Here is a 285,946-nt window from a genome sequence, read left to right on the forward strand (position 1 = left end):
AGTCCATAGCATCAATGCCTTCCTCTTGCAGGAACTGCTAACACACTCCAACCACATGAGGTCTAGCATTGTCTTGCATTAGGAGGAACACAGGGCCAACCGCACCAGCATATGGTCTCACAAGGGGTCTGAGGATCTCATCTCGGTACCTAATGGCAGTCAGGCTACCTCTGGCGAGCACATGGAGGGCTGTGCGGCCCCCCAAAGAAATGCCACCCCACACCATGACTGACCCACCGCCAAACCGGTCATGCTGGAGGATGTTGCAGGCAGCAGAACGTTCTCCACGGCATCTCCAGATTCTGTCACGTCTGTCACATGTGCTCAGTGTGAACCTGCTTTCATCTGTGAAGAGCACAGGGCGCCAGTGGCAAATTTGCCAATCTTGGTGTTCTCTGGCAAATGCCAAATGTCCTGCACGGTGTTGGGCTGTAAGCACAACCCCCACCTGTGGACGTCGGGCCCTCATACCACCCTCATGGAGTCTGTTTCTGACCGTTTGAGCAGACACATGCACATTTGTGGCCTGCTGGAGGTCATTTTGCAGGGCTCTGGCAGTGCTCCTCCTGCTCCTCCTTGCACAAAGGCGGAGGTAGCGGTCCTGCTGCTGGGTTGTTGCCCTAGTACGGCCTCCTCCACGTCTCCTGATGTACTGGCCTGTCTCCTGGTAGCGCCTCCCTCCATGCTCTGGACACTACGCTGACAGACACAGCAAACCTTCTTGCCACAGCTCACATTGATGTGCCATCCTGGATGAGCTGCACTACCTGAGCCACTTGTGTGGGTTGTAGACTCCGTCTCATGCTACCACTAGAGTGAAAGCACCGCCAGCATTCAAAAGTGACCAAAACATCAGCCAGGAAGCATAGGAACTGAGAAGTGGTCTGTGGTCACCACCTGCAGAACCACTCCTTTATTGGGGGTGTCTTGCTAATTGCCTATAATTTCCACCTGTTGTCTATTCCATTTGCACAACAGCATGTGAAATTTATTGTCAATCAGTGTTGCTTCCTAAGTGGACAGTTTGATTTCACAGAAGTGTGATTGACTTGGAGTTACATTGTGTTGTTTAAGTGTTCCCTTTATTTTTTTGAGCAGTGTATTTGATTGTACTGTAAGTGCTATGGATTTATTGTTACAGGGAGTGTTATTTTGTTCGTCGGGCATCGGATAGTTCAAAGAGAGAGCGACACAAGGATGCGCTCCTATCATTTACATTGAGTTAATTAGATTTGAATCTGGCTGTTTTCCTGTCTTTTATTTTAACTAGCAAAGTGCAAAGAAATGTTAATTCAGGTTGGACGTGAGTTTCTGCTTGCATTTGGTTAAAAGGACTTTGTTTCTACTTTGAGAACTTGTTATCAAGCTCCTACAGTTGAAGTCGGAAGTTTACATACACTTAGGTTGGAGTCATTAAAACTCGTTATTCAACCACTCCACAAATTTCTTGTTAACAAACTATAGTTTTGGCAAGTCGGTTAGGACATCTACTTTGTGCATGACACAAGTAATTTTTCCAACAATTGTTCACAGACAGATTATTTCACTTTTAATTGACTGTATCACAATTCCAGTGGGTTAGAAGTTTACATACATTAAGTTGACTGTGCATTTAAACAGTTTGAAAATTACAGAAAATGATGTCATGGCTTTAGAATCTTCTGATAGGCTAATTGACATCATTTGAGTCAATTGGAGGTGTACCTGTGGATGTATTTTAAGGCCTATCTTCAAACTCAGTGCCTCTTTGCTTGACATCATGGGAAATTAAAGAAATCAGCCTTCAGAAAATAAATTGTAGACCTCCACAAGTCTGGTTCATCCTTGGGAGCAATTTCCAAATGCCTGAAGGTACCACGTTCATCTGTACAAACAATAGTATGAACGTATAAACACCATGGGACCACGCAGTCGTCATACCGCTCAGGAAGGAGACGCGTTCTGTCTCCTAGAGATGAACGTACTTTGGTGCGAAAAGTGCAAATCAATCCCAGAACAACAGCAAAGGACCTTGTGAAGGTGCTGGAGGAAACATGCACAAAAGCATCTATATCCACAGTAAAACAAGTTCTATATCGACATAACCTGAAAGGTCGCTCAGCAAGGAAGAACCCACTGCTCCAAAACAGCCATAAAAAATCCAGACTACGGATTGCAACTGCACATGGGGACAAAGATTGTACTTTTTTGAGAAATGTCCTCTGGTCTGATGAAACAAAAATAGAACTGTTTGGCCATAATGACCATCATTATGTTTGGAGGAAAAGGGGGGAGGCTTGCAAGCCTAAGAACACCATCCCAACCGTGAAGCACGGGGGTGGCATCATCATGTTGTGGGGGTGCTTTGCTGCAAGAGGGAATGGTGCACTTCACAAAATAGAGGGCATCATGAGGAAGGAAAATTATGTGGATATATTGAAGCAACATCAGTCAGGAAGTTAAAGCCTGATTGCAAATGGGTCTTCCAAATGGACAATGACCCTAAGCATACTTCCAAAGTTGTGGCAAAATGGCTTAAGGACAACAAAGTCAAGGTATTGGAGTGGCCATCACAAAGCCCTGACCTCAATCCTATAGAAAATTTGTGGGCAGACCTGAAAAAGCATATGTGAGGAAGAAAGCCTACAAACCTGACTCAGTTACACCAGCTCTGTCAGGATGAATGGGCCAAAATTCACCCAACTTATTGTGGGAAGCTTGTGGAAGGCTACCCGAAATGTTTGACCCAAATTAAACAATTTAATGGCAATGCTACCAAATAATAATTGAGTGTATGTAAACTTCTGACCCAGCTGAAATAAATCATTCTCTCTACTATTATTCTGACATTTCACATTCTTAAAATCAAGTGGTGATCCTAACTGACCTAAGACTGGGAATTTTTACTAGGATTAAATGTCCGGAATTGTGAAAATGCATTTGGCTAAGGTGTATGTAAACTTCCGACTTCAACTGTATGTGTATCAGACACACATCGTGTTTTCTCTTAGAAACTATTCTGAACTGAAGAAATGTGTTACCACGTTGTTTTATCCTATTGGTGATAGTCAAATACTCTGTGTTATTCTGTAATGTATAATGTACACTGTAATTGTTTGTGTCAATTCTTTCATTATTAGTTAAAATATTAGTTAAATAGAGTAGCTGCATTCCTCGTTTTACAGAGTAATTATTTGACTACCTAAATGCTTATAATTTAGAAGGTCTATTGGTAGTTGTTATTTACACTATCCTCATACTGTAGCATATTCTTGGATGCCACCTTGACATCTCTGATCTGCTTGCCTCAATGAATTAATGCTGGAACATTGGTCGCCAGGATTAGCTATTTGTATCTAGTCTCTTAATAATTGCATAACGGTGCAAGTTAAACATGTTCATTATAGTCATACTGAGTCAGTGATACAATGATTCGCAATCTTGCTAGATCCTCTTGAGACACACAGGGCCTGTTACATTTATTTTGACAGAAAACCATGCAACCACCAATGGAATATAGGCCTACACTCAGAAAAAAAGGTGCTATCTACAACCTAAAAGTATTCTTCCACTGTCCTAATAGGAGAACCCTTTTTGGTTCCAGGTAGAAACCCTTCTGTGCCTAGGTAGAACCCTTTTAGGCTCCATTCCACAGAGGGTTCTACATGGAACCAAAACAACTTCTACTTGGAACCAAAAATGGTTCTCCTTTGGTGACAGCAAAATAACTCTGTTGGAACCCCTTTCTCAAGTTTAGCCTGTAAGTTTACACCATTTCAGTCTGTACTCAATCATCTGCCCGGTATTCAAGATAACGCGCAACATAGTACCACCACCTTTAAAAGGTTTTCGTCAACCTCTGCTCAGACTTAAATAGCAGTGTTCCAAGAACCTCCACTATGGGTGACTGTAGTATCCTCAAACGGACAAAAATGAGACACAATGATTTTAGATCCCAATGGGTCTTTATTTTCATACTGTATGCTCCCACTCTCATCACTATCTCCCTTGCCATCTTCTCACGTCTTTTCTTGGATCTCCACACACACACACACACACACACACACACACACACACACACACACACACACACACACACACACACACACACACACACACACACACACACACACACACACACACACACACACACACACACACACACACACACACACACACACACACACACACACACAACTGTAACATCTTGTTTACATTTCTCACGTTTTAGCCGTCCAGCTGAAGCCTTGGAAGGATCATGTTGCAATGACATGGGCACAGGGGCATGTATGTACAGTCCTTTTCGTGTGGCACCAAATTAGTTGAACAGGAGAAGAGGATTTGGTTGCTTGTGGAGGGAGAGCAGTGTGGGTGGTGGGTAGAACAGCTGCAGTGACACTGATTGATTTCTCTTTCTCTGGCTCATCACTTCTTGAGACATTCAGTTTTCACTGAATGAAGTAGCCTACCCATCTCCATTTACAATTTCATGAATCAATTAAATAAATTATACTATAGCACATTCAAACATTCAATTACATTATTATTGTAGACTATAGGCTACTCCTGTATCTACCATGTACAATACCGTAATCATTGAATGAAATAGCGTACCCATCTGCATTTACAATTTAATTTATCAATTAGATAAATAATACTAGCACATACAGTTACATTATTGTAGAATAGGCTACCCCTGTATCCAGACTATATTAGGATACCGTTATGATTTCGTTGGTCTTGTCAGGCATGATTTAAGGTCTTCGATCGAAGTTGTATGTTGTACCTCGTTTCCCTTCTTCATTGAAAAGTACTTATGCATCCCCCATTCAATTCAGCTCGAGTGTGAATGTGTAGGCCTAGTGACAGTGGAAAAATTGCACACAATGGCATGTCGAGGTAATGTATTACAATGTAAAATATGTATATCCTAAAGCAATACATGTGTATATTTTCATGTACAATTGAATTCATCCATGAAATAAATAATACTAACACATAAAATTATGTTATTATTGTACACAGCCTACTTGACACAGTAAATCATATTGCCTATGTGCCTTCAACTCGTTAACAACAAAAATGTATTATTTTCAAATAAACCAAATTTGCTATATCAACACAGTAGGCCTAAATATTTCCTAATGATATCACAACTTAAATATAGCCTACTTACTCCTCAATCGGATCAAAGACATCTTGGTAATTCTTCCCATCGTCTCTAAGGAAACTATCTGGGGAAGACACTCTCGAAAATTGCGTCTGCCGCTTGTAAAAAAACGAACAAATGAATGTCGCCCGCCGAGCTCTCAAATACCGTGCCAGTCTCTCACTTTATGAACGGCCACTGCTATCCAGATTCCGTGGGAGGTCCTTACCCTGAACCCTAAACTATAACCCGTAACTAACACTAAAATTAACCATTTTACATTTTTTGTTGATTGCGGAAGAGACATCCCAAGGTACCCGAATAGCACGGACCCTCTGGGAAAGCCTATGAACTTCTCTATTCGACTGAAAGCCACTGACACAATTCTTATTGGTTGTCTGATACTGGGAACTGGTAACAACACCGTCTGTGATTGGCTAACAACATTTAGATATGTATACAGCGAGATAAGATAAGATACCATCCCATGAGGAGTTGAGGGAAAGACAGATTACCTATAGATTGGACATAATATTTTCTAGGCCATTAGCGATAACAGGAAATACACAAGCCGTAGGCTACACTATAGTTCAAGGTGGCTACATCGGAATGTCGGCTTGCACAGGAAAATCAGTACATAACTAACATTTATGGTTGAGATATAATCAATATAAATATAAACTATGCACCTTATGACTTTCATTAACATGCAGGCGTCACGCAGAGGTTAGCCACAGGGTGGTACTGTTGCCTAGGTTTATTAACACGCAGGCGTCACGCAGACGTTAGTAAGGCGTTGGTCTCATGTCATGTCAGTTAGACGTTCAATGGTAGGCTACAGTCACACGTGGTACGGTTGCCTAGGCTTAATTTTGGCTCATATCACCCCTCATAGCGCACATTTTCAGGTGACGGCTATGCAAAAAGTCTACAGCTTGGTGCACGCGAAGGAACTGCGCAGGCAACCAGCCGTTTTATGGCAGCAATTGCTACACTAGTTTGTAAAGATAAAATGACCAACTGATATACCAATTGGTTTCTTCAGCTGCACAAATAATTCCCTCTTCCTCAAAATACCGAACAGTTGGCAGCAACACGAATTCTGTAGCTAACTAGCTACTACCACGTTCTAACTAATTTGTTGCACGTTTTCATTATTTATCGGAATGTCGGACACTTTAGGGGACGGAAAGTTGGAGCTGAAACAAGTCAGCAAAGAAGTAAAGGAGAGCGAGAACGTGGCGGAAAAATACTCAGCCATGACAGTGAGCAAGAACAGCGAAATTGTCATGGGTGAACTGTCAGTGTCGTCCGCTGCTTTTAGTGCGGTCCCTGCTCACAAACCTGTCAAAAAGGTAAGACACATTAGCTATGTACGTATGTGTTTCTTTTGCTACTTTTCTTATCTTCACATCATGTCCCATTCAGGATGTCCCATCTAAACATAACGTAATTCAATTATATTACTGACCTCGTTAGTAGCTTCTGTAATCCAACCATTTATTCTCAATGCATTTTATAGTACTATTGCAGGTGTACACTTGGTGCAGTAATTTACGGTCTATGTCTGTCACCAACCCCCATAACCAGTGGTGATTTTGGCATGTAAATCTTGGTGGGGCAAACACGTTTTTTAGATGCATGCCAGCAAAGCCACTACACACAACACTAAACAATACATTAATTGCACTATAACGGTGACAAACGGTGCCCACAAACTGTTGGGGCCTACATAAATCTGCCCCTACAGCAGAGCTTTCTTTTCAACACCATGGAGTGAATCCTTACCACTGCTACATCTGGCTATCAGCGGAGCCTTGTCTGAGTGTATTAAGCCTCATTTACTTCCTTTTTGCTTAAACAAATGTTGTTTCTACTGACAATTGAGCTGTACAAACAATGGTATACGGGAATAATGAGCAGATTAGAGGGATTCCGTAATTTCGATTAAGACATTAAACCTGTTAAGGCTAGGGGGTGCTGTTGTCACTATTTATGGAAATCGTGTAATTTTTGAAACGGCTTCCTACAAACTTCTTGATCGTACAATATGCATATTATTATTATTATTGGATAGAAAACAGTCTATAGTTTCTATAGCCGTTGAAATGTTGTCTCTAAGTGGAACAGAACTCATTCTACAGCAATTTCCCTGACATGGAGTCAGATTTCACACATTTTGGCCCCTGTTCTGGAGTCAGTTTTAAGGCCACTGTTATTCCTATGAGTATACGGACACTGCTTACGTCTTCCCCTGGATGCCTTTACGTGATGACGCTTTGAATGGTATCGATTGCCCAATCACAGCCACTATAAATGAAAAAATCCTGTAGGTAGGACCTCTTTTCTAGGTGCGTCATGCGCGCGGAGGATACCGACCTACTGTTTTTCCAAGCATTAGTGTAGCCTGTTATATTTCTCCGGTCATATTTTTACTCGTTATAGGAGTTAACCTTTACCGAACCTCAACCCCGTATCCGGGATCACCCCCCACCCCCCACACACTGATTAGCATAGCTAGCATAGCTTCACAAGTAGATAGTAGCATCTAAATATCATTAAATCACAAGTCCAAGACACCAGATGAAAGATACAGATCTTGTGAATAAAGCCACCATTTCAGATTTTTAAAATGTTTTACAGGGAAGACAAAATATGTAAATCTATTAGCTAAACACGTTAGCAAAATACACCACTATTCTAACTCCATCAGTTTCTTACTCCTTCAGGTGCTATCACCAATTCGGCTCAACTAAGATATTGATAGCCAATAACCTATAAAAAAAACCATCAGATGACAGTCTGATAACATATTCATGGTATAGGATAGTTTTTGTTAGAAAAAAGTGCATATTTCAGGTAGAAATCACAGTTTACAATTGCACCGACCATCACAAATCGACTAGAATTACTAGATAGAGCAACGTGTATGACCAATTTACTCATCATAAAACATTTCATAAAAATAGACAAAGCATAGCAATGGAAAGACCCAGTTCTTGTGATTTCAGACCATATTTCAGATTTTCTAAGCGTTTTTCAGCGAAAACACAATAAATCGATAAGTTAGCATACTACATGTGCAAACGTTACCAGAGCATCGATTCCAGCCAAAGAGCGCTATAACGTAATCACCGCCAAAAGATATTAATTTTTTCACTAACCTTCTCAGAATTCTTCCGATGACACTCCTGTAACATCATTTTACAACATACATATACAGTTTGTTCGAAAAGGTGCATATTTAGCCATACAAAACCGTGGTTACACAATAAAAATACTAGGAAATCAAGCCTCAATATGTCTGACGTCATCTATCAGAGTGATCTAGTTTAATTGAAAGCTAATCATATACTTGACTAAAAAATACAGGGTTGACAGGAATCGAAAGACAAATTAGTTCTTAATGCAACCGCTGATTTACATTTGTAAAATTATCCTTACTTTTCAATACAGGGTTCGCCAAGTGAAGCTATACCAAACAAAATGGCGAAATATGCGTTTAAAATATTTCGACAGAACAACAATTTATCATATTAAATATTGCTTACTTTGAGCTGTTCTTCCATCATATTCTTGGGCAATGTATCCTTTCTATGTTATAAACGTCTTTTGGTCGATAGATGTCCTCTGTCCTTCGAAATATCCACTAACGATCGAACGGGACCCCAAAACGTGTCCAAAGTTTCAGAGTGCACAACAAAGAAATTCCTCAAAATCGCACTAAACGGATATAAATTGCTATAAAACGGTTTAAATTAACTACCTTATGATGTTTCTAAGTCCTATATCGAATTAAATTACAGACGGATACATTTCAAGTTGATAACCGAGCCTGTGAAAATGGCGTCCGGAGGTCCCTTCCTGCGTAAGGGCGAGCGTCGAAAGGGGGGCTACTCTCACTCCTTGGTCTTTTATAACCTCTGAGAGCTACGGAGAAGGCCCATTCCACTTCTCATTGGTTACTGACATCCAGGGGAAGGCGGGTGCAGTTCGTGTCGTTCCATAGGATAGACAGAGACCTTAAAAACTGATCTGAAACCAGAGCTTCGCTCTCAGACCTTTCACTGTCTGTCATGGATTTCGCTGTAGAAAGAGTTCTGGGTCACCCACAGACATCATTTCAACGTTGTATGAAACTAGAAGGTGTTTTCTATCCAATATAATTAATAATATGCATATTGTACGAGCAAGAATTGAGTACTAGGCAGTTTAATTTGGAGACGACAAAATGCTAATTCGGAACAGCACCCCCTGTAGTCGCAAGAAGTTAAAAACATCATAAGGTAGTTAATTTAAAGCGTTTTATAGCAATTTATATCCGTTTAGTGCGATTTTGGGACATTTATTTCTGAGCCACTGTGAATCTCTGGGCACCGTTCCAGTTCATGCCGAACGCAATGTGCATTTCTGCATGGCAAGAGGACAGCTTTCGACCAAAAGACGATTAGACCCAAGAAAGGATTCTTTGCCCAAGATTCTGATGGAAGAACAGCTCAAAGTAGGAACAATTTATTATGATAAATCGTGTTTCTGTCGAAAAATGTTAGTGGCTTAGGACGCCATCTTTTTTGACGTAGCTTCGCTTGGCGCAAACTGTATTGAAAAGTAAGGATAATTTAAAAAATGTAATTCCGCGATTGTATTAAGAATTAAATTGTCTATCAATCGCTGTCCACCCTATATTTTTTAGTCACGTTTATGAGTATTTATGTATACGACTAGATCACTGTCTAATATGGCGCACGGCATTTTCTGACCAGCTCGGCTACTTTTCTCATTGTATAACCACGATTTTGGTGGCTAAATATCCACATTTTCGAACAAACTGTATATGTATGTTGTAATATGATGTTACAGGAGTGTCATCTGAAGAATTCTGAGAAGGTTAGTGAAAAAATTAATATCTTTTGGCGATGTTGACGTTATCGCGCTCTTTGGCTAGAATCAATGCTGGGGTAACGTTTGCATATGTGGTATGCTAATATAACGATTTATTGTGTTTTCGCTGTAAGACACTTAGAAAATCTGAAATATTGTCTGTATTCACAGGATCTGTGTCTTTCGATTAGTGTATGCTGTGTATTTTTACGAAATGTTTTATGATTAGTAATTAGGTAAGACACGTTGCTCTATCTATTTATTCTAGTCGATTTGTGACGGTGGGTGCAATTGTAAACTATGATATCTACCTGAAATATTCACATTTTTCTAACAAAACCTATCCTATACCATAAATATGTTATCAGACTGTCATCTGAGGAGGTTTTTTCTTGGTTAGTGGCTATCAATATCTTAGTTTAGCCGAATTGGTGATAGCTAGTGGTGTTGGTGGACAAAGAAAAAATGGTCTCTTTTGCTAAGGTGTTTACCTAATAGATTTACATATTGTGTCTTCCCTGTAAAACATTTTAAAAATCGGACATGTTGGCTGGATTCACACGATCTGTATCTTTCATTAGCTGTATTGGACTTGTTAATGTGTGAAAGTTAAATATTTTAAAAAAATATTTTTTTTGAATTTCGCGCCCTGGCTTTTCAGTGGGGGGGGGGGGGGGGGGTGCCGCTAGCGGCACCCCAGTCCTAGACAGGTTAATGATTGAGCAAGGACGGATGTAGTCAGTATAACTTTTTGTTCAGCACGTTTGAAATGTACAGCTACAGAATTCAGAACATGGGCCGTTCTTACGGTATTCTCCCTGTATACCAAGTCAGAACCATAGGATAAATAAAGGGGACATATAAACAGACAATGAAAGCTCTTACAATATTCAATGCTTACATTTCTCTAAAACAGGATATAGGCTATGCACCACCAACAGTAGGCTAAGTTATGAGGGGGAAAGGGACCAAATTATTAAGGTGAGGCACATGGGCTTCTAACAACTTACTACACAACATACTAGATGTCGACCGATTATGATTTTTCAATGCCGATACCGATTATTGGAGGACCAAAAAAAGTCGATACCGATTAATCGGACGATTTTATATTTTTATTTATTTATTTGTAATAATGACAATTACAACAATACTGAATGAACACTTTTATTTTAACTTAATATAATACATCAATAAAATCAATTTAGCCTCAAATAAATAATGAAACATGTTCAATTTGGTTTAAATAATGCAAAAACAGAGTGTTGGAGAAGAAAGTAAAAGTGCAATATGTGCCATGTAAAAAGCTAACGTTTAAGTTCCTTGCTCAGAACATGAGAACATCTGAAAGCTGGTGGTTCCTTTTAACATGAGTCTTCAATATTCCCAGGTAAGAAGTTTTAGGTTGTAGTTATTATAGGAATTATAGGACTATTTAACTATAAAATTTGTATTTCATATACCGTTGACTGTTGGATGTTCTTATAGGCACTATAGTATTGCCAGTGTAACAGTACAGCTTCCGTCCCTCTCCTCGCCCCTACCTGGGCTCGAACCAGGGACACATCGACAACAACCACCGTCGAAGCATCGTTACCCATCACTCCACAAAAGCCGCGGCCCTTGCAGAGCAAGGGGAACACCTACTTCAAGGTCTCAGAGCGAGTGACGTCACCGATTGAAACGCTATTAGCGCGCACCCCGCTAACTAGCTAGCCATTTCACATTGGTTACACCAGCCTAATCTCGGGAGTTGATAGGCTTGAAGTCATAAACAGCTCAATGCTTGAAGCACAGCGAAGAGCTGCTGGCAAATGCAGGAAAGTGCTGTTTGAATGAATGCTTACGAGCCTGCTGCTGCCTACCACCGCTCAGACTGCTCTATCAAATATCAAATCATATACATAATTATAATATAATAACACACAGAAATATGAGCCGTAGGTCATTAATATGGTAAAATCCGGAAACTATCATTTAGAAAACAAAACGTTTATTCTTTCAGTGAAATACGGAACCGTTCCGTATTTTATCTAACGGGTGGCATCCCTAAGTCTAAATATTGCTGTTACATTACACAACCTTCAATGTTATGTCATAATTATGTACAATTCTGGCAAATTAATTACGGTCTTTGTAAGGAAGAAATGGTCTTCACACGGTTGGCAACGAGTCAGGCGGCCCAAAATGCTGCATATACCCTGACTCTGCTTGCACGGAAAGCAAGAGAAATGACACAATTTCCCTAGTTAAAAGAAATTCATGTTAGCAGGCAATATTAACTAAATATGCAGGTTTAAAAATATATACTTGTGGATTGATTTTAAAGATAGGCATTGATGTTTATGGTTAGATACACATTGGTGCAACGACAGTGCTTTTTTTGGGAATGTGCTTGTTAAATCATCACCCGTTTGGAGAAGTAGGCTGTGATTCGATGAGAAATTAACAGGCACCGCATCGATTATATGCAACGCAGGACAAGCTAGATAAACTAGTAATATCATAAATCATGTGTAGTTAACTAGTGATTATGTTAAGATTGATTGTTTTTTATAAGATATGTTTAATGCTAGCTAGCAATTTATCTTGGCTTCTTGCTGCACTCGCGTAACAGGTGGTCAGCCTGCCACGCAGTCTCCTCGTGGAGTGCAATGTAATCGGCCACAATCGGTGTCCAAAAATGGCAATTACGATTGTTATGAAAACTTGAAATCGGCCCTAATTAACTTCTTATGGGCAGGTGGGACGGTAGCGTCCCACCTGGCCAACATCCGGTGAAATTGCAGAGCGCCAAATTCAAAATACAGAAATACTCATAATAAACATTCATAAAATATACAAGTGTTATACATCGGCTTATACATCGGCTTAAAGATTAACTTCTTGTTAACTTCTTGAGCCTATGGGGGCGCCATTTCGACTTTGTTAAAATGAGTTCCCAAATTAAACTGCCTCGTACTCAATTCTTGCTCGTACAATATGCATATTATTATTACTATTGGATAGAAAACACTCTCTAGTTTCTAAAACCGTTTGAATTATTTCTCTGAGTGAAACAGAACTCATTCTGCAGCACATTTCCTGTCAGGGAGTGAGATTTCAGAAATCGAGGTCCCTGTTCTGAGGTCAGTTTATAAGTCCCCATGTAAGCCATCGGGCTACATGCACTGCATACGTCTTCCTCTAGATGTCAGTAAGTGGGGAGAATTTGAATGGAGTGGATTGCGCAATCTGGGACCTTATATAAGACCGTGGAACGGAAGTACCGTCCTTTTCAACGGTGCGCCTGGCGCAAGAAGACATCACAATGGCGTCCTGCAAACGCTTTCGTTTTAGTAGTTCTATATCTCCGGTCATGTTTTTATTCGTTATAGGTGTTAAAGACATCATAAGGTAGTTAATTTAAACCGACTTATAGCAGTTTATAGCAGTTTATTGCGATTTTCTGGGATTTCTTTGTCATGCGCTTTCACGAGGTGGACACCTCTCCAGTTGGTGGCTAACATTAGCGGCTATTTCGACCGGACAAGAGGACATCTTTCAACCCAAAGACGATTGTTCTGGAGAAAGGACACCTTGCCCAAGATTCTGATGGAAGCTCAGCTAATAGTAAGCAGTCTTTATGCTGTTAATTCGTACTTATGTTGACAAATGTTAAATAATAATTCCGCCATGAATTATGGGGCGGTCTCGCTTTAGCGCACGCTGTATTGCGCAGTAACGTTAATTTTAAAAATCTAACCCAGCGATTGCATTAAGAACTAATTTATCTTTCATTTGCTGTCCAACTTGTATTTTTTAGTCAAGTTTATGAATAGTTTTCGATTAGAATAGGTGCCTTTCCCAAGATTTCTCCTGACATTTTCTTTGCAGCTTGGCTACTTTTCTCATTGTATAACCACGATTTGTGCCGCTAAATATGCACATTTTCGAACAAACTCTATATGCATTGTGTAATATGATGTTATAGGACTGTCATCTGAAGAATTCTGAGAAGGTTAGTGAAAAAATTAATATCTTTTGGTGGTTTATACGTAATCGCTATGTTTGGCTTGAATCAATGCGGTTGTGATGTTTGCTATTGTGGTATGCTAATATAACGCTATATTGTGTTTTCGCTGTAAAACACTTAGAAAATCTGAAATATTGTCTGGATTCACAAGATCTGTGTCTTTCAATTGCTGTACGCTGTGTATTTTTAAGAAATGTTTTATGATGAGTAATTAGGTAATACACGTTGCTCTCTGTAGTTATTCTAGTCGCTTTGGTGAGAGTTGTGATGGTGGCTGCAATGGTAAACTATGATTTATACCTGAAATATGCACATTTTTCTAACAAAACATATGCTATACAATAAATATGTTATCAGACTGTCATCTGATGAAGTTGTTTCTTGGTTAGTGGCTATTTATATCTTTATTTGGTCGAATTTGTGATAGCTACTGATGGAGTAAAAAACTGGTGGAGTAAAAAAAGTGGTGTCTTTTGCTAACGTGGTTAGCTAATAGATTTACATATTGTGTCTTCCCTGTAAAACATTTTAAAAATCAGAAATGATGGCTGGATTCACAAGATGTGTATCTTTCATCTGGTGTCTTGGACTTGTGATTTAATGATTTTTAGATGCTAGTATTTACTTGTGACGCTATGCTAGGCTATGCTAGTAGCTTTTCTACTGATGGGGGTGCTCCCGGATCCGGGTTTGGGAGGTGTTAGAGGTTAATCCAGCCGCTGTGTCAGATTTCAAAAAGGCTTTACAGCGAAAGCATACCATGCGATTATCTGAGGACAGCGCCCCGCTTACAAAAGCATACAAACATTTTACAACCAAGTAAAGGAATTACAAAAGTCTGATATGGCGACAAAATTAATCACTTACCTTTGATGATCTTCATATGTTTGCAGTCAAAAGAGTCCATGTTACACAATAAATGTTAATTTTGTTCAATAAAGTCCCTCTTTATGTCCCAAAAACTCAGTTTTGTTGGCGCGTTTTGTTCAGTAATCCACTGGCTCAAAGGCGGTCACAACATGCAGACGAAAACATCCTAATAGTACCTGTAAAGTTTGTCGAAACATGTCAAACGATGTTTATAATTAATCCTCAGGTTGTCTATTGTCTAAATAATTGATAATATTTCAACCAATAGCGTCTTCAATAGAAAAGAAAAACAACGAACGGTGCGCAATCGGTCACGGGCTCAAACAGCTCTGGTTTATTTAGAGTCCACTGAAACAATGTTTCAGAATACAAGCCTGAAACAATGTCTAAAGACTGTTGACATCTAGTGGAAGCCATAGGAACTGCAATTTGGGTCCTATCCAAATACATACTGTACAGGCATTCAATAGAAAAGTACCCACATCAGAAATATCCCACTTCCTGGATGGATTTTCCTCAGGTTTTCACCTGCCATATCAGTTCTGTTATACTCACAGACATTATTTTAACAGTTTTGGAAACTTTAGAGTGTTTTCTATCCAATACTACCATGCATATCCTAGCTTCTGGGCCTGAGTAACAGGCAGTTTACTTTGGGCACGTTTGTCATCCAAACTTCAAAATACTGCCCCCTATCCAAGAGACGTTTTAATCGGCTATCCCGATTAATCGGTTGACCTCTACAACATACACTTAGAATTACTTTCATAGCTACAGTATATATATCTCCCTGGCATGTTACATAGTTTATGCATCAGCATTCAATACATTTTTGGACTCCTTGTTGTGCTGTGCTCACTTGAACAGGAAGGTGGCGCGGCGGTCCATTTTCTGGATTTATGGTGCTTTCAAGACAACTGAGAACTCTGGGGGGGGGGGGGGACGGACGGACGACGACGACAAGGTCGAATCATGACGTCAGTGATCTTCAGGTTAGAGCTCTAGAAAGAGGCTTGAGTTCCCGACTTGGAATTCCGAGTTGGATGACCGTTCAAAGCGTATTTTCCCAGTCGGAGCTCTTTTTTTCCCCCCCAGAGTTCCCAGTTGTCTTGAACTCAGTGATGTCTGGGATTTCCCAGTTCTGAGATTCCAGTTGTTTTGAACGCAGCAGAAGTCATACTGGGTTGACTATATATACAACCTTTTCTGGACCATGGTGTTAAGTGTTTATCCTTTTAAGCTCTGAAAAAGAGACCCTTAAACCCAGACATGGACTACACACCCACTCCACTGAATAGCAGGCTAGTGATTGCTTTGCAACGCTTGCAGTTAGCCACTGATTCCTTCCAAACCACTCACTGTTGAATTTGCGATTTCCAACTTGTTGTGTAATATTTGGCCGATGAGCACTTATACATTTGATCTATAATTTCTCTTCATATGACAAGGATCGAACAGTAGATTGACGACTTGATTCGGGACGATGACTGCTTGTCTAGCTTGCTAGCTAAGATTTTGAAAGTATGATGACATGATCAGTCCAATCAAAGCTACGGTAGATATAACGTGATTTAGCATCAATGTATCTATGGCCAATGACCTTGAGCCTTGGATGGGCACTTCTAATGTAACTCTATGGCAGGACCCAAGGGGCTTGAATTTTTAAGCTATCCCTGTAGATTTTGCAGTGACGTAGTGTCCCCATGAGTGACAGAACACTGAACCAATCATGGCGCAACTAGAGAACATTACCAACGCCTACGCTCGTATTTTCCACTGGCTGCCCCACCATCACAGAAAGCATTGAGGTAGGCTGAAACACCTGCATTTTGGAGCTGCCTTACTCAAGAAAGCAAAAAAGAGACCATGTTTGTATGCGGCTTTACTAACTCAATGTTTATTTATAAAAACATTTTTTTTTTTTTTTACATTGTTTGCAAACTGATATGTGACACCTGCCCTGAATAATGCAACGCCACTGCCCATAACCAGACGTAGGCACAGTGTTAACGGAATTTGATTTATTGGCCACAAGCTGTCAGCTACAGTAAGGCCTAGTATGCATTTAAAGTTGTAATATGTAACTTTTTGGGCGACCCGACCAAATTCACATAGAAATGTAAGTTATAGATTTGTCCTTTTCATTACAAGCAATTGTAATAAGTGGTAGATCTGTTCTATGTGCACAATTTCTATGCTTCCTGTTAAGTTTTTGCGTATTTTTACTCAATAGTGTGCAACTGCAGTCTGCAATTTGGGGCGTTCCTGCAGGTACCCCCCCATTACCCCATTGGTTCCTTCATGAAACCCCTCCCCCGAGCACCCCATTGGTTCCTGCATAAAATCAGTTAGCTAGCTAGCACACAGTGTCGCTCCGCCTCCCGTCAAGCGGGGGTGAAGGACATGCAGGAGGCTGGGGGGAAACCGTGTCCTAGCTAGCTAACTGGTTTCACGAAGGAACCAGTGGGATGAGAGGGTGGGCCACCTGCAGGAACGCCCCAAATTGCTGGCCGCAATTGCACCCTTCTTTTTCCTTTCGGTTTTATACACCAGCTTCAAACTGCTGAAAATACAATATTTTTGGTTAATTAAAATATATTTCAGATGTTTAGATAATACAGGGATTCTTTACACTGCTTGTTTTGTCACTAAACTGAAATTAGGCGAACTATTCAAATTTTAGCACCCAGGAAAAGGCAAAGTGGAGAAACTTCACACACATACAAACACACCTTTAAAAAACACAATTATAGGGGCATTTCACCCTGGCTCTGCCACGGCATATAGTCATTACTTTAATATCAACATTATTTTTTTATCATTAACAAATACATTTATGCATATCTGGTCTGGGTGGGAAAGCCTCATGCCCATTTCGTAACGGGTCCTACCTGCAACATCAGGCCTCTACCTGCAATATCAGTAACACCTGCTGCAACATCACTGTACAGCTCTACCTATGTGAGTGCAATGGGCGGTAATGATTTAGGCAGGTTACCTTCGCTTCCTTGGGCACAGGGACTATGGTGGTCTGCTTGAAACATGTAGGTATTACAGACTCGGTCAGGGAGAGGTTGATAAAGTCAGTGAATACACTTGCCAGTTGGTCCGTGCATGCTTTGAGTACACGTCCTGGTAATCCGTCAGGCCCAGTGGCTTTGTGAATGTTGACCTGTTTAAAGGTCTTGCTCACATCGGCTACCAAGAGCGTTATCACACAGTCATCCGGAACACCTGGTGCTCTCATGCATGCTCCAGTGTTACTTGTCTCAAAGCGAGCATAAAAGGCATTTAGCTCGTCTGGTAGGCTTGCGTCACTGGGCAGAACACGGCTGGGTTTTCCTTTGTAGTTCGTAATAGTTTTCAAGCCCTGCCACAGCCGATGAGCATCAGAGCTGGTGTAGTAGGATTCAATCTTAATCCTGTATTGACGCTTTGTCTGTTTGATGGTTCGTCTGAGGGTGTAGCGGGATTTCTCATAAGCTTCCCGCTCCTTGAAAACGGCAGCTCTAGCCTTTAACTCGATGAGGATGTTAACTGTAATCCATGGGTTCTGTTTGGGATGTGAACGTAATGTCACTGTGTGGACGATGTCGTCGATGCACTTACTGATGAAGCCGATGACTGAGGTGGTATACTCCTCAATGCCATTGGATGAATCCCGGAACATATTTCAGTCTGTGCTAGCCAAAACAGTCCTGTAGCGTAGCATGTGCGTCATTTGACCACTTGTACGTATTGAGCGGGTCACTGGTACTTTCTACTTTAGTTTTTGCATGTAAGCAGGAATTAAGCCAATCAGTTGTGTTGTGACAAGGTAGGGTTGGTATACAGAAGATAGTCCTATTTGGTAAAAGTCCATATGGCAAGAACAGCTCAAATAAGCAAAGAGAAATGACAGTCCATCATTACTTTAAGACATGAATGTCAGTCAATCCGGAACATTACAAGAACTTTCAAAGTTTCTTCAAGTGGAGTCACAAAAACCATCAAGCTCTCATGAGGACCGCCATAGGAAAGGAAGACCCAGAGTTGCCTCTGCTGCAGAGGATAATTAGATTTACCATCTTCAGAAATTGCAGCCCAAATAAATTCTTCAAATTCTGCGTAAATCAGGCTTTCGTGGTCGAATTGCTGCAAAGAAACCGCTACTAAAGGACACCAATAATAAGAAGAGACATGCTTGGGCCAAGAAACATGAGCAATGGTCATTAGATCTAAGGAAATCTGAATTTGTCTGTTGACTAAATTTGAGATTTTTGGTTCCAACCGCCGTGTCTTTGTGATACGCAGAGTAGGCGAACAGATGATCTCCGCATGTGCGGTTCCCATCGTGAAGCATGGAGGTGTGACGGTACTTTGCTGGTGACACTGTCAGTGATTTATTTAGAATTCAAGGCACACTTAACCAGCAAGGCTACCACAGAATTCTGCAGCGATACGCCATTCCATTTGGTTTCTGCTTAGTGGGACTGTCATTTGTTTTTCAACAGGACAATGACCCAACACACCTCCAGGCTGTGTAAGGGCTATTTGACCAAGAAGGAGGGTAATGGAGTGCTGCATCAGATGATCTAGCCTCCACAATCACCCGACCTCAACCCAATTGAGATGGTTTGGATGAATTTGACCACAGAGTGAAGGAAAAGCAGCCAACAAGTGCTCAGCATATGTGGGAACTCCTTCAAGACTGTTGGAAAAGCATTCCAGGTGAAGCTGGTTGAGAAAAGAGTGTGGAAAGCTGTCACAAGGAAAAGGGTGGCTAATTTAAATAATCAAAAATATATTTGATTTGTTTAACACTTAAGGTTACTAAATTATTCCATATGTGTTATTTCATAGTTTTGATGTCTTCACAATTATTTTAAAATGTAGAAAAAACATTTAAATAAAGAAAAACCCTTTAATGAGTAGGTGTCCAAACCTTTGACTGGTACTGTATATATTATATATATATTTAAAAACAATATATGTAGGGGATTGGAAATGATGCAGCCACAACCTATCTGCAATATTAAAGCTGATCTACCCCCTGTTGAAAAAAAACTTTCGGGCAGTTTTCCGTTACTGCCACAATGACATTAAGATAATTTTGTGATACTTGGCCTGGTGTTCTATCGTTAGTAAAATGTTGATATCATGGCAACACCACTAAAACAAGCTTCTAAGTAGGCTGGATAAGGGGAATTAATAGCATCAGGCAATGATGAGCTGTATTTAGCACTGGTCAGTCAGGGGACTTCACTGTGGATGAGCCAAGGTCATGTAGCTCACACTACGGCCTATCACGTTCGATGGACAAGTGTCCCCTTCCACTGAGGTCCCCCTGCCATCTCCATGACACCTGCCTGGATTAATCTACAGATCAGACAATCAGGTTGTTGTGTACTCAGAGCATGCGCTGACTAACTGGCAACTGTCTTCACTGACATTTTCAACCTTTCCCTGTCTGACTCTGTAATGCCAACATGTTTCAAGCAGACCACCATAGTCCCTGTGCCCAAGAACACTAAGATAACCTGCCTAAATGACTACCGACCCATAGCACTCACATCTTTAGCCATGAGTGCTTTGAAAGGCTGGTCATGGCTCACATCAACACCATTATCCCAGAAACCCTAGACCCACTCCAAATCGCGTACCGCCCCAACAGATCCACAGATGATAATCTCAATCGCACTCCACACTGTCCTTTCCCACCTGGACAACAGGAACACCTATGTGAGAATGCTGTTCATTGACTACAGCTCAGCATTCAACACCATAGTGTCCACAAAACTCATCACTAAGCTAAGGACCCTGGGACTAAACACCTCCCTCTGCAACTGGATCCTGGACTTCCTGACGGGCCGCCCCCAGGTGGTAAGGGTAGGTAACACATCCGTCACACTGGGGCCCCTCAGGGGTGTGTGCTTAGTCCCCTCCTGTACTCCTTGTTCACCCACGGTTCACAACAACCTCTCCCTCAATGTGAGCAAGACAAATGAGCTGATCGTGGACTACAGGAAAAAGTGTCCCGAACAGGCCCCCATTAACATCGAACGGGGCTGTAGTGGAGCGGGTCGAGAGCTTCAAATTCCTTGGTGTCCACATCACCAATTAACTATCATTGTCCAAACACACCAAGACAGTCGTGAAGAGGGAACAACAACACCTTTTCCCTCTCAGGACACTGAAAAGATTTGGCATGGGTCCCCAGATCCTCAAAAAGTTCCTCAGCTGCACCATCGAGAGCATTCTGACCGGTTGCATCACCGCATGGTATGGCAACTGCTTGACATCTGACCATAAGGCGCTACCGAGGGTAGTGCGTACGGCCCAGTACATCACTGGGGCCAAGCTTCCTACCATCAGAGGAAAGCTCAAAACATTGTCAAAGACTCCAGTCACCCAAGTCATAACCTGTTCTCTCTGCTACCGCACGGCAAGCAGTACCGGAGCGCCAAGTCTAGGACCAAATGGCTCCTTAACAGCTTAACAACATCAAATGGCCACCCGGACTATTTATATTGACCTCCCCTCTCCATTTGTTTTTACACTGCTGCTACTCGCTGTTTATTCTGTATGTATAGTCACTTTACCCCTACCTACATGTACAAATTACCTCAACTAATCTGTACCCCCGCACATTGACTCGGTACCGGTACCCCCTGTATATAGCCTCGCTATTGTTATTTTATTGTTATTTTTTACTTTAGTTTATTTACTTTAGTTTATTTAATCGGCATGGCCGATTAATTAGTGGCGATTTTCAAGTTTTCATAACAATCAGTAATCGGCATTTTGGACGCTGATTATGGCCGATTACATTGCAATCCATGAGGAAACTGCGTGGCAGGCTGACCACCTGTTACGTGAGTGCAGCGTCAAAAGGACCTTGTGGCAGCAAGGAGCCAAGGTAAGTTGCTCGCTAGCATTAAACATATCTTATAAAAAAACAATCGATCTTCACATAATTACTAGTTAACTACACATGGTTGATGATATTACTAGGTTAACTAGCTTGTCCTACGTTGCATATAATCAATGCGGTGCCTGTTAATTTGTCATCCAATCACAGCCTAATTCAACTTCGCCAAATGGGTGATGATTTAACAAAAGCGCATTTGCGGAAAAAAAGCACATTCGTTGCACAAATGTACCTAACCATAAACATCAATGCCTTTCTTAAAATAATTGCACAAAAGTATATATTTTTAAACCTGCATATTTAGTTAAAATAAATGCATGTTAGCAGGCAATATTAACTAGGGTAATTGTGTCACTTCTCTTGCGTTCAGTGCAAGCAGAGTCAGGATATATGCAACAGTTTGGGCCGCCTGGCTCGTTGCGAACTGTTTCTTCCTAACAAAGACCGTAATAAATTTGCCAGAAATTACAGAATTATGACATAACATTGAAGATTGTGCAATGTAACAGCAATATTTAGACTTAGGGTTTCCACCCGTTTGACAAAATACGGAATGGTTCCGTATTTCACTGAAAAAATAAACGTTTTGTTTTCTAAATTATAGTTTCCGGATTTGACCATATACATTTTTTGTTTTCTAAATTATAGTTTCCGGATTTGACCATATTAATGACCAAAGGCTCGTATTTCTGTGTGTTTATTATAAGTCTATGATTTGATATTTGATAGAGCAGTCTGAGCGGTGATAGGCAGCAGCAGGCTTGTAAGCATTCATTCAAACAGCACTTTACTGCGTTTGCGAGCAGCTCTTTGCAATGCTTGAAGCACAACGCTGTTTATGACTTCAAGCCTATCAACTCCCGAGATTAGGCTGGCAATACTAAAGTGCCTATAAGAACATCCAATAGTCAAAAGTATATGAAATACAAATGGTATAGAGAGAAATAGTCGACGCGTCATAATTCCTATAATAACTACAACCTAAAACTTCTTGACTGGGAATATTGAACCACCAGCTTTCATATGTTCTCATGTTCTGAGCAAGGAACTTAAACGTTAGCTTTTTTACATGGCACATATTGCACTTTTACTTTCTTCTCCAACACTGTTTTTGCGTTATTTAAACCAAATTGAACATGTTTCATTATTTATTTGAGACTAAATAGATGTTATTTATGTATTATGTTATGTTAAAATAAGAGTTCATAGTTCCTTCAGTATTGATGTAATTGTCATTATTACAAATATATATATATATATATATAAAATCGTCCGATTAATCGGTATCGGCTTTTTTTTGGCCCTCCAATAATCGGTATCGGTGTTGAAATATCATAATCGGTGGAGCTCTAATCAAAACACCAATAGTGCTAGGCTGTGAGAAATATCATAATCGGTTTACCTCTAATCAAAACACCAATAGTGCTAGGCTGTGAGAAATATCACTGATATAATTATTCTGAAGGAAAGCTTCTAAGAACTAGTGTTGCACGGTATATTGGTAATATCATGTTACTAAGATGTCATGATACTTATGGTCCCAACATTTTAGGATACCGTAGTATTTCATATGATATTACCACATTTTCCGGCCCTACTGATCTAAAGAACCTGTTATAAGCGTCTGTTAGAAAATGTTCATAAATTCAGTTACATTTTTTAAGTAACAGACACTTACATGGCAGTTGGATATTACCCAGTGAAGCATGAAGTGTGCTTAACCTGTTTGGGGTGCAGCCCGACACCGGTACACTTATGACAACATCCAGCTCAAGTGCAGGGCGCGAAATTCAAAAGATATATTTTTTTAAATATTTAACTTTCACACATTAACAAGTCCAATACAGCATATGAAAGGTACACATCTTGTGAATCAAGCCAACATGTCCGATTTTTAAAATGTTTTACAGGGAAGACACAATATGTAAATCTATTAGCTAACCACGTTAGCAAAAGACACCACTTTTCTTACTCCATCAGTTTTTTACTCCATCAGTAGCTATCACAAATTCAACCAAATAAAGATATAAATAGCCACTAACCAAGAAACAACTTCATCAGATGACAGTCTGATAACATATTTATTGTATAGCATATGTTTTGTTCGAAAAATTTGCATATTTCAGGTATAAATCATAGTTTACATTTCAGCTACAATCAGAAATTGCACCGAAAGCAGCCATAATATTTACAGACACCAACGTCAAATACCTAATTACTCATCATAAAACATTTCTGAAAAATACATAGTGTACAGCAATTGAAAGACAGGCATCTTGTGATTCCAGACAATATTTCCGATTTATCAAGTGTTTTACAGCGAAAACACAATGTAGCGTTATATTAGTGTAGCCACAATAGCCAGAAACACTTGGGCGCCCACGACCAGTTCACATGCACGACAGATATTAGAAATAGCATCATAAAATGTTTCTTACTTTTGGTGATCTTCCGTCAGAATGTTGGACAAGGTGTCCTTTGTCCAGAACAGTCGTTGTTTGGATCTGGAACGGCAAATTTCCCTCTTGATTTAGCATGGGCACTTGCCAAGTGGCACGGATCTCTCCAACGTCAACAAAGTCAGAGAACGGAACACGGCAAAACTCCCGAAAAAATTTCAATAATCTGATTAAACTATATTGAAAAAACATACTTTACGATGATATGGTCACATGTATCAAATAAAATCTAAACCGGAGATGTTAGTCGTCCATAACGACAGCTAAACAGAAGGCAAATCCATGTCCCCTTTCGCGCGCTCCAGAAACAGGAAATGGTCGGTCACGTCATAAAAAGAGCTTTAATTCCACCTCAGACCAAGATAAACATGAAATTTCTTCTCTCACCGCCTCTTGACAACCAGGGGAAGGTGTATGAAGTGTACGTAGACTCTTACGTATCATGCCCATGTATAGGCATGATGTTGAACAGAGCATCGATTTCTGACATTCCACTTCCTGGTCAGGAAATGTGCTGCAGAATGAGTTCTGTTTCACTCAGAGAAATAATTCAAACGGTTTTAGAAACTAGAGAGTGTTTTCTATCCAATAGTAATAATAATATGCATATTGTACGAGCAAGAATTGAGTACGAGGCCGTTTGAAATGGGCACGATTTAACTGGCTACTCAATACTGCCCCTTGCAGCCATAAGAAGTTAAATAAAAGTTCCCTTTGGTGTGGTAGTACGTTTTATTATGGTTTATATTGTAATGAGGTCACTGGGGTCACTGCTGATCCTCATCGTAGAGGAGCATGGTGACTTCTGGGGGCGTTTGCTTGGCGGCCAGGTGCGGATACTATTGACTAATGGAATTAAATGGCTAATGACTGACTGCTCATTCTAAAACCACACTGGTGGTGGTGGTGTAAGCAGGATGGGTCAGAATAGGGTATTTTTAGGCTGGACCATATCGGTGGGCCTGGTCAGATCTGCTGCAGTGCTTTTAGGCTTATGGAACCAGGCTTTAATTCCCTTTCAATCCTTTTTATTAGCCAATGACCTCAGGCTCAATTAGCAAGCAGCCACTGCCAGGATTTCACTGGATGGAAAGGGGCACAAAACTTACAAAATCGAAGGGAATGGAACATTAGCAGCGAGACTGTGAGAGGGAACAGATCCAGACTGAGACAATATTGCAAACAGGGAAACGACTCAAGTAAAGGACAGAAGGAGAGAGGAGGGAAGCGGATTAGTCAGGTGGCTGATGGTGGGGGCTATGGTACGGCCCTCTTTTGCCCTCCTGGAGTGGATATTGCTATGATAACAGATGCTGAATGTAACAGCCAGGAGAAGAGCTTGAGCACTGGTGAGGGATGGACGTGGAGCCTGTACTGCAAGTGTGGGGTATGGAGCTACAAGCGGGAGCCATGGCTCAGGCACACAGACACAGGGTGAGTGAGACGGTGAGGAGTAGTTCTGAGCACTGCTCCATAAAAACCCTCTATGACTGAGCCATGCAGCCTGACCGTGTCTCACTTAGGAAGATAAAATAATCTGTCATTTTTTTTATTTGCCTTTTAATTCCAGCTCAGTTAATTTTTTTTCAAAAGGTTGTGAACTTTCAACACTCTTAAGGTGATATGAGTCACATTGTAGCAAAGTTACAATGCAACCATTTTAATGCTAACTTGCTCAGTTATATTGGTAAGGTAGATTGAGAATCTCCCCTCTAAGCATATGCTGTCAAATGTTTTTCTTTGCAGTTGATAGAGGTCAGCTTTCTGAAAGAGGATTATGGATTTGTACTGAATTTTGCTGTTGTGCAGTCCCGGTTCTCTACAAAAATGGAGTGGATAATTGACTGAATGCAATAGGGCAGGGGTAGGCAACTAGATTTAAACTGCGGGCTGGAACATAATTATAATCATTTGCACACTGCAAATTGAACACAAGTAAGCCCAAAAAGAGATTATATTAATAATAATTTCATAACTTGATTACATTGACACGATCACATCTATTTTTATTTGTGGGAATACTTGGCAACAGATTTCCTAAATTAGACAAAAATTCAGCAAAATATTTCTTTATGTATTTGTTTGGGGCCTCCCAAAAATCACTTAATAAGGGCCGGTATTGGCCCGCGGGCCGCCTATTGCCGACCCCCCCCTGCAATAGAGAGTATCATGGTGGAAACAGTTCTTATAGCCGACAAGAACTTTCGAACGCCAGATTGGCAGTTACCTCAATTCCGGCTTCAACTTAGACTCATCTGCCCTGGGCTTTTTCTGTAATTACAATCCAATTTTCAGGGTATCAAGAGGAAACGCCTGTGTTAGAGGCAAGAGAGGGGGAGTTCTGGTGAGATTAAAGCAAAGGTAAAACTGGCCACCTCTTCCCTCTAGTCTATTGGCCAATGTACAGTCACTTGATCATAATATGAATGACCTCTGATTGCGCATTTGCTACCAACGGAACTTGCGTAACTGCAAATATTCTCTGCTTTTCTGAAACATGGCTTTTGAACAAGATATCCGCCATGGCAATCCAACTCGATGGATTCTCCATTCTCCGAGCGGACATGACAGTGAAGTCAGGGAAATCGAGAGAGGAAGAGGGGTTTGCCTCTTCATCAACAACAATATGGTGTGCTGACTCGAGCGCAGTGGACCCATTGTTCACTCATCTTCGAATACCTGATGGTCAAATGCTGACCCTTCTACCTCCCGAGGGAATTTTAAGCTGTTATTGACTGTTGTATACATTCCACATTCCATTACATTTAACTAACTGTACAAGGCTATAAACAAGCAGGAAAACTTGCACCCGGAGGCTGCTTTCCTTGTTGCCAGCAATTTTAATTATGCGTCATTAAGACACGTGATGCCCAACTTCCATCAACATGCTTTCTTTGCCACTAGTGGTGATAAAGTCCGAGACTACTGTTACTCTACCCACAAGCAAGCATACAAGGCCCTCCCTCGTCCCCCATTCGGCAAATCGGATCATGACTCCGTACTCCTGCTTCCTGTTTACAAGCAGAAGCTCAAACAGGAAGTACCCATAACTCTCACCTTTGAGAAATGGTCATCAGAATCAGAGATTATGCTACAGGACTGCTTTTGCTAGCTCTGACTGAAATATGTTCTGAGGTGCCGCCGATAGCATCGACGATCTAAAAACCTCCGTCACTGGCGACATTAGGAAATTCATCATTGAGGTTGTCCCCACTGTGATGGTTTACTGCTTCCTCAATCAAAGTCCTGGATTAAAGATGCACTGCAGAAATCTCTCCACCATTTCCTGGTTGCTAAGGTTGCTAAAATTCTAATAGTTCGCCTAATTTCAGTTTGTGACAAAGGCAAGCATAGTGTAGAGAATCGTTGTTCCTTCTAAACCACTGTGAAATATATATTTTCCATAACCAACAATATTGTATTTTCAGCTGTTTGAATCTGATGTCCAAACCGAAAGTAAAAGATGCAAAAACGAAACTTAAGAACAGGAAGTATAGAAATAATGCTTATAGAACAGATTTACCGCTTCTTAAACTTGCTTTCAATAAGAATGACAGATCTATAACTCACATTTCTGTGATTTTGGTCTGCTCGCCCAAAAAGTTACAAAATGCAGCTTTAACACAGAGGTTGTCGCTAAACTAAAGGACAGAGCTAACGCACATAAGGCTATCGCAGACAACCCTGAGGCTACTGCTGAGGACAGGAACAAGTACAAGAAGTCCTGCTACGACCTCCGCAGAGTCCTCAAACGAGCAAAGGGACAATACAGAACCTTGGAGGCTCATGGTTCTCACCCCCTTCCATAGACTTACACAGTAATTATGACGTCCTCCAGCTTATCGGAGCTCTTGCAGCATGAACTGGCATGTTGCCCACCCAGTCAAAGGATCAGAGAATGAATCTAGTACTGAAAGCCTAAGATGCAGCTAGCTAGCACTGCAGTGCAAATTTTTTTGTGAATGGTTGACTGAAAGAGAGAGAAGACAATATTTGAACAGTTTTTGAAGAAATTAATTTCTTCCAAAATGAAGAAGCAAGACATCTTGTAATTTTATTTCAGTTTCACTTGCTTAGTTAGCAAATGCAGCTAGCTAGTTTAGCCTACTCAAACACCCTGCTCAAACAGAGGGATGCTATGTTAGCTAGCTGGCTATGACTATCCAACACAACACTGGAACTCTTCCAAGTCAATGTAAGCTTTTGGTTTTACTCATTTATTGCCACCACGGCCCGCCAGTGTAACTGCTTACTTGACTGTACACTAACTTTACTGCATGATTGTAGCGGGTTGACTAAAGCATTAGTTCTATTAGCTATGTTGACTATGATGTTACTTTAGCCTAGATCTTTGTCACTATATTAGCTATGTTTTATTTTTATTTAATTTCACCTTTTATTTAACCAGGTAGGCAAGTTGAGAACAAGTTCTCATTTACAATTGCGACCTGGCCAAGATAAAGCAAAGCAGTTCGACACATACAACAACACAGAGTTACACATGGAGTAAAACAAACATACAGTCAATAATACAGTAGAAAAATAAGTCTATATACAATGAGCAAATGAGGTGAGATAAGGGAGGTAAAGGCAAAAAAAGGCCATGTTGGCGAGGTAAATACAATATAGCAAGTAAAACACTGGAATGGTAGATTTGCAGTGGAAGAATGTGCAAAGTAGAAATAGAAATAATGGGGTGCAAAGGAGCTAAATAAATAAATACAGTAGGGGAAGCGGTAGTTGTTTGGGCTAAATTATAGATGGGCTATGTACAGGTGCAGTAATCTGTGAGCTGCTCTGACAGCTGGTGCTTAAAGCTAGTGAGATAAGTGTTTCCAGTTTCAGAGAGTTTTGTAGTTCGTTCCAGTCATTGGCAGCAGAGAACTGGAAGGAGAGGCGGCCAAACGAGGAATTGGCTTTGGGGGTGACCAGAGAGATATACCTGCTGGAGCGCGTGCTACAGGTGGGTGCTGCTATGGTGACCAGCGAGCTGAGATAAGGGGGGACTTTACCTAGCAGGGTCTTGTAGATGACCTGGAGCCAGTGGGTTTGGCGACGAGTATGAAGCGAGGGCCAGCCAACGAGAGCGTACAGGTCGCAGTGGTGGGTAGTATATGGGGCTTTGGTGACAAAATGGGTGGCACTGTGATAGACTGCATCCAATTTATTGAGTAGGGTATTGGAGGCTATTTTGTAAATGACATCGCCGAAGTCGACGATCGGTAGGATGGTCAGTTTTACGAGGGTATGTTTGGCAGCATGAGTGAAGGATGCTTTGTTGCGAAATAGGAAGCCAATTCTAGATTTAACTTTGGATTGGAGATGTTTGATGTGAGTCTGGAAGGAGAGTTTACAGTCTAACCAGACACCTAGGTATTTGTAGTTGTCCACATATTCATAAGTCAGAACCGTCCAGAGTAGTGATGTTGGATGGGCGGGCAGGTGCAGGCAGCAATCGGTTGAAGAGCATGCATTTAATTTTACTTGTATTTAAGAGCAGTTGGAGGCCACGGAAGGAGAGTTGTATGGCATTGAAGCTCGTCTGGAGGGTTGTTAACACAGTGTCCAAAGAAGGGCCAGAAGTATACAGAATGATGTCGTCTGCGTAGAGGTGGATCAGAGACTCACCAGCAGCAAGAGCGACATCATTGATGTATACAGAGAAGAGAGTCGGCCCAAGAATTGAACCCTGTCGGCCCAAGAATTGAGGCCCTCCGATTTGACACACTGAACTCTATCAGAGAAGTAGTTGGTGAACCAGGCGAGGCAATCATTTGAGAAACCAAGGCTATTGAGTCTGCCGATGAGGATGTGGTGATTGACAGAGTCGAAAGCCTTGGCCAGGTCAATGAATACGGCTGCACAGTATTGTTTCTTATCGATGGCGGTTAAGATATCGTTTAGGACCTTGAGCGTGGCTGAGGTGCACCCATGACCAGCTCTGAAACCAGATTGCATAGCGGAGAAGGTGCGGTGGGATTCTAAATGGTCGGTAATCTGTTTGTTGACTTGGCTTTCGAAGACCTTATAAAAGCAGGGTAGGATAGATATAGGTCTGTAGCAGTTTGGGTCAAGAGTGTCCCCTCCTTTGAAGAGGGGGATGACCGCAGCTGCTTTCCATTCTTTGGGAATCTCAGACGACACGAAAGAGAGGGGTTAGTAATAGGGGTTGCAACAATTTCGGCAGATCATTTTAGAAAGAAAGGGTCCAGATTGTCTAGCCCGGCTGATTTGTAGGGGTCAAGATTTTGCAGCTCTTTCAGAACATCAGCTGACTGGATTTGGGAGAAGGAGAAATGGGTAAGGCTTGGATCGAGTTGCTGTGGGGGGTGCAGTGCTGTTGACCGGGGTAGGGGTAGCCAGGTGGAAAGCATGGCCAGCCGTAGAAAAATGCTTATTGAAATTCTCAATTATAGTGGATTTATCGGTGGTGACAGTTTCCTATCCTCGGTGCAGTGGGCAGCTGGGAGGAGGTGCTCTTATTCTCCATGGACTTTAGTGTCCTAGAACTTTTTGGAGTTTGTGTTGCAGGAAGCTAATTTCTGCTTGAAAAAGCTAGCCTTGGCTTTTCTAACTGCCTGTGTATATTGGTTTCCAACTTCCCTGAAAAGTTGCATATCACGGGGGCTGTTCGATGCTAATGCAGAAAGCCACAGGATGTTTTTGTGTTGGTTAAGGGCAGTCAGGTCTGGAGAGAACCAAGGGCTATATATGTTCCTGGTTCTAAATTTCTTGAATGGGGCATGCTTGTTTAAGATGGTGAGGAAAGCATTTAAAAAAAAAAAAAAAAAACAGGCATCCTCTACTGACGGGATGAGGTCAATATCCTTCCAGGATACCCGGGCCAGGTCGATTAGAAAGGCCTGCTCGCTGAAGTGTTTCAGGGAGCGTTTGACAGTGATGAGTGGAGGTCGTTTGATCGCTGACCCATTACGGATGCAGGCAATGAGGCAGTGATCAAGGTGTATTTAGAGGGCAAGTTGGTTAGGATGATATCTATGAGGGTGCCCGTGTTTACGGGTTTGGGGTGGTACCTGGTAGGTTCATTGATAATTTGTGTGAGATTGAGGGCATCAAGCTTAGATTGTAGGATGGCTGGGGTGTTAAGCATGTCCCAGTTTAGGTCACCTAGTAGCACGAGCTCTGAAGATAGATGGGGGCAATCAGTTCACATATGGTGTCCAGAGCACAGCAACGGTGAGAGACTTGTTATTAGAGAGGTGGATTTTTAAAAGTAGAAGTTCAAATTGTTTGGGTACAGACCTGGATAGTAGGCAGAACTCTGCAGGCTATCTCTGCAGTAGATTGCAACACCGCCCCCTTTGGCCGTTCTATCTTGTCTGGAAATGTTGTAGTTAGGGATGGAGATTTCAGAGTTTTTGGTGGTCTTCCTAAGCCAGGATTCAGACACGGCTAGGACATCCGGGTTGGCAGAGTGTGCTAAAGCAGTGAATAAAACAAACTTAGGGAGGAGGCTTCTAATTTTAACATGCATGAAACCAAGGCTATTACGGTTACCGAATTCATCAAAAGAGAACGCCTGGGGAATAGGAGTGGAGCTAGGCACTGCAGGGCCTGGATTCACCTCTACATCACCAGAGGAACAGAGGAGGAGTAGGATAAGGGTATGGCTAAAAGCTATGAGAATTGGTCATCTAGGACTTCCGGAACAGAGAGTAAAAGGAGCAGGTTTCTGGGGGCGATAAAATAGTGAAGGTATAATGTACAGACAAAGGTATGGTAGGATGTGAATACAGTGGAGGTAAACCTAGGCATTGAGTGATGATGAGAGAGATATTGTCTCTGGAAACATCATTGAAACCAGGTGATGTCATCGCATGTGTGGGTGGTGGAACTGAAAGCTTGGATAAGGTATAATGAGCAGGGCTAGAGGCTCTACAGTGAAATAAGCCAATAAACACTAACCAGAACAGCAATGGACAAGGCATATTGACATTAAGGAGAGGCATGCTTAGCCGAGTGATCATAAGGGTCCAGTGAGTAGTGAGGTTGGTTGGGGTCCCGGCGATTCAGACAGCTAGCCGGGCCATGGGTAGCAAGCTGGCAGAAGATGGAGGTCTGTTTTTAGCCACCTCGTGCGTTTCCGTCGGTAGATTAGTGGGGTTCCGTGTGGTAGAGGGGACCAATCCAATTGGCAAAATAGTTATAGTTATAGTGGCCCAAGAAAATTGTCTGATAGACCTATTCAGATAGCAGCCGATAAGACAGCTAACGATTAGCGGGCCGCAGATGGGCGACAGCTTATGTCGCGACGGAGAGGCCAGTTGGATAACTCCCTCGGGCAGATAACGTCGGTAGTCCAGACGTGAAGGCCCGATGGTGCTCCGCATTGGCAGTAAAACGGGTCCGGATAGGTGATTGTAGCCCAGGAGTGGCTGATGGAACTCTTCAGCTGGCTAGCTCCGGAATAATTGATGTTTGCTCCGGGACCGACGTTAGCCAATAGTCACTCGGATAGCAGCTAGCTAGCTGCAAGATCCAGGTGTAAATGTCCAGAGCTTGCGGTAGAAATTCGGGGATATGGAGAGAAAATAGGTCCGGTATGCTCTGGTCTGAGTCGCGTTGTACAAAACTGCCGATAGCTTTTCGAGCTAAAGGATAGCTGATGACCGCCTACCGTGGTTAGCTGAATACTAACGTTAGCCAGTGAACTGGCTAACTTCTGGCTAGCTTCTGTTGTGGATTTCAGATTTGAGGTGAAAAATACTTATTTATTTTTTTTAATTGGTGAGCCGGGTTGCAGGAGAGTGTTTTGAAGTTGAGTTTTTAGAAAAAAATATATAAAAAGATATGCAAAGAAAATATGTAAATATATATATACATGGGACACGACAAGACGAGGACAAAGGACGTCTGACTGCTATGCCATCTTGGAATAAACAATGTATAGCAGTTATGATATGACATGGTTTGGCTTGGAAAGTTTTTTTTGTCTGGTCACTTACAGCTAATGTGTTGTGCATTGAAGTCCACAAGCGACGGGACAAGGTGAGTGGAGGAGAGCACATAACGTTAGATGTGAGAAGGAATACAACGTGGCTGCTATGAAATTGAACTGTGTTTATTCGTGATCAGGGGTGTATTCATTCCGCCGATTCTGTTGAAAAAAACATTCTTAAAAGGAAGCAAACTGAACAAAACAGGGATGAACATACCTGAATTTGTCCAATAAAAACTATTTTGCAACTGTTGGACTAATGATTGCACCCTGTATCAGCTAGATGCAGGCAAGAGTGTGCAATCCGGTATTGAATGTTTCACTGTTTGTCCATGTGTCACTGTCACCTCATATTTTTCTCTCGACCTGTTTGCACCAACGTTTTTAACTTTCATTCATAGGCTAGGTTGTAGCAACCTCATGATGGGTATAGGGAAAATTTGAGTATCATGTAGTAGCCTAAACCTATTGCTGTTACATTGAACTGATTGAATTGAAAATGAATGAGCCATCCAATAAACTGGCCATGCTCATGAAGAAAAAATGATTGCCCTCCCTCATCTTAAACGGCACTGACCGCCACTGGTATAGGAATAAGGTGGAATGATATTACACAGGCTCCGCTGCATGTGGCAGGGGCTCCAGTCCATTACGGATTACAAAGGAAGAACCAGGCATGATCTGCCCAATGATGCCTTCTACCAGACGAACTCAATGCATTTTATACATGCGTCGACAATAAACACTGTGTTGTGTGTGAAGGCCTCACCGACCCAGAGGACTGGGTGATCTCGCTCTCCAAGGCCGACTTGAGTAAGGGCTTTAATCAGGTCAACACTCGCAAGGCCACAGGGCCAGACTGTATTCCGGAGCATGTTCTCAGCATGCACAGAACAGCTGGCAGGCATATTACTGGTCATTTTCATCCTCTCCTTGTCCCAGTCTGTAATCCCCACATGTTTTAAACTGACCACCATAATTCCTGTTCCAAAGAACTTGTAAGGCTTCATGCCACAATGACTACCGCCCTGTAGGGCTCACATCTGTAATCAGGCACACATCAACTCCATCATCCCAGACACCCTAGACCCACAATTTGCATACCCACCCAACAGATCGATAGACAATCTCAATTGCACTCCACATTGCCCTCACCCAACTAGATAAGAGGAATAGCTATGTGAGTATGCTGTTCGTTGACTACAGCTCAGCGTTCAATACCATTATCCCCTCCAAGGTTGTCACCAAGCTTAGGACCTGGGACTGAACACCTCCCTCTGCAACTGGATCATGGACTGTCGGACCGTCCCCAAATGGTGAGGGTAAGCAACATCACCTCTGCCACGTTGACCCTCAACACGGGGGCCCAACAGGGATGTGTGCTTAGTTCCCTCCTATACTCCCTGTTCACCCACGACTGCGTGACCACGCACGACTCCAACAACAACCTCTCCATCAACATCACTAAGGCAAAGGAGCTGATCGTGGACTACAGGAACGCCCCCATCCACATCCGCATGTTCACATACATGCGCAAAGTAGTGACGAAGGCGCGGGTTCTACAGCTGCACCATTGAGAGAATCTTGACTTGCTGCATCACTGCTCGGTGTTTGGTAACAGCACTGCCCTCGATCACATGGTGATACAGAGGGTGGTGTGGACAGCCAGGAACATCACTGGGGCCGAGCTCCCTGACATCCATGACCTCTTTCAGGCAGTGTGAAAGGAAGCCCTGGAAAATTGTTATACTAAAGCCATAAACTGTTTGGGGAAGGGGTACTGGTGACTCCACACACACTCTGAAATACAATCATCATATACATTATGCTACTACTACTCTATCAGATATCCCGATGCCTAGTCACCGTACTCCTATACATATCTACCTCTATCACTCCAGTATCCCTGCACATTGTAAATATTATAGCTTCTTACTTTCTCTTGTTTTTCTTATTTTTATTTGTTAGTTTTTGGTTTTTGTACGATATTGATTACTCCATTGTTGGGTTTTGAGCTTGCAAGAAAGGCATTTTACTGTACTAAAAAATTTGTTAACTTGACTTGAAATTAAAGCAAATCTAGGGGACGGAGGTAGCATGTCTTGTGTATGCCAAGTAGTAAAACGGACACAGTCACCTCAGCATCACACGCTTACACATACTGTAGACCTTTACAACAACGCACGGACCAAGAAAACAATCAATCTCTTTGTACACAGTGCTCTGGCAGAGTGCCTCTGGACTTTGAGCCCTGGTTCTTTTCAATGCTGAGACTGTGTTCTGTTTCAGTTGTGGCTTAATTTAAGAAAGGTTTGAGCTTGTGCACAGCATTCCAAAGTAAATGCAGAAACCTCCCAATCCATCCCTCCCTGCCTAAGGACTCCACATTGGAGGAGCATAGAGTTATAGCTTCTGCTGTTTTAAAGGAATTAATCTCAAATCTCAGTTACTGAGCATGCAAGCTCCCTGGTTCTTGGTTAAAAAAAAGAGAAGCTTCTGGTTTTGGAATCAGTGTCCTGCAGGCACAGGTGACAGTGGTAGATACAATCAAAGCAAACATTTCCATTGGTGATTCTCTGTAACCTGTCACTATCCACCCAGGTCCTCACCTGCATGACATGTGGAGGTATGCGCATTCTACCAGAACTGTGTGACCCAGACTCAACCTTCAGGAATAATAACAAGCGTCATGTCTGGAAGAAACCAGGCACCGCTCATCACCCAGTCAATACCATCCCTACGGTGAAGCATGGTGGTGGCAGCATCATGCTGTGGGGATGCTTTTCAGAGCCTGGGAGACTAGTCAGGATCAAGGGGAAACATGAAAGGAGCAAAGTACAGAAATCCTTGATAAACCTGCTCCAGAGCGCACAGGATCTCAGACTGGGTGCGAAGGTTCACCTTCCAACAGGATAACGACCCTAAGCACACAGTCAAGACAACACAGGAGTGACTTAGGGACAAGTCTCTGAATGTCCATGAGTGGCCCAGCCAGACCCCGGACTTGAACCCGATGTAACATCTCTGGAGAGACCTGAAAATAGCTGTGCAGCGACGCTCCCCATCCAACCTGACATGGCTTGAGAGGATCTGCAGAGAAGAATGTGAGAAACTCCCCAAATACAGGTGTGCCACGCTTGTGGCGTCATACCCAAGAAGACTTAAGGCTGTAATCGCTGCCAAAAGTGCTTCAACAAAGTAGTGAGTAAAGGGTCTGAATACTTATGTAAATGTGATATTTTTATTACATTTGCAAAAATGTCTAAACCTGTTCTTGCTTTGTCATTATGGGGTATTGTGTGTAGATTGATGCGGGAAACTATTTAATCTAGTTTAGAATAAGGCTGTAACGAAAACTAAATGTGGAAAAAGTGAATGGGTCTGAATACATTCCAAATGCGCTGTAGATGGTAAGTAAGGCTTTCCCAAAAACCTTCTCAAATAAATGTTAACTACAAAGTAGCCTATTCCTACCTGGCAGAATTATAGCATGATTATTTGCGTCAAGCCATTGGCCATTTGGTTAGCAAACTCTGCAATCACATGAGTGCTACAGAGACACCGCTAACCAAACAACAGACTCTGGCTGGTGCACACTTGCATTAAAGGGTCATTTTTCCCCAGACCTCAAGTGGTCTCCTGGTGTGGTTTAGGCATTGTTGTGGACTTAGAATGTCCAATTTGGTTGTTTTTCTATTTAAAAAGTTAGATTTTTTGAGAGTGAAATCCTAAAAACTGAAAATGGAAACCTGGAAAACTAAATGAAGAAAATGGAATTTGGGGAATTTTATTTTATAGGCCCTACCTATTGGTACTTTATCCTCTATACCGACACAATTGTTTGGGGAATGTTCTTGTGCAAAATGGTTATAGCAATTTGCCATCGATGAGTGAAAATCAAACAAGACCTTGGTCTGAAGTTCATTAATGGTCCCACTGCCCTCAAACCACGTAAAGACCCTCAGGCATGCTAACATTCAGTACATATCCAGCGTCCCTCTCTGGCCTCCAGCCGCAGTTTAACATGCTAATGTTCTCACTGGATTCTTCAAATACTGGGGGGATTATCCCACATTAACCTCTGGCTCTGTTTAGACCTCCCCAGTAACTGCATGTAGAATGAAGAGTGGGTCAGCCAAGCATGTCTTGGCTATGAGAGGGGTCACTGCCAATGAGAGATCTTATAGGTCACATCACTGCGCTCTATATTCTTCTGTAAACTGGTAATCTCTGTATACCCGTCACAAGACCCACTGGTTGATGATTATTTATAAAACCCTCTTAGGCCTCACTTTCCCACTATCTGAGATATCTACTGCAGCCCTCATCCTCTACAAACAACACCCGTTCTGCCAGTCACATTCTGTTAAAGGTCCCCAAAGCACACACATCCCTGGGTCACTCATCTTTTCATATTGAGGCCTTTTGGTAGGTAGGCCGTCATTGTAAATTAGAACTTGTTCTTAACTGACTTGCCTAGTTAAATAAAGGTTAAATAATTAAAATATTAAAATATTAAGGTTGTAGTTTTCATAACACTGGGAGCTATCAAAGACCCAAGAAGCTATAGGACCTTTTTGCTAAGCATAGGCTACTTGTGTACATCCTGAGCAGAAAGAGGTTTGTATCTTAGCATTGTTGTGTTGTGTGACTTGGGTGACGTCTTATTTTGTCATGATTCATAACACATTACCTGGAAATGTGACACCACCAGCACACATGCACAATCCCTGTGATGAACCAGGTGTTTCTCATGTGAATCTGGGTTTTGTTATTTAAATATTTGTTTTTTTATTTCTATTTGTTTTTCCCCCCATTTTTTTTATTTAACTTTAGTTTCAATTAGTTTTCAGACTTGATTTACTAGTTTTTATTTATACTGAACAACAATATAAATGCAACATGCAACAATTTCAATGATTTTACTGAGTTACCATTCATATAAGGAAATTGGTCAATTTAAATAAATACATTAGGCCCTAATCTATGTATTTAACATGACTGGGCAGGGGCACAGCAATGGGTGTGTATGGGAAGGCATAGGCCCACCCACTTGGGATCCAGGCCCACCCACTGGGGCTCAAGGGCCCGGCCAATCAGAACAAGTTTTTCCCCACAAGGGCTTTATTACAGATGGAAATACTCCTCAGTTTCATCAGCTGTCCGGGTGGCCGGTCTCAGACAATCCCGCAAGTAAAGAAGCCGGATGTGGAGGTCCTGGGCTGCCAAATTCTCTAAAATGACATTGTAGGCGGCTTATGGTAGAGAAATTAACATTCAATTACCTGGCAACAGCTCTGGTGGACATTCCTGCAGTCGGCATGTCAATTGCACTCTCCCTCAGCTTGAGACATCTGTGGAATTGTGTTGTGTGACAAAACTGCACATTTTAGAGTGGCCTTCTACTGTCCCCAGCACAAGGTGCACCTGTGTAATGATCATGCTGTTTAATCAGCTTCTTGTTATGCCGCAGCTGTCAGGTGGAAGGATTATATTGGCAAAATGCTCACTAACAGGGATGTAAACACATTTGTGCACAAAATGTGAGCGAAATAAGCTTTTTGTGCATATGGAACATTTCTGGGATATTTTATTTCAGCTCATGAAACAGGGGACCAACACTTTACATGTTGCTTATATATTTTTGTTTAGTATACTTTGATTTAAAAACATTTAATTAAATTTTTATATTTAGTTTTAGTGTTGGGGACAGAAAGTAGCCAATGCGTGGGAGGCTAAGAGCCATTTGTAGGCCTATGTTTTGTTTTGTTTTGTTTTGGGGGGGGGGGGGTCACTTCGTGCCACTGGGGGGCAGTAATACATAAGGTGATGGACCATAGACTTGTATAGACATAACGTCTGTATCTGTGTTTTGATAGCGTCTGTCAGAGCATGGGCAGCTCCATTGAGGCCATCTCCATCTTGAAATAGTCAATTTCCTTCTTCACAAGTAAAACTCATTGGCTGATCCATCCTGATGACCCTGCTGTCATAAACTAAACTGGGTCATCAGTTCATGCCAACCGGGTCAGGAGGGATTAGCCAATGAAGTTGGAAGTCCCGCCCAGTTGACTAAATCAAAATGGTAACAGTTCTCAATGGTGCTGACCATGCTAGCACAGGCTTTTGGACACTAATGGTTTCCTAACCCTCTCCTAGGCACCCCCCAGACGTTTCACTTTTTTTTTTTACCTTAAACTGGCACACCTGACTCAATTAGTCCTCAAGCCTTTGACTAATTGAATAAGGTGTGCAAGTTTAGGGTGAAAACAAAAATGTGGAATGTCTGCGGGGGGCCTGAGGAGAGGGTTGTTGAAACCCTGCTAGAGGACTCCATATATCTTCATGGCCAGGACATACAGCACCAGTCAAAAGTTTGGACACACCTACTCATTCAAGGGTTTTTCTTTATTTTTACTATTTTCTACATTGTAGAATAATAGTGAAGGCATCAAACTATGAAATAACGCACATGGAATCATGTAGTTACCAAAGAAGTGTTTAATAAATCAAAAGATATTTTAGATTCTTTAAAGTAGCCACCCTTTTGCCTTAATGACAGCTTTGCACACTCTTGGCATTCTCTCAACCAGCTTCATGAGGTAGTCACCTTGAATGCATTTCAATTAACAGGTGTGCCTTGTTAATTTGTAGAATTTCTTTATAATGCATTTGAGCCAATCACTTGTGTTGTGACAAGGTAGGGGTGGTATACAGAAGAGGGCCCTATTTGATAGAAGACCAAGTCCATATTATGGCAAAAACAGCACAAATAAGCAAAGAGAAACATTCCATCATTACTTTAAGACATGAAGGTCAGTCAATAGGGAACATTTCAAGAACTTTGAAAGTTTCTTCAAGTGCAGTTGCAAAAACCATCAAGCACTATGTTGACTGGCTCTCATGAGGACCGTCACAGGAAAGGAAGACCCAGAGTTACCTCTGCTGCAGAGGATAAGTTCATTAGAATTACCAGCCTCAGAAATTGCAGCCCAAATAAATTCTTCAGAGTTCAAGTAACCGAAACATCTCAAAATCAACTGTTCAGAGGAGACTGCGTCAATCAGGCCTTCATGGCCGAATTGCTGCAAAGAAACCACTACTAAAGGACCAATTGAGATTTTTGGTTCCAATCGCCATGTCTTTGTGAGACGCAGAGTAGGTGTTCGGATGATCACTGCATGTGTGGTGCCCAGTGTGAAGCATGGAGGAGAAGGTGTGATATTGCTTTGCTGGTGACACTGTCTGTGATGTATTTAGAATTCAAGGCACACTTAACCAGCATGGCTACCACAGCATTCTGCAGCGATACGCCATCCCATCTGGTTTGTGCTTACTCGGACGATCATTTGTTTTTCAACAGGACAATGACCCAACACACCTCCAGGCTGTGTAACCCAATTGAGATGGTTTGGAATGAGTTGGACCACAGAGGTGAAGGAAACGCAGCCAATAAATGCTCAGCATATGTGGGAACTCCTTCAAGACGGTTGGAAAAGCATTCCAGTTGAAGCTGGTTGAGAGAATGCCAGGAATGTGCAAATCTGTCACCAAGGCAAAGGGTGGCTACTTTGAAGAATAACACTTTTCTGGTTACTACATGATTCCATATGTGTTATTTCATAGTTTTGATATCTTCATTATTATTCTACAATGTAGAAAATAAAGAAAAACGCTTGCATGAGTAAGTGTGTCAACTTTTGACTGGTACTGTACATTTGGTTATGTTTCAATTCTAAATCAACCCTAATGTGACTAGGAGGATAAGCTGGTGCAATAGATATGGTGGAAAGACACTCTCTTTCTCATGTTTACACCAATCCATTGTTTTTTTATTAGTAGATGTAAGATGAATCAAGTACTTTTTATCTGACAAAGAGAGGAAAAAACAACAAATTATGTCATGGCACATTTAACATGTTATGTTTATGTAATATTAAACATCTATATCTCACTATCCCTTTCAAATAGGGTTAATAAAAACATAGGCAATACAAAGTTTCTTCACATATCTATCAGTTCAGAGAGGTGGTCGTTCGGTTTCTCAAGCCTGATGACAGTTTGGGAACGCTTGGGATGCAGGGGCAGAAACCAGTGCCTGTAACGGCTTTCTTCCAGGGGTGAAGGAGAGGACCAAAATGCAGCGCGGCTAGTGTTAAACATGTTTAATACAAACACAAGTGAAACACTACAAACAACATACAAAATAACAAACGTGCAAAACCGATACAGACCTATCTGGTGCAGAACACAAACACAGAGACAGGTAACAAACACCCACAAAATCCCAACACAAAACAAGCCTCCTATATATGAGTCTCAATCAGAGACAACGACTACCATCTGTCTCTGATTGAGAACCCACACTAGGCTGACATAGAAACAGACAAACTAGACACACAACATAGAATTCCCACCCAGCTCACGTCCTGACCAACTAAACACATACAAAACAACAGAAAACAGGTCAGGAACGTGACAGAACCCCCCCCTCAAGGTGCGAACTCCGGGCGCACCTCTAAAACTCAAGGGGAGGGTCTGGGTGGGCATCATTCCGCGGTGGCGGCTCCGGCGGTGGACGAGGGCACCACTCCACCATTGTCTTTGTCCACCTCCTTAGCGTCCCTTGAGTGGCGACCCTCGCCCCTGACCATGGTCCAGGAACCTTCACCAACTCCCCTCTACAATAGAGGAGACAACTCAGGACAGAGAGGTAGTTCAGGACAAAGAGGTAGCCCAGGACAGAGAGGTAGCCCAGGCCAGAGGGACAACTCCGGACTAGTGGCAGCTCCGGACTGGAGGGCAGCTCATGACTGGAGGGCAGCTCATGACTGGAGGGCAGCTCATGACTGGAGGGCAGCTCATGACTGAAGGGCAGCTCATGACTGGAGGGCAGCTCATGACTGGAGGGCAGCTCATGACTGGAGGGCAGCTCATGACTGGAGGGCAGCTCATGACTGGAGGGCAGCTCATGACTGAAGGGCAGCTCATGACTGAAGGGCAGCTCATGACTGAAGGGCAGCTCATGACTGAAGGGCAGCTCATGACTGTAGGGCAGCTCATGACTGTAGGGCAGCTCTGGCAGCTCCTGACTGGCTGGTGTCTCTGGCAGCTCCTGACTGGCTGGCGTCTCTGGCAGCTCCTGACTGGCTGGCGTCTCTGGCAGCTCCTGACTGACGGACGGCTCTAGCGGCTCCTGATTGACGGACGGCTCTAATGGCTCGGGACAGACGGGCGGCTCTAATGGCTCGTGGCAGACGGATGGCTCAGACGGCGCTGGGCAGACGGATGGCTCAGACGGCGCTGGGCAGACGGATGGCTCAGACGGCGCTGGGCAGACGGATGGCTCAGACGGCGCTGGGCAGACGGATGGCTCAGACGGCGCTGGGCAGACGGATGGCTCAGACGGCGCTGGGCAGACGGATGGCTCAGACGGCGCTGGGCAGACGGATGGCTCAGACGGCGCTGGGCAGACGGACGGCTCAGACGGCGCTGGGCAGACGGACAGTTCAGACGGCGTTGGGCAGACGGGCAGTTCAGGCGCCGCTGGGCAGACGGGCAGTTCAGGCACCGCTGGGCAGACGGCAGACTCTGGCCGGCTGAGACGCACTATAGGCCTGATGCGTGGTGCCGGAACTGGAGGTACCGGGCTGAGGGCACGCACCTCAGGGCGAGTGCGGGGAGGAGGAACAGGGCTCTGGCGATGCACTGGAAGCCTGGTGCGTGGTGTAGGCACTGGTGGTACTGGGCTGGGGCGGGAAGGTGGCGCCGGATATACCGGACCGTGAAGGAGGACACGCGCTCTTGAGCACCGAGCCTCTCCAACCTTACCAGGTTGAATGGTCCCCGTAGCCCTGCCAGTGCGGCGAGGTGGAACAACCCGCACTGGGCTATGCAGGCGAACCGGGGACACCACCTGTAAGGCTGGTGCCATGTACGCCGGCCCGAGGAGACGTACTGGAGGCCAGATACGTTGGGCCGGCTTCATGACATCCAGCTCGATGCCCAACCTAGCCCTCCCAGTGCGGCAAGGTGGAATAGCCCGCACTGGGCTAAGCACGCGTACTGGGGACACCGTGCGCTTTACCGCATAACACGGTGTCTGACCGGTACGACGCCCTCTCACTCCACGGTAAGCCCGGGGAGTTGGCTCAGGTATCCAACCCGGCTTCGCCACACTCCCCTTTAGCCCCCCCCCCCCCCAAGAAATTTTTGGGTGAGCCTCTCGGGTTTCCAGCCACTCTGCCTTGCAAGCGCCTCATAATGCCGCCTCTCCACTTTTGATGCCTCCAGCTCCGCTTTGGGACGGCGACACTCCTCTGGCTCTGCCCAGGGTCCCTCTCCGTCCAGAATCTCCTCCCATGTCCATTCCTCCTTGTACTGCTGCTGCTGTTGCTGCTGCCCGTTGCCACGCTGCTTGGTCCGGGTTTGGTGGGTGTTTCTGTAACGGCTTTCTTCCAGGGGTGAAGGAGAGGACCAAAATGCAGCGCGGCTAGTGTTAAACATGTTTAATACAAACACAAGTGAAACACTACAAACAACATACAAAATAACAAACGTGCAAAACCGATACAGACCTATCTGGTGCAGAACACAAACACAGAGACAGGTAACAAACACCCACAAAATCCCAACACAAAACAAGCCTCCTATATATGAGTCTCAATCAGAGACAACGACTACCATCTGTCTCTGATTGAGAACCCACACTAGGCTGACATAGAAACAGACAAACTAGACACACAACATAGAATTCCCACCCAGCTCACGTCCTGACCAACTAAACACATACAAAACAACAGAAAACAGGTCAGGAACGTGACAGTGCCACAGTGCGGATAAACCGCCATCCTTGCCTGCCAGAACTGGAGAGGTGACGCCGTGAACATGCCCCCATTTACCTCTTCCAGGTATTTCCACAGATCACACGGGACACTTAATGTCCTGCCAGGTTGACCCTCCGGCTGGACAGTGACCTCAGACACAATCTTTGATGCGAGGAAGCTATTTTTCTGAATCAACGTTGTCAAGATGCTTGCTGAATTTATCGTGCTGGCATCTTCCTGGGGTCCTGCTGCTCCACGGCTGTACTCTCTGAATTTGCTGAAGTACAAAAGACTCCGCTTCCCTCATCAGTGGCTCCATTTCTGTTGAGCGAAGTGCCAGAGAAACACTTGGGTTCATTAGGAAAGCTGCTGCAGGGTTGGTTCGAAGATGGCTGCAAGAGGATTCAGTATGCAGTGGTGTAAAGTACTTAAGTAGTACTTTAAAGTATTACAAGCATTTAAAGCATTACAAGCATTTCATAGGTGTCAAAGGCTTTTATTGACAATTACATGAAGTTGGTGCAAATAGTCAATATTTGCAGTGTTGACCTTTCTTTTTCAAGACTTCTGCAATCCGCCCTGGCATGCTGTCAGTTAACTTCTGGGCCACATCCTGACTGTTGGCAGCCCATTCTTGCATAATCAATGCTTGGAGTTTGTCAGAATTTGTGGGTTTTTGTTTGTCTACCCGCCTCTTCAGGATTGACCAAAAGTCCTCAATGGGATTAAGATCTGGGGAGTTTTCTGGCCATGGACCCAAAATATTGATGTTTTGTTCCCCGAGCCACTTAGTTATCACTTTTGCCTTATGGCAAGGTGCTCCATCATGCTGGAAAAGCCACTGTTCGTCACCAAACTGTCCCTGGATGGTTGGGAGAAGTTGCTCTCGGAGGATGTGTTGGTACCATTCTTTATTCATGGCTGTGTTCTTAGGCAAAATTGTGAGTGAGCCCACTCCCTTGGCTGAGAAGCGGGATTCATCAAAACAATTACTTTACCCCAGTCCTCAGCAGTCCAGTCCCTGTACCCTTTTCAGAATATCAGTCTGTCCCTGATGTTTTTCCTGGAGAGAAGTGGCTTCTTTGCTGCCCTTCTTGACACCAGGCCATCCTCCAAAAGTCTTCACCTCACTGTGCGTGCAGATGCACTCACACCTGCCTGCTGCCATTCCTGAGCAAGCTCTGTACTGGTGGTGCCCCGATCCCGCAGCTGAATCAACTTTAGGAGGCGGTCCTGGTGCTTGCTGGACTTTCTTGGGTGCCCTGAATCCTTCTTTACAACAATTGAACCGCTATCCTTGAAGTTATTGATGATCCGATAAATGGTTGATTTAGGTGCAATCTTACTGGCAGCAATATCCTTGCTGTGATGCCCTTTTTGTGCAAAGCAATGATGACGGCACGTGTTTCCTTGTAGGTAACCATGATTGACAGAGGAAGAACAATAACACTCACACCTGTGTTAACGAGAGAATCACTGACATGATGTCAGCTGGTCCTTTTGTGGCAGGGCTGAAATGCAGTGGAAATGTTTTGGGGGGGATTCAGTTAATTTGCATGGCAAATAGGGACTTTGCAATTAATTGCAATTCATCTGATCACTCTTCATAGAATTCTGGAGTATATGCAAATTGCCGTCATACAAACTGAGGCAGCAGACTTTGTGAAAATTAATATTTGTGTAATTCTCAACTTTTGGCCACGACTGTACATTCCTTAAGAAAATATTGTAATTTTTACTCCATACATTTTCCTTGAATCCCAAAAGTACTCTTTACATTTTGAATGCTTAGCAGGACAGTAAAATAGTCAAATTCACGCACTTATCAACCGGACATCCCTGGTCATTCCTACTGCCTCTGATCTGGCGGACTCACTAAACACACATGCTTCGTGTGTAAATTATGTCTGAATATTCGAGTGTTTCGACTTTTACTCAAGTAGATTTTTGCTGGGTGACTTTTACATGAGTCATTTTCTATTAAGGTAGCTTTACTTTTCCTCAAGTATGATAGTTGGGTACTTTTTCCACCACTGTCAGTATGCATGCGCAGCGCTTACGCAGTGACTTCAGGAAGACCTGTGCCAACTGTTTTGCAACACTAGTTCACTGCAAGTGTTCCTCAAGTTTAAAAATGCACAGCACCACATAAGACAGCAACTGGCTGTCAGTTTGAAGTTGGTCGTTGTGGATTTCGAACGGCTCCAACAACTTCAGAAGCTGCTCTAGCTTGGCCCAGTCACGCTCCGTGCTTGCCCTCAGATTTCTTCCCTTTTATCTAGTGATAGTGATGCACAAGCTAGACCTATTTGAAACCTCGGCATCTACTGGCAGTATTTACCCGTCAGATTCAGAAGCTCGAAAACCACATTCGAAATAAAGCTTAAACCCCATTTTTAGATTTTTTTTTTTACGTTTAAAAGGGAAAAACGAAACAATTTGATGGTTTTATGATAATCGTTTCGGCATAGTTTGTTTTTTATTTCTATTTCAGTTTACTAACATTTTTCCAATTTTAGTTTTTTTTTGTTTCAGTTTTTGTTAACTACAATAACCTTGAAGAATTACTGTCTTACCTCAGTGAGCCACGAAATTCCTAGTTTTGAAGAACTTTACTGGAAGCTGTGCCACGACATTTTCCACCACATGGGCCAGCCCCCTAGCAATTCTAGTTTTTGCTAATGAGCTTCAACCCCTTGCCATTTGAGTGACTGCTAGTAAGATGCACACACAGCAGAGCGAGAGAGCGCAATGATGTGGTGCACATATGATGTAGTACACCATTATCGGGGACCACTTTTGGCTCGTGAGTGCTACTTTCATAACTACTGGCTAAAAAGTATACAAAAGCACCAGAGAATCTCTTTACGACCCATTTTTATTTCTAGTGTATAGCAGGGCTCTTCAACCCTGTTTCTGGAGAGCTACCCTCCTGTAAGTTTTTGTTTCAACACCCGTTGTAACTAACTTGATTCGGTTTATCAACCATCTGATTATTTTAATCAGGTGCGCAAGATTAGGATTGGAGCAAAAACCTACGGGATGGTAGCTCTCCAGGAAAAAGGTTGGAGAGTCCTGCTTTATAGGCCTATTTCGTGTTCCTCAAACTATAAAACTGGCCAACTGGACACACCATGGAAATTGTACTTGGAATAATAGCCTTGCCAGTTCAGTGGAACTCTTATTTCTTATTTCTATGCTAAGCCTCTTCTAAGGTGCAAGACATCACACACCACTAAAGATGGCTTTTGAAGTTCCTCTGATCTGGCAAGGCTATTATTCCAAGTACAATTTCCATGGTTTGTCCAGTTGGCCAGTTTTATAGTTTCAAAGTGACTTCACTTTTCAATTAACAGCAATATTTTTGGTCACATAACACGTTTATTTTGGATTCCGTGCAATAAATATAGAAGCTCACCTTTTCAAGATAGTACACTGACACACATCAAGGTAATCCTAGTAACTATCACACTTCACTCTCTCCACTCCACTTTAAGACAAGGCTGCATGTAAACAAACTAGGCCACAAGCACATACCCAATTCAGCTCCAAAAGCACACCACAGTGGTTTATCTGTGAAAGCATTCAAAATTCATGTGCTCTCTCAGAATAAGGAATCGGTTTATTTCTATCTCAAGGCTGACATGCATATATACTACACCCATGATGTACATATCTATTAGCAATGGAATACCATTAGGCTACTGTTACATGGAAAGTATTGTTATTCTTATAGGTGTAGGGTGATTTCTTGTGACCAGATCTTCTAATCTTTTGATCCAGATTTCAAGTGAATTGAAGTTAGGGATGTATAAATTGTACTCTCTTTTGCTCCTTCAGCAAATCCAGTTTGTGGAAGACAAGCAAGAGTTCAGCAGGTTTCCTACCAAGGCAGGACGACGCTCCCTGTCTCGATCGATCTCTCAGTCATCCACCGACAGCTACAGTTCAGGTACTATACACACACAAACACACAGCTATGTATGGATTGCTTGACCCCTTTCTTGCTGACTTTTCCCATCGGTCTGATTTCCCAGCTGCATCCTACACGGACAGCTCTGACGATGAAACTTCACCACGGGACAAAACACAGCTCAATTCCAAGGGCACCAACGACTTCTGTGTGAAGAACATCAAACAGGCCGAATTTGGTCGCCGCGAGATTGAGATTGCAGAACAAGGTAGGATAACATGGTTCTGTGACCTGTCACCTCTCACACAAAGAACAATACAAGACAATCAGTGACCAGTGATAAACCTAACATCCCAAGGGTGCTCCCAGGTATAAGTACTGGTTGTTTTTTTTTTTTTTTTTTTTTTTTTTTTTTTGGGGTGGATCAGCTTAATATTGCGGAAAGAATGTTGCTTCCAATGTAATTGTCTGCATCATTTCCAATCCCCCATATTTTTTTGGGTAAATATATATATCCATACACGCATGCATACATATATACATATATACATACACATACCTATATAGACATACATACTTTTTTAAAGAATATACCTTTATTATTATTCCCCGCAACCCTACCACCGCTCCCCCAATTGGAGTAAACTAATAAACACTTCTGCTTTTACCTTCAATTTATACATCTTATACCTATTTTACAGACACAGACTACTTTATAATAGTTCTCTCGTTTGTTCTTAGTCCTTCCTCTATTTCTGTTGTCCATCCAATTTTATTTCCACTTGTAACTGTGCTATTTCACAAAAGCTCCGCACCTATACACATTTCACAGATCCCGTATGCCCTACATTGTTTATCTTGTTATTAGTCCCACCCTTCAGTTCCACTCAACCCTTCCCATCTATCTTCCAACATCATCCATTTCGGATTTTTATTTGCCATATATTTTTCAACTGTGCTGTGATGCTTCACAAAAGATTTGAACCTTCCTATTCTCATAGCTTCTACAGATTGTAAATTAAAAATAAACATTTTTGCTAAAATAATTATTATATTATTGATTGATTGACTATGGCTTTTCAAATCCCCCAGTATTGCTATCTGTAGCGTTAGTTCTAGGCAAATGTTGCAATTCTTCAGCCATTCCTGGACCTGTGACCAAAAACGAGCTACATATGGACAATACCAAAATAAATGATCTAATGACTCTGCCTCCTCACAACAGAATCTGCAGAGCTGGGAAGATTGTATACCCCATATATATAACATTCTATTAGTTGCAAGAATTTTGTACAGTAATTTAAATTGAAAAATTCGAAGTTTTGAATCCGGCGTTGTTTTGCGTATCAATTCATAAACCATGTGCCATGGAATGGGTACATCGAAAATCTCTTCCCAACTATTTTGCAATTTATATGGCACAGCTGTCAGTTTTTTGGTCCTTAAATGAAATTGGTATATGTTTTTATTTATCACACTTTTCTTTAACCATTTATGTTCTTTAATACAGGGCCGACATACAAGTTCCTTACTTTTTTCCCCTTCTACTTGCCTCTTCCATTTTTGTGGTAATGCTGCAATTAATTGGTTGTAATTTTGGGTAGAGCAGACATTTCCATATGTCTGTGTTAGCTGCATGTGTGACATAACTCCACCAGTCCTATTTATGATATCATTCACAAAAATTATACCTTTTTTAAACATTTCTTCGATAAATACAGTTTTTTTATCAATTACTATATTTGAATTTAACCACAATATTTGTTGTACTATTTGTTCCGTCCTTTCAGGTGGATTAAACTGAAATTGCAACCAACTTTCTAAGGCTTGTTTAAAAAATAAGGATATTTTGGAGATTATTTCCTTTTCAAACAACCGAAAGTGAGCAGGTGTAATCTGAATAAAGGGAAAAAGGCCCTTCTTGAACATAGGATGAGACATTCGTACCAATTTACTAGAGAACCAGTTTGGATTTAAGTATAACTTTTGTATGACTGATGCCTTTAGTGAGAGGTCTAATGCTTTAATATTTAATAATTTCTGCCCTCCGAATTCATATTCGTTATATAAATAGGCCCTTTTAATTTTATCTGGCTTGCCGTTCCAAATAAAATGGAATATTTTTTGTTCATATAATTTAAAAAGCAGGTCACTAGGTGTAGGCAAAACCATAAGCAAATAGGTAAACTGTGATATGACTAAAGAGTTAATCAGGGTGATTTTTCCACAAATAGACAAGTATTTTCCTTTCCATGGTAGCAAGATCTTATCTATTTTTGCTAACTTTCTATAAAAATTTATTGGAGTGAGATCATTTCTTTCTTTTGGGATTTTTATACCGAGTATGTCCACATCTCCGTCAGACCATTTAATTGGTAAACTACATGGCAATATAAAATGTGTCGTTTTTAGTGATCCAATACGTAATATGGTACATTTATCATAATTTGGTTTTAATCCAGAGAGGATAGCAAAGGTATCTAGATCCTCTATGAGGCCGTGGAGAGACTCTAGTTGTGGTTTTAAAAGAAAACATGAATCATCAGCGTACAATGACACCTTAGTTTTTAAGCCACGGATTTCTAATCCATTAATATTAATGTTTGATCTAATTTTAACAGCTAACATTTCGATGGCAATAATAAATAGATATGCCGATAGTGGACAACCTTGTTTTACTCCTCTAGATAGTTTAAAACTTTCTGAGATGTAGCCATTATTTACTATTTTACACCTAGGGTTACTATACATAATTTTAACCCATTTTATAAGAGATTCCCCAAAATTGAAATATTCTAGGCATTTATATATAAACTCCAGTCGTACTTTATCAAAAGCCTTTTCAAAATCAGCTATGAAAACCAGACCTGGTGTCCCCGATATTTCATAGTGTTCTATTGTTTCCAGTACTTGCCTTATATTATCTCCAATGTATCGTCCATGTAAAAAACCTGTCTGATTAGGATGAATAATATCTGACAAAACTTTTTTTATTCTATGCGCCAAGCATTTTGCTAGGATTTTTGCATCACAACACTGAAGTGTAAGAGGTCTCCAATTTTTTAATTGGACTGGATCTTTATATATACCACTTGGGTCCTGTTTCAGTAATAACGATATCAGACCTTCTTGTTGCGTGTCTGATAATCTACCATTTATATAGGAGTGGTTAAAACAAGCTAATAATGGTCCTTTGAGTATATCAAAAAAAGTTTTGTATACTTCCACTGGTATGCCATCCAGCCCTGGAGTTTTCCCATCCTTAAAGGCCCCAATTGCATCAAGCAGTTCCTCCTCTGTAATTTGGCCTTCACATGAGTCTTTCTGTACAGTTGTTAATTTTACATTATTAATAGGAAAAAAATCCATACAATTAGTTTCAGTTAGTGGAGATGGAGGAGCCTGAAACGAAAACATATTCTTAAAGTACTTTACTTCCTCTTTCAAAATATCATTTGGTGAATCATGCGTGACTCCATCATTTGTAACAAGTTTTAATACATTTTTTTTGGTAGCATTTCTATATTGAAGATTGAAAAAGAATTTGGTGCATTTTTCCCCATATTCCATCCAGTTCGCTTTATTTTTATAATATATTACACTGGATCTTTCTTGAATAAGTTCCTCCATTTCTTTTTGTTTTTCCTCTAACTTATTCTGTGCCTCTATGGTACCGTTTTTATTGCTATCTAACTGTACTGTTAGTCCTTCAATTTCCTTTGTTAATATGGACTCTTTTGATCTAAATTCCCTTTGTTTTATAGATGAGTACTGAATTGCATGGCCTCTAAAGGCACACTTAAAAGTGTCCCATACAATAAGGGGATCTGCTGTACCTATGTTATGTCTGAAAAAGTCAGTTATAAAATCTTCTGTCCTAGTTCTAAACAATTTATCATCTAGTAGACTTTGATTAAATTTCCAATATCCTCGCCCACGTGGAAATTCTGTAAGAGAAATATATATGCCAATTATGTGATGATCCGACCGCATTCTGTCCCCTATCAACACTTTTTTAACTTTTGGTGCCAGAGAGAATGGTATAAGAAAGTAGTCAAGACGACTAGCTTGATTCAGCCTCCGCCATGTATATCTCACTAAATCAGGGTATTTAAGTCTCCATATATCCACTAATTCCAATATATCCATGACATTCATGATTTCCTTAAGTGCCTGAGGGTGATAGTTTGTAGTGTGATTTCCTTTCCGGTCTATAGAGGTATTTAAGACCGTATTAAAATCTCCCACTATAATAATAGAGTCTAGTGTTGCTTGTAGAGTTGATAAATTCTTATATATATTTTCAAAGAAGCTTGGATCATCATTATTCGGACCGTATAGGTTAACAAGCCATATTTGTTTATTGTCCAATAACATATTTAAAATAATCCATCTACCTTGAGGATCTGTTTGGACAATTTGCACATTTGGATCAAAATTATTGTTAATTAAAACCATCACCCCTTTTGAATTTCTTTGCCCATGGGAGAAATATATTTTGCCCCCCCAGTTCTTTTTCCACAAAACTTCATCTAAAACTGTTGAATGGGTTTCCTGTAAACAATAGATATTATAATCCTTCTCTTTTAGCCAGGTAAATACTGATCGTCTTTTCTTATTATCTGCTAAGCCATTACAATTGTAACTGGCTATACTTATTTCACCACTTACCATAATGAGACACACCTTTCATTCTTTTAATCAGAATATATTTTTGTAAACGTACTATTAAAAAGTAACATAATGATTGAGTGTCTATATAGTTGTACCATGATATTTGCATTTCTACTAAGTAAACCTCCAATTGGTCCCTACTATTCCACCCGCTAAAAGGCCTCATCTCGAGATGGCTTGTCATCCCAATGCCCGGCAGACCACCCTCGACCCCCTGTATCCCATAGCCCTGAACCGACTGGGATCCATTCTTTGAAAAGAGCATACAGTGCCATTTACCGAATTGAAGAAGATCAATTGCCATATGCATTTCCATTGCCCTCACCTCGATTTGTATTATATATATCTGTGGATCATCCTCTATTGTCCCTAACATCTTTTACTTCTTCCTTCGCAACAGTTGTGGGATACACACATACACCCACACACACTCAGCCCTTACCCCCACACAACCATAAGCTCACTTTCTCAACAATTGCACCATCCCAGAGCCCAACTCAAGATGGGTCATGATTTACAAATGCACTTGCAGTTGCAGCTGCATGAGAAGGCCTGCAAGACCGCACAAAAAATTAGCAAAAATTGAGAGATTTATTTACCATTGTCATATCCTAGATAATGGAGGTCAAATGTACACCTTATTCCTGAAACACCCACAATACGGCCACCCGTCATGACCATGTCCCCACGCATCTCCATGCAGTCCGACTTTGATTTTGTGCCGCCAGGGCCACAATAATATACCCCCTCTCTGAATGTCCGAGTGTGACCCCCTCCCCATGGGTTACTGCAGCTAGTGTTGCCAGCACTGCCACTGCCTGGGTGGGGGCACCCCACCGGAATCCCCACCGGCTAGGTACAAGGTCGTCAAGGTTCTCATTAGCAGCTTTGAGAATTTCCTTGTATATTATGCTCTCCCTTTATGGGGCTTTGGCTTTGCAGGACCAACCCTGCCAAGCAGGCTCAGAATCTTGAGGGGGCAGTGCTGCTCTTGGTCTCTGACCTCATTTTAGCTGCATACAGACCGCTTACAGCGGGCACATAAAACAGTTAGGGACTTCTCCTTAGTATCTGGGTCATTCAGGTGGGTGTCTAGGGTATAGTGCCATGGACCGTACCATTAAAACAGGATAATAAATAATTAGATATAATTTATAAAAAAATAAATAAAAAATGTAGTTCTCCATGATAGGACAATAAATAAATAAGACGTATAATTCATTATAAAAGTATATCCATCATCTGAACAACATTGAAAGCCCTCTCATACCCGGCTCACAGCAATACATTGGCTCTGGGATATGCAACCATTTCATTACTCACTCACTCAACTTTCCAAACATAACAAATAAAATAAAAAATAAACACAAACCATACCATCCACACATACTGTGCCTTCTGTTTACTTAGTTTTTATCTTCACTATGTTGAATTAGTGCTTGTGTGTTCAATTAGTTATATGTGAAGATTTATAGAAAAGCTATATTTTTTATTGTATTGTTACAATCAGTAACCGGGCTTGAATTGTGTTTATTTCCCTCGTCTATGAGAACTTTGTAATTTTTAAAATAACCATGGAGTAGTCTTTGTGTCTCTGAACAACTGGTTATCAATATATAGTTTATCAACGACGAGAGCTACTCGTTTCGCTTTTAATCTATTTTCTTTGAAAATTGGATACAGAACTTTGCGCCGTTCTGCAATTTCCTTCGGAAACTGATCATTCATGCCAATTTTGGTCCCAGCAAGTCTTTTACCCAGGCTTTTAACCATTATTTTATCTTTAAATGAAGCAAATTTGGCAACGATTGGGCGTTCGTACCTCTGCCCTCTCTGTCCGAAGCGGTGAACGCGTTCAAGTTGGATTTTGTCGATAACTTCGCGTGGAATCTGAAGCGCTGTAAGGAGGAACTCTCTAACTATAGATTCAGGAACTTCTCCTTCTTTTTCTTGGATACCTGTAAGTACCAAATTCTCTCTCATGGATCTAGTTTGTATGTCCAGTAAGGTTTCTTTCAGAACGGTGTTCTCCTTTTTAGTGCTAATATTTTAGTCTAATTTAGCAGATATTTCGAATATTATGTTTTATCTTGAGGTGCTCTACATAAATCCCTTCAGTCCGCCATTACCCTTACGTTACCTTTACGTCATACGTCAGCATGAACTAGGGACGTTATCTTAATGATCACCTTTTCCTCCTCAGCTCTTCTCTCTCTAAGTACTGGTTGTTGGTTATTTAAAGCATCTTCTTGAAATTTGCTGTCTTATGGCATGAATCTCTTAGGCGACTCAATGGGTAAGGGTCTTAGATCCTAGGTAATATCGGGAAATGTCAATTAAACCACTACTGGCGTCAATCAGTTTGCAATGAGCAACAAAGACATTTCTGTGAACAAGGGACAGTAAAGTATATTTACATCTAAATATTGCTCTTGCCAGGACTTTGGGTCTGTTACGTGGAAATGTACTAGAGTCTCACCCTCCAAGGCAAGGATTGGCCAAGTCAGGTTGACAGAGACACTGATTGGAGGGGAGAGTCTGTCATAAGAAAGAACAGCATCGTTCAGTTCTGTGCATAACTGAAATACTCTAGCAGCTAGAGTCTAGCTTGTTATCTGTATTAAGCTTGTTATTTAGATTTAGATTGGTTGAGGTCAATCTGTCTGCAGATATGGCTTCTGCTCTTAAGGGATTCAGAAATGACTCCTGTGTCGTATTATTAGGCTTTTCTCTGGTTTTGCTGATCAGTCATTCAAAGTGCAACTACATCACATCAGAGAGAGAGAAACATATTGAGCTCCAAAAGCATTGGGACAGTGACACATTTTTAGTTGTTTTGGTTCTGTACTCCAGACTTTGGATTTGAAATTATACAACAACTATAAGGTTAAAGTGCAGACTATCAGGTTTAAGTTGGGTATTTTCAACTAATTAGAAATTACAGCATTTTTTGTCATTGGCCCCATTTTAGGGAACCAAAAGTATTGGGACAAATTCATGTGTATTAAAGCAGTAACATTTTTAGTAGTTGGTCCCATATTCCTAGCACGTAATGATTACATCAAGCTTGTGACTCTAGAAACTTGTTGGATGCATGATGAGTGAGAAAGTTAGACGCACACATATCATAACCCCAAGACAGGCTAACCCCTCACCATTACAATAACAGGAGAGGTTAGCATTTTTTGGGGGGGGGGGGGGGGGGGGGAGTAGGATATTTAAACCTCGAACTTTCTCTCTCATCATTATTCACAATTCATTCAGGATTATCAGTAATCATGGTAGCATCCCACATTAATTTAGAAGTGTTTATAAAATTGACTCCAGAATGATTATTCTTTACCATTCATTTCTATTGGGCACGTATAATCTGAAACACAACCAAAACAAATAGCAGAGTAGAGTCACAAACTTGATGTAGCATGCAATGACCATGAGAATGGGACCAAATACCTACCTATTTACTACTTTAATACACATATAAGTGAATTTACTTTTGAACCTGTAAAATGGGGGGGAGCCAGAGACTATGTACAAAAAGTGCTGTAATTTCTAAATGGTTCACCCGGTATGGATGAAAATACCCTAAAATGAAAGCTGACAGTCTGCACTTTAACCTCATAGTCATTGTATAATTTCAAATCCAGAGTGGTTGTGTACAGAGCCAAAACAATAAAACATGTATCACTGTCCCAACACATTTGGAGCTCAATGTATTATGCAGAAAGATCTAATATTGTTTACAGGTTCAGACACCTTTGATGAAGTTCTCATTCTATCATTCTTGTGTTTAATTTCAGACATTACTCCCCAAATAATGTAGATTCGATGTGTTGTCCTTGACCTAAATGTTTTGTGATATGCAGCATTGCAGGTCTGACGTGGCTGTTGTTACAGACACAATGTACAGCCATCCTTTGCTGGAAACAGGACATAATAAATTGAGCACTGGGATTAATTGTTACAGTGTAAGGATGAGTAAGTGTATTTTATTGGTGTCGCGTTGCAGCTTAATCTACACCCATAACACTGTCAGCACAACCCCAGAGCTTGATATGGAGTGTTCATCCTCTAATGAATTGGCAGGTTGCAAATGGCATAGCTGATTTTAGGGCATTTGCATTTATGGAGCCAAGAAGGTTCTGATGCAGGAAATTCTTAGAGACCCTCAATTAGGAGAGATATTTGTGGGAAGGTGTCACGATCGTCTTTGGGTGAGAGATTGGACCAAGGCGCAGCGCGTGAAAAATACATCTTCTCTTTATTTTAAGAAGAAAAATGAAACAAAACAACAAACAGACGACCGTGAAGCTAGAAATACAGATAGTGCTGACACAAACACTACACATAGACAATTACCCACAAAACAGCTAAAGCCTATGGTTGCCTTAAATATGGCTCCCAATCAGAGACAACAATAACCAGCTGTCTCTAATTGAGACCCAATTCAGGCAACCATAGACTTTCCTAGACACCTACACTGAACACTAAAACATCTACTCTACTAAACCCCCTAAACCATACAACACCCTAGACAATACAAAAACACACAAACTTCCCCATGTCACACCCTGACCTAACTAAAATAATAATGAAAACAAAGATAACTAAGGCCAGGGTGTGACAGAAGGTCTTTATAGTCAGACCACTTTTCTGGTGTCTACTCTGAATGTGGCTATCAAGTTTTGGGATCTCTTTCTCTCCCTCTCTCTCGCTCCATCTCCTTTGCTCTCTTTATCACCCCACTTTCTCACTCCCTTCTCTCTCTCTTGGTCACTTGCTCACTCTCTCCTCACAGATATGTCAGCATTAATCTCGCTCAGGAAGAGAGCCCAGGGAGAGAAGCCACTTGCTGGGGCTAAAATCGTTGGCTGCACTCACATCACCGCCCAGACTGCAGTAAGATAACTATCCCTGTCTTACCTATCATAGTGCCAAGGCTACACGGGGATCTTTCTCCTAATGAAGTAGGATTTGAAGGTCACAGAGGCTTCTTCAGTAACCAAGTTGGCTCTGTTGTTTACACTAACTTACACTGTCTCCATTACCCAAGCTTTGCTGCAGTGAAATATCTCTCCCTTACTTAGGCTACATACCCAAATATCAGTGCCATGACTGCAGTATGATATTTCTTCCAACAGTATCTCTACTGTACCTAACCACCACTGCTCTGCTACATTTTGCTCTGTGACTAAAAATGGTAGCTGGCTCATCTCATGACAGTCCATAGATAATGCACAGTGTCTCTAAAGCCTTGTTCACATTGGCGGTTTGAAGTGACTCGAATTCTATTTATTTGCATATCTGATTTGAATCTGTTCTTTTTCCTGCAGTCTGAACAGCCAAAAAGCACATGGAATCAGTTATTCAAGCCACATTTCAAACCACCTTCGTATCTGATTCCTGGCCATGTGACTTGTCTGAACAGTCAAATCTGATTTATTTGCCCTGAAGTGGTTTTTAGACTGTTATTCAGCACATCTTTTCGCTTGTTAGCTACTCTGTTGACAATTTGACAAGAACATGTGGTAGCTAACTAGCTTGTTAATTGTTTACAAACAAATGAATGAATGTGCTAGAAGCTAAACAGCTACCTAGTTGGCCGAATGCTGTGGCTAGCCTAAAATCTTATCCTTTGAGGCTTTAAAAGTGTTCTTTCCCTAGGATTTTGAACATTCAAAGCAACTGGGAAATGTCCATGGCAGGCATTGTTGTCACCTTAGCATGCTACATAACTTCTGAGTGATAGGAAGCACAAGCGCAACCACCGATCAGCCTACACCCCAGCACGCTCACACATGTTGTTACTTTGACAACTAGTGTAGCCTTGTTCGCAAGTGACTGCTCTCTGGACTCACATCCGATTTGGTCACTTGTAACTTACTGTTTGGAAAGTCAGTAGTCCAAAATATATTTGAAAAACAAAACTGATTTGAGCATTAAGGCCTGCAGCGTGAACAAGGCTTTATACCCCGTTAGTGTCTAAGATTTAATAAGCAGATGGAGTATATTGGTGCTGTTAATATGCTATTATATAAAATATATTATATATTTACAGTGTCAGTCAAAAGTTTGGACACAGCTACTCATTCAAGGGTTTTTCATTTTTTTTAAACTATTTTCTACATTGTGGAATAATAGTAACACCATCAAAACTATGAAATAACACATATGGAATTATGTAGTAACCAGAAAAGTGTTAAACAAATCAAAATATATTTTCTATTTTAGATTCTTCAAAGTAGCCACCCTTTACCTTAATGACAGCTTTGCACACGCTTGACATTCTCCCAACCAGCTTCACCTGGAATACTTTTCCAACAGTCTTGAAGTAGTTCCCACATGCTGTGCACTTGTTGGCTGCTTTTCCTTCACTCTGCAGTCCAACTCATCCCAAACCATCTCAATTGGGTCGAGGTTGGGTGATTGTGGAGGTCAGGTCATCTGATGCAGTACTCCATCACTCTCCTTGGTCAAATGGGCCTTACACAGCCTGGAGGTGTGTTGGATCATTTTCCTGTTGAAAAACAAATGATAGTCCCAGTAAGCGCAAACCAGATGGGAAAAATCCCAAAATCAAAAATTTTGACTCATCAGACCAAAGGACATATTTCCACTGGTCTAATGTCCATTGCTCGTGTTTCTTGGCCCAAGCATGTGTCTTCTTCTTATTGGTGTCCATTTTAGTAGTGATTTCTTTGCAGAAACTCAACCATGAAGGCCTGATTCACGCAGTCTCCTCTGAACAGTTGATGTTGATGTCTGTTAAGCATTTATTTGTTGCTGCAATTTCTGAGGTTAGTAACTCTAATGAACTTATCCTCTGCAACACTGTGTCTTCCTTTCCTGTGGCGGTCCTCATGAGAGCCAGTTTCATCATAGCCCCTGATGGTTTTTGCGACTGCACTTGAAGAAATTCAAAGTTCTTGAAATGTTCCAGATTGACTGACCTTCTGTTGTTTCTCTTTGCTTATTTGAACTGTTCTTGCCGTAATATGGACTTGGTCTTTTACCAAATAGGGCTATCGTCTGTATACCACCCCTTCCTTGTCACAAGACAACTGATTGGCTCAAGAAGGAAAGAAATTCAACAAATTAACTTTTAACAAGGCACACCTGTTAATTGAAACATATTCCAGGTACCTCAAACGTACCTCATGAAGCTGTTTGAGAGAATGCCAAGCGTGTGCAAAGCTGTCATCAAGGCAAAGGGTGGCTACTTTGAAGAATCTCAAATATAAACTAAGCAAAAAAAGAAATGTCCCTTTTTCAGGACCCTGTCTTTCAAAGATAATTCGTAAATCTCCAAATAACTTCACAGATTGTAAAGGGTTTAAACACTGTTTCCCATGCTTGTTCAATGAACCATAAACAATTAATGAACATGCACCTGTGGAACGGTCGTTAAGACACTAACAGCTTACAGACGGTAGGCAATTAAGGTCACAGTTATGAAAACTTAGGACACTAAAGAGGGCTTTCTGCTGACTCTGAAAAACACAAAAAAAAAGATGCCCAGGGTCCCTGCTCATCTGCGTGAATGTGCCTTAGGCATGCTGCAAGGACGCATGAGGACTGCAGGCTATGGCCAGGGCAATAAATTGCAATGTCCGTACTGTGAGATGCCTAAGACAGCGCTACAGGGAGACAGGACGGACAGCTGATCGTCCTCGCAGTGGCAGACCACATGTAACAACACCTGCACAGGATCTGTACATCCGAACATCACACCTACGGGACAGGTACAGGATGGCAACAACAACTGCCTGAGTTACACCAGCAATGCACAATCCCTCCATCAGTGCTCAAACTGTCCGCAATAGGCTGAGAGAGGCTGGACTGAGGGCTTGTAGGCCTGTTGTAAGGCAGGCATCACCGGTAACAACGTCGCTTATGGGCACAAACCCACCGTCGCTGGACCAGACAGGACTGGCAAAAAGTGCTCTTCACTGACGAGTCGTGGTTTTGTCTCACCGGGGGTGATGGTCGGATTCACGTTTATTGTCGATGGAATGAGCATTACACCGAGGCCTATACGATCGATTGGGAGGTGGAGGGTCCGTCATGGTTTTAGGGGGTGTGTCACAGCATCAGACTGCCTGCAATGACAACAAGCTCAATCTCAACGCTGTGCGTTACAGGGAAGACATCCTCCTCCCTCATGTGGTACCCTTCCTGCAGGCTCATCCTGACATGACCCTCCAGCATGACAATGCTACCAGCCATTCTGCTCGTTTTGTGCGTGATTTCCTGCAAGACAGGAATGTCAGTGTTCTGCCATAGCCAGCGAAGACCCCGGATCTCAATCCCATTGAGCACGTCTGGGACCTGTTGGATCGGAGAGTGAGGGCTAGGGCCATTCCCCCCAGAAATGTCCGGGAACTTGCAGGTGCCTTGGTGGAAGAGTGGGGGAACAACTCACAGGAAGAACTGGCAAATCTGGTACAGTCGGTGAGGAGATGCACTGCAGTACTTAATGTAGCTGGTGGCCACACCAGATACTGACTGTTACTTTTGATTTTGATCCCCACACCCCTTTGTTCAGGGACACATTATTCCATTTCTGTTAGTCACATGTCTGGAACTTGTTCAGTGTCTCAGTTGTTGAATCTTATGTTCATACAAATATTTATATTTGTTTATTTTCAGCAAACTTAACGCAGTTGACAGTGAGAGGACGTTTCTTTTTTTGCCGAGTTTATTTCGATTTGTTTAACACTTTTTTTGGTTACTACATCATATCAAATTTGTCACGTGCACCGAATTAAAAAATAAATAAATATTTCCCCTTGTCACGATCGTCTATGGGTGAGAGAGAGGACCAAGGCGCAGCGTGTGCAAAATACATTCTCTTTTATTTCGAGAAGGGAAAAAACTCGCAACGAACACTATAACAAAACGAAACAAAACAACAAACGATCGTGAAGCTATAAACGTAAGTGCACCCACAAAACCCAAATGCCTATGGCTGCCTTAAATATGACTCTCAATCAGAGACAATAAACCACAGCTGCCTCTAATTGAGAACCAATCTAGGCAGCCATAGACATACAAACACCTAGACAAGACACTGACCCATTAAACGTACAAACCCCTAGACAAACCAAAACACATACATTCCCCATGTCACACCCTGACCTAACTAAAATAATAATGAAAACAAAGATAACTAAGGCCAGGGTGTGACACCCCTTTAGTTAACCAGATTGGCCAGTTGAGAAAAAGTTCTCATTTACAACTGCGACCTGGCAAAGATAAAGCAAAGCAGTGCGTCAAAAACAACAACACAGTTACACATGGAATAAACAAACGTAGAGTCAATAACACAATAAAAAATCTGTATACGGTGTGTGCAAATGAAGTAAGGAGGTAAGGCAATAAATAGGCCACAGTGGCGAAGTAATGACAATTTAGCATTAGCACTGGAGTGATAGATGTGCAGATGAGGATGTGCAAGTAGAAATACTGGTGTGCAAAAGAGCAGAAAAAAATTTGGTTGGATGGGCTATTTACAGATGGGCTGTGTACAGCTGCAGCGATCGGTAAGCTGCTCTGACAGACGATGCTTGAAGTTAGAGGGAGATATGTCTCCAACTTCAGTGATTTTTGCAATTCGTTCCAGTCATTGGCAGCAGAGAACTGGAAGGAAAGGCGGCCAAAGGAGGTGTTGGCTTTGGGGATGACCAGTGAAATATACCTGCTGGAGCCAATGCTATGGGTGGGTGTTGCTATGGTGACCAGTGAGCTGAGATAAGGTGGGGCTTTACCGATCAAAGACTTGTAGATGACCTGGAGTCAATGGGTTTGGCGACGAATATGTAGCAAGGACCAGCCAACGAGAGCATACAGGTCGCAGTGGTGGGGTAGTATATGGGGCTTTGGTGACAAAACGGATGGCACTGTGATAGACTGCATCCAATTTGCTGAGTAGAGTGTTGGAGGCTATTTTTTAAATGACATCGCCGAAGTCAAGGATCGGCGGGATAGTCAGTTTTTTACGAGGGCATGTTTGGCAGCATAAGGGAAGGAGGCTTTGTTGTGAAATAGGAAGCCGATTCTAGATTTAATTTTGGATTGGAGATGCTTAATATGAGTCTGGAAGGAGAGTTTACAGTCTAGCCAGACACCTAGGTATTTATAGTTGTCCACATATTCTAAGACAGAACCGTCCAGAGTAGTGATGCTAGGCGGGCGGGCGGGTGCGGGCAGTGATCGGTTGAAGAGCATGCATTTAGTTTTACTAGCAATTAAGAGCAGTTGGAGGCCATGGAAGGAGTGTTGTATGGCATTGAAGCTCGTTTGGAGGTTTGTTAACACAGTGTCCAAAGAAGGGCCAGATGTATACAGAATGGTGTCGTCTGCGTAGAGGTGGATCAAAGAATTACCCGCAGCAAGAGCAACATCATTGATATATATACAGAGAAAATAGTTGTCCCGAGAATTGAACCCTGTGGCACCCCCATAGAGACTGCCAGAGGTCCGGACAACAGGCCCTCCGATTTGACACACTGAACTCTATCTGAGAAGTAGTTAGTGAACCAGAGAATTAGAGAAATCAAGGCTGTTGAGTATGCCGATAAGAATACGGTGATTGACAGAGTCGAAAGCCTTGGCCAGGTCGATGAAGACGGCTGCACAGTACTGTTTTTTTATTGATGTTGGTTATGATATCGTTTAGGACCTTAGGACCTTGAGCGTGGCTGAGGTGCACCCGTGACCAGCTCGGTAAGGTCTACAACAGGTGTAGACCTTACCTTGAAATATTTATTTACAAGCCCTTAATGAACAATGCAGTTCAAGCAATAAACGAAAGGGAAAAAAATAAAATCAATCAAAAAATAACACAATACATTTACATAACAATAACAAGGCTATATACAGGGGGTACAGGTACATGATTCCATATGTGTTATTTCATAGTTTTGATGTCTTCACTATTATTCTACAATCTAGAAAATAGTAAAAATAAATACCCTTGAATGAGTAGGTGTCCAAACTTTTGACTGGTACTGTATATACAGTAGGCTGAATATATTGAATGGTCTGCTCTCTTTTGTGTTCTGTATAGCCCATCAGCTATTTATGATACAGAATATTACCTGTACATCTCTGTATTGTTCTTGTTCCTCTCATTCAACCTCCTCGCTCTGCACTCAGGTGTTGATTGAGACTCTGGTGGCACTGGGGGCCCAGTGTCGCTGGACAGCCTGTAACATCTACTCCACACAGAATGAGGTGGCAGCTGCCCTCTCAGAGATCGGTAAGTAGAAGCTTTCAACATGACTACTTTACAGCTTTGTTACAGTAATGGCTTCTATGTGGAACAGAATGAGAGACTGACTGTACTTCATAAGAGGTTTTTGAAAGTTGTGGTTCATCACATTCATATTAATTGGTACTATTTCTGCATACTATACATTAACTCGTATTAATATGTAATTAATTACATGAGTGTTAAATGGGTGTTTCTTGTAAGCGTGCTAAATGTTGGGGGTGATTTGTTTCCCTGTGCCGTTTGAAACTAAAGAAACCTTTTGGAGATGTTCTCAATAAAGTCCTGGAAAACACAGAACATCAGACTTGCCCTCTAGTCAATGAACTACAGCACCAAGACACGCATATCTCTTAGGTTGCTGGGTGTTTGTTAAGTATATGTGTTTCCATAGCGGGGTCTTTTTGCTTTTCACAGCCTGTTAGCCTGAGCAGTTCACAACAGATTCAGACTGCATTACAGTAAATATCACCAGTCACACAGCTCAAGTTGGGAGAAGAACTGGGGCAGAGGCTGTGGGCTGATTAACTTGTCCTACAAACACAGTATCCTCTGACCATTTACAACCCACTCTCAGCAGTGTTGACATTTTCTACGGTGAGTTATGCCAGCAATCTTCATACCGTACATACTGCAAGCCTGCCAGAAACCTACTGACTTGACCAGATGAAGGAAGTAGATAGATAGTTGTACGTAGGTATATACAGTGCATTTGTAAAGTATTCAGACCCCTTGACTTTTTTCCACATTTTGTTGCGTTACAGACTTATTCTAAAATGGATGAAATTGTTTTTTCCCCTCATCGATCTACACACAATACCACATAATAACAAAGTGAAATAAAAAACTGAAGTATTACATTTACATAAGTTGTATCACAACCAGGCTGTATCACAACAAGCCGTAATTGGGAGTCCAACAGGGCGGCGCACAGTTGTCTGGGTTTGGCCGTTGTAGGCCGTCATTGTAAATAAGAATTTGTTCTTAACTGACTTGCCTAGTTAAATAAAAAATAAATAAATAAAGGTATTCAGACCCTTTACTCAGTACTTTGTTGAAGCACCTTTGGGAGTGATTACAGCCTCGAGTCTTCTTGGGTATGACGCTACAAGCTTAGCACCTGTATTTGGGGAGTTTCTCCCATTTCTTCTCTGCAGATCTTATCATGCTCTGTCAGGTTGGATGGGGAGCATCACTACACAGCTATTTTCAGGTCTCTCCAGAGATGTTCGATTGGGTTCAAGTCTGGGCGCTGGCGGGGCCACTCAAGGACATTCAGAGACTTGTCCCGAAGCCACTCCTGCGTTGTCTTTGCTGTGTCGTTGTCCTGTTTGACCTGAGCTCCTGAGCGAACCTGCTCCTGAGCGCTCTGGAGCAGGTTTTCACCAATGACTTCTCTACTTTGATCTATTCATCTTTCCCTCGATCCTGACTAGTCTCCCAGTCCCTGCCGCTGAAAATCATCCCCACAGCATGATGCTGCCACCACCATGCTTCACTGTAGGGATGGTGCCAGGTTTCCTCCAGATGTAACACTTGGCATTCAGGCCAAAGGGTTCAATCTTGGTTTCATCAGACCAGAACATCTTGTTTCTCATGGTCTGAGAGTCCTTTAGGTGCCTTTTGGCAAACTCCAAGTGGGCTGTCATGTGCATTTTACTGAGGAGTGGCTTCCGTTTGCCCACTCTACCATAAAGGCCTGATTGGTGGAATGCTGCAGAGATGGTTGTCCTTCTGGAAGGTTCTCCCATCAATCCTGTCTCGAAGCTCTACGGACAATTCCTTTGACCTCATGTCTTGGTTTTTGCTCTGACATGCACTGTCAACTGTAGGACCTTTATATAGACAGGTGTGTGCCTTTCCAAATCATGTCCAATCAATTGAATTTACCACAGGTGGACTCCAAACAAGTTGTAGAAACATCAAGGACGATCAATGGAAACAGGATGCAGCTAAGCTCAATTTCGAGTCTCATAGCAAAGGGTCTGAATAGTTATGTAAATAAGGTATTTCTGTTTGAAAATATTCTAAACCTGTGTTCGCTTTGTCATTATGGGGTACTGTGTGTAGACGTTTTACAATAAGGCTGTAATGTAACAAAGTGGAAAAAGTCAAGGGGTCTGAATACTTTTCAAATGCACTGTACTTACAGACACAGAGAAAGATGCAGGGATTCGAGGACTAGATAGGAGGTTAACTAAGAAAAAACTGTCAGTAGAATAGAGGTCCTAAGCCCAGGTACTGTATAGCGTGTTTCTAGCTGTATAGTCATATGGGACGAGTAGCATGGCAGAAGAATCATAGAGCTTTCAAAATCTCCCCACTCCTCCAATTCAATAGCAGGGCTTAGGATAGTTTTTTTTTTGTGTACCACTTTTTTTTTTGTATTTTTTTTTTTAACGTAAGCCCTCCCTTTCCCACATCATTGTGTAAAGCGACATCTGTCACAGTATCTATTTCTAATAAACAGTTGGTCTTTATGGACCTGTTCTCTGGCAGCTTCTGTTTCGGCCTGCCTGCTCTGCTCTCTCTGGGGTGGAAATTACCAGAAGGCCTTCTGTCCTGCTGCAGTTATCACCTGATGTCTGATCCTCTCCTAAAAATCACAGGATAACAGCTTTAGAGACAAGAGACCTAGCTTATTATCCCCTCTTGGTTTAAAGAACAGACATATCCTTGTATATCTACAGAAAAGACAGGAATGCCTATGGGGGTGTTGTATATATTCAGAGCCATATTCCCGTAAAGCTTAGAGAGGATCTCATGTCAAATGTTGTTGAACTGTTTTAGTTGCAAAGTCACTTGCCTCATCTAAAACCTCTTCTTTTGGGGTGCTGCTGTTGGCCACCAAGTAGGGATTAACATGGGTAACCGGGATCAATTCACATTTCCAGACAAATGTAATGACGACCTGGAAATTACTGACATTTTCCCCAATGTCGGCACTAATGCAATGCCACAAAATACACAACATGCGCAGCAAAAGATTAGCAAAAAATAAAATGGCACATTATCCAAACAGGTTTTCACATGAAAGCCTTTAGTCCAGCGTATTTACTTCACACAAAGTCACCATAGATTCAAAGCAGACGCATAATTGACACTGCTGACCCAAATGTACTTGATAAGCCCTACAGCAAACCCTTACGGTATAGACTATAAAATAACGTGTGCCTCTTTGAGCTGTCATCGTGACTCTTCAGACAGTCACATATTTGATAGGCTTATGCACAATTCACTACATAGACATCTCTGTCAGACATTAAGTCTGTTAACAATTCAGAGAGGCTTGAGGGAAAATGCTATGTTCTCCTGTCCTAGAGTTAGACTATCTAGTCCCAATTCCACTGAAACCCCAAATCCTGACTCCTGTCTCACATTAAAATTCCTAACTTTATTCTGTATTTCATAGGTTGCATTATCAAAGCATGTCTCTCGCCTATGCAGGTCAAAATACCTCTAACATTTCCCTCGATTCTCTGCACTGTCGTACTTGCTGCCCATATTAGAGCTTCCGTAGGGAATGTGTGATCAACAAACGGTATGAAAGTTACCGATATTTTTAAAACAGTTGGTCCCCGTTAGATTAAATATCAAGGTATCTTAATTATTTACACTCTTCATCTCCCCATTATTCATGTCTGTTATAAAAAGATGTCAACATTTTAGTCATTTAGCAGACGCTCTTATCCAGAGAGACTGACAGTTAGTGCATTCATCTTAAGATGGCACGGCGTGACAACCACATTTTACTGTCATAGTAAGTACATTTTTCCTCAATAAAGTAGCTATCAGCACTTCCATCTCCATTTACTCAAGCAAACAACAAAATGACCTTTAAAAAAACGTATTAAACAACATCTTATTGAACGGCGGGGACTATAAGGGGAGACAAACACACATTTTGTTGTATTGTTTGTATATCTTTATATTTTTAATTTGTGACTGTCCGGATCTATCAGTGTTTTGTTAATTGTTATTTTTTTTGTGGACCCCAGGAAAAGTAGCTACTGTTTCTGCTGAAGCTAATCCACATAAATAAATAAATAAACATATGGAGGACTTTACTCAGGTCCTCTGTTTCTGCCATGCTTATAACATCATAATGCAGGCTTTATAACACAATGTTAAATATTCAAAGGTTAGGTCAGTTCACAGCAATTGGTCATGACACAAATAGCAGTATAGTGACACACATACCAGTATAGGTGAATAGGCCAACAGTGAAGCTATCCCTGATAAACTAGTGTAGCTTAAATCCTCCATGACTGTTCAATACTGATGTCAATACTGGTAGTTCTGGCTGCTATTGACACACGTTTCCTGAGTGATTTATGAGGGTGTGAAGTGGGCTTTAATGGTAGAGAGCTGAAGTGTTTAGTAGGGCCGGGACAATACCAGTATTGCAATATTCTTTCCATGGCAAAAATGAAAACACGAAGCAGACATAACTCTTTGATCGTTAAAAACCTGCTGTATGTAAAATATTGTGTGCTATAGCTTGGAAAATAAATACATGTGACTCTGGATGACAACATAATGTTTGTTTCCAACATTAGGGCTGTTTTCCTAAAGAAGTTGAATCCACTTTGTGTTTTGTTTCCTTGCCACGATACCAACGAGTATCGTCCCGGCCCTGGTGTTTAGTGAGCAGGGTTATGTAAGTCTACCTGGTGGAGCCTACAGAGGCAGGGGCTGTTCTAGGCTCTGTGGTTTGTGGTTGGACCGTTGTGCAGGTCCAGATGTCTAGAGTTAAGCTGCAGGTCGTTATATTAATGACTTTACAACAGATTATACGGACATCAAGCACCGTGTGTTCAAACGTCATTGGTTCTGCTCTCTCTAGAATGAAGGGTCTTAACTTGTTAATGGCTCAGGACCCTGTGCTGCTGTTTAAAAAGGGCCTTAGCTTCTATATTTGTTGCGACATACGTCTGATCTGGAGAAATATTGTAATTTCTAAACCCATTTTATTCTCCCAACTACCTTGTCATTTCTGCAGGTGTGGCTGTTTTCGCCTGGAAGGGGGAATCGGAGGATGACTTCTGGTGGTGTATCAACAAGTGCATCAACATGGAGGGGTGGCAGCCTAACATGGTACCCATAGAACTCTTGTCTATTACCCTCCTTTAACAGCAAGACAAACGTCTTTGTTGACCATTTTGTGTTACTGATATGTGTTTGCTTGTTGTCACTGTTTGTTGAGAATGTTATCTCTTCTTGCTGTGTCTGTGGTAGATCCTTGATGACGGAGGGGACTTGACTCACTGGGTGTATAAGAAATACCCCAACAGCTTCAAGAAGATCAGGGGCATTGTGGAGGAGAGTGTGACTGGGGTCCACAGGTGATTTTATTTCTGATTATAATACATTCTCAATCATACATGTTCATAAGACCAACAGGTAACTCTGAGCTTAGTTACTTAGTTACTTTCTCTTTGCCTTAAAGGTTGTACCAGCTGTCCAAAGCAGGCAAGCTGTGTGTGCCAGCCATGAATGTAAATGACTCTGTGACAAAGCAGAAGTTTGACAACCTCTACTGCTGCAGAGAGTCTATCTTGGATGGGTAGGTGTTAAATGTACCTTTCAAGCATACAAGTGAATGTTCCCTCGCTACGACACCTCAGTGCTCTTTGTACATACAGTTGAAGTCGGAAGTTTACATACACCTTAGCCAAATACATTTAAACTACATTTTTCACGATTCCTGACATTTAATCCTAGTAAAAATTCCCTGTCTTAGGTCAGTTGGGATCACCACTTTATTTTAAGAATGTGAAATAATAATAGTAGAGAGAGTCATTTATTTCAACTTTTATTTATTTCATCACATTCCCAGTGGGTCAGACGTTTACATACACTCAATTAGTATTTGGTAGCATTGCCTTTAAATTGTTTAACTTGGGTCAAACGTTTTGGGTAGCCTTCCACAAGCTTCCCACAATAAGTTGGGTGAATTTTGGCCCATTTCTGACAGAGCTGGTGTAACTGAGTCAGGTTTGTAGGCCTCCTTGCTCGCACACGCTTTTTTAGTTCTGCCCACACATTTTCTATAGGATTGAGGTCAGGACTTAGTGATGGCCACTCCAATACCTTGACTTTGTTGTCCTTAAGCCATTTTGCCACAACTTTGGAAGTATGCTTAGGGTCATTGTCCATTTGGAAGAACCATTTGCGACCAAGCTTTAACTTCCTGACTGATGTCTTGAGATGTTGCTTCAATATATCTACATAATTTTCCTGCCTAATGATGCTATCTATTTTTGTGAAGTGCACCAGTCCCTCCTTCAGCAAAGCACCCTCACAACATGCTGCCAACCCCGTGCTTCACGGATGGGATGGTGTTCTTCGGCTTGCAAGCCTCCCCCTTTTTCCTCCAAACATAACGATGGTCATTATGGCCAAACAGTTATATTTTAGTTTTATCAGACCAGAGGACATTTCTCCAAAAAGTACGATCTATGTCCCCATGTGCAGTTGCAAACCGTAGTCTGGCTTTTTTATGGTGGTTTTGGAGCAGTGGCTTCTTTCTTGCTGAGCAGCCTTTCAGGTTATGTCAATATAAGACTCGTTTTACTGTAGATATAAATACTTTTGTACATGTTTCCTCCAGCATCTTCACAAGGTCCTTTGCTGTTGTTCTGGGATTGATTTGCACTATTCGCACCAAAGTACGTTCATCTCTAGGAGACAGCACGCATCTCCTTCCTGAGCGGCATGACGGCTGCGTGGTCCCATGGTGTTTATACTATACTTGTGCAGATGAACGTGGTACCTTCAGGCGTTTGGAAATTGCTCCCAAGGATGAACCATACTTGTGGAGGTCTACAATTTATTTTCTGAGGTCTTGGCTGATTTCTTTGGATTTTCCCATGATGTCAAGCATAGAGGCACTGAGTTTGAAGGTAGGCCTTGAAATACATCCACAGGTACACCTCCAATTGACTCAAATGATGTCAATTAGCCTATCAGAAGATTCTAAAGCCATTTTCTGGAATTTTAAAAGCTGTTTAAAGGCACAGTCAACTTACTGTATGTAAACTTCTGACCCACTGGAATTGTGATACAGTGAATTATAAGTGAAATAATCTGTCTGCAAACAATTGTTGGAAAAATGACTTGTGTCATGCATAAAGTAGAGGTCCTAACCGACTTACCAAAACTATAGTTTGTTAACAAGACATTTGTGGAGTGGTTGAAAAACGAGTTTTAATGACCCCAACCTAAGTGTATGTAAACTTCCGACTTCAACTGTATATATAATATTTAACTATGTATCTGATTTTTTTTGTGGATCAAATACTGTAAATATATATCTCAAATATAGTACCTGTCAAAAGTTTGAACGCTCTCATTCAAGGCTTTTTATTTTACTATTTTCTACATTGTAGAATAATAGTGAAGACATCCAAAATCTGAAATAACACATATGGAATCATGTAGTAACCAAGAAAGTGTTAAACAAATCAAAATAAGTTTTCTATTTTAGATTCTTTAAAGTAGCCACCCTTTGCCTTGATGACAGCTTTGCACTCTTGGCATTCTCTCAACCAGCTTCACCTGGAATGTTTTTCTAACCGTCTTGAAGGAGTTCCCACATATTCTGAGCACTTGTTGGCTGCTTTTCCTTCACTCTGCGGTCCAACTCATCCCAAACCATATCAAGGCAAAGGGTGGCTACTTTTAAGAATCTCAAATATAAAATATATTTTGATTTAATTAACACTTTTTTTTGGTTACTACATGATTCCATAAGTGTTATTTAATAGCTTTGATGTCTTCACTATTATTTTGCAATGTAGAAAATAGTATAAATTAAGAATAACCCTGGATTGAGTAGGTGTGTCAACTTTTGACTGGTACTGTATATATATATATATATATATATATATATATATATTATATATGTGTGTGTGTGTGTGTGTGTGAGTTATATATACATATATATACATACATGTATATACATATACATACATATATATACAAATACACACACACACACACACACACACACACACACACACACACACACAATAGGCCAATACATCAGACTAACAACATGGCCTGTGTGATCCAGTGGCCTGGGAAATTGCTTTTATAGACTGCTACTGCCCACTTCACTCTTCCTGGAGTTTCCACACTAACATAGGAAGGCCAACTTCCTGTATCTTAATGTTTCCCCTGTCTCTATCTCCATGTTTCTGTCTGCAGCCTGAAGAGGACCACAGACGTGATGTTTGGAGGAAAGCAGGTGGTTGTCTGTGGTTATGGAGAGGTAAGGGGGTGTCGCGGAAATTCTACACAGGGACATTCGGAAGTCAATCTGAAATGCATTATTCTTTATCAGTGCGCTGGAGAGGTTCCAACTAACTCAATGCAAAGTACACATGTCGTTCAGTTGCTCCCCCCCGGGGCAGTTCCGTTAGTTCTCTTATATACAGACAAGTTATATTAGCATGATTTAGCTTATTCATAATTAATTAATCATTAACGTTTGCTTCATTGATGTTATCAACCAATACTGGGTCACGCATGTGACATACCAATACCTCATAATGCTTCTTCTCTCTAAGCTGAGACCTTGAAACTGAGATATCCCTTTCTCTAAACAAGGTTTTGGGCGTACTGCCAAATTGCAGATACTGTTAGTGAGGATTCGTTCAGTCACTTGAATGAACACAGAAATTGGTTATTAGAAAAGCACACATTTTTTATTTCCATCACAGGGTTTTCATATTGTATATGTAGTCATGTTTGAATAGACTGCGTTTGTGCTGGCTACGCTAAACCTGCTATAAAAAATATGTGCACTCTGTATAATGATAATCACCTATACAGTACATACTTGTACATTTATATACTGAAGAGTTCAATGACATGTCATTCTAAGTTATTGTATATTTAGTCTTAAGTAATCAGCCTCTATAGAGTTATAATGTGGACATCAAGGTTTACTGACATGCATGTTCTTTTGAGGGTCCATTATGGCCTGTTCTGTTGATTGAGGTCAATGTGATGTGATCATATTATGTTATTTTAATGCGATATGCTCTCCCTGCAGGTTGGGAAAGGTTGCACTGCCGCACTGAAAGCCATGGGATCCATTGTCTACGTCACAGAGATTGATCCCATTTGCTCCCTGCAGGCCTGGTGAGTAACAGGAAACTGGAAGTAGGAAGCAGAAAGTGCCAAATGTAGGGCACTGCTGACCCACAGAAATGACACCATGAATTAGACCACAAAACCCTCTGGACAGAGGAGTCTGTCCTGCTCTAAGATAAACCTTTGAAACAGAAATTCTCCATCAAAATATAAACCCTTAAACCTGAACTGGCTTTCATCATTAGGATAACACGATAGAAACTAGATGGCAGCGTATTAAACCTTTTAAATAAAACAAAATAGTTTTTGAATGGCACTCGTAGACCAGTACTAACCAACTCTACTGTAGGCAGAGCACCTGTCTACAACCATCTGTTCTTACTAACCCGTCTCTCCCCATGTGTTTGAACAGCATGGATGGCTTCAGGGTGGTCAAGCTTAATGAGGTCATCCGTCAGGTGGACATCATCATCACATGCACTGGTAAACAACATCAAACTACCTTACTTATGTAATCAACTTTCTGTACAGGGGACTGCTTTTATATGGAAATACATTAATCTATGGGCTTCCAGTACATGCCTGTCACAATCAATAAATGCATTGACATGCATACATGGCCCTTTGCATCATCTAATCGAGAGAGTTTGTGCTGCTAAGCTCTATTTAGATGGAGGTTTTAGACTGGTGTTTTTCCTGTGGTCTCCTAGGGAATAAGAACGTGGTGACCAGGGACCAGCTGGACCGTATGAAGAACGGCTCCATCGTGTGCAACATGGGACACTCCAACACTGAGATTGACGTGGTGAGGAACTTTAACACAACACAATTCGTTACTACAGTAGAACATAAAAATCAACGGAGCCTTTCCAGGGAATATGAAGTTCATGATTGTTTAAAATGTACTGCATATTAAGACTTTTAGTAGTGTGCTTGAGAGTGCATAGTGTGTTGTTCTGCTGATCTGTGTGACCTGCTCCTCAGGCGAGCCTGCGGACCCCAGAGTTGACCTGGGAGAGAGTGCGCTCTCAGGTGGACCATGTCATCTGGCCTGATGGCAAGAGGGTCATCCTGCTGGCCGAGGTGGGAAGTTACACACACACACACACACACACACACACACACATATACGCACATATACTCCCACATAGCAAATAAGAAGTTTCTCTCCCTCAGGGTCGTCTTCTGAACCTTAGCTGCTCCACAGTTCCTACCTTCGTCCTGTCAATCACAGCCACGACCCAGGTAATATAGACACTCCCCACAGTAGCTAACAAGCAGCTAGAGTAGTGCTGCAGATAGCAGTCTGTGGGTTTACACTGCCTTCAGAAAGTATTCATACCCCTAGACTTTATCCACATTTTGTTGTTACAGCCTGAATTTAGAAGCTGTTTTTCAGTCTCTCGGTCCCAGCTTTGATGCACCTGTACTGACCTCGCCTTCTGGATGATAACGGGGTGAACAGGCAGTGGCTCGGGTGGTTTGTCCTTGATGATCTTTTTGGCCTTCCTGTGACATCGGGTGGTGTAGGTGTCCTGGAGGGCAGGTAGTTTGCTCCCGGTGATGCGTTGTGCAGACCTCACTACCCTCTGGAGAGCCTTACGGTTGTGGGCGGAGCAGTTGCCGTACCAGGCGGTGATACAGCCCGACAGGATGCTCTCGATTGTGCATCTGTAAAAGTTTGTGAGTGTTTTTGGTGACACATTTCTTGAGCCTCCTGAGGTTGAAGAGGCGCTGTTGCGCCTTCTTCACCACGCTGTCTGTGTGGGTGGACCATTTCAGTTTGTCCGTGATGTGTACGCCGAGGAACTTAAAACTTTCCACCTTCTCCACTACTGTCCTGTCGATGTGGATAGGGGGGTGCTCCCTCTGCTGTTTCCTGAAGTCCACGATCATCTCCTTTGTTTTGTTGACGTTGAGTGTGAGGTTATTTTCCTGACACCACACTCCGAGGGCCCTCACTTCCTCCCTGTAGGCCGTCTCGTCATGTTGGTAATCAAGCCTACCACTGTAGTATCGTCTGCAAACTTGATGATTGAGTTGGAGGTGTGCATGGCCACGCCTGTACCATCTAAACCGCTGTGAAATATATTTCCATAACCTAAAATAATATTTTTTATTTTCAGCTGTTTGAAGCTGGTGTACAAACCCGAAAGTAAAATACTTAATTAAGAACGGGAAGCATATAAATAACGCACATAGAAACCCTTCTTAGACTTGCTTTCAATGAGAATGACAGATCTATAACTCACTTTTCTACGTGAATTTGGTCAGGTATCCCAAAAAGTTACATATTGCAGCTGTATATAGCATCCTCAGTGACTACTAGGAGGTTTTTAACCCACTTAATCCCAACATTATTCACCATCATTGTAAAGCCCTAATTATTTTTGTTGCTCTGACAAGGTCATTTCTGAAGATAACTTTAAAAAAAAATGTGATTAGTGATTCATTTTAACTTTTTATGGCTGCAGGGGCAGTATTGAGTAGCTCTGATTAAAGGTGCCCATTTCAAACGGCCTCGTACTCAATTCTTGCTCGTACAATATGCATATTATTATTATTATTGGATAGAAAACACTCTCTAGTTTCTATAACTGTTGGAATTATGTCTCTGAGTGAAACAGAACTCATTCTACAGCACTTTTCCTGACAGGGAGTGAGATTTCAGAAATCTTGGCCCCTGGTCCCAGGTCAGTTTTAAGGTCCCTGTAAATGCTATGAGGATACAAACACTGCCTACGCCTTCCTCTAGATGTCAGTAAGAGGTGACAATTTGAATGGAGTCGATTGCGCAATCAGGGCCTGTATAAAAGAGCACAAGGCGGAAGTAGCTTTCTTTTTTTCCTGCGCCTGACACACGATGGACGTCGGACTGGCTCTCTTTCCAAGCTTTGGTTTAGCCACTTCTAAATCGCCGGTCATGTTTTTACTCGTTATAGGTGTTAAAAACATCATAAGGTAGTTAATTTAAACCGTTTTATAGCAATTTATATCCGTTTAGTGCGATTTTGAGGCATTTCTTTGTGATTCACTTTGAATCGCTGGGCACGTTTCCAGTACCGGTCGAACGTTAGTGGCCATTTCGACGGACAAGAGGACATCTTTCGACCAAAAGACGATTAGACCCGAGAAAGGATACATTGCCCAAGATTCTGATGGAAGATCAGCTCATAGTAAGAAATATTTAAGATGATAAATCGTTGTTCTGTAGAAAAATGTTAAATGCATATTCCGCCATTTTTTTTGGTATAGCTTCGCTTGGCGAACCCTGTATTGCACAGTAAGGATAATTTTAGAAATGTAATTCAGCGATTGCATTAAGAACTAATTTGTCTTTCGATAGCTGTCCAACTTATATTTTTTTAGTCAAGTTTATGAATAGTTATTCATTAGACAAGATCACTGTTAAAGATGGCGCCCGACATTTTCAGGCCAGTTTTGCTACTATTCTCATTGTAAAACCACGTTTTTTTGTGGCTAAATATGCACATTTTCGAACAAACTCTATATGTATGTTGTAATATGATGTTACAGGAGTGTCATCGGAAGAATTCTGAGAAGGTTAGTGAAAAAATTAATATATTTTGGCGATGATAACGTTATCGCTCTCTTTGGCTTGAATCAATGCTCGGGTAACGTTTGCACATGTGGTATGCTAATATAACGATTTATTGTGTTTTCGCTGTAAAACACTTAGAAAATCTGAAATGTTGTCTGAATTCACAAGATCTGTGTCTTTCCATTGCTATGCGCTGTCTATTTTTAAGAAATGTTTTATGATGAGTAAATTGGTAATACACGTTGCTCTCTGTAGTAATTCTAGTCGCTTTGGTGAGATTTGTGATGGTGGCTGCAATGGCAAACTATGATTTATACCTGAAATATGCACATTTTTCTAACAAAACCTATGCTATACAATAAATATGTTATCAGACTGGCATCTGATGAAGTTTTTTCTTGGTTAGTGGCTATTTATATCTTTATTTGGTCGAATTTGTGATAGCACCTGATGGAGTAAGAAACTGATGGAGTTAGAAAAGTGGTGTCTTTTGCTAACGTGGTTAGCTAATAGATTTACATATTTTGTCTTCCCTGTAAAACATTTTAAAAATCGGACATGTTGGCTTGATTCACAAGATGTGTACCTTTCATATGCTGTATTGGACTTGTTAATGTGTGAAAGTTAAATATTTAAAAAAAAATTTTTTTTGAATTTCGCGCCCTGCACTTTGAGCTGGATGTTGTCATAGGTGTACCGACCTCGGGCTTGCAGCCATAATTAAGGTAAAAAAACAACAACCCTGTCCCTAATTTTAAGCTAAACCCTGTTACATGCACAGAACTCTCGTTTTAATATGGTGAAACTGTTCCTTTAAAAAACTTTTTCAAAAGAAACATTGAACATGTATTAATAGATCATAGTGTAAAAGCAAGTGAGCTGGTTCTACTCTTTATGGCCATTTCCTGATGTTTATTGTTAGAGCATAACACGTCAACCCTGTTACCCCAGGTATCCCCCTTTCCCTTTGCCACAGATAGAGGCTAGAAATGTTTTAGCAATAAAAACAAAAATTGTGAAGCTTACATTCAATTGCCCCTCCCTTTTGCACACAACAAGCTTCCATTCCCCCTGTCACAAGGGGATTCATGGCTGATTTAAGATTAGGTCGTCAACCCTGTTACTTTATTTGACACTTACTGTAGTCATTTTTTCATGTAGCCCTGTACACTCATACCCGTATACAGTTTGAAAATGGCAGATTTGGACACTGATAAGCACCTAAATTGGAATGCAGTGGCTGTACAGTAACATGCTATACATGATGTCAGAGTTCAGGGTCTCTGCTTCAAAACTCTGTATGGGTTTTGACTGACAGCCATTCTGAACTTAAGCACCTTGTGCAACAACAAGTTACCCCCATCCAGGGGCATTATGTGTAACAATTGCTTAATGCTATGGGCTACTGTATGTTCAAGCTTAAACTCTATTGGACCAGGGTGAAATGAAAACCACACAACTGGTCCAAGCAGTCCAGATGAGAAAAGGGTGTTTAGCCCCCTCAAGCCAATGTCTCCACGCATTCAGAGCCTTGACGACAGCCAACAGCTCCCGGTCCCCCACGTCATCGTTTCGCTCCGCCGGGCTGAGCTTCTTCGAAGAAAAAGGCACAGGGGCGGAGCTTCGGTGGCGTACCCGAGCGCTGAGAGAGCACGGCTCCTATCCCAGCCTCGGACGCGTCCACCTCCACTATGAAAGCCAAAGAGGGATCCGGATGGGCCAGCACGGGAGCCGAGGTAAACAGAGCCCTCAGGTGACCAAAAGCCCTGTCCGCCTCAGCCGACCACTGCAAACGTACATACCGTGGTGGGAGTCGGCCAATTACGCACGGCTGAAATGCGGTCACTCTCCATCTCCACCCCCGAGGTGGAAATGCGGTACCCTAGGAAGGAGACGGACTCCTAGAAGAACAGGCATTTCTCAGCCTTGACGTACAGGTCATGCTCCAACAGTCGACCAAGCACCCTGCGCTGCAGGGACACATGCTCGGCTAATTTGGAGTATATCAGAATGTCATCAATATACACCACTATACACTGCCCGTGCAGGTCCCTGAAAATCTCATCTACAAAGGCTTGGAAGACTGATGGAGCATTCATCAACCCGTACGGCATGACGAGGTACTCATAATGCCCTGAGGTGGTACTGAACGCCATCTTCCACTCGTCTCCCTCCCGGATACGCAGCAGGTTGTAAGCGCTCCTGAGATCTAATTTGGTGAAGAAGCACGCCCTGTGCATTGACTCAATCGCTGTGGCGATGAGCGGTAGACCTCGATAGTCAATACACGGGCGCAGACCTCCCTCCTTCACAAAAAAGAAACTTGAGGAGGCGGGTGAAGTGAAGGACCGAATGTACACCTGACGCAGGGATTCGGAGACATATGTTTCCATAGCCGCCGTCTCCGCCTGTGACAGGGGATACACGTGACTCCTGGGAAGTGAAGCGTCTACCAGGAGATTTTTCGCACAATCGCCCCGTCGATGGGGTGGTAATTTTGGAGATGGCAAGAGCCAAATCGGCATATTAAGGGGGAATGCGCACGGTGGAGACCTGGTCTGGACTTTCCACCGTAGTAGCACCAACGGAAACCCCTAAACACCACCCCGGGCACTCTCGCGACCACCCCGTGAGTGCCCTCCTTTGCCAATAAACAGTGGGCTCATGACACGCTAACCAGGGTAGGCCTAGCACCACGGGAAACGCAGGACAGTCACTGAGGAAGAGACTGATTCTCTCCTTGTGACCCCTCTGCGTCACCATACCCAGAGGTGCGGTAGCCTCCTTAATCAACTCTGACCCTAATGGTCGACTAAGGCATGAACGGGGAAGGGCACAGCCACGGGAACAATGGGGATCCCTAAACTAAGGGCGAACGATCTGTCTATAAAATTCCCAGCTGCGCCTGAATCGACAAGCGCCTTATGCAGGGAAAACTCAAGAAAATTAACATACAAAAACGTGTGCAACAGAGGGCTCTGGGTGAGAATGGTGCCGGGTCACCTGGGATGACGCCAGAGTGCCCTGCCTGCTGCCTCTTTCCCCAGAGGCACCAACCCGGCACGGACTGGCAGTGTGACCTCTGCGGCCACAGATGGTGCACGAGACGGAACCTCCTCCAGTCTCCCTACGCACCTCCCAGCTCCATGGGCACCGGAGCGGCGGCGCTGGGGGATGGAACCGACAGAACCCGATCTGGACGTCCGCGGGTAGCCAGCAGGTTATCCAGCCGAATGGACAGGTCCACCAGCTGGTCGTAAGGTGAGGGTGGTGTCCCTGCATGCCAACTCCCGACCGACGTCCTCTCGCAAACTGCTGCGGTAGTGGTCGATCAGGGCCCTATCGTTCCATCCCGCTCCGGCGGCCAGGGTCTGAAAAGCCATGGCGAACTCCTGGGTGCTCCTCGTCCCTTGCCTCAGATGGAAGAGACGTTCACCCGGAAGCGGCGGGTGAAATCCTCGTAATGGTCCAGCGCCGCTTCTCCTTCTCCCCACACGGCGTTGGCCCACTCCAAGGCTTTCCCAGAGAGGCACGAGACGAGGGCGGACACCTTCTCACGGCCTGAAGGAGCCGGGTGGACGGTTGCCAGGTAGAGGTCGAGCTGCAACAGGAAACCCTGGCAGCGTGCAGCCATCCCGTCGTACTCCCGGGGAAGGGCGAGACGAATCCCACTGGGACCGGGTGAAGAGGGGGCGAGTAGTGGAGGCCCCGGTTGTGCTGGTGGAGGCGCTGGAGGAACTCCCTGTCTCTCCCAGCGGTCCATGGTTTGGACAATGCGGTCCATGGCGGTGCCGAGATGGTGGATCATCGCCGCGTGCTCCCGGACGCTCTCCTCCACCCCTATTCCAGGGGCACCTGCTCCTGCTGACTCCATATGTGGTGTGGGATTCTGTAGCGGGGTGCGTAATTGGCGGCAGAGAAGTCAGGCGCAGGAGAGCAGAACTGGGTAATAACCAGAGATTTATTAAGCAAAACCAACGGCAACCAGAACAACAAGATAAATGGGCACAAAATAACCCGTTGTGCGCTCACGGGGAACGTGCACAAGCACTACAATAAACAATCCCACACAAAGACATGGGGGGAACAGAGGGTTAAATACACAACAAGTAAATGAGGGGATTGAAACCAGGTGTGAGGAAAACAAGACAAAACAAATGAAAAGTGGATCGATGATGGCTAGAAGACCGGCGACGTCGAGCGCCGCCCGAACAAGGAGAGGACCCGACTTCGGCGGAAGTCGTGACAGAGCTCAATATGAATGAAATACATCAATAGTACAATAGACTTAGATATCGGCCATATATACTGCCTATAGTTTACTAGGGTGCACCCAACTCTATCTTAATCTGAGGATATCTGATGTCAATGTTCAATAGCAATACAATAAACATGAATCCACAGAACACAAACCAATTCCCAATACTGACTTATAAATCACTAAGATGGAATCAATGTGAGTGACTGTGCCTATCAATAAACACTGTAAGGTGTTTAAGTGTAGCATGTGCTTATAACAATCCCACTGCACTGTATGATGCAATGATGTCTTGCAAGAAAAATCCTATCACACCGTAGTATGGCAGTGCACATTTTTGCATGCAAATCTTCTTATCGATGTCCTGGGTTCGGCGGCTCGCCATCTTTGGTGGAACTGAATCCATACTCAAAAAACCTGACCAAATCCTGGCGTCAATCTTTCCCTCAATCCCTTCACAGCACGTTTGTATAGATAAGTGAGTGTTAATATCCAGTTCTCTCTTTTTAGTTCAGTTTCATACAACTTCTCAATGATTTTTAACTTAGTTTTTCTTCCATGGAATGGCAGTAGCTCTTCATGTTCCGTTCTAGCTCTTTTTTTTCCAGTATGTTGGCGCCGACTGGTGTATAACGTGAGGTTAGGAGAGGGACAAAGAGAATATTGAGTTTTGATTGGCTCAAAATAAACTGCCGGTCATGCAGCTTCTGACAGCTGATTTGTAATAGCTGTCAACTTAAACATCAATAGCAATATAGTATAATATGATTGGTTACTGGAATCTCACTAGTAACGATAAGTGTTCAACATTAGTTGACCTGTGTTACACATGCACCCCAAAAATCAGAAGGGGCACAATGTACGTTAGGATGTCTGGGTGTGTGGTCAGGAGAGGGGCTCGGCCCCCCGTCTGGAAGTTATAGCTTTTTCCTGCAATCTAAAGCCATAATCATATGTAAAAAAATATATATTTTCTGTATATCTAAGCATACCTCTTGAGCTGTCTGTATCCTCCTGTCTGATGGTAATTTGTTTAAATAAACAATATATGCTTATCTGCATCTCTTTATCTATGGTAAACGAGGGGTAAAAGATTGAAAGGAATGTGAGTCTTCAGTACATGTAGTAATTGCTTACTTTTCTAAAGTCTACCAACCTTGCCAGCAGGCATGCCAGCTAAGATAGTTAGACAAGCTAGTTACTCTAACTTGATTGATAACTAGCTACCAAGAAGCCATTTCAGGCTATCTGGGCTAGCTAAAGCCAACTTCATAAAATTGCTAGGTGACTAGTAGTATTATAGAGAAACGAATAAAATAAAATAACGTGTTTTTTTATGATGTTGAACATGTTTCTTTATGACACGGTTAAAATAACGTGAGATCAAAAGTAGTTACACTAATCAAAAGGCATCTAATTGTTGTAACGACCCATCTATTCTTGAGATTGTGTGTATACTAATGATTGTGTATTGTGCTTCATTTCTCCAACAGGCTCTGGCTCTTATTGAGCTGTACAATGCTCCAGAGGGCCGCTACAAACAGGATGTCTACTTGCTTCCCAAGAAGATGGGTGAGTAATGGACAGCCCTTATACCCTGCCATGTTTGGCGCGTTACAAGAAAATACAGATAAATAATGTCTGTAGTGGTAGTTATAATTATGTTATGGTCTAGCTAGCTACACAACACAATTCCTGCTTTAGCTGTTTTATCCCTGTCTCTGTGGACATAATACTGTTTCACAAATGCTTGTTTTGGACAAGCTGTGCAAACCACTTTCACCCATCTCTGAGGCCCTACTTATGCCATCTGGTGATGTGAATGAGACATTACAAATCAATTCTGTAACTTTTATTTGGTATTCAAGCATACAGACACAAATATTTGTTGAATACAATTATAAAAACATTGCTTATTACTTCTATAATTGTATGTGTGTTGTGATTGTCTCAGATGAGTATGTTGCCAGCCTGCACCTGCCCACCTTTGATGCCCACCTAACGGAGCTCTCAGATGAGCAGGCCAAGTACCTGGGCCTCAACAAGAATGGCCCATTCAAACCCAACTACTACAGGTACAAATGTCCCTGCTAACATCCCTTTAAATGTCACCAAAATATCAGATTTATCTTCATTTCTGCATTTCATCCCCACAGCCACAACAAATGCTCTTATTAGTCCAATCAAGTTAAGTGAAGGTTTTAATAACTTCAGTACATACATTTGACTAATATGTTAAATTTCATTTTTGGTATTCATAGGTATTAGCTTGCATGAACGGACCACAACTCTGCACTCCTTGACTTGGACAAGGCCTGGATGACCAGAAGATAATGAAATATATATTTCGTTTTTTTAGAGACACTTCACTTAAAAAAAAAAAAAAGTTTCAAATTAAGCTCCTATTCCTTCATTTTCTACAGTAGGTGTTACCCTGTTTCACTTGCTGTTTTGTGTGTTTAGTTTCACCATTAGCTCTGTAAATACACACTCTAAGAAACCAACATACAGGACCCCACTGGTCATCAATGACCAATTGAAAGTACAGCACCTAAACTCTGCTGTCTGCTTGAGATATATATACACATCTGATTTCATTCCCACTCTCCAGTAGAATAGACATTTTTCTGATGTTTTATTTGTAGTTTTATAGATCTTTATTATTGTGCCAATTGATTGTGTAGGGAAGGGGATTGTTGTAATTGAGATTTATATTTTCTGTCTGCATTGATGTCGCTCTTCTCAAATAATTACATTCCAGCCAAGGGAACAGGGAGAAATGGCCTCCACACTAGAAAGACTCAACCTCAATGTTCCATTTAAAGACATTGTCACGTTTCCTGCTGGACCATGTGTATACCCATATAGATGTTACCTACCAGCTTGTCATTTTACTGATCTCTATCTCTCTTCCTCTGAAACAGAACTGAGGTTTGATTGAAAATATGAGTACCTGTACTGACTGTACTGTATTGGGGCGGCAGGTAGCCTAGTGGTTAGAGCGTTGGGCCAGTAACCGAACGGTTGATAGATCAAATCCCCGAGCGGACAAGGTAAAAATCTGTCATTCTGCCCCTGAACAAGGCAGTTAACCCACTGTTCCTAGGCCGTCATTGTAAATAAGAATTTGTTCTTAACTGGCTTAAATAGATTTTTTAAATAGACTAAAGGGCAGACGAACTATACAAAGAAAATCATATACTGTATATGTGTGCATGTACAGTACAGAAATGCAATTATCTTCACTAACAACATTTAGAAGTGTAAGATACAGAAAGGTATGTGTAACCAGAAGAGTGACGATCCAATCTGGCACTGGTTTTGATTGAGTCTCACATGGTAATATGGTAATAACACTGGAATGTTTTGCATTGTAGGAGTCTTATCAGACTTAAAAGGACAATAGTGCATTGCTATTTCTCCATTCCTGGTCTAAACAATGTGGAATTAAGTTTATTGAAGTGATTTTTTAAAATACAGTAGTTGGCTGATTTTAGTATTGTTATTACTAGTAGTAACTAGTATCCCTGTTTGTGTGACGTGAATCTGTTTTTCACTTAACGTTCCTGATCACCATGTTGTCCTTCTGTCTGTTCTCTGCTTCTGTCTGTTCTCTGCATCCATACTTGCCTGTTTCATGTCACCATCACATTGAAGGTCTACTCCATAAGGAGAGTTGTTATTCAGTTGAGTAATGTTGTTTTCTAGTTCCACCTGCCGATGAATATTACAGAGGGTAAATAATCTGTATGTATTACCGGTGCATTTAAAATGACATGCACTGTCACTCTGGTTTGGTAACATGGGACACTGAGTCGGTTGAATACAGACCACATCTGTGTGTACAATTTTCAGTGTTTTCTGTCCTTCCATTTTAGCTGTGTGAAACAGATACTGTTTTATTTGTGTATATATTAGCTGATGCAACTGTGAGATAAAGCGCTTTCTTCTTTGCACTACTTAAAGCTGTTGAGCATTACAACCAAGGACATATGCGTGAGAAGGACATTGTTGGCGGGGTATTGGCGTTGTAACTTTGGTTACTGGTCAAGTGACAGTGCCTTGTAACCCATCTGCTACTGCACGTATTCATCACTTGTAGGATTATGTCTGTCCACTCTATTCCTCTTTGAAAGCTGTCCAACAGTGTTCTGATTCTGCAATATAATCACTATGCACCAAGATGTGCATCACTGTAGTGGTCTCATATAAAGATTTGTACTTATTGGGGGTACCCAAACTGCTTCCGGACCCCCCCTCCCGGATCCGGGATCATCCTCATCAAAAAAGCTGACTAGCATAGCCTAGCCTAGCGCGACAGGGATATCATATAATATAATTTCATGAAATCACAAGTCCAATACAGCAAATGAAAGATAAACATCTTGTGAATCCAGCCATCATTTCCGATTTTTAAAATGTTTTACAGCGAAAACACAATATATATTTATATTAGCTCACCATAATAGCCAAACACACAACGCCATTTATTCACCGCCAACATAGCTTTCACAAAACCCACAAATAGAGATAAAATTAATCACTAACCTTTGAACAACTTCATCAGATGACAGTCTTATAACATCATGTTATACAATACATTTATGTTTTGTTCGAAAATGTGCATATTTAGAGCTACAAATCGTGGTTTTATATTGTGAATACGTAGCCATAATGCACCAAATTGTCCGGAGAAATTTTGGACAGTCATGTAATCTAACCAAAAAACTCATCATAAACTTTACTAAAAAATACATGTTGTACAGCAAATGAAAGATACACTGGTTCTTAATGCAACCGCTGTGTTAGATTTTTTTTAAATAACTTTAGTACAACGTTCAGCATGCAATATTGTGAGACAGCGCCCAGCAATTCTCCGCCTTGTTGGAGCCAACATAAACCACAAAAATACGAAATAACATCATAAATATTCTCTTACCTTTGATGATCTTCCATCAGAATGTAGTGCAAGGAGTCCTAGTTCCAGAATAAATCGTTGTTTTGTTTTAGAATGTCCATTTCTTCTGTCGAATTAGCAACTGTGGCTAGCCATGTGGAGCGCACATGTCCAAGAACTCTTGGCGCATGGAACGAAAAATTCCAAAATTCACAATAAACGTCGAATAAACTGGTCAAACTCGGTTGAAAATCCAACTTTATGATGTTTTTATCATATGTATCCAATAAAATTCGAGACGGAGCATTTCGTCGTGTACACCTAACGCATTTCAGAAGACAATGTGGGGTTCCCTGGTGCGCAGTTGAATACTGCCAATAGAGCGGACCTGTCACTCCAAAAGCTCTCATTCGGTCTCACATCAAGCTAGACACCCCATTCAACATTCTACTGCCTGTTGACATCTAGTGGAAGGTGTATGAAGTGCATACAGATCCATAAATAAAAGGCAATTGAATAGGCACGCCCTGACACAGAGCCCCATTTTCAGAATTTTCACTTCCTGTTTGGAAGTTTGCTGCCAAATGAGTTCTGTTTTACTCACAGATATAATTCAAACAGTTTTAGAAACTTCAGAGTGTTTTCTATCCAATAGTAATAATAATATGCATATTGTATGATCTAGAACAGAGTACGAGGCCGTTTAATTTGGGCACGATTTTTCCCCAAAGTGAAAACAGCGCCCCCTATTTCCATTGTAAGAGAACATAGTAGTTTGAATTGACCTATTTTGGACTTACCATTGTTTTTGAAGTTAAAGTAAATCTTTATTTCTTCCCTTGAATATTGTGTGTATAGCACTACCAAACGCATGCCATGAAGTAAAACCAGAATGCCTTTACATGCACTGTGTTGATTACAAGGCCTCTGAATTCAATTTCTGTTTTAGTTAATTGAATCTCCCATACTTTAGATTAGTTTATACTGTCAGAACCATAACGACTAGCAGGATGTCATAATAACTGACAAATATAGTCAGTTTATGAAACCCTGTCTAGCAGTTAAGTGTTATCTGACCAGCTCACAAGTCCAGGGTCATTTGGATGTTGTATGCAATAGTGTTCTGCAATTTGGGCTAATTGAGTGACTGTCGGTGACTGACATAACAGAAACTGCTGATGCACACAACCAAATTTCAAAATTGCACCTTGTGTATTCTACTATTCCAACTATCAAAAATAAGTTGAGACCCCGACTGAGTTCCTAAAATGTATTTATTTATTTTTTGGGTGAAATTGATCCGCATGCTAACAAAAGGGGGGCCGCGGGGCGCCAGTGCACATCCCTGATGTAAAGCAAGGAGCACTGTGATATACATAAGCGATTCTCGCATCATGTACCTCTGGTTGTGACAAAACTACCTTTTTTATTTGATCTTTGCAAATTCAATTATATTGTTAAATTATACAGTACTATGTATTATTTTTCGGTGTATTATCTGAGTGGTTGATGTATAGTCTGGCTGAGTCACAACTCAAGTTGTTTTACTTTAATCTGACTGCTCTCTGATGCTGTAACGATTCTCGTCTGGCGAAGGAGAAGAGGACCAAAATGCAGCGTGGTAAGTGTTCGTCATAATTTAATTGAAACTGAACACTATACAAAAATAACAACGAGGAGAAAACGAAACAGTTCTGCAAGGTGAACAGACACTAAAACAGAAAATAAACACCCACAACCGAAATGGGGAAAACAGGCTACCTAAGTATGATTCTCAATCAGAGAATGATCGACAGCTGCCTCTGATTGAGAACCATACCAGGCCAAACACAGAAATACAATAACATAGAAAAAAGAACATAGACTACCCACCCCAACTCACGCCCTGACCAACTTAACACAAAGACATAAAAAAGGAACTAAGGTCAGAACGTGACAGATGCTGCTAATTATTTTTCTGCTTTCTGTTGGTTGATGTGTACCGATCCCTTTAATAAACTTTTCGGTGTTTGAATTAAAAACTGCTAGTGCACCATTGTTTAACAAGTGATTATTTACCTAATGTGATCAAGGCCCAATTCTGGAACTAACTGTATGAGGATTTTTCACTTAAGCAACTTTCTAGCGCTAGGACGTCTACAGCTGCCATAGGTGACACAGACTACACCGCCCTCCAAACAGCGGAGGAAACTTCCTTTCATGGGCGATTTCACAATCACCTGAAATAAGTATTTTAAATATTCACCTCCAAATCCATTATATTCTGTTGGCTCACATGGTTTCTCCTCCAGCATCAATCTGCCAAGTGCATACGAGGCTGCAAAGTTTCCTCAACTGTAAACCGACAAATAGCACCACAGTTGTAACTCACTAAATAGCATGTCTGACTAACAAACTGTATTCATAGAGCGCTTACTATTTTCTCTGTCTTCTGATCCTACAACGACTGCAGGGCTGTTGTTGATGGCAGACGGGATCTAGAAATACAGCAACTTTTCAGCAGACCATTTGGGAGACATTAAAGCACAGCTCCTTGTCCTCCATGAAGGCATCAATATTCAGTTGGTTTGCAGAGAATGCTGCACCGTATCCAGAGTAGGGCATGTCTCCCAGGTCAGAGTCAACCTGTCCAGGTTCTCTTCACAAACAGGTCATTTCTTCAAGGCTCATAGGAGAGCTTTGCTCTTTGGCGCTTTGGTGAACAACCCAAAGCTGCTGTGCCAAACAGAAGTGCTTCTTCACATCTTCACCATTCACTGGCATTGTAGGGTCAATTGCAAAGATGCCATAAACACATGTGTCAATAATGTGTAGAAAGGTGGGCATTGGGAACAGTTCCAAGTTACATTATGGTCCAGTAGTTCACCGTTTTGTGCTCATCCACTCTTCTGTGCTCCCCAGTCACCAGGTCTCACAGTGTATCTTCCAGAGTAGCCACTGGGAAAGACCTTCGTGGCTTTCACAATCAGACAGGTGATGTCTCTGGACACCATTTGGCTCTTAGAGGAGACATTGTACTGGATGATCATCTTGGATTCTGAGTGCTGGGCCAGTTGATTATACACAGAGGCTACAATCTCTTTCACCTCTGCTGGTTATAAGTTGACCTCTTGTTGACCAAGGTCATCCAGAAAGGGCCAGTCCCTCAGAACGTGTATGGAATCTTTCTTTGCTGCACCACAGTAGATTTGGTCCAGAAGTTTGATCACAATGGTGTGCATGGTTGGAAAACCAATCACAAGACGTTCTCCATGGACAAGAGGGAACTTACTGCCAAGATGTGACTCAGAGTTCTAGATAAAGCAGAAGTTTATGCAGGAGCAGGGTCCAGTCTTGCAGTCACGTGAACAGCTGACTGACTGGACCGGGCGAGCGTGAACTCTGAACCAACTACATTAATTTGGGGACAGGTTGAAAAGCATTAAACATTCATGGCAATTTAGCTAGATAGCTAGCAACTTGCTGTCGCTAGCTAATTTGTCCTGGGCTCCCGAGTGGCACAGCGGTCTAAGGCACTGCATCTCAGTGCAAGAGACCATGAACACTACAGGAAATAATGGAATTGATAGCTAATAAACACCTGTATCAAGGGGAGTGACAGACTCTCACAGGTTAGGACTGGAAAGGGAGAAACACAGTGAACCTCCAAAGCCATTCGACTGGGAGCCCCCCAGTGAGTAGGCCTAAAGAGAGATTGAGAGAGGATGATTTTTAGTAAGGTAGGATTTCTTGCATTTACTGCTAAGGTTATCAACTAGCTCCACAATGAGATAGTGTGCAGGCCAGGCAGCAGGCTGTTAGCCAGCCTGCCAGCTTAGTGGAGTCTGCCATTAGCACAGTCAGTGTAGTCAGCTCAGCTATCCCCATTGAGACCGTGTCTGTGCCTTGATCTAAACATGGCGGTGTTCGCCTTAGCAATCTCACTGGACTAAAGACCTCCTCCATTCCTGTCATTATTGAAAGAGATTGTGATATTTCACATCTCAAAATAGGGCTACTTAATGTTAGATCCCTCACTTCCAAGGCAGTTATAGTCAATTAACTAATCACTGATCATAATCTTGATGTGATTGGCCTGACTGAAACATGGCTTAAGCCTGATGAATTTACTGTGTTAAATGAGGCCTCTCCTCCTGGTTACACTAGTGACCATATCCCCTGCGCATCCCGCAAAGGCGGATGATAGCAAATTTAAATGTACACAAAAAATAACGACTGCGTTTTCATCTTTTGAGCTTCTAGTTATGAAATCTATGCAGCCTACTCAATCACTTTTTATAGCTACTGTTTACAGGCCTCCTGGGCCATATACAGCGTTCCTCACTGAGTTCCCTGAATTCCTATCGGATCTTGTAGTCATGGCAGATAATATTCACATTTTTGGTGACTTTAATATTCACATGGAAAAGTCCACAGACCCACTCCAAAAGTCTTTTGGAGCCATCATCGACTCAGTGGGTTTTGTCCAACAGGTCTCCGGACCTACTCACTGACAGTCATACTCTGGACCTAGTTTTGTCCCATGGAATAAATGTTGTGAATCTTAAGGTTTTTCCTCATAATCCTAGACTATAGGACCACCATTTCATTACGTTTGCAATCGCAACAAATTGTCTGCTCAGACCCCAACCAAGGATCCTCAAAAGCCTGCTCTAAATTCTCGAACAATCCAAAGATTCCTAGATGCCCTTCCAGACTCCCTCCACCTACCCATGGTGTCAGAGTACAAAAATAAGTTAACCACCTAACTGAGGAACTGAGGAAGGTAAAAATCTGTCGTTCTGCCCCTGAACAAGGCAGTTAACCCACTGTTCCTAGGCCGTCATTGAAAATAAGAATTTGTTCTTAACTGACTTGCCTAGTTAAATAAAGGTAAAAATAAGAAACTAGCTCCCTGGTATACAGAAAATACCCGAGCCCTGAAGCAAGCTTCCAGAAAATTGGAACGGAAATGGTGCTACACCAAACTGGATGTCTTCCGACTAGCTTGGAAAGACAGTACCGTGCAGTATCGAAGAGCCCTCACTGCTGCTCGGTCATCCTATTTTTCCAACTTATTTGAGGAAAATAAGAACAATCCAAAATATATTTTTAATACTGTTGCAAAGCTAACTAAAAAGCAGCATTCCCCAAGAGAGGATGGCTTTCACTTCAGCAGTGATAAATTCATGAACTTCTTTGACGAAAAGATCATGATCATTAGAAAGCAAATTACGGACTCTTCTTTAAATCTGCGTATTTCTCCAAAGCTCAGTTGTCCTGTGTCTCCTATGTTGAACATAATAAACGGCTCCCTATCCACCGGATGTTTACCAAACTCACTAAAAGTGGCAGTAATAAAGCCTCTCTTGAAAAAGCCAAACATTGACCCAGAATATATTTTAAAAACTATCGGCCTATATCGAATCTCCCATTCCTCTCAAAAAAAATTGAAATGCTGTTGCACAGCAACTCACTGCCTTCCTGAAGACAAACAATGTATACGAAACGCTTCGGTCTCGTTTTAGACCCCATCATAGCACTGAGACTGCACTTGAGAAGGTGGTAAATTACCTTCTAATGGCGTCAGACCGAGGCTCTGCATCTGTCCTCGTGCTCCGAGACCTTAATGCTGCTTTTGATACTATCGATCACCATATTCTTTTGGAGAGATTGGAAACACAAATTGGTCTACACTGACAAGTTCTGGCCTGGTTTAGATCTTATCTGTCAGAAAGATATCAGTTTGTCTCTGTAGATGGTTTGTCCTCTGACAAATCAACTGTACATTTCGGTGTTCCTCAAGGCTCCGTTTTAGGACCACTATTGTTTTTACGATATATTTTACCTCTTGGTGATGTCATTCGGAAACTTAATGTTAACTTTCACTGCTATGCGGACGACACACAGCTGTACATTTCAATGAAACATGGTGAAGCCCCAAAATTGCCCTCCCTGGAAGCCTGTGTTTCAGACATAAGGAAGTGGATGGCGGCAAATGTTCTACTTTTAAACTCTGACAAAACAGAGATGCCAGTTCTAGGTCCCAAGAAACAAAGAGATCTTCTGTTGAATCTGACAATTAATTTTGATGGTTGTACAGTCGTCTCAAAAAAAACTGTGAAGGACCTCGGCGTTACTCTGGACCCTGATCTCTTTTTTGACAAACATATCAAGACTGTTTCAAGGACAGCTTTTTTCCATCTACATAACATTACAAAAATCAGAAACTTTTTGTCCAAAAATAATGCAGAAAAATGTATCCATGCTTTTGTCACTTCTAGATTAGACTACTGCAATGCTCTACTTTCCGGCTACCCGGATAAAGCACAAAATAATCTTCAGTTAGTACTAAACACGGCTGCTAGAATCTTGACTAGAACCCAAATATTTGATCATATTACTCCAGTTCTAGCCTCTCTATACTGGCTTCCTGTTAAGGCTAGGGTTGATTTCAAGGTTTTACTGCTAACCTACAAAGCATTACATTGTCTTGCTCCTACCTATCTTTCCAATTTGTTCCTGCCATACATACCTACACGTACGCTACGGTCACAAGATGCGGGAACCACTCGGTTCGACGGTGGTGCGATTTCTTCTTCTCCTTTTCCCTTTATTGGTGACAAATGTACAATTTACACTCCGACCTGTGAAAGGCAGAAACACTAAAGAAGGCGTCTAGTCTGCCGGAAAGCCATACGAAGAAGAAGAACTTTGTCAACGACAGTATGAAGATACAGTAAAACTGCCCTTCCAATAGCAATCGCCAATCACACTTGTAGTAGTTGTAGGCGATGTCATGGCGACGTTGGATAGCTAAACTTATTATTATTATAATTTTTATTATTAACAACAAATCAATACAGAAAGTACATTAGGGAACACAAATATATATAGATTATATACAATGGACAATTGAGCTAGGGGGTACAATATCACATTCCACAAGGACCTTAAGGGACATACATACACTTATAATTCTAACAGCTTTTTTGTTTGTAGAGTTTTTAATTATCTTAAAATAGAGTTCAATTTATTTTTGTAGGGTAAGAAAATTTGTTTTTTTGTTTGTACATTTACATTTGTGAATATGAAATTTGGCCAAAAGAATAATGAAATGAATTACATAAAAATGTTTCAGCTTATTCCTATCGTAGGTAAAGAATCCAAGCAGTACATCTCTCCACAATCGTTGGCTAGCTAAACTCATGCGTAGAACCACAACGAACTGCGCAAGTGCAGGCCGTCAAATCAAACCCACTCCTTCGATATAAAGTTGTTTTTGACGAAAATAAAACGTGTGAGTTTGTCACTTTCACGAGGTTGGAGTAATAAAATGTTGGACTACTTAGGACATTGGCTCGAATCTAGGTTGTGCCTTTAGATTTTGAAAAAAATAACAACTAAGGAAGAATGTTTTACTTCTCAAACCCCAAACACCGGTCTGGTCTGTTTCCAAAGCGTTCCTGGAAGTCTCGCGATGTTGCCCCTCTGGGTTTCGAAACTGTGATTTTGTTATTGAATCAGAGATGGACGTTGGGGGTAATGGTGGTGGTTTGATTGTCAATAAACAGAGGGCTATGTTACCCAACAAAAGTAGGGGTGAATTTGTCCGTAATCAAAGAAAAGACTCGGAGGTAAGGAAGAAAAAGTATGGTTTATTGAAGTACGTTATGCATCGTGTTTGTGTTGTCAACAATCCTAGCTAGAGCTAGCTAAGTTAGCAAATTTACGAGCCGATTCCTGCTGCTAGCTAACGTTAATTTAATTATTGCGTCCACCAGTCCGTTTTTACCCATTACAACTGTTCTGAAGTATAGCGAACTCTCTATGTAACAACAATACGTTATTAGAATGGTTATCCCTGAATTTGAAACTGCAACTTGTCCAACGTTAACTAGCTAACGTTAGTTTACTTTACCGACTAGTAACTACAGTAGCTAGTTAGGTGGCTAGCCCAATAATGGACTAAAGGAGCCTAACGTTACTCCTTTATAATCCAAGGACAATACACGTTCTATTAAAGGAAAATTCTCTCTGGAAGCCAATACAGCAAAATAACCTACATAATCACATCAAAATAATTTCACAATTGCAAAATACACACTTACTGTAAAATCAAATGTTATTTGTCACATACACCGAATACAACTGGTGTAGACTTTACCGTGTACATGTAAGGACCCTTCCCAACAATGTAGATTTTTTTTCAATTAAAATGGTAACACTGTGTGCCACTCTCTTGAATTTACTCATATTTCACTACTAGAGCATTGAGTAAACACGTGGAATAAAACTAAATACACACAAGAATTGAGCTATATACAGGGAGTACCAGTACCAGATTAATGTGCAGATTTACGAGGTAGATAAGTACAGTGCTTTCAAGAAGTATTGAGGTCAAATGCTCCCTAAACACTTCAGCTAGCAGGCCTTTCTAATTGACCTGGCCCGGGTATCCTGGAAGGATATTGACCTTATTCTGTCAGTAGAGGATGCCTGGTTCTTTAAAAATGCTTTCCTCACCATCATAAATAAGCATGCCCCATTCAAAAAAGGTAGAACTAAGAACAGATATTGCCCTTGGTTCACTCCAGCTTTGACCTCCCTTGACCAGCACAAAAACATCCTGTGGTGTACTGCATTAGCATCGAATGGCCCCCACGATATGCACATTTTCAGGGAAGTCAGGAACCAATATACACAGGCAGTTAGGAAAGCAAAGGCTAGCATTTTCAAACAGAAATTTGCATCCTGTAGCACTAATTGCAAAAAGTTTTGGGACACTAAAGTCTATGGAGAATAAGAGCACCTCCTCCCAGCTGCCCACTTCACTGCGGCTAGGAAACACTGTCACCACCGATAAATCTGCGATAATCGAGAATTTCAATAAGCATTTTTCTACGGCTGGCCATGCTTTCCACCTGGCTACCCCTACCCCGGGCCAACAGCTCTGCACCCCCCGCAGCAACTTGCCCAAGTCCCCCCGCTTCACCCAAATCCAGATAGCTGATGTTCTGAAAGAGCAGCAAAATCTGGACCCCTACAAATCAGCTGAGCTAGACAATCTGGACCCTCTCTTTCTAAAATTATCCGCCAAAATTGTTGCAACCCCTATTACGAGCCTGTTCAACCTCTCTTATCGTCTGAGATCCCTAAAGATTGTAAAGCTGCCGCGGTCATCCCCCTCTTCAAAGGGGGAGACAGTCTAGACCCAAACTGCTTACAGACCTATATCCATCCTGCCCTGCCTTTCTAAAGTCTTTGAAAGGCAAGTTAACAAACAGATCACCGACCATTTTGAATCCCACCGTACCTTCTCCACTATGCAATCTGGTTTCCGAGCTGGTCATGGGTTCACCTCAGCCACACTCAAGGTCCTAAACGATATCATAACCGCCATCGATAAAAGACAGTACTGTGCAGCCGTCTTCATCGGCCTGGCTAAGGCTTTCGACTCTGTTAATTACCGTATTCTTATCGGCAGACTCAATAGCCTTGGTTTCTCAAATGACTGCCTCGCCTGGTTCACCAACTACTTCTCTGACAGAGTTCAGTGTGTCAAATCGTAGGGCCTGTTGTCCGGATCTCTGGCAGTCTCTATGGGGGTGCCACAGGGTTCAATTCTCGGGCCGAGTCTTTTCTCTGTATATATCAATGATGTTGCTCTTGCTGCTGGTGATTCTCTGATCCACCTCTACGCAGACAACACCATTCTGTATACATATAGCCCTTCTTTGGACACTGTGTTAACAAACCTCCAAACGAGCTTCAATGCCATACAACACTTCTTCCGTGGCCTCCAAATGCTCTTAATTGCTAGTAAAACTAAATGCATGCTCTTCAACCGATCGCTGCCCGCACCCGCCCGCCCGACTAGCATCACTACTCTGGACGGTTCTGACTTAGAATATGTGGACAACTACAAATACCTAGGTGTCTGGCTAGACTGTAAACTCTCCTTCCAGACTCACATTAAGCATCTCCAATCCAAAATTAAATCTAGAATCGGCTTCCTATTTCGCAACAAAGCCTCCTTCCCTCATGCTGCCAAACATACCCTCGTAAAACTGATTATCCTACCGATCCTTGACTTCGGCGATGTCATTTACAAAATAGCCTCCAACACTCTACTCAGCAAGTTGGATGTAGTCTATCTCAGTGCCATCCATTTTGTCACCAATGCCCCATATACTACCCACCACTGCGACCTGTATGCTCTTGTTGGCTGGCCCTTGCTACATATTCGTCGCCAAACCCATTGACTCCAGGTCATCTACAAGTCTTTGATCGGTAAAGCCCCACCTTATCTCAGCTCACTGGTCACCATAGCAACACCCACCCGTAGCATTGGCTCCAGCAGGTTTATTTCACTGGTCATCCCCAAAGCCAACACCTCCTTTGGCCGCCTTTCCTTCCAGTTCTCTGCTGCCAATGACTGGAACGAATTGCAAAAATCACTGAAGTTGGAGACTTATATCTCCCTGTCAGAGCAGCTTACCGATCGCTTTAGCTGTACACAGCCCATCTGTAAATAGCCCACCCAACTACCTCATCCCCATATTGTTTTTGTTGTTGTTGCTCTTTTGCACCCCAGTATCTCTACTTGCACATCATCATCGTTAATGCTAAATTGTAATTATTTTGCCACTATGGCCTATTTATTGCCTTACCTCCCTAATCTTAATACATTTGCACACACTGTATATAGATTTTTCTATTGTGTTATTGGCTGTACGTTTGTTTATCCCATGTGTAACTCTGTGTTGTTTTTGTCGCACTGCTTTGCTTTATCTTGGCCAGGTCGCAGTTGTAAATGAGAACTTGTTTCCAACTGGCCTACCTGGTTAAATAAAGGTGAAATAAAAATCAAGTTATGTTACTGCCTTATTCTAAAATTGATTACATTTATTTTTTTCCTCTTCAAATTACACACAATACCCCATAATGACAAAGCTAAAACAGGTTTTTAGAAGTGTTTGCACATTTATTAAAAATAAAAACAAATTATTTACGTAAGTATTCAGACCCTTTGCTATGAGTCTCGAAATTGAGCTCAGGTGCATCCTGTTTCCATTGATCACCCTTGATATTTCTACAACTTGATTGTCCACTTGTGGTAAATTCAATTGATTGGACATGATTTGGAAAGGCACACACCGGTGTATTTAAGGTCCCACGGTTGGCAGTGCATGTCAGAGAAAAAACCAAGCCATGAGGTCAAAGGAATTGTCCTTAGACCTCTGAGACAGGATTGTGTCGAGGCACAGATCTGTAGAAAGGTACCAACACGTTTTTGCAGCATTTTTGCAGCATTGAAGGATAAACTCTGTGGCCTCCGTCATTCTTAAATGGAAGAAGTTTGGGACTACCAACAATCTTCCTAGTGTTGGCCGCCCGGTCAAACTGAGCAATCGGGGGAGAAGGGCCTTTGTCAGGGATGTGCCCAAGAACCCGATGATCACTCTGACAGAGCTCCAGAGTTTCTCTGTTTAGATGGGAGAACCTTCCAAAAGAACAACCACCTCTGCAGCACTCCACAAATCAGGCCTTTTATGGTAGTGGCCAGACGGAAGCCACTCCTCAGTAAAAGGCACATGACAGCCCGTCTTGGAGTTTGCCAAAAGGCACCTAAAAGACTCTCAGACTATGAGAAACAAGATTCTCTGGTCTGATGAAACAAAGATTGAATTCTTTGGCCTGAATGCCAAGCGGCACTTCTGGAGGAAACCTGGAACCATCCCTACGGTGAAGCATGGTGGTGGCAGCGTCAAGCTGTTGGGATGTTTTTCAGTGGCAGGGACTGGGAGACTAGTCAGGCTCGAGGGAAAGATGAACAGCGCAATCCAAGGGATCTGCTAAGAAGAATGTGAGAAACTCCCCAGATACAGGTGTGCTATACTCACTGCCAAATTTGCTTCAACAAAGTACTGAGCCAAGGGTCTGAATACTTTTTTATATTTAATACATTTGCTAAAATTTCTAATAACCTGTCTTTGTTTTGTCATTATGTGGTATTGTGTGCAGATTGAGGAGAAAAAAACAAACAATTTAAGCCAGTTTAGAATAACGCTATAATTTAACTAAATGTGGAAAAAGTCCAGGGGTCTGAATACTTTCCGAATGCACTGTATTTGTGTCTGTGCTCCAACACAGGGCTTCTCCGAGTCTCCAGACCTTGAGTTTGAGTATGCAGATACAGACAAGTGGTCTGCTGAACTGTCAGGTGAGGTATTACTGGACACTCCTTATTGCTTTTAAATACTGACCTCTGTGACAGGTTCTCTTGTGAATTTGGTACCAGCTATGCCTACATCTCTTCTCCAGAGCTATACAGTTACACTGAAGGACCAGAATTTCTTCTCAACAGAAAATGCTTTGAGGAGGAATTCCGAACTCATGGTATGCACCTTTTCGACTTGAATGCATTGTCTTCCTCAAGTGTGGTTATATAGTACCTCTTACTGAGAGTGTTTTGCTCCTGCCCTGTCTTAGTGTCTGACAAGAAATGGACCGAGCTGGATGTGGCTCAACACAGAGCTCACGCCATGCGTCTACTGGACGGCCTGGAGGTGATCACCAGGGAGAAGAGACTGAAGGTGTCCAGGGCAATCCTCTACATGGTTCAGGGTAAGTCCTCAGCACTCAGCGGTTTAGTAGCCTGCGGTGACAACTGTTTCCGTATGTTTTTATAGTGATGCAGTAAGCTAACAGTGTTTCTGCACTAAAGTCATGTTTCCCACCTGTGGCTCTACAGGGACGTTTGCGGAGTGCAGCTCTGAGGCAGAAGTGCAGCACTGGATGAGGTATAACATCTTCCTGCTGCTGGATGTTGGCACCTTCACGGCCCTTGTGGAGCTGCTCAACATGGAGGTTGAGTAAGTTGGAACTACAAATCAGTGAGATGTCATTGTTTTTGGGAAGAGTTTCTTTGCTACACAAAATGTGGTTAATATCAGGTTGCTGATTCTTTCTTTCCTCTTTTCAACCCCTCTCTCTCTCACAGTAACAGTGCTGCCTGTAGCAGTGCAGTCAGAAAGCCAGCGATCTCCTTGGCTGACAGCACAGACCTCAGGTAAAATTTGTCACTGACTTTCTTGCAGCTCTATATAGTTAAACACCAGTGTATGGGAATCCCCCTCTGATGCTTGGGTGTTTTTCTGGTTCCTCAGGGTGCTGCTCAACATCATGTATCTGATGGTGGTGACCATCCAGCAGGAGGACCCAGCCGACTCACCTGATTGGAGGGCCACCAGGGAGACCTTTAAAACAGAGCTGGGTAGGAGTGTGTGTTTCTATTAGATAGAAGGGTTTTGTCAAGGAGTAGTTTATAACTAGTCTTTTCTCTTTCCCCTCTCTCTCCCAGGCTCTCCTCTGTATAACAACGAGCCCATCTCTGTCATGCTCTTTGGCATGGTGACAAAGTTCTGCAGTGGTCACGCCCCCCACTTCCCCATGAAGAAGGTTCTGATGCTGCTGTGGAAGAGCATACTGGTGAGAGAGAGATTTTATCATATTTTGTGGATTTTGGCATTCTTAGCCAGGTACTTTTGGCTTGCATATCCAATTTACAACATGTCCTCTCCTCTGCCCCAGTTCACCCTCGGGGGGTTTGAGCAGCTCCAGAACATTAAGGTGAGTAAGCGGGAGGAGCTTCGCCTGCCCCCCCTCCCAGAGGACAGCATCCGGGTCATCAGGAGCATGAGGGCAGCCTCGCCCCCCGCATCTGCCTCTGACCTCATCGAACAGCAGCAGAAAAGGGCACGCCGTGAACACAAGGTAACCTCTACCACGTCTCAATGTGGCTCACAAAAGTTACGCCACCCCCTGTTTAACACCTGCTCAATGTACTATTGTGTAAGGCTTATTTTAAAAATACTCCTCAACCCTTTCCTCTCTTACAGTCCCTAATAAAACAGGACAACCTGGACGCCTTCAATGAGAAGGACCCCTACAAGTCAGATGACCCTCGTGAAGATGAGGATGACAACGATGACAATGACAACTCCATGGAGGCGGAGCCTTTTCCCATGGAACGGGATGAGGTCATGCCCCCACCCATCCTACACCCCCCCTCAGAGAGAGTGAACTTCCCCAAGGGCCTGCCTTGGGCCCCCAAAGTCAGGTACAGTCCGGGGCTGAGGGAGACATCAGGGAGACATTTGCTACAGATTAGTGCTGTTTCTATAGATGTGCTTTGTTATTTTATGTGTCTTGTATAGTGTTCCTAAAGTTTATGACGAGAATTTTTTTGTTTTGTTTAATGCTTTTACAGGGAAAAGGACATAGAACATTTCCTGGAATCAAGTAGAAGCAAATTTATCGGCTATACGCTTGGAAAGTAAGTTCAGTTAGTGTCTTTTTTTCATTAATAGAGATTAAATCTTCTAGAGATTTAATCTATCTTAATGTCATTTCTTGTCGAGGATCCTTGACCTAGATTTCATGGATATTTCTGTATTTATATTGCAGTGACACAGATACAGTTGTCGGCCTACCCAGACCCATCCATGAAAGCATCAGAACCTTGAAGCAGGTTATATTATACAGTACTCAACAAGTCTCAAACATTGTGAAACATGGATACATTTTCTAGATATTGCATAATATTGCTGCATTATGTCTGAAAGAGAGCTGTTCTCCAGTTGGGCTTGTCTCTGACTCACTGTCACCTTTCCCAGTCAGATGGATAAGCAGTGGTGAAAGTACTCTATGTAAGATGGCCGATTATTACTATAGTGATAATTTAGATTGGAAAGTCATAATTTAGGCTAATAATACAACTCAATCACTGTTTGCAAAAAATACTGTTCAATGCAGCACATTGAGGCTATAGGCCTATCGGATACATTTCTTGTTGGCCTTTTATAAACCCATTTCATGCAATTCTACTATACTTCATATGAATGGAGACATTAGCAGAATTGTTCTTATAATACTACAAAAATGACAGGGTAGCTTACTCTGCTGACACTGACAAACAGATCAATAAAAACAACGTTGTCTGATCCATATAATCGGCCAACGATGAGGGAGGTAAGGAAATTATTGTCCAAAAACAAACAAAAGTGGCACTGACCCAATGATAAAGACAGTGAATATGCACACTCACTGGGGATATGGCCAATGTTCTCAGCTGGTGCCAATAAGATACGAGGCTACTTACTGGTCGCTCAATTCAGTTGAGAATTTTTAAACTAAAAGACAGATTGAAGTCTTTATTGTCATCTCTTTACAGCGATAGCTATTTGCTTTCCAAAGTGTTTTTCCGCAATTGTATTTTTTTAATGTTGCGATATGCTTGGCTAAATCTCTCTGCTTTTCACTGACAGTCGCAACTCAACAGTCATCTCTAGGCCTATTTGATATTTGCCTTGCGCGCTGCCCAAATTGCGGACCTTCCGACTCTAGGCTATGCGATTTAAAATAATCCCCACTCCATCACGTGTCCACTTGGACAGAGACTGAGGAAAGCCGAAGGGCTGTCTGGTGTCCTGCCATCTAGCAACCTGACCCTAGCAACCTATCAGTGGCCTGGTCACAGATGTCACTGGGATTTTGAGGGGCCGGTTTATTAACACTAGAACCACTGGGTCTCAAGGGGCCTTCCTTCAAGCTACTAATAACATTATAACTGTAATTAATACATTTTATATATGCTATCGTAAAAAATAATGATTTGGTTGTGTTTATGAATGTCTTATGTAACATTTGAAAACATTTTTTTTTTTTTTGTAAACACGACTATAGTATTTTCATTAGTTTATCTCAGTGGTGGGCAGTTGGATGGTACAGTAACTGAAAAGGGTTGGGAACCACGGAGGGAAACCATTAAAAAAAAGACATGCACTTAAACTGGTTATAACTCCAGTTCTGTTTGTGAATTAAGATTTAAACAACAGTGTGTTATAGATTTATTTTAGGAAAAGTCAAGGACGGATGGGGCATGACTTAAATGTTAGTAATAAAATTATGAAAGTCATGAGCAGTCTAAATGACCGCTATAGCAATTCTATAGTGTTAACCCCCAGTCTCTCTGGCAGCATTGGGGGATGGGTGGAGTGAGCTGGGATGAAAGGGACAGCACCACTGGCCGTGGGAATTCTTTACAATGACAGTTGTTTCTATTTCCTTGCAGCATAAGTACATCTCTATAGCTGAGATTCAGATTGCCAAGGAGGATGAGTTTCAGAAAACTCCACTGTCAGGGGTGAGTGCCAGTGCATATCACTGAAATGTATATTGGAATATCACTGTCCTAGAGAAAGGGCAATGTGTTTAATTTAAAAAGCATAATTTTGCATGTTTTGTGTTTGTTTATAGGGAGAAGAGGATGTGGAGATGTGCTCCACTGAGCTGCTATACCAGGGCATTCTTCCCAGCTTGCCTCAGTACATGGTGAGTGTTCTGCTCCTCTTGTATACTGAATCTAGGTCTCCAGTGCATTTCTATGACCTCTAACCCTTGGCAGAATTGACCTGTTTCTCTTCTCTCTCTCAGATTGCCCTGCTGAAGATCCTGCTAGCGGCTGCCCCCACCTCCAAGGCCAAGACAGACTCCATCAACATCCTGGCAGATGTGCTGCCTGAGGAGATGCCGTGAGTCAACTGTTTGATTTGAAAGGGGGCTGTATTCTGTTGAGTTCCAACTAAAAGGGTTTTATTATTTGAATACTGTATCTGCAGGACCACTGTGCTCCAGAGCATGAAACTTGGTGTGGATGTTAACCGCCACAAGGAGATCATTGTTAAGGCCATCTCTGCCATCCTGCTGTTGCTTCTCAAACACTTCAAACTCAATCACGTCTACCAGGTACTGGCAACCCACACTCAACCACTACCACCACAGACAGGCAAACTCTCAAAACCCTGAAATAGCCTCATCTACCAAGTATTGATAACCATTTAATAGGAGTGGTCATTTCTCACAAGCACCGTAAACTTGTGAGTGGCCTTCCCTTACCCTTCTGTTTCTTTTTATTTATTTAATTTGACAGTTTGAGTACATGGCTCAGCACCTGGTGTTTGCCAACTGTATTCCTCTCATTCTCAAGTTCTTCAACCAGAACATAATTTCTTACATCACAGCCAAGAACAGGTACGTTGGGGAATTTGAGCTATTCCAAGACCCTGATTATCTGTGACCCTTTTAGTAATCACCTCTCATTCTCTTTCCTGCAGTATTTCTGTGCTGGACTTCCCTTACTGTGTGGTGCATGAGCTCCCTGAACTTACTGCAGAGAGTTTGGTAAGTTTCACACTCCATCCCTCACAGAAATAAAATACTGATTGTAATATCTGAACTCAAACGCCTGGGCAATGTTTTTGTAGAAGGGTAGGGGACACACCAGTGTACCTAATGGAAATGTTACAGTAGTGAAAGGTTGGAGGTGAGGTGTTGTTACCCAATGGTTGGTTTGTCTGTGTTCTACAGGAGGCTGGCGACAACAACCAGTTCTGCTGGAGGAACCTGTTCTCCTGTATCAACCTGTTGAGGATCCTCAACAAGCTGACCAAGTGGAAGCACTCCAGAACCATGGTGAGGGAGAGACCCACCCAACCAAAACAATACAGTTACTCTTATTCACTAAAACAGACATCAGTCTGGGATTATTTTAGATCATAATTGCATACCTTGCACTTCTCTGTCAGATGCTGGTGGTGTTCAAATCTGCTCCCATATTGAAGAGGGCGTTGAAGGTTAAACAGGCCATGATGCAGCTGTACGTCCTCAAGCTGCTCAAAGTGCAAACCAAGTACCTGGGCCGCCAGTGGAGGAAGAGCAACATGAAGACCATGTCTGCCATATACCAGAAGGTCCGCCATCGCCTCAATGACGACTGGGCCTACGGTAACGGTGAGTCACTGTCGACACCAAAATCAACCCTCAAAGTGTCCATTGTGTTTTTCAGTCAGTGATTGATAGCCTCATATTTCCCCACTGTGAACTGTTAAGTGTAAGCACCCTATGTAGCTCGGGGTATGTCAAGTTTTAAAGAGAACCCCAAGTAATGAGCTTCTATGTTTGTTTGATGGCAGACCTGGATGCGCGGCCCTGGGACTTCCAGGCAGAGGAGTGTGCTCTGCGCGCCAACATTGAGCGCTTCAACAGCCGCCGCTACGACAACAACCAGAGGAACCCTGACTTCCTGCCCGTGGACAACTGCCTGCAGAGCGTTCTTGGACAGCGCGTCGACCTGCCGGAGGATTTCCAGATGAACTATGACCTCTGGCTGGAGCGAGAAGTCTTCTCCAAGCCCATATCCTGGGAGGAGCTTCTGCAATGATAACAGGGCTGGGTGGTGGGAGGTGGTGCTATAGGAAGGTTTTCTGAACCCACCTCCCCAAGGTGGCAACACTAGTCTACATCTCCACATCGTTTAGTGCTGAAAAAGCATACCTGTTACAGCATTCATAGAGCACTGCATTTGTTTCTGAAAATTACGCAGACAAGTCCCCATAACAAACATGATCCTTGTGTTGTCACCTCGTGCAGAGAAAATAACAGTCAGTAAGGGATATTCAGGAGGTAGAGGGTCAACACCTAAGTCACCTAAATGTGGACCTTGCGCATTAGCATTACCCCTTCACAGTTGGACCAATCATTTATAATATCTGAATCCAGGCACTAGACTTCTCTTCTTTTTTTAAAAAGCGCAAATAGGGGGTGCTTATATTTGTCCTGTTTCACACATGTACAAGTGTGTAACCTGTACAAGCGTGTGGTGAAATGGAAATGTGTTTTTTGCATATCCCATTTGGAGAGTGGTGTCACTCATGGCCAAGGTGAACCAGGTCTTGATTTACCCCATGTAGAGCCTTTTCTAGTTTTCAACTGGACCTTTACAGAGTGCTATAGGTTTTATCAGCCTTGTCCAACCTCCATGGTTGGGTATGTAAACCCTTTGTATTCTGTTACTTACACACAACTCCACACATCCAACCTGCCATGGTGCCACTCTCCTGGCTGTCGGACCAGTACTCTGCCCTTCAAGCACTATAGTACACTATTATAACCCTTAAGAACAAGTACAAAATAAAGTGTTTGTGTGGAAGAGCGATTGTGAGGGAAGGGTTGCTTGAGTGTGTGTGTACAGTATGTCTTATGGTTACTGATATAACCCCCTGTTGACCAGGCTTTTGATGTTCCATTAGTACTCTTCTCACTGAGTGACCGTTGGCTTGTATGAATCACACACCTCTATCAACCCTGGTGGAGACAATTTAGATTGGTATTAAGACATTTTAATGGAATTTCCAGCCTAATGTTTTAACCTAAAGCAACAGGCACACGTGCTGGCCACTACACAACCTTATTGGCTGATAACTTGGGAAACAAACCTTCATTTTGTGTGTATGTGTGTGTGCACAGTATGTTTGAGAGAGTGAGGGAAGAAAGTGGTTCTCACTCACTCTTCACTAGCTAATGTTTTTTTTTAACTCAAGGGAACAATTTTGCCCACCTGTTAACTCCTCAGTTCTAAGATAATTGTATAGTTGCATTGTGCTTATACTAATTTACCACAGCTATTGCTTTTTTTGTGTTAGGTTTTATTTATTCGCACCAAAGACAAAACAGTACAGATAAAACAGAATGGTAGAAACTGTGCAGGTGAGGTTGGAAGCCCAAAAGGGCTTTTATGACAAATATAAGTACATCAAATAAAGTATGTTCCATCAGTTAAACAAAGCATATTAATTTTAATTGAACATGATATACTCATTATACAAGACTATGTGTGTGTGCATCTGTGTGAGAGTTAGACATGGAGGGGATTATTGGGTAGTTTGGTTCATCAGGCGGACCCCCAGTCTTCGCTTGAAGTTATTGATGGATGATGTTTGGCATTGTGAACATAAGAATTCCAGAGTATGGTACCTCTGTATCTGATAGAGAATTATCTGTGTGAGGCAGTGGGGAGGGTGAAGGTTATCGCAGTGTCTTGTGTTATATAGATGGATTTCCAGGGAGAATCCATTAACGGGTTTAGGTAAACTGTCTGGGAGGTATATGTAGATGAAAGTGCATAATTGGCGTACCTTAATGTCGTAAATAGACAAGATATTGAGTTTCTTAAACAAAGGTGAAAATGTATTTTGTATGATGAGTAATTTGTGTAGGTACGAGGCATATGTACCGGCCCAGATTTTTTTTTTACCGTAATGAGATATGGGTCAATTAAGCTACAGTATAGAGTTAGGAAGCAAGCCTGATGAACCAAACCATGTTTTTCTACGATTTTAGAAAAACATGGTAGTGCAGATATTGGGTGATGAATTGTAAAATATCTTGGATCCCCAGATTTATACAGAGGGGGATAACTTTGGCAATTACATTTTTTTAGGAACACTACCAGTTTGCATTGATTTTGTGAAGATATACCTTAGAGGCTCAGTAATCGAGGAAGACACTGATTTCACCAGAGCGGCAGCAATCTCATAACCTGCTGCTGATATCTTTGTTACCAATTACCTCCATTACAGCAGAAGGATCAAACTTGAGAAGGGAAATACCACTTCATGTAATCCAAGTGATTTCCATCAATTTTCTAAATTGTATTTGACAGAGAGGAACCCACATTCACAAAAACGTATTAAATTCACATGAAAAAACATCAGAATCACTATAGGTATTATTTCCAACAATAAATTGAGATGGAGTAGTTCTAGATGCCATTTTCTTATTCAATAGTTGATTGATTTTCAAAGTTGACTTTATTTTATTTAAGGATTCTTGAAATGTGTTAGTAAAATATATTTTGGGGGATATCTGAAGTAGGTGAGTAAATTTGATCTTATACTTTTTTACATTTGCAGAATTTAGGGGAGGGATTTGTGAGAAACGTTTTTATAGAACTTCTTTTTAACTGAGGATGTTTTGAGACCGGTTGTAAACCAATGTTTCCAGAACCCTTCTGCTGCTCTCTTACGTGGTTTAACTAAGGTGGTGAATTACAGAATTAAAAGATGTGAGAAAAGTCTGGCAAGCAGACTCCACATCAGCCTGATTATTATAATGGTTATTGAAGAGAGAATCTAACATGGAGAAATGTAATTGTGACATCGTATGACGTTAGGATGTTGGAAAAACCCTTATTTATCATGTCAATATGTTTAGCATTGTATGACTTTATAAATACTGTATTAAAATGATGCTCTCTTACTCTTTTTTTTTTTTTTCTTTATTTATACACAGTGATTTAACAGAATAAGGCTAAGCTTTTTGTCAATAAACATCTTGATTTACTTGCTCTTTCAGTACTCTTGAAGGTTTTGAAATCCTCCCCTTTGGCTTCAGTCCAGACTCACCACTCCCTCTCAGCTCTCACAAACATACCAGGAAACCACAAGGCGTGCCTATTCACAGAATCGAAACTTGTCTTCCTGGCGGAAAAGAAAGACCAGCATGTTATAGTTTGTTCTCAGATATGGCTGTGTCTCGCATATCTGTCAGGAAGCACCACCTCAGCTGTCCACTCTGCCAGGAGGTGCTCAGTAATCCAGCTGCTATTCCCTGTGGACACAGTTTCTGCATGATCTGCATCCAGGACTTCTGGGACAATGAAGAAAAGGGTGATCGTTTCTGCAGCTGCCCTGAATGCCAAGACTCCTTTCAGCCGAGGCCTATCCTGATCAAGAACATTGTTCTGGCTGAAATGGTGGAAGGAATGAAGAAGTCCAAGTGTGGAAATAATGTGGGTGCTGGAGGTAAGCACAGACCTGTTGAAGACGGTCAGGAGGCAGGGCCTTCGCCCAGTCATGCTCTGGGTTGGGCCAGACCCACGAAGATACCCAGAACCACTAGAGTCTCAGAGGCACTGAAGAGCAGAGTATGTCCTATACATGACAGACTGTTGGAGATTTACTGCTGTGATGATGATCAATGCATCTGCCCTCTATGCGCCCTGGTTGAGCATAAAGCACATAACAATTTGTTGGCGAAAGAGGGACGGAAAAGGAAGCAGGTACTGACCTTGATCTCAAATCTGGCGCTTCGAGTATCCCAAAGGTTATGTGTATAATTCACAGTTGATCCCTTAGTGATTCAATTCAAATAAGTACGTAAATAACACTTCATTACCATGTGCATTCCAGGATTTATGAGGTTGTTATTGGTTTGACCTTGTAAATATTTAATCTGCTGATAAATTTGCCCTCCACAGGAACAGCTCCAGGACATTAAGAAGGAATCCAAGCAGAGGATTGAAATGAGGGAACAGGAGCAGAAGGACCTAAGAGAGAACATAAAGAGGGTTAAGGTGGGTATACAGTAGATAAGACAAGGAAGTGAATATAGTTATTTACAATGCTCTCTGGACAAAACCAACTATAATAGTAACATAGCAGCAAGGCCACAGTCTCCTTCCTAACTCATGGGTGTGTACTGCCCCAGGTAGCCCACACTGACAGATTTTAATGCCCAATGTGTTTCAAAATTCTAAAGGCACATTTGAGCTACAGTGTCTTTGATGCAGGTGTATGGTAACAATTGAATAATATGAGAGAAAAAAAAGGAGAATCCTGCACGCTGCTCTTGCTAGTGTCACTGCTCTTTATTAAGCTTTACATATCGGCCTACAAGGACTTTGTCAGATATTGCTCCACCTACATCCGTTCAATGCACTGAAAGGGTTTGGAGTAATGTCAACATAAGGGTGCAAATTAAAAACACTCACAAAAGCTCTGACGAAGGCCTTGAGGCTGATATGTAATGCCAATGTGTTAACTTTATATGGCCTATTTAAAAACGTCCCGAAATTAAAAACAAACGTAAATCACTAAGTCTGTCCCTGACTGTATGTGTAACAGGAAGGTGGTAGGGCTGCTGAGGAGCACTGCGAGGGCGTCCTCTCTGGGCTGATCGACTCCCTCCAGAGGCACTACTCCACAGTGAGAGAGTTGATCTTGGCCCACGAGACAGCTGCAGTGGCTCAGGCTGAGAGCTCCCTGTGCAGCCTGGAGAAAGACATGGCTGCCCTGAAGAGGAGAGATGCTGAGCTGGAGCAGCTCTCACAGACAGATGATGATATCCACTTCCTCCAGGTATGGTTAGTTGTATCACAGGCAGTGGTGTGTATTCATGGATGCCAAGTTAAGCCAGGCTTCCTAAAAAATTTGACCAATAAAAAAACAAAATAATTAATCTTTCATCTCTGTGTGTAACAGTATTGCTTCCGTCCCTCTCCTCGCCCCTACCTGGGCTTGAACCAGGGACCCTCTGCACACATAGACAACAGCCACCCTCAAAGCATCGTTACCCATCGCTCCACAAAAGCTGCGGTCCTTGCAGAGCAAGGGGAACAACTACTTCAGGTCTCAGAGCGAGGGACGTCACCGATTGAAATGCTATTAGCGCGCACCACCGCTAACTAGCTAACCATTTCACATCGGTTACATGTGTTTCATAATTTTCCTTCAATTCGCAAGAGGCTGAATGTATCTCACAGGAGAAAGCATCGAGCGAAACAGCACCCCTCTGTGTCTTTATCTGATCCTACTATCTGACGCTGTCTGGTCCAATAGCCAATCAGCACTGAGCTCAACTGTGAGTGGTCCTGGCATACAAAAAAAAATGTGTCATGGGAACCTAGCTAGCTAGCTAAAATTGATTGGCCCTTTCCTAAATTAGCAATTTTTGGAGATAGTGATTTGGACTTGTAGTTTTAATTAATTCTCCCCACTGGCTAATGATTATAACATCCAACCATTAATTCATGAATGTTGTGCCCCTGGGCTGAGAGGATGGAAGTTCAATATGTAGCTTGATGTGGAAGGCTAAGGTTATAGCTAACGTTGCCCAGGAATGGAAGTTAGGCTGGCAAGCAAGCGTTTTAGCCAGGTAGCCTAGGACAACAAAAAATAACTCTGTGGTTCTAAATCAATAGTTATTTAGTGGTCCAAAATTTCGGAAACATTAACTTGCTTGACCATGCTGTAGGTCAAGTAACTTTCTTACATGCGATATGCTTTGTGGGCGTCACTGGACAGATGTTGCTCTCCAATTTTGTGATAAAACAAAGGTGTGGTTGAATTTATTATGCTTACTGTGTCTTCTTATTGACTCTGCTTTTTTATTATTATTAGATATATTTTTTTAACCTTTATTTAACTAGGCAAGTCAGTTAAGAACAAATTCTTATTTACAATGACGGCCAAAACCAGATGACGCTTGGCCAATTGTGCGCCGCCCTATGGGACTCCCAATCAATGCCGGTTGTGATACAACCTGGATTCGAACCAGGGTGTCTGTAGTGACGCCTCAAGCAATGAGATGCAGTGCCTGAGATCGCTGAGCCACTTTGGAGCCCTTTTAGGCCTATACAGTATATCACGGTCGCAAGGCATGTGAATTAGCAGGTTATAGAGCAAACAACGCAATTATCACAACACATGGGTTGCAATATGGCTTTGTTTTTTGGGGGGGGGCATGGCTTCCCCAGTGATTTTACCCACACACTGCTACTGATCACAGGCTGTAGTAGATAGATGTAGGATCTGGTTCTGAGGTTCACAAGTGTGTGTATGATGACATGGTGAATTTTCACAACTAATAATGATAACTCCTTCATTTTCATGTCTCTCTATCTCCCTCTCTATCATGAAAAAAGAGATTGCCCTCTTTCTCTAACCTCCCAGAGCCCCCTGACTTGTCCAGTGTCTTGACGGATCCACACCTCCCCTTTGAGGCCATAAGGAGTGCTGTCTCAGAGTTTGGGAATCGACTGGAGGCTTTCGCTGAGGAGGAAATCAGTACAGTGTCCCAAACTGGTCAGTTGAAGGGGGGTATACCACAGACAGACAGACAGACTGTAAATATACACTACATTTATAAAGGATTTTATGATCTGTCTCAACAGTGGCTAGAGATGGAGGTTCCCAGTCTCCAGACCATAGAGTCATACCTAAGCAGCTTCCAGGTGAATCTTATCTTTCTTTTTGTGTGTTATCCCGAGTGTTTCAGAAAATCAGTCACATTTTACTTGACCCTTAGTAATGAGAGTTTGTAATTAACAAGAACTTTAACCACAACTGAGCCTTTCTCCTGACCTACACAGTTATCAGTGCTGCACAGACCCTAGAGCCTACGACCAGAACAGAATTTCTACAGTGTGAGTCCTATGTTCTTTGTGTAACACATCAAAACTTCACTCAACCTGTACAACAGAAACATAGTAATAAAGATATTTTATTTTTAAATGGATCTGAACCAACCTCATGATAATGCTGTTTGAACATGATCATGTAGAGTTCAAAAAGTACTCGCACTCAAAACCATGGAGAGGAATAATATCCCAAGGAGACCGAGATGCAAAAATAATAGAATTCATTTAGACCATGTTCGAAAGAATACAGAAAGTGTAAGGTGCTAATATATATTTTTTTTAAGAAACAGAGCATACGTTTTGGCCTTATGTCTTCATCAAGGCCGAAACGTATGCCTTTCATTCTAGCCTGAGCGCCAACCCTCATACTGGCTTTCTATGAACATGGTCATGAACATCATTTTACGATCCTCTTTGATCCTTCAGATGCTTGTGAGCTCACCCTGGACCCCAACACTGCCCACAAGGACCTCTCCCTCTCAGAGGACGGCAGAATGGTGAGGTGGGATGCTAAAAAGCAGAAGGAGCCGGTCCAACCTCACTCTGAGAGGTTTAACTACCGTCGCCAGGTGCTGTGCAAGAAGGGGCTTGAAGCTGAGCGCTGCTACTGGGAGGTGGAGGTGGTGGGGAACAAGGCTGAGATTGCCCTGTCCTATTGGGGCATAGACAGAAAATCACTCTCTAAGACATCCGCTTTTGGGGCCAGTGACCAATCCTGGAGCCTTGACCGTTCTAAAGGCTATTCTGTGTGCCACAACAGTGAAGGTGTTGAACTCAGTGCAACCCCCAGCCAGTGCAGAATAGGGGTTTACCTGCAATTTAAGGAGGGCACCATAACATTTTATGAAGTCTCAGATAAGATGAAGTTACTCTACAAAACTAAGGAGTTCACATTCACTGAACCCCTCTACCCAGGGTTCTGGCTTGGGGAGGAGAGTTGCATCACACTATGTAATCTGAGGCATGAAAGATTCTAACCATGAGAGTAAAACTAGGACATAGAGATCGGGTTGCAAAAATCTGGTAACTTTCCCCAAATTCCCTGTTTGCCAGAAATCCAGGTTGGATAATTCCCAGAATCAGGAGGGAATAAGCAGGAAATCCACAATCCTCCAAACAGGATTTCTGGGAATCTTGGGAAAGTTACCAGATCTTTGCAAACCTATATAGAAAATAATACACTAGAAAGTGTAGACTGTGGATAGAAGTTCAAAATAAAGCTATATACATCATGGATAACAGTTAAAAGGCTTTAGATTGCTGTTAGGTTTTGGGGGATCTTATCTTGGTTTTATTAGCTTGTAAACCTCTAAAATCAGCTTGTACCCTCTTTACATTTGTAATATCGACATATTTGTAATATCTACTGAAACATTTTACATTTTTCATAACATTTTTATAAAAATAAAATCAAGCAAATTAAGTGCTAAAGTGTTGTTTTATATGTTGTTTATAACTTTTATGACAAACTTTTTCTGACTTTCACACTAGAGGGCAGTGTCATGTCCCTTATACAGCAGGATGACATGAGAGGATGGGGTCATTAGTCCAGTAGTTACTGCTTTACACTTGCACTTTTCAAAGATTTAAAGTTTAGTCAATGTTAAAGATCAAGGAACTTTAAAAGTTTTTTCAACCATTTGTGCTTTCATTTAATTTTAATATGAATTTTCCTATTATTATATACTGTTAATGCTTACAGTAAAGGTGAAAGTGACAGGAGTTGTTTACTGATGGAGAAACTGCCTTAAAACTGTCTTCCAATGGTTGTTCTTTGCCACGGATTTGTGTTTGGATGTCCTACTTATTTTGAAATCAAATCAAGTTGTATAGAAACTTGGTAATAGGCAAAAATGTGGCTGTACCCCTAACTGACAGAAGGAGTGGCACTTTGGAATGCAGACAGGGGCCTGCCTACAGGGTGGGCTACTGATAAATAAAAGGAAGGTTCAAGTTTTCTTCCCAAACTGAACTACCAAAAGAGAGAGCGGATAACCTGCCCCAATGTGTTTTTTCTTTACCCCTGGGCCTAAAAAACGTTTTGAATCTTCTCAACATTTTTGGTGCAAACGAGGACCGTAGGCTAAACAACATTCCTGGACGTGCTATTCTCTCCACTCCAAGTCCTGATCTGCTCAATGTGTGTGTCCTCTCAGGGCCATACGTTGACCCACGCCATGACCTCATCGAAAACATGTCTACGGGAAGACTGGGACAGAAAACAGGATGTCATGAAAAAGGTTGTGATCAATGTTGGTGGCATGCGTCATGAAACTTACATGGGCACTCTCAAGCTTGCCCGGTACCCGTTTAGCTAAACTGATGGACCATGACCTCACTGAATTCTTCTTCGACCGACATCCAGGTGTTTTCTCCAATGTTCTGAATTATTACAGAACCGGCAAGCTTCACTGTCCAACAGATGTCTGCGGTCCGCTTTTTGAAGAGGAGTTGGCTTTTTGGGAGGTCGACGAGGCAGCTGTGGAACCTTGTTGCTGGATAACATTCTGCCAACATAGGGATGCCGAAGAGGCCCTTGCAGCGTTCGGGCCATCTGACTCAAATGTGCGCCACAATGAAGAGTTTCCAGATCGATTCAATGTTGAAGACAACCCAACAAATTCTCAGAGCTGCTTCAGAAGGTGGAAACCAAAAATATGGGCTCTATTTGACAACCCATTCTCGTCTATGGTTGCCAAGGTGTGTATTATTTATTCTCTCCTACTGAAAAAAAAGCCACTTTGACCTCTTGTAGTTTTGATCCCCAATTCAAGAACAGACTATGGGAGGTGCACAGTACTACATAGAGCCATGGCTACAGGTAACTCTATTCCACATCAGGTAACTGATGCAAGCAGTAGAATCAGATTTTTTTATAAATACACCTTATAGAACAGCGGGGACTGGGAAAAGACACACACACAGGCACAGACACACATACACATGATAAGATGTGCACGTGCACATGTATGAAGGCAATTCTTAATACAATTCTAAACTTGCCTTGAGGCCACAGGTATGTGATGCCGCAGTCAGACGCACTTCCAAGCAACCACAGAACAGGGAATCCAAAACTCCAATAGTGTAAAAACAAACAAAGGGTAATTTCATAGGTTGTATTCCATCGATGAACAAAGTCAAAGCGATCAAATGTAAACTGTAAACAAAATATATAGACTAGCAGCAGCTTTCTTAGTTCCAAGTCGTAGCGTAGCGGTCAAGAAACTGTAAGGTACCGCCATACCTGAGGCCTAGTGGACCCATACTGCAAATAAACTAAATAGGTAAAGAAAAAGGGGGGTGTCCAGGAAAGGCTCCATAATACTTTTAAATACCCAAGATAATCATAATAGAAAACCAAAAACATGTTAAGACGTCTATAGAAAAGACAGAAATGCCAACAATGACAAGCCACCGGGGTCTGACAACTTGGATGGAAAATTACTGAGGATAATAGCGGACAATATTGCCACTCCTATTTGCCATAACTTCAATCTAAGCCTACTAGAAGGTGTGTGCCCTCAGGCCTGGAGGTCATTCCCCTACTTAAGAATAGTAAACCTCCCTTTACTGGTTCAAATAGCTGACCAATCAGCCTGTTACCAACCCTTAGTAAACTTTTGGAAAAAACAAGCACGGCACTTACACCGACTAATGATTGGCTGAGAGAAATTGATCATTAAAAGACTGTGGGAGCTGTGTTGTTAGACTTCAGTGCGGCTTTTGACATTATCTGCTGACATACTCTGCTGCTGGAAAAACGTATGTGTTATGGCTTTACACCCCCTGCTATATTGTGGATAAAGAGTTACCAGTCTAACAGAACACAGAGGGTGTTCTTCAATGGAAGCCTCTCCAACATAATGGAATCTGCTGTCTAGGCCCCCCCCCCCCCCCCCCCCTTTAATCTTTACTAATGACAGGCTTTGAGTAAAGCCAGTGTGTCTATGTATGCGGATGACTCAACACTATACACGTCAGCTACTACAGCAAGTGAAATCACTGCAACACTTAACAAAGAGCTGCAGTTAGTTTTAGAATGGGTGGCAAGGATTACGTTAGTCCTAAATATTTCAAAAACTAAAAGTATTGTATTTGGGACAAATCAGTCACTAAACCCTGAACCTCAACTAAATATTGTCATAAATAATGTGGAAATTGAGCAAGTTGAGGTGACTAAACTGCTTGGAGTAACTCTGGATTGTAAACTGTCATGGTCAAAACATATTGATACAACAGTAGCTAAGATGGGGAGAAGTCTGTCCATAATAAAGCGTTGCTCTGCCTTCTTAACAACACTATCAACAAGGCAGGTCCTACATGCCCTAGTTTTGTCGCACCTGGACTACTGTTCAGTTGTGGTCAGCTGTCACAAAGAGGGAACTCCGAAAATTACAATTGGCTCAGAACGGGTCAGCACGGCTGGCCCCTAAATGTACACGGAGAGCTAACATTAATAATGTAAATCTCATGTCAATCTCTCATGGCTCAAAGTGGAGAAGAGATTGACTTCATCACTACTTGTTTTTATAAGTGTTGACAAGCTGAATGCACAGAGGTGTCTTTTTAAACTACTAGCATACTGCTCGGACACCAATGCATACCCCACAAGACATGCCACCAGAGGTCTCTTCACAATCCCCAAGTCCAGAACAGACTAAGGGAGGTGCATAGTACAATATAGAGCCATGACTACATGGAACTCTACTTCACATCAGGTAACTGATGCAAGCAGTAGAGAAAAAAAAAAGGATAAAAATAAACCTTATGGAACAGCGGGGACTGTGAAGAGACACACAGACACACGCACACACACACTAGCACACCCACGTACATTGCAATATTATTGTATGGTGGTACTATACATTTTGTATTGTAGATATGTCGTGGTATAAAAATGTTAGATGATGTACTGTTTTATCTTTTGTTTTATGTGTGATATAAGTGCCTTAATGTGTTTGAACCCCAGGAAGAGTAGCTTGGGGATCCCTAATAAATACAAATAAATACAAATACAACTCAAAATATATGTTTATACCACATTTCATTGCTGCCTTGCAGCAACACAATTCACTACACAAGTAATAAAAACAAATAAAACAAATACAAATTAAATAATAATAATCATAGACAGTGAATGACAATAATAACAACTAGTACAAAAGTAGTTGTATGAACCAACATTTTAAAGTAAGGAAAAGCAAGGCTAAACGGTGCATCTCAAGTTTTCTTTAAAAAATGTCCAATGTTTCTGCTACCCTCAGATTATCCAGTAGGCTGTTCCATAGGCTAGGACGGTAATAACTAAAAGCAGCCTCACCAGAAGTGTTGCCTCAGGGTGAATCTCAATTCTATTTTCTTGATTCCTTACATCCTCTTTCCTTGCCTCCTTAAAACATTACAGGAGAGGTTCACAGGGGACAAACCTCAGATATTCTGCTTTGAGAAGGAAATCAGGAGAGAGGATGTGAGGAATCAAGAAAATAAAATTGATTCACCCTCAGAGTCCCTTAAAAGGTTCAGTCATGTAACTCCCATCTAGTAATGTCACCCAAATGGAAGGTAACGTGGCTCCATAGGAAACAGCAGCCATGGGATTGAGTCAGTTTAGGAGACAACACACAAGCCTAACAATCTCACTGATCAACAGCCAATTTGATACCATTGTGTGTCCAACACACAAATCAAACCTAGAAATGAATAAATCAGACTTTCAACCTGGTTCATTATGTGTTGTTTGTTTCTTTAATCATTATGACATGACGTCAGATGATGCCCCTTGTCCTTTGCAGGTCATTACGTTTGTCTCCCTCTTCTTCATCCTCCTCTCCATCACAGCTTTCTGTCTGGAGACACATCAGAACTTCCACACGATGGAGAACCGCACAAAGCTAGTCATGGTGGGGAACCACACCGAAGAGGTGACCATACTATGAGATAGTGAACAATCCTGCTCTGACCATGGTGGAGGGCGTCTGTGTGGTGTGGTTCATCTTTGAGTTCCTTGTCCGTTTCACCTGCTGCCCCAACATGCTGGTGTTTGTAAAGAACATACTGAACATTATTGACTTTGTAGCCATCCTGCCCTTCTTCCTGGAGTTGTGGCTGAGCGGTAATGCCCTGGGCTTCCTGCGTGTGCTGCGCTTTGTGACGATCCTGAGGGTCTTTAAGCTGATACGCCACATGGTGGGCATACGTGTGTTAGTCTACACACTAAAGGCCAGCGTTCAAGAGTTCTGCCTCCTTGCTGTCTCCCTCACTATTGGAATCCTCATCTTCAGCACCCTGCTCTACTACGCAGAGCACCTAGAGGCTAACCATGATGAACATTATATCAGTAACATCCCCATAGGCTTCTGGTGGGCTGTGGTTACCATGACAATCATGGGCTATGCATGACCTATTCTGGTATGGTAATTGGAGCCCTATGTGCTCTGGCAGGCATTCTGACCATAGCCATGCCTGTCCCAGTCATAGTAAATAACTTCCGCCTGTACTACTCCCTGGCCATAGCCCAACAAAAGCTCCCAAAGAAGAAGAAGAGGCAACACCTGCCCTGTCTGGAGCACTCAGCCAGCCTTCTCCAAGAGGGGGGCAGCCAGAACGACGCCTGTTATCAGGAGAACAAGGAAAGGTCGTGTTCAGGTATTTCATATCATCAGTAGTATTTGTATATTTATATTATGTTATTATGTTAATATCCCTATTTTTGTTGCTCAGAAAACAAGCTCAACATTTATCTCTCTTTCCCTCTTAGAGTCCAATGTGCCTTTGATTGAATCCCAGGCTTAGTCTGGTTATGAGACCCTGGAGGTAAAGACTGAGTCCTGATTTTTCCATTACACCGGATTTGGACATTATAGCTATATTATAACATATTTAACAACATAAAATGTTACATTTTATCATCTTTAAGCAAACATGGGAAAGGACTACCTTGACTATTCAAGGTCCTATGTATTAAAGTTTCAGTCAAGTAATTTTCTTATACACATTATATGTCACATTAGTGTGAGAGTGTGATATCACCACAATATCTGTCTGTAATAATCATACACAACTCAAAAAGTTGTCTAATAAAATGTCTAATGCCTGTGTTCTGATGTGTGAAGCCTGAATGTGTTCAGATATTTGCCCTCTTGCACTATCAAATTCAATGGTCATTCATGGGCTTCCAATAAGTTCTTTAGCTGTTCTCTGCCCAAACATCTGTTGAGGCTACAGTGTGCGGAACGTGTGTCCTAGACAGGTTTAACCAACTATAGTTTTGGCAAGTCGGTTAGGACATCTACTTTGTGCTGGATACAAGTAATTTTTCCAACAATTGTTTACAGACAGATTATTTCACTTATAATTCACTGTGTCACAATTCAAGTGGGTCAGAAGTTGACTGTGCCTTTAAACAGCTTGGAAAATTCCTAGAAAACGATGTAATGGCTTTAGAAGCTTCTGATAGGCTAATTGACATCAATTGAGTCAATTGGAGGTGTACCTGTGGATGTATTTCAAGGCCTACCTTCAAACTCACTGCCTCTTTGCTTGACATCATGGGAAAATCAAAAGAAATCAGCCAAGACCTCCATAAATTGTAGACCTCCACAAGTCTGGTTCATCCTTGGAAGCAATTTCCAAACGCCTGAAGGTACCACGTTCATCTGTACGAACAATAGTACGCAAGTATAAGCACCATGGGACCACGCAGCCATCAAGAAGCCACTGCTCCAAAACCCGCCATAAAAAAGCCAGACTACGGTTTGCAACTGCACATGGGGACAAATATCGTACCTTTTGGAGAAATGTCCTCTGGTCTGATGAAACAACAATAGAACTGTTTGGCCATAATGACCATCGTTATGTTTGGAGGAAAAAAGGGGGATGCTTGCAAGCCGAAGAACACCATCCCAACCGTGAAGCACGGGGGTGGCAGAATCATGTTGTGGGGGTGCTTTGCTGCAGGAGGGATTGGTGCACTTCACAAAATAGATGGCATCGTGAGGAAATAAAATTATGTGGATATCTTGAAGCAACATCTCAAGACATCAGTCAGGAAGTTAAAGCTTGGTCGCAAATGGGTCTTCCAAATGGACAATGACCCCAAGCATACTTCCAAAGTTGTGGCAAAATGGCTTGAGGACAACAAAGCCAAGGTATTGAGTTGCCATCACAAAGCCCTGACCTCAATCCCATAGAAAATGTGTGGGCAGAACTGAAAAAGCGTGTGCGAGCAAGGAGGCCTACAAACCTGACTCAGTTACACCAGCTCTGTCAGGAATGGGCCAAAATTCACCCAACTTATTGTGGGAAGCTTGTGGAAGGCTACTGGAAACGTTTGACCCAAGTTAAACCATTTAAAGGCAATGCTACCAAATACTAATTGAGTGTATGTAAACTTCTGACCCACTGGGAATGTGATGAAAGAAATGAAAGCTGAAATATATCATTCTCTCTACCATTATTCTGACATTTCACATTCTTGAAATGAAGTGGTGATCCTAACTGACCTAGGACAGAGAATTTTACTATGATTAAATGTCAGGAATTGTGAAACTGAGTTTAAATGTATTTGGCTAAGGTGTATGTAAACTTCCGACTTCAACTGTATATCTTGTCCTAAAAGTTCCACACAAATCACTCCCAGGTTGTTTATTCTTTATTGATATGTGCAGTTATATCCACAAATCATTATTACTCTTTTCACATGTAGCTTCAATACTGTACAATCATCATGACTGAAGAGAGAGTGCTTGGTAAGGCCCTGCACCCACTTATTATCAGAAGAAAACTACACTAACACATATCCACACACTCATATATTATGTTGAGATTCACTATAACACTTTAGCTACAAAGGGGCAGTTTATAACCACTATTTATTTTCCCTATAGAGGTTTTAGCCTCCCAACCCGTAGCTCCAGCAGTATAATATATATCATAAGATATTGCTTTAACACAGACTGTACCCAAGCTAGGGCAAACATTGAGCGTACCAATATGCAGACAAAACAAAAACAAAACAATACTTATTTTAGATTTTAAGTGAAAAAGTGCTTTCATATTCACATTCAATAGTATTTTCTTCCACATGACCTGTTAAAACAGTTCTGCAGTGTTAAGACATTTAATTATTTCACAAGTTTTGTTCTATCTTTATAATAATTTGATTGTTATTGGTTGTAGAATCCTACAGACACTAATATTTACAAACTTTTAAAGTGAGGGATTTCGACATGGTACAATTACAAGAGCGACTGGCTCCAGGCCAAAGACTAAAACAAAGCTTGACTAGAACTTAAACCAAAGACTGGTGGGATAGTGCAGTAGCGTACTGTATGGAGATGCTTATTCATGTGTTCTTATCTGGAGGGCTACGCCTCTTTATAAGCAGCTGAGAGAGGAACACATGAGAACCAGAGCTCGCCAGAGTTCGACAATATACCATCACAAAGTCTACATTGGGATAGCACAAGGTAAACGTACTGTACCCCCCCCCCCCCCCCCCCCAAAAAAAAAAAACTTCTTCCCACTCCTTTTACACTGCCATAATCACAGATAAGGTACACCAGCTACAAAATGGGGAAATATTCAAATATACAATGAAATGTACACCAACATGTACACCAATATACACATATTATATAGTAAAATAAATATAGTCAATTTAATCATCAACACCATGGCTTTGAACATTGTCCTAAAAAAATAAATAAAGGAATCCTCTTAAAAAAATAAAGTTAGCTAAAATGGAATCATTTTGTAAATCAATTGAGAAGAGTGACAGGCCAAGTATAGTTTTATGAAATTGGGCTATGTTGTGGGGAAAATGTGCTTCCTTATTTAGCCTGTACTTTTGAGTTATGTCAACAGCATGTTTCAAATCTTTGCTGAGTGTGTAATGAAGGTAAGTAAATGCTTACGGGAAAAGGTCTTGGCAGATTAAAATAACACTGTGTGATTGTATGAGTTCTCTATCTGGCTTGATTACTTCACTTCTATAAGAGGGTTGAAATAGTCAAATGGAAAATTGCTCTTGGTTTAAATTCAGACATTATTAAAGCAGGAAGCACTGCCGTTCTGTTTATGAGTATAAATAAATAGAGACTGCCTTTCAATCCGACTTTGATCTGATTTGGTCCAATAGTGATTGCCACATTATTTGGTCCATTAATGTAGAAGATAAGAGAAGGTGAAGTGGTGAGTTTTATTTGTGCTTAAAGGGATCAATTTATGTTGCTTTTTTGTTTGTACTGTACATTCAGCTCCAGTTCTATTGGTCTGCCACGACCATAGTTTGTGCCTTAATCATCACATTGTCTGTAGTACAATCCTATTTGTGCCCATACAACTCTATTTGTGCATTCCTTATTTGTGCCCATTCAAGTTTGTGCCTACATACTACAATCTTTCTTGTGTTTAATAATTATTTAAAATGATTTGTTATGTCAATCCATTTGTGAAATTGTGCCTTTTTTGTGCTTGGTAGTAATTTAAACAGGGAATCATAATATGAGATCGACAAAAAAGTTTTGTGTCTGTCAGGGACTCATTTTGTAGCTTCATCTGTACCATTTATAATTCTGACTGAACTATTCTTCTTTCAGCTTCTACATCAATAACAGCACATTATACAGTGCATTTCTGCCTGTATTCCTCCTCTGAAATTGATGGTGATCTGTGATTGGTGATTAATTTCTATGGTGTATGTACAGGATGTAGTCAACGGTCTGTCCTTAATATCTAGTTTTCACTCTTTGGTGGAGGTACTGAAGTTTCTAATACACCAGCTACACGTGGCCTGAAGTAACATTATATAACTCGTACACATTGAACTGGGCCTTTATTACCCCCCCCCCCCCCCCCCCCCCCCCAACTGTAAATGTATAGCCCCCCCCCCCCCCCCCCCCCCAACCCGAAACTAGCTAATAGACAATGAAGACAGTGGCTTTACAAAGCCCTCTGGACTGCAAACATTATTGTTCCTGCCCCTAAACAGTTTTAGCTGAAGCAGGTATTGCATTGAAGCGAAAGGAGGTGTGTCAAGAGCAGTGGTTCATTCAAGTGCTTCAGTGGCACACTAAATTACAAGGAAATGTTCCACATAATATAAAGGAAAAGCATAACCACACTCTATGGCTATAATATGGTATAGAGGACTGACACTGCAATGCTTAAAAGGCTTCAAACCTGCAACAAACATATATAGCTACTCACATTCAGTTGTCACTTAATGGCAATGTAAATATGAGGTTCCTCTACATTCCCCTGACCTCTGTCTACAATAAGCATGAAAAGCAGACCATATAACACTCCCTAGAGGCCAAATATTATGCAAATGTTAACCTGTTATTAGGTTATTGTCACTCGTACTTTATAGTGTCATTATTATTACCTATCATTATGTGGGAGGGGGGAAAAATATGATTTTCTTGGGTCCATCTCTATTGAGCCTCTTCTCCTACCACTCTTAACCAGGTGGCCCCAATTACATTCAGCCGTGGGTCGATTTTTCCTTGAATGGATGGTCGGGAAGCCGGAACATAGTTAGAAATAATTTGTACACTGCAAATTGACCACAAGAATCCCAAACAGATATAGTATTTGACAAAAACAGATTAATTTCAAACCTTGATTACATTGGGATACGATCACATATGCCTCTCTATTTATCCGTGGGAATACTTAGGAACATATTTCTTTAAGCTGATTTCCTGATGATTTTATGTCCAACGATGAACATTTTTGTTTATAAAAATTGGGGGGCAAAATGAAATCACCCACGGGCCACCTATTGGGGATCCCTGATCTAGACCAAAACATACTGCATGTTCAGCATTGCATACCCTCCAGTAGGGATTGACACATACCACTGCAACAGCTCAGACACCTGAACATGTAGTTCCTTGTCAAAGCAGAGGCCTGTGTGGCAGCCACCTCTGCTGCAGTAAACTCTAACCTCTGGGGCTGGGGAGGAAGGGAGAGGGGTGTACTGCGATAAGGGTGACTCAGTGGGTGAGGGTGGTGGTTGTGGAGTTTTGGGAAGCGCTGCAGCACCCCCTGGTGGTGAGACTCTGTAGGGTTGAGGGTGAGATGGCCTAGGAGGGAGAGATCGTTAGGGATCTAGGGTCAGGCTAGGGGAGGGACATGAAGAAGATGGACAGTGATCATGATTCGGACTCAGTGGTGGTGGGGGTGATAGGGGTGGTGGGGGTTGTGGGCTGATGGTGTTCTGGTAGCTTGTCCCGTAGCAGCTGTTGGGGGACAGGGAGTTAGGGTTTTCCAGTGGGTTGGTGCCCGGGGGGCCGAGGTAGGCTCGGGATGGGGGCTTAGGCGAGGGCATCTCTCCTGGGTTTTTGCCCAGGATGAAGCGCGCCTCGTCCACCTCTTCCAGGTTGGAGATGTCCTTCATCATGCTCTTGCGATAGGAGACAGACAGCTTGTTGGAGCCGTCGGACATCAGGTTGAAATGGCGGGCGATGAAGACGATGGGGAGAGGAAGCATGGCCACCACAATGAGGGAGAAGCACATGGCCAATGCCCAGGGAGGGTAGCTCTGGAAACGCTCCTGAGCCTAAAGAGAGAGAAACAAAGTTACGAAGGGAAATAGAGTGAAAAATAAATACCCCTGGTGCTGACTGCAAACTCTGTAACAAGGCTAATACACAAAATGTCAAGAAGTGTCTATATGAAACTTTGCACGGTTTGCCAACAGGTTGACTGACCAGTTCTTCTATCCATGCATTGTACCCTGGCGGGCTGATGGCCATCTCGATAACGGTAGCTGTGATGAGAACGATGAGACAACAAGGGGAGACGTACTTCCACATGTAGAAATAGAAGGCGTGGGGCCGGAAACCCAACATGTCCTCCAGGTCCTGCATAAACCTGACACATGCGCACGCACACACGCACACACACACACGCACACGCACACACACGCACACACACACACACACACACACACACACACACACACACACACACACACACACACACACACACACACACACACACACACACACACACACACACACACACATACACACACAGGTGGGTTTAAGGAGAAGCATATCTTTAAATCTGTGAATAACACTTGTATCTTTTTTCAATGTTTATTATGAGTATTTCTGTGATTTGATGTGGCTCTGTGCAAATTCACAGGATGTTTTGGAGGCAAAGCCAAATGCAAACTGAGGTTTTTGGATATAAATATGAACTTGATCGAACAAAACATACATGTATTGTGTAACATGTTGTCCCGGGAGTGTCATCTGATGAAGAATATCAAAGGTTAGTGATTCATTTTATCAATATTTCAGCTTTTTGTGACTCCTCTCTTTGGTTGGAAAATCGCTGTATGCTTTCTGTGACTAGTTGCTGACCTAACATATGTTCTGCTTTCGCCGAAAAGCTTTTTTGAAATCGGACACTGTGGTTGGATTAACGAGAATTTTATCGTTAAAATGGTGTCTAATACTTGTATGTTATAGAAATTGCAATTAAGCTTGGAATGTACTGAGGGCAGGGAAAGCGATCACATGTGGTTGGCATTGATAAGGGGAGAGAGCCATGGATTAGTAATGAAGGGGGGTCAAGATCAGGTCAGGTCATGTTATGGGAGAAATAAAACTTTATGCCCATATCACTTAGTGTCCTGCCTAGCAGTAAAGATACTATGTTTGTACAGATGTGTAGGAGGAGACTCAGGAGGAAGGGTTAAATATCAGTGGTTGTGTGAAAATGTTTTTGTCTAATGCAGCTGTTTTGATCCTCTGGGAAGAATAAACTTGGTTTAAGCTTTCGAAATGTCCGTAGAGTTTTTTACTCTGAGAATTAGAACAGTATTCAGGTGTTCCTTGACTCTTTCTCAATCCATTCTTAATCTTATCCTTCCTCATATTCGACTTTCCTCTTAATACATATGAAAAACACACAGCTACTTCTGACACTACAGGGCTCTCTGAGGAGACACCATACTTTACCTCTTGGTGCCGTAGATCCAGGCCACTGACACATTCTCCAGGATGACCACGATAGTGAGAGGCAGACCAGCGGAGTAGTCATCAAACATGGTGACAAAGTAGTTCCCAGAGCGCTGGACGAAGAGGAGGCCACAGAAAAAGGCTATGATGCAGCAGCACACTGAAAGAAAAATACAGTGAGGGAATTGGTGCAAGATGAGGTAAAGGCATTTGTCTGAAAGTTTGCAGTGTCTTCAGCATTTTTATCTCTTCTTCAGTGGTGGAGTTGAATAACCTTCACATTATGTAAAACCTTTGTGGATCCTTGGATGAGAAAGTCTTTATTTATTCAATCCATTGCTTTTATTGCTATTACTTTGTATTCAGCCTTAAAGGACTACAGCAAAAGTAGAAAAAACTACTCATCCTTAAAAATCTTAGAATTCATGAGTCTTATGTAGTTACCCCACTACGTCTTGGTGAAAAGTGCTGAATTTGTGTTTGTAACGCAGGTAGCCGTTTATTGTCATGAGTCTTGCCCTGGAGACCAGCTGCAGAGTCAAAATTGGCTATATCTTCAAAATTCATGAAAACAAAAATGTGCTTTTTGGTCTTGATTTAAGGTTAGGGTCAGGCATTAGGGTTGGGTTAGGTTTAAAATCAGAGTTTATGACTTTGTGGCTGTGCCAGCTAGTGTCCATTCTGCAGAGATGCCTCCAGGCCAAGATTCATGACAATAAATGTCAACCTGCATTTGTAACTATGATAGAGGAGAATGGGAGCACCACAGCGGTTTTTAGGGCTGACCTGTGAAGAGCTCCTTCTGGACCTTGTAGGTGTCGAGGACCGGCGTGGTGATGCCTGTCATGGTGCCGATCATACTGCCCAGGCCCAGGTTGATGAGCATGAAGAAGAACATGACAGACCAGAAGGGAGAGGCTGGGAAATGAGTCATGGCCTCGGTGAAGGCAATAAAGGCCAAGCCTGTACCTTGCACAGACTGCAGAGAAAGTGGGATGGAGAGAGAGAGTGACGTAAAGGAGAGAGGGTGCAAAAGAAGACCAAGAGATTGTGAGGGAGAGAGAGAGGGGGGGGGGGGGGGGGGGGGGGGGACAGAAGAGCCAAGAAGGATATTAGTTAAGTACAGTATAAGGATGATTAGAAAATCAAATCAAAGTTTATTTTTCACGTGCGCCGAATACAACAGGTAGAGTGAAATGCTTACTTAATAAGCCTAGTTGGTTTGGTGTTGTGGAACTGGTTCATATTTAGACCCAGTTTCGGTGAGATAGAGCTCACCGAAACCAGACAGACAGACTATACCTTGTTAAGCTCATCCTCCAGGACACAGGGGTCCAGGCTCAGCTCGGCGAAGCTGCCCTCCTTCACCGTCTTGATGACAGCGTATATCTCAGCGTAGTCTACGGTGGACAGCTGGGAGAAGTTCACGTGTGGTGGAATGAGGTCATGACTCAGCACGTTAGAGTTCAGGTAGCCAAGGATCTTCTCTCCGTTCCTGAAGAGACCACAGGGAAACATGGTCGATAGAGCACAAGATGAAGATCACCGCAAAAGTCCTGAATCTGATCACAGAGAAGGCATGATAATAAATATATGGTGTGAGCAAAGAGTTGTTTAATTCTGTATAAGAAAGCTTGAATTCCCTCCACCATCACTATAGACGGCTGCTAGGGCATTTGATTTAAACTTACTCTATGACACACTTCTCGTTCATGAGGTTTGCCTTGAAGCCCAGCACGGCGAACACCACCAGAGTAGCCAGGATGGAGGTGAAAAAGTTGATGAAGGAGACGAGCACGGCGTCAAAGTGGCAGTTGTTGTCTATCTTGTTGTAGCTGGAGAAGGCAATAACTCCACCGAAGCCCAGGCCCAGGGCAAAGAACACCTGGGTGGCTGCCTCCCTCCACACCTGGGGTTCCAGCATCTTCTCCAGCTGGAACACACAGTAACACATTGGCTGACAAACTTGGACTTAGGGGTAGATTTAACATCGTTAAAGAAAATCCGGGACACTCAAATTAGTATGATATATTACGTTTGGTATGTTATGTATTAATTTGTGGATGTCCATCATACATTTCATATGATATGTTATGCATTACAATATGTATGATGTGTTACAAATTCCATGTTAGCTAGGTGGCTAATTGGTTATAATCATTAGAAATGTTTATAAATTCTATCGGTATAGTAGCTCTGTCTTTTCCCATAAATGACAGCATACAACTGCATTGGAAGCTTCTCGCTCTCTCTCTGTGTCTGTGTCTGTGTCTCTGTGTGTGTGTGTGTGTGTGTGTGTGTGTGTGTGTGTGTGTGTGTGTGTGTGTGTGTGTGTGTGTGTGTGTGTGTGTGTGTGTGTGTGTGTGTGTGTGTGCCTCCTCTGAATCTCACCTTGGGAGTGAACATGTGTGCAATGCCATCAACAGCACCCTTCAACAGCAAACCTCTCACCAGGAAACAGAAGAGCACCACGTAGGGGAACAGCGAGCTGAAGTACATCACCTGACAGACCACAGGAAACAACTTAGTCACACATTCTGTACAATAACTACACTATACATGCCAGAGGAAGGTAGGAATCCAGTCCAGTAGGCTATTATTCCAGTGCAATTTTTAGTCATGTCATGTTCTTAAATCATATATCTTCCCTACACTCTTTTGACTCTCCCCCCAACACCCACTGCCCCTCTTCCTGATGCCCCCTGCCCCTCTCCCGCCACATCCACTGTCCCTCTCCCTCTACCCATACCCCCTGCCCCTCTCCACCCACACTCCGCCCACAAACACTCCACTTCCTCCCCACAGCGCTCCCTACCTTCCCGGAGGACGCGATGCCTCTGATGACAGCCAGGCAGACGATGATCCAGGCCACCAGCAGAGACAGGGTCATCTTGACGTTCAGGCCGCCGCTGTCTGCGATGGTGCTGGTGGTGTTCAGGGTCTGGCGGTACCAGAAGTAGATGGTGGCCGAGCTTTTCTCACACTCAGGCTCCACGACTGCAGAGGGGTGAGGGGGAGGGGGGTGGTCAGAGAGAGGGGAGGGAGAGAGAGAGGGAGAGTGAAAAAAGTTGTAGTGAAAAGGAAGGGAGGTCAGGGAGGATGAAAGAGAGGGAGAGGAGGGATATGATAGGGAGAGTAAAGGGATAAGGGGAGTGGAAGATAGAGAACAGAGGGAAATAAAATGAGGGAGAGACTGTTTACACAGGAACCAAATCCCCTCTCCCCCTGGATTGGTTCTCCCAGATGTACATTAGCAAGGTAAACAAGGTCGTCCTTGTACTTGGTATGCACAGCGTGAGCCCTCATTCAAGGCACTTGACATTTTTCTCTGTGCATATTTTCACCTTTTCTAATTCAACCTTGGGGAAATGATACATGGATCTAAGTCCGGAGAAAGCAGTCTTACAGACGTATTATAGAAATATATGCATATGCACCCACACGCATGCGAGAACATGCAGGCACGCATACACACAAAAAATATGCCCACACACCCACACAGAGACACATGCACTCACAGAAATTGCCAGGTCAACCAAGTGTACCAGTCTCTATTTATGTCAGGTAGATGGCAATGTTCAGCAAAGGAAATCATGGTGGCCTCCCATAATTCTACTTTTATCCTCTGTCTATGAGTGATGGCATTCCAGGTTACATGCAGTAACTCTGAATATCTGCATCTCTCTCTCCCTTCTTCTTACTCCTCCACTCCTGCAAGTCACTCCAGAAGCACAGAACTGTATTCAACGTGAACGCTAGGTCTGAACGACCTTGGTCTCTGTGTTTAGCTGATCTGACCCTGCCGATGTCAATACTGAACCACAGTTAGTCTGAAGTGTTTACTGCAGACATGTGACCATGGGGCCAGGTCAGAGTGGGCGCAGAGCAGCATGGTTCTGGGGTCCCACACACCTGCATTAATGATAGGGTCTACCTTTCTCTACAGATGTACAGTGGTAAGAAAAAGTATGTGAACCCTTTGGAATTACCTGGACTTCTGCATCAATTGGTCAAAAAATGTAATTTGATCTAAGTCAAAACAATAAACAAACACAGTCTGCTTAAACTAATAACAAACAAACAATTATACCTTCTCATGTCTTTATTGAACACACCGTATAAACATTCACAGTGTAGGATGGGGAAAGTATGTGAACCCTTTAATAACTGGTTGACCCTGCTTTGGCAGCAATAAACTCAACCAAACGTTTTCTGTAGTTGCGGATCAGACCTGCACAACGGTCAAAAGGAATTTTGGACCATTCATCTTTACAAAACTGTTTCAGTTCAGCAATATTCTTGGGATGTCTGGTGTGATCCGCTCTTGAGGTCATTCCACAGCATCTCAATTGGGTTGAGGTCAGGACTCTGACTGGGCCACTCCAGAAGGCGTATTTTCTTCTGTTGAAGCCATTCTGTTGTTGATTTACTTGTGTGTTTTGGGTCGTTGTCCTCTTGCATCACCCAACTTCTGTTGAGCTTCAATTGGTGGACAGATAGCCAAACATTCTCCTGCAAAATGTCTTGATAAAATTGGGAATTCATTTTTCCGTCGATGATAACAAGCTGTCGAGGCCCTGAGGAGGCAAAGCAGCCCCAAACCATGATGCTCCCTCCGCCATACTTTACAGTTGGGATTAGGTTTTGATGTTGGTGTGCTGTGCCTTTTTTTCTCGACACAGTGTTGTGTGTTCCTTCCAAACAACTCAACTTTAGTTTAATCTGTCCACAGAATATTTGGCCAGAAGCGCTGTGGAAAATCCAGGTGCTATTTTGTGAACTTCAGACGTGCAGCAATGTTTTCTTGGCATCTTCCGTGGTGTCCTCCCATGAACACGCATCCTTGTTTAGTGTTTTACGTATCGTAGACTCGTCAACAGAGATGTTAACATGTTCCAGAGATTTCTGTAAGTCTTTAGCTGACACTCTAGGATTCTTCTTAACCTCATTGAGCATTCTGAACTGTGCTCTTGCAGTCATCTTTGCATGTCGGCCACTTCTAGGGAGAGTAGCAACAGTGAATAGACAATTTGTCTTTCCGTGGACTGATGAACATCAAGGCTTTTAGAGATACTTTTGTAACCCTTTCCAGCTTTATGCAAATGATCAATTCTTAATCTTAGGTCTTCTGGGATCTCTTTTGTTCGAGGCATGGTTCACATCAAGCAATGCTTATTGTGAATAGCAAACTCAAATTTTGTGAGTGTTTTTTATAGGGCAGGGCAGCTCTAACCAATCTCGTCTCATTGATTAGACTCCAGGTTAGCTGACTTCAATTAGCTTTTGGAAAAGTCATTAGCCTAGGGGTTCAGATACTTTTTCCAACCTACACTGTGAATGTTTAAATGATGTACTGTATTCAATATAGACAAGAAAATACAATAATTTGTGTGTTATTAGTTTAAGCAGACTGTGTTTGTCTATTGTTGTGACTAAGATGAAGATTAGATCAAATATTATGACTAATTTATGCAGAAATCCAGGTAATTCCAAAGGGTTCACATACTTTTTATTGCCACTGTAGGATCTTAATTTGAGCCAGTTTGCTACAGCAAGAAAATAATCCTGCAGCAACAGGAAATGTGAATTATTATGTGGATTATAATTAATGGACATTTTTGTAGCGGTTGATACTTGATATTCCCTTATGAAAAATGTATGACATTTTAAAGTGGAAATTAGACTTCAGAAGCCTGTTTAAACCTCAAATACACTACAAGTTCTTCTGCAACAAGGTGATCAAATTAAAATCCTACATCTGTATGACCATGGCGAGAGGTCACTTTTTCCACACAGAATTAAAGACAATTCTACAGACAACTTGTAATGCCACTGTGGAAAAACTCAAATACCACTATACTGTAAACCACCATTTGTAAAGAGTAAACCTATGGGGAATCACATACAATACTAGCATCTGTGTGTGTAGTACTGTATGATTACCAGTGCCTCCAGGATTTCGCTGGGACTTTGTGATATTTGTGGACAAAAATGCTTGATTTTGCTGCAGCAATTCTGACATTTTGCATGGCAATATGTGATGATTTTGTCCAATTTGTTTGCGAAAATGAGAGAAAACGTTTGTTGACGTGTGGCTTGATTGAACCATATTATAAGATAAATGTGCGGTGATTGGTTGTAAATTGCGACCCTTCTTTTTGTACATTTTGTATTGCAATAATATTGCAATGATTTGATTGTTTTACGAGGAAATACTGTGGTGCTTCGTAAAATTTGCAAACCCTCACATAATATGCGGGGAATGGTTGATTTTGCTAAAGGATTTGCGATCGCAGAATCACGGAATCCTGGAGGGACTAGATTAGACAGTAACATGATGACTTGCAACACCATGCAATATGCCTCTGTCTGTCAGTCCTGCTCCAACAGAAGGGTTCTTACACTATCTGACCAGCTACAGCTGCTATCCTCCCTGCTCACTGGTGGCTGACTGTCTTCATACTGCTGAGTCATGTGAGGAGCAGAGCAGAGGAGAGGAGAGGCGAGCGCTGAGTGATTCTTGGAACCGCTGGGATTGTATTATCACCACCTCTAATCTAAGTCTCAAAGGACTTTAATCTGGATTATGTTCATCTGAGTCATGAAGGATCCTCGTAAGTAAGCTAACACCATCAACTGATCTAGTTAGATGTGTGATTCAGTGCCGTCCTGGCCAAAACTGGATTGAACTGGAAGATTGAATAACAAAACACAAATGTGTGTTTTTCTCAGACTGACCAAAAATGATTGTGTAAGTATGGATTATTCTACAGGGCAAAATGAGTGTGTATAACAATTAGTCATATCTGATTAATCAAATACAGGCCTTATTAAAAAAAGGAGAGAGGTTTAATTCAATATTCATTGAATCCTTTCTAGTTTGTGAGACAAACTGTGGCAAACCACATTGGTCATGGTCACCCAGCTGCTTGGGCTTTATCAAACAGTTCAGAGGAGTTATATGACTCCATTCTCTTTGCCCTCTGCATCTCTTCTCTGTCCCGATGTTCAGATCTGGCATCCACTCACTGGCTAATGATCCATTCCTCCTGATAGGGCATTCGGCCCATGGCAGTGGGTACTGGAAGGACTGGAAGAAGTAGAAGATGCTCCAGCCGATGATGACGTTGTAGTAGAGCCCCACAAAGCCACACACCTGGAATGTAGGAGAGGCAGAGTCTGTTAGAGTAAGAAAGTCCAATGGAACTCACAATTACCTCTGAGGTGCTCCTCTGCACGAGTCCCTGTCACTGCTGGTTGATGCCACTCTTTCAGTCAAATGGCAAGTGCATGTGTGAATATCGATATATACACTACTGTACCGTGAGAGGCAATTTCAATATATTTCTTATTCAGATGGTCTATATAGGCAGGAGTATGTTATTTTCTCATGTTCCTAGGGTGGCAGATAGCCTAGTGGTTACAAGCATTGGGCCAGTGACCAAAAGGTCTCTGGTTTGAATACCAGAGATAACTATGTTAAAAATCTGTCAATGTGCCCTTGAGCAAGGCTCTTAACACTAACTGGCTATTAGGATAAGAGTGTAATCAGGATAAGAGTGTCTGCTAAATCTTTTGAGCATCCATGTCAACAAGGACAGGCAGAAGCTAAACAAGGTTGGGAAATCCATGAATAATTGAAGTACACTCGTTCAGCCATTTCCACAGTGATCTCTTAAGAGGTATTTATAGCTGCCACTCTCAGTCACGTACAACACCAACGAGGGGTTGTCTCTCTCTCACACCCTAACCCCCCCTACCATCTCTGCCTCTCTCTCATTATCTAGGACATTATCCATATTACTCATCTTTATAGTCCTTTTCTACGTTACTGACTCATACAACTTTCTATGTCACATCTTATGGAATGAAGAATGTGAGATAGCTTTCTCCATCATAATAACACAGAGTATGTTTGTTTTGAGCTGTGTAAGGTGATGCAGACATGGGGAACCATGTTTAGACCTGCTATGCTCAATTAAATCAAGGCATATCTATCCCCTAAAGAGAGTTTGCCTCATTAGTGATTATACTTTCCAGTTCAACAGATTTACACAAGGTATATTTCCTCTCACAATATTCAGAAATGGACAGTGAAAGCTTCCCAAAATAAATGATCCACCTATCTCTTATTAAAGCGGGAGGTTAGCATGTTATGTGATGTTGTGACAGTGAGATTATGTGATGTGAGTCACAAAATGTCCAATATGCCAAATTCAAGACCTGGAGCAGTTTAAATTGATCCCTCCTATCAAACTGGCATGTACACAGAAAGCATGATCAACAGCTTTTATCTTAAAAGCCCAGTGCAGTCAGAATTCATTTTCCCCTAAGGTTTTGTATCATAATGTACAGCAAGGGATGACACTAACAATGTAAAAGTGAAGAAATTTGATCAGTGTTATTTCCTGATAGTTGCTGGTTGAAAATACAATCTGCACAGAACCTTCTAATCAGCAGGTTTTGCACGGTGGAGTTTTGGCTTGCCTGGTGACATCACTAGACGGTATAAGTTAATATAGACCAATAACAAAGAGAGTTCCAAACCTCTCTGCCAATAACAGCTAGTTTTCAGATTACATATCCCGCCCCCTCCCCACTCAGACCACTCCCAGACAGTCCAAGCAAAATTCTAGCTTGAGAAATAGTTTTTTGCTAAAGTTTATTTTTTAAATTTTTAACCCTTTTAATGGAAAACTATTACAGCAAAGTACTTAACTATTCCCTAGAAATAATTTGACATTGAGATAAAAACGACTGAATTGGGCCTTCTTATTCTTATGGCTGGGGGCAGTATTAAGTAGCTTGGATGAATAAGATGCCCAGAGTAAACTGCCTGCTACTCAGGCCCAGTTGCTAATATATGCATATTATTAGTAGATTGGGATAGAAAACACTCTGAAGTTTCTAAAACTGTTTGAATGATGTCTGTGAGTATAACAGAACTCATATGGCAGACAAAAACCTGAGAAAAAATCCAACCAGGAAGTGGGAAATCTGAGGTTTGTAGTTTTTCAACTCATCGCCTATCGAATATACAGTGGGATATTGGTCATATTGCACTTCCTAAGGCTTCTACTAGATGTCAACAGTCTTTAGAACCTTGTTTGATGCTTCTACTGTGAAGGGGGGGTGAGGGCTCTTTGAGTCAGGGGTCTAGTAGAGTGCCATGAGCTGACCACGCCCCCTCACGTGAGAGAGTTAGCTTGCGTTCCATTGCATTTCTGAAGACAAAGGAAAGGAACATTATTGAAGATTTGTTACAAACATCCTAAAGATTGATTCTATACTTCGTTTGACATGTTTCTACGAACTGTAATATGACTTTTCGTCTGAACTTTCGCATGGACTTGCCAGCGCGTCGTGAGTTTGGATTGTGTACTGAACGCGCAAAAAAAAGGAGGTATTTGGACATAAATTATGGACTTTATGGAACAAATCAAACATTTATTGTGGAACTGGGATTCCTGGGAGTGCATTCTGATGAAGATCATCAAAGGTAAGTGAATATTTATAATGCTATTCTGACATCTGTTGACTCCACAACATGGCAGATATCTTCATGGCTTGTTTGGGCTCTGAGCGCTGTACTCAGATTATAGCATGGTGTGCTTTTTCCGTTTTTAAATCTGACACAGCGATTGCATTAAGGAGAGGTTTATCTAAAGTTCCATGTATAATACTTGTATCTTTTATCAATGTTTATTATGAGTATTTCTGTAAATTGATGTGGCTCTCTGCAAAATCACCGGATGTTTTGGAGGCAAAACATTACTGAACATAACGCGCCAATGTAAACTGAGATTTTTGGATATAAATATGAACTTTATCGAACAAAACATACATGTATTGTGTAACATGAAGTCCTATGAGTGTCATCTGATTAAGATCATCAAAGGTTAGTGATTAATTTTAACTCTATTTCTGCTTTTTGTGACTCCTCTCTTAGGCTGAAAAAATGGCTGTGTTTTTCTGTGAATAGGTGCTGACCTAACATAATGATATGTTGTGCTTTCGTCGTAAAGCCTTTTTGAAATCGGACACTGTGGTGGGATTAACAACAAGTTTATCTTTAAAATGGTGTAAAATACTTGTATGTCTGAGAAATTTTAATTATGAGATTTCTGTTGTTTTGAATTTGGCGCCCTGCACTTTCACTGGCTGTTGTCATATCGATCCCATTAACGGGATCCCAGCCATAAGAAGTTTTTAAAGAGATTCGGGTTGGAGGGTGTTAAATAGAGCGCTGGTGAAAGCACCGCAATGCATGTGGTAAAAACAGTATACTAAAGCAGCCAAGCATGGAGATAGTCAGGGGAGTCCGCAAAGTGTTGGTATATGCAGACAATAGTATACTTAATAAATCACACAGTCACTGACGTAGAGAGTTTCTATTGAAATCAGAGCCCATTCATCGAAGCTCCCGGTGATAAACCCCACATCCAGCATCCATTATCCTTATCACACTGACTGACCCTCTCTGTTTCCCTCTGGAGTGCACTGTGGTCAGTCACACTGTTTTTCTCTTGGGACACTGTCTATTTTGTTACGTGGAACAAGCACTTCAGAACATAAACAGATTACATAACCAAAATCATGTTAAAACTTATAGCATTATGTAGCTGATGATTGGGGGATGATCAGTTAAACTGATTTCCAGCCTCAACTTCAACCAAAAGGTGATATAATGGGCAACCTTAAACCAAAGACACCATCCTCCCTGTCACTCACCATTAGACTGGACACCCCTATCCCACCCAGGTGGGGGCACACGTAGTTCCACACCCCAATGCTCCCACGTCGGATCTTCTGGCCCACCGCTAGCTCCAGGAAGAAGAGCGGGACACCGATGAGGATGAGGAGGATGAAATACGGGACCAGATAGGCACCTGAAAGAAAGGGGTCAAAGTGATCATGCTATATTTCTCCCAATAGACAATTAGGTACATGAGTAGTACACATACTGTATGTGTGATATTACAGTACTAAGCATTGTGTAAAATGTGGAAAACCTTTCCTTTGAAATAATGCACAAGTTTCAATTGTCTCCCTTGCTGAATCAATGGAGAGACTTAACATTTACTGTGGACCCTGGCTCTATTCTTCTGAGCTGTTTCTAGAACACTAATTATAATTAATTGTGTATCATTACAAAGACAGAGGGGAAGGTGAGAGGTGGACAGACTGGGTGACAGGAAGACAAACCCTCTAGTTGATGGTCATGAAGTCCAACTCAGTGAGTCAGGGGAGAGGCCAGAGCTCTGAGCCTCAGGACACTATGGTGTCTGTCTGTTTGTACTTGACAGTTCTGCATCACTTGTCACTATTACTCTCCCACCCTGCAAGTCAGAGCCCATCCAACCATTGATTTACTAAGGTCTATTTTAGTATTTGATTTGAATTATGGGGGATGTCTAAATGTGGTGCTTCCCAGCTTAATCCAAGAGAGGCTTAATCTGGATGTTACTGTGTTTGATCATCAGGATGCTAAGACTTACGCTGGAGCACTATCACTAATAATACTTCAGGAGTACCAGTTACATAGCCTAGAGCTCATAACCCACTGGACACAGATGGCAGTTCCATGTTTTGTTTTAATTGAGTTGTTACTAATGTCAAAACAACATGAGATCAAGAAGACATAGAACCAGGTCATTGGATGTAGGTAAGAAATTGTATTAAAAAAAATATATATAACTTTTTGCAATCAATTGCAGCCTATCTGAACTGGGGCCAGCTAACAGTCCTGATATACTGTATAGCATGCAAACTGAGGTAAAGACATGTGTATGAAAGAGAAGCAGAGAACGCTGGAAGGGGAGAAGGAGAGAGAGAGGAGGGGGAAGAAGGCCCAGAGCGATAACCACCTAACACCACAGAGCCATTTCATGTGGCTGTAATTTGCTGCCTGGAGGTAAATTAGGGGGTGAAAGATGTCCGTTCTCCTGGTAAAACGACGAGGCTGCTTGGGTATAGGAGCCTTTAAATCCTGCCTATTAGCAATAAATCAGGAAGAGAAGGTGTGTGAGAGAACAGGGCTGGTGCACCAAACACATCAGTCATTATCTGGTGAAGACAGGGAGACTGTGAGGTTTCGGAGGTGAATTGAGCATGCCTAATCGTCATTTCTATGACCAGAGGTAAGAGATGTGGTCTTTTATGCTGCTGTAATGGTCAGAGTTGTGATGCTCATTAAAACTGATGGGGCATGTTTTTATCCATTTATGGTAGAGTGGTTAGGTTATGTTAGAGCAAGGGAGTGCAGAAGCTAAATTTAGCACATTCTGCAAAACACTGTCAAGTACAAAACATAAAATAGTAAGAAATCTGAGCAATTTCCACTAGATGAGCCAGCTGCAAAGTCAAAATTGGCCTTCGTGTAATGTTAGGGCTAGTCATTAGGGTTTGCAGGGTGGTTAAGGTTAGTTAGGTTAGGTTAAAAATCAGCTAGTGACCACTGCAGAGCTGCCTCCAGTACATCAATGCCAACCTGCCCTAACAAATAGGGGTGTTCTGAACTACTATACCAGCAAAGACTTACAATGTGCACCTGTAACTACATGACAAAATAAATCAAATCATCATCACAATACAGAGCATTAATGTTTAATTGAGAGTATCCCTTTCATGTTGATCAGAGTATCAGTTGAGCCTTGGCCTGCCCCAGTGCCAGTAGTAATCGATAGCACAGCTATATTTAGAGTGGTGTTTGTGGAGCTGTCCTTTTCTCTTGGCAGCCCAGCCTGACTGTGATGGCAGGCCAGCGTACCTGGCATGTCATTCTTACAGTCTGGGTCACTGAGCTGCCAGGAAGCCGCTAGACTCTTCATCAGAGGCAGACAGGAAGATGAGGAGGAAATGACCTTGCTCATCCTGTAATAATTATTGTTCTATATTTTGTGAAAGAGTTATTCAGTTTTGATTCTATTTAGTCAGCCAGCCCGGTCTGCCACTCACCTCCTCCATTCTTTTGGCACAGGTAAGGGAAGCGCCAGACATTTCCTAGCCCCACAGAGAAGCCCACCTGGGCCAGAATGTACTGAAGTTTGCTGTTCCAGGCCGGGCGGCCATCGTTCTCGGGGGGCTCGAGAACAATCTTCTTCCCGGGTACCCCTCCAACAGTCAGAGAACTGTTTTTGTAGTCAAGCGGCGCTTCGTGAGCGAGCAGGTCTGCCACCGACTCTGTGACATGCTCACTGGTATGCTCACGCTGCGTCACCTTACTGTTCTTACGCATCAGGGATGCTGAGGGGGGAGCTGGGAGGGGGTCGGCGCAGAGAGAGAGAGACAGACAGAGAGACAGAAAGAGAGGGAGAGTTCAGAGTGTACTGTAGGTACGAAGTAGAGGGGTTGGATACTAGGTGCCAGACGTTGAGAAGAGAGAGCAAGCGCAGGGCTCCGGATTTGGGCTTTGGTCCTGTGAGAGAAAAACATAAATTAAATCTGTCACTGCAAGTCACTTGAAGGCTTTTACTATTTTACAAAGCAATATAGTAAACACGGAGGACATTTAATATATTGTCACATTAAAACTGTCCTTAATAGATGAGAGGGTTAATTTCCACTAAAATCCTTAAATCCTGACAAGGCACTTGTGTTTTCATTGCAAGTTAGGTTGGCATATCTTCCTGTGTCACTGTGGGCCTCAAGCAATACTTCAGACACAGGATCACTGACACAATTACCCTGTTCCATTTAGTGCTTAGCCAGGCTTGTAATAAGATGCAGGTCTATAACACAGTCGAGTCTCTAGTCTAGTGGCCTTAAAGACAACACAAGTGTGGGTGGTTGCGTTAACTTAACTAGACTTCCACAAGAATGAAGCTCCCTCCTCACTACAACAAATAATTTCTTAGAGGTACTCAAAGTAATTATAATAACCTCCATATATCCACTGCAGCCACTAATTTAATTAAACTGTATTGCAGGTTGCCATTAATTAAAATGCCATTCATTTTCCATTCATTCATTTGCAATTCATTTTTAGGCCTCATACCGTATGCTTAAGAGCACACACTGACATATCACCTTGTATTTACATCTCAAGGTCACGTCCAATGTTCCCTCTAAGCTGCGCACAAAATATCATCCCACAGAGAGAAGCACGAGATTAAACTTCATTCAACTTTCTAGAGCAGTGGTCACCAACCAGTCGATCGCCTCTCCAAGATGCCAACGATAAAGCATTGTGTTCATATTTTTTTTATTTGTCTCGGGTTGTTGGTGGCAGGTGCCCTGCGCTGGGTAGGCGAACTGTTGCCATTTCTAACCATTTCATGTGTCTGAAGGTACAAAGTCTACCTTCCCGGCAGGCCCAGAGAGCAAATCAAGTGCACTATAGGACTACCGCTGGCCAATCGGATGGCTCAGATGACCGTGTCTGCAGTAATGTAGCAGGCATAAAAGAAAGCTACAGCAAAGTTGATACTGTGAGATTTTAAAATGTTTAAAACCGTGACTAGAGAGACTGTCAACAAATACAGAAAAGAGATGGTGTTTTTATGAGTGAGTTCATGTTTAAGTTCTTACTCAGCACTATCAACACTTTGTATTCAACACTTTTATAAACCATAAAATCAGGGGCGCAACTTTGGTTTTAGAAGTGGGGGGGACATCGCTCGGAGGTGTTGGCATGGTCCCAAAGCACACCGTTGCCTAGTTTTGTATCACGAAACTAGGCGGGGGGGACAAAAATTATATTTCACATCCCCAGTGAAAAATTGTGCCCCTGCATAAAATGCTCGTTCTGCCTACTTCCACTCAGTGCTACAACAAGCACCTCAGCAGTAATGAATGAGTAGGAAAGTGTATCAATAGCCTTGCGTTGTTATTATTAGTGGCTTGGGTCTTTAATATTGAGGAATATTTCACTTTCTCTGTTCAATAGGAGTAACAACATCAATTTGTGCATGAGGCAGAAAAAATGTGGTGCGACTCGAGTTTCGCCATCAGCTGGAAGACAGTGTCACTTTTTGGTCAGTGTCAGTGTAGGAAAGGGAGAACAGAGGGATGTTGAGAGACGGACCCTCAGTCTACAGCTCTCTCCCTCTACTGAGACTGACCATCAGATGTAGGAACAATCAGCCCAGTAAAATTTAAATAAAAATATTTAAACGTATGCTCACTCAGCTGTGCTTCACAAGAAATACGACGGATCTATTACCGGTGTGATCATATAGCCTACCTCAAATGTTTAAATATCATTAAAAAAAATACCCCGAACAACAATGCATTGTCAGGGCATTCAAGCAAAGCCAATATGCGGTGATAATGTATTGGGCCTATAGCTTACTGCACAAGCCTCATTGCTACAGGACTGTTTTTAAATTGGTTAATGTTGCATAGGCTTACGTTTTTTTAAGTTATGCATTTTGACTCAAAGTGATCTTGCCTCAGAAAAGGTTGGTGCCCACTGTTTTAGAGTTTTCCCTGTTAACACTATCAACGTTTCCCTTTGCTGTGGCAATTGTGATCGAATCAACGCAATATTCGCCACTTTCAAAGCAACATACTGAAACAAAACTAACTATGCAAGAGATTTTGTTGTAGGCACAATGCATCGGATTAGGATTCTACTGCATTGACACGCACTACTCAGCCCGTATTCTACACAGACCGGTGAGGCATAAACAATCAGAGCTGCAATAGGCCTATATGCAAATAGACCATTGCCATATATGGATCTGTTTCATTTACTTTGAACTGGACTGTTTTAATAGCATGAGCGGTCATGAGTAAATGCACTTGCGATCAAAGCAAGAGCTGCATGTAGCCACGTGTGCACATTATGTTATAATCCTTTGCTAGTTAGTGAGTTACTAGCCCAGTTATTGATCATTTGTAATCAGCAATAGGGGAGTGATCGCTTCCTACAAGTGCACATAACGTGTACAGTTCTTTTTTTCAGATCTTTGAAAAGCGAGTCAGGTAGAGAGATTTTTTTTGTCTTAAAGGGGCAGTGTTATATTTTGAGACAGCTTATTCAAGCCTAAGTAGCCAATAGGCAGAGGGTAGGATAATTTGTCTGAATCTCTGTAATAATGGTATCGGAATAATAATGCATTTTATTTTGTAAAGTGGTTTCTTGCATCAAACAAGGTTTCTTGCATTATCCACTTGTCTGATGGACAAGTGGATAAACAGGTTAATGTCAAGCACTGTTTTTTTTTTCAAAAAGTCTCATTGAATGTAGGCCTACATTGAACAATACACATTGGCTGCTACTGTAAGCTGAATGATAGAACAGCTAGTTCCATGTTAAAATGTTATGGGATGCATTTTCTCCATTGATTTTGATGGTAGGCCACTCTGGCAGGCCTACAATATGATCAAATACCCACAGTAGCCTACATGACAACAGTTAAAACTGTAACGTAAAGCGGGTACAGCCTCAGTGTTCACAGTAAACATGTGCTGGAAGTTGCACACAATTTTCACAATGTTCAAGTTTGCGCTCAGCAGACCTGAAATTTGCTCAGTGACACATTTTTCTTGCGGGAACATTGGTCACAGCCAATTAACTAACCCTTCTCTTACATGAAGAGAGAGGGGGTAGCAACTTGTTAAATGTGTTTCGTCTACCTGTGGACTCATTTCCCCACAAAGCTGTCACTGAAAAAGCAGATTAGGCCCCTACCTCTAACAGTGTTTTGGTTTCAGATATTCCCAATGTTACCAATTGTCCTACTTCATTTTCCTGTCCTGTAAGCTTAACTTTCGGAAGCTTTTTCCTGTAAATCCCCTAATCCTCGGAAGCATTGCAGCAGGATTCTCTCCCGCTTTTTCATGGAGCTGCTGGTTCAGCCCAAACATAATGGAGGAAGTCAGTCAGTACAAGGGAGGGGCTGGATGATCCGCAGTCATGCATTCTCTTGATCCACATCACAAGCCTGGCGTAGGCTCATTACTTATTGAGAGAGTCACTTCTCAGCCATTATAAAAATCCACCATCGACGGAAATACAGGGCAGCAAAGCCCTATGGGATATGTGAGGGCCACATCCTATTCTGGGGGACAGAGAGACAGCAAAAACAAGAGAGCTAACCGATGTGGGAGATGACTGTTCACTTAGTAATCCTTTATTTACTTTTGTTGAGAACTGACTGGGTGATGGCCATATGAAGTAGGGGAAGGTTAGAAATGGAGGTCACACAGAGGACATACAGGGCTGTGGCAACATTTTGACAGCCCCATCTTTTACAGTATGATACAACAGCAGTGATGCACTTCTTCTGGTCACGACAATCACTATCAGTCACTACCTCTGCCTGTACATCTCTTCTCCTCCCACTTTCTCTTGTGCAAAAACTCTACAATAAACTGAACCTCCCACATACAAAGTAAACAGCTATTGTAGTAAACAGTATAGTAGGCCTACAAAAGCCCAGACAGAGCAAAGCAACAAAGAGCAATAATTTCCTTAATTTAACTGTATTTAAAAAAAACTGTATATTTTAATTTACCCCAAATCCTATGTATAAAGTTAAACAAGAATATTCCACATGATTCACATAATTCCTTATAAAGAGTACATTAGTGTATACACATACAGTGTATAGTCTCTTCCAGCACACAACAACCATTTCATATTATACATGTCAACATCGGGTCACGTGAACGTATCTAATGAAAACATAACCCTTTCTGCCTTGCGTTGCATACATGTCCTGTACAGCTCATGATGAAATAAATAATCCACGCTCATTAACAATTTGCATGGGAACCTCTATATAATCCCATGGGCATTAACTCTGGACAAGATCTGCATTGGTTCCGAAATTCAATATCAACAGCTGCATCACTCCGCCTACAGAGCAACTGTGCCATGAAAACAAGCCAACAACTGCCAGCTGGTGTTCAGATCACCACAGACAAGATTTATAAAAATACAAGTACTAGGTGACTTTTACATAATTTGAAAGCCATTGTGTGTGTTATAACGGCTGCAGTGAGGGCTAAGAGTTTAGGTGGAACAGTCTGCAGCAGCACTTTCACCTATATTGTTACCTATACCTATATTGTCAGTGAATATCTAGATAACAAATGAAAAATGTATTTGGGGCCAGCTGCTTTGAATAAAAACAAATTTAAAAAATTGCACTGACTAAATCACTTTAGCAAAAAACAAACATGCGCTGCAAAAACATGCACAGCTGTAAGATGTGTCTTTTTGGCATTTACTTCTCTGTAGAGTTGATGCTGTGTGATAATTTACTACACAGACAAACAAAAGCCTTTAAGGTATATTTAAATAGCGCTGAGGTACTCCCATTGAGTACCTCCCATTCCCATCGATTATAATCACAGCCGTATATATTCCCCCCCAAGCAGACACATCGATGATCCTGAACAAACTTTATCTGACTCTATGTAAACTGGAAACCACACACCCTGAGGCTGCATTCCATCGTAGCTGGGGATTTTAACAAGGCTAATCTGAAAACAAAACTCCCTAAATTCTATCAGCATATCGATTGTGCTACCAGGGCTGGTAAAACCCTGGATCATTGTTATTCTAACTTCCGCGACGCATATAAGGCCCTCCCCCGCCCTCCTTTCGGAAAAGCTGACCACGACTCCATTTTGTTGCTTCCAGCCTACAAACAGAAACTAAAACAAGAAGCTCCAGCGCTCAGGTCTGTTCAACGCTGGTCCGACCAATCTGATTCCACGTTTCAAGACTGCTTCGATCACGTGGATTGGGATATGTTCCGCATTGCGTAAAACAACAACATTGACGAATACGCTGATTCGGTGAGCGAGTTCATTAGAAAGTGCATCGGCGACGTAATACCCACAGCAACGATTAAAACATTCCCAAACCAGAAACCGTGGTTTGATGGCAGCATTCGCGTGAAACTGAAAGCGCGAACCACTGCTTTTAACCAGGGCAAGGTGACCGGAAACATGACCGAATACAAACAGTGTAGCTATTCCCTCCCGCAAGGCAATCAAACAAGCTAAGTGCCAGTATAGAGACAAAGTAGAGTCGCAATTCAACAGCTCAGACACAAGAGGTATGTGGCAGGGTCTACAGTCAATCACGGATTACAAAAAGAAAACCAGCCCCGTCGCGGACCAGGATGTCTTGCTCCCAGACAGACTAAATAACTTTTTTGCTCGCTTTGAGGACAATACAGTGCCACTGACACGGCCCGCTACCAAAACCTGCGGGCTCTCCTTCACTGCAGCCGAGGTGGGTAAAACATTTAAGCGTGTTAACCTTCGCAAGGCTGCAGGCCCAGACGGCATTCCCAGCCGCGTCCTCAGAGCATGCGCAGACCAGCTGGCTGGTGTGTTTACGGACATATTCAATCAATCCTTATCCCAGTCTGCTGTTCCCACATGCTTCAAGAGGGCCACCATTGTTCCTGTTCCCAAGAAAGCTAAGGTAACTGAGCTAAACGACTACCACCCCGTAGCACTCACTTCCGTCATCATGAAGTGCTTTGAGAGACTAGTCAAGGACCATATCACCTCCACCCTACCTGACACCCTAGACCCACTCCAATTTGCTTACCGACCCAATAGGTCCACAGACGACGCAATCGCAACCACACTGCACACTGCCCTAACCCATCTGGACAAGAGGAATACCTATGTGAGAATGCTGTTCATCGACTACAGCTCAGCATTTAACACCATAGTACCCTCCAAACTCGTCATCAAGCTCGAGACCCTGGGTCTCGACCCCACCCTGTGCAACTGGGTACTGGACTACCTGACGGGCCGCCCCCAGGTGGTGAGGGTAGGTAACAACATCTCCACCCCGCTGATCCTCAACACTGGGGCCCCACAAGGGTGCGTTCTGAGCCCTCTCCTGTACTCCCTGTTCACCCACGACTGCGTGGCCATGCACGCCTCCAACTCAATCATCAAGTTTGCGGACGACACTACAGTGGTAGGCTTGATTACCAACAACAACGACACGGCCTACAGGGAGGAGGTGAGGGCCCTCGGAGTGTGGTGTCAGGAAAATAACCTCACACTCAACGTCAACAAAACAAAGGAGATGATTGTGGACTTCAGGAAACAGCAGAGGGAGCACCCCACTATCCACATCGACGGGACAGTAGTGGAGAGGGTAGTAAGTTTTTAGTTCCTCGGTGTACACATCACGGACAAACTGAATTGGTCCACCCACACAGACAGCGTTGTGAAGAAGGCACAGCAGCGCCTCTTCAACCTTAGGAGGCTGAAGAAATTCGGCTTGTCACCAAAAGCACTCACAAACTTCTACAGATGCACAATCGAGAGCATCCTGTCGGGCTGTATAACCACCTGGTACGGCAACTGCTCCGCCCACAACCGTAAGGCTCTCCAGAGGGTAGTGAGGTCTGCACAACGCATCACCGGGGGCAAACTACCTGCCCTCCAGGACACCTACACCACCCGATGTCACAGGAAGGCCATAAAGATCATCAAGGACAACAACCACCCGAGCCACTGCCTGTTCACCCCGCTATCATCCAGAAGGCGAGGTCAGTACAGGTGCATCAAAGCAGGGACCGAGAGACTGAAAAACAGCTTCTATCTCAAGGCCATCAGACTGTTAAACAGCCACCACTAACATTTAGTGGCCGCTGCCAACATACTGACTCAACTCCAGCCACTTTAATAATGGGAATTGATGGAAATTTATGTAAAAATGTATCACTAGCCACTTTAAACAATGCCACTTAATATAATGTTTACATATCCTACATTACTAATCTCATATGTATATGTATATACTGTACTCTATATCATCTACTGCATCTTGCCATCTTTATGTAATACATGTATCACTAGCCACTTTAAACTATGCCACTTTATGTTTATATACCCTACATTACTCATCTCATATGTATATACTGTACTCTATACCATCTACTGCATCTTGCCTATGCCGTTCTGTATCATCACTCATTCATATATCCTTATGTACATATTCTTTATCCCTTTACACTTGTGTGTATAAGGTAGTAGTTGTGGAATTGTTAGGTTAGATTACTCGTTGGTTATTACTGCATTGTCGGAACTAGAAGCACAAGCATTTCGCTACACTCGCATTAACATCTGCTAACCATGTGTATGTGACAAATAAATTTTGATTTGATTTGATTTGAGCAAAGTTTTGTTCTGAAATCTAGGCTACTACTGTAGGCTCACTCCAAACCTAATCCAGCACACCTGATTCTAATAAATAACTGGCTGATAAACTGAACCAGGTTAGTTACAAGTGGGCTGGATTAAAAAATCTATGGGAGGGTAGCTCTCCAGGAACAGGGTTTAAGACCCCTGCAATAGCCTGTGTGTGATTGATGTAAAGACAACAGGAACATGCAGATAATACAATCCTGAGAAACATGATCAATAGGTCACCAAGGGCATACAGTGCCTTCTGAAAATATTCACACTTCTTGATTTCTTTCACATTTTGTTGTGACTAGGGCTGTTGCGGTGATGGTATTACCGCCACACCAGCAGTCACGAGTCATGAAGGCAGTCAAATTCCACATGGCCGTTTAGTTACGGTAATTAGGCTTCCCCAAGCTCTGATGCTGCTGATGGTCATTAGTAGCCTACCAAACTTGCTAACTGCCTGGAACTGAGCACTCTATTGTCCCTCTAATCAATCTGACATCAATGCAAATGTATTTGAAAATCTAATCAAACACTTTGAAAGCCCATGAACTCATGTTGCACAACATTTCAACAGGCTATGCAACTGCAGAGTGATGACCTCTACTGAAAAGAGGATCAGCTTTCTATAGGCTAGGCCTAATATATTTTCTTGTTCAACTTTCCTAATATTAAGCACATTGCTTATATTTACAAAAGGAGTATAGCCTACCTGGCTGGCATGAAAAAAAAACACTGGGAAAAGCATCCTCCATTCGCTATATATATACACTGCTCAAAAAAATAAAGGGAACACTAAAATAACACATCCTAGATCTGAATGAATGAAATATTCTTGAATGTGCTGACAACAAAATCACACAAAAATTATCAATGGAAATCAAATTTATCAACCCATGGAGGTCTGGATTTGGAGTCACACTCAAAATTAAAGTGGAAAACCACACTACAGGCTGATCCAACTTTGATGTAATGTCCTTAAAACAAGTCAAAATGAGGCTCAGTAGTGTGTGTGGCCTCCACGTGCCTGTATGACCTCCCTACAACGCCTGGGCATGCTCCTGATGAGGTGGCGGATGGTCTCCTGAGGGATCTCCTCCCAGACCTGGACTAAAGCATCCGCCAACTCCTGGACAGTCTGTGGTGCAACGTGGCGTTGGTGGATGGAGCGAGACATGATGTCCCAGATGTGCTCAATTGGATTCAGGTCTGGGGAACGGGCGGGCCAGTCCATAGCATCAATGCCTTCCTCTTGCAGGAACTGCTGACACACTCCAGCCACATGAGGTCTAGCATTGTCTTGCATTAGGAGGAACCCAGGGCCAACCGCACCAGCATATGGTCTCACAAGGGGTCTGAGGATCTCATCTCGGTACCTAATGGCAGTCAGGCTACCTCTAGCGAGCACATGGAGGGCTGTGCGGCCCCCCAAAGAAATGCCACCCCACACCATGACTGACCCACCGCCAAACCGGTCATGCTGGAGGATGTTGCAGGCAGCAGAACGTTCTCCACGGCGTCTCCAGACTCTGTCACGTCTGTCACGTGCTCAGTGTGAACCTGCTTTCATCTGTGAAGAGCACAGGGAGCCAGTGGCGAATTTGCCAATCTTGGTGTTCTCTGGCAAATGCCAAACGTCCTGCACGGTGTTGGGCTGTAAGCACAACCCCCACCTGTGGACGTCGGGCCCTCATACCACCCTCATGGAGTCTGTTTCTGACCGTTTGAGCAGACACATGCACATTTGTGGCCTGCTGGAGGTCATTTTGCAGGGCTCTGGCAGTGCGCCTCCTGCTCAAAGGCGGAGGTAGCGGTCCTGCTGCTGGGTTGTTGCCCTCCTACGGCCTCCTCCACGTCTCCTGATGTACTGGCCTGTCTCCTGGTAGCGCCTCCATGCTCTGGACACTACGCTGACAGACACAGCAAACCTTCTTGCCACAGCTCGCATTGATGTGCCATCCTGGATGAGCTGCACTACCTGAGCCACTTGTGTGGGTTGTAGACTCCGTCTCATGCTACCACTAGAGTGAAAGCACCGCCAGCATTCAAAAGTGACCAAAACATCAGCCAGGAAGCATAGGAACTGAGAAGTGGTCTGTGGTCACCACCTGCAGAACCACTCCTTTATTGGGGGTGTCTTGCTAATTGCCTATAATTTCCTCCTTTTCTCTATTCCATTTGCACAACAGCAGTGAATTTTATTGTCAATCAGTGTTGCTTCCTAAGTGGACAGTTTGATTTCACAGAAGTGTCATTGACTTGGAGTTACATTGTGTTGTTTAAGTGTTCCCTTTATTTTTTTGAGCAGTGTATATATATATAGATGACATGTATTTTTTCCTGCTGCACCTGTTTCGATACAGGTGCATTATAATGGTCCATTCTAAATCTAATTTCACACATATTATTTAGTTACTACATGATTCCATATGTGTTATTTCATAGTTTTGATGTCTTCACTATTATTCTACAATGTAAAAAATAGTAAGAACAAAGAAAAACCCTGTAGATGTGGCAACATTTGACTGGTACTGTATATAGAATAAAAAATATTCCAAAACATGCATTGTGTTAGCAACAATGCACTAAAGTGATACTACAAACATTTACTTTTTGTCCTGAATACAAATTGTTATGTTTGGAAAAAATCCAACACATCAATGGTTACCACTCTCCATATTTTCAAGCATGGTGGTGGCTGCATCATGTTAGGGGTATGCTTGTCATGGGCAAGGACTAGGGAGTTCTTCAGGATAAAAAGAAACAGAACGGAGCTAAACAGGCAAAATCCTAAAGGAAATCCTGCTTCAGTCTGCTTTCCAACAGACATTTGTGACGTGGTAAGGTTGGACCCAGGTGCAGAGAAGAGACCAGACAAGGCATCAGTGGTTAAGGATAAACATAATACTTTTCTGAAAAATGGTAGCCACAGGATCACAGTACACTTGAAAAAACAAACACTAAATCTCGAAACCTCACTCAGGAAACGACCGGTAAACAATTCAAGCTTCTGCAAAGGACAACAGAAAACACACCTCTTTTAACAGGGAAATCGTAATGAGTAAATTGGACACACATGAGTGTCGTTAATGTCTCTAGGAAGGTTGTGGTCAGGGCTCTGTGCAGGCCAGTCAAGTTCTTCCACACCGATGTCGACAAATAATTTCTGTATGCACCTGGCTTGTGCACGGGGGTATTGCCATGCTAAAACAGGAAAGGGCCTTCCCCAAACTATTGCCACAAAGTTGGAAGCAGAGAATTGTCTAGAATTTCCTTATATGCTGTAGCGTTAATATTTCCCTTCACAGACACTAAGGTGCCTAGCCCGAACCTTGAAAAACAGCCTGAGACCATTTTTCATCCCCCACCGAACTTTACACTATGCATTGGGACTATGCATTGGGGCAGGTATCTTTCTCCTGGCATTCGCAAAACCCAGATTCGTTCGTCGGACTGCAAGATGGTGAAGCGTGATTCATCACTCCAGAGAACGTGTTTCCACTGCTCCAGATAACGCGTTTCCACTGCAATGCCAGCTGAAGCTTGGCATTGCGCATGGTGATGCAGCATCATGTTGTGGGGGTGCTTTGCTGCAGGAGGGACTGGTGCACTTCACAAAATAGATGGCACTGTGAGGCAGGAAAATGATGTGGATATATTGAAGCAATATCTCAAGACATCAGTCAGGAAGTTAAAGCTTGGTCGCAAATGGGTCTTCCAAATGGACAATGGCCCTAAGCATGCTTCCAAAGTTGTGGCAAAATGGCTTAAGGACAACAAAGTCAAGGTATTGGAGTGGCCATCACAAAGCCCTGACCTCGATCCCATAGAAAATGTGTGGGCAGAATTGAAAACGCATGTGTGAGCAAGGAGGCCTACAAACCTGACTCCGTTACACCAGCTCTGTCAGAAGGAATGGGCCAAAATTCACCCAACCTATTGTGGGAAGCTTCTGGAAGGCTACCCTAAACGTTTGACCCAAGTTAAACAATTTAAAGGCAATGCTACCAAATACTAATTGAGTGTATGTAAACTTCAGACCCACTGGGAATGTGATGAAAGAAATAAAAGCTGAAATAAATAATTCTGTCTACTATTATTCTGACATTTCACATTCTTAAAATAAAGTGGTGATCCTAACTGACCTAAGACAGGGAATTCTAACTATAATTAAATGTCAAGAATTGTGAAAAACTGAGTTTTAATGTATTTGGCTAAGGTGTATGTAAACTTCCGACTTCAACTGTACTTGAGTAAATGTGTAACAGTATTTGGTTTTAAATTTACTGAAGTATCAAAAGTAAATGCAATTGCTAAAATATCCCAGAGGGAAAAATCTGGGGAAAATCTGTCGATGTGCCCTTGAGCAAGGTACTTAACCCTAATTGCTCCTGTAAGTCGCTCTGGATAAGAGCGTCTGCCAAATGATTAAAATGTCAAATGTATATGTATAATTTCAAATTCTTTATATTAAACAAATCAGATCGCACATTTTTCTTGATTTTTTTAAATATACGGATAGCCAGGGGCACACTCCCACACTCAATTTACAAATGAAGCATTTGTGTTTCGTGAGTCCACCAGATAAGAGGCAGTAGGGATGACCAGGGATGTTCTCTTGATTAGTGTGTGAATTCTACCATTTTCCTGTCCTGCTATGCATTCAAAATGTAACGAGTATTTTTGGGTCAGGGAAAATGTACGGAGTAAAAAGTACATAATTTTCTTTAGGAATGTAGTTAAGTAAAAGTTTAAAAATATATAAATAGTAAAGTAAAGTACAGTACTTACAATATTTGTATTTAAGTACTTTACAGCACTGATGAAAACCCATTCATGAAGCTCCAGAAGAACAGTTCTTGTGCTGAAGTTGACTCACAACCGCAGACCACATGTAACCATGCCAGAACAGGACCTTCACATCTGGCTTCTTCCCCTGCAGGATCGTCTGAGACCAGCCACCCGGACAACTGATAAACTGAGGAGTATTTCTTTCTGTAATACATTTTGTAACAAGAACATATTCCGATTACCTCAGCCTGGCTCCACAGTGGGTGAGCCTGGCTCCCAAGTGGGTGGGCCTATGCCCTCCCAGGCCCACCCATGGCTGCGACCCTGCCCAGTCATGTGAAATCCATAGATATGGGCCTAATGAATTTATTTAAATTGACTGATTTCCTTATTTGAACTGTAACTCAGTAAAATCGTAGACATTGTTGTATGTTGTGTTGATATTTTTGTTCAGTATATTAAAAGGCTATTGGTCCCATATTCGCAGTATAGTATTTGGTCCCATATTCGCAGCACGCAATGTCTACATCAAGCTTGTGTCTACAAATTTGTTGAATGCATTTGCTGTTTGTTTCGGTTGTGTTTCAGATTACTTTGTAGCCAAAATAATTTCAAGGTAAATAATGTATTGTGTCATTTTGTAGACATTTTTATTGTAAATAAGAATATAATATGTTTTTAGGGTTCTCCCGAGTGGAGCCGCGGTCTAAGGCACTGTATCGCAGTGCTAGAGACGTCACTACAGACCCGGGTTGTATCACAACCGGCCGTGGTCGGGAGTCGCATAGGGCGGTAACAATTGGCCCAGCGTCGTCCAGGTTAGGGGAGGGTTTGGCCAGTGGAGCTTTACTAGGCTCATTGCGCTCTAGCGACTCCTTATGGCGGTCCGGGCGCATGCAGGCTGACCTCAATCGTCAGTTGCTCTGACACATTGGTGCGACTGGCTTACGGGTTAAGCGGGTGGGAGTTAAAACTTCTTCAGGCTAGGGTCCTTTTTTCTCAACTTCCGCCTGACTGACGTGCCCAAAGTAAACTGCCTGTTGCTCAGGCCCTGAAGCCAGGATATGCATATAATTGGTACCACTGGAAAGAAGACACTTTACAGTTTGTAGAAATGTTAAAATAATGTAGGAAACTATGACGCAATAAATATGGTAGGAGAAAATATAAAGACAAACCAACCAGATTTTGGTCCATGCTCTTCCAATGGAAAGTATAGGGAAATAATTAAATCTAGCTCCCAGTATGTAATTCCTATGGCTTCCACTGGGTGTCAGCACTCAATGTTCAAGGTTTCAGGCTTGTTTCTTCCAAAACGAGTAAGAATAATGAGTTTTACTACAGGGACACAGTCTAGGAAATGTGTGTATGCGAGCGTGATGAAGAGGAGACGCACCTGCTAATATTGTTTTCCTATTGAACATACTTCTTTCTGTATGAAATATTATAGTCTGATTACATTTTAGGGTATCTGAGGAGTCAATAGAAATGTATTATGACTTGTTTTAACAAAGTTTAGCGGTAGATTTTGGATTCCTTTCTCTGCGTTCGAACGATTACTCAAATCGATGGCGCCAACTAAACTGACTTTTTTGGGAAATAAAGAAGGATTTTATCTATCAAAACAACACTACATATTATAGCTGGGACCCTTTGGATGACAAATCAGAGGAAGATTTTCAAAAAGTAAGTGAATATTTAATCGCTATTTGTGAATTTATGAAACCTGTGTAAAAATATTTTGATGTGGGGTGCCGTCCTCAAACAATCGCATGGCATGCTTTCGCTGTAAAGCCTACTGTAAATCGGACAGTGCAGTTAGTTTTGGATCCGAGTGACACAAATGTATGTTAATCAGCCAAGTTGCTCTTCTGGTTAACGAATAGATCGTTATATGTTGGCTAGACCTTCTGTAATGCCTAAGGGGCACAACATCCCACTTCTGACACCATCGTAACATTTTTTAGGGGTACCTCAACCAGGTCTCAAACCTTTTGACCTTGTGACTGTCATTCCACCACCTTAGGCAAAACACAAAGAGATCATACCTCTTGAAGAGGTCGCTGATGTTGAACTAAGGATACTACAATACAAGTTTATGTATTGTAGGAGATATCTATGTGTGGATGTGTGTGTGTGTGTGTGTGTCTTTTAGAATGCTTGTTGGCGGATGGGGATCAATATAGCCTACGAAGGCCACTTCATTTGGATTAAAAACAATAAAAATACCACTGCATTTTCTCCCAAGGCATGGATGTTTTAATTCTCCAATAAGGTCCCTTCAACAGAATTAAATACAACAAGTTCAATCGCAACACCTACAACTAACTCCGCAATCTGAAATACTGCCCTGGACTTGAAGGTTGTGGTCGTAAAACAAAGCTCAAGCGACAGCCAAGTACAGATAGGAAAGCGCTCTAAAAGGTGATCAATCTGATCAGCGCTCTAACACCTGTCATCCCTCACATCTACGACAATAGACCGGGACTGAACATCAGTCATTCTGTCTGCTTGGCATTTTAAACACAAACACTATGGAGAAATTACGCAAATATACTAAAAATCACTCCTTGCTATCATTACAATATAGGGACAAAATCGCTCCAACAATTGCCCCTTCTTTGTTTCTCCCATAGTTTAATATCGCAAAGCAGTCCCTATTGAACAGCTCTGATATACAGCTAGGTTTAAAACAAATTAAAAACAAACGTCAACAATAATTAAAACAAATTGACAAGGTGAGACACGTACGAGCCTAGTGACTAATGATGGGTAAATCTGGACAGATGGATGTCGCCAGGGACCTGGCGATTGTATAAACATGTCAAGTCAATAACGCATTACTCACCTTAAATATTTCGAAGAAATAACCTATATCCAGTGTTTACAATGTAAAAACAATTCGAACACACCAGAATGGGGCAAACACTTCTGCTCGGTGCCAATTTCGACCTAGTCTGGTGGTACCCAGTGTATGAGCGCGAGAGGATGAGAGAGAACGAATCACGTGCAGTTCTGGCTGACAATTGACATGCAAGCAGGGTGGCGAGCAGGCGAGTGCATAGTGACGCAAGCGTGTACATGATCACATTACCAAGTTATCACCATGCTAATAATAGTAATCTAATAACCCTGGCGTTTAACATAGGAAGCTTTTGCTTAATTTGGAGAAGAAAATTAAATGAACGCCCTGTGGTCCAAGGTGTATTTTGTATTTATTTATCTGGAGTAAGGGTGAATGTATTTAACCGAGTCCCCCTAAAATCTTTGGAAATAGAACGGTCAAGATATATGTTGGTATTAGTCGGACGCATATGTTTGCGTCACTTACTACCATGCTTTTCCGATTGATAAAATTCATGGCAATTCAATTCATAAAAATAGCATTGTCAGCACCTATGGAGACATATGCAATAAAACACAGATAATTGATAACGAGATACATGTATTAATTGTAGGCAAAATAATTATGACCAGTTTAAAATGTATGTATTCTAGGCTATAATACATTTTGATATTAGTCTATTCTATGAACCAACAATAATAGGCAACCCCTTAATCACATAGGACTATGTTATGTTATTTGTTAATCCCTTTTTGACGCTATGGAAAAAATCCCAGACATCACATGGTCCATTTATTGGAAGAGTGGTGGTCAATGTTTATTGAGACATCGAGACACAGGCGACACTTCTCTGTGGCTCCAGCCAACTGATGCGCGGGTGACCATAAATCATGCGCCTTCCAGCAGACTATTCTTTAAAACCACGGGGTAGAGGAGGTAGATAGTGTCATAGGGCCATTTTTCATTCTGACCCAATAGATTATTTTGTCCTTCCCTTTCCACATGACTGCATATAAAATCATCTTTATTATTTTCATCAGCAATGCCTCTTTACCACAGTTGTTTCATCTACTACTGGGTATTCTAACAATATCTTACTTTCTATCTAAATTAAATTGATTTCATGTTTGTACAAGTGACCTATAGATCCACTCATTTTATGCAGAGAAACACAGCCTTTGTAGAAAGTAGCCTACAATACACCCTATGCCTGTGCAGGAAACCTAGAGGTGCAACTTTCACTGGCATTCTGAAATTGCATTTTTTTGTCCCCCCCCAGTTTTATCATTGGAATGAGGTCTGGTGTGCTTTAGGACCATGCAGATGCCTCTGAGCGGTCAGGTAGGCTGTTTGGAGTGTTTATCTGACTGGATAAATACAATTTAAAAATTATAATTATATCCCACCCACTTCTAAAACCAAAGTTGCGCCCCTGCCTAGAGGCACATGCAGTCTGGTGGCATGGGCTTTGAACTTCAGTAACAATCTGGTAATAGGTATCCAGTGTACATTTTATTTCAATATCTGGTCTGCCATGACACACTCCCAGAGATGGCTTCTGGCATAATTTACCACAACAACCTCAAGATCATACCACAGACAGCGGCTGTGGCCGAAATATTGCTTCCCCACTACTTACTTAAACTACTGTGTACTAATCGTATTACATACTATTTAGAACGTACTGTTAAGTACAAACGTATGCATTAAGCAATGGATATCAACATACTACTCATCCATACTGAGCTGTCATTGAATGCGGAATCGTGCTTCTTCCCTGCCGTTCCCTTACATTACATTTTTGTTGAGTGTGTCCTCTATTCTGATTATCATCTGTTGTCGAACACACGTGGATGTGAAAATACGATTATCTTCTTCAATAGCGTTCAGCGAATTCTATTAGAGTAAATGCGAAAATGAGTATGACATCTCGGCATTTAAAGTAGACTAGATTTTCAATATTTCACATATTATAAAACTACATGTTTTCGCATACTCAAACGGCCTACTATTTAGGATCCAAGTATAGGTATTTGGGTTTAGCTGTCTCTCTTCTGCAACTCATTCCTCTTAAAGGCCCCATGCAGTCGTTTTAATAAATCATCACCATATGTCTAATAAATCACTGCGTTTGTTAATTTCATGAAAATAACTCCAAATATACCTTTTAATAATTTATTTCCCTGAACCTCATTTTGCCATTGAAATGCTGTCTGAACATATGGGTGTGTTGTTACAACTGTTAATATATTTAGATTAGATTGTGATGTCATAATCTGGGCCAAAAACTCTATCCCACATGAACAGGCTGAAATTTCAGGATTTATTTTCCAAACAGCTATTACACAAAAAGAGCATTGTCATCATTTTCACAATTTCAGTATTATTTTGTCCTCGTAGTTTGGAAATATCATAACACAGGAAAATAACAACAAATTTTGTGCCCTAACACTTACCAGCTAACAGGTGAAAAAAGGTATGATATATGCCAATTAGCAATGAGGGGCATGATTAGGTGGCCATGATGGAATGGGGCCAGGTCACAATTAGTGCCATGGGATTTTTAATGATCACAGAGAGTCAAGACACCCGTTTAACCACCCTGCGCAGGGCAATGTCCCTATTACTGCCCTGGGATCTTAGACCAGAGGGAAGAGTGCCCCCTACTGGCCTTCCAACACCACATCCAGAAGTAAGCCATCAGTGCGATGCTGGGTGGTATGATGCTGCTGGTGGAAGATGCATTACAAAACCAACACCCTTGCTCCTGAGCTTGAACCTGTGGCAAATAATGTTGGTTTTCCTCTTCTCTTTGGTTGTTATTAAATGCCAAATAGCATAATCTCCCTTTCAAGTTACAGGTTTCCCATGAGACCACAAAATGATAACAGAATATGATAGAATAGAATAATAACTTGTTATTTATCCCCTGAACGAATCAGCACTAAGTGATGGATGAGAGACCAGGCATTTTCTGGTGGGCATCTCTTAGCCTACATTGTTTTCAGAATGCAACCAACTGTACATTTATGTTGAGAGCCTTTAGCTGTGTAAAGTTGCTCTGCATGGGTAAAGCAGTTTGCAAAGTGATAACTGCCCCCTCCTCTCCATGCTTCCTCCCCTTCGTCTCCTCCCTTTTTCCAACCATGCCTGCCTCTTCTTTCTCCTCCCCTTCCCCTAGGCAGGTTGTATGAGCGTGGATGGTGGATGGGAGGTGTGCTTGCCACCAACGCTCTCTTGTGACTCGCCAATCAAAGTGGATATACCTTCTCCTACGAATGCTCCTTTATTATTTCTCACATGCAGCTGACACCCCCTGCCGTAGGGAAGGCCGGTTCCCAAAAGAAACCCCAGAGACAAAAAAAAGGGCAGCCAAACATTGTTCAGATGACAGAGCCAAGTTATAGCATCCCATGGTACACTGCGGTAGAAGTGTCACTGTTTTGTAGGACACTCATCCTTCATTGAGAATCTGGTCTACAGTCACCTCCCCATGGTCCAAACCGGTCACCAAAGTTCAAGCTGTGAAGTTCATGTAACACCCCAAAATTAGGTTTCATTCAGGCATGAGAATGAATGATTGATCACATTTAAGTTTGTGTAACAGAGCTTCACATTTCCCCACTTGCGAGAATAAAAATAAAGGACTGAATTAACCCATCTGAATGGTCTGCATCTGAGCCCCAACAATTAGCCCACCTAATATTTGAGTCATCTCAATGTAATTTGCTGCATCCGGCCAGTAAGACAATGTCAGTGAACATTGGGTTGTATTTGGGTTGCAGTGATTCCTCTGTGTCAGCTGCCCTGGGGACCTATGGGACTGTTGGCACAGCTGTGCTGCTGCCCTCTCTATTTAGCATGTGACCCACCAGTCCCATATGGTTTAGAGCTGCTTGGGTACCAGCCTTAGTGGTCGACCTTCTCATTTCCAGTGATTCCCACAAATCCACACAAATCCTTCATCCTATCTTTTTTCAATGTATCATCAGTCATTGTCTATCTGTAATGTTTTTAAGTCATTCTGTCCTGTCTTTTTCTTCAGATCTTACCCTCATCTTCCCTTTCTCTCTCCCTCTATTTTCATTCTCATCACCCCATTATCATTACCTCCAGTAGAATCTCTCTCCTCTATGGCTCTTGTCTAATAATAGATTGCAAAGTACCTCTCTCTCCTCTTGTCTTCAGTTCTCTATTTCTCCTGAAATCTCTTTATTTAAAGCCTCTCCTTAGCTGACGTCGGAGCATTCCTCCTGGGACTCAGCCCCACACGTTTCCACCCCTTTCCTGACACAACCATTCACCTTCAGTTGTCTGGACCCTCGCCATTTTTTTTCAATCTACAGTGCTCTCGTTCACTACCAGCCCTATGTTTTTTCTTTTCGTTTTGTGTTCCTCCTCACACACTTCCTCTCACGTGCACCGGCACATTCTGCATTTGCGTCAGCGCATCCCTCCAGTACTTTTCCTTCACTGGAGTCTCATTTATATTCCTCCTCCATCCCTCTCTCCCTCCCTCCTTCCCTCCCTCTCTCACCTTGTGTTGCGTTGTCTGGGTCACTTTCGGCTGAAAAGCTGCAATAAAAGCTGCGTTATATATCCTCCTCTACAAAGACTAAAGTTATCCCGCAGTCCCATGCTTTGCACTTAGCTACTCACAGAAGAAATAACATAAACAGCCACATATTCATAGTACTGTCATGTTTATATGATTCACATGAGTAAAATGAGTACGTGCTATCTTTTCTGAGGAGCACTTACTGAGATGCGAAGACCCTTTTGATCAAAGTGATTTAACCACAACAAGGGGAGATGGTAGTGTGCAATCAATACATTGATGTTCGAGGACCCTCAATGATACGAGTAGTAGGTGCTCTTAAGTCGCCATTGACAAATTGATACTGTTGTGCATGATAAAAAAAAGGTTGTTTTCAACACACTGAATGACATGGTCATTCATTATGCTGCTGTAGTAGACCTTGTTCCATGTCTGAAAGAACACACAGGTCTCTTGTGCTACAGGCCTATGCAATATGTTATGATAAGCAATATAAAGCTTTTAGTCCTATATTTCCACAAGGAGTGCTTCAGGAGCTTGAGTGAGAAACAGTAGCCATGCTGCGACAGACAGATGTGTCCAACAGCTACAATCTTTCATGTATGAGTAATCGTTCAGACGTTACAGCCCATTACACAGTGACACTTGCCTGTTACACTTGCCTGTTACTCTACTGTAATTACCCTGGAGATTAGATAATCAGTCCGCAGTGTATTCAAATGGTCTCTAGGTGTTTTACCAATGGTATAAAGTTTAAACACCCGACCAACTATCCAATCAATCAATCAATCAAACAACCATTCCAAATCAACATTATTTGATCATAGCAGTATTTCGAAGCAACCTGTTAAGAACATTTGGGATGCTAGCCATTGTATTTATCAGTTTTACTATAATAAGGCATTGTTTTGATGGAGTTCTGATATAGGGATATTAGTGCACTATGTAAAGGGAGTGCAGGGAATCTGTCGTGGGCTAGGGTGCAAGAGGTCAGGGCATGTTTTGACCCTGTCGCCATGGACAGGAATAGAAACTCATTAAATAGTGTTTTTGATCCTCACTGATCCTTATGAGATTTTCTGATGTCCATTAACACAAGTCAGTGTGTCACCTTGTTGCAGGTGCTGTCCAAAGTTATATTCACTGACCTTTTAATCACAGGGCTGTTGTAGCCATATCTGAACAGAGCACATGTGTATGAGCAAATGAAACAGACAAGTCTATACCAGTAGATTGTTATTTTCATGTCTTGCTTGGACTTACATGATGGTGCATGACATAATAAGTTCAGTGCTGTCATATAGGGGAGTAATAGAGCAGTACAGCATAACAATATTTCAAATTCAGTGCATTCAAAATGCATGTAAAATCATATTGCAAAAAAATGGATGCAACACCGTGAACTATTGATTTGATGCTGTAGTGCTCCTTATTTGACACAGACTTGTTTTTGTTCTGAAAAGGACAGGCCTTAATCCAGCATCATTTTCCAAACATCAGAGTAATAATCAAATGTAGCCTCATTGGTGCCACTGACAGTAAAAACATCCCATAGTTCCAACTCCAGTTAGGTGACATTTCACCTGTAAGTGTTGTGTGCCTCATTTCACCAGTGATCGCTGGCTGCTGTGGTTGCTCCCTTTGAGAAGAGTGATTGCCTGGATGACGGGAGGAGATTTAAAACAGGCAAATTTCCCTCTCATACATTCTTTATATAGAGAGTTAAGCCCATATTAATGCTGGGCCGCAGATTGCCATGCAGGGCCTGTCAGGCCATGTGACAGCCTATAGAAGAGCTCCACCAGATGGTCTCCCAGAGAGGGGCTTGTAGAGCCCAGAGAGCAACAACACTCCTGTCCTCTCCCTATTTTTTTTTTTACACCATAATCTCTTTAAAACATTCCCATGATGCAGCCAGATATCACACAGCTACTAGGACTATCAATGTGATGTACATGGGAAAACAAATAGACATTTTGTTTATCAGGGCATCAGTGCCACATTGTATTGCTTGAGGGAAACGGCATTTTCTCTGAGCATTTAATTGGCAATCAATCTCCTCATCAAACAGTGTGACACCACCTGGTATAGAGGTCTTGGATGGCAGGAAGCTTTGCCCCAGTGATGTACTGGGCCATACGCACTACCCTCTGTAGTGCCTTGCGGTCGGAGGCCGAGCAGTTGCCATACCAGGTGGGGATGCAACCCATCAGGATGTTCTCGATGGTACAGCTGTAGACCTTTTTGAGGATCTGAGGACACATGCCAAATCTTTTCAGTCTCCTGAGGAGGAATAGGCGTTGTCGTGGCCTTTTCACGACTGTCTTGGTGTGTTTGGACCATGATAGTTCGTTGGTGATGTGGACACTCAACCTGCTCCACTACAGACCAGTCGATGAGAATAGGGGCATGCTCGGCCCTCCTTTTCCTGTAGTCCATGATCATCTCTTTTGTCTTGATCACGTTGAGGGAGCTGTTGTTATCCTGGCACCACACTGCCAGGTCTCTGACCTTCTAGTTTGTTACTGCACTGGGCAATCTAAATCTGGGCGATCTACATCAGGCAAATATTTCACAAAACAAGGTCTGTTGGAACAAAATAACGAGCTGGCTAGTCTAACACAATACCCCATAATACCCCACAAATATAATCAGGTCTTTCCAGAGATGTTCAATCCGGTTCAAGTCAGGGGTCTGGCTGGGCCACTCAAGGACATTCAGAGACTTGTCCCAAAGCCACTCCTGCAAATTCTTGGCTGTGTGGTTAAGGTCATTGTTCTGTTGGAAGGTGAGGTCCTGAGGTCCTGAGTGCTCTGAAGCAGGTTGTCATCAAGGATCTCTCTGTACTTTGATCCGTTCATCTTTCCCTCGATCCTGACTAGTCTCCCAGTCCCTGCCGCTGAAAAACATCCCCACAGCACGATGCGTGCCACCACTATGCTTCACCGTAGGGATGGTGGCAGGTTTCCTCAAGACGTGACAGTTGGCATTCAGGCCAAAGAGTTCAATCTTGGTTTCATCAGACCAGAAAATCTTGTTTCTCGTGGTCTGAGAGTCCTTTAGGTGCCTTTTGGAATACTCCAAACTAGAGGTCGACAATAATCGGAATGGCCGATAAATTAGGGCCGATTTCAAGTTTTCATAACAATCGTAATCAGCATTTTTGGACACCGATTATGGCCGATAACATTGCACTCCACGAGGAGACTGCGTGGCAGGCTGACTATCTGTTATGCGAGTGCAGCAAGGAGCCAAGGTAAGGTGCTAGCTAGCATTAAACGTATCTTATAAAAAACAATCAATCATAACATAATCACTAGTTAACTACACATGGTTGATGATATTACTAGTTTATCTCGCTTGTTCTGCGTTGCATATAATCGATGTGGTGCCTGTTAATTTATCATTGAATCACAGTCTACTTTGCCAAATGGATGATTTAACAAGTGCATTCGCGAAAAAAGCACTGTCGTTGCACCAATGTGTACCTAACCATAAACATCAATGCCTTTCTTAAAATCAATACACAAGTATATATTTTTAAACCTGCATATTTAGTTAATATTGCCTGCTAACATGAATTTCTTTTAACTAGGGAAATTGTGTCACTTCTCTTGCGGTCTGTGCAAGCAGAGTCAGGGTATATGCAGCAGTTTGGGCCGCCTGGCTCGTTGCGAACTGTGTGAAGACCATTTCTTCCTAACAAAGACCGTAATTAATTTGCAAGAATTGTACATAATTAGGACATAACATTGAAGGTTGCGCAATGTAACAGCAATATTTAGACTTAGGGATGCCACCCTGTCACGCGGGACTAGGCGGGTGAGGAAGGAATCAGGCGCAGAGAGTTCCACAGGGAAAAAAGTGCACTTTAATATGGCAACCAAAAAACCACAATCCCAAACACAGGGCACGGTTAAATAAATTGGACCACCCAAAACACAGGGTGAGGTCCAGAACATAAACACCTCTACCTTAACAACACACGTAACACAAAACAATCCCGCACAAAACAAGGGCGGGGACACATACTATAAATAAGGACACTCATCAAACACATACAACAGGACACAGGTGAAACTAATAAGACACAACCAACAGACAACGAAAAAGGGATCGGTGGCGGCTAGTAGGCCGGTGACGACGAGCTTCCTTGAAAAGAAGGCACAAGGGCGGAGCTTTGGTGGCACGCCCGAGCGCTGGGACAGCACGGCCCCGACCCCCGCCTCGGACGCGTCCACCTCCACTATGAACGCTAAAGAGTGGTCCGGATGCGCCAACACGGGCGCATTGGTGAACAGCTCCTTCAGACGACTGAAAGCTCTGCCCGCCTCTGCTGACCAACGCAAGCGCACCGGTCCTCCCTTCAGCAGTGAGGTAATGGGAGCAGCCACCTGACCAAAACCCCGGATAAACCTCCGGTAGTAATTGGCAAACCCTAAAAACCGCTGCACCTCTTTCACCGTGGTCGGAGTCGGCCAATTACGCACGGCTGTAACGCGGTCACACTCCATCACCACCCCGGAGGTGGAAATACGATAACCCAGGAAGGAAACGGCCTGTTTGAAGAACACACATTTCTCGGCCTTGCAATATAGGTCATGCTCCAGCAGTCGCTCAAGTACCTTACGCACCAGAGACACGTGCGCCGCGCGGGTGGCAGAATAGATCAAGATATCATCGATGTACACTACCACTCCCTGCCCGAGCAGGTCTCGGAGAATCTCATCTACGAAGGATTGGAAGACGGCTGGAGCATTTTTCAACCCATATGGCATGACGCGGTACTCATAATGGCCAGATGTAGTACTAAATGTGGTTTTCCACTCATCTCCTCCCCGGATACGCACCAGATTATACGCACTCCTCAGGTCCAGTTTTGTGAAGAAGCGCGCCCCGTGAAATGATTCCACCGCCGTAGCAATGAGAGGTAGTGGGTAACTAAACCCCACTGTGATAGAATTTAGACCTCGATAATCAATGTACGGACGCAGACCTCCCTCCTTCTCCTTCACAAAAAAGAAGCTTGAGGAGACGGGTGATGCGGAGGGCCGAATGTACCCCTGTCCCAGCGATTCAGCAACATATGTCTCCATAGCTACTGTCTCGTCCTGGGACAATGGGTACACGTGACTCCTAGGAAGTGCATCGTTCTCCAGGAGGTCTATCGCGCAGTCCCCTCGACGATGGGGTGGTAATTGGGTCGCCTTCCTTTTACTGAAGGGGATAGCCAAATCGGCATATTGAGAGGGAATGCGCACGGTGGAAACCTGGTCTGGACTCTCCACCGTAGTCGCACCAACGGCAACTCCTATACACCTGTCTGAACACTCCTCTGACCACCCCTTAAGAGCCCCCTGTCGCCAGGAAATCACCGGGTTGTGCTGAGCTAGCCAGGGAATTCCCAACACCACTGGAAACGCAGGTGAATCGATAAGGAACAGACTAATCTGCTCCTTATGACTCCCCTGCATTACCATGTCCAGTGGCACCGTGGCCTCTCTGACCACTCCTGACCCTAATGGTCGGCTATCTAAGGAGTGCACGGGGAAAGGTAGGTCTAACGACACAAGGGGAATCCCTAGCCTTAACGCGAGCCCACGATCCATGAAGTTCCCAGCTGCGCCTGAATCAACTAGCGCCTTATGCTGTAGAGAGGGAGAAAACCCAGAAAAAGAGGTTAACACAAACATATGACCGACAGGAAGCTCTGGGTGAGTTTGGTGCTGACTCACCTGGGGTGACCGAGTAGTGCTCTGCCTACCCTCCCGACTCCCAGACGAGTTCCTCCAGCACCGGTCGGCCGTGTGCCCTCGCCGACCACAACAGGTGCAGGAGGAAACTCCTCCTCCGGTCCCCCTCGAAGCAGCCCCCCCCTAACTCCATGGGGATGGGAGCAGGAGGGCCGGGAGGTGGAAACGACAGGGCCTGTTCCGAACGCACGCGGGCAGCCAGCAGGTTGTCAAGACGGATGGACATGTCTATAAGCTCATCTAACATGAGGGTGGTGTCCCGACACGCTAGCTCCCTGCGGACGTCCTCCCTGAGTCTACATCGGAAATGGTCAATCAAAGCCCTGTCGTTCCACCCTGCTCCTGCAGCCAAGGTCCTGAACTCCAGGGCAAAGTCCTGCAGCTCCTCGTCTCCTGTCGCAGGTGGAACAGCCGTTCACCCGCCGCACAACCCTCTGGTGGGTGATCGAAAACAGCTCGGAATCGGCGGGTGAACTCGGGGTAGTGATCCCTCGCCGAGTCTGGGCCATTCCACACTGCGTTGGCCCACTCTAGGGCTCGTCCCGTCAGACAGGAGACGAGGACGCTCACGCTCTCCTCTCCTGAGGGAGTAGGACGAACGGTCGCCAGGTATAGTTCCAGCTGTAGGAGGAACTCCTGACACCCAGCCGCCGTCCCATCATACTCCCTAGGGAGCGCCAGTCGAAGAGCCCCGGAGCCGGATGCGGTAGCAGGGATAGGGGGTGCTGGTGGAGGAGGTGCTGGAGAGGAGGTGGGAAGGCCACTCCTCTCCCATCGATCCATCCTCTCCATCATTAGATCCATTGCCGATCCAATACGGTGGAGAACGCTGGTATGATGGAGGACCCTTTCCTCCATAGATGGGAGAGGAGGTGCGGCTGCTCCTGCTGATTCCATGTTTGTGGTGCGGGATTCTGTCACGCGGGACTAGGCTGGTGAGGAAGGAATCAGGCGCAGAGAGTTCCACAGAGAAAAAAGTGCACTTTAATATGGCACACAAAAAACCACAAGCCCAAACACAGGGCGCGGTTAAATAAATTGGACCACCCAAAACACAGGGTGCAGGTCCAGAACATAAACACCTCTACCTTAACAACACACATAACACAAAACAATCCCGCACAAAACAAGGGCGGGGACACATACTATAAATAAGGACGCTCATCAAACACATACAACAGGACACAGGTGAAACTAATAAGACACAACCAACAGACAACGAAAAAGGGATCGGTGGCGGCTAGTAGGCCGGTGACGACGACCACCGAGCACCGCCCGAACAGGCAGGGGAGCCAACTTCGGCGGAAGTCGTGACACACCCGTTAGATAAAATACGGAACGGTTCCGTATTTCACTGAAAGAATAAAGTTTTGTTTTCAAAATGATAGTTTCCGGATTTGACCATATTAATGACCTAAGACTCGTATTTCTGTGTGTTATTATATTATAATTAAGTCTATGATTTGATTGAGCAGTCTGACTGAGCGGTGGTAGGCAGCAGCAGGCTCGTAAGCATTCATTCAAACAGCACTTTCCTGTATTTGCCAGCAGCTCTTCGCTGTGCTTCAAACTTTGCGCTGTTTATGACTTCAAGCCTATCAACTCCCAAGATTAGGCTGGCAATACTAAAGTACCTATTCGAGCATCCAATAGTAAAAGGTATATGAAATATAAATGGTATAGAGAGAAATAGTCCTATAACAACTACAACCTAAAACGTCTTACCTTGGAATATTGAAGACTCATGTTAAAAGAAACCACCAGCTTTCACATGTTCTGAGCAAGGAACTTAAACGTTAGCTTTTTTACATGGCACATATTGCACTTTTACTTTCTTCTCCAACACTTTGTTTTTGCATTATTTAAACCAAATTGAACATGTTTCATTATTTATGTGAAACCAAAAAGATTTTATTGATGTATTATATTAAGTTAAAATAAGTGTTCATTCAGTATTGTTGTAATTGTCATTATTACAAATATATATATAAAAATCGTCCGGTTAATCGGTATCACCTTTTTTTGATCCTCCAATAATCGGTATCGGTATCGGCGTTGAAAAATCATAATCGGTCGACCTCTACTCCAAACAGGCTGTCATGTGCCTTTTACTGAGGAATGGCTTCTGTCTGGCCACTCTACCATAAAGGCTTGATTGGTAGAGTGCTGCAGAGATGGATGTCCTCTGGAAGGATCTCCCATCTCCACAGAGGAACTCTGGAGCTCTGTCAGAGTGACCATCGGGTTCTTGGTCACCTCCCTGACCATGGTCCTTCTCCCCCAATTGCTCAGTTTGGCCCAGCGGCCAGCTCAAGATAGAGTCTTGGTGGTTTCAAACTTCGTCCATTTAAGACTGATGGTGACCACTATTTTCATTGGTAGCTTCAATGCTTCGAACCTTTTTTGGTGAATATTCCCTGATCTTTGCCTCGACACAATCCTGTCTTAGAGCTTTAAGGACAATTCCTTTGACCTCAATGGCTTGGTTTTTGCGCTGACAATTGTGGGACTTTATATAGCCAGGTGTGTGCCTTTCTAAATCATGTCCAATCAATTGAATTTACCACAGCTGGACACCAATCAAGATGTAGAAACATCTTAAGGATGATCAATGGAAAATGAGCTAAATTTTGAGTCTCATAGCAAAGGTGTAAGGACTGGGTGTCGGAGTGCGAAGTCAGGCGCAGGAAGACAGAGGATTCAATGATAACGTTAATTTAATGAACCACGGAGAAACAACGGCCACCCCACTTGACACTGGGTGCTCACAATAAACTGCCCCAGACACGGGGAACGAAAACAGTTCAGAAATGTACTCCAACATACACAAACACGTAACGTCAGACTAACAAACACCAAGCTTACAATAAACAATCCCGCACAAAGAAACGGGCGGGCCGGCTGACTGATAAAGCCCAACTAATTAAGAACAAACACAAAACAGGTGTAACCAATGAACACATAAGGAGGGGGAGAAAAGGATCAGTGGCAGCTAATAGGCCGGTGACGACGACCGCCGAGCGCCACCCGAACGGGAAGGAGAGCCTGCCTCGGTCGGAGTCATGACAAAAGGGTCTGTCTGAATACTTACGTTTTTGCTTTGTCATTATGAGGTATTGTGTGTAGATTGATGAGGGAAAATGTATTAATCCATAACGTAACAAAATGTGGAAAAAGTCTATATACTTTCCGAATGCACTGTATGCAACAACAGAGAAAGTTTGAAGAGAAAATGTGTGTGGTCTGGCTGAGAAAAGATAATATAAAGAGATGCACAGTTATGTTCCGGACAAGCAGCTTAATGACAGACGACCAACAGAAATGGAGCCTATTATCCAAATGTCAACAAGAGCGTGTGTTTGTGTGCGAGTATGTCTGTGTGTTTTGAGTGTACACTGCTGCTACTCGCTGTTTATTATCTATGCATAGTCACTTCACCCCGACCTACATGTACAAATGACCTCTAACCTGTACCCTCGAATACTGACTTGGTACCCCCTGTATATAGCCTCATTATTGTTATGTTATTGTATTACTTTTTACTTTAGTTTATTTGGTAAATATTTTATTGTGCTAGGCTAGGCTATGCTAGTCAGCGTTTCTGATGAGGATGATCTCGGATCCGGGAGGGGGGGTCGGTAGAGGTTAAGGGCTTGTAAGTAAGCATTTCTTGGTAAGGTCTACACTTGTTGTATCAGGCGCATGTGACAAATAAAGTTGGATTTTATTTTTGATTTTATTTTATTTGATACCTACCTGTAAAAGTGTATTGGTAATGTTTTTTCACACAGGATTGGTTTATCCAAAAAAATCTTGCAGAATGGTGACAAACTCATCATGAGAGAGATAAAGGTACAACGTTACACTATACAGTTGAAGTCGGAAGTTTACATACACATAGGTCGGAGTCATTAAAACTCGTTTTTCAACCACCACAAATTTCTTGTTAACAAACTATAGTTTTGGCAAGTCGGTTAGGACATCTACTTTGTGCATGACACAAGTAATTTATCCAACAATTGTTTACAGTGTCACGTTCGTCTTCGGGAGAAAGAGAGGAGGACCAAGGCGCAGCGTGATAAGAATACATTCTTCTATTTATTTAACGAAACGAAGAACACCTAAACAAACTATGCAAAACAACAAACGAACGTGAAGCTATATATTAAACAAGTGCATACACAGGCAACTTACATATAGACAATAACCCACGAAATACCCAACGGAATATGGCTGCCTAAATATGGTTCCCAATCAGAGACAACGATAAACAGCTGCCTCTAATTGAGAACCAATCTAGGCAACCATAGACATACAAACACCTAGACTAGTAAACACCCCATAAACATACAAAACCCCTAGACAAGGCAAAACACATACATCCCCATGTCACACCCTGACCTAACCAAAATAATAAAGAAAACAAAGATAACTAAGGTCAGGGCGTGACATACAGACAGATTATTTCACTTATAACTCACTGTAACACAATTCCAGTGAGTCAGAAGTTTACATACAGTGAGTTGACTGTGCTGTTAAACAGCTTGGAAAATTCCAGAAAATTATGTCATGGCTTTAGAAGCTTCTGATAGGCTAATTGACATCATTTGAGTCAATTGGAGGTGTACCTGTGGATGTATTTCAAGGCCTACCTTCAAACTCAGTGCCTTTTTGCTTGACATCATGGGAAAATCAAAAGAAATCAGCCAAGACCTCAGAAAATAAATTGTAGACCTCCACAAGTCTGGTTCATCCTTGGGAGCAATTTCCAAATGCCTGAAGGTACCACGTTCATCTGTACAAACAATAGTACGCAAGTATAAACATCATGGGACCACGCAGCCGTCATACCGCTCAGGAAGGAGACGCGTTCTGTCTCCTAGAGATGAATGTACTTTGGTGCGAAAAGTACAAATCCATCCCAGAACAACAGCAAAGGACCTTGTGAAGATGCTGGAGGAAACAGGTACAAAAGTATCTATATCCACAGTAAAACAAGTCCTATATCGATATAACCTTAAAGGCCACTCAGCAAGGAAGAAGCCACTGCTCCAAAACTGCCATAAAAAAGCCAGACTACGGTTTGCAACTGCACATGGGGAAAAAGATCATACTTTGTCCCCAGACTTGCCAAAACTATAGTTTGTTAACAAGAAATTTGTGGAGTGGTTGAAAAACAAGTTTTAATGACTCCAACCTATGTGTATGTTTTGACTTCTGACTTCAACTGTATGTGTGTGTGTAAACTTCCGACTTCAACTGTAAGTGTTTCAGCATCTGCGCCCCTGCAAAATTAATAATGGTACTAATGGAGACCGCTTAAAATCACACTCTCCCCCCTCATCTCACCCCACTACAGACAATTATAATCTGGACCATCAAAAATAATTAATCCTCTAGAGCAATGTTATTCAAGTTCAGGGTCGCAACCCCCTTTTTTAAATGAAGAGTACAGACTATTTTATGGGACAATATACATATACGTTATTGAGAACATTATAGAGAAAGAAAATGGAAAAATACAATAAAATAATGCTTTATTATCACACACCGGATAGCTGCTGTGAAATGGGTTGTTTTTACAGGGTCAGCCATAGTAGTACGGTTCCCCTGGAGCATATTAGGGTTAAGTGCCTTGCTCAAGGGCACATTGACAGATTTTTCACCTTGTCAGCTCGGGTATTCAAACCGGCGACCTTTTGATTACTGGCCCAACAATAACCGCTAGGCTACCTGCCGCCCATGTATTGATATGTAAGTAGAGAGATGAAAATGTAATGAATTTAAGGTTACTTGTTGATGGGAAAATCCAAATGTACCGATTTTAATGTTGTGTCATTAGATATGGGGTGGGATTAAAATTCTGGCGAAAGAAAATTGGGTCCCCTCTGAAAAATGTTGAATTCCACTGCTCTAGAATGTATGAGGAACTGTACAGGTGGTAGAGTTCCTAGGCTACAACACTCCATGTAGGACTAACGTGACAGAAAATAGTGTTTCATTGTTCTAAGAGTCTGTGATGACCATGAACCTACCTGTCCAGAGCAAAGACTGCATTTCCCAGAACTCAAATCAGTTGAAGTAAAGTACAAGACACATATTTGTTACCTATAAGAAATCATTTATTTAACCCTAAAACACCGGTCATGTCTTATTGTTCAAATACTCTGATTTTATTTGATTGTTTTGCTGAAGAAATTATCAATGGGATGCTTATCGACAGCGTTTTGACCAACAGTAATCCTCTTTGATTTGGCTTCTGACTAGAGGAAAGCAAATGCATTGCAATCCAGTCAGCCTGTTTTACAAGAGGCCTGTGCTCATTCATACTGTAGGGGAGAGTGGGGTAAATGTACTATTTTTTACATTTAGCATCCCTACGTCAAGGGAAATACAGTATTCTTTCTAACAAAGACATCTACATATATTTCAGTATGTTGTGTATACCTGGAAATAATCAGAATTCATGTAAACACAACAGTTTTGACAACATAGCTTGTCCCAAAAAAGTGGTCTTCTGGCACAACTTACCCTAGGTATGGGTAAATTGAGCATAGGGACAGAGTAAGTTGATGCACCTTGAGGTAAGTGGGTGATGGTGTCCTGTGACATTGGGTGATGGTGTTGGTAGTTCAAAGTTTAATTCATGGAATGGTGTGGTATATTTTACATCTTAAATGTATGCCTGCATTCAGACATAAATCTCTCTGTTCAATATGACTTACCCTTCCATTTCTTGACCAGTTGTTTGGGACAGGAATGTTGTTTCGATATGACAATTCGTAGGCAAGTTCTCTGCATTTGAGGCTACTGAGCCCATTAAACTGGTCAGCTAAATTCTTGAATGTTTAGCAAGCTCAGACACCATTTCATCAGACAAGACCTTGTTTGTCTCTGCTACTCTATCATAGCCTCTCTTTCGCAAATGCACATTCAATGTAGCTCTACAGGGTCATTCAGTCTACTTTTTCATCCCTTCCTGCTGCTCGAATGGACTTCTTCCTTTCTCTCACTTCCTTGGTTGTTATCTCAAGACCCTCAAGGGGGGCTTGACCCTTACTTGTTTCATGTCTGTATACATGGGGCATGATGATCTCTGCTATGTAACAATATAAATGCATTTCATTTTTTAATTTTTTATTTAATTTCACCTTTATTTAACCAGACAGGTCAGTTGAGAACAAGTTCTCATTTACAACTGCGACCTGGTCAAGATAAAGCAAAGCAGTGCGACACAAACAACAACACAGAGTTACACATTGAATAAACAAATGTCAAGTCAATAACCGAATAGAAAAAATCTATATACAGTGTGTGCAAATGAGGTAAGATTAGGGAAGTAAAGCAATAAATAGGCCGTAGTGGCGAAGTAATTACAATTTAGCAATTAAACACTGGAGTGATAGATGTGCAGAAGATGAATGTGCAAGTAGAGATACTGGGGTGCAAAGGAGCAAAAAAATAAATAACAATATGGGGATGGGGTAGTTGGATGGGCTATTTACAGATGGGCTATGTACAGGTGCAATGATCTGTCAGCTGCTCTGACAGCTGATGCTTAAAGTTAGTGAGGGAGATATGAGTCTCCAGCTTCAGCGATTTTTGCAATTCGTTCCCGTCATTGGCAACAGAGAACTGGAAGGAAAGGCGGCCGAAGGAAGAATTGGCTTTGGGGGTGACCAGTGAAATATACCTGCTGGAGCGTGTGCTACGGGTGGGTGCTGCTATGGTGACCAGTGAGCTGAGATAAGGTGGGGCTTTACCTAGCAAAGACTTATAGATGACCTGGAGCCAGTGGGTTTGGTGACGAATATGAAGCGAGGGCCAGCCAACGAGAACATACAGGTCACAGTGGTGGGTAGTATATGGGGCTTTGGTGACAAAACGGATGGCACTGTGATAGACTGCATCCAATTTGTTGAGTAGAGTGTTGGAGGCTATTTTGTAAATGACATCGCCGAAGTCAAGGATCGGCAGGATAGTTCGTTTTACGAGGGTATATTTGGCAGCATGAAGGATGCTTTGTTGCGAAATAGGAAGCCGATTCTAGATTTAATTTTGGATTGGAGATGCTAATGTGAGTCTGGAAGGAGAGTTTACAGTCTAACCAGACACCTAGGTATTTGTAGTTGTCCACATATTCTATGTCAGAACCGTCCAGAGTAGTGATGCTGGATGGGCGGGCAGGTGCAGTCAGTGATCGGTTGAAGAGCATGCATTTAGTTTTACTTGCATTTAAGAGCAGTTGGAGGCCACAGAAGGAGAGTTGTATGGCATTGAAGCTCGTCTGGAGGTTAGTTAACACAGTGTCCAAAGAAGGGTCAGAAGTATACAGAATGGTGTCGTCTGCGTAGAGGTGGATCAGAGAATCACCAGCAGCAAGAGCGACATCATTGATGTATACAAAAAAAAGAGTCGGCTCGAGAATTGAACCCTGTGGCACCCCCATAGAGACTGCCAGAGGTCCGGACAACAAGCCCTACGATTTGACACACTGAACTCTGTCTGAGAAGTAGTTGGTGAACCAGGCGAGGCAGTCATTTGAGAAACCAAGGCTGTTGAGTCGATGAGGTCGATGAATACGGCTGCACACTATTGTCTTTTATCGATGGCGGTTATAATATTGTTAGGACCTTGTGCGTGGCTGAGGTGCACCCATGACCAGCTCGGAAACTGGATTGAAAAGCGGATAAGGTACGGTGGGATTCAAAATGGTCAGTGATCTGTTTGTTATCTTGGCTTTCGAAGACCTTAGAAAGGCAGGGCAGGATAGATATAGGTCTGTAGCAGTTTGGGTCTAGAGTGTCTCCCCCTTTGAAGAGGGGGATGACCGCGGCAGCTTTCCAATCTTTGGGGAGGTTAAACAGACTAGTAATAAGGGTTGCAACAATTGTGGCAGATCATTTTAGAAAGAGAGGGTCCAGATTGTCTATCCCAGCTGATTTGTAGGGGTCCAGATTGTGCAACGCTTTAAGAACATCAGCTATCTGGATTTGGGTGAAGGAGAAATGGGGGAGGCTTGGGCAAGTTGCTGTGGGGGGTGCAGGGCTGTTGACCTGGGTAGGGGTAGCCAGGTGGAAAGCATGCCCAGCCGTAGAAAAAGGCTTATTGAAATTCTTAGTTATCGTGGATTTATCGGCGGTGACAGTGTTTCCTAGCCTCAGTGCAGCGGGCACCTGGGAGGAGGTGCTCTTATTCTCCATGGATTCACACCGGCTACCCGTCTCCCAGACATTTTGGGAGTTTGTGCTACAGGATGCACATTTCTGTTTGAAAAAGCTAGCTTTTGCTTTCCTAACTGTCTCTGTATATTGGTTCCTAACTTCCCTGAAAAGTTGCATATCGCGAGGGCTATTCGATGCTAATGCAGTACGCCACAGGATGTTTTTGTGCTGGTCAAGGGCAGTCAGGTCTGGAGTGAACCAAGGGCTATATCTGTTCCTGGTTCACATTTTTTTGAATGGGGCATGCTTATTTAAGATGGTGAGGAAAGCACTTTTAAAGAATAACCAGGCATCCTCTACTGACGGAATGAGGTCAATATCCTTCCAGGATACCCTGGCCAGGTCGATTAGAAAGGCCTGTCGCTGAAGTGATTTAGGGAGTGCATGATCTTGAGTTCATATGCATGACACTTTGGAAAAATAATATGGATATTATGCATAAAACTGACAAAATGTGAGTATTATTTGTATGGGGTATGGTACGTTGGTTTATATACAAGCATCGTGAAACCTATAACACAATAAATTCATTTGACTTTGTGAAAATCTGTTTTCTGGACATAACTTGTTTATCACTTTTTCCATGTTGTTTCTTCCTTCATAGACTCCATGAAATGATGACCTCTTCCTAAATATTTGGTCACATGATTCATTTTGTGTATGGTGTCCTAGAAACAAGGTGAGGCTCAACTTACCCCATTCTCCCCTACTACCCATGTGCTCAGCTACTGGAACAAAAAAAGTAATCACTAGCTACGTTTCAATCCAATTGTGAACAGATTTTCATGTGAATAAAAACTATGCATTTTCCCACCAGAGATGTTCCCATCAAATTGACTTGTTGCCAATAAAAGGCTGTGAGTGATGAGGTAGTGCACATAAAAATACTATTACAATACTGATCATTGCAATTCTGTACCTTTTGCTGTTAAATCCCCATGTACTGAATAAAAAATGAAATGGGTTTCCATCGCATTTTCAACTATACTGACGGGTTTTCTCACAAACAATGTTGCATTATATAGCGAGTGTGGTAAAGCCCACATCACAGAGTTTCTAAACCCAGAGGCACAAGATCTCGAGATTTCCGAGTTTCTAAATCCAGAGGCGCAAGATCGCGAGACTTCCAGGAAAGATTGCGAAGCAGATCAAGCAGACTAGACAGGGGTTTGTTAATTGTTAATTTGCTCGAAATCTAAAGGCACAACCTAGATTTGAGCCAATGTCTTAAGTACTTGAACATGTTATTACTCCAATCTCGTGAACGTGACAAACTGATACGTTTTCATTTTCGTCAAAAATAACTTTGTATCGAAGGAGTGCCTTTGATTTGATGGCCTGCACATGCGCAGTTTGGCGCGAGAAGACCGTTAAACATAACACCATACCCAAACCGGCCGCGGTGTCCTTGATTTGATGGCCTGCACCTGCGCAGTTTGGCACGAGAAGACCGTTAAACCTAACACCATACCGTGCGCAAATTGATTTTGTCCCCCCACACCAAATGCCACACGCAGGTTGAAATATCAAAAGCTAATTTGTCCTGGGCTATAAACGTTGAGTTGTTATTTTACCTGAAATGCACAAGGTCCACTACTCCGACAATTAATCCACACATAAAACGGTCAACCGAATCGTTTCTAGTCATCTCTCCTCCTTCCAGGCTTTTTCTTCTTTGAACTTTATATGGCGATTGGCATCTAACTTTCATAGTTACCAAGAAGACCGACCGAACTCAGTTCATAATTCAATCATGGGTATAACCAATGAGGAGATGGGAGAGGCATGACTTCTATTTTAGCACTTGGCAACGCAGACGCTCGTTGGGTGCAATAATTGAATAACATGTATGTTTAAATTTATTTTGACATTTATTTAGCAAAATGTCATGCTAGCCAAGCAAGGGTGCAACTTTGGTTTTAGAAGTGGGGGGTTGTGGCTTCCATCAATGTAATTGTCTGCATAATTTCCAATCCCCCATATATTATATTGTAAATAAATAAATACATTTTAAAATATATTTTCCTTTATTATTTTTCCCTCACCCTACCATCCCTCCCCCAATTGGAGTAAACTAATGGACAACAACATGTAGGCTTCTACTTCCAGCTTATACATACTATACACATTTTGCTGACAGTATATTTTACAATAGTTACATTTTGATTGTTTTTAGTCCCATCCTTCAGCTCCACTCAAACCCTCCCATTTGTCTCTGAACACCATCCGGTTTTGATTTCGATTTGCCATGTATTTTTCAACTGTGCTGTGATGTTTCACAAAAGTTCTGAACCTTTCTATTCTCATATATTCTAAAAATAAACATTTTTGTAAGAGTATTATTATATTATTGATCGATTGACTATTACTTTTTAAATCACCCAGCAGTGCTATTTGCAGAAGGGGACATAACATGGCAGGGGATCTGGGGTCCTCCCATTTTTGGGGGCATCTAAAGGACATTTCCTGCATTTCTACACAATCTAATATGATCCTTCTAGCCGTCTCTATTTACAACAACAAAAATGTATCAAAAATGCTCACAATCATCAAACTAGGTAAGAGATTATTAAATATGTTTAAGTGATTGATAAGACTGAACTAGATCCATGATAATTAAATAATCAACATTGTGTTACACCTTTAACCAATAGCCTAACAAATGAACAACTCTTACAAATGAAGTACAAAGACCAATTTTGATTGTCTTTAATTTTTTTGATTGTCTTTGATTGTCTTTATATCAAATTTCAGCCAGACCGCCCAGCAAACCCGAGCCACCTACACGTCCGACCCCCACCAGTCTAGTCAATAACTCAACTCTCTCCCCAACACAACTTCCTTCCCATATTTTTTTATGTCTCAAGGAAAAGGTTTGGAAAACATAAGTTGACTGAAAACAAACACACATCTACACATTAACACACAGAAACAGTACACCCTCCAAATAATTCATATCATAGGTCTAATAGAGCTCTTTTTACTTGCACACGTTATAGCTGGGTCACCTCGTCCTGCCCCTAGGGGTGTATGGCCCTGTAGCGTCCCAACCTAGCACACCCCACTCAGCTTTAGGATCTTAGTAAAACTTTCATTATTGGTGGGCGCCAGAGGAGATGGCTGCCATTTTACATCCACCTAACCAAATGTGCTATTGTGTGTGTTTTTTCATGTTATTTGTAACTTATTTTGTACATAATGTTTGTGCCACCGTCTCTTATGACCGAAAATAGCTTCTAGATATCAGGACAGCGATTAATCACCTAGGACTGGAAGAATACTTTTTCTTTAAAAAGCCGGACGCAAAGGATTTACTTCATACACCCGACAAGACCCTCATCCCTGTCATTTGCAGGAGAAAGAGACGGAGATATCGGGGACATAGGTCGAGGTGCCTTGTTAGGATCCGACGACGAGTGGGTAATCTGCCTTTACCATCAGTCCTATTAGCCAACGTACAATCATTGGATAATAAAGTAGACGAACTACGATCACGTATATCCTACAAACAGGACATTAAAAACGGTAATATCTTATGTTTCACCAAGTCGTGGCTGAACGACGACATGAATAACATACAGCTGGCGGGCTTTACACTGTATCGGCAAGATAGAACAGCAGCCTCTGGTAAGACAAGGGGTGGCGGTCTATGTATATTTGTAAACAACAGCTGGTGCACGAAATCTAATAGTAAGGAAGTCTCATGATAAGCTGTAGGCCACACTATTTACGAAGAGAGTTTTCATCTATATTCTTCGTAGCTGTCTATTTACCACCACAAAACAATGATGGCACTAAGATCGAACTTAATGAGCTGTATACGGCCATAAGCAAACAGGAAAATGCTCATCCAGAGGTGGCTCTCCTAATGGCCGGGGAATTTAATGCAGGGAAACTTAAATCCGCTTTTACCTCATTTCTTCCAGCATGTTAAATGTGCAACTAGAGGAGAAAAAAAACCTAGACCACCTTTACTCCACAAACAGCTCTCCCTCGCCCTCCATTTGGCAAATCTTACCATAATTCTATCCTCCTGATTCCTGCTTACAAGCAAAAACTAAAGCAGTAGGCATCAGTGACTCAGTCAGTAAAAAAGTGGTCAGATGAAGCAGATGCGAAGCTATAGGACTGTTTTGCTAGCACAGACTGGAATATGTTCCGGGATTCTTCCGATGGCATTGAGGAGTACACCACATCAGTCACTGGCTTCATCAATAAGTGCATCGATGACGTCGTCCCCACAGTGACTGTACGTACACACCCCAACCAGAAGCCATGGATTACAGGCAACATCCGCACTGAGCTAAAGGGTAGATATGCCACTTTCAAGGAGCGGGACTCTAACCCGGAAGCTTATAAGAAATCACGCTATGCCCTCCGGCAAACCATCAAACAGGCAAAGCGTCAATACAGGAATAGGATTGAATCATACTACACTGGCTCCGACACTCGTGGGATGTGGCATGGCTTGCAAACTATTACAGACTACAAAGGAAAAAACAACTTGGACAAAACAGAGATGTTAGTTCTAGATCCCAAGAAACAAAGAGATCTTCTGTTGGATCTGACAATTAATCTTGATGGTTGTACATTCGTCTCAAATAAAACTCTAAAGGACCTCGGCATTACTCTGGACCCTGATCTCTCTTTTGACGAAGATATCAAGACTGTTTCAAGGATAGCTTTTTTTTTCATCTACGTAACATTGCAAAAATCTGAAACTTTCTGTCCAAAAATGACGCAGAAAAATGTATCCATGCTTTTGTCACTTCTAGATTAGACTACTGCAAATGCTCTACTTCCGGCTACCCGGATAAAGCACTAAATAAACTTCAGTTAGTGCTAAACACAGCTGCCAGAATCTTGACTAGAACCAAAAAATGTGATCATATTACTCCAGTGCTAGCCTCTCTGCACTGGCTTCCTGTTAAGGCTAGGGCTGATTTCAAGGTTTTACTGCTAAACTTCAAAGCATTACATGGGCTTGCTCCTATCTATCTTTACAATTTGGTCCTGCCGTACATACCTACACATACGCTACGGTCACAAGACGCAGGCCTCCTTACTGTCTCTAGAATTTCTAAGCAAACAGCTGGAGGCAGGGCTTTCTCCTATAGAGCTCCATTTTTATGGAATGCTCTGCCTATCCATGTGAGAGACGCAGACTCGGTCTCGACCTTTAAGTCTTTATTGAAGACTCATCTCTTCAGTAGGTCCTATGATTGAGTGTAGTCTGGCCCAGGGGTGTGAAGGTGAACGGAAAGGCACTGGAGCGACGAACCACCCTTGCTGTCTCTGCCTGGCCAGTTCCCCTCTCTCCACTGGGATTCTTTGCCTGTAACCCGATTACGGGGGCTGAGTCACTGGCTTACTGGTGCTCTTCCATGCCGTCCCTAGGAGGGGTGCATCACTTGAGTGGGTTGAGTCTCTGACGTGATCTTCCTGTCCGGGTTGGCGCCCCCCTCGGGTTCGTGTCATGGGGTAGATCTTCCTGGGCTATACTTGGCCTTGTCTCAGGGTAGTACGTTGGTGGATGAAGATATCCCTCTAGTGGTGTGGGGGCTGTGCTTTGGCAAAGTGGGTGGGGTTATATCCTTCCTGGTTGGCCCTGTCCGGGGGTATAGTCGGACTGGGCCACAGTATCTCCCGACCCCTCCTGTCTCAGCCTCCAGTAATTATGCTGCAATAGTTTTTGTGTTTTGGGGCTAGGGTCAGTCTGTTATATCTGGAGTATTTCTCCTGTCTTATCCGGTGTCCTGTGGGAATTTAAGTATACACCCTCTAATTCTCTCTCTCTCTTTCTCTCTCTCTCTTTCTCTTCTCTCAGAGGATCTGAGCCCTAGGACCATGCCTCAGAACTACCTGGCCTAATGACTCCTTGCTGTCCCCAGTCCATTTGGTCGTGCTGCTGCTCCAGTTTCAATTGTTCTGCCTGCGGCTATGGAACCCTACCTGTTCACCGGACGTGCTACCGTGCTGTTTTCAAACCTCTTTCTCTACCTCACCTGCTGTCTCTAACTCTGAATGACATTTACTCCTGAGGTGCTGACCTGTTGCACCCTCTACAACCACTGTGATTATTATTATTTGACCCTGCTGGTCATCTATGAACGTTTGAACATCTTGGCCATGTACTGTTATAATCTTCACCCGCACAGCCAGAAGAGGACTGGAAGAGGACTAGCCACCCCTCAGAGCCTGGTTCCTCTCTAGGTTTCTTCCTAGGTTCCTGCCTTTCTAGCCACTGTGCTTCTACATCTCAATTGATTGCTGTTTGGGGTAGGGCAGTATGGTGATCTGCTTGAAACATCAATCAATCAATCACATTTATTTATAAAGCCCTTTTTACATCAGTGATGTCACAAAGTGCTATTCAGAAACCCAGCTGGGTTAGGCTGGGTTTCTGAATAGCACTTTGTGACATCACTGATGTAAAAAGGGCTTTATAAATAAATGTGATTGATTGATTGATGTTTCAAGCAGATCACCATACTGCCCTACCAAGCAAAAAGGCAGTATCTACTCATTTGGTCGAAAATTAGTTAATGTCATTTTTGATACATTAAATACGTGCTTAATTATGTGGACAAGTATCCTGCCTCTATTGTATTGTGTTTTGGAGAAAATGGGGGTCACATTAGCAGTAATTGCATAAAGTTACTGTGAAACCAAGGTAAATAAAAGTAATTCTTCTCAGTTCCACGCTATGAGCAGTTACTGCCTTTTTACTTGGTAGGGCAGCATAGTCCCTGTGCCCAAGAACACGAAGGTAACCTGCCTAAATGACTACCGACCCATAGCACTCACGTCTGTAGCCATGAAGTGCTTTGAAAGACTGGTCATGGCTCACATCAACACCATTATCCTAGAAACCTAAGACCCACTCCAATTTGCATACCGCCCCAGCAGATCCACAGATGATGCAATCTCTATTGCACTACACACTGCCCTTTCCCACCTGGACAAAAGGAACACCTATGTGAGAATGCTATTCATTGACTATAGCTCAGCGTTCAACACCATAATGCCCTCAAAGCTCATCACTAAGCTAAGGACCCTGGGATTAAACACCTCCCTCTGCAACTGGATCCTGGTAAGGGTAGGTAACAACACATCCACCACGCTGATCCTCAGTTCCCTCCTGTACTCCCTGTTTACTCATGACTGGATGGCCAAGCACGACTCCAACACCATCATTAAGTTTGCCGGTGACACAACAGTGGTAGGCCTGATCACCGACAACGATGAGACAGCTTATAGGGAGGAGGTCAGAGACCTGGCCGCGTGGTGCCAGGATAACAACCTCTCCCTCAACGTGATCAAGACAAAGGAGATGATTGTGGACTACAGGAAAAGGAGAACCGAGCATGCCCCCATTCTCATCGACGGAGCTGTAGTGGAGCAGGTTGAGAGCTTCAAGTTCCTTGGTGTCCACATCACCAACAAACTATCATGGTCCAAACACACCCCTCAGGACACTGAAAATATTTGGCATGGGTCCTCAGATCCTCAAAAAGTTCTACAGCTGCACCATCGGGAGCATCCTGACTGGTTGTATCACTGCCTGGTATGGCAACTGCTCGACCTCCGAAAGCAAAGCACTACAGAGTGTAGTGTGTACGGCCCAGTATATCACTGGGGCCAAGCTTCCTGACATCCAGGACCGCTAAGTCCAAAAGGCTTCTTAACAGCTTTTACCCAAAACCATAAGACTCCTGAACAGCTAATCAAATGGCTACCTAGACTACTTGCATTGCCCCCCCCCCCCCCCTCCGCCTATTTTACGCTGCTGCTACTCTCTGTTTATTAGCTATACATAGTCACTTTAACTCTACCTACATGTACATATTACCTCAATTACCTCAACTAACCGGTGCCCCCGCACATTGACTCTGTACCGGTACCCCTTGTATACAGCCTCACTACTGTTATTTTATTTTTCACTTGACACTTACTTTTCTTACAACTGCATTGTTGATTAAGAGTTTGTAAGTAAGCATTTCACTGTAAGGTCTGTTATATTCGACACATGTGACAAATAACATTTTATTTGATTTCAGGTGTGTTAAGCGAGGCCAGAGTGACAACAGTACAGCAGACCCCCAGGGCCAGGACTAAGCAGCCCAGCAGCTAGGGATTGCCTAAATAGGTATCTCCCCTGACGTGGCCATGTTTTCAACACAGACTATTTTTGTTGTACAGTATTCCATATAAGGCATCCAAACCTTATGAAAGTTGCACAGTATACCCTTAATCTTAAAACAAATCTAGTGATACTGTACATAACTTGACATTTCTTCCACACATTGTGGAAGGATAACCAACCTTCCAATTAATGGCAATGCATTTATTAGCCACTATAAATGCAAGGTTATACAATTTATTCTATTAACAGTCTCCAGTATCAACATTTCCAAGCAAACAAAAACAGGGAGAAGGGAAAATCTGTAGAGATGCTGAGATAAAAGTACATACTCTTTGCCAGAATTCAGCCAGCCTTCACAAGACCACAAAATATGCAAATATGTCCCCTTTTTTACTTTACACATCCAACAGAATAATACCATTTCTGAGTGTATGATATTCCGTTTCACTGGCATATAGCACATTCTATGGATGGTCTTAAACTGCAGCAATTTATGTCTGAGATTATATGAACATGACTGGGCATTCTAACAGAGTGACTTTTTCCACATTTTGATATGTTACTGCCTTATTCTAAAATTGATTAAATAGTTTTTTCCCCCATCATCAATCTACACACAATACCCCAGAATGATAAAGCAAAAACAGGTTTTTAATCATTTTTGCTAATATATTTTTTTTATGGAAATATCACATTTACATAAGTATTCAGACCCTTTATTCAGTACTTTGTTGGAGCACCTTTGGCAGCGATTATAGCCTCAAGTTTTCTTGGGTATGACGCTACAAGCTTGGCACACCTGCATTTGGGAAGTTTCTCCCATTCTTCTCTGCAGATCCTCTCAAGCTCTGTCAGGTTGGATGGGGAGCATTGCTGCACAGCTATTTTCAGGTCTCTCCAGAGAAGTTTGATCAGGTTTAAGTCCTGGATCTGGCTGGGCCACTCAAGGACATTCAGAGACTTGTCCCGAAGCCACTCCTGTGTTGCCTTGGCTGTGTGCTTAGGGTTGTTGTCCTGTTGGAAGGTGAACCTTCACCCCAGTCTGAGGTTATGAAAGCTCTGGAGCAGGTTTTCATCAATGATCTCTCTGTATTTTGCTCTGTTCATCTTTGCCTCAATCCTGACTAGTCTCTCAGTCCCTGCCGCTGAAAAACATCCCCACAGCATGATTCTGCCACCCTCATGCTTCACCGTAGGGATGGTGCCAGGTTTCCTCCAGACGTGACACTTGGCATTCAGGCCAAAGAGTTCAATCTTGGTTTCATCAAAACAGAGAATCTTGTTTCTCATGCTCTGAGAGTGTTTATGTGCTTTTTGGCAAACTCCAAGCGGACTGTCATGTACCTTTTACTGAGGAGTGGCTTCCGTCTGGCCGCTCTACACTAAATGCCTGATTGGTGGAGTGCTACAGAGATGGTTGTCCTTCTGGAAAGTTCTTTCATCTCCACAGAGAATCTCTAGAGCTCTGTCATGGTGACCATCAGGTTCTTGTTCACCTCCCTGACCATGGTCCTTCTCCCCCAATTGCTCAGTTTGTCTGGGTGGCCAGCTCTAGGAAGAGTCTTGGTGGTTCCAAACTTCTTCCATTTAAGAATGATGAAGGCCACTGTGTTCTTGGGGCTTTAATGCTGCAGAAATGTTTTGGTACCCTTCCCCAGATCTGTGCCTCGACACAATCGTGTTTCGGCGCTCTACAAACAATTCCTTCAACCTCGTGGTTTGGTTTTTGTTCTGACATGCACTGTCAACTGTGGGACCTTATATAGACAGGTGTGTGCCTTTCCAAATCATGTCCAATCAATTGAATTTACAACAGGTCGACTCCAATCGAGTTGTAGAAACATCTCAAGGATGATCAATGGAAACAGGATGCACCTGAGCTCAATTTCGAGTCTCATAGCAAAGGGTCTGAATACTTACGTAAATAAGGTGTTTCTGTTTTTTATATTTAATAAATTAGCAAACATTTCTAAAAACCTGTTTTTGCTTGGTCAATATGGGGTATGGTGTGTAGATTGCTGAGGATTTTTATTTATTTAATCAATTTTAGAATAAGGCTGTAACGTAACAAAAGGTGGAAAAAGTCAAGGGGTTTGAATACTCTCTGAAGGCACTTTATCTGTATCCATTCATCATCGTCAATAGCGTCTCCCAGGTCTTCCTCACATTTTTGATTTAAATGTTTTGTGTCATTGGGAAAAGCCTCTATCAACCCTTGATACAGTTTGGAAATCAACTTTGGAGGTTTGTCAGACTGCCTTAAAAAACATCTGGCTTGTCCTGTGTTTGCTGGTTAAAATAATAAAGTGTTGTATCTGCATAAATTCACCTCACCTCTGTCACAGACTGGTCTTCCCTGGCTGCCTGACCCTGTTGAGACCCCTGTCACCATCTGATCCTCCTAAAATTAGGCATGACAAAGAATGACCTTGGTGTACATTTATACACTATATTATCCAAGAATCGAATCAATGGTTCAATAATTGAAATGACCAGTATTCCCAGATCCCAGACTGTAGCTTTAAGCTTAAGCTGTTGTCCTGTAGCTACTGTAGGTCTACACATCAATTCAAGATGGAACTTTGCATCATTCACTGAATATACTGCAAAATTCACCTGAGCTCCGTAAATTGGTCTTCCCTGACTGTCTGACCATCTTGGGACCCCTGTCACCATCTAATCCTGCTAAGACATGATGAGCATAGTGTTGTGTACTGACTGCACTAGAGGGCTGCATTTCTGCAGTATACCAGAGATCATTGCGGCACAGTCAGCATTTTTCAAGCTGCAGGCGGGAGCGGGCGTCAGACAGATGAAAATATTTTTGTTGTCCCACAGATTATTTTGAAACATTCCTCCTTCTGCTTTGTATGTGTTAGCGTACCTATCGTATTAAAAACATACCTTTTTTGCATTAGCCACACACTCAGAATTAGCTGTGTCAACTTCAGTAGCCTACCTCTCCTAGTTGGGTGTTAGAGTTCAAGTGCGCCTAGTATGTGTGGCGCTCAAACAACGTGAGTCGAAGTGCAATCATAAAAATGAATCATCATTGAAAAGGAAAAGGCACAACATAGTTTACCACATTGCCTAGAAATAGGCTTAAATGTTGATCACCCATATTTTTCTGTCTGAAAATCTTCCCTCTCCAAAAAGGTAGGCTATAAAAATAGATTAAGAGAAAGTGCCAGTCTCTCCAACTCTGCTCTCTTCAAACTACAGCTAGCATGTTGGCTGATATAGCCCAGTAATACAGATAGCCTAATATAAGGGCCATGTGAGAATCTATGGTAATTGAACCTATTTCTTAAGTTATTTTTGCACATTTGATATTGCCTATAGGGCGCAACATTGCTGGGACCCTGGCTGGCAAGTGAGCTGCATCACATATGCCTAAAATAACATTGCGGGACTGTGGTTGGGTTTGGGACCATCGGAAAGAAAGCCAACAGGTGCTGGCAGAGTGAGGTATGAAAAGCTGTGTCTGAGGGCGGGAGCTGGATGAAGAAATCGGTCCTGTGCAGACCTCTACTGTGCACCATGACAGCGAAGCCTGTAACTTTAGAGCTGTTTATTACAGTGTCAGTGTGAAAAGTAGGGAATTATCTAGGGAAACTGACAGATCAATAACATTACATTGACATACTGACTAATACAACTCACATTGCACTGAAAAAACATAATTCTTCAATCATTTGGCTGATGGTTTTATTGTTTAATTCAATTCTAGTTTAAGGCAAAAATAATAGCTAATGTAAGCCAACTTTTGGCCAGCTCTCTCTCTAACGGTACATCAACTAGCAAAAGCTTGCCAAGTTCATTTACTTCTGAAGCGTGACAAAACAAAGGCTACAAAACATTTCTATACAAACAACTGCTGTTAGATAGTAATAATAGCCACCTCATATCGCTATCTGACAGATAACTAGAGGCTAGAGCTGACCTGGCTGTGGAAGCTACTTACTAGCGTAGCTTATTCATTCACCTCAGTCAAGACGGGATGAAACATTAGCTAACGTTACATGTCAGTTACAATACTAGCTCAGCACAGCGAATATACACTTGTTTTGTATTTTTTCTGATAAGTTGAACAGCAGTTACCTTGCCAGCTACATCAGTCAACTAAAGAGTACAAGTTTCAGTTCTGCTTTCTTTTACAACTCGGTGAAAGAGCTCAACACTATGTTCAACTCTCCTGTGCTGGCCCAGCCAGCCTTCCAGAAGCTTTGACTTCACACAGCCTGTCAGCCCGCTCTGTGGTGTCTGTGTGGTCCTAAATCCAGTTGGACAAACACTCCGAACAGCCTACCTGATTGCTCGGAGGCGTCTGCATGGTCTTAAAGCACACCGTTGCCGTGTTTTGTATCACATTCCAATGATAAAATTTGGGGGACAAAAATGCAATTTCAGAATGTGGGGGGGACATGTCCCCCTGTCCTCAGTGGAAGTTGCGCCCCTGCCTACAAGTGTGATCTGGGATTTATATTGGATAAGCAGTTTTAGCCTATCTTCAGACTGTACTGTCTTTGCCAACATGATGAGATTATTATGGACAAAAGAGCGAGATTATTAATTGGAAAGGAGCATCAAGCTCATCACCTTGCACTTTCACTACCCTGTGAAGTTCATCATTATTTATTTCAGGCTTACCCTGGTTTAACGTTTTGATAACTGTGTAAATCTCTCTAGGCGAAGGTGGCTTTTGACAATATATTTGCCTGTATTTACCCTCCAAAAATGAAATTCTAATTATCTGCTAATGTGGCTATCATAAAGAGCTACAAATGCCATGAAGATCTGGACGAGACTGCCAAATCGAGGCAAAGGTCAGAATCTCTGGATTAACTATCTAATGCTAGCTAAATTTGGTCATGAATAAATTGGCTAAATTTCTTTAAATTGATATGAACTAATAAATACCAGGAACTTTATGTGAATTTTGCAAAACCTATTACATGAATTTACCATTGGTCCTGGTGATACCGTAAATGTGTCCATTCTAAAATCCGCGTAAAAACAATTGCTTTATGCGCATTTTCCTAACAGAGATGTCTCCATCAAATTGACTTCTTGCAGATAAAAGCCTGTGCATGATCACATAGTGAACATAAAAATACCTTTTGCGGTTAAATTACCAAATAAAAAATACAAGTTAAATGGGTTTCCATCGCATTTTGAACTCTACATATGGTCCCCCCCCCCCCCCCCCCCCATTATATAGGAAGTGTGCCCACTATGGTATTGGCACGTGCGTTCTAGCCAACAGCAGATAGGGGTACAGTACTGTATCTGCACGCTGGTGGCTAGAGCGCAAATATAGCCTACAGGATGAGATTATCATGCACAAAAACACAAGATTATGTTTGTCTAACAGCAGCCAAGCATCGATGATTATGTCACCAGAATATAACCCTTGATATTTATTGGAAAGGAGCATCAAGCTCATCACCTTTCACCACCCTGTTAAGTTCATCATAAATTGTTTCATCTGTAGCCTAATAAACTGTTTGCTTTTGACAAATTGTACTGGGAGGACCACACAACATGTCATTGGGTGACTCCAAGTTTACTTTGATATGATGGTTATTATATCAATATTTGTGCATAAAAGCGTTGCCAACGACATTTCTCGCATAATTTGTTTAATCAACACAAAGAGATCCCTACTTCCCGTGGCATGTACTTTACTTGGATAAAAAAGGTTGGATGGTAACCTGGTTAAGCCTGTGTATGTTTGTCCTTCATTGGACCTTGAGGTGTGTCACAGGAAGTGAGAAAGAAATTACAAGGAGGCCTACACCCTCAGTGTCCATAGCACTTTATCAGAGGAACCCCTCTGCCCCCTAGTGGTTATTGTGCTTCTCACATCCACCTGGCAACAGGTTGCTCACGGCAAAAGGAGTAATTGTATTTGTATTGTATTTGTATGCGAACCAGACATTTTACAATAATAAACTTAAAGTTTACAAATTTGCACAAATTAATGAAAGGGGATAGATACTGTATCTCCAAAGGCCTGTACTGTAGCTATGGTGCCTACCCTATCCTTCTGGTTCAACTGTTGCTGTAATTGAGGCATCTGTCTGGCTGTAATGAGGGCAAATGACACTGTTATGAATAGGTTTCCTCTTCTCCACCAGCTGCTCCTCATCACTCCTCCGATGTCTCTCTGGCAGTGCACCAGTACTGGTGCCAGTGACTTTGGCTGCAGCCGTACAGGCAGAGAGATTGTGTCCCAAATGGCACCCTATTCCCACATAGTGCACTACTTTTGACCAGAGCTCGATTGCCCCTGTTTAAAAATAGTTCAATATATAGAGGATTTGGGACATAACCAGAGAGGTTCTACCTAAGTAGGCCCCAGAAATAAATGTGCCAGTCCCTGTCAGTCGATTCAGGCCTCATCAATCAACTCCTCTACCACTAACCAGTTCCACCTCGCTCTCCCCCATGTCTTTCATGACTTTGATTGATATTGTACATGATGTGTCTCTCTCTCACACTCCCTCAAAGAATTTACATCAGTATAGAGTAGATCACTATGAAGACATAAAACAATCTATAAGCTGAGTCTCATTGTAATGTTTTGTTACTACTTTTATTAATCTTATTCGTTTTTATTTTTAAAGCACACATTTTTTTCTTATTTCCTACCATATGCCTTAGCCTACATTCTCAGCCAAATTTTCAAAATCTTCACTAGACAATACAAAAATGTGTTGGAGTTTCTATGGCACAATCTTATTTTTAGCTTGTTGCATTTCCCTCTGATCCAAAAATGATAGGCCTACTATAATATTAACATGTATGTATCTCATACATAAAGCCTAAGATATTAGAGGTTACTGACCTTCCTCACTGTATTTTAGGCCCAGAACCGCACCTATACTGTGTTGAGTGACATGTGTGGAACCAATCGTTCTTCTCTACGCGAGCCGCATTCCACCAATCACCAAAGCTGGGCGGGACTTTTAATGCTGCTCTTCAACATGGCGGACATGTCGCCTACGAGTTGAATTTAAAGCACATTTGACTTAAGTTAGAGACAAAAACAGTGAGTAGTAAGATTAGAATATATTGTTTTCAAGACGGTAACTGCAGTCTACTAAAAATGAAAGGCAAGGAGCGGTCGCCCGTTAAAAAGCGTTCGCGGATTCTGGACGATATTCGAGACCGGGGAGGAAGCCACCTAACAAGTAAGAAAATGGGAACACTCTCGGCGGCAGGCAGCAACGGGAATAGTTCTGTCAAAAGTGGTGGTTCGGTGAAACGGAGTTTACCATCTGAAAAGAGAGACTGTCGAGATTTAGACGAACATGTGGCAAATCGAACTGGGAGTGGTCATGGATATGCTAATACAACTGGTTCGAGTAGCAAGCTACACATTAGCATTGCTCTGGACCCCACGACAAGGACCAATTCTCGCGGGGAACCGCGGCCTCTTCCGAGTAACGAAAGTGAGTACAAGACTCTAAAAATCAGCGAACTGGGCTCTCAGTTGAGCGACGAAGACATTGAAGATGGATTATTTCACGAATTCAAGAAATTTGGGGACGTGAGTGTCAAAATAAGCCGAGTTAACGACGAAAGGGTGGCATTTGTGAATTTCAGAAGGCCCGACGATGCCAAGGCGGCCAAACACGCACGCGGCAAGTTGGTACTCTATGACCGCCCTCTAAAAATTGACGCGGTGTACATGAACCGGAGGAGGAGCCGCTCCCCCATCGAAAAAGATCCATATGCAGAAGTTGCAGGACACAGACATTTGCATGTCCAAAGACCCCTTTCACCAACGGGGCTAGGATATAGAGATTTCCGACTGCAGCAGCTAGCTTTGGGCCGTCTCCCTCCTCCCCCCTCCCTCCCTAGAGAACTAGAAAGAGAGAGGGAATTTTCTATCTATGAAGCCAGGGCCCGGCCACCCTTCATCCCTGACTGCGCAGCTTTCTGTGAGGAGGACCTTCTCTCCCCTGAAGATGAGCAGCGGGCCAACAGGACGTTGTTTCTTGGCAACCTCGATGTCTCAGTGACAGAGAATGACTTGAGGAGGGTGTTTGACAGGTTTGGGTTGATCACAGAGGTGGACATCAAGCGGACATCCGCTCGCGGACAGAACAGCACCTATGGATTCCTAAAGTTCGAGAACCTGGACATGGCTCACCGTGCTAAGATCACCATGTCAGGAAAAGTGGTGTGTCACAACCCTATTAAAATTGGCTATGGCAAAGCGACACCCACAACCAGGCTGTGGGTGGGGGGTCTTGGCCCCTGGGTCCCCCTTGCTGCTCTGGCTAGGGAGTTTGACCGCTTCGGCACCATCAGGACTATAGACTACAGGAAGGGGGACACGTGGGCCTACATCCAGTATGAGAGCCTGGACGCTGCCCAGGCCGCCTGCTCCCACATGCGTGGCTTTCCTCTGGGTGGTCCTGAGAGAAGACTTAGGGTGGACTTTGCTGACACAGAGCTCCGCTACCAGCAACAGTACCTGCAGCCTCTCCCTCTGCCGCCTCACTTTGACCTAGTGGCAGACTCGTTCGTCCACCGACCCACCCTCGAGGCCATCAGAATCAGAGAGAGGAGCCCTCCACCCCCACTCCGCTTCAGGGAAAGGGAACTGTACAACGCAGACTGGGCTGGCCCAGCAGTCTGCGAGAGGGTGCGAGGGGCAGCTTTTGAACCCGTGGAGCACCTGGAGAGGCGTTCACGTGAACCCTGGTCTCTGGAACGGGAGCTGCAGAGCCGAGACCAGGCCCGAAAACGCCGCCCCTTAGAAGATGGGCGTCGCCCGGACCGCTCACCAAACAGCAGTGAACATGGGCGTCGTCGTCACGGCGCCTCTCTGGAGCGCAGCCCTGGTGGCAGCAGCCGGGACGGGGGGCGCTACAGCCCCCCACGCTCCGATAGACCCTCTCCCGTCAGAGAGCAGCGGGGCAGCCTAGGCCGTGGCCCTGGGGACAAGCGGCTGCGGACAGACAGCCCAGCCTTACCAGAACGGGAACGCAAACGCAAAGCCATTGACTCATGCACAAGCCCTGTAAAGAGGGAGGACCGCTCTGATCACCCCTCTTCCCTGTCCAGCCTGCAGTCTAAGCAGGGGGCCGGGGGGCAGAAGCTGTGTCAGGCCTGGCAGGGCGTGCTCCTGCTGAAGAACAGCAGCTTCCCCACCTCCATGCACCTGCTAGAGGGGGACTTAGCTGTGGCAGCCAGACTACTGGTGGAGAGCTCCACTGGTGGTCAGGTGTCCCAGCTAAAGATCACCCAGCGCCTGCGTCTGGACCAGCCCAAGCTGGATGAGGTGTCCCGTCGCATCAAGACTGCAGGCCCCAGCGGCTATTCTGTCCTCTTGGCTGTGCCCGGGAGCTGTGAGGAGGGGCCCCAGGATGTGGGAAGCTCCACCGAGAGGCCTCTAAAGAACCTGGTCTCCTACCTGAAGCAGAAGCAAGCGGCCGGCGTCATCAGCCTGCCTGTGGGTGGCAGCCGTGACAAGGACGGCGCAGGAGTTCTTCACGCTTTCCCGCCCTGTGATTTTTCCCAGCAGTTCATGGATGCCTCAGCTAAAGCCCTTGCCAAAACCGAAGAGGACTACCTGGTGATGGTCATTGTCAGAGGAGCCTCATAAAATGAGAATCATTCATGTGTGATGCATTGGTAGCACATTCACACCCACAATGTGTTACGGGATTTAGCTGTCATTGAAACGGAACAGGGTGGGGTTGATAGCTTTCTGTCTTGCTACAAGTAGAACTTCTTGGCAGAACACAATGCTATACTAAGAGTCATTTGGTAATGAAAAATAACAAGCCTTTCAGATATTTTAAGTTGTCAACTTAGCATGCATTAGCATGTAGCCTGCATTACATTCTATTGGTGGTCTACTTTTAATGTGAACAATTTAAATCGCAAGAAGTGGATACATTTAATTGAAAATGGTTAAGTCAAAGTAGACTCACCTTTCTCTATTTGCGCAACTAATCTGTAAATCATTCATCTGTAGAGTAATTTATGCATTTTTGTGAATCACTACTACATTGGTTATTGCCTTTTTATTTGGAAAAAATCTGACATCCATTGTATTTGCAAACAATAATTTATCTGGTGTCAAGTCTTGTTTGCTATTCATTGCAGTAGAACATAAAAGCATGTAAAGATTAATCTGAGACCTGAAAAAAAACTGACCTACACTTAGTTATCTCCTCATTTGAATTTCTTACACTTAGTCAGACTGGTAATAGATAAGCCATGCCATATTTTAAGAGCCCTGTGAAGGTGTGTAGTTGTAAGACGATACAGTTTTCCATTGCATTATCAAAAATTGGCGTCTGCTTTTGTTGATCAATAAGAATATACCAGTCTCTATCAAGCAGCCAATGTAAAGGGACATGAACGGTTTTGAAATTCGGTTATTTACATAAAACTCTACCTGGAATATTTTCAAATCAAACATTGCTGTTTGATAAGGTCTTATTTGATCCATAATTGGGACGATTTTTGTTATTTCTAATCGCCAAAGTGCTCACATTTTCACCGACTGTCAGTGTATCTTTGCTTGGCACCAATAGCACTCACAGTTAATTTTGAATTTTCGATGTTGGAAACAATATTTTGTGTGATACATTATAAGAGAATCTAGGATATCAGAGTTTGTTTTACAAGTGTTGCATTGCCCTGTTGACTATATAGACTAATAGTAAAAAGAAACACAAAAAAACAAGGCTCATAAGTTTCTTTTGAGTGGTCTAATTTAAAAGTGCCTATTAGTTAGGCAATATCCAAATATTGACTCTATTACCGTAAATCCAGAATGGTTATGATTGTCAACAGGTCTATGATCCTTGGGTTCATTCAATAGAGATGATGTCACACAAATTCCATAGAGGGTATTATTTTTTACCAAATAAGAACTACCACTATTTTCCTGTGCCACTGAGGTCCTTGAGGTCAGGACGTTATCCTGTTTTTTATATTATGAGTAATGTTATTTCCAACAATTATCCCCACAGTTAAATGGTTAAGTTTAAGTAAGTCTTTTACTATACATGGTAAAGAGGGAAATAAAGCTTCTAAACCAAATGACGATGGCCCCTCATGGCAGTAATATGTGTCCCTTGATGACTTCCCCTTTTGGTTCTGAGAGAACTGTCTAGAAACCATTTAGAGACTGCTTAGCCTTCCAGAAAGCTAGGCGGCGCCATTTCACATAGTCTTTTCAGTTCCACAAAAGTGAGTCAACAAGGTGAGAAGGAAAGTAGTTTATCTAAATGGAATTTCTCCAATGAGTTCAATCCGTTATGTCAAATGTATGACTCACTTTTGAAACAGGATACCTTTCTATTTGCTCTCAAGGACCAAGAGTATGTATGTCCCTAAAACATATATAGATTTTAACAATTGGTTTAGTTCAGTGTACTTAAATTCTGTTTAGAGTTAAACTAAGGATAAGGTTTGTTGACTGGCATTAAGCTTATGTATCAAAATCTCTCATGTTGAAGTTCATTTACATAATTGTTGATTTTCAATTTGGCCTTTACATTAATTGACAACTTTATACTTGGGGAACTCACCAGTAGTGTTGTTAATGCCATAGCCGTCTGCTTCTACTTAGAATTCAAAGTGTATTGGCATTTTTATATATATAAAAAAAGTTTTATTTAAAAATGTATTTTAAGTGACATTTCTTGTATAAAATTATTACTGTATGTATGTTATGGACACTTCAGATTTTTGAGCAAGGAATACCAGAGGGGATAACACCACCATACCACCGTTGGACACTGGAAAACACCATACGCAAAAATACTCCAGAATGCACAGGGGCAAGGGTCCTTTGCACAGTGGCCCTTTGTGCATTTCCTCAGAATTTACTGCTCGTTGTGTTAATGCTTTGTGATGCCATTTCCCGTGTTTTAAATGGAAAATATGCTTTGTGCTGTGTCCACCTGATTTTTGGAGAAAAAATGGAAACCGCAATTGCACATGCGCCTAAGACGTAGTTGTCAAAAAACACAAAGTGCAGCTTGCACTTCATAGATTTTGTTTCGGTATCAATAAATGTTCTCTTTCGTGGGAAAACAAATGTTTCTGCCTTGGAAGACGACTTTTGTGACCTTTTCTGTTGTGTTGCGAAGGAATTGGCTTTTGCACTTGAAAAATGGGAGCACCTTTCCAGACCAGAAAGGAAAAAGAAAAGTGTTGAGAGCAAGGGAAAGAGCTCAAATCTTTGTGTTGACATCATTGCTCACCATCATTGTTGACACAGCTTTTTGAAGAGTTGCTGATGTTCGAGCTGTTAATGCCCAAATTCCCCCCCCCCCCACCACCTTTTACCTGGCCATCATTACTGTGCCTTTGCTGAGATGTCCCTAGTGTCCCGTTGAAGTGGGAGTGGGGCCCTACTCCTGTGTTATCTCTGGTCCTCGTAGCCGTAGGTGATGAAGCTGTTTTCCAGTGAGCTGTTACAACGGGGGCTGGAGAGAGGCTCACCTCTTGCTGGCTGCTGCTCTGATGGTGGCGCTATTGTCATCACCTTGGGCCACTGATCCAGTTGTCCCGGGTGTTCCACTGCTCTGCACACCACACCTCCTGCTATGTGTCACTTTGGCCAACAACACACAGCTGGAGTGCCTGTCCTGTCCACTCAACTCTACTGACGAAAACAACCCTGCAGAGCTAGGAGGTTAATGCCTCAAGATCTGTTCCAGCTTAACAAGGAGCCATAGTTTTTATTATTTGTGTATTTACCAGTTGCTTTGCTCCCCCTGCGTTGAAGCCTGCAGGAATAATATTTTACTGTGTTAGGATCAGTTTACATTGGTACCCCACCATGGGATGGAGTGACTCGGCACCCAAGCTTTCCACAAACCACCATGTGCCACTCCCAGTGAAAGGAACCTCCCGCCCTGTGCAGGGATTGATGATTTGAATTGATTTAGTTTTAGAGGTTATTCTAAGTGAATATGAAATCAAAATGAAGAGACCGTCATTGGGCTGCCATCAGGGATCCAGAATCCACAGGAGGCACTGCCCAGTTAACAGTCGGCATAGTGCCAGGATTCCAGGCCTGACTAGCATAGTTGTGGATTTGGTATGTAAACTTTGGTAGGAAATGCAAATCCTGCCTTGTGAGAGACCCACTGTGTGTGCCACACCCTGGACGGCAACACAAGGCTTCTCAGAGGTTTTGAGCTCTGCCTGTCTATGACAGGAGTGGGCACCTCCCTTCCCCCCCACAGACACCTGTCCCTGCTCAGGTAAAGATTGCTGCCAGCCTGAACGACATACTTGGTACGTATAAACAAAGAACAGTCTGATCCCTTGTTATGAACACCTGAAAATCACTTAATCTGGTATTGTGTACTTAGATGCATTCTATATATGAGGCAAGCAGATAAGCCGTTCAATTAATGATACCTGGTTCATAATAAATGTAATACCATACACTTGTATATATTGCACATAAACGGGTATAGACATCTCCTTAAAGCAATGCCATCAGTATAATAGCACTGGTTACAATTTATAGAAGTGTATTGCTCCATGATCATTTTGTTTCACTTTCAAAATGTCCATAGGTCTTATACAATTCATTAACAGTGCGTTGTCAATAGTTTTTTATCCCTGCATGCTGTTTTGTCACAGGCAAATTTAGATTCAAAATATTGCTTAACCAATAGAAGTCCCTCTGATGTGTATGTCACATACCGGTAAGTTAAATTGAGTATGACGTTTTACTCCGTCAAGTGTAACTGGGGAGTGATAGATAAATAGCTAGGTCAGGACTATTCCTAAAATCATACACACATCTAATAATATCCTCATAGGCTATATTGTTTTAAAAAATGGTAAAATATTCAGATGCGCTATTTAACTGCATGCGGGAAGAACAACTGGTAGAGAACAAATGTTAGAGTTAAAATTCAAACTGCACATTATCAGGGGAGACAGGATCCATTTTGTTTGATGATATGAATGGGTAGGATAGTGTGTTCCCTGCTTATAATGAGTGGGGGAGTGGCACGCTCTTGAAAACATCAGCTTTTTATGTCTGCAGCATGAGCATAACATTCAGTTTAACAGAAATCTTAGTGATGGAAATATCTGATAACAGGTGCCTGAAGACCTGGTAGTATGCCTGATATGATCAATACTGCTTGTACAACTGCATAAAATGGCAGGGACACATGAAATAATCTCACAGTTGCATTTGATAGATTAGACACAAATGGAAGAACAGCAGCGGACTCATGCCCCCACCTCCAGTTGAGAATAGCAGAAAGGATAGACGTATAAAAATGCCATGAGTATTGATCATCAGTAGTTGTGTTATGTTCAGATCAGTAGATGTTGTCAGATCATGCAGCGCCCTTCTTCACTGATGATATTGAATGGGTTTTGATGAATTACTTATTTCACTGTAGATAACATTGCCTTTGCATTATGAAGAGGTAAGTAGTGACTTTCTCTTAGTCATCACTAGTCCCAGGGGGCTTTGAACAGTAAATGCAGTCATTTTACCATTCACAATACGATTCTAGAAGATTCAATCAGCTTTTTTCTACTAAATTATAACACTTAGTTAATTTGTTTGATACTGAAGGCTTTGGTTTATTTAGAACATATCCTTATGATATGTGATATTAGGTTGTTAATTTTCTCCAGTACAATTTCAGGGGATTTCAATGTTTTTATGACATGTTCAAATGTTTTAATGTGCTACATATGTTTGTTGTTTCTCTGGCCAGTCTTGTCTTTGTGTTAAGGATGTGGCTCTGTTTCAGTCCTCAGCTCATCGATTAATCCTCCAGGAAACCGTTTGCAGCAGGTACTACATCATGCACTGTAGTAAATACACATTAACCCCATACTGCTGTATTATGACCTCCTTTTTGTTCCTCATGAAAGGAGTGAACAGGGATTAATCACGTTTGAGTTTCACAAGAGCAACATTCAGAAAAGGAGGAAATAAAGAAGCTTGCTCCATTAATCTTTCTGCTCTGGAAGAGTCATACAACCTGAAAACAGAACTGTAAAACTGTACAAGGGTCAGAGTTTTACCTTAATGTTTTATCTAATTAACAAACATCTGGTTGATACAGTATTAAACAAGGAATTCATCTGACAAGGGATCCACACATTGGTGAGTACATTTTCTAATGCTGTCAGTGTTTACCATTTAATGTGCATTTAGCCAGAGTCATTATTTACTATTTGAGCTAATTGTAATTTGTACATACCACATTACGTTTCAATTAAAACAATTTGTAGAATGTTTTTTTTAATAAAGAGTATTTTATTTTAAACATGGCTGTTGTTTTTTATTAGTGTGTTCTCTTTTATTACTTTTGTACATTTGAAGATGAGGTTGAATGATCTAAAGTTATTACAGTTTTACAACGTTACAACCTGTTGACATTAAATACAATTTTACGAAATTATAAGACCGTGTAAGTTATGATGATGTCTGACTTTGTCCTTTAGAGGGCAGAGTTGTCTAAAGAAGTTAGACAATTACCTACGTCACTTAGATCTTATTCAGACGCATGTGAAATATCAGAAACGTTATTACTGACATTATCTTGTTTAAAAACACTCTAATCTAGTGATAATTGAATCAAATTGTTGAGACGCGAACAATTGAACAATTCCTATCAGACTCAAGTATGCGGAAAGTACGCTCAGACCTTTATTTGCAGTCATTAAAGTCACTCTATTCTTTGTATCAAATGGCCATTCATAAATAATATGACAAGCCATTAAACTAAAGCCATTAAACTAAAACCAATCGTACACACCCATATGTTACATGCTCACATTCTGAAAAGTCAACAACCCCATTTTACAGAAATCTTTATCTTTGTGGGAAATGCTGAGTCATGACGTACTGTTCCAGTTTATCTATACGACTTATTATTAACCTGTAACAAGGTGTGACCTACATGTACTGTATATGCACTTCATTAGTGCAGATGTAGATTTATTGTATGCTCATCTTTCTCATGCAGTTGACAACATTACACAAATAGAAACACTTGCCACTTCAAATAATTCACGCTGAGTATACAAAACATTAGGAACACCTTCCTAATATTGAGTTGCATCCCCTTTTGCCCTCAGAACAGCCTCAATTCGCCAGGGCATGAACTATACAAGGTCTCGAAAGGCCCGTCTTGACTCTGAAGTTTCCCACAGTTGTCATGTTGGCTGGGTGTCCTTTGGATGGTGGACCATTCTTGATTCACACAGGAAACTGTTGAGAGTGAAAAACCCAGCAGCGTTGCAGTTCTTGACACACTCAAACCGGTGCGCCTGGCACCTACTACCATACCTCGTTCAAAGGGTCTTAAATCTTTTGTCTTGCCTATTCAACCTCTGAATGGCACACACAATTCATGTCTCAAGGCTGGAAAATCATTCTTTAACCTATCTGCCCCTTCATCTAGACTGATTGAAGTTGATTTAACAAGTGACAATAAGGGATCATAGCTTTCATTTGGATTCACCTGGTCAGTCGGTCATGGAAACAGCAGGTGTTCCTCACTGGGCGAGCACTGCTCCTACCTTTGTTTGCCCTGTCTCAATGCAGGTTCATACGTCAAAAAGATTCTATGGAAATTATACTATTGCTTCTATTTTTAGACCCTCTATTCCTAATTGTTGAATCATTTGAGGCATGGATAAGACATTTTTGTTTGAAAGGTTTCAGGTGAACTAGTCTGTTTATTGTTCCCCTTATCTGATATATTAACCTATTGAACTCTGTTCTTATTGTTGTTAAGTAGTTTCTTATCATTGCATTAGATATTGCAGACGTATAGGAGGGGTAAATGCTGGGAATAATGAACACTGTCCAAACACACTAGGGTGTATAAAAGGCCAGGGTTGTACTACCCTGTCCAGTGTACTGTACTCCCAGGTAACTGAGCAGGCGAGATGAAGTGTTTGCCTTAATGGCCCTTTCTGAGTGCCTTCTCAAGTATATAATCTAGGAATTATGTAGGATATTGTGTTGCTGAGAGAGACTTGAGGGTAGGTTTTGAATATGTTGAAATGGAATTGAAAGGGAAACAGTTTTTTCTAACTGCAGTATCAGACTGTTTTAAAGCTCTGTTCCTCTCTGAGTCACAGTAGATGGTCTTAGTGTTGTGTTATCTGATGCTAAAAAAGTGCTATGTCCACTTTGAGGCCCAGGGTTATTCTATTTAAAGGGGAAGTCAGCCAGCCAGGCAGGCTCTGGAGGCCAAGGGTCTGTATGAAGAGTATAATATGAAGTATCCCTACAACCCCATAGACAAGTTTAACACCAGGCCTGGAGATGCCACGGTGCCCATGAGGTGTGTGCACCTACCTAAAGCCCAGTATGTCTCCATTGGTGACTGCTCAGCCTTACTTGAGTGTCTGGCTGAAACATTCCTCATATGAATTTCTCTCCCTTGACTGTCTCACACAGTCCACATACTATGGAGTCATCGCCATCGGTACACCCCCTCAGTTGTTCAAGGTTCTCTTTGACACAGGCTCTGCTGACCTGTGGGTGCCCTCTACACTGCAGCAGCAGCCAGACCTGCAATGAGTATGTACAACAGTGATACAATGAAATAATACCTAGTTGTGGAACTGTAACCTCTAAATAAGACATTATGTATTTGTTAAAAATGTTCCTTTAAATCCGGGGTCGGCAACAAGCGGCCTGTTGGCCAATACCACCCTGAGTGATTTCTGGGGCCCTCAAGGGTTTGGGCCCTTATTTTTAGGATTTTCTTTTTAGGTAAAAGACAAATCACCAGGAATTCAGATAAAAATGTGTTTCATTTAGGAAATCTGTTAAAGTATTCCCACAATTTTTTTGTTTTTTTTTGTTGTGGCACGGTGGTGGTCAATTTGCAGTGTACAAATTATTCTATTTATTTCCTGGCCCCGACCATCTGCTCTGACAAAAATCGTCCCGCGACTGAATGTAGTTGCCTACCCCTGCTTTAAATCAACTCTACTCTTTCTCCTTTTCTCCCAAACCAGGAAACTTGCAGCCCACCTCAGAGACTTTCTCCATCCAATATGTCACTGGTTACATGACAGGGGATGTGGGATACGACACCATAATAGTGAGAAACATAAATATCTATTTACTTTCTTTCACATTGGTAATGTAACATTATAAACTGTGTGGTTCGAGCCCTGAATGTCGACAGGCATGGTATATCAGACCGTATACCACGGTTTGACAAAACATGTCTTTTGCTCTAATTCCGTTGGTAACCAGTTTATAATAGCAATAAGGCACCTCGGAGGTTTGTGATATATGGCCACTTTACCACGGCTAAGGGCTGTATCCAGACACTCCGCGGTGCGTCGTGCATAAGAACATCCCTTAGCCGTGTTATATTGGCCATATACCACACCTCTGGCATTATTGCTTAATTAAAAACTGGGTGGTGACAGCCGTTGTATATCAGACCGTATACCACGGATATGACAAAGCATTTCTTTGTTACTGCTCTAATTAGGTTCATAAATAGCATGGCTGGGCTGATGAGACAGTGGATTGTGCAGTCAGAACAGAGTAAATAGGCATTTTCCCAGGCACTCCGTGTTGCGTCGTGTGGGAACAGCCATTGGCCGTGGTATATTGGCCATATACCACAAAGCCCCGAGATGCCTTATTGCTATTATAAACTGGCTACCTGACCTCCACTATAAATTGCATTTAGACTTTATCTCACATTTCTTTTCTTTTGATCAGCGGAGATTTGTATAAACCTTGCAAATGTCAGAGAGACAGACGACTTTGTTTCAACATTCAAATTCGATCTCCAGATGTCGCATAGTGATCAGGCAGGCAGCTTTTCTCAGCCAGTCGAAATCACGAATCATAATTTTTTTATGGAGATATACAAAGACCTATCAATCGAAAACAGCTAAAACGACACTAAGTGCAGCTAGTTTGCTGTCTTTCCAGCTTCAGTTTGAAGTGATTGTGTTAGCTGTGTTGTTGGCTTGCTCCTCTGAATAGGTGTCCAGACGAGAGCACGTTTTCTACGCCAGTCGAAATCGCGCATCATTAGCTCATTGTTATTGATGTATCCAAATAAATGTCACTAGAAAACAGCTTAAACAAACGCAAATGCAGCTACTTTGCTGTCATTCTGATTGCACTGTTTGACGTGAGTGTAAGTTAGTCGTAACGTTAGTTGGCTAGCAAGCAAGGGATACGAATGTTGCCAGCCAGTATGGCAATGGAACATTTAGAACGAACGACTGGGTCGCGTCCGTAAATACAGAACAAAAAGACTTCAGGACTGGGTTGCTTCTCTGGCAACCGAACCAATTGAACGAAAGACCAGCCGGTTTGGGGACCAACACACGATTTGTGTCGTGGTTATATCTTGTGGAAGGAGGAGATAGTATGAATACATTTATCAAAATAGCGTTTTTAATGAAAATATGTAAATAATTTTTTGAATATGGTAACCGGTTGTATAAAAGTGATCATGCCCGAGAAGCCGGTGTTTGTGCAGTCAGAAAATAACAAACACCGGCTTCTCGGAAACAAATACAGCCACATCACATTCAATCCCCTCAATTTATGCTGTTGAGAGAGGCTTGTACTTCTCATTCTTAAAATGTCACCAACAGCATTTTGAGTGGATGTGTGTGACTGCTTTTTCCCCCAGATCAGTGACACCATATCTTTGGCCGAAGTCTGGTGGAGGACACTCATGCAGACATTACCATGGGATGGGAGTATGGGTCTGGCCTTCCCCAAGCAGCTGTCAATTAAGGGAGGCACTCCTGTATTTGACAACATTTGGAAACATGGCAAGATCCCCCAAGACCTGTTCTCCATCTAACTGACCAAGTGAGATTTCACTGGAGGACAGGGTTGTAGATGGCAGTTTGTTAATCCTGGGAGGAACCGACCCCTCCTACTTCACAGGAAGCATCCAATGGATCCCCATCTCTCAACCTACTGGCAGTATAAAGTAGACAGGTAATATTGTGGACGGCTAATGAATGAGTTTGTGTAACAGAATAAAAGATTATCATTGTCCCACAGAAGACGCCAACCAAATTCAAACTCATTAAGGATGATCAGTCACTGGTGTTATGCGTACTTTTGTTGTTGATGACTCTATAGAATAGTGATGCTATTTGTCTTAAGGTGGCAGGTAGCCTAGTGGTTAGAGCGTTAGGCCAGTAACTGAAAGGTTGGTGGATCGAATCCCCGAGCTGACAAGATAATAATCTGTCGTTCTGCCCCTGAACAAGGCAAATATCCCACTGTTCTTAGGCCGTCATTGTAAATAAGAATTTGTTCTTAACTGACTTGCCTATTATACATAAATATGTGCGCTGTCTGTTCCAGTACAATGGGAATACTGGGGCGTGTGCAGCTGGCTGCCAAACTATAGTTGACTCTGGCACCACTGAGATCATCAGGCCTCCCAGGGATGTCAATGGCTGGGTGGGAGCATACAGGCAGGTTTCACTGGATCTCAATCTTATAAATTAACACAGTTTTGTAATGGATATTTGTGTTATGTTTTTCATAACTGAATAACTGAAAAACTCATTTATGGTACTAAGTGGCTCAGTGAATTTCAGAAAATATTTAGGATACATTTCCTTACTACTCTACAGAGTATCGTGAGATGCAGTAACATGCTTGAGATTACCTTTAACATCAATGGGTTCAGCTTCACTCTCCCAGCATCTGCCTATTTTTCCACAGTAAGTATTGCTAAAATGTAGTGTAATGTTCCGTTTGAGCATATATTGAGTGATGCTCAATAAGAAAGCCACACTTTGGCTTTAAGCCACACTTTGGTACAGACCTGGCGCCGGAACGAATCATTTGGATGGGCCTTTGATTTCCATAGGGGGGAAAGTTTTTTCACGGGACCTCCTATGTGTGCACGTGCTGCATGCCAGTTATTATTTTTATATGCACATTTTTGTGGAAAAGTTTCATTTCTCAAAATCTTTGTCACATGGTTAATCATAAAAATCTGAAGTAAAATTATAAAAATCTAAAAGTTAAAATTCAACTATGGCGAGAGCACTAGCCTCTGCCCTCAACCTACAGTAGCAGCCTCTACATTCCATGAGACTTTTGAAAAAAACAAAAAACATGCAGGGCTTGACAACCTGTTTATCCATTTGTCCTTCAGACGAGGAGGTGACTGAAAATGTTGTTTGATGCAAGAAACCACTTTACAAAATAACATTTATTATTATTCCCATACAATTATTACAGAGAATCAGACAAATTATGCTACGCTCTGCCTATTGGCTACTTAGCTTTATTCAAGACTTTCTCAAAATACAACACATCCCTTTTGCGACATTATAAGGCTCTTTATCTGATTGCTTTTCCAAGATGATGAAAAATGCACACATTTTGTGCTCTTGTAGGAAGCAACCCCCCCCCCCCCCCCCCCCCCCCCCATTGTTGACTAGAAATGAGCTATAACTGGGTTAATAACTCACTAACTAGCAAAGAATATGAACAAATGTGTGCAAACGTGGCTACATGCAGCTCTCACTTTGATCTCAAGAGCATCTACTGGCGACCGATCATACTGTAGCCTAAACAGCCCAGTTCAAAGTGAATGGCACCGATCAATATTTGGCAATGGCTATTTGCATATAGGCCTACTGCAGCTCTGATTGGTTATGGCGCACTGGTCTGTGTAAAGTGTGGGCCTGAGTGGTGCCTGTCAATGCAATAGAATCCTACTCCAATGCCTACAAGAAAATCTCTTGCATAGTTAGTTTTGCATACAAAATCTTGCATAGTTCATTTTGTTTCGGTATATTACGTTGAAAGTGGCTAATATTGCATTGATTCGATCACAATTCCCACAGTAGAGCAAAACGTCAATAGTGTTAACTAAAGGAGAATACTGTAGAAAGTTGAGTGAAGTTCAGTCTCATGCTTCTCTGCACCAGCTCATATTTCTTCTGGTTGGCAGTCTGAGTGGAGCTGCTCGCCCGCGCGCAGTTGAGGGAACATTGCCTTACAATGTTCCTGCCTTACAATGTTCCAGAGTGGCGCAGCAGTCTAAGGCACTGCATCTCAGTGCAAGAGGGACTACAGTCCCTGGTTCGAATCCAGGCTGTATCACATCCGGCCGTGATTGGGAGTCCCATAGGGACTGGCCCAGCGTCGTCTGGGTTTGGCTGGGGTAGGCTGTCATTGTAAATAAGAATTTGTTCTTAATTGACTTGCCGAGTTAAATAAAAAATAAACATGCTGACCAGACCACTCCCGCGCATGTTGATTTTGTCCACCCACACCGGACGCAATCAGGACAAGCAGGTTGAAATATCAAAACGAACTCTGAACCAACTTGGTGACAGGTCAAAAAGTATTGAACATTTATGGCAATTTAACTAGCAAGCTTGCTGTTGCTAGTTAAATTGTCCTGGGATATAAACATTGGGTTGTTAATTTACCTGAAATGCAAGGTCCTCTACTCCGACAGTTAATCCACAGATAAAATGGTAAACTGAGTTTCTTTCTACTAATCGCTCCTCCTTCAGGATTTTTCTTCTTCTTTTTTGGACTTTATATGGCGGTTGGAAACCAACTGTAAGGTGCATTACCTCTACCAACTGGACTGGAGTGTGGACCTCAATTCATCTTTCAATCACCCATATGGGTATATGCTCCTAAAAACCAATGAGGAGATGGGAGAGGCGGGACTTGCAGCGCGTCAAATGTCACATAGAACCAAGTTCTATTTTTGCGCCTGGCTACGCATACACTCGTTGACGTACGCAAGTAGTGTGGGTGCAATGATTGAATAACATGTATGTGTACATTTATTTTGCAACGCACGCAACACGAGTGGCGTGGTCAGAATCTCACATGCTGACCCAGTGCACCCCCTCGCGTGTGTCCGCCATGTTGATTTTTGTCCACACACCAGACGCGATCAGAACACGCAGGTTGAAATATCAAAACGAACTCTGAACCAACTATATTAATTTGGGGACAGGTCGAAAAGCATTAAACATTTATTGTAATTTAGCTAGCTAGCTTGCTGTTGCTAGCTAATTTGTCCTGGGATATAAACATTGGGTTGTTATTTTACCTGAAATGCAAGGTCCTCTACTCCGACAGTTACTCCACAGATAAAAGGGTCAACCGAGTTTGTTTCTAGTATATACTCCTCCTTCAGGCTTCTTCTTCTTTGGACTTTATATGGCGGTTGGCAACCAACTTTAAGGTGCATTCCTACCACCAACTGGAGTGTGGACCTCAGTTCATCTTTCAATCACCCATGTGGTTATATGTTGCTAAAAACCATTGAGGACATGGGAGAGGCAGGACTTGCAGAGGGTCAAGAGTCACAAATAGAACCAAGTTCTATTTTAGCGCCTGGCTACGCAGATGATCGTTGACGTACGCAAGTAGTGTGGGTGCAATGATTGAATAACATGTATGTGCACATTTATTTTTGCAACGCTCGCACACCCGACTCGAGCAGTGTGGTCAGCATGTCAGAGGTTCCTGCACCAGTGAGCTTCTGACGTTTCCACTGGATATATGGGATAATCAATCATGATATTTACATTTTCCAAATACTGAGGAACTATCATTTGCAATGGACGTAAAAAAAAAAACTGTACATTTTCTTAATTTTTCCTTGACTTGTATGAGGCGAAGAAAAAAATGAGTGGTGTACATGTTAAGTTATGACAATCAGACATTGCCAAATGGACGCGCCATATTTTCGCCACACCCCTCTACCTTTCTTCTTGATGCAACATTTTTAAATTATACTCAAGACACATTATATTCACACATATTTTAGACGCTTTTCACTGACAGCCGCAACTCAATAAGCTAGACCTATTGCCAGGCGCACTACCCAGATAGCAGGCTTCCCAAACACACTTGTGCTTTAAAATAATACACAGCTATTTTTAAAAAGGAAACTAATGAGCGACTGTGGCTAAGTCATGTTCCCTGGTGAAGTATTTTGAATGATTTTATTTAGACAGGAGTAGCGAAATCCAGTATCCTAAATGTGCATTGTGCACTCGCCACTTTCCTTTCCAAAACGCAAGAGGCTGAAACCAGAGATCATTATATAATGATAAGATGCTCATGTCTCCGCTCTAAAAATTGAAGTCTTTGTTTCAAAGGCGGGAAGGCAGGCGACAAGCTTCGGCCTGCATATTATTCGATAGAAACGCATTGAGCTTATATTGGACAGATTTTGGTGAGAGTGAGCCCTCTCGCTTCGCCTCTTCCTCTCTGCTGTATGTAGCCTATGTACAGAATCTGATGCTGTCTGGCCAGAAGTAGTATGACATGCCATAATCTTTTGGTCCAGACAGCATCAGATTGTTTGTCTCTGTCAAATAAATGATCAATATTTCAGTATTTTATTTGGACGGACAAGGAGATACGGTAGGGTGGGCCAGGCCCTCTAAGGACCGCCCATAACTCCGGCCCTGCTTGGGTCACTCAATTTAAAATCACCACAATATGCCAATGCTATTACTGAAATCTGTATTCCTTGTTGCAATGTAAGGACTCAACATTGTTACGATCAGAGATAAACTTTTCCACTAGCCCTGCTGCTATGTGTCCCCTGGCGACCGGTTCATACATAAAACATCCTCTGTTCAGGCTGCAAAGATGTCGGTTTCCTCCGTAATACTTTTTTTCCCACCACCATGTGGTGTGGCTAATGCTACTTCCTGATGTTGCGGACCATGTTCAGGCAGAGGTAAACAACAGACCCACCCGGTGTGCAACATCCAGAAGTTGGTGGTGAAAAATATTATGCATATTGGCCTCCCGAATGGCGCAGTGGTCTAAGGCACTGCATCGCAGTGCTAGATGTGCCACTAGAGATTCTCCCGCGACCGAGAGACCCATTGGCCCAGTGTCGTCCGGGTTAGGGGAGGGTTTGGCCGGCAGAGATGTCCTTGTCCCATTGCGCACTAGCGACTCCTGTGGTGGGCCGGGCGCAGTGAACGCTGACACGGTTGCCAGGTGTACGGTGTTTCCTCCGACACATTGGTGCGGCTGGCTTCTGGGTTAAGTGGGCATCGTGCCAAGAAGCAATGTGGCTTGGTTGGGTTGTGTTTCGGAGGACGCACGGCTCGACCTTTGCCTCTCAATTGGATTCCACGAAATTGGGGAGAAAAAGGGGTACAAGTAAAAAATATTATAAAAATTAATTTAAAAAGTGCATATTTTACGATTTTTTTCCTTCCACCCACAGACCATTAAATCGAGAAAAGGAGGAGACCGACGCCGTTGCAGCCTGAATGGAGGATGTGTTATGTACGAACCGGTCGCTAGGGGACACGAGTGTATCACTGTCTGGGCACATTAAGTCTAGATGATAGTGGACAATAGCGGCTGTCCAGGCTACTTTTCCACCTGCTGTTATACTCCGCTTTCTTCTCTATCCAGTATGGCTCCAGTTGTAGTAAAATCAAATCAAATTTTATTTGTCACATGCAGATGTTAGTGCGAGTGTAGCGAAATGCTTGTGCTTCTAGTTCCGACAATGCAGTAATAACCAACAAGTAATCTAACCTAACAATTCCACAACTACTACCTTATACACACACGTGTAAAGGGATAAAGAATATGTACATAAAGATATATGAATGAGTGATGGTACAGAACGGGATAGGCAAGATGCAGTAGATGGTATAGAGTACAGTCTATACATATGAGATGAGTAATGTAGGGTATATAAACATAAAGTGGCATTGTTTAAAGTGGCTAGTGATACATTTTTACATAATTTCCATCAATTCCCATTATTAAAGTGGCTGGAGTTGAGTCAGTATGTTGGCAGCGGCCACTAAATGTTAGTGGTGGCTGTTTAACAGTCTGATGGCCTTGAGATAGAAGCTGTTTTTCAGTCTCTCGGTCCCTGCTTTGATGCACCTGTACTGACCTCGCCTTCTGGATGATAGCGGGGTGAACAGGCAGTGGCTCGGGTGGTTGTTGTCCTTGATGATCTTTATGGCCTTCCTGTGACATCGGGTGGTGTAGGTGTCCTGGAGGGCAGGTAGTTTGCCCCCGGTGATGCGTTGTGCAGACCTCACTTACCCCTGGAGAGCCTTATGGTTGTGGGCGGAGCAGTTGCCGTACCAGGTGGTGATACAGCCCGACAGGATGCTCTCGATTGTGCATCTGTAGAAGTTTGTGAGTGCTTTTGGTGACAAGCCGAATTTCTTCAGCCTCCTGAGGTTGAAGAGGCGCTGCTGCGCCTTCTTCACAACGCTGTCTGTGTGGGTGGACCAATTCAGTTTGTCCGTGATGTGTACACCGAGGAACTTAAAACTTTCCACCTTCTCCACTACTGTCCCGTCAATGTGGATAGGGGGGTGCTCCCTCTGCTGTTTCCTGAAGTCCACAATCATCTCCTTTGTTTTGTTGACGTTGAGTGTGAGGTCATTTTCCTGACACCACACTCCGAGGGCCCTCACCTCCTCCCTGTAGGCCGTCTCGTCGTTGTTGGTAATCAAGCCTACCACTGTAGTGTCGTCCGCAAACTTGATGATTGAGTTGGAGGCGTGCATGGCCACGCAGTCGTGGGTGAACAGGGAGTACAGGAGAGGGCTCAGAACGCACCCTTGTGGGGCCCCAGTGTTGAGGATCAGTGGGGTGGAGATGTTGTTACCTACCCTCACCACCTGGGGGCGGCCCGTCAGGAAGTCCAGGACCCAGTTGCACAGGGCGGGGTCGAGACCCAGGGTCTCGAGCTTGATGACGAGTTTGTAGGGCACTATGGTGTTAAATGCTGAGCTGTAGTCGATGAACAGCATTCCCACATAGGTATTCCTCTTGTCCAGATGGGTTAGGGCAGTGTGCAGTGTGGTTGTGATTGCGTCGTCTGTGGACCTATTAGGTCGGTAAGCAAATTGGAGTGGGTCTAGGGTGTCAGGTAGGGTGGAGGTGATATGTTCCTTGACTAGTCTCTCAAAGCACTTCATGATGACGGAAGTGAGTGCTACGGGGCGGTAGTCGTTTAGCTCAGTTACCTTAGCTTTCTTGTACTGTAGTACTGGTTTTGCTTAGGACAATGATGAGTGGATCCTGGGTGAGGTCTTCATGAGGCAGTTTTACACAATCTTTAACAGAGACCAGAACTGTGTGGGCTTGGCCCAGGCTGAATCGTTCTGATATTTCTTAATTTCTTTATTTTTGGGGATTTGGGGATTTGTGTGTATTGTTTTGTATTGTTGGATATTACTGCACTGTTGGAGCTAGAAACACAAGCATTTCGCTGCACCTGCGATAACATCTGCTAAATATGTGGATGCTGACAACCACGCTGGTGCCCCAACACAACACTGAGACCATGCCTGTCTGCATCTGACTCTGAAAGATTCACCAGGACCGACCATCATTATTCCAGTTCTGTTTACATCTGAAGTGAACTGCAGACAGGTCATGAAAAGTGAACAAGCTCCACTACTGTGCAATTATTCCAATTATGCGAATGAAACAAAGTTAACCTGTATTGGATTTGTGATTTATTAAGTCTATTGTGCTGTTTTGCAAATGTGGTAGTTTAACCATTGACATGGATTCTCGCTCAGATTAACCAGGTTGATTATGGGCCCATTCACAGTGTTAGACTGCATGTTCAGCTAAATCATTCACAATACAGTCCACTAGATGGCATGAAAACCCATACTCACAAATACACTATATTATCAGCAGTCATTTCATTAAATCAGGAGGGGGCTTACAGAGAAAGGATGAGTCATCTTCTGAATTCAGTCTACATACACACACACAACTACATGCTAATCATTGAGCATCAGCAGGCACTGACTACATGCACCATGCCATCTGTGCCTGCTCTAAATAGAGTCATCTTAGATTCAGGTCGTTCTGACATTTCTGCTGCGGGTCGATTGGTTCTAATTATAAACTATGCTTAAATATCTACTAGCTAGAAATGTCTCATTACCACACCTCAATACTTCCTATTACTTAACTATTTGTGACAATACATATTGTAGAGTATGTTACTGCAAGGCCATAGACATAGTTGAAGTAAAAATGTGCAGGGATCTTTACATTTGTTATACGCTCTTATCCAGAGCGACTAACTGTAGTACATTTTCATACTGGTCCCGCATTGGATTTGAACCCACAACACTGGCATTGAAAGAGCCATGCTCTACCAACTGAACCACATGGGACCTAAGCATCTAGCATCTGCTGACATATCACCCAGTTTAATCAAACCTGTCACTTCATTACAAAACCTGGATGATTTTGCTTTTGGTCAGCGTTGCTAAATCAGGGATTATGTCCCAAATGGCACCCTATTCCCTAACCAGAGGCAAATGGGCCCTCGTCAAAAGTAGTGCACTATATAGGGTAGTGCACTATATAGCCTTTTGGGATGAACCCAGGGTCTTTAGACTTCCCTCGCCAGTTCTCTTGAATCATTAATCTAGTAGAAGTCTTCATTTACACTAGCAGTATTAAATTAGCGGGTTCTGGCACACATGCCTTCATATTATAGAATCTAGATGGAAATATACCTTTACTTCTGCAGATATTGACACTTAATCCATAATGACATCGAGTACAGTAATTCAGATTGGTGATAAACACAAACCCACACAGAAACACACTGTCCTTCCTTCAGTTTACCTGTAATTAAGTTACCTGTAAATGGCAAAAGGGATGTGATGGTGTGCTCCTACAGCCACAAGACAGTGCCAAAGGTAAATGGTCCAAAAGAGGGAGAATAAAAAGCCTGCATCAAATGGTGCCTGAAGAAAGTAAACAGACTGCTCCTCCAGTGAACTGAGTTTTCACCTCAGTGATCCTGTGAGTTCTAACATTTCACCCCCTAGTGATCACAGTACATGTCATTAGGGTAATTTACTGTAGAAAAAGAAGCCAGTGGAGTGGCATGCCATTTGGCCCTGTGAGCAGGCCTCACTAACACTGGACACTCACGTCACAATATCGCAAGGAGGGCTGTAATAAAGCATAAATTCTAGGCGATCAGATATTGACAGTAGTGGGAAAAGTACCCATTTGTCATACTTGAGTAAAAGTAAAGATACCTTAATAGAAAAGGACTCAAGTAAAAGTTAGTCACCCAGTAAAATACTTGAGTAAAGGTTTTTGGTTTAAAAGTACGTCTAATTGCTAAAATATACTTAAATATCAAAAGTAAAAGTAAATACTATAAATAATTTAAAATATATAAATATTATAGCAAACCTGATTTTTATTTGCAGATTGCCAGGGGCAGACTCCAACACTCATTTATAAATGAAGCATTTTTATATGGGAGTAAAAAGTAGATATTTTCTTTATGAATGTAGTGGAGTTAAAGTAACCAAAAATATAAATAGTAAAGTACAGATACTCCAAAAAAAACGACTTACACAGTCGCTAGTGAAAGTCTACACATCCCTTGCACAGTCTTCACATGTTGCTGCATGTTGCCCTAAGAGTTGTGCAAAGTTGGTAGAATATGATTCCAAATTATTCACAGCTGTAATGGCTGCTAAAGGTGCTTCCACCAAGTATTACCTCTGGGGTGTTAGGACATACGTTTTGTATTTCTTAGTCATTTGGAAAATGTTCTATAAATGTTCTATAATGTGGAGCACGTTGTATAGATCGATAGGAAAAAAATAAAATTTAATCAGTTTATTTTATACAATTTTAAGGCAGAAAAATGTGAAGACTGTGCAAAGGGTGTATAGACTTCCACTAGGCACTGTAATAAGTAATTCAAAGTATTTTTACTTAGTTACTTTACACCACTGGATATCAACCTTCATGTTGTGTGTCTCTTGAGTGCTTCTTTCCAAGAAAAACCCAGCATCATCACACTTCATGGTTTGGAAGTTTGAGGTTGTGAATACAGTTGACAGGTACAGTGGATGAACAGGAAGACATTTGGGAGGCAAGCAGAGAGATTCTGACAAAAGTCTGTCATTACAGATCAATGTCTTTGTACTTGACCCAACAATTCATAAGCAGTAAGTAGTAAGTAACACAGACGTACAGTAGACAAACACAGAACATTACAAGAAATGGCTACCACAAAGACGCATAATACTTTTACATATATAAACAGATAACAATTACTCAGCTGATTCCCTTTGTGAGTGTATAAGAGATTACACACCGGTTACTCTTTAAATATTTTAACTAATCATTGCTTGGTCAGAGATGATACATTTTTCTTCAGGAGATTATAATGCAGTCTTTATACAGAAGAGCTAGAGGTCCAATAGCTTCTACCAGAAATGACCATGTCAATGGTACAATGTCAGCAAATTGTCAAATGTAAGGGTCTTCAAAGCATAACAAGATTATAGGTTATGATAATATTCTCATATAACATTATCTCTTTAATTTACAACTCCTCTGCTAGTATGCAAAAACACATACAGTATCTTGCAACATCTTTTTATAATAATTTATACTGTAGGCATCCATACTATTAAACATCTGATTAATAGATAGTTAGATCATGTGTATACACATACATATGAAACTATATGACACTGAGCAGGCAGAAACATAGACATGAATGGATAGCTTAAGAAAGTCTTGCTTCTGAAAATGTTAGTGGCACATGTTTTGTTGTGGGTGTTCAGTAACTGCTTTACTGTGAGTTAATAATGTGCCTTTCAGCTTATACTATAGGTTTGAGTATATGGTCTTAAGAGGTGGGAGTCTGTCTTCAGAGATGTCCCTCTCTAACAGCAGCGCAGTAAGTTCCTCCATCAAGGTACTGAAATTACGATGGCACCTGGTTTCAAGTTAAGAGGCCCAGAGATTCTCAGGTTGAAAAGCTGTTAGTCAAGGTTAGGTAATATCTAATGAAGTGTGTTAAGAAACCCCCATAGCATACAACTGGACTGAGTGACTAAACAGAGATTCAGGTACAAAACAAGAGCTCAAACTTCATTGAGCTCAAACCTGATTTTCAGCTGGGTAACATTAGCATCTGACTGCTTGTTGACCATTTTTTCCAAGCTCATGGTGCTGGCGTAATATCAATGACTTTTGTTTATATTATACCTCCTACATCAGTCCTTAATCTTAGTTGTGTCTGTTTAGCAATATAAGAATGACAGCAGAATATCTGTTGTTCCAGTGCTAGAGTTGTGTTTACATCCCATGCTCAACTGTGGCAGGGGCACTGAGTGGGCTAGCGTATTAGTTGTACTACTGGCTGCTATTTCTGACCATGTTTATAAGACAATCGCCCAGTCTGCATTTGTCCGTTTGCTTAGGGACTTGAACCCATGCCCAGAAGTACTCAGTGGATTTTCACAGCAACTCCCTTTGGTAGGACTGGGCCTAGCTGCTAACAAATATCCTTTCTGTGCCACACTGTCCCACTAGCATTCCCCTCCCAATAATGACTAAGTGACAGAGACTATTATTAGCCTGGTGATCCAGGCGTCACAGCAGCACAGATGTATTGGAGCAATATTGAGTCTATTCAAGTGAATACACTTCAATGCTGCTTCTGTTGGTTGCATAAATTCAGCTACAACTCATAATGTTTTTGTGCCCCTTATCACTGGAAGGAATCAACAATATTGGTATTCTAACACAAAGAGATGAAGCATTTGATGAACACATAGATTGCTACAGAATAAATTAGTGAGAATTAATCCTCATTTGGTTGAAAGTTCTTGTTTTATAAAAAGACAAGATAGTGTAATCCCACTACTTAAAGCCACTTAACCTATTGAATTTCTACATATGGAAAATGGATAGCCTCCTCCTGCTTCATAAGCAAGTTACAGTCCTACTGAGGCAGCTGAGTCACCCATCCTCCACCCAGTGTTTTTATGTGGAAGATCCTCCAGTTGAAGCGAAATCCTCTCATACAACAATAGGGGTGTCCGAGCACACAGAGCTCAGAGACTCTGCGTCTGACTTCCTTCTCTGTTCCTGCCTCCCTCTGTCCTCCTCCTGCCACTCCTCATCCTCCTCCCCACATGGGCTCAGTCGCCCATTCTGCTCCAGCAGGCCCTTTGGGTCCAGGTAGGTGACATGCCTGTTAAAGGGAGGCTTGTCAAAGGCACCCCCTCCACCTCCGCCCCCCTCCGGGCCTGTGTCCTCATGGGTGGGAGAGACGCTAAGGATGGAGGAGTGAAGGCTGTCCCCTGGGGCTCTCTTGTCCAGGCCCTGGCCCGGGCAGCAGATGCAGCGGCAGGGTGTGAGGTAGAGGTAGATGAGCACCATCATCGCACTGGCCAGACAGCCCACCAGTGTGGTGTAGGCCGTCTTCATGCCCTCCTGCCCTCCAGCCTGAGTGGCGTTGTGCACTAACACAGTCACATACAGGGTCTCGTTGAAGGATTCCCCCACTGCGTAACAGGTGTAGATCCCAGAGTCCTCTAGCGTGATGGGGCCGACCTGCAGGCTGCCGTCGCTGAGGACCCTGGAACTCTGGTTACCAGAAGACAACTGCACATTGCCGGGAAGGACCCAGCTCTTCAGCATGTACCTCTGCCTAGTGTCACAGCCCAGTCTTATGAACTGCTCAAGGTAGGCCTCCTCGTCTAAAATGGTCACTGTGCTGCAATTCAGATGGACCTTGTTCAGCTCCAGGGTGAGTGCCTTCTCCTTCTGTGCGCCTGGGAGGAGGCAGGTGTGGTCGTCTCTGAAATCAGTGGCGGAGCTGAGCTCCTGGCGGTGCCAGCGGGCCAGCATGCTGTACAGCTCACAACTGCAGGGCAGCGGGTTGTTGTGGAAGTAGAGGCCATTCTTGATCCAGGCAGGCAGGACCTGGAGCTCCTGTATGGGCAGCAGTTTGAGCCGATTGGTGGACACGTCCAACAGAGTGAGCTTCTCCAGCCGATTCCTCTCTTTGACCAGCTCCAGGGGGAAGCGTTGGATTTGGTTCTGACTGAGGTAGAGCTTCTGCAGGCTGTTGAGGCTGGAGAAGGCAGTGCGGTCAATCTGGGAGATGTAGTTGTTGTAAAGCAGAAGCACCTCTAGGTGCTCCAGGGGCTCGAAGATGAACTCCTCCAGAATTTTCAGGCCATTTGAGGACAGGTCCAGGTAGCGCAACTGTGTGACATATAGGAAGGCCTCGGAAGAGAGGAAGGTGAGGCCGTTGTGGCTGAGCAGGAGGCTGTGCAGCATGCTGAGCTTGACTGGGGTCCATTCAGCTTTCAGTTTACTGATTTGGTTGAAGCTGAGGTCCAGCACAGCGGTGTAGCGAGGAAAAGCCATGGGGATGCCGGTCAGGTTCATCTTGGAGCAGCTAACGATGTTGCTGGCGCACAAACAGGTTTTGTGGCAGGTGCCAGATTTTGAGCTGGTTGTTGCTCCTGAAGGCAGTAGGAGACTCAGGACCAGAAGGGCAAAGAGCCCCTTAATAGACACTCCTTCTATGGCACAGCGGGAACCAGAGAGTTGCCCATCCACCATGTCAGGTGCAGGCATGGTAGAGGATGTTGAATGTATTTTTAGATAGGGAATCTTAGTCTTCACAATGCAGAATTTAGACTTCATATGACATACATCCTCAATCGGCCATGTGCTGAAAGAAAATATATTGGAGGTCAGCAGCACATTGCTTCCCTTTACCTTGATATTTGTAGTGTCCCTGGCTAAAATTATGCCAACACCTAGCAATAACATAAAACAACCACATGACAGTCATAACTCACACACGTGGGCTGTCAAGCATAGTAAATGCGCTACTAAACAGTAATAGATGAGCAGAATATTTCATCTTCCATGCACTTTACCCATGCGCACATGGTGCACTTACCGGGGTGCATTGCACCACAGGACCGCTACAAGTTCCCATAATGAGTTGAACTTCATGCGTCTCAGAACAGATCTCTAATTTCTACGCTTGTTTCATTCACTAACTCATGTTCAACATTGAATACACTGCCTACATTACATCCTACATGTCTAGCCACATTAGCCACAAAAAGCACTGCCGATATCCTATTGCTAAAGAGGAGAGTAGGCTATCTATTATTAATAAAGCCAAAACAATTGAAATACTTTTTTATTAGCTGATGCCATGCAACATAGTTTTATTTTCAAAACCTATGGAAACGTTCAACATCCAGCTGACCCCTGCCTAAAATAAATGATGCACAAGCATTATTTTACCTTCTGCTCCCTCTCAAGGCGTAAACTGAAGAAGATCAAAGGCGATATTAAGAAATGTCGCAGGTTGAACAGCAAATGGACCCAGGACGTCGATGCAAAATAGTAGCCTACCAATTGGTTATACTTCATATTATAAGAAAATGCAATTCGAAGTGATTCTTTAAGAGCGGAGTAGACCACAGCCTATGATGCCAATCCTTCTATGCCGTATCATAGAGAGCGAAGCAGCAGCCTTCTGCCGGATGAAGAGCCTTCTGATTGATTACTGGGAGGGCGCTCACGCGATGCACTATTACAAACACAGCAACGACCTCGAGTCAAGTCCGTTAGTTTCCACTCCAGTAGCTCAATGCAACATTTGTACGGATTATTATCATGGAAGGTAGAATAAAACGATTAAATACAGATTAGGATAAAGGGGTATTAAATTATATTTATTTTAGGTTATTTAATTCCCTTCAGACTGTAGGTCTAATAACAGGTACAACATTTACACATGTGTATATAAACGTGGCCCCATTGTACTGTACCAGTCAGCCTATTTTGGTTTCTTAACTTCGAAAATAGATATTGCAATATGATGAGAAAAAAAGGAATGTCAACTGAATCAGAATGATAATCTGAGCTAACCTATAGGCCAGGGATGGGCAACTGGCGGCCCGCGGGGCTGCATGCAATGCTGCTTTTGTAAATTGGGAGGTGCCTGAACAAAAAGTGAGCTGACCTGAGGCTCTGAGGTACCGGAACGCATGAAAGTAAAACACACACAAAAACATTTATAATAAAGCATTGCATGCATGTCATTGCTTTTGCGTGCTGACATAGAGCAGAAGAGTAGAATGGCTTGCAGAAGATGCACACATGGGGATAATTCATTTTGACCTAGGGTCCTGGAAAATGTTTGCCTTATATAAACGCATTAAATGCAATTCTACACAATTTTAGATTACTGGAGACTTTGGCAGAATATTTTTTAATACCTCACAAATTGAGAATCTGAGATGAATAAAAACGACCTTGTCTTGACTCCATCAATAGCCTAAGCCTAGGTGTGTAGAGACACATATTGTATAATATGAGGAGGAAATATAGTCCACTCATCCGCGATGGCCGATGCGCTCGTGCCAAAACCCTATCTCTCTCTTGTTTTACTTTGTAACACATCGTTTTACTTTTACAGATTAGTCTTCTCTTTTCAGCAGAATCCATTTGCTTTCAAACCTGTGTTTTCCGCGATGTTTGGCTATTTGAAATATTGCAAAAGGCCTGTTTTGGCTACATGCTGTTCACTGACAGATTTGCTGCGCGTTCCAGGCTGTAGGCATGCCTTGTGATTGGGCTACACACAATCTGCAGCTAGGCTATTTTAAAATTAAATAAGCTATTGATCCTCTGTAGCTAAATTATAGACCTACTCCCGGTGTAGTATTCTACGTTATTTCATTTCTTTCTGAACAGACAGCAGTAATTCTATAACTTTGGCAAATATATTTCAATTTATCAAAGGTGATGCGGAACCTCCAGCACCTTTCCCACGTCTACAGTCAGAAAAAAAGGTTCCAAAAGGGTTCTGCGGCTGTCCCCATATGATAACCTTTTTTTGGTTCCAGGTAGAACCTGTCTTGGTTCCAGGTAGAACCCTCGTTAGTTCCAGGTAGAACTTTTTGGGGTTCCATGTAGAACCCTCTGTGGAAAAGGTTCTACGTGGAACTAAAGGGGTTCTCCTATGGGGGCAGCTGAATAACCCATTTTGGTTCTAGATAGAATCATACACGCTTAGAAAAAGGGTGCTAAGGAATAAATAACGAAGTGCAACGCTGGAGAGAAGAGAATTGCAGGAGCATGACTATCAAAGCAGAGAGAGGGAGAGCGATCACAGAAAGTGAGTCTCATACTAGTTCTGTGAGATACAGGCGCACTTCTCTCTCTCACCACAGCAATGGCAACGCATTGATCTATACAGGCTAATGTTGCGCAAACCATAAACCCGGGCAGGCCCAAGACGAATCAAGTGTTAGAATATCAGGCACATTTTCACATTACGTTTTTTAGGGGGAAGGAGAATTACAGAGAAGGCAACTTGAATTAACTTTGATTTTATTATATTTTTTACATTGCAAACAGGGACAATTATTTTTAATGCCAAGAGAGGTACTGATCCTGGCACATGGGTTCCGGGAAACAAAACAGTCCAGAATTGAGATGTGCCGGATCCTGTTCAGGCCGGATGCTGCTCGAATTAAGCACTGGCTGCATGTACGCACCTTTTGAAGTCCCTCGGATCAATAAAAAAAAGAATAGAAACTGAATAGTAGAATAAGGTGCAATTTCGAAATGTGGTTGTGCATCAGCAGTTTTTCTCTTATGTCAGTCACTAAACTATCCCATGTCAGCTAACATTTTTAAGATTGGTAAATAGTCTAGCTGCCAGCTATTTCAATTTAGTAATTATCGTTGAATTACTGCCTGGGTGGCCCCCATTTATTTATGCAGTTAGTCTCATTTCAGATATCATATTAAAAACTGGGTACAGAGGCCCATCAAAGTTAATATTTCATATCTTCTCCCTCCTTTTGCTGTATGGATGTGAGAATCTGATATTTCCATAAATTGATGTCATTATAGTGTTGTTTTATTGCTAACAGTGAAGACTTCTGAATTAAACCTTGTTAGATGAGTTGTCCTCATTAAAACAGAGGAAGTGCGTTAGTAAGAGGATTGTGCTGCTCAGTTCAAAGCCTGAAGGATAACTACTGTCATATCTGTCCTCAGACCAGTGCTAATTTGATTATAAAATGGGGCTTTTTCACATTCTGTGCGGTTCATAGCCAAAATGGGTCCTTGGAGGAGGTTTATCTCCATTGTACAGTGGGACATGCCCGTTTGTCCTTCTAAGTGAAGAACACCTCAAAAAGAGTCACGTGCTTCCATTGCCTTTGAGATGAGACCTCCTCATTGTTAAATCCCCCTGAGCTCTCACTGTCTGTATAGGAGCTGGCAATGAGCAAGGTTATCACTATCATGATCCATTTGAACTGTAGATGCCCTGTATCAGGGGGAGTGATGTGTGTTGGTGAAGCAAGATGTTGATTTAGGATTGCAAGGAGTGGAGTGTTACTTACAGAGGAATTACAGAGATTCACTGTTCATTGTTTAGCAGATTCAGAAGTGTGTCATTAACCTAAGAGCCCTGGTTTAGATTGCATGCAGTTGGCACTCTATGTAGGATCATCCAGTACATTGCCCTGACTTTGATAATTTGCTGTAGTGGGGATTTTTTAAATTTCATGTTGCTGAGGAAGAAGGTCTCACTTGAGATGAGTTGACCCCACCTCTCTGTTAACTCTCAGCTCACATGGCACAAAAGATGTCACTTGAGCTTTCAGAGCGAAGAATGATGGGAACAGTCTACAGGGCCGGTTGCCATGGAAGCCAAGGTCAGTGATGACTTTCTGCTGCAGAGGCATTGAGGAGCGAGAGCAGAAAGGTGTGTGTGTGTCATAGCGTGGAAAAGTGACAGATTCTAGGGTCTGGGCAGGCATTGTCAAGTAGAGGCAGACAACAAAAAACATAATTTATTTTTCCTTTATTTAACTAGGCAAGTCAGTTAAGAACAAATTCATATTTTCAATGATGGCCTAGGAACAGCTGCCTTGTTTAGGAGCAGAACGACAGATTTGTACCTTGTCAGCTCGGGGATTCGATCTTGCAACCTTTCGGTTACTAGTCCAACGCTCTAACCACTAGGTCACGCTGCCGCCCCACGGCATGAGTTTCAATAGTCAAGTTTCCACACATCTTAATTCGTTTTCACGATTCAGTTAGAATGCTTCATTTCCATATACAATTCTCTTTACTTTTAACTCCATCGTTTCTCAGACTTAGTCATACAGCAAAATGTCCATTTGCTATGTGCTCTCAGACATTTCACCATCATGCCTCTGGACTGCGTCACTTCCTGTGAGCGGCCGCCTGGAACACAAAAACAGGGGGTTTAAATACACAATTCAAAATCACATGATGCGTTAATCATCCAGTAGGAAGGCTTGACTGTTACACATGCAAAATAGTCACACCAATGACGTGTGTGTGTTTACTTGTGTGTAGCGCAGCGCATCCACACGATGTCTGTGTATATGTGGGTAATACTTATGTTACTGATTGTTAAAGGGAAGTATAATGCCAGGTGATGGGGATGTATCCAACAATAGACCATGGTGCTTCTTCTTCTTTCTCCTTCCTCTGTGAAACACATGTAGATTTGTGTATGTATGTGAATGTATCCAACAAATGGAAAGAGAGAAACTTGTGTGTACAATATCCACAATCCCGGTGCAGACTCACTCCCTCCCTCCCCCTACATGAAGCTTGATTCCTCCTCATCTCCAGTCACACATTACAGTACTCATCACATTATCCAAATATGACTCATGTATTATGGGGTGCATTCTAAATGAGTGTATTTCAGTCACCTCAATTTGATCATGGAAGTGGAGTAGTTGTCCATGTATATCACATTGACATTCTGGCTCAGAAAGGCTTTGAGGAGATGGCTGACATTTTCTTGGAGAACATGCTGAACTGTCAGTTCATCAGGACATTGCTAAGACACTTGAGTCTCTAGACTTGTCATGGCCTGAAGGAAATGACTGGCTGGAAAAAGCCAGCAGAGAGCGGGGGTTATTGATTACCTATGGTCACTTTGGATTACCTCAGTTAGGGTGTCTGTCTCTGCTCTTGAGTGAAGACTGTGGGTGGGTTAGTATGTTACATCGGACATACTACTGCACTCTATGTATGCCATGCCCAATAATAACCTGCTGTCGGTCCTTGTAAGCTAAACAACACACACATTTTCAGTATGAGAATAGTAGAGATGTGCATCTTTCCTTTTCAAGATGATTTGATACATACACTATATATACACAAAGTATGTGGACACCCCGTCAAATTAGTGGATTTGGCTATTTCAGCCACACCCGTTGCTGACAGTTGTAAAAAATAAAAAATAATCAGGCACACAGCCATGCAATCTACATAGACAAACATTGGCAGTAGAATAGCCTTGCTGAAGAGCTCAGTGACTTTCAACCTGGCAGCGCTGAATGCCACCTTTCTAACAAGTCAGTTTGTCAAATTTCTGCCCTGCTAGAGCTACCCCGGTCAAGTGCTGTTATTGTGAAGTGGAAACATCTAGGAGCAACAACGATTCAGCAACAGCTCAGCCGCGAAGTGGTAAGCCACACAAGCTCATAGAATGGGACCGCCGAGTGCTGAATCATGTAGCGCGTAAAAAAAAAAGTCTGTCCTCGGTTGCAATATTCACTACCGAGTTCCAAACTGCCTCTGGAAGCAATGTCAGCACAATAACTGTTCGTAGGGAGCTTCATGAAATGGATTTCCATGGCTGAGCAGCTGCACACAAGCCTAAGATCACTATGCGCAATGCCAAGCGTCGGCTGGAGTGGTGTAAAACTCGCAGCCATTGGACTCTGGAGCAGTGGAAACAAGTTCACTGGAGTGATGAATCACGCTTCACTATCTGGGTTTGGCGAATGCCAGGAGAACGCTACCTGTCCAAATGCATAGAGCCAACTGTAAAGTTTGGAGGAGGATGAAAAATAGTATGGGGCTGTTTTTCATGCTAGGCCCATTAGTTCCAGTGAAGGGAAATCTTAACACTACAGCATACATTGACATTCTAAACGATTTTGTGCTTCCAACTTTGTGGCACCAGTTTGAGGAAGGCCCTTTCCAATTTCAGTATGACAATGCCGCTGTGCATCAAGCGAGGTCCATACAGACATGTTTTGTCGAGATCGATGTGGAAGAACTTGACTGGCCTGCACAGAGCCCTGACCTCAACCCCATCGAACACCTTTGGGATTAATTGGAACGCCGACTGCGAGCCAGGCCTAATCGTCCAACATCAGTGCCCGTCCTCACTAATGCTCTTGTGGCTGAATGGAAACAAGTCCCAGCAGCAATGTTCCAACAACTAGTGGAAAGCCTTCCCAGAAGAGTGAAGAATGTAATAGCAGCAAAGGGGGGACCAACTCCATATTAATGCCCATGATTTTGGAATGAGATGTTCGACGAGCAGGTGTCCACATACTTTTTGGTCATGTAGTGTATCTAGATACATGGGCTCTGATACAATACAGGAATGACAGGTTTTAGGATGAAACCATTCAGTGCAATTCGGTTTGATTAGAGAACAAATCGATGTGATTCGGTGCGATACCATGCACTAACATTTGTTCCATAAAAACATAAATTTTCCATTTTAAATGCAAATCTGCTGCTGATGGAACGCATGAGCTAGGCCTCTCTGAGCTGGATCTGTCTGGGCTGACGTGTGTGTGTGTGTGTGTGTGATGTGTGTCTATGGTGTATGTACTACAGTATGTAGGCACCTTAGCTGAGCCATAAGGGAGACAAGGCATTTTTTATTTATTTAATTTAAACTTTATTTAACCCGGACGACGCTTGGCCAATTGTGCGCCTCCCTATGGGACTCCCAATCATGGCCGGATGTGATACAGCCTGGATTCGAACAAGCTGTTTGTATGTGTCTGGTATGAAAGTGAACTGTGTTTGCTTATGATCAGGGGTGTATTCATTACGGCAATTTGGTTGAAAAAAGTTTCTTAAACGGAACGAAACAGGGATAAACATACCTGAATTTGTCCAATAGAAACTAACGTTTGATTGTCTGTCACCTTGATTACTCAAAATTCTCTCGACCTGTACACCTATATTGTAAACTTAGGCTAGGTTGTAGCAACCTCATGATGTGTACAGGAAAACTTTTAGTATCATGTAGTAGCCTAAACATATCGATGTTACATTGAGCTTGATGAATGGAAAATGAATGACAGTCAACCAATATGCTGTAATAGAAATTAGGCCATGTTCATAAAACATTTGTATCATCCTTCCTCATCTTAAACGGCACTGACCGCCACTGGACTACAGATATTTCCTGGGGTTGTCGGCATGCAAAATTACTTGTAGATCAATGACTGTCAACTCAGTTACATGTAGTTCGACATTGAAGGAGAGTACACATCAGTTGTCACAAAAGATGAGAGATATTTTGGGAAGTTAGAAAGAATCTAATGAGCAAAACAAATTTTGTGAACCGGCGATTCTTAACGTTTGAATCGATTTTCTGACCGATGCATCTTGGTACATTTGGATCGGTGCGGACTGATGCACTTGTATCTTAAACATTTGGATCAGGGACTGATGCGTATCAGTGATTCGTTACATCCCTAGAATTGTATTGATTACTTGTCTTCCTAGCGTCATACCCAAAGTGTTTATATGTGTGTAATGGAGTCATGATATGAATCAATCTGATATTATTGAATTTACCATTTGTCTCTGTTCCTGTTGACAAGGACTCTGCCAAGGCCAGTGGTTCCTGCTGCTCTATTCTTGTCCCTTCAGTGAACCCTCAGAGTGGAGTGAGGTAAGACAGAGGAGGTATCAATCCATTCTCTGCCAAGCACCTATGCTTGCACAAATATAGAATATATTGCAAGAGAATTCACCGATAAATCGGGCCACACGGAAAACTAAAGGCATAGAACCCATAAATGACTTAAATAGGAAATACATGCATTTCCATGACAGCATTACAAATCAATGTTGGATTGACCAATTTAGATTTATATCACAAAATGTTGATTTGAAATCTTTTGGGCATCAGATTAATCTCGATGGAATCCTATTTGAGTCAGGAAATGATATTCATATGGTAGGTTAGCTATACAAAACCTTGCAGAGAGCCTATGCATCTGACATTAATATATTCCCCCTGTAATAATGTTATTTTTTGTTTGATAATTATTGTGTTTTTCTCCCTTGTCTAATCTTTGTTTGTATGTGTTTGCATGCCCACATTGTGTGTACTTTGCGAGTCTTCACATGTGGGAGGTATGTGTGTGTTGAGTACACACTGTTCTGAGCTTTAGGAGGAACAATTTATCACCCTCACTCTCATTACACAAGGTCCGCATTGCATTGTGGGAAGGAGTAGTGCCACATTTATTGTGCTGGATCTTCTTGGGTTTACAGGTCTATGGAGTAGCCTAGGTTCTAACACAGATCTGATTATAACACACATCTGATTATGTCAGGTACTGTGAAAGGTTTATACTCCTGTCTCATTGCGATATAATGTGTGCAGCGTATCCATTTTACATGAAACCCTGACCCTGACCCTGCCCATCCCCCACTAACTGAGACACAACCCGGATGCAGCTGCAGCTCCCTGGGTATTAGCGTAAGATGTATAGCTCTTCTAATAGCAGTAATGAACCCTGACTGACTGTCAGTGGGGTAATACTAGGACCAGAGACCGGGACACAAAATGACCCTCTCTCTCTCCCTGTGTCACTGTCACATGGCAGTCACAATACATTGAGTTATTATACGGATAATGGTCATTAACAGCCTGACAAGGGAAAGGTAAATCTATCAATAACCTTTGGGGCCTCTAGGAACCTCTACGCTGCTCATGACATACTCTTAAGTGGTTAATTAAACACAATACATTTTAATAGAACTTCCAAAATAAAAAAAATACTGTGTAGAATGAATAAGATTGGGCATCAGTTTAGTCATCGGCCGGCCAGTTAGAGGAATCTGTGACCAAGGCTGTGGTTTGGAACAAAGAGTTAACCTAGTAACGGAATTCACCTCTTACTGTCACAACAACAGCCTGACAGCCAATGGGACATGGTGGTGTGTTATTTTGGAGGGGTATCAGGGGTGTCAGGGAGAGGTGTCAGAGTGTTGATCCCATCCCATGGTTGGTTTTGGCAGCAGCCCTGAAGATCTAACGTTCCCTGGTAAATGATGGATGAGACTGGCTGGGCTGGCTGGGGTGGTGGCGGTGAAGGAGGCAGGTGAGCAGGGTGGCAATACATCTCCCTGCCTAGCACTCCATCAGCCAAATGAGAAGTGACTCAGAAAACAGTGCTCTGCTGCTCACACACACACATTCCTATTCAAGGGTATCAAGGTGTTTTAGCAGGAGATGGTATAAATGTTTGATCTAGGTACTATTATATATGTAGATACTATTTCTGCAGTACCCTATCCATTATAAAATGTATACAAAAAAGGTATGGTTTATGCTTTTATTTAATTGTATTACATTATATGCAATTACATCATATTTACAGTTGAAAGAAAGATGCATATGCAGAAACAAACCCCATACCTACTGTAAAATATGGTGGTGGATTTTTGATGTTTGGGGGGCTATTTTGCTTCCACTGGTCCTGGGCCCTTGTTAAGGTCAACGTCATCATCAACTTTACCCAGTACCCAGACATTTTACCCCAAAACTTGGTTGCCTCTAGCAGAAGGCTTTAAACTTGGCCGCAATTGGATCTTCCAGCAAGACAATAAACCTAAATGGATGCCACCGGATGACCCCAAAATCAACATTTTGCAATGGCCATTTCAGTCTCCGGACTTGAACCCCATTGAAAACCTGTGGTTTGAATTGAAGAGAGAAGTCCATAAGTACAGAGGAAGGATATCAAGGATCTGAAAAGATTCCTCCCAATGTGTTCTCCAATATCATGTTTTTTTTTTAGGAAAGGCTCAGTGTCATTATCCTCGCAAGGTGAGGTATTGAAAGGTATTGAAAACAAGGGTGTGAAGATGGATCATAACATGGGTTCCGGTGGCATGCATTGAAACACGTGGCCTAATCGTGACTTTCTTTTGCAAAATTACTGTGAATTAATCGATTTGTTTTTCTAAAATTGTCAATTGTAAACACCATATTAAGGTATGGGACGTTCATTGTATGACAAGACAAAACTAGCAGGTCTAGTTCGTTACAGCAGATAGCTGTTACGGGTGTGTACTGGAGGCAAAGTCAGGTGCAGGAGAGTAGAGTGTAGTTAACAGGCGCACTTTTTTTTCCGGTCCAAACGAAAGCACATAAACGTGCCCAAAACACAGAACATAAACAAAAGTCTGGCGTGTGACAATATCCACATAACATTAAAAAAAATTCACACAACGACATTGAGGGGAACAGAGGACTAAATACATTCAGTGTGATTAGGGAATGAAAACCAGGTGTGTATGGAACAAGAACAAAAACAAATGGAAATACGAAAAATGGAGCGGCGATGGCTAGAAAGCCGGTGACGTCGATCGCCGAATGCCGCCCGAACAAGGAGAGGAGCCGACTTCGGCGGAAGTCGTGACAATAGCATGATCTGTATGTTTACAATTCACCTGTGGGAACATGGCGGCTCTCAACACTAGACAGAAAGAGCTGGCCTCTACTATACGAAATATTGTTTGTGAGGAGATTACCTCCGCCCTGGACTTGCAATTAAAACCGGTTAATGAATCACTTCCGGTGCTTACTTCTAAAGTGGATGCTAGGGTTGAATGGCGCGAACCAAGTTACAGATATTTACCTTCCAAAACCACTCCCTTTTCCCGGGATAAATAACTGTGAGAAACCACTACATTTGAATTATTTATTTATTTATAGGAACAGCATGGCGTGAAATGGAACTGTTTAATTATATGCATTGTCTAAATCTGGCTTCTCTATGGCCTCATCATGATGAATCATTAACACTCAGGGTGGGGGCAGACAGCCCATCTCAGTATGGAATTCGGTTCACAATGCATGTAGACCTATCATCTTATCATGGTAAATGTTTTTCTTGTGACAGGTAGGCCTACATTTGCTACAGTAATATAAGGACTGAATGCGTGTCTAATTTACCCGTCTCCATCTGGGTTTCGGGGTCACCGTATTTTTTAATTTATTGCAGCTGCAGAGTTTTAAAAACAGCCTATCACTCGAATATCATTGCTTTAAATCAGTGCATGTGCACTCTCCATCAACTCCAGTCAATTTGCATCCAAAATACTGTAGATAATCCTGTTCTAGATTGATATATAGCCCTATATATAGATGTCCTTGTCACGATCGTCATAAGAAGCGGACCAAGGCGCAGCGTGAAAGAAAGACATCTTCTTTAATTCAATGAAGACAAAACAAAACAACAAACAGACAACCGTGAAGCTATATTAAACAAAATAGTGCTGACACTAAACACTACACATAGACATAGACAATTACCCACAACAGCCCAATGCCTATGGCTGCCTTAAATATGGCTCCCAATCAGAGACAAATGAATGACAGCTGTCTCTGATTGAGAACCATTCAGGCAACCATAGACATACCTAGATACCTACACTCAACACAAACCCATACACTCTAACAAAAACCCCCTAGACACTACAACCACCCAAGACAAGACAAAAACACAAACATCCCCCCTGTCACACCCTGACCTAACCAAAATACTACAGAAAACAAAGATAACTAAGGCCAGGGCGTGACAGTCCTAGTCTACCTCTTTCAGGTAATAAATTCAATGCAGTATTAGCCTTATATTTAGCTAATTAATGGTTATGCATAATAAGCTTCTAATTTATAGCCTCTGTCTCTTGCGCAATAAGGACGCTCCTTTGCTCCACTGGCCTCTCTCCTTAAAAAAGACTCCTTAGCTCTTGGAGTCCCATGCAGGAAAAGCTAGACTAGAATAGCTTGCTGGACATTATTTTGTTTTGCATTTCTTATACCAAAAGATTAGTCAAAGAGGGATGCAAGCTCTTGTTTGCTGAATGTTAAATACAACAGCCAATAGAACTCACAGGTAGTTTGAAAGAAGAGCAAACGTGCGATGCCGGTAGGCTATAGCAGTTATTTATGTAGACCCATAACCATTCAATCTTTGTGAGGAGAAGTCAAAGCCTTCTGCATCTAATTATAGTCCTATATTATTCAAGGATGTCATTAGAATGATGAAGATAAGGACAACAAAACGTATTTCATTTAACTGTTGAAAGCGAGGAAGGAATGAAGCAACAATAGCTATAGAAAGCGGAGGTAGGCTAATAACAGAGGAAATATTCTGAAAAGGTGTATATATATATACACGTCAGCCTACTAATTATAGAAATAGCCCTTATTATATTTCAAAATTAAAATCAAATTCATTAACCTATACTTGTAACTTTTTAGTGTCACGACTTCGACCGAGGCAGGCTCTCCTTCCCGTTCGGGTGGCGCTCGGCGGTCGTCGTCACCGGCCTATTAGCTGCCACTGATCCTTTTCTCCCCCTCCCTATGTGTTTATTGGGTGCACCTGTTTTGTATTAGGGTGTAATTAGTTGGGCTTATTAGTCAGCCGGCCCGCACGTTTCTTTGTGCGGGATTGTTTGTTAGTAAGAGTGGTGTTTGTTTCGTTCTTCGTGTTATCTGGACTGTGTTCGTTTTCCCCGTGTCTGGGGTTGTTTGAGGAGTACACCCAGTGTGTTAGTAGGGTGGCCTGGTTTCTCCGTGTTCATTAATGAACAGTTGTTATTGCACCTGCTGTTTCCCTGCGCTTGACTACGCACTCCGACACCCAGGCCTTACAGAATCCCGCACCAACCAAATGGAGTCAGCAGGAGCAGCGGCCAACCCTCTCCCATCGATGGAGGAACGGGTGCTCCATCATACCACCGTTCTCCACCGTATTGGATCAGCGATGGATTCGATGATGGAGCGAATGGACCGATGGGAGAGGAGTGGTCTCCTCTCTCCACCTTCGGCTCCTCCAGCTCAGGACTCTCCATCCCTCGGCTCCAGCGCTCTCCGTCTGACACTCCCGAGGGATTATGATGGATCGGCGGCGGGGTGCCAGGGGTTCCTACTCCAACTGGAACTGTACCTTGCCACCGTAAGACCACTCCCTCGGGAGCGGAGAGGGTTAGTGTCCTCGTCTCCTGCCTCACGGGTCGTGCTCTGGAGTGGGCCAACGCAGTCTGGAATGGCCCAGACTCCGCGAAGGAGCATTACCCAGAGTTCACCCGCCGTTTTCGTGCCGTATTTGACCATCCTCCAGAGGGCCGAGCGGCGGGAGAACGACTGTTCCACCTTAGGCAGGAGAAGAGGAGCGCCCAGGATTACGCGCTGGAGTTCCGGACCCTGGCTGCAGGATCTGGGTGGAACGACAGGGCCCTTATTGATCACTACCGGTGTAGTCTCCGGGAGGACGTCCGCAGGGAGCTAGCATGTCGGGACACCGCTCTTTCCCTGGATGAGCTGATTGACATGTCCATCCGTCTGGACAATCTGCTGGCTGCCCGCGGGCGTTCTGAGAGGGTCCTGTACGTTTCACCACCCAGCCCCTCCGCTCCTATTCCGATGGAGTTGGGAGGGGCTGTGCCGAGGGGTGCCGGAGGAGGAGGCTCTCCCTGCACCAGCTGTGGTCGGAGAGGACACACGGCCGATCGGTGCTGGGGGGGTCTGTCTGGGAGTCGAGATGGCAGGCGGAACGCTTCTCGATCACCCCAGGTGAGTCAGCACCAAACTCCCCCGAGAACCCCCTGTTAGTCACATGTTTGTCTTGATTTTTTTCCTTAAATTTTTTCCCTCTTCCCAGCATAGGGCGCTAGTCGATTCAGGCGCAGCTGGGAACTTTATGGATCGCGGACTCGCTCTTAGGTTAAGGGTTCCGCTTGTGCCGATAGATTCTCCCTTTCCCGTGCACTCCCTAGATAGCCGGCCATTAGGGTCAGGGGTGGTCAGGGAGACCACGGTCCCGCTGGACATGGTGACGCAGGGGAAGCATAAGGAGCGTATCAGCTTTTATATTATTGATTCGCCTGCGTTTCCAGTGGTGCTAGGGATTCCCTGGCTGGCCCAGCACAATCCTAAAATTTCGTGGAGACAGGGGGTTCTCCAGGGGTGTTCAAAGGAGTGTTCTGGAAGGTGTTTGGGAGTTTCCATCGGTGCCACGTCGGTGGAAAGTCCAGACCAGGGTTCCACGGTGTGCATTCCCCCCGAGTATGCCGATTTGGCAATCGCTTTCAGTAAAAAGAAAGCGACTAAATTACCACCATTGTGCGATAGATCTCCAGGTAGACACTGCGCTTCCCAAGAGTCACGTGTACCCATTGTCCCAAGAGGAGACGGTGGCTATGGAGACATATGTCACTGAGTCTCTGGGACAGGGGTACATTCGGTCCTCCATCTCACCCGCCTCCTCGAGTTTCTTTTTTGTGAAGAAAAAGGAGGGAGGTTTGCGTCCGTGTATTGATTATAGAGGTCTAAATGCCATCACCGTGGGGTTTAGTTACCCACTACCTCTCATTGCTACGGCAATGGAATCATTTCACTGAGCGCAGTTCTTCACAAAATTGGATCTCAGGAGCGCGTATAGTCTGGTGCGTATTCGGAAAGGAGACAAGTGGAAAACCGCATTTAGTACCACATCGGGCCATTATGAGTACTGCGTCATGCCGTATGGGTTAAAGAATGCTCCAGCCGTTTTCCAATCCTTTGTAGACGATATTCTCAGGGACCTGCACGGGCAGGGAGTGGTTGTGTATATCGATGACATTCTGATCTACTCAGCCACTCACGCCGCGCATGTGTCTCTGGTACGCAAAGTGCTTGGTAGACTGCTGGAGCATGACCTATATGTCAAGGCTGAAAAGTGTGTGTTCTCCAAACGAGCCGTCTCTTTTCTGGGTTATCGCATTTCCACCTCGGGGGTGGTGGTAGGGAGTGACCGCATTAAGGCCGTGCGTAATTCGCCGACTCCGACCACGGTAAAAGAGGTGCAGCGGTTTTTGGGTTTTGCCAACTACTACCGGAGGTTTATCCGGGGTTTTGGCCAGGTAGCAGCTCCCATTACCTCACTGCTGAAGGGGGGTCCGGTGCGGTTGCAGTGGTCAGCAAAAGCGGACGGAGCTTTCAACAGGTTGAAGGCGCTGTTCACGGATGCGCCCGTGTTGGCGCATCCGGATCCCTCTCTAGCATTCATAGTGGAGGTGGACGCGTCCGAGGCTGGGGTAGGTGCCGTGCTATCACAGCGCTCTGGTACGCCACCAAAACTCCACCCCTGTGCTTTCTTCTCGAAGAAACTCAGCCCAGCGGAGCGTAACTATGATGTGGGGGACCGGGAGTTGTTAGCAGTGGTCAGTGCCCTGAAGGTGTGGAGACACTGGCTTGAGGGGGCTAAGCACCCTTTTCTCATCTGGACCGACCACCAGAATCTGGAGTATATTCGGGCAGCTAGGAGACTGAACCCACGTCAGGCAAGGTGGGCCATGTTCTTTACCCGTTTCCAGTTTACGTTAACGTATAGACCGGGCTCCCAGAACGTAAAGGCGGATGCACTGTCCCGTTTTTACGACTCGGACGATCGGCCCACCGAACCCACTCCCATCCTTCCCGCCTCAAGGCTGATAGCACCAGTGGTGTGGGAAGTGGACTCGGACATCGAGCGGGCGTTACGGGCGGAACCCGCTCCTCCTCAGTGTCCGGTGGGTCGGAAGTACGTGCCGCTTGGTGTTCGGGACAAATTGATTCGGTGGGCTCACGTTCTACCCTCCTCGGGTCACCCTGGGGTGAAGAGGACAGTGGGGAGCCTTCGGGGGAGGTATTGGTGGCCTACCTTGGCGAGAGACGTTAGGGTTTATGTTTCCTCCTGTTCGGTATGCGCTCAGAGTAAGGCTCCTAGGCACCTTCCTAGAGGGAAGTTACAACCCCTCCCCGTTCCACAACGACCTTGGTCGCACCTGTCCATAGATTTTCTGACCGATCTTCCCCCGTCTCAGGGGAACACTACGGTACTGGTGATTGTGGATCGGTTCTCGAAGTCCTGTCGTCTCCTCCCGTTGCCCGGTATTCCTACAGCCCTACAGACTGCGGAGGCATTATTCACCCACGTCTTCCGGCACTACGGGGTGCCGGAGGACATCGTTTCTGATCGGAGCCCCCAATTCACGTCCAGAGTATGGAGGGCGTTCATGGAGCGTTTGGGGGTCTCGGTCAGCCTGACCTCCGGTTATCACCCTGAGAGTAATGGGCAGGTGGAGAGAATGAACCAGGAGGTGGGTAGGTTTCTGCGGTCGTATTGCCAGGACCGGCCAGGGGAGTGGGCGAGATACATTCCCTGGGCCGAAATGGCCCAGAACTCACTACGCCACTCCTCTACTAACGTGTCCCCCTTTCAGTGTGTATTGGGGTACCAGCCGGTCCTGGCACCATGGCATCCGAGCCAGACCGAGGCTCCTGCGGTGGAGGAATGGGTGCAGCGTTCCAAGGAGACATGGAGGGCCGTCCAGGAGTCTCTCCAACAAGCTAGTGGACGGCAGAAGAGGAGCGCTGACCGCCACCGCAGTGAGGCCCCCGTGTTTGTACCGGGGGACAGGGTCTGGCTCTCGACCCGAAACCTGCCCCTCCGCTTGCCCTGCCGGAAGCTGGGTCCGCAGTGTGTAGGGCCCTTCAAAGTCCTGAGGAGAATAAACGAGGTGTGTTATCGATTACAACTCCCTTCCTATTATCGCATTAACCCCTCGTTTCATGTGTCTCTCCTCAGGCCGGTGGTAGCTGGTCCCTTGCAGGACGGTGAGGTGCCGGAGGTCCCTCCTCCCCCTCTTGACATCGAGGGGTCCCCGGCGTACACGATACGGGCCATTCTGGACTCGAGACGCCGGGTGAGGGGCCTGCAGTACCTCGTGGACTGGGAGGGGTACGGTCCGGAGGAGAGGTGCTGGGTACCGGTGGGGGACATTTTGGATCCGTCTATGCTGAGGGATTTCCATCGCCTCCATCCGGATCGCCCTGCACCTCGTCCTCCGGGTCGACCTCGAGGCCGGTGTCGGCACGCTGCGGGAGCCGCGCGTCAGAGGGGGGTTACTGTCACGACTTCGACCGAGGCAGGCTCTCCTTCCCGTTCGGGTCGCGCTCGGCGGTCATCGTCACCGGCCTATTAGCTGCCACTGATCCTTTTCTCCCCCTCCCTATGTGTTTATTGGGTGCACCTGTTTTGTATTAGGGTGTAATTAGTTGGGCTTATTAGTCAGCCGGCCCGCACGTTTCTTTGTGCGGGATTGTTTGTTAGTAAGAGTGGTGTTTGTTTCGTTCTTTGTGTTATCTGGACTGTGTTCGTTTTCCCCGTGTCTGGGGTTGTTTGAGGAGTACACCCAGTGTGTTAGTAGGGTGGCCTGGTTTCTCCGTGTTCATTAATGAACAGTTGTTATTGCACCTGCTGTTTCCCTGCGCTTGACTACGCACTCCGACACCCAGGCCTTACATTTAGGCTGCATGTGCTGCACCAGAATCACATGTTCTCCCTCTGCTTTATCATGGTTTGAACGATGTGCGTAATTCCAGTCCATATAATACAGTACAGTACAGTAACGCAGTCCACACTCAAAAAGATTGGCCTACTGGAGCTTGTTTCATTTATTTATCCAAGAGAGCATATAGCTAGCTACATCTATGGGATTTTATGTTTTTCAGATGTGCATAATGTGCAGTAGCCTATATCATATATGTATTGGATAATGGCACAATCATTTGGCCTTTTTTGGGTTTGGGATTATTAAATGTCTTTAATGTAGGGCTCATAAAGGGTATTTAATTTATGGCTCATCAGGCTCAGGTAGCATCAGGTCAGAAATACAGTACCAGTCAAAAGTTGACACACTTACTCATTCAAGGGTTTTTCTTAATTTTTTTACTATTTTCTACATTCTAGAATAATAGTCAAGAGATCAAAACTATGTAATAACACATATGGAATCATGTAGTAACCAAAAAAGTGTTAAAGAAATCTAAATAATATTTTATATTTGAGATTCTTCAAAGTAGCCACCATTTGCCTTGATGACAGCTTTGCACACTCTTGACATTCTCTCAAACAGCTTCATGAGGTAGTCACCTGGAATGCATTTCAATTAACAGGTGTGCCGTGGTAAAAGTTAATTTGTGGAATTTCTTTCCTTCTTAATGCGTTTGAGCCAATCAGTTGTATCCTCACTGTATAATGCTGAATAGTTTTGTTGATATATTTCAATGTTAAACAAATTATTTTAATCATTAACACTACAATTAAAATGGATGCTGTAGTTGTGGCTATTTCCAGCAATGCAAAAACTGATGTCAAGGAAAATGAGAACTGGAGAGCGGTTGTGGGTCGAAATGCCCCAAAGGAGACTGTTTTACATATTTTTTATCATGGAGAGAGAAATCCTGACAAAGGAGGAGGCCATAGCCAACCACATTAAGGAGGAGGAGCTCTACCACAGTCTCATACATGAAATTCATCCAAACCACTTGAGGTCAGTACAGAGAGTACGTGCACTCTGGCATAAATATATTCTCAGTCAGGAAGCAAGGGCAACGCTTCTGATCAGAGAAATAACAGTCAGAGGAAAACATGTCGTGTTCAAAGAGAATAATCTGTTCATGGCTGACTAGAACTCAATTCAAGTTACAGTTAAATAACTACCTGAATCAGCAGATGATAGTGTTGTGACTGAGTTTCTGGCTAAAGCTGGATGTAGGGTGGTGGGGAGAGTGATGAGGCGCATGATAAGATACAAGGGTCAATTTACAAACTGCTCCAATGGAGATGGTTTTGTACAGTTGAAGTCGGAAGTTTACATACACTTAGGTTGGAGTCATTAAAACTCGTTTTTCAACCACTCCACAAATTTCTTGTTAACAAACTATAGTTTTGGCAAGTCGGTTAGGACATCTACTTTGTGCATGACACAGGTCATTTTTCCAACAATTGTGTACAGACAGATTATTTCACTGTATCACAATTCCAGTGGGTCAGAAGTTTACATACACTAAGTTGACTGTGCCTTTAATGGCCAAGATGGCGTAGCAGTCAGACGTCTTTGTCCTCGTCTTGGCCCGTGTCCCGTGTATATATCTTTAATATATTTTTTCTTCGCATATCTTTTTATATTTTTCCTAAACCTCAACATACTCTCCTGCAACCCGCCTCACCCAATGTGGTATGGATCTGCTATTTTCTAAAGTATTTTTCTTTACTTTCGAACCGGAATCCCCCAACAGAAGCTAGCCAGCTAACTAGCTACTAGCTAGTAGTCAGCTAACCACTGCTAGCGGTCATCAGCTAACCTCTAGCTCTGAAACCCTTGCCAGTTTGCACAACGCGATTCAATCCAGAGCATACCAAACTTATTTTCTCTCCATATCCCCGGATTCCTACCGCAAGCTCTGAACCTTTTCACCTGGATCATCGCAGCTAGCTAGCTGCAATCTGAGTTGCTACTCCTGGCTAACGTCTCTGTTCCGAAGCAAGCACCAATTAGCCTGGAGCTAGCTCATGCTAGGCCCATCTCCCGGCTAGCTGAAGAGGTCCATCAGCCACTCCTTGGGCTACAACACCTATTTTGCCAATTGGCCTGGACCCCTTTTACTACACGAAGCCCTGCTAATCCATCACGACTGGACTGCCGACGTAATCTGCTCGAGGGTTCTTTTTGCAACAGGCCCCTCCGTCGTGACGTCCCCTGAATGCCCATTTGCTAGTCTGCTAGCCGCGGCCCGCTAGCTGTCTAGAGCATATCGGACTGTTAGCTGAATAGGTCCATTGGCCAATTTCTTGGGCCAATATACCTATTTTGCCAATTGGACTGGGCACCTTTACTACACGGAACCCTACTAATCCATCACGGCTGGTCTGCCGACGGAACCGCATGAGGAGGCTACAACAGACTTCTTCCGTCGCGACGTACCTCTAAGGCCCTTCTGCTAGCCCCGGCCCGCTAGCTGTCTGAATCGCCGTGTCTCCAGCCAGCTTAACTACTCACTGGACCCCTATGATCACTCGGCTACGCATGCCTCTCCCTAATGTCAATATGCCTTGTCCATTGCTGTTCTGGTTAGTGATTATTGTCTTATTTCACTGTAGAGCCTCTAGCCCTGCTCAATATGCCTTAGCTAACCCTTCAGTTCCACCTCCCACACATGCGGTGACATCACCTGGTTTAAATTATGTTTCTAGAGACAATATCTCTCTCATTGTCACGCTATGCCTAGGTTTACCTCCACTGTATTCACATCCTACCATACCTTTGTCTATACATTATGCCTTGAATCTATTCTATCGCGCACAGAAACCTGCACCTTTTACTCTCTGTTCCGAACGTACTAGACGACCAGTTCTTATAGCCTTTAGCTGTACCCTTATCCTACTCCTCCTCTGTTCCTCTGGTGATGTTGCGGTTAATCCAGGCCCAGCAGTGCCTAGCTCCACTCCCATTCCCCAGGCGCTAATTTGTTGACTTCTGTAACCGTAAAAGCCTTGGTTTCATGCATGTTAACATTAGAAGCCTCCTCCCTAAGTTTGTTTTATTCACTGCCTTAGCACACTCTGCCAACCCGGATGTCCTAGCCGTGAATCCTGGCTTAGGAAGGCCACCAAAAACCCTGAAATGTCCATCCCAAACTACAACATTTTCCGACAAGATAGAACTGCCAAAGGGGGCGGAGTGGCAATCTACTGCAGAGATAGCCTACAGAGTTCTGTCATACTATCAAGGTCTGTGCCCAAACAATTCGAGCTTCTACTTCTAAAAATCCACCTTTCCAGAAACAAGTCTCTCACCGTTGCCGCTTGCTATAGACCACCCTCTGCTCCCAGCTGTGCCCTGGACACCATATGTGATTTGATTGCCCCCCATCTATCTTCAGAGCTCGTTCTGCTAGGTGACCTAAACTGGGACATGCTTAACACCCCGGCCATCCTACAATCTAAGCTTGATGCCCTCAATCTCACACAAATTATCAATGAACCTACCAGGTACAACCCCAACTCCGTAAACACGGGCACCCTAATAGATATCATCCTAACCAACTTGCCCTCCAAATACACCTCTGCTGTCTTCAACCAAGATCTCAGCGATCACTGCCTCATTACCTGCATTCGTAATGGGTCTGTGGTCAAACGACCACCTCTCATCACTGTCAAACGCTCCCTAAAACCCTTCAGCGAGCAGGCCTTTCTAATCAACCTGGCCCGGGTATCCTGGAAGGATATTGGCCTTATCCCGTCAGTAGAGGATGCCTGGTTATTCTTTAAAAGTGCCTTCCTCATCATCTTAAATAAGCATGCCCCATTCCATTTTTTTAAAACAGGAACAGATATAGCCCTTGGTTCACTCCAGACCTGACTGCCCTTGACCAGCACAAAAATGCTGTGGCGTACTGCATTACCATCAAATAGCCCCCGTGATATGCAACTTGCAGGGCAGTTAGGAACCAATATACACAGGCAGTTAGGAATTTCAAACAGAAATTTGCATCCTGTAGCACAAACTCCAAAAAGTTCTGGGACACTGTAAAGTCCATGGAGAATTAGAGCACCTCCTCACAGCTGCCCACTGCACTGAGGCTAGGAAACACTGTCACCACCGATAAATCCACGATAACTGAAAATTTCAATAAGCATTTTTCTACGGCTGGCCATGCTTTCCACCTGGCTACCCCTACCCCGGTCAACTGCCCTGCACCCCCCACAGCAACTCGCCCAAGCCCCCCCATTTCTCCTTCACCCAAATCCAGATAGCTGATGTTCTTAAAGAGCTGCAAAATCTGGACCACTAAAAATCAGCCGGGCTAGACAATCTGGACCCTCTCTTTCTAAAACTATCTGCCAAAATTGTTGCAACCCTTATTACTAGCCTGTTCAACCTCCCTTTGTATCGTCTGAGATCCCCAAAGATTGGAACGCTGCCGCGGTCATCCCCCTCTTCAAAGGGGGAGACACTCTTGACCCAAACTGCTACAGACCTATATCTATCCTACCCTGCCATTCTAAGGTCTTTGAAAGCCAAGTTAACAAACAGATCACTGACCATTTCGAATCCCACCGCACCTTCTCCGCTATGCAATCTGGCTTCCGAGCTAGTCATGGGTGCACCTCAGCCACGCTCAAGGTCCTAAGCGATATCATAACCGCCATCGATAAGAGACAATACTGTGCAGCCGTATTCATTGACCTGGCCAAGGCTTTCGACTCTGTCAAGCACCACATTCTTATCGGCAGACTCAATAGCCTTGGTTTCTCAAATGACTGCCTCGCCTGGTTCACCAACTACTTCTCTGATAGAGTTCAGTGTGTCAAATCGGAGGGCCTGTTGTACGGACCTCTGGCAGTCTCTATGGGGGTGCCACAGGATTCAATCCTCGGGCAGACTCTTTTCTCTGTATACACCAATGATGTCGCTCTTGCTGCTGGTGATTCTCTGATCCACCTCTACGCAGAAGAGACCATTCTGTATACTTCTGGCCCTTCTTTGGACACTGTGCTAACTAACCTCCAGACGAGCTTCAATGCCATACAACTCTCCTTCCATGGCCTCCAACTGCTCTTAAATGCAAGTAAAACTAAATGCATGCTCTTCAACCGATCGCTGCCTGCACCTGCCCGCCCGTCCAGCATCACTACTCTGGACGGTTCTGACCTAGAATATGTGGACAACTACAAATACCTAGGTGTCTGTTTAGACTATAAACTCTCCTTCCAAACTCACATTAGCATCTCCAATCCAAAATGAAATCTGGAATCAGCTTCCTATTTCACAACAAAGCATCCTTCACTCATGCTGCCAAACATACCCTCGTAAAACTGACCATCCTACCAATCCTCGACTTCGGCGATGTCATTTACAAAATAGCCTCCAACACTCTACTCAACAAATTGGATGCAGTCTATCACAGTGCCATCCGTTTTGTCACCAAAGCCCCATATACTACCCACCACTGCGACCTGTACGCTCTCGTTGGCTGGCCCTCGCTTCATACTCGTTGCCAACCCCACTGGCTCCAGGTCATCTACAAGTCTTTTCCAGGTAAAGCCCCGCCTTATCTCAGCTCACTGGTCACCATAGCAGCACCCACCCGTAGCACACGCTCCAGCAGGTATATTTCACTGGTCACCCCCAAAGCCAATTCTTCCTTTGGCCGCCTTTCCTTCCAGTTCTCTGCTGCCAATGACTGGAACGAACTGCAAAAATCGCTGAAGCTGGAGACTCATATCTCCCTCACTAACTTCAAGCACCAGCTGTCAGAGCAGCTCACATATCATTGCACCTGTACATAGCTCACCTGTAAATAGCACATTCAACTACCTCATCCCCATACTGTATTTATTTATTTATTTTGCTCCTTTCCACCCCAGTATCTCTAGTTGCACATTCATCTTCTGCACATCTATCACTCCAGTGTTTAATTGCTATATCGTAATTACCTCGCCACTATGGCCTATTTTATTGCCTACTTCCCTTTTCTTACCTCATTTGCACACACTGTATATATACTTTTTTTTGTACTGCATTATTGACTGTATGTTTGTTTATTCCATGTGTAACTCTGTGTTGTTGTATTTGTCAAACTGCTTTGCTTTATCTTGACCAGGTCGCAGTTGTAAATGAGAACTTGTTCTCAACTTGCCTACCTGGTGAAATAAAATAAATAAATACAATTAAACAGCTTGGAAAATTCCAGAAAATGATGTCATGGCTTTAGAAGCTTCTGATAGATATACATTCTGTAAATATACATTAATTATAGAACCATGCATTTCAATAAAGTGGAATATTTTGATGGTGGATTTATGGCTGGGAAACCTGTGCTGTTTTAGGTGAACAGAACATTGAGCCAAATCCAAACCAGTATGACAAGTCTATACTGTAGTCATATCATTTGAGTCAATTGGAGGTGTAACTGTGGATATATTTCAAGGCCTACCTTCAAACTCAGTGCATCTTTGCTTGACATCATGGGAAAATCCAAATAAATCAGCCATGACATAAGTTTAAAAAATGTAGACCTCCACAAGTCTGGTTCATCCTTGGGAGCAATTTCCAAACACCTGAAGGTACCACATTCATCTGTACAAACAATAGTACGCAAGTATAAACACCATGGGACCATGCAGCCGTCATACCGCTCAGGAAGGAGACGCGTTCTGTGTCCTAGATATTAATGTGCTTTGGTGCGAAAGGTGCAAATCAATCCCAGAACAACAGCAAACGACCTTGTGAAGATGCTGGAGGAAACAAGTACAAAAGTATCTATATCCACAGTAAAATGAGTCCTACATCGACATAACCTGAAAGGCCACTCAGCAAGGAAGAAGCCACTGCTCCAAAACTGCCATAAAAAAGCCAGACTACGGTTTGCAACTGCACATGGCGACAAAGATCGTACTTTTTGGATAAATGTCCTCTGGTCTGATGAAACAAAAATAGAACTGCTTGGCCGTAATGAACATCGTTATGCTTGGAGGAAAAAGGGTTAGGCTTGCAAGCCCAAGAAAACCATCCCAACCGTGAAGCACAGGGGTGGCAGCATCATGTTGTGGGGGTGCTTTGCTGCAGGAGGGACTGGTGCACTTCACAAAATAGATGGTATCATGAGGAAGGAAAAGTATGTGGATGGAAAAGTATGTGGATGGAAAAGTATGTGGATATATTGAAGCAACATCTCAAGACATCAGTCAGCAAGTTAAAGCTTGGTCGGAAATGGGTCTTCTAAATGGACAATGACCCCAAGCATACTTCCAAAGTTGTGGCAAAATGGCTTAAGGACAACAAAGTCAAGGTATTGGAGTGGCCATCACAAAGCCCTGACCTCAATCCTATAGAAAATGTATAGAAAACATAATCCAAGGTAATGTATTTCTGATCAATTTGATGTTATTTTAATGAACAAAAAAAATTGCTTTTCTTTCAAAAACAAGGACATTTCAGGGCCTCCCGGGTGGCGTGGTCATGGTGTGGGGTGGCATTTCTTTGTGGGGCCACACAGCCCTCCATGTGCTCGCCAGAGGTAGCCTGACTGCCATTAGGTACCGAGATGAGATCCTCAGACCTCTTGTGAGACCATATGCTGACACATGCACATTTGTGGCCTGCTGGAGGTCATTTTGCAGGGCTCTGGCAGTGCTCCTCCTTGCACAAAGGCGGAGGTAGCGGTCCTGCTGCTGGGTTGTTGCCCTCCTACGGCCTCCTCCACGTCTCCTGATGTACTGGCCTGTCTCCTGGTAGCGCCTCCATGCTCTGGACACTACGCTGACAGACACAGCAAACCTTCTTGCCACAGCTCGCATTGATGTGCCATCCTGGATGAGCTGCACTACCTGAGCCACTTGTGTGGGTTGTAGACTCCGTCTCATGCTACCACTAGAGTGAAAGCATCGCCAGCATTCAAAAGTGACCAAAACATCAGCCAGGAAGCATAGGAACTGAGAAGTGGTCTGTGGTCACCACCTGCAGAATCACTCCTTTATTGGGGGTGTCTTGCTAATTGCCTATAATTTCCACCTTTTGTCTATTCCATTTGCACAACAGCATGTGAAATTTATTGTCAATCAGTGTTGCTTCCTAAGTGGACAGTTTGATTTCACAGAAGTATGATTGACTTGGAGTTACATTGTGTTGTTTAAGTGTTCCCTTTATTTTTTTGAGCAGTGTATTTTCTTTATTTTTACTATTTTCTACATTGCAGAATAATAGTGAAGACATCAATAATAGTGAAGACAAGCATTTCACTGTAAGGTCTACACCTGTTGTGTTGCCATTTTGGACATGTGAGACAAATCTAATAAGACCAACTACAATCCACACACACTCAGGCTCTCCAGCATATACTCTCTGACTACAACCTCATTGATGCCTTGTGAGCACATAATCCTAAAGCAAGAGTATACTTTCTACTCAAGAAGCATTAAAATCATTCTCACAAATCGATTTCATACTATTATCTATACTAATTTCTTTAATCAATACATTGTTTTAGACGTATGAACTTGTCTGACCACCATGCTTACTACTGCCAACTTCAAATCTTAGAATCTACTAAAAGTGCCACAAGATGGCATTTCACTGTTTCATTATTACAAAATCTTGCATTATATGATCAATTTGAAATTGAATTAAATTCATTCATAATGACGAATAAAAATTAATTTGATGACCCCCGGATTCTATGGGATGTCACCAAAGGTTTTATTAAAAATAATGCAACTGCATTTTCATCTGGGTTGAATAAATCACAATTACAAAAGCGTTCTCAACAAACACTCTTTTTAGACCAGGTAGCTATTACTCTTTCCAAAGTCAAGACAGAACTTAATTTATTGATAAGTCAGAGAACAGAATTTGCCACCCATCGAGTTAGACTCAACCATTATTTCCAACAAGCTATGTAGTAATAATGATAAATTAGCTGATATAGCAACTATTGAATTTGAAACAGGGGAATTACTATCAGAACCCAAATGACTCAAAAATTCTCCCGCTTCTATAAAGAACTCTACACCTCCCGTGCTTAATCCGTAAATTGGGAGATGCGGGAACAAAAAGTGAGCCGAGAGGGGGCTGACCTGGGGGGCTCTGAGGTACCGGAACACATGTAAACAATTACATCACCTTTATAATAAAGCAATGCATGCTTATCATCGCTTTTGCGTGCTGGCATAGAGTAGTTGAGAGCCTCTTGCAGAAGATGCACACATAGGAATATTTTTTTTTAAGCCTAGGATCCGGGAAAAATGTTGCCTTTTATAAACGCATTTCATGCAATTCTACATAATTTTAGATGACTGGAGACTTCAGCATATTCTTTTTTAATACCTCACAAATTGGAGAATCTGAGATCAATAAAAACGACATTGTCTTGAATCCATCAATAGCCTAGGCCTAGGTTTGTGGAGTCACATATTGTACAATTATAAGGAGGAAATTATAGTCCTAATAAAGCTTTCCAGTTTCACTGACTCACCCAATGATGTGCAGCTCACTCACCCTCGATGGCCGATGTGCTTGTGCCAAAATAAATCTCTCTTGTTTAACTTTGTAAAACAATGCTCCTTGTGATTGGGCTTCACACAATTTGCAGCTAGGCTATTCAAAAATAAAATAAGCTATTGATCCTATGTAGCTAAATTATAGACCTAATCCTGGTGTAGTACTCTGAATTATTTAATTTCTTTCTGAACAGACAGCAGTAATTTGATAACTTTGGCAAATGTATTTCAATTTATCAGGGGTGCTGCAGCACCTCTAGCATCCTTCCCCTGGCTACACTCAGAAAAAAGGGTTCCAAAAAGGTTCTGCGTCTGTCCCCAATGTAGAACATTTCTGGGTTCCATGTTGTCACGTTCTTCGTCCTCCTCGTCTGAGGAGGAGTAGGAGATATCGGAACAATACGCAGCGTGGTGAGTATTCATATTTATTAGAATACTTTCAATAAAGAACAAAAACAATAAACTGACAAAATAAACGATAACGCAACAGTCCCGAAATAGTGAACACTAAACACAGGAACACACGAACAGGAACAATCACCCACAATCCACAATACAAAACAGGCTACCTAAATATGGTTCCTAATCAGAGACAACGACAAACACCTGCCTCTGATTGAGAACCATATCAGGCCAACACATAGAAATAGACAAACTAGACATACAACATAGAATGCCCACTCAGATCACAACCTGACCAAACAAAACATAGAAACATACAAAGCAAACTATGGTCAGGGCGTGACACATGTAGAACCCTCTTTGGAAAGGGTTCTACCTGGAACCAAAAGGGTTATACCTGGAACCAAAAAGGGTTCTCCTATGGGGACAGCCGAAGAACGCTTTTTGGTTCTAGATAGCACCTTTTTTATCTAAGAGTATGATTCTAAAGGAAATAAATTATGAAGTGCAGGAGAGATGAGAATTGCAGGAGCATGTCTTTCAGAGCAGAGAGAGGGAGAGAGATCATAGAAAGTGAATCTCATTCTAGTTCTGTGAGAGATACAGGTGTGCTTCTCTTTCTCGCCACAGCAATGGTCACAAATTGGTCTATACAGGCTACAATGTTGAACAAATCATAAACCCGGGCCGGCCCAACGCGAAACAATTTTTAGAATATCAGACATGTTTTCACATTACATTTTCTAGGGGGCAGGAGAATTAGAGAAGGAAACTTGAATTAGCTATGATTTTATTATAATGCTACATTGCAAACGGTGACAATAATTATTCATGCCAAGAGGTACTGATCCTGGCAAATGGGTTCCCGAACAAAACAGTCCAAAATTGAGAGGTGCCGGATCCTGTTCCGGCAGGATCAGGCTCAAATTAAACACTGTACCCCTCTGATTGTAAATCCACCACAAGCCAGACTAAGTCCTTTCTAAAATAATTAAGAACTCTTCTCTCAACAGAAGAAGATACCTCGCTGGAAGCCCAAATCTCTCTCAATGAACTCAAATGGGCATTGGATTGCATGAATAAAGGCAAATCACCTGTATGGGATGGTATTCCTCATGTTTCATGGACTGAAATAAAAGATCCCCGAAATTTTCCATACGCACAAAAAGCTTATTTCTCTTATTTCTTATTTCATACGCACACATTTGTTTACGAGCCTGTTAGAGAAGCATTTTTCATTTACCAAGATAATACATCCACCTGAAAGGTGTGGCATATCAAGAAGCTGATTAAACAGCATGATCATTACACAGGTGCACCTTGTGCTGAGGACAATAAAAGGCCACTCTAAAATGTGTAGTTTTGTCACACAACACAACGCCACAGATGTCTCAAGTTGAGTGAGTGTGCAATTGGCATGCTGACTGCAGGATTATCCACCAGAGCTATTGCCAGAGAATTGAATGTTCTCTACCAATGTTGTTTTAGAGAATTTGGTAGTACGTCCAATCGGCCTCACAACCGCAGACCACGTGTAACCACACCAGCCCAGGACTTCCACATCCGACTTCTTCACCTGCGGGATTTTCTGCGACCAACCACCCAGACAGCTGATGAAACTGAGGAGTATTTCTGTCTGTAATAAAGCCCTTTGTGGGGAAAAACTAATTCTGATTGTCTGGGCCTGCCTCCCCAGTAGTCTGGGCCTGGCTCACCTGGGAGGCCTATGCCCTCCCAGGCCCACCCATGGCTGCGCCCCTGCCCAGTCATGTCAAATCCATAGATTAGGGACTAATTAATTAATTTAAATTGACTGATTTCCTTATATGAACTGTAACTCAGTAAAATCTTTGAAATTGTTGGTTCTTGGGTTTATATTTTTGTTCAGTACAAAATGTTGGAATCAGTTAAGTCAATTATTACTCTAAAATTATTAACACAGCCATTCACAAAGTTTCATTGTAGAGAGATGTGAATAAGGCAACACATTTCACTTTTATTAAAAAAAGGTCAGGATGCCACCTAGTGTTCTCAATCTTTGATAAACACATATGTTAAACTGTATTCCAAAATGTTATTATCCTGTCTCGAAACTTACCCAAATTGGTCTACTCTGGACAAAAGCAGGTTTGTTCAAAAACCTTTATCCTCAGATAACCTCCGTCGACTATTACATATCTTAAATGCTTCATCAGAAACAACAGCTCATTGGGCTCTATTATCTCTCAATGCAGAAAAGGTTTTGGTAGACCAGAATGGACATATCTCTGGTCTGTCTTGGAACGTATGAGAATTGGCTCCAATTTCATTAATATGATTAAAATGCTATATGCCAATCCCTCAGCCAAAATTATAACGGGCAATATCTGCTCTGTTCCCTTCAGAATCACTAGAAGCAGAAGACAAGGCGATCCAATTTCGCCTTTGCTATTTTATTATCCATAGAACCCCTGGTCCAGGCAATTCGTCAATCGACTTCCCTAAAATCTACTGAACACTTCATCTCATTATACACAGACAATATTTTACAATATCTAGACGTTTAATCTCAAACGCATTGAAGATCATAGATAGATTCAGCTTCATCACAAGTTATAAAATTAATCTTACCAAATCAGCCCTACTGCCTCTCACGACCCTGGTGGAGGACTCCATCTCTACTTATGGAATCCCAATTGTTTCCCATTTTAAATACTGTGGAGTAAATATATTTCCTTCCTTAGACAAAACCATTGCCAGAAACTTTATTAGAACACTGAAATCAATGCAAACCGACCTCAGATGGAATAAGATCCCAGTTGCTTTAACAGGCATAATATATTTTGTCAAAATTAATATGTAGTTCAAAGCTTCCCATGGCTCCCCCCTTCTGGCTATTGGGATAAGATTCATAGAGTTGTTTAAAAATGTAAACTCAGCAAAAAAAGAAATGTCCCTTTTTCAGGACCCTCTTTCAAAGATAATTCGTAAATCTCCAAATAACTTCACAGATTGTAAAGGGTTTAAACACGGTTTCCCATGCTTGTTCAATGAACCATAAACAATTAATGAACATGCACCTGCCTGTGGAACGGTCGTTAAGACACTAACAGCTTACAGACAGTAGGCAATTAAGGTCACAGTTATGGAAACTTAGGACACTTGGGACATGAAAGATTCCTTTCTACTGACTCTGATAAACACCAAAGGAAAAGTGCCCAGGGTCCCTGCTCATCTGCGTGAACGTGCCTTAGGCATGCTGCAAGGAGGCATGAGGACTGTAGATGTGGCCAGGGCAATAAATTGCAATGTCCATACTGTGAGACGCCTAAGACAGCGCTACAGGGAGACAGGACGGACAGCTTATTATCCTCGCAGTGGCAGACCACGTGTAACAACAGCTGCACAGGATAGGTACATCCGAATGTCACACCTGCAGGACAGGTACAGGATGGCAACAACAACTGCCCTAGTTACACCAGGAGTGCACAATCCCTCCATCAGTGCTCAGACTGTCCGCAATAGGTTGAGAGAGGCTGGATTGAGGTCTTGTAGGCCTGTTGTAAGGCAGGTCCTCACCAGACATCACCGGCAACAACGTCTATGGGAACAAACCCACCGTCGCTGGACCAGACAGGACTTGCAAAAGGTGCACTTCACTGACGAGTCGCGGTTTTGTCTCACCGGTAGTGATGGTCGGATTCGCGTTTATCGTTGAAGGAATGAGCGTTACACCGAGGCCTGTACTCTGGAGCGGGATCGATTTGGAGGTGGAGGGTCCGTCATGGTCTGAGGCGGTGTGTCACAGCATCATCGGACTGAGCTTGTTGTCATTGCAGGCAATCTCAACGCTGTACGTTACAGGGAAGACATCCTCTTCCCTCATGTGGTACCCTTCCTGCAGGCTCATCCTGACATGACCCTCCAGCATGACAATGCCACCAGCCATACTGCTCGTTCTGTGCATGATTTCCTGCAAGACAGGAATGTCAGTGTTCTGCCATGGCCAGCAAAGAGCCCGGATCTCAATCCCATTGAGCACGTCTGGGACCTGTTGGATCGGAGGGTGAGGTCTAGGGTCATTCATCCCGGAAATGTCAAGGGAACTTGCAGGTGCCTTGGTGGAAGAGTGGGGTAACATCTCACAGCAAGAACTGGTAAATCTGCTGCAGTCCATGAGGAGATGCACTGCAGTACTTAATGCAGCTGGTGGCCACACCAGATACTGACTGTTACTTTTGATTTTGACCCCCCTTTGTTCAGGGACACATTATTCCATTTTTGTTAGTCACATGTCTGTGGAACTTGTTCAGTTTATGTCTCAGTTGTTGAATCTTGTTATGTTCATACAAATATTTACACATGTTAAGTTTTCTGAAAATAAATGCAGTTGACAGTGAGAGGACGTTTCTTTTTTTGCTGAGTTCATATGACAAGTTAAACGATCCCGGATAAAATGAACAAACTTACAAAGAGGGCTATCCGTACCAAACTTTAAATTGGCATTAGCATTTCGCCCCATCCTAAATTGGTTTAGACATGATTAGAGAGGGAAATATGTCTCCTATTGCCCTGGAAGAGGTGGTCTTCACTGATATATCCCTTAAACAATGTATACTTACTAGTAGAAGTTATAACAGAATTATCGACAGTGAGAATGAATGGTGCTAGTCATGGAACAATTGAGGCGTGGACAAATATACAGTGCCTTCACAAAGTATTCACACCCCTTGACTTCTTCCACATTTTGTTGCGTTAGAGACTGATTCTATGCCACTTTACATGACTGGAGACCGTAGGAGAATCTTATTTAATACCACACAAATTACAGAAATTACAGGCTATGAATGGACGGAGAGATAGGCCTATGTGTTCATCTTATCTCTCAAATGCCAAATCAGTGTTTCTTGTTGCAACAAAACTGCCCCTATTTGAAAATGAATTTGCCTCCTTTCAGCACCATGACTGTTCCGATTGATTGTGCCGCAGCTGCTACTTGAATCTGGCTTATTGTGAGGTCAATACCTCTGCTAAATACATAATTGCAAGAAACATTGTTTTTATTAAACTCAATTATAGTGGTAGCAAGCTGTCAAAGTTGACCTCCTCATAATCACGCTCTCCTTCTCAAACTGAACAGAACATATAGGCTTGTCCGCGAGCACGATATTGAATTTTTTGGCCAAGGTCTTATCAAAAATATTTTATTTACACCATCCCAGCAGCTCAAAAGACCCAGGATGGAAGTACATTTTCTTAGAAATATAACTTTGCTCTCTGCTTCTCCGAGCATGCAATTTGTAGCCTATAGCCTATGGATGAATTGATTGAGACCACACTAAATAGCCTACAAGCGCACTTGATATTGCGCGCCCAGTGGAGTAGATGAGGGGCGGAAACTAATTCTAAAACACTAAGAAATATTGAATTTCATCAATTATTTGACCCTCTCCTGGACTAGATTTAACATTTGTAAAACATCCCCCTGACTGAAATGTAAAAAGCATGACCCTCACCCATTTTCCTCCATATCCCCGTTATGTAAATTTCGAACCATCCCTAATGAGCCGCCTTAAGTCTCTGTCAAGCTCTCTTTGTTATCGAATGGACCCAAGCACCCAAGTCAACATGGGAATGAGATTCCGTTTCGGGCAACCAGACACCCAAACTGCCAGCTACACATAGACATTTGGATTGGCCAATTATGGGACAACTTAATTGGGATGCCCACTTAGGAAAGTCCTCGCCAATGACTGCCTTTGATATAGGAGAGATCAGGTAACACTCAAGGAATGAATCTGTCACTGATTTGTTTACCCAGTAGAATACAAAGCCTGCTGCTTGCAATTCTCTCTTATGACATAGTCAAACACACTGGTTGTACAACAGGCTTTTTTCTTGGACAGAACAGATGTATGATAAGTGTACTAGACCTGACTTTGTCTGACCTCATCTGTGTTAAAATAAGAGACCTAATTATAAACACAGTGGGAAAAACAGCTCATAAAACATAAGTAGCTGTTGAACGGCAAGAAAATGGTTTGATTATACGGCCACACAGTCTTCATGCTCTGACTTAACCCTTTTGAATGCTGTTTTACGTTTGTTCCTCCTCACCCTGAGGGCTGTGGGGGATCAGTATCACATTCTGTCATCAGACACTGTATGGAACCTTCTATGGAAGTTGATATGTGAGACTGCAATAAGAGCCAAACTCTGATTTCCTTCCTCCTTGACCTTCTCCTCCTCTTTCTCCCAGAGAGAGAGGAGATCCATTCTAACTATATTAGTTTGTCAATTAGGATAAATGCAACACTTATTTCCTTTCCTGCCTCTTGTTACAGTGCTCTTGAGTCTTGTGTCCGGAAATTCTTTATTGTCCTGTTTGGTCACACTGAAGAAAGAGCATCTGTTCTTTTCATGGGAATTCAAAATGTTTCTAAGAAAAATATCTGAGAAGAGATCAAAGCACCTCTCTCTCAATTTGCTTTATTGGCATGACGTAACAATGTACATATTGCCAAAGCGCTCTCTCTCTCTCTCTCTCTCTCTCTCTCTCTCTCTCTCTCTCTCTCTCTCTCTCTCTCTCTCTCTCTCTCTCTCTCTCTCTCTCTCTCTCTCTCTCTCTCTCTCTCTCTCTCTCTCTCTCTCTCTCTCTCTCTCTCTCTCTCTCTCTCTCTCTCTCTCTCTCTCTCTCACACACAACAAAACAAATTATACTGTACTCTTGTTATACAATGCACTTTTTTAATTGTTTAGTAATTCATAAATCATATCTTACAGTCTAACAAGCCAGGAAGCTGTTCTTAAAGGGTTAAATCAGTCATTATGCAGTCCACTGATGTCACTGGCCCCTTTGTGTGCGTGTTGTTCACAGCATCCCGGTAATGTTATTGAAAAACACAAAAGAGAGTTCATGGAGGAAATTACTCCTTGAGTGCTTTTTGTTAATTTGTAAGGTTATGTTCAGTGCAATAATTGGTCTTCCTGGCAGATTTTTGCTGTGTGTGTGTGAGAGAAAGGGAGAGCATTCTTAGGTGAGTTTGTGTGTTGAGGAAAATAAACTACGTTATGGGTCATATGGATGTCATACATTTCTAACTATCTTCAATATTGGGCTTTTGAGGGCGGCAGGTAGGCAAAGAGCGTTGTGCCAGTAGAGCGTTGGGCGATTACAGCATTGGGCCAGTAACCAAAAGGTTGCTGGTTCGAATACACCAGCCGCCAAGGTGAAAATCTGTTGATGTGCCCTTTAAAAAAGAAAAAAAAGATTTAACTAGGCAAGAACAAATTATTATTACAATGACAGCTTACCCCAGCCAACACTCAGCCAATTATGTGCCACCCTATGAGAATCCCAATCACAGCCAGATGTGATGCAGCTTGGATTTGAACCAGGTACTGTAGTGACACCTCTTGCACTGAGATGCAGTGCCTTAGACCGCTGAGCTACTCGGGTACCCTTAAGCTAGGCACTTAACCCTAATTTGATCCAGGGGTGCCGTACTACTATGGCTGACCCTGTAAAACAACACATTCCACTGCACCAGAATGTGACAAAAACATGAGACATCTAAGACTGTAATACCATTCTCCTGTAATAGGCTAAGTTAACAGCTTCTGTAGAGTTATAAGACACTGCCACCCCCTGGTCATTCACATGAAGACTTGAAGTGTAACAATCTACATCTAGGCTAATTTAATGAATAAGAATTTTATCAGTCAATTATTGTTATTTCAGTAGGCCACAAAGGCCACTGCAATGGAACACAAAGGCCAGTGCAATGGAACACAAAGGCCAGTGCAATGGAACACAAAGGGCAAGGCAACGGAACACAAAGGGCAAGGCAATGGAACACAAAGAGCAAGACAATGGAACACAAAGGGCAAGACAATGGAACACAAAGGGCAAGGCAATGGAACACAAAGGGCAAGGCAATGGAACACAAAGGGCAAGACAATGGAACACAAAGGGCAAGACAATGGAACACAAAGGGCAAGACAATGGAACACAAAGGGCAAGACAATGGAACACAAAGGGCAAGACAATGGAACACAAAGGGCAAGGCAATGGAACACAAAGGGCAAGGCAATGGAATACAAAGGGCAAGACAATGGAACACAAAGGGCAAGACAATGGAACACAAAGGGCAAGACAATGGAACACAAAGGGCAAGGCAATGGAACACAAAGAGCAAGACAATGGAACACAAAGGGCAAGACAATGGAACACAAAGAGCAAGACAATGGAACACAAAGGGCAAGACAATGGAACACAAAGAGCAAGACAATGGAACACAAAGGGCAAGACAATGGAACACAAAGAGCAAGACAATGGAACACAAAGGGCAAGACAATGGAACACAAAGAGCAAGACAATGGAACACAAAGGGCAAGACAATGGAACACAAAGGGCAAGACAATGGAACACAAAGAGCAAGACAATGGAACACAAAGGGCAAGACAATGGAACACAAAGGGCAAGGCAATGGAACACAAAGGGCAAGGCAATGGAACACAAAGGGCAAGACAATGGAACACAAAGGGCAAGACAATGGAACACAAAGGGCAAGACAATGGAACACAAAGGGCAAGGCAATGGAACACAAAGGGCAAGGCAATGGAACACAAAGGGCAAGGCAACGGAACACAAAGGGCAAGGCAATGGAATACAAAGGGCAAGACAATGGAACACAAAGGGCAAGACAATGGAACACAAAGGGCAAGACAATGGAACACAAAGGGCAAGGCAATGGAACACAAAGGGCAAGGCAATGGAACACAAAGGGCAAGACAATGGAACACAAAGAGCAAGACAATGGAACACAAAGGGCAAGACAATGGAACACAAAGGGCAAGGCAATGGAACACAAAGGGCAAGGCGCCTCAACGCGACACTTTAGCCATCCATCCTTTGAGCATTTCAGCATGCAATCATTCTCTCAGTGAATGTTGCTCAATAGCATGTCTATAGGCTAACCATTCCCATAGCACCACCACTACTAAACACTACCACATTATTCTAAATATTTCATTTTTGCTAGATTGATGAATACAGCCATAGCAAAACGGCTGTCAGCTCAAGAGGTTTTAACGGTTCAGGTGCCTAGTATCCACCCAGGCTGAATTTCAGCTCTGCCTTTAACACTTTCATCAACCCTCATTAGGAATTAGTGCTTGGTTGATGGTTTGAAGGGTTGTGTGTGTGTGGTGACAAAGTCTTGGTCAACAGTGAGGTAAGACCCCCTCTGTCCCTAACTCCCTGGCAACTCACATCACAGAGCCCTTATCTTTGACTACTTCAAAGGACCACCATTTTATTTGTGGTCTACCATGGGGGTGGTGGAACAGGTCAAGTGATGTGTGTACATGTTGGTGTGCAAGAAAAAGTATCTGTTCATGTGTCTCTGTCCATATAGTGTTTCTGTATGTTTCACCAGTACAGTTTATACACTGAGTGTACAAAATATAAGGAACACCTGCTCGTTCTATAACATAGACTGACCAGGTGAAAGCTATGATCCCTTACTGATGTCACCTGTTAAATCCACTTCAAACCAGTGTAGATGAAGGGAAGGAGACAGGTTAAAGAAGGATTTTTAAGCCTTGAGAAAATTGAGACGTGGAATGTGTATGGTGTGCCATTCAGAGGGTGAATGGGCAAGACAAAAGATTGAAGTGCCTTTGAAAGAGGTATTGTGGTAGATGCGAGGCACACTGGTTTGAGTGTGTCAAGAACTGCAGCGCTGCTGGGTTTTTCACGCTCAACAGTTTCCTGTGTGTATGAAGAATGTTCCACCAACCAAAGGACATCCAGATAACTTGAAACAACTGTGGGAAGCATTGGAGTCAACATGGGCCAGCATCTCTATGGAATGTTGTTGACACCAGTAATTATGCTGCAATAGTTCATGTGTCGGGGGGGTAGGGTCAGTCTGTTATATCTGGAGTATTTTTCCTGTCTTATCCGGTGTCCTGTGTGAATTTAAGTATGCTCCATCTAATTCTCTCTCTCTCTTCTCTCAGAGGACGTGAGCCCTAGGACCATGCCTATGCCTGATGACTCCTTGCTGTCCCCAGTCCACCTGGTCATGCTGCTGCTCCAGTTTCAACTGTTCTGCCTGCGGCTATGGAACCCTGACCTGTTCACCGGACGTGCTACCTTGTCCCAGACCTGCTGTTTTCTACTCTCTCTCACTACCACGCCTGCTGTCTGAAAGATCGGCTGTGAAAAGCCAACTGACATTTACTCCTGAGGTGCTGACCTGTTGCACCCTCTACAACCACTGTGATTATTATTATTATTATTTGACCCTACCGGTCATCTATGAACGTTTGAACATCTTGGCCATGTACTGTTATAATCTCCACCAGACACAGCCAGAAGAGGACTGGCCACCCCTCAGAGCCTGGTTCCTCTCTAGGTTTCTTCCTAGGTTCCTGCCTTTCTAGGTAGTTTTTCCTAGCCACCGTGCTTCTCCATCTGCATTGCTTGCTGTTTGGGGTTTTAGGCTGAGTTTCTGTATAGCACTTTGTGACAGGGCTTTATAAATTCATTTGATTGACTGATTGACCTTGTAGTGTGTCCATGCCCCGACAAATTAAGGCTGTTCTGAGGGTAACAAGGGGGCAACTCAATATTAGGAACATTAGGTTCCTAATGTTTTGTACACTCAGTGTGTATACACACACACACACAAACACAGTGTATTCGGAAACTATTCAGACCCCTTGACTTTTTCCACATTTTGTTACGTTTCAAACTTATTCTAAAATTTATCAAATTGTTTTATTTCACTCTTCAATCTACACACTATACCCCATAATGACGAAGCAAAAACATATATATTTTTTAATTTATAAAAATGTAAAACTAAAATATCAGATTTACATAAGTATTCAGACACTTCACTCAGTACTTTGCTGAAGCACCTTTGGCAGCAATTACAGCCTTGAGTCTTCTTGGGTATAACACTACCAGCTTGATACACCTGTATTTGGGGAGTTTCTCCTATTCTTCTCTGTACATCCTCTCAAACTCTGTCAGGTTGGATGGGGAGCGTCGCTGCACAGCTATTTTTAGGTCTCTCCAGAGATGTTCAATCAGGTTCAAGTCTGGGTTCTGGCTGGGCCACTCATGGATGTTCAGAGACATGTCCCAAAGCCACTCCTGCGTTGTCTTGGCTTTGTGCTTAGGGTCGTTGTCCCGTTGCAAGGTGACTTTTGCCGCAGTCTGAGGTCCTGAGCACTCTGGAGCAGGTGTTCATCAAGAATCTTCTCTGTTCATCTTTCCCTTGATCCTGACTAGTCTCCCAGTCCCTGCTGTTGAAAAACATCCCCACAGCATGATGCTGACACCACCATGCCTCACTGTAGGGATGGTGCCAGGTTTCCTCCAGAAGTGATGCTTGGCATTCAGGCCAAAGAATTCAAACTTGGTTTCATCTTGTTTCTCATGGTCAGAGAGTACTTTAGATGCCTTTTGGCAAACTCCAAGCGTGCTGTCATGTGCCTTTTACTGAGGAGTGGCTTCCGTCTGGCCGCTCTACCATAAAGGCCTGATTGGTGGAGTGCTGCTGAGATGGTTGTCCTTCTGGAATGCTCTCGCATCTCCAGAGAGGAACTCTGGAGCTCTGTCAGAGGGACCATCAGGTTGTTGGTCACCTACCTGACCAAGGGCCTTCTCCCCCGATTGGTCAGTTTGGCCGGGCGGGCCAGCTCTAGGAAGAGTCTTGGTGGTTCCAAACTTCTTCCATTTAAGAATGATGGAGTCCACTGTGTTCTTGGGAACCTTCAATGCTGCAGACATGTTTTGGTATCCTTCCCCAGATCTGTGCCTCAACACAATCCTGTCTCGGAGCTCTACGGACAATTCATTTGACCTCATGTCTTGGTTTTTGCTCTGACATTTACTGTCAACTGTGGGAACTTATATAGACAGGTGTGTGAATTTACCACAGGTGGACTCCAATCAAGTTGTAGAAACATCTCAAGGATGATCAATGGAAACAGGATGCACCTGAGCTCAATTTCGAGCATCTTAGCAAAGGGTCTGAATACCTATGTAAATAAGGTACTTTTGTTTTTTATTGTTAAGCCCTATTTGGTAAAAGACCAAGTCCGCATTATGGGAAGAACAGCTCAAATAAGCAAAGAGAAACGACAGACCATCATTACTTTTAAGACATGAAGGTCAGTCAATACGGAAAATGTAAAGAACTTTTAAAGTTTCTTCAAGTGCAGTCGCAAAAACCACCAAACACTATGATGAAACTGGCCGTCATGAGGAACACCACAGGAAAGGAAGACCCAGAGTTACCTCTGCTGCAGAGGATAAGTTAATTAGAGTTAACTGCACCTCAGATTGCAGCCCCAAATAAATGCTTCACAGAGTTCAAGTAACAGACACATCTCAACATCAACTGTTCAGAGGAGACCGCATGAATCAGGCATTCATGGTCGAATTACTGCAAAAAAACACCACTAATGGACACCAATAAGAAGAAGAGACTTGCTTGGGCCATGAAACATGAGCAATGGACATTAGACCGGTGGAAATCTGTACTTTGGTCTGATGAGTCCAAAATTTAGATTTTTGGTTCCAACCTCTGTGTCTTCGTGAGACGCAGAGTAGGTGAACGGATGATCTCCACATGTGTGGTTCCCACCGTGAAGCATGGAGGAGGAGTTGTGATGGTGTGAGGCTGCTTTGCTGGTGACACTGTCTGTGATTTATTTAGAATTCAAGGCACTGTCTAGTATGCTTCAAAGCCCTTTTGAGATCATCAAACAATGTTTGAGAGATGAGCGATATTGTCGGACCCGAATCAATTAGCGCATGACAAGTTAAGCAGTCCTCCAGGACTGTTTCCAGGTATGGGCGTTTAGATTTGTGTTTAGTGGACATATTCCCCACGAAGTGGAGTGGTCGTTTGACGTGATGTGCCATTTCTGTTCGAGGTGAAAGCAGATCGACTTTTCGGATTTTGAGTGGGCCTGGCTTTAACGAAGCGTTTGACCTTTTTCTTCGCAACCTTTGTATCAGAGTCTATAGACAAAGCCCGTGGGCTTGTTTCTTGATCAAGCGGGCCCTGGATAGGGTCTCGAGTGAGAGCGGGAGAAATTTGAATTTTAACGTCCTTGCTATGGGTGTTCCTGCAGACCTGGTGTCCGGTGATTCCCCGTCTAGTCCTTGTGACTTTTCTTTTATCCTTTTCTCAAAATTTTCTCGCTTTAGTTCTTCACTTAGTGGAACTTCTGGAGAACATTGGTCTACGTTTTGATCGTCCTTCAATCCTTTGTTACCCTTGTGATCTGACACTTTTTGTGGGTTGGGTGCAGGAACGTAGCGAACAGGTCGATTGTAGCAGTAGTCGTTTTGATGGCGACGTACTTTACAGTTATTTAGACCGTGGAGGTTATTGGAATCGTGGTTTCGTGGTCATCTCTCAACTCTCCAATACCTGATAATGCACCCTCTAACTGGAGTGAGTGCTCCAGGTCAAACTTCAAAACCGAGGGGCCAGGGCTCTTAGCGTTGTGAACTTTTGATGCCTCAAAATCTGTGTTTGCAAGCTCTCTGAGTTGTAAGATAGGGAAGTCAACGTGGCTGCAGGGCCCAAGTAGGTAATGAAGGTGGGATACATGTTCGACAGAAACATGTGTTTGAATGGTAACAGCTCTTCCATTCCTGTTTCAGTGAGTAGGCCAAAGTAAGCTGAACAAAGCCTATGATAGTAAGCTTGTGGGTGTTCATTCAAGGTATTCCGCGCCAAGCGGGCGGAGAGGGTTAGCTTCCTCCTGTGGGGAACTTGGGGCCGAAAGGCCAAGAGGAGAAGCCAAGCTTTGGCTTTGTAGTTCCAAGATGGCGTAGCAGTGTAGACGTGTTTGTTTAGTCCTCTCGTGTACGTTTGTATTTTTTCGTATTTCTTGTATATATTTTAAATATTTTTTTTCTATCTCTTTTCGATTTTTAATTCGATTATACCTTCCGGTAACCTACCTCACCCAATGTGATACGGAATCGCTATTATTTTTTAACTTTGGAACACATTCAAGAACCCCCAGTAGCTAACCAGCTAATCAGCTACAAGCTATTTAGCCATTTTAGCTATTTAGCCAGACAATCACCCCCCCTAATTAAGATGTTAGTTACAGACGTATGACGTATGACGTAAAGGTAACGTAAGGGTAATGGCGGACTGAAGGGATTTATGTAGAGCACCTCAAGATAAAACATAATATTCGAAATATCTGCTAAATTAGACTAAAATATTAGCACTACTTAATCTGGTGAGTGATAACCTTCAATCTGGACAATAACACAAAACAAATCCTAAAACTAGAGACATTTATCGACAAATATTACGAAAACAGGCAACAACCAAACATGACGGAGAGTAAGACAGGGGAACCGATTACAAAACGAAAACGTGACTCTTCTACAGACACTGATGATTTAATATTCTCACCACCGGGAATGGTAAAGGTCGAAACCGATCTGTTAAAATCAATAAATGACAAACTGGGTATACTTGAATTAGTTAGTAAGGATATAAAAGAGTTGAAGGCAAGCCTAGAGATGAGTGATGAAAAAGCTGCGACATTGGAGAAGCAAACACACGCGCTAAAAGGGACAGTCAATAAGATTGAAACCGAAATGAATGGAATTAAAAAGGAGAACACCATTCTGAAGGAAACCTTACTGGACATACAAACTAGATCCATGAGAGAGAATTTGGTACTTACAGGTATCCAAGAAAAAGAAGGAGAAGTTCCTGAATCTATAGTTAGAGAGTTCCTCCTTACAGCGCTTCAGATTCCACGCGAAGTTATCGACAAAATCCAACTTGAACGCGTTCACCGCTTCGGACAGAGAGGGCAGAGGTACGAACGCCCAATCGTTGCCAAATTTGCTTCATTTAAAGATAAAATAATGGTTAAAAGCCTGGGTAAAAGACTTGCTGGGACCAAAATTGGCATGAATGATCAGTTTCCGAAGGAAATTGCAGAACGGCGCAAAGTTCTGTATCCAATTTTCAAAGAAAATAGATTAAAAGCGAAACGAGTAGCTCTCGTCGTTGATAAACTATATATTGATAACCAGTTGTTCAGAGACACAAAGACTACTCCATGGTTATTTTAAAAATTACAAAGTTCTCATAGACGAGGGAAATAAACACAATTCAAGCCCGGTTACTGATTGTAACAATACAATAAAAAATATAGCTTTTCTATAAATCTTCACATATAACTAATTGAACACACAAGCACTAATTCAACATAGTGAAGATAAAAACTAAGTAAACAGAAGGCACAGTATGTGTGGATGGTATGGTTTGTGTTTATTTTTTATTTTATTTGTTATGTTTGGAAAGTTGAGTGAGTGAGTAATGAAATGGTTGCATATCCCAGAGCCAATGTATTGCTGTGAGCCGGGTATGAGAGGGCTTTCAATGTTGTTCAGATGATGGATATACTTTTATAATGAATTATACGTCTTATTTATTTATTGTCCTATCATGGAGAACTACATTTTTTTATTTATTTTTTTATAAATTATATCTAATTATTTATTATCCTATTTTAATGGTACGGTCCATGGCACTATACCCTAGACACCCACCTGAATGACCCAGATACTAAGGAGAAGTCCCTAACTGTTTTATGTGCCCGCTGTAAGCGGTCTGTATGCAGCTAAAATGAGGTCAGAGACCAAGAGCAGCACTGCCCCCTCAAGATTCTGAGCCTGCTTGGCAGGGTTGGTCCTGCAAAGCCAAAGCCCCATAAAGGGAGAGCATAATATACAAGGAAATTCTCAAAGCTGCTAATGAGAACCTTGACGACCTTGTACCTAGTCGGTAGGGATTCCGGTGGGGTGCCCTCACCCAGGCAGTGGCAGTGCTGGCAACACTAGCTGCAGTAACCCATGGGGAGGGGGTCACACTCGGACATTCAGAGAGGGGGTATATTATTGTGGCCCTGGCGGCACAAAATCAAAGTCGGACTGCATGGAGATGCGTGGGGACATGGTCATGACGGGTGGCCGTATTGTGGGTGTTTCAGGAATAAGGTGTACATTTGACCTCCATTATCTAGGATATGACAATGGTAAATAAATCTCTCAATTTTTGCTAATTTTTTGTGCGGTCTTGCAGGCCTTCTCATGCAGCTGCAACTGCAAGTGCATTTGTAAATCATGACCCATCTTGAGTTGGGCTCTGGGATGGTGCAATTGTTGAGAAAGTGAGCTTATGGTTGTGTGGGGGTAAGGGCTGAGTGTGTGTGGGTGTATGTGTGTATCCCACAACTGTTGCGAAGGAAGAAGTAAAAGATGTTAGGGACAATAGAGGATGATCCACAGATATATATAATACAAATCGAGGTGAGGGCAATGGAAATGCATATGGCAATTGATCTTCTTCAATTCGGTAAATGGCACTGTATGCTCTTTTCAAAGAATGGATCCCAGTCGGTTCAGGGCTATGGGATACAGGGGGTCGAGGGTGGTCTGCCGGGCATTGGGATGACAAGCCATCTCGAGATGAGGCCTTTTAGCGGGTGGAATAGTAGGGACCAATTGGAGGTTTACTTAGTAGAAATGCAAATATCATGGTACAACTATATAGACACTCAATCATTATGTTACTTTTTAATAGTACGTTTACAAAAATATATTCTGATTAAAAGAATGAAAGGTGTGTCTCATTATGGTAAGTGGTGAAATAAGTATAGCCAGTTACAATTGTAATGGCTTAGCAGATAATAAGAAAAGACGATCAGTATTTACCTGGCTAAAAGAGAAGGATTATAATATCTATTGTTTACAGGAAACCCATTCAACAGTTTTAGATGAAGTTTTGTGGAAAAAGAACTGGGGGGGCAAAATATATTTCTCCCATGGGCAAAGAAATTCAAAAGGGGTGATGGTTTTAATTAACAATAATTTTGATCCAAATGTGCAAATTGTCCAAACAGATCCTCAAGGTAGATGGATTATTTTAAATATGTTATTGGACAATAAACAAATATGGCTTGTTAACCTATACGGTCCGAATAATGATGATCCAAGCTTCTTTGAAAATATATATAAGAATTTATCAACTCTACAAGCAACACTAGACTCTATTATTATAGTGGGAGATTTTAATACGGTCTTAAATACCTCTATAGACCGGAAAGGAAATCACACTACAAACTATCACCCTCAGGCACTTAAGGAAATCATGAATGTCATGGATATATTGGAATTAGTGGATATATGGAGACTTAAATACCCTGATTTAGTGAGATATACATGGCGGAGGCTGAATCAAGCTAGTCGTCTTGACTACTTTCTTATACCATTCTCTCTGGCACCAAAAGTTAAAAAAGTGTTGATAGGGGACAGAATGCGGTCGGATCATCACATAATTGGCATATATATTTCTCTTACAGAATTTCCACGTGGGCGAGGATATTGGAAATTTAATCAAAGTCTACTAGATGATAAATTGTTTAGAACTAGGACAGAAGATTTTATAACTGACTTTTTCAGACATAACATAGGTACAGCAGATCCCCTTATTGTATGGGACACTTTTAAGTGTGCCTTTAGAGGCCATGCAATTCAGTACTCATCTATAAAACAAAGGGAATTTAGATCAAAAGAGTCCATATTAACAAAGGAAATTGAAGGACTAACAGTACAGTTAGATAGCAATAAAAACGGTACCATAGAGGCACAGAATAAGTTAGAGGAAAAACAAAAAGAAATGGAGGAACTTATTCAAGAAAGATCCAGTGTAATATATTATAAAAATAAAGCGAACTGGATGGAATATGGGGAAAAATGCACCAAATTCTTTTTCAATCTTCAATATAGAAATGCTACCAAAAAAAATGTATTAAAACTTGTTACAAATGATGGAGTCACGCATGATTCACCAAATGATATTTTGAAAGAGGAAGTAAAGTACTTTAAGAATATGTTTTCGTTTCAGGCTCCTCCATCTCCACTAACTGAAACTAATTGTATGGATTTTTTTCCTATTAATAATGTAAAATTAACATCTGTACAGAAAGACTCATGTGAAGGCCAAATTACAGAGGAGGAACTGCTTGATGCAATTGGGGCCTTTAAGGATGGGAAAACTCCAGGGCTGGATGGCATACCAGTGGAAGTATACAAAACTTTTTTTGATATACTCAAAGGACCATTATTAGCTTGTTTTAACCACTCCTATATAAATGGTAGATTATCAGACACGCAACAAGAAGGTCTGATATCGTTATTACTGAAACAGGACCCAAGTGGTATATATAAAGATCCAGTCCAATTAAAAAATTGGAGACCTCTTACACTTCAGTGTTGTGATGCAAAAATCCTAGCAAAATGCTTGGCGCATAGAATAAAAAAAGTTTTGTCAGATATTATTCATCCTAATCAGACAGGTTTTTTACATGGACGATACATTGGAGATAATATAAGGCAAGTACTGGAAACAATAGAACACTATGAAATATCGGGGACACCAGGTCTGGTTTTCATAGCTGATTTTGAAAAGGCTTTTGATAAAGTATGACTGGAGTTTATATATAAATGCCTAGAATATTTCAATTTTGGGGAATCTCTTATAAAATGGGTTAAAATTATGTATAGTAACCCTAGGTGTAAAATAGTAAATAATGGCTACATCTCAGAAAATTTTAAACTATCTAGAGGAGTAAAACAAGGTTGTCCACTATCGGCATATCTATTTATTATTGCCATCGAAATGTTAGCTGTTAAAATTAGATCAAACATTAATATTAATGGATTAGAAATCCGTGGCTTAAAAACTAAGGTGTCATTGTACGCTGATGATTCATGTTTTCTTTTAAAACCACAACTAGAGTCTCTCCACGGCCTCATAGAGGATCTAGATACCTTTGCTATCCTCTCTGGATTAAAACCAAATTATGATAAATGTACCATATTACGTATTGGATCACTAAAAAATACACATTTTATATTGCCATGTAGTTTACCAATTAAATGGTCTGACGGAGATGTGGACATACTCGGTATAAAAATCCCAAAAGAAAGAAATGATCTCACTCCAATAAATTTTTATAGAAAGTTAGCAAAAATAGATAAGATCTTGCTACCATGGAAAGGAAAATACTTGTCTATTTGTGGAAAAATCACCCTGATTAACTCTTTAGTCATATCACAGTTTACCTATTTGCTTATGGTTTTGCCTACACCTAGTGACCTGCTTTTTAAATTATATGAACAAAAAATATTCAATTTTATTTGGAACGGCAAGCCAGATAAAATTAAAAGGGCCTATTTATATAACGAATATGAATTCGGAGGGCAGAAATTATTAAATATTAAAGCATTAGACCTCTCACTAAAGGCATCAGTCATACAAAAGTTATACTTAAATCCAAACTGGTTCTCTAGTAAATTGGTACGAATGTCTCATCCTATGTTCAAGAAGGGCCTTTTTCCCTTTATTCAGATTACACCTGCTCACTTTCGGTTGTTTGAAAAGGAAATAATCTCCAAAATATCCTTATTTTTTAAACAAGCCTTAGAAAGTTGGTTGCAATTTCAGTTTAATCCACCTGAAAGGACGGAACAAATAGTACAACAAATATTGTGGTTAAATTCAAATATAGTAATTGATAAAAAAACTGTATTTATCGAAGAAATGTTTAAAAAAGGTATAATTTTTGTGAATGATATCATAAATAGGACTGGTGGAGTTATGTCACACATGCAGCTAACACAGACATATGGAAATGTCTGCTCTACCCAAAATTACAACCAATTAATTGCAGCATTACCACAAAAATGGAAGAGGCAAGTAGAAGGGGAAAAAAGTAAGGAACTTGTATGTCGGCCCTGTATTAAAGAACATAAATGGTTAAAGAAAAGTGTGATAAATAAAAACATATACCAATTTCATTTAAGGACCAAAAAACTGACAGCTGTGCCATATAAATTGCAAAATAGTTGGGAAGAGATTTTCGATGTACCCATTCCATGGCACATGGTTTATGAATTGATACGCAAAACAACGCCGGATTCAAAACTTCGAATTTTTCAATTTAAATTACTGTACAAAATTCTTGCAACTAATAGAATGTTATATATATGGGGTATACAATCTTCCCAGCTCTGCAGATTCTGTTGTGAGGAGGCAGAGTCATTAGATCATTTATTTTGGTATTGTCCATATGTAGCTCGTTTTTGGTCACAGGTCCAGGAATGGCTGAAGAATTGCAACATTTGCCTAGAACTAACGCTCCAGATAGCAATACTGGGGGATTTGAAAAGCCATAGTCAATCAATCAATAATATAATAATTATTTTAGCAAAAATGTTTATTTTTAATTTACAATCTGTAGAAGCTATGAGAATAGGAAGGTTCAAATCTTTTGTGAAGCATCACAGCACAGTTGAAAAATATATGGCAAATAAAAATCCGAAATGGATGATGTTGGAAGATAGATGGGAAGGGTTGAGTGGAACTGAAGGGTGGGACTAATAACAAGATAAACAATGTAGGGCATACGGGATCTGTGAAATGTGTATAGGTGCGGAGCTTTTGTGAAATAGCACAGTTACAAGTGGAAATAAAATTGGATGGACAACAGAAATAGAGGAAGGACTAAGAACAAACAAGAGAGAACTATTATAAAGTAGTCTGTGTCTGTAAAATAGGTATAAGATGTATAAATTGAAGGTAAAAGCAGAAGTGTTTATTAGTTTACTCCAATTGGGGGAGCGGTGGTAGGGTTGCGGGGAATAATAATAAAGGTATATTCTTTAAAAAAGTATGTATGTCTATATAGGTATGTGTATGTATATATGTATATATGTATGCATGCGTGTATGGATATATATATTTACCCAAAAAAATATGGGGGATTGGAAATGATGCAGACAATTACATTGGAAGCAACATTCTTTCCGCAATATTAAGCTGATCCACCCCTAAAAAAAAAAAAAAAAAAAAAAAAAAAAAAGAAGAAGAGACTTGCTTGGGCCATGAAACATGAGCAATGGACATTAGACCGGTGGAAATCTGTACTTTGGTCTGATGAGTCCAAAATTTAGATTTTTGGTTCCAACCTATGTGTCTTCGTGAGACGCAGAGTAGGTGAACGGATGATCTCCACATGTGTGGTTCCCACCGTGAAGCATGGAGGAGGAGTTGTGATGGTGTGAGGCTGCTTTGCTGGTGACACTGTCTGTGATTTATTTAGAATTCAAGGCACTGTCTAGTATGCTTCAAAGCCCTTTTGAGATCATCAAACAATGTTTGAGAGATGAGCGATATTGTCGGACCCGAATCAATTAGCGCATGACAAGTTAAGCAGTCCTCCAGGACTGTTTCCAGGTATGGGCGTTTAGATTTGTGTTTAGTGGACATATTCCCCACGAAGTGGAGTGGTCGTTTGACGTGATGTGCCATTTCTGTTCGAGGTGAAAGCAGATCGACTTTTCGGATTTTGAGTGGGCCTGGCTTTAACGAAGCGTTTGACCTTTTTCTTCGCAACCTTTGTATCAGAGTCTATAGACAAAGCCCGTGGGCTTGTTTCTTGATCAAGCGGGCCCTGGATAGGGTCTCGAGTGAGAGCGGGAGAAATTTGAATTTTAACGTCCTTGCTATGGGTGTTCCTGCAGACCTGGTGTCCGGTGATTCCCCGTCTAGTCCTTGTGACTTTTCTTTTATCCTTTTCTCAAAATTTTCTCGCTTTAGTTCTTCACTTAGTGGAACTTCTGGAGAACATTGGTCTACGTTTTGATCGTCCTTCAATCCTTTGTTACCCTTGTGATCTGACACTTTTTGTGGGTTGGGTGCAGGAACGTAGCGAACAGGTCGATTGTAGCAGTAGTCGTTTTGATGGCGACGTACTTTACAGTTATTTAGACCGTGGAGGTTATTGGAATCGTGGTTTCGTGGTCATCTCTCAACTCTCCAATACCTGATAATGCACCCTCTAACTGGAGTGAGTGCTCCAGGTCAAACTTCAAAACCGAGGGGCCAGGGCTCTTAGCGTTGTGAACTTTTGATGCCTCAAAATCTGTGTTTGCAAGCTCTCTGAGTTGTAAGATAGGGAAGTCAACGTGGCTGCAGGGCCCAAGTAGGTAATGAAGGTGGGATACATGTTCGACAGAAACATGTGTTTGAATGGTAACAGCTCTTCCATTCCTGTTTCAGTGAGTAGGCCAAAGTAAGCTGAACAAAGCCTATGATAGTAAGCTTGTGGGTGTTCGTTCAAGGTATTCTGCGCCAAGCGGGCGGAGAGGGTTAGCTTCCTCCTGTGGGGAACTTGGGGCCGAAAGGCCAAGAGGAGAAGCCAAGCTTTGGCTTTGTAGTTCCAAGATGGCGTAGCAGTGTAGACGTGTTTGTTTAGTCCTCTCGTGTACGTTTGTATTTTTTCGTATTTCTTGTATATATTTTAAATATTTTTTTTCTATCTCTTTTCGATTTTTAATTCGATTATACCTTCCGGTAACCTACCTCACCCAATGTGATACGGAATCGCTATTATTTTTTAACTTTGGAACACATTCAAGAACCCCCAGTAGCTAACCAGCTAATCAGCTACAAGCTATTTAGCCATTTTTAGCCGCTGCTAGCAGCTTTTACCTTCTGCACAGACACCAGCCCTGTTATTAGCCTGGATATTACTCACCAATTTATCAGCATCGGACTGTCTCTCGACAACAACGCCGGATTCCTGCCGTAATCCCTGAGCCACTACTTCTGATCCTCACAGCTAGCTTGTAGCTAGCGCAGCTAGCGCAGCTAGCGCCACTGCCACGAAGCTAGCACCAGTTAGCAAACACAATTCTACAATCACAACCTCTCTTTCGCCATCGCCATCCGGCTTGGATTCTCTGTCGACACGACCACGTCTGGTCTGCAGACGAATACCCCATCCGCTGTGCCCTCAACCGGCCTCCGTCTGAGCAGACCCCCTCCGCCTGAGCAGACCACCCCCCGGGCTACTAACTTTAAACGCTGCGTGCTAGCTTAGTGGCGGCTTCCCTGCTCCATCTACGGCTGCCCCCTGGACACTATGATCACTTGGCTACATAGCTGATGCCTGCCGGACTGTCCATTAATTCACGGTACTCCATTCTGTTTATTTGTGTTTTATCTGTCGGCTCTGTGTTTTAACTCAGGCTCTGTGTGTAGTTAATCCGACCCTCTCTGCCTAGTCGTCGCCATTTTTACCTGCTGTTGCTGTGTTAGCTGACTAGCTGCTGTTATCTCACCTGTTGTTTTAGCTAGCTCTCCCAATCAAGACCTGCAATCACTTTATGCCTTACTGTATGTCTCTCTCAAATATCAATATGCCTTGTATACTGTTGTTCAGGCTAGTTATCATTGTTTTGGTTTGCAATGGACCCCGTAGTTCCACTCTCCGTACCTCTGATACCTCCTTTGTCCCACCTCCCACACATGCGGTGACCTCACCCATTGAGACCAGCATGTCCAGAGATACAACCTCTCTTATCATCACCCAGTGCCTGGGCTTGCCTCCGCTGTACCCGTGCTCCACCATACCCCTGTCTGCACATTATGCCCAGAATCTATTCTACCACGCCCATAAATCTGCTCCTTTTATTCCTTGTCCCCAACGCTCTAGGCGACCAGTTTTGATAGCCTTTAGCCACACCCTCATCCTACTACTCCTCTGTTCCTCGGGTGATGTGGAGGTAAACCCAAGCCCTGCATGTCCCCAGGCACCCTCATTTGTTGACTTCTGTGATCGAAAAAGCCTTGGCCTCATGCATGTCAACATCAGAAGCCTCCTCCCTAAGTTTGTCTTACTCACCGCTTTAGCACACTCTGCCAACCCTGATGTCCTTGCCGTGTCTGAATCCTGGCTTAGGAAGGCCACCAAAAATTCTGAGATTTCCATACCCAACTATAACACTTTCCGTCAAGATAGAACTGCCAAAGGGGGAGGAGTTGCAATCTACTGCAGAGATAGCCTGCAAAGTTCTGTCATACTTTCCAGGTCTATGCCCAAACAGTTCGAACTTCTAATTTTAAAAATTAATCTCTCCAGAAATAAGTCTCTCACTGTTGCCGCCTGCTACCGACCCCCCTCAGCTCCCAGCTGTGCCCTGGACACCATCTGTGAATTGATCGCTCCCCATCTAGCTTCAGAGTTTGTTCTGTTAGGTGACCTAAACTGGGATATGCTTAACACCCCGGCTGTCCTACAATCTAAGCTTGATGCCCTCAATCTCACACAAATCATCAAGGAACCCACCAGGTACAACCCTAAATCCGTAAACATGGGCACCCTAATAGACATTATCCTGACCAACTTTCCAGCCAAATACACCTCTGCTGTCTTCAATCAAGATCTCAGCGATCACTGCCTCATTGCCTGTATCCGCTACGGGTCCGCGGTCAAACGACCACCCCTCATCACTGTCAAACGCTCCCTAAAACACTTCTGCGAGCAGGCCTTTCTAATCGACCTGGCCCGGGTACCCTGGAAGGATATTGACCTCATCCCGTCAGTTGAGGATGCCTGGTCATTCTTTAAAAGTTACTTCCTCACCATATTAGACAAGCATGCTCCGTTCAAAAAATGCAGAACTAAGAACAGATATAGCCCTTGGTTCACTCGAGACCTGACTGCCCTCGACCAGCACAAAAACATCCTGTGGCGAACTGCAATAGCATCGAAGAGCCCCCGCGATATGCAACTGTTCAGGGAAGTTAGGAACCAATACACGCAGTCAGTCAGGAAAGCAAAGGCCAGCTTTTTCAAGCAGAAATTTGCATCCTGTAGCTCTAACTCCATTAAGTTCTGGGATACTGTAAAGTCCATGGAGAACAAGAGCACCTCCTCCCAGCTGCCCACTGCACTGAGGCTAGGTAACACGGTCACCACCGATAAATCCGTGATAATCGAAAACTTCAACAAGCATTTCTCAATGGCTGGCCATGCCTTCCTCCTGGCGACTCCAACCTTGGCCAACAGCCCCGCCCCCTCCGCTGCTACTCGCCCAAGCCTCCCCAGCTTCTCCTTCACCCATATCCAGATAGCAGATGTTCTGAAAGAGCTGGAAAACCTGGACCCATACAAATCAGCTGGGCTTGACAATCTGGACCCCCTATTTCTGAAACTGTCCGCCGCCATTGTCGCACCCCCTATTACCAGCCTGTTCAACCTCTCCTTCGTATCATCTGAGATCCCCAAGGATTGGAAAGCTGCCGCGGTCATCCCCCTCTTCAAAGGGGGAGACACCCTGGACCAAAACTGTTACAGACCTATATCCATCCTGCCCTGCCTATCTAAGGTCTTCGAAAGCCAAGTCAACAAACAGATCACTGACCATCTCGAATCCCACCGTACATTCTCCGCTGTGCAATCCGGTTTCCGAGCCGGTCACGGGTGCACCTCAGCCACGCTCAAGGTACTAAACGATATCATAACCGCCATCGATAAAAGACATTACTGTGCAGCCGTCTTCATCGACCTGGCCAAGGCTTTCGACTCTGTCAATCACCATATTCTTATCGGCAGACTCAGTAGCCTCGGTTTTTCTAATGACTGCCTTGCCTAGTTCACCAACTACTTTGCAGACAGAGTTCAGTGTGTCAAATCGGAGGGCATGTTGTCCGGTCCTCTGGCAGTCTCTATGGGGGTACCACAGGGTTCAATTCTCGGGCCGACTCTTTTCTCTGTATATATCAATGATGTTGCTCTTGCTGCGGGCGATTCCCTGATCCACCTCTACGCAGACGACACCATTCTGTATACTTCTGGCCCTTCCTTGGACACTGTGCTATCTAACCTCCAAACGAGCTTCAATGCCATACAACACTCCTTCCGTGGCCTCCAACTGCTCTTAAAAGCTAGTAAAACCAAATGCATGCTTTTCAACCGTTCGCTGCCTGCACCCGCACGCCCGACTAGCATCACCACCCTGGACGGTTCCGACCTAGAATATGTGGACATCTATAAGTACCTAGGTGTCTGGCTAGACTGCAAACTCTCCTTCCAGACTCATATCAAACATCTCCAATCCAAAATCAAATCTAGAGTCGGCTTTCTATTTCGCAACAAAGCCTCCTTCACTCACGCCGCCAAACTTACCCTAGTAAAACTGACTATCCTACCGATCCTCGACTTCGGCGATGTCATCTACAAAATAGCTTCCAATACTCTACTCAGCAAACTGGATGCAGTTTATCACAGTGCCATCCGTTTTGTTACTAAAGCACCTTATACGACCCACCACTGCGACCTGTATGCCCTAGTCGGCTGGCCCTCGCTACATGTTCGTTGTCAGACCCACTGGCTCCAGGTCATCTACAAGGCTATGCTAGGTAAAGTGCCACCTTATCTCAGTTCACTGGTCACGATGGCTACACCCACCCGTAGCACGCGCTCCAGCAGGTGTATCTCACTGATCATCCCTAAAGCCAAAACCTCATTTGGACGCCTTTCCTTCCAGTTCTCTGCTGCCTGCGACTGGAACAAATTGCAAAAATCTCTGAAGTTGGAGACTTTTATCTCCCTCAACAACTTTAAACATCTACTATCCGAGCAGCTAACCGATCGCTGCAGCTGTACATAGGACATCGGTATATAGCCCACCCAATTTACCTACCTCACCCCCCATACTGCTTTTATTTATTTACTTTTCTGCTCTTTTGCACACCAGTATCTCTACTTGCACATGATCATCTGATGATTTATCACTCCAGTGTTAATCTGCTAAATTGTAATTATTCGATTTATTGCCTACCTCCTCATGCCTTTTGCACACATTGTATATAGATTCTCTTTTTTTCTACCATGTTATTGACTTGTTTATTGTTTACTCCATGTGTAACTCTGTGTTGTTGTCTGTTCACACTGCTATGCTTTATCTTGGCCAGGTCGCAGTTGCAAATGAGAACTTGTTCTCAACTAGCCTACCTGGTTAAATAAAGGTGAAATAAAAAAAGAAAAAAAAAAGAGGTACCATATTACTCAGTGCCAAATGGCCAAGAGGAGAAGACTGAGGGACACATGAGGGAGGCAACGTCTGAAACCTATTGTCTTCACTCCTTTGAGTGCCGGGCTCTGGTTGCTTGGTTGGGTAGTCACGCTGTAGCATGTGATCGTTCTGGAATTCCACCAGAATATACCTAAGGGTGGTATTCTGCTGTATTGCAGAGTCCACTTGAGCGCTTAGAGTACTGATTTTGGACACGTGAGTGTCGCACTTGCTCCTTTCGGTCTCAAACTTATCTATCATGGTTTGCAGATAGAGGTCTTGAGTACGGAGTGAGAGATTCAGTGATGAGATTTCCTCCGCTTGCTTAGAAATCAATATTTCCATCTTCATCACCTGAGTTCTCTCATCATTCATTTGGTCAGCGACTTCAATGAGTTCTGCTGATTTGTCATCCAACTTAGTCATTGTGTTCATTAACTGATCGTCTTTGGTCTGCAGCATGTTGAGTAGAACATTGTTACTTTGAGTAGTGTTCAACAAAACTGCACGCATGTTATCAAGTTGAGTGCACCTGTTTGTAGATAACTCGTCAGATTTATCTAGTTTGGCGTGGACATCATCGTATTTAGTTTTGGCTAAATTGAGTTGTTCCTGCAGCATAAAATTTTGTTCCTGTAGAAGATGATTTTGTTGAAGAGTTTGTGTTTGTTCATCGTCATAAGTTTTTGCAATTACATTTAATTGTTCAGTTTTCAAACGCAGTTCCATAGCTAGCAGAATTTTTCCCTTTTCTGCATTTGTCATTGGTTTCCCGGTTCTCTCCACCTGTCCCTTTCCGTTTACCGTTACCTGCTCGTGCTTCAGCTGTGCACTGCAGTATTGGACCGATGCCAATCTCGGATGGTAAGACATTAGGGCTAGACTGGTGAGAACCTTTACGAGGCCTGCGCCCGATGGTTGATTTTGGAGAGCGTTGTTGTCTTCTGTTATTCCCCTAATGGCATAATTAAGGTTGGTATCGCTGCTGAGGTCAGAGATTAATCCATTTATGGGTGGAGGTTCACTAATTAGCGGGAGAGTGGGACTACCCCCTCTGATAGCTTGCACATTATTAGAACATTTGAAAGGAAAAATGTTTTTCCAAATTATCCAAAGTTTGGTTTTGGAATACGTTGGAAGCTGCAAAGACGATTTTAATCTATTTATAAATATTAATGAACCCTCAGTACTGTACCAGTAATGTGGGAGTTGGACGTGAATGAATTTGCAAAGGCAAATTGAATTAATAAATGATAATGATTAATCATAACTGGATAGGCTATCTGGGAATTAAACTTTACTTAACCTGGGAAGTTGGTTCATCTACGTTACTATAGCAAAGTTTAAAATGTCTCATTTAATTGGAAGAACCTAGAAAGGTATGTTCGACAATTTAACTTATTAAATTGAATGAGACGATGATATCCAAGCAATTGGGATTGTTTGGATTATCATACAAGTAACCAGTAATTTAAATGTTAGGGTACATTCACCACTAGGTTCACTTCTCCCTAAGGCCGAAGCCACATGGGACTCCAGCTGGAGGCGGGACTTCCGTCAGTACTGGGGTTTACTGAATGTGCTTTGCAAAAGCAGATTTTACTGATTGATATATTTTAATTATAAATCAAACCTGTATAGGCTGTTTGGGAATTAAACTTTAAATTAACCTGAACCTTGTTGATCTAGGTTAATGTGAAAAGTTTAAATTGTCACATTGTAGAAAACCAATCAATTTGGATATTATTTAAAAGATCCACTTGAAAGGTAAATCTGGCAATTTCACTTGTTAGTTCAATTGAATGAGACATCGATATCCAATCAATTGATTGGCTGGATATCCTAAGTAAACCTTGTTGAACGTGATCCACGTTTGGGTGACACCTAATTCTTTTTTTTCAAGAAATGTACTGGCGATTCTTCACCACCAGGGAGTCACTGATAGCAGAAAGCTGAAATCGAATGGAAGTACAAAGGGCAGGACTTCCGTCGCGCAAGGCGGAGGAATTTCAACGTGACACAGGAAAAAGAAAAATGATGTTTTCTCATTGTTAGCTGTAGCATCTAGTGCTAAACTAATCCTACTTTATACAGAAATCTAACTTCCAAGCACAAAATAGGGTCCCCTTCACGATGGAAAGGGGGGTTTACTAGTGACGTCTCACATTAACCCATTCGGCATAGTTTGCTAGCATTATGTTGACCGGAGTGACACGGTACATAAATACAGATACTCCTGTGGCCTACCCACAATGGTTTAGCGCGGTAGGTGCACAGAACTTTGGCTCTGTCACCGAGGAGATCTCTTTAATTTCTAACATTACTGGCTCTATGCCCTTGCTCTAGAAATGTATATTGACCGACAGAAATAGTACAGTTTGGCCTAATGGACTAAATCTGGAATTTACAACTCATTGCTCTGACAGTAACGACACATGACCGGAAGCTTGTTCAAATGGAAACACACACAACCAATATCTGTATACAATGCAGTCTGTTTGTACAATTAATTTTGCTCAATTGATATATATATATCATTCAAAAGCAAAGTCCAATTCTATCTTAGAATCCTCGCATGGGGCGTCATAATATGTCGTGTCTTTGGCATCATTAAAGTGAAGACTGTTATTTTATCAAATCAATTCTCTAATTATTATTACATAATTAAACTAATCACGTAAATGTAATTAACTAGGAAGTCGGGGCACCAAGGAAAATCTTAAGATTACAAAGTCATAATTTTCCTAATATAACTCTTCAGATATTTTAATATCTGATCAATTAGTCTTCTAATTAATTAATTATTCTTTACCTAACGTTAGTCTCATTCCAAACATCACAAATTGTTGGTTATCTGCACGAACTCAGCCTTTACTATGAATCATCCATACACCAATTGTCTTAATAATTGATTTACTAACTAACTAAATAATCACAGAAATGCATGAACAAACAACAGTAGATATGGTTACAAGGAAATGATAGGGGAGGTTCCCTAGTGGGCTGAGCCGATATGACGGCTTGGTGAACAAAGGGAAGTGGATGTGGACTGAGAAGGGCGGGAAAGACAAAAGGAGTCACTACACAGTTGATAATTATATTAATTGAAATGCTAATCCTTTGCACATGAACGCTCACTCATTCGGGAATAATTGCAATGAATATATATTTATGCCCAGTGTGTTGTCGTGATCTTTGTTGGAATCGTCAGTCCTTCTGTTGGAGAGTCAGTTCATCATAGTCTCTCTCTCTGCTTCCCTGAAGATCAAAGTCTTTCGTGGTTAGAATGAATACTTAAGAGTACTATTCCGAAATGTTCTCATAAAATAAATGTTTCGGCGGTTGTCGGTTTTCGCATCCCAGGTTGACATAATTTCTAGCCGCAGACTAGTGATTCGTTTCTAAGATTTGCTCTTATTCTGTAGGGATTGATAGTCTCAGAGTTTAACCATTTCCAGTAGTGTAGCCACGTGGTATGGTTGGGAATTCAACAACCATTACAACCTTAGCTTATACTGAGGTTTTTGTGGTGCAAACTCAACCTATGCCCCCTCGGTGTCCATCGAGGAACGTGTGGTCTGAAGAGGATTTCCTCAGGAGGGACTTTTATTCGTAAAGGCGTATGACGCCAGATCTTGTCTGTGCTCACGGGGGCGGGCCCATGACTTAGTTAAACTTTAAAGGGAATACAATTCTCTTTCATTAAGGGTTTAACATCACCTTACATCATTTCACAAATAGTTTCATCTTTACTCATTCATTTTATACAAGAATTAGATGCAAAGCCCATAATTGAGAAATGTACATATTCAGAGATATAGTTGTGTGTGTTTCCTGTTCTCTCTGAGGTTACAAAATGAAACACACTCGTCATACCCATCCCTTAAGTGTCCACAAACAAATCCCACCTTCTCACAAGTGAACCTTTTGTATCAAATTTCTATTTTGGGGATTTAGGAGTTCGCCATGTGAAATCCTTTGTTCTCTCTAAGTGTCTCTCTTTCTGCATGGCCAGGGGGAGAGAGTCTCCGCCCGGAATTTACGACCTGAGATAACAGAACCTGGGTGTAGGAGAGAGAGAGAGAGCGGGGGGGATGCCACGATCTATACCCAGAAAGGGCCACGTCATGACAGCACACTTAACCAGCATGGCTACCACAGCATTCTGCAGCGATACGCCATCCCATCTGGTTTGCGCTTAGTGGGACTATCATTTGTTTTTCAACAACACAATGATCTAACACACCTCCAGGCTGTGTAAGGGCTATTTGACCAAGAAGGAGAGTGATGGAGTGCTGCATCAGATGACCTGGCCTCCACAATAACCTGAACTCAACCCAATTGAGATGGTTTGGGATGAGTTGGGCCGCAGAGTGAAGGAAAAGCAGACAACAAGTGCTCAGCATATGTGGGAACTCCGTCAAGACTGTTGGAAAAGCATTCCAGGTGAAGCTGGTTGAGAGAATGCCAAGAGTGTGCAAAGCTGTCATCAAGGCAAAGGGTGGCTACTTTGAAGATCCTCAAATATATTTAGATTTGTTTAACACTTTTCTGGTTACTACATGACTCCATATGTGTTATTTCATAGTTTTGATGTCTTCACTATTATTTTACAATGTAGAAAATAGTACAAATAAAGAAAAACCCTTGAATGAGTAGGTGTGTCCAAACTTTTGACTGGTACTGTATATATACACACTACCATTCAAAAGTTTTGGGACCCTTAGAAATGTCCTTGTTTTTGAAAGAAAAGCAAATGTTTTGTCCATTAAAATAACATCAAATTGATCAGAAATACAGTGTAGACATTGTTAATTTTGTAAATTACTATTGTAGCTGGAAACGACTGATTTTAATGGAATATCTACATAGGCGTACAGAGGCTCATTATCAGCAACCATCACTCCTGTGTTCCAATGGCACGTTGTGTTAGCCTTTTAAAATGATTAACTTGGATTAGCTAATTGATCATTAGAAAATCATTTTACAATTATGTTAGCACAGCCGACAACTGTTCTGATTAAAGAATAATTAAAACTGGCCTTCTTTAGACTAGTTGAGCATCTGGAGCATCAGCATTTGTGGGTTCGATTACAGGCTCAAAATGGCCAGAAACAAATAACTTTCTTCTGAAACTCATCAGTCTATTCTTGTTCTGAGAAATGAAGGCTATTCCATGCGAGAAATTGCCAAGAAACTGAAGATCTCGTACAACGCGGTGTACTCCCTTCACAGAACAGCGCAAACTGGCTCTAACCAGAATAGAAAGAGGAGTGTGAGGCCCCGGTGCACAACTGAGCAAGAGGACAAGTACATTAGAGTGTCTAGTTTGAGAACAGACACCTCACAAGTCCTCAACTGGCAGCTTCATTAAATAGTACCCGCAAAACACCAGTCTCAACGTCAACAGTAAAGAGGCGACTCCGGGATGCTGGCGTGTTATTTTAAATGGACAAAAAAAAGGCTTTTCTTTCAAAAACAAGGACATTTCTCAGTGTCCCCAAACTTTTGAACGGTAGTATATATATATGCTTGCGTGAACAAGAAGCTGGTTCACGTTTTTTGCATGCATGAGTAGCCCTGTGTGTTACATTCATGTTTGAATGTGTTTTTTTGTTTGTGCAAGTAATTGTGTTTTGGTATAAGTAATTGCAAGATTGTATTTATGAACGCAGTTGATATTTGTGTGTGCGTATTTATGGCTGGTTATTATTGTCTGTGGGGGCTGTGGGGTTAGCACGCTGGCCTTTGCTATTTCTGACTGGGAATGTGGAGTCTATTTTCAAGGTTGTCATGGAAACCATTGTATTTGCAGTGGCAGTGATTGGTGCTGCCAGGCGAGCAAGAATCTGCTATTTCTGTCATGAGTCAACACCTGACACACACACACACGCGCGCATGTACAAATGTGCACACACATGCACAAAGGCACACTCATGTGCATGTACACGCATGCACACACGCACAGACACACACAATCACACACACACAATTTATCTTCCTCACACATCTTTCTAGAACAGCCTTATTTTTTAAATCTCTCTCTCCATCTTCTCTTCCAACAGTATTAGAAATGGCCATAAACCCTGTGTCACTACTGTGAAACCGTATCTCTGCAGCATAGTGCTGCTGGTGTGGTGAGAGGACACAGTGTCTGTGTCTGTGCTCTGGTCCAGCCTGGCTTGTTTTGTGTTTAGAGTGATGACATGATGAAAGTAGTTCAACAGGAAGAGAGACGGGTGCAACCATCATCAGATGATTAGATCACATAATTATGTTAGCATCGGGTTATTATGACAATGCAGAACATTATGATGCATTTCCATTCTGTTGTCATCAGAGGATACAATGCTGAGCATTATCTGGCCTTTCAAGTATTCCCATATGAAATGTAAAAGTAATATCAATGTATTTCAATATGATCCGACCTTTGTTGGCAATAGACTGGTGTCATCAGTGCCATGATTGTACCAGCCAGAGTACAAATTCAAATTTAGGGGAGTTGAAAACTGGGGTGCGAATTACATAAATGCTAATGTGCATGAATGACCATCTGCATCCTTTAAACGCAAATGAAAAGCACTTAGAACCCAGCAGCAGCTGTAGACTCATAGCATTGAGAAATATTGCCTGGCAGGGTCTCCATTTCATTGTCTCCCATAGACAGTGGAGTGGAGATGATCTGGCAGTGCAATGAGAGGGAGTGTTTATGAAAACGTCCATCAGCCACTGTCTTCCTCATTTCAGCGAAGATCACCGTGGAAACTTGAGACTAATGCTGCTGTGTTATCCCAGTATGATGGTCTGGATGGAATGGGTGCTGATGCCTTAACTGAGGACCTGAGCTAATTAATGCCTCTTTGTCTCAGTAAAAACCATCATGTGAGAGGAATCAGAGATTTTTATTGGTAGATTCTGTACAAAATTTAACTTTTTTCCTTTCTGGCTTCTGACTTGTTTATTGATTGGTTTAACAAATAAATGTATATGTTCTTGTGTGCTGGTCTCCTGTTAACCTTGCTCTCTCCATTAGGAAAGTTATTTGGGATGGCTCATCTCTACTTCCATTAGCTTGTAAGAAAGCGTAGATTTGCTCAAATGTGAAGAAATGTTGGATGAAAGACAAGGCGAGGACAACTGTAATTTGAGGATTTAACAGACAGAAACCTGTGCACAAGTGAGAGTGGTGTGATACTCAGAAGAGTTTGCAACAATCTGTCCCTCCAAGGCCAGGAAGCTTGTTAAATATCATCCTATCACTGTTAGTTCTCCAAGTCCCTGGGCACTGGTCAAAAGATTAATCAAGGTTGTTGTCGAGACTACTTGGGTCAGTGTGAATCGTATATATTAGCCATATCTACCATTTAAAACCACCAGTGTCTAAATGTACAGACCTGGGGGGGGGGGGGGGGGGGGGTCATTGGACTTGGGGGGAGTACCAGGTTCTACTTTATGGTGATCTTCACACTGATTCCTTTTCCCTCTGTAATTATTGAAACATTTCTTCACAAGACAGGTTGAGTAAATGTTTTTGGGGCATGTGGGTATGTTCCATAGAGGTGTGTTTGAATGGGATTGATAAACCATGAGAGAGGTGACACAACAAAAGGTCACCTGGAGGTCAAGATGTCAAAGACTCTGGGCTAAGTTTTTTGTGTATTGGAGCGTTTATGAAAAAAAACATATTTTTCTTTTGTCCCGAGAAACAAAACAAAAACCCAACATCTAAATAAGCCATGCTGTTTTTCTCTATTTATCTCCATTAATTTAACATTTAACCCTCTGTTTGCAAAATAAAAATGATAGCCAAACTTCAGGGGCACTAAGACCCAGCAGAGAGAGTGGCTCTGGTCCTATGCCTATGCCTCTGCCTCCCTCTCCATCTCTGCAGTCACTCTGTGTGAGTGTGCAAGAGAGAGGGAGAGAGTGAGTTTATATGTGTGTGAGTGTGCGGTTTACATTAGCAAGTGGAGGGAGACAACATTTGCTCCTTTTCTTTTTTCTCTCTCTCTCATCCCCTTAAATCTATCACTGTCAACACAGCTACCCTCATCCGGAAAATAACCAAAAGACGAGGCAAAGGCAGAGGAGGAAAAGAGGAGCAGGCTGATAAAGAAGGGGAGTGCCATAGCAGCAGTCAGCACCATACACAACGCATGCGGCTGACTGATGTCTATCCTGCATCCCAGCACTGGGAGCTAACCAACCAGCTTTATATCCTTAAAGAGCAGGACAGACAGCAGGCTACATCATCACAAAACCTGCCCTGATCCAGGTACACTGTGGGTTTCTGTCTCTCTCTCTGTCTCTCTCTCCATCCCTCTCTCTCTTTATTTGTAGTTCTATCTTCCTCCTCTAATCCTCCTTGAATGTAGAATATATTATGTGATCAAGTCTTGATACTGTAACATGGTGTTGTAATGTTGGGCATGGGTTGGTCCCTTTAGACTGGGAATGTAATAGATGTGTTGTCCCAACATGCACTGTATGCACTTGCAGAGTACACAGCATTGCTTTTCTTCCATACTCTGGGGCTCTTTTTTCTCAACAATATCACATACAGTTTAGGCCTATGTGCTATAGGTCTGGTCTTGATATGTGCTGTAGGTCTGGTCTTGATATGTGCTAGCAGACCTACAGCACATATCAAGACCAGACCTATAGCACATAGGCCTAAACTGTATGTGATATTGTTGAGAAAAAAGAGCCCCAGAGTATGGAAGAAAAGCAATTATCATTGTATTGGAGTGGGGGATGAGGAGGATGGGAAGGAAGAGGATAAAGAGGAGGCGGAAGAAGAAGGGAAAGGGGCAGGAATACATAGGATAGAGTGTCATTCTAAAGACACCTTTTTCCAGTGCTGTGTACTCTGCAAATGCATACAGTGCATTATGGGACAGCTGAAAAACAGAGTCATGAGATACTGTGTCAGGAAGTACGACTGTGCTAAATGGATACAATCAGAATTATTAGGCTACAACTCAACATAACCACAGACTTAGAAGACAACCAGAATAACAAGAATATCAAATTCATAAATCAAATCAAAGTGTATTGGTTGGTTTTAGTAGCAGGTTTCATAGCTGAGGGCTGTGGGTGTGGCCAAAGTTGACAGGTGTGCTTGAGTTGAGTCTGTCACTCAACAGTCAAAGTGGGGGGATTGCACAATGAGGGACTTCAATTAAGTGCACCGGGCTATGGCCCGTGACGTGAACGGGCTAAAGCGGTGAGGGAGGAACGCCCTTCTCAAATCTAACAGTAATCTGTGCTGCTCTGTTATGTTGTCAACAAGGCAGGCAGCACGCTGCATCATTCAGAAACATTTTCAATTAAGTATATGTTTTAAAATTCGAACAAATTTTCATTGGGAAAGCAGATAAAGTTTTGTTATCAAAGCAATCACCCTTGCATGTAAAAACACAGAATCCTATTAATTAGTCCACGTGCTTAACCTAGGCCTACATCACTTTTGTTTTGAGCCAACTTCGCCGTCGGCCCACAGGGGCACCTGACTCAAGCCCGGGAGGCAGCCCGGTTCCAAAATGAATGCAATCAACGCTAACCCGGTTCAACCGGGGCAGGCCTGGGGCATTAATCAAATAAAAATAGTGCACTTTTCTTACAATGGAAGACTCTAATGCACCATCATATGTTGCTGTATAAATCGATTGGGACTCCCACTGGGAGGTTTATTTGGGGAAAATAGTGTTTATAAAACACTACAGGTACCTTGTAGCTTGACACTAAACAGGAGCCATAAAGCCAAGGGTGTGGTTTACTCTCTTATTCAATCTCAAAATGTTGCATAGTGGTTCAATTTACACAATACACAGAGATTGTCTTCAACATGTTGAAAACACATTGCAAAATGTCCTCTCCTTTCATCAGGAATTAATTAGGAATTAGTCCCTTCAAACACTGGTTTTGGATTAATGTATTGCCTTTGGATTAGTTTCTCACAGATTTGAGTTGATAAGAATTTTACAAACTGTCACCCTAATGAATTAATCTTAAAATGATACTGGTTGCCATAGAGCTCTGACAGAGTTTGTGTTAGGATTATCTCATAAAACCACGTCCATCGGCACAAAAACAGTTACATTGTTCTATTGTCCTGTGTCAGCCATTGTGAATTGCATTAGCTAATGTCCTTCATTCTACTTCTCTCTGTTCCTAGGAGAAGGCCTGCATTTCTGAGGAGGTTATTAAGGGAGGTTGAGCATTCCCAGGATGACCCAGGCTCACAGGCCCCTTTTACAGAGCTGCTGCTATCTGACCTCCTCCCAGACTGGGCCTCTGGTTCCTGGCCCTGCTCCCTGGCTGTGAAGGATGGGTGATGGGCCTGTGATTGACACCCTCTGTCTACCTTGTCCCGCCATCCGATGGAGCCGTTGTGGAACTCCTCCCTCCCCTTCTCACAGCCCATGCCCAACACCTCAGCCTCTGAGTCACCTGAGAGCGGGGCTTTGTCCCAGTCACTAGCACTGCTCGCCATGCTGCTCATGGACCTGCTGGCCGTGGTGGGCAACGGGGCCGTAATGGCTGTGATCGCCAAGGCCCCACAGCTCCGTAAGTTTGCCTTTGTCTTCCACCTGTGCCTGGTGGACCTACTGGCAGCCCTGGTGCTGATGCCCCTGGGCATGCTCTCAGGCAGGGCCTTCTTTGGCGAAGCCCTGTGCCGGAGCTACCTCTTCCTCAGTGTGTGCCTGGTCACCGCCGCCATCCTCTCCATCTCAGCCATCAACGTGGAGCGCTACTACTACATCATCCACCCCATGCGCTACGAGGTGAAGATGACCCTGGGCCTGGTGGCCTCAGTCCTGGTGGGGATATGGGTCAAAGCCCTGGCCATGTCCGCCCTGCCGCTGCTGGCCTGGGCCTTACAGGGCGGGAGGACTCCTTTTCTGGAGGGTGTTGGAGTTGGGGGAGGGGGTGAGGGTGTCCCCTCACCCCCAGCTCAGAGTCACAGGCGCTGTTCCTTGCACTGGACGGGGGGTGGGTCGAACCGCATGGCCTTCATGGTCCTGTTCACGTTGGTGTACTTTCTGTGCCCGCTGCTGGTCATCCTGGTGGTGTACTGCAGCATGTTCAAGGTGGCGCGTGTTGCGGCAATGCATCATGGGCCTCTGCCCACCTGGATGGACACGCCCCGCCGCCGGCGCTCCGAGTCGCTCAGCAGCCGCTCCACCATGGTGACCAGCTCAGGAACGGGCACGGGGACAGGGTTGGGGCGCGACACCCCTCACCGCACATTCGGAGGGGGCAAGGCGGCAGCAGTTTTAGCAGCAGTGGGAGGACAGTTCCTGTGCTGCTGGTTGCCCTACTTCTCCTTCCATCTGTACTCAGCTCTGGCCTCAAGCCCTCCAGCCACGCTGGCCCCCCTGGAGGAGGTGGTCACCTGGATCGGCTACTTCTGCTTCACCTCCAACCCTTTCTTCTACGGTTGTCTGAACCGGCAGATCCGCGAGGAGCTTGGCAAGCATGTGCCTTGCCTGTTCCGCCGGGCAACAGAAGAGGAGGACCGACTGCCCAGCCGTGAGGGATCCATAGAGGAGAATTTCCTGCAGTTCCTCCAGGGCACTGGCTGCAACCTGGATCCCCAGGACTCTCACAGCACCTCCAGCCCCAAGGGAGAGGCCTGCCGGCCCCTGGCCCAGCCCCCTCAACCCATTCCCATCGACTTCCGCATCCCAGGACAGATTGCAGAGGAGACCTCAGAATTCCTTGAGCATCACCAGATTAAAAACAACCATATCCTATCAGACAGTTAGGTTTTGTATTTATTTGATGTAAAAACCAACACAAAAAGTTACTAGGATAACAATTACCACAGTAACATAACCACACTCTGGTTTACGTCACAGAGTATTACTATACAATGTTTTGATATTTTCTTTTTGATTATATTATTCTTAAAACTCAAAAGTTGTGCAATGGGAAATTGACAGAGATTTTTGTGGAGTCTGTATTGTCCTGAATCACTTTTTGCAGCTTCACTTTCCATTCTGTAAATGCTGTAATGCTATGGAATTTATCTTCTTTGAGTAATGTTCCCATTGGAATCATTTGCTGGGAAAGGGTCGTGGCATTTTTGGGAGAAAGACAAAATGGCACAACTGTAGCTGCAGAGAACAGGCTAATATTGCCAGTCATGCCGATATTGGTGTTGTTTGTTAAAATGAGTTTTAAAGATGTAATTCTTTACATACTTTTTTTTTCACAACGTATTGATAGGGCCAGCATGTTATTAATACAGATATCTCGGTAACACTTTATTTGGATAGTCCATTTGTAGCTCTACAGACTATATACAGACTATCAGTAACATTTAAAGTAGCTATCTACTAACCCTAACACTTATCCTAACCCTAAACTTAACCCTTATTCTACACCTAATCCTAACCGTATCCTTAGCAAGCAGTTGCTTATCAACAGATAGTTTGTTGATAGTATGACCAGACTATCCAAATAAAGTGTGACCATTATCTCTTCTGAGGATTTCCTTTTGGATTTCAAACCAAACAAGCCCTTGAGCAAAGAGGCTATAGATGACTTTCCTTCTATTAGCATACCTTAAACCATATCAGGTCCTATGACTTTCAGAAGACATCCACAAATAATGTATCTAATATTTAATACTGGTAGATCAATTACTTTGTGAAGAACCGATTTATGACAGCTTATTTATGTAAGCTGCAGAACAAAGACACCAATGTTGGAGTGCAGGAAGTCATGTTTGAAAAGATGACGTTTTCCTGATCCCTTTACCTCTGTAAAATATCATGATATGGATGTATAGTAGACAGTGAGTGAGTGGTCACTATGTCTCTACGATAAAGATAAGTTGTGCCTTTTATAGATGATGACAGAGCTACTGTACCGTAATTGTGCCCTGGTTCTGATGATGATGTAGGTAGGGTATGAAGTAAGAAGTACCATGGATCAGCCACCTGTTGTTGATAGGTAAACCTCTGGGCAGATACCCCCTCTCTCTGGTGCTTTTCCTTAACACATCATCTGTGTTTTCCCATAAGCAGACCAGGTTTGTTGTGACCACAGTTAGGATGTAGGCAATCTTTTCTTTACTCCTCCTTAACTACTTCTGGTCTGTCAGAAAAGTACATTTATTTATCATCTATCTACCGTTTAGATAGTACAGTACCCCTCAAATTGACATGGGAAGGTGTTCAGTACATTGGCAGATGTTCAGTTAAGGCAGGAGTATTTTTCATAACTGATGCACTACGTTACATTTCTATACAATTCGATTTTGACAGTTGTCGTTCTACAAATGTAGCTGTGTTTTATGTTTGATTAAAAAAACTAATAGTGAGTTCAACTTAAGCATTTAATTATTGCAAATTATTGATTATTATTAGGTATTATTGATTACTGTATCTTTTGTGATTAATTAACAAAAGACAATGGTGTATTCAAATGGTATACAGTAACTGTCTTTTCAGTGTGTTGATTAGCTGTGGAGCAACAGGTTGGAGAATATAATAAACCTGATTATATTTAACAGTCCTGCTCCTCAGAGTTCTCTACCTCAGATACAAGATTGATTTCATTTAAAGGTCAGCACACAATGTACCGATAGAAAAGATATTGTGTAAGTCATGCCACATATTTTTTACTCTATGCTCCTTGGGTTGCTTTCCTTCTGCAGCTGAACAAGGACAGACTGACAAAAGCTGTCCTGATATGGCTTTGTCTGAGAGGCTTGATATGACGCTGCTTTACGTCTGCTCTCTCTGGTGTCACATTGTGAGGGAATTTAGAGTCGTTTTGAGTTGTCCAGAACAGTACTGGACACTTTGAGGTATCATCAGCCCTGTGAAACCATAGATGGTTAACGCAAGAGTACAAAATTAAAAAATGTCTTTCTGGCTTCTGACTAATTTATAGATTGTTTTAACAAATAAATGTATGACATCTTTATATTTTGTACTTTATGTTTGAATGTGTGCAGGTCTACTGTTAACCTCATCTCTATTTCCATTAGCTTGTTAGGAATCATAGATCTATGTGACGAAATGCTGGATGAAAGACAAGATGAAGATGACTGTAATTTTAGAGGATTTAACAGACAAGTGAGAGTGGTGTGATACTTAGAAGAGCTCGCAACAATCTGCCCCTCCAAGGCCAGGAAGCTTATTAAATACCATCCTATCTCTGTTTGTTCTCCAAGTTCCTGGGCACTGGTCTAAACAATGATCAAGGTTGCTGTTGAGACTACTTGGGTCAGTGTGAATTGTATATTAGCCATCTCTGTCATTTGGTGGTCACCTGCAGTACCGGGATTTACTTTATGGCAACTCCTAACCTCAGAGAGGTCACTAAGGGGCTGAGTTCAGACTTAAAGTGGGCCCTGGAATGTAGTTCTTAACAAGCTGCTGGGTGGAGGGATACTTGGATCTCTCTGTTCCACCCACTCGCTCATCTTTTTCTATAATGTATATGGTTGGTGCCCCTCATTGTTTTGATATACCATTGAAAGAGGGGGAGATATGCAGTTAAAATACTCTAACCCCGGGGCTACATTTCAACTTCAAAGCCAGTAATCTGACCTTCAGGTAAAAGAAAACAGAAAAACAGTCACAAAGGGCACGATGGATACGTTCACATTTCACTCATTATATTTTGAGAGTGATGGATAGACAGTGTGGAGGACAGGGTTTACCAGCTTAGGACAAATAGATACTGTTGAAATAATCAGCAGTAACACAATTTACAGTGTAGGAAAGAATATATTATTCTTTAGTTGCAATTAACACTAGAGTGAACGCATCAAATAAAGAGTAGAGTGAACTTCAACAGATAAATCTGATTCTGTTGAAGAAGTGTAATACTATGCATGAGATGCCCTGTAGTTTTTTTACCACTGTCTTGCTGCTGTGTGAACATACTACATTTATGTTGAAAGGCCTTGCATCACACCTCATCCTCAGCAAAGGGCCTCAGTCAACCCACCCCCAGCTTCTCCAGGCTCTGCCATTCCCATGGCAACATATAACCACTGACATTTCTCAGTAGTGGGGGTGGTGGGAGGAGCTTCTCCTGTTGGAATCGTTCACAAGACCTGATATTTTCACAACCACCAATGGCTAGAGTTCTACATGAAAGCACATTCAGGTTTTGTTGGTTACAATTGTCATTAGTTGTATGCACTGTACGCACAGTAGTAAGCATAATGGATGTTCATAAAATAGTAAACGAGTCCAGCTACCCACATGAATTTTTTTTACAGTTTACTACAGAATTCTATAGTAAACTGTAGTATACTATACTACTTACTATAGAATATTGTAGAACAGTTGAAGTCGGAAGTTTACAAACACTTAGGTTGGAGTCATTAAAACTTGTTTTTCAACCACTCCACAAACTTCTTGTTAACAAACTATAGTTTTGGCAAGTCGGTTAGGATATCTACTTTGTGCATGACACAAGTAATTTTTCCAACAATTGTTTACAGAGATTATTTCACTTATAATTCACTGTATCACAATTCCAGTTGGTCAGAAGTTTACATACACTAAGTTGACTGTGCCTTTAAACAGCTTGGAAAATTCCAGAAAATGATGTCATGGCTTTAGAAGCTTCTGATAGGCTAATTGACACCATTTGAGTCAATTGGAGGTGTACCTGTGGATGTATTACAAGGCCTACCTTCAAACTCAGTACCTCTTTGCTTGACATCATGGGAAAATCAAAAGAAATCAGCCAAGACCTCAGAAAAAAAATTGTAGACCTCCACAAGTCTGGTTCATCCTTTAGAACAATTTCCAAATGCCTGAAGGTACCACGTTCATCTGTACAAACAATAGTAAGTATAAACACCATGGGACCGCGCAGCCGTCATACCACTCAGGAATGAGACACGTTCTGTCTCCTAGAGATGAACGTACTTTGGTGCGAAAAGTGAAAATCAATCCCAAAACAACAGCAAAGGACCTTGTGAAGATGCTGGAGGAAACAGGTACAAAAGCATCTATATCCACAGTAAAACGAGTTCTATATTGACATAACCTGAAAGGCCGTTCAGGAAGGAAGAAGCCACTGCTCCAAAACCGCCATAAAAAAGCCAGACTACGGTTTGCAACTGCACATGGGGACAAAGATCGTACTTTTTGGAGAAATGTCCTCTGGTTTGATGAAACAATAATAAAACTGTTTGGCCATAATGACCATCGTTATGTTTGGAGGAAAAAGGGGGACGCTTGCAAGCCGAAGAACGCCATCCCAACCATGAAGCACGGGGGTGGCAGCATCATGTTGTGGGGGTGCTTTGCTGCAGGAAGGACTGGTGCACTTCACAAAATAGATGGCATCATGAGGAAGTAAAATTATGTGGATATATTGAAGCAACATCTCAAGACATCAGTCAGGAAGTTAAAGCTTGGTCACAAATGAGTCTTCCAAATGGATAATGACCCCAAACATACTTCCAAAGGTGTGGCAAAATGGCTTAAGGACAACAAAGTCAAGGTATTGGAGTGGTCATCACAAAGCC

General features: G+C 42.7%; 7 protein-coding genes and 2 pseudogenes across 7 annotated transcripts; 7 read left to right on the plus strand and 2 right to left on the minus strand.

Annotated features, from left to right (window-relative positions):
* The first annotated feature begins 6,085 nt into the window (after nt 1–6,085).
* On the plus strand, nt 6,086–83,097 carry LOC120021003 (S-adenosylhomocysteine hydrolase-like protein 1). The gene is made up of 17 exons (XM_038964668.1): nt 6,086–6,483; nt 47,889–48,000; nt 48,086–48,229; nt 57,434–57,534; nt 63,793–63,895; nt 68,910–69,004; nt 69,146–69,252; nt 69,357–69,473; nt 72,119–72,182; nt 72,969–73,057; nt 73,422–73,492; nt 73,720–73,814; nt 73,994–74,092; nt 74,186–74,254; nt 82,323–82,401; nt 82,784–82,904; nt 83,091–83,097. The coding sequence occupies exons 1-17, from the start codon at nt 6,295–6,297 to the stop codon at nt 83,095–83,097; spliced, it is 1,662 nt and encodes a 553-aa protein (XP_038820596.1). The 5' UTR covers nt 6,086–6,294.
* A 10,121-nt stretch (nt 83,098–93,218) lies between these two features.
* LOC120061034 (striatin-interacting protein 1 homolog) lies at nt 93,219–105,390 on the plus strand. The gene is made up of 21 exons (XM_039010531.1): nt 93,219–93,342; nt 97,862–97,931; nt 98,033–98,107; nt 98,201–98,335; nt 98,463–98,583; nt 98,712–98,780; nt 98,878–98,984; nt 99,072–99,199; nt 99,302–99,484; nt 99,610–99,830; nt 99,981–100,046; nt 100,178–100,241; nt 101,844–101,915; nt 102,029–102,103; nt 102,206–102,303; nt 102,391–102,517; nt 102,702–102,802; nt 102,886–102,952; nt 103,139–103,243; nt 103,357–103,561; nt 103,744–105,390. The coding sequence occupies exons 1-21, from the start codon at nt 93,235–93,237 to the stop codon at nt 103,989–103,991; spliced, it is 2,445 nt and encodes an 814-aa protein (XP_038866459.1). The 5' UTR covers nt 93,219–93,234; the 3' UTR covers nt 103,992–105,390.
* A 122-nt stretch (nt 105,391–105,512) lies between these two features.
* Nucleotides 105,513–112,224, plus strand: LOC120061043 (tripartite motif-containing protein 16-like protein). The gene is made up of 7 exons (XM_039010543.1): nt 105,513–107,669; nt 107,868–107,963; nt 108,514–108,747; nt 110,313–110,472; nt 110,562–110,621; nt 110,760–110,813; nt 111,234–112,224. The coding sequence occupies exons 1-7, from the start codon at nt 107,133–107,135 to the stop codon at nt 111,782–111,784; spliced, it is 1,692 nt and encodes a 563-aa protein (XP_038866471.1). The 5' UTR covers nt 105,513–107,132; the 3' UTR covers nt 111,785–112,224.
* Nucleotides 112,225–112,984: 760 nt separating this feature from the next.
* LOC120021014 lies at nt 112,985–117,599 on the plus strand (annotated as a pseudogene).
* Nucleotides 117,600–120,172: 2,573 nt separating this feature from the next.
* LOC120021026 (sodium-dependent neutral amino acid transporter SLC6A17-like) lies at nt 120,173–138,020 on the minus strand. The gene is made up of 13 exons (XM_038964683.1): nt 137,741–138,020; nt 135,515–135,672; nt 131,813–131,939; nt 127,599–127,780; nt 127,175–127,285; nt 126,475–126,716; nt 126,086–126,278; nt 125,570–125,762; nt 124,784–124,943; nt 123,524–123,686; nt 122,979–123,372; nt 122,669–122,896; nt 120,173–120,192 (listed from the first exon to the last, which is right to left on the minus strand). The coding sequence occupies exons 1-13, from the start codon at nt 138,018–138,020 to the stop codon at nt 120,173–120,175; spliced, it is 2,451 nt and encodes an 816-aa protein (XP_038820611.1).
* Nucleotides 138,021–188,197: 50,177 nt separating this feature from the next.
* Nucleotides 188,198–193,299, plus strand: LOC120061049 (RNA-binding protein 15-like). The gene has a single exon (XM_039010557.1). The coding sequence runs from the start codon at nt 188,335–188,337 to the stop codon at nt 190,843–190,845; it is 2,511 nt and encodes an 836-aa protein (XP_038866485.1). The 5' UTR covers nt 188,198–188,334; the 3' UTR covers nt 190,846–193,299.
* A 5,186-nt stretch (nt 193,300–198,485) lies between these two features.
* On the plus strand, nt 198,486–201,729 carry LOC120021036 (annotated as a pseudogene).
* Nucleotides 201,730–213,096: 11,367 nt separating this feature from the next.
* LOC120021047 (amphoterin-induced protein 1-like) lies at nt 213,097–214,668 on the minus strand. Its single transcript, XM_038964700.1, has one exon. The coding sequence runs from the start codon at nt 214,666–214,668 to the stop codon at nt 213,097–213,099; it is 1,572 nt and encodes a 523-aa protein (XP_038820628.1).
* A 65,189-nt stretch (nt 214,669–279,857) lies between these two features.
* On the plus strand, nt 279,858–281,204 carry LOC120021058 (G-protein coupled receptor 61-like). The gene has a single exon (XM_038964711.1). It carries the CDS (start codon nt 279,858–279,860, stop codon nt 281,202–281,204), a length of 1,347 nt encoding a protein of 448 aa, XP_038820639.1.
* The last annotated feature ends 4,742 nt before the right edge of the window (nt 281,205–285,946 follow it).

The sequence above is a fragment of the Salvelinus namaycush genome, chromosome 2 (genome assembly GCF_016432855.1).
Source record: "Salvelinus namaycush isolate Seneca chromosome 2, SaNama_1.0, whole genome shotgun sequence".
NCBI lineage: Eukaryota > Metazoa > Chordata > Actinopteri > Salmoniformes > Salmonidae > Salvelinus > Salvelinus namaycush.

Excerpts from the sequence above, each read along its gene's own strand:
- LOC120021003 (XM_038964668.1), top strand. The coding sequence starts at position 6,295 with ATGTCGGACACTTTAGGGGACGGAAAGTTGGAGCTGAAACAAGTCAGC. Across the intron at positions 72,183-72,968 it reads TTGTCTGTGGTTATGGAGAG|GTTGGGAAAGGTTGCACTGC; the intron begins GTAAGGGGGTGT and ends CTCTCCCTGCAG. Across the intron at positions 74,255-82,322 it reads CAATCACAGCCACGACCCAG|GCTCTGGCTCTTATTGAGCT; the intron begins GTAATATAGACA and ends TTTCTCCAACAG.
- LOC120061034 (XM_039010531.1), top strand. The coding sequence starts at position 93,235 with ATGGACGTTGGGGGTAATGGTGGTGGTTTGATTGTCAATAAACAGAGG. Across the intron at positions 98,108-98,200 it reads GGAGGAATTCCGAACTCATG|TGTCTGACAAGAAATGGACC; the intron begins GTATGCACCTTT and ends GCCCTGTCTTAG. Across the intron at positions 99,485-99,609 it reads GGGCACGCCGTGAACACAAG|TCCCTAATAAAACAGGACAA; the intron begins GTAACCTCTACC and ends CCTCTCTTACAG.
- LOC120061043 (XM_039010543.1), top strand. The coding sequence starts at position 107,133 with ATGGCTGTGTCTCGCATATCTGTCAGGAAGCACCACCTCAGCTGTCCA. Across the intron at positions 107,670-107,867 it reads AGGGACGGAAAAGGAAGCAG|GAACAGCTCCAGGACATTAA; the intron begins GTACTGACCTTG and ends TGCCCTCCACAG. Across the intron at positions 107,964-108,513 it reads AGAACATAAAGAGGGTTAAG|GAAGGTGGTAGGGCTGCTGA; the intron begins GTGGGTATACAG and ends TATGTGTAACAG.
- LOC120021026 (XM_038964683.1), bottom strand. The coding sequence starts at position 138,020 with ATGCGTAAGAACAGTAAGGTGACGCAGCGTGAGCATACCAGTGAGCAT. Across the intron at positions 127,781-131,812 it reads GAGGAATGGATCATTAGCCA|TCGTGGAGCCTGAGTGTGAG; the intron begins GTGAGTGGATGC and ends ACCCCTCTGCAG. Across the intron at positions 120,193-122,668 it reads GTGTCTGAGCTGTTGCAGTG|CTGCTTATAAAGAGGCGTAG; the intron begins GTATGTGTCAAT and ends TTCCTCTCTCAG.
- LOC120061049 (XM_039010557.1), top strand. The coding sequence starts at position 188,335 with ATGAAAGGCAAGGAGCGGTCGCCCGTTAAAAAGCGTTCGCGGATTCTG.
- LOC120021047 (XM_038964700.1), bottom strand. The coding sequence starts at position 214,668 with ATGCCTGCACCTGACATGGTGGATGGGCAACTCTCTGGTTCCCGCTGT.
- LOC120021058 (XM_038964711.1), top strand. The coding sequence starts at position 279,858 with ATGCCCAACACCTCAGCCTCTGAGTCACCTGAGAGCGGGGCTTTGTCC.